We start from the raw sequence: 227,956 nt of genomic DNA, 5'->3' as shown, positions 1-227,956 counted from the left end.
CCCCGCCGAACCCACCTCGTCCTGCGGCACCGCGGGCGGGGGGCGGGGCCCCGCCCTCCCCCTCCCCCCGCGGCGGGGGCGGGGCCCGCGCCCGTCCCGGCGGGCCCCTCGCGCCGGAAGTGGGCGGGGCTGCGCCCTCCGTGAGGGGCCGCGGCGGCGAGCGTGGCTCTGTCGCGACAGCCGCGATTAAAGGAGACTCGGTGAAGGGGTCTGGCGTGCAAGTGTTGTGAGAGGCGGCTGGACACGTTTAGCCTGGAGAAAAGGGGGCTGAGGGGCGACCTTATCGCTCTCCACGGCTCCCTGACAGGAGGGTGCAGCCAGGTGGGGATCAGCCTCTTCTCCCAGGCAGCCGGCGACAGGACGAGAGGACACAGCCTCAGGGGAGGTTTAGGCTGGACATCGGGAAGAATGTCTTCACGGAAAGGGTGATTAGACACTGGAATGGGCTGCCCAGGGAGGTGGTGGAGTCACTGTCCCGGGAGATGTTTAAGGAAAGTCTGGACGTGGCACTCAGTGACAGGGTCTGACGGACATAGTGGTGACTGGTTATGGGTGGGAATCGATGATCTCAGAGGTCTTTCCCAACCTGATTGATTCTGTGACCCTGTGTGGTTCTGTAATATTTCTGACTTGTTGAGTGTATCGTGACTTAAAGCATCTCCACCCCTGGCTTTCCACCCCAGGTGCCTGGGCCACATTCAGTGCTGGGGAGGTACCTGGGCCACATTCAGTGCTGGGGAGGTGCCACACTGGTGCAGCGCCCTTGGCAAGCACAGAGGTGCCTAAGGCCAAGTGTCACTCCTGAGCTAGGCTGTGATTTCCCTCTTCGACAAATGTTTTCTCCGTTTTGCCTGCAGACATTTCCCAGAGGTGCTTGGGCTTCCCTCTGCTCGGCGGTGACACCCAGTTATGGCAGAAACCCCCGTGCCCCCTACCTGCTGTAAATAACACCCAGCACCCCGCAGGTAAATGGCACCGCCCTGGTTTTTTACCTTCACAGACCAGTGCCCGTTTACCATGAGGAGAGGGGTATGGGAATTGGCATGGGAACATGCTGCTGAAATCCAGTTTCAAGAGGCGGATGCGTGGGAGGCACAGGCAGCCCTGCCTTCATCCTTCCTGGCTAAAGCTCCCTATACGGTCTCTGGGAAAAACCAGGCAACTCCCAGGATTAGCCTGTCCATTTTGGGGTGAGACAACTCCCCTCTGCCTCTACCTGTTCCTTAGCTTTTTAAGAAAATCAAAAGTGCAAAGACCTAAAGTGCTCTGCAAATTTTTCATCCCAGTCCACCTGACCTGGGAGCATCCCTTTGCATTTTGTACTGCCAGATGGGTGCAGTGGCTCGCTGCATGCTGTCTTCTCGACATCAGCGAAGATGCTTCTCTTTCTGTCCCAGATTCACCAGCAGGAAAAACGTCCTGGCTTCACTTCAGGACTTCAGCAAAGTCCTGAGCCTTTTCTCCAGACATTGATGGGAGCTTGCTGTTATCTTCAGTGCAAGAGCAGCCCTGCTCCTGTCCTTGCACTGGTAATTAAAATGCTTTGATTTAAACCTGTTGCTCCATTCCTACAGCTCAGCTCTCCTATGATCCCACATCCAACACCTGCCAGCCAAGAACACAACATAGATGTTCTCCAGATAAGACCAGAGCAACTTTTGTATAGCTGTCCTGGGTAATTACAGGATAATTACAGGCATCATTTATGGGGTAATAAACTTTTTATCTGCCAGCAATAAAACTAATTCCAGTGACCTGTCTTACTGTGGTGAAACCAGGAGAAAACCCTCCCTCCTTCACTGAGTTTTGTGGAAGTAAGGGAATAATCAAGACTGAGTGCCAATGGTGTCAGTCACATCACTGTGTTGCTTAGGATGAAGGTAACCAAAACCAGCAAATTTTGGTAAAACTCTTGAGTCCTCAGAGCTCTGGCAGTGTCCTTTTAGGAAGGTGAAGGAAATAAAGCTGTTGGGCTGATAAGGTCAGTCCACGCCCCAGCAACTTCTCCTGACTCCTTTGGCAGGCATCAGCTGGAGGATGGATGGAGGAGAGGCTGTGCAGCACAAAACCAAAAAAACACTTAATTGCCCTAGAGCTGTATTAAAATGAAGGAGAGGTTTGCAGCCTCCCGAGGCTGCTGCTCCTGAAACACCAGCCAGGAACGCTCAGGGAGCAACATGCTGGCAGCCCATCCATCTGCACCAACATTTTGGGTTAAGTAGACATAGAAATGCCAAAAACAATTCAAAAGGGCCCAAATGAAAATTAAACTTTTGTTCCTCCCCCATGCCTGATGTCACCATTTCACCCAGGCGGTTCCGCATCTTCCAGGAACATCAGGCTGGACTGCATCACGAAGTAACAACTTGTTATTGGAATCAAGGCACCAAACCCAAACCACCGCCTGGTTTTATGGCTCAAAAATAAACTGCCTCATAAATGTGTGTCATAAATAAATAAATAAAATTATCATGATTTCCTTTGGTTTTGTCAACAGAGAAGTTTACGCCAATGCAAGACGCTGCCAAAAGAACTGGTCCTGTCCTCGCCTTACTCCATCCCTTCTCCCCATCCCACTTTTGGCTCAGCACTGGCAGTTTTTGGCTGGGAGTCATCTTTTGGGTGGGCTCATTTCTGGTTTGCAAGTGGGTGGTGGCAAGGGGAGGTGGAAAAGCCCTTATGGATACCCAGCATCATCCTTGCATCTCACTCTCATTTATTTCTTCTTAAGCATTCCTTATTAAGTTTCCCACTGAGGACATTTATTTTCCTTCTCTCCTCTGTCTGTTTTTCAGTCACTTCATTTATTGCCAATTAACTGACTCGTTCGAGCTGAGCAGGGTCAGCAGATAATAGGAATCTGGGCATTTGTGGGGGAAAAGACACAGTGCAAATGCCAAGGAAATATGGCCAGGAGGCACTTGGAAAGCCAAGGTGTGAACATTTTAATTTACTGACTAGGAAATAATAGAGAAAAACTTTTTTGTTGTGGTCTAAATAGTATAAATAGTGACACAGGTGCTTTATGGCAATTTCTCAGTTAATTATATATATTTAATAATGATATATGCTACAAATATATGTGTAATATACATATGATATCTACACATAATACACATAATATAAATATCGTAGTAATATGTATATATGATTTCTATATCTTACGTATATTATCCACACATGATATATTTTTCTACATTATATAAATATATATTTACAGCTTTTTCTACAATGTAAATATACATTTAGAAATCCAAGAATTTATGTTATATACATATAATCCCAGGAGATGTATCTGGGCATCCAGCAAAGCAAACATGGATCTCCAAGGATCTGCATATATGTAGATGTGTGTATGTGTGTATAAAAACATATATGTCTATCAAATATATATTAATGTATCATTAATATATAATTGCATGTTCTGTATATCTTAGGCATTTACATATATTAAATATTTATAAATTTATATTATAAATACACATATTTACACAGTCTATAAAATCTATATTATATATATATAGTTATAGATTGTAATTTTTCTTTTTTATTTTTCCAGTGAGCGACTGGGAAACGGTAAAAATCAACCTCTCAGCCCTCTTGGGTGGGGCACACAGGGCACGCTGCACCTGAGCTCCGACAGCTCCTGTTTGTCCGGCGAGCGCACCAGCCACCTGACACATTCCCGGTCGCTCCGGAGCTTTGTTTCCTGTGACCAACACCCATTTGCACTATTTCCTAAACAAGCAAGGGCTCATCAGCGAGTGCCATCGGTCCCACTCCTGCTTTCCCTTTGAACTGTCTCTGCGGGCTGGGGAGCAGCCAAGTTCAAACAACCCGTGCTCGGGCATCAGCCTGGGAGGACATAGAGCATTAACAGATTTAATAGCACCAAACAGATCAAAGCTTTCAAATTGCATAATTAAAAAATATCCCTGAGGCACCAGTCTGTGATACCACAGGACGCCAACATGGGGTGCAGAGACCTGTGACTACATTCGTCTGAAATCTTTCCCGAGTGTTTAAAAAGGTGTAAAAATCCACTATTTATTTTATTTTATTTTATTTTAAAACACATTTTATTCCAACATATAACCGTGTGTAGTTGAACAGTGGCTGTGCAAGCAGGGCATGGGGCAGGGAGAACCCTGGTTTTTACAATAAAGATTAAAATAAAATAAAATATTTTTTTATTCTATGCCTTTCTCTCTCTCTCTTACTTTTCCATGTTTAAAGCATGGACACACAGCACACCTTTGCAGCAACAGCTGAAAGCCACTGAGTCAGAAACAAGCCTGGTTGCACCTAAAAATCTCCTGTTAACAACCTCAGTGGGGACGGTCCAGAGGTCTCGGGTGCTCCCCCTTGGACCTGCAGGATTCTTGAACAGTGCTTTTGTAGCGTAGCCAACAGTGAACACAGTAGAGGCAGCAAGGGCAGGTCTCCTGGTTTGGGGGCGTTCAGTGGTGATGGGAATAGCTGGAGCTGCTCAGGTGCCACAAGGGTATGGGGGTTATTTTGTCCACAGATAGGCTGGACAAAAGCTCTGGAATAACTCAGTGTCTATTTTTAACTCCCTTCTTGCAGGAATTTTGCAGCGCCTGGTGCCTGGTGGCACGCTGGCATGCACACGGCATGCACGGCGCTCCCGATGCGAGTCTGAGGGTAGGATAATGTCATTTGGAATAACGAAGCCCTCCTTGGTCTGGAGGTGCTGGAGGTGTTGACCAGCTAGAGGTTTCTATAGGCCCTGTCCTGTCAGCTGCTTCTCTGCACGCTCAAAGTCTTCCTACTGATATTTCATAGGAAACAAATCCCTCAGGACAAGCCCTTATGGCAAACGACAGATGAGCCTTGTCCTTACCACCACCCGGTCGTCACCCTTTCACATTTGCCCCTGGGCCTGTTCCCACCACTATAATTAACAGCAAATCAGGTGTCAGCTTGCTCTGTTGGACATGGCTGTAGAAATTCTTGGCACAGTGCTCTTCCTTTCGGGGCTGGGAGCCAAGCTCTGGAGACACAGGAGAAAAACAGCTCATTATGCCTGCAGCGGGGTGAGAGCTTTCCCCTTTCTCCCCTACATACTCAAGGCTGGATCTGGGACCTGGTTGAGACAAAGTGACCGCGGCTGGACATCTGTGTGTCCAGCCAGCAATCCCAGGTGGGGAGAGTGTCACAGCACCAAGCCAGGTTCAGTCAGCTCCCAGCATCTGCATCCATGGTCAAGCAGGTCCCCTGCAACCAGGAGCATGATAGTGGACCTCGGAATGCTGGCAATGGGGGCCTGACGTGGGTCTGGAGGTCTGGAAGGGATGGGACTGAGCCACTGGATGAGCCTCCCTCGCTGCCCCAGTGAGGCTGGCTGGCGATGCTAACATCAAAACTTCCTATACCAGAGGATTAGGGACTAGCACTGCTGGTGACTCCTCCTGTGGGTTTGGTGAAACGTCTCAGGAGGGCTTTGGTGACCAACTGGCAGCTGGAGGTGGGGGGAAGAGAGATGGTTACCAAGTCACTCCATTTGGCCAAGTGGAGCATGAAGAGGTGTTTGACCGGCCAGTAGTTAGGTCTTAAATGTTACACATACAGAAAGAAGGGCCATGCACTGGGGCATGGTGAACCTGGCAATGTTAAAAAAACAAACGTGGATTAAGAACAAGACTAAAGGAATTGTTATCTCTGGTTTCTCCACCAATAGACCATGGGTTTTTTCTAGTGAGTCATAGATCTGCAGAAAAGCAGAGGCCAACAACAACCTCTGGAGGTCCCTCCTCCAGCCTCTGCTAGATCATGTTGCTCAGGGCCAAGGTTTTCATCTCCCAAAACAGAGATCCCACAGCCTCACTGGGCTCCATCATTGGATCACCCTCACAGAGAACATATTTTTACTTAATATCCAACTGACACTTCTCATCTTTCACCTTGTGCCCATTGCCTGCCCTTATACTTCCCCTGCACACCTCCAAGAGGAGCCTGGCTCCATCTCCATCTATGGCATTTGCCTTTTCTGGGTTTTGTCAGGTTCCTGACAGACCGTTTCTAGGGCTGAAGTTGTCTGGTCTCCTCTCTGTCATGAGGGAGGAACTGAAACTACCGACATGTCTTAATACAAAATCCCAGATTATCACAACAGGGAATGCCTTCAAGTAGTTAAGGGACACATGCCTGAGTACAGTAGTTTATGATTCATGCAATGAGGTGTACAGAATTTCAGTATTTAATTTTAGAGGTAAGTTTAATTTAAGGTAACCTTAGAATCTGAATGAAAAGGGAATTATGTAATGTTCTTATGGAGTTGAACAGCAGCAGAACCTTAAGGTGAAAGAGAAGGTTAATCCTTAGTTATAGGTCAATTTAACCACAAATTAGAACAGTAAATTTATCTGTGCTAAAATGTCCATCTCCTATCCCCACAGATCACAAAAAATACTTTGACTGTATACGTACTTAACGACTATCTCTATGTCTATTTCTTGTATCTGCAGTTCTGTATTAACCACGTGCTATCAATAAATTTAAAGAGGAAAAAAAGCAGAACAAAACAAAATCTGAGCTTCCTTCTAACTGCTGAGTTTCCTAACACATACGCACACATTAATCCCTAGGTTAAATAAGGACAAGAAGTACACAGGAAAAACCCACTTGCATCATTCAATGTCGTGTTTGTCCAGCAGCCCTGCGCTCCAGCGTACCAGGGACTGTGCCTGGACTTCTGCAGCAGCCCCAGCTTTTCACAGCTCTCTCCCTACCAATGTCCCCTGCAGAGAGGTGACTTTTGTTTTCCAATTCAGGACATTTCTGAATATTTTTTCTTACACAGTTACCCAACCAGCTGGTTTCTGAGGGAAAACGAAGCCCGTGCTCACAAGCACATGTGCAGCAGCACAGTGGACTTTGTCCCAGAGAGGGAATGGTGCTTTCAGCCAACTCCTAGTCCTGCAGTGCTGCAAAACCAAGCAGAAGACCAACCCCTGTGTGTCCAAGTGACCCTTTTTTCCCCCTGAAATGCATAAAATCAATCCACTTCCATTTTATTTCTTGCAACGGTTGTGTCCCTTACCAGCAGACCACCACCACCTTCCCAGGCATGTGCAGGATTACCTACACCACTATTGGAGTAAGGAACAAAACATCACCTGTTCTCAAGCATGTAAAAATTCTCAAGGCCAGCAGATCTTTTCTGGGCCCCTGTGGTTTGACTGGCAGAAGTGTATCCCTTGATGGTGGTGCTGCCAAGCACTCTGAGGGTGGAGCAGCCCTCTGTGCTGCCATGTCTTCAGTGCTGCCTTTAAGGGAGCCAGCAGAAAAAAATTGGACCCACTGCTTTGTTTTGTATTAGTGGGCTGCAGGTTGGGGTGACAGGATCGGGAAGATCCAACAGGAAGACACAACTGAAGCTGCTGCATCCCGAAACTTCATCGGCAACGTGAAGCTTCCTGACAGCCAAACGCCTCTCCGCAGCTGCTTCTCACAGACATAACACGTGATGTAAATACCACCTTCGTGAGGTCACACTGCAGTAAGTTCACAGAGGAGGAATGAGGCGTCCTCATGGGATTTGGCAGGCTCTTGCTGGAGGAGATTCAGGATGGCCTCAAGCCTGGGGCCACGGCTCAGTGGGGTTGTCCTGCCCCTGGGAGAAATCTGCAAAGAACATGTGGTCCCGTTGGGCCCCTCAAGTCCCTTCAGGTGCTTATATTTAGGGAGATTTGGGAGGAAGGCAAGAAATCCCAGCTGCTAACCCATTTCAAGTCAGAGAGTTGTTACCATTGACTTGTTGCCTTCGTCGTATTTTAATTTTAGACCTGCTCATTTTGGGCACATTCTCTGAAAGTGTAGTCTATAATAGGAAGGAGAAGATCATGTGTTTATCACTACAAATGATCATGTTTCTCATGTCTTCCATGTTGCTTTCTAGCCAAGTCATCCACTGCCAGGCAAGCTCCCTGGAGCCCCTAGGAAATGCTCTCGAGGATTTTTGTGGTAGGACAGTGACTCCCCACAAAGCCTGCTCTGTTTTTTTACCCCTTCTGCAATGGAAATGGGTCCATTTCATCCTTTTAGCTCTTGCCTGACACACACTGGACTTCCCATCTCCACCTCTGCTGAAACAATCCTGTTTCACAGACTCCCCCACTCAGTAAATCCTTTTATTTAAGGCCATGTTTGCTTCCCTTCCTTAGTTAGAGAGAGATGAAATCAGCTGGAATCCCTGCTAAAATGTTTTCCTCATGCTACTAAGTAGTCATGGAGAAGCCAGACGAAACATCAGAAAACAATTTATTTTTAGCATCCACACCACTGCATGTTGGTGTCCTTACCCAGGGGTGGGGGGGTCAGAATTTTAAGGTCCCTCCCAACCCAAACCATTCCATGATTCGATAATATTGCCACCATAATGACATTTTGCTGGCAAAGTCAGAATCTCAAATGTGTTTGGATGACATGTCACAGCTGTTCAGGTGATCTTTAGTGGTGGCAGCACAAATCCTCTCGGAGCACTATCAGCTGCCGTCCTTTGCACCCAAGCTCGGAGTGGAGGGGGTTAAATTTGTCCACAGTAGTGTTCTTTAAATGCTGGATGATAAATCTGTTGGATGATACATCTGCCTGTTAATTGCAGAACACGTTTAATGTTTTATCCATTTTCAAGGAGGTACAACCCATGCCTTTGTTGAGGTCTTGAAGTCTTCCCGAGGGCAATAATGGTCCATTCTGGAGGGTCAGGCAGTGGCAGTGGAGAAAACATCTGGAGAGGGGCAAGCAAGCAACCTCATGCCACCGAGTGAGTCTCCTCTCCAAACCAAAGCCATACAGGAGGTCTCCAACAAAAATGGGTGAAAGCAAGCCATGGTTGCACCTCGAAACCTCTTGAGAGGACATGACAGCACCTCCCCAGAGAAGGGATTCTTCATTTCTTGATGAGAAATAGTGACTCCAAGGCTTGTGAGTCCCTCCCATCCTGCTCTGGGTGCTGGGCAGCAAGGGAGGAGATGACATCTGTGCCCTGGTTGTCAGGCAGCATCATGTCCTGGGCTGGCATTGGCGCTGCTGGAGGAGGCTCAGAGGGCAGTGGTGCAATACTTTTCCCATTAATCATTTACCATGCAGTGATGTTTTCTGCAGCAGAAGGGAATGGGCCTAGTGCACACATTTTGGTTTTATACAGTTTTACAGAGTGACTTGGTGCCCAACACTGTGCGTGTGTGAGAGGTCCATCCAGGCACAGAGCAGGTGTGTGGTATGGCTTGTGTCCTCCTTGGTGTGGGAAGCTAGTCTCAGGCTAATCATCTGGCTGCAGCAGACCCCTGACAGCCTGTAGAAAGCCATCCACACCTCCATCACTCAAATTCAGGAGTGGGTGTCCACGAGGAAGTCCTTACGGAGGCTGTATGTGCAGGGGTAGCAAGAAGGGCTAAATCTCAAGGTCCTGGCTAAGCTTCTCACCCAGAAGCGAAACTGTGTTTTGATTGCAGCCATGGAGTGAAATATCACAAATATAAAGCCAGACCTTTCTGTCCTGGGTATATTTTCATGGAGGAGGGGTCCTAACATTTTCAATCCTAATCAAGTTTCACTGGGGTTGACACGCAATGAGCCCAGAAGATCTTTGCCCCAAAGAAAACTTGTCAAGGGAAGTACAGTGAGTGATTCTTAAGGATCATTGCTCAGCACCTCAGAAACAGAGGGCAGGATAGGAAACTAGGTCTCTGGATGTGTGACTTCTGGACAAGATGAGGCCAGTGAGCAGCCTGAGTGAACAGCCTAATGCCAGGCAGCAGAAAGAGCCACAGCTACTAAAGGATAGGAGACCTGGGGTGTCTCCACTGCCTTGGACTACACTTATTACCAGGAGGATATAAAGCCATATGCTCCACAAGCTGTTTTTTGTCCCATCAACAACTGCTGAAAGCCAACAGCACTTCCCATTCTGCATTTCAGTCCCGATCATATTCCACCAAAAATATTTAATGTTTGGACTTGATGACCTTAGAGATCTTTTCCAATCTATGATTCTGTATGAGGATGTGTGCTTCAAAGCCAGGCTTTTCACCTCACCTAAAATCCACCTGACCTGTCCAGGAGCACTTGCCCTTTTTTTTTGCCCTAGTTTCATTAAGCTATGGGGTGAAACGCAAGTGAGTTCAATCTTCTGCTACATGGCTTTGCCAGAGAAATCCAGAAGCAGCCAGAAATGTTTTACGAGCTTATCAAAGGCAATAAATGTTCTCTGCCTGAGTGAAGAGGCTTTTACAGGAGTTTGGCTGTACTGATGCAGAACTAGCTCTACAACACAGGCAGGGTCCCTGAGCTTTATCCGTAGCTGTGGGCAACGACCTCAAATTCAGCCAAGTTCAGGCTGTGGAGAGCCCGCGACGGCACCGCCGCATCGCAGAGTAGCGAGGAGCAAGCTCTCACTGAATACAAATTGCACTGAGAAGCCAAATCCTGCGGCTTTCAGTAAAAAAGTTTGGAAAACGATTCACTAGGGAGGGCATGCCACGGGGGTTGCGGGGTTGCCAGTTGGAAGCCTCAAATAAGGAAAGCAACAAGTTGATTTACTGGGATGGTGAACGTGCTGGGCCACATTCCTGTGCATAGTAGTGAGGGGACGGTGCTGTTGGCTTTGTCAGCCACACAGATTTGACCCAATGTTGTGCCAGGCAGCAGCTGAAAGTGCTCTGTATGGACTATATGTATAGTATGACCAGGCTGGCCTGACCTTTGGCATCTCTTGTCCACGCTCCACCACACTGGGCTTTAGGACAGAGTTTGCCGTTCTGCCCCTGTGGGAAGTTTGGGACAGAAAAGTTAAAAAAAAAAAAAGAAGTATTTTTTCATTTAAAGAGGAATAGGCTGAAAAAATCAAGATCAGAAAGTCACATGGCCACACAAGAGGTTAAACCAACAGCTACTGCCGTGCTATTTTTGCTCGGAGCTGTTCCTGTTGAGCCTGAAGTTCAAGGGGCTAATTCCCCATCCCAGTAGCTCCTCAGCTGCTAGAAACTCTGCCCAGCCCAGCACAGGTGCCAGCTGTCCTCCCTGCCCTCTGTCCCAGTGTCAGTGCTGAGCTGACTGTGCTCCTGTGCAGCTGCATGGCATGATCAAACCCCGCCTCCAGCTGTGGAACCACCACCCTGCCTCTTCACAGCCACTGGCTCACAGGTGGCTCTGACCACCCGGGAATGCAGTGGCGTGTTGCAGTCCCCCAGCCTGCAATAATCCCCATGCCAGACCCTTTGGAGAGCTCCCAAAAGCCGGCATGGCAAAGCAAAGAGCTGGTTAAGGCAGCCTGCAGGGCTGCTGGAGCACCACCTCGTGCTCCTGCTTATTCAGAGTCCCTCTTTTACAGGTCTCCCATGAGGAATGCAGCTACTACAGCAAATATTTATGGGCAGAGAGTTCATGCCGCCCTGCCAGCCCCTTGCAGCCCTGCACAGCCCTACACGCCCTACATGGTGCTGCAGGACCAAGGCTGCAATGTCTGCACTGCAGGGCTGGGCACAGCAGCATCCTCGCTGCTACAGACGTTTTCTTACCTGTCCCAGCAGCAGAGAACCTTCAACAGGCATTAAAATGCTGAATTCTCAAGTGACACCTCCAAGATTGTGCTGCACTTTCTCAGCTTCTTGGGTATCTCCCAGCAACACCATCACCATGTGTTGGTTGCAACCCCATGGGACAGGAGATTTCATCTGAATGGCTGGGAAGTGGGGACACAAAGCCACACAGCTAGGAACATGACAGCTTGTCAGGAAATAAGCACAGGATTTTTTCCTGGAGATGGAAGTTTGATGAGGTCAGCTGATGAATTCAGCTCAAGGCACAGAGCAACTTTTGCATTTTTTAGAGGCCTGGAAGATTGGAAGTTCCCATAAACTTTAATGAGATACTTTTGCAAAACCATTAGTAGAAGCTGTTGAAAAGCAAATTGTAGCCATTTATGGGGACCCACGAAACTCCAGCAGCTATTCACTCAAAAAGAGCTGGCAAAGCAGCTTTCCTTTCAAATTTCATGGTCCCTTTTGTCAAGAACTTCCTCCTTTCTCTTGTCAGGCTTTAATTAATTTTGCCCAGGATGGACATATTTTCGTTCCCAAGCTGCTTCTCTGTGGAACAGCCTGGAGCTGGATTCAGCTGGACAGATCACAGACTGGGCACCAAACCCACAATTCCCTGGGGAAAACCATGATCCTCAGCAAACCAAGACCTCACCTGATGTAACTGAAAGGATGATGTAAGAGATGGCCTCCAGGGAGCCCAACTGCTGGGCAATTGGATCTTTTAAAGCTGATTTAGAGAGACTCCTGATCTGGTCAGAAGAGAGGTGGATATGGCTTTTGAACATACCAAATGTCTTTTTATTGCCTTTAATGAAACCTGGGGAGAGGGTAAATTTCTTAGCTGCTCGACTCTCCTATTAAAAAAAGGCACATCTCAGCCTTTCCCAGATAAGAGAGCAAGTCTAGCATGTCACCCTTCACCTTCAAGCTTTGTCTACAGGGCTGAGTCATTACTGCAGCTAATTAGAGACTTCAAGCTGATTATGAGAATTGCAGTAAGTGGAGTTGCAAAATCTCTGGGCCTGATACTCCTTAATACAAAAGCCACTTTACACTGACCCAGCCTTAAAATACCCTGGGATGATGCAAAGTGCTCTTAAAGCAAATGGGATGAGACCATTTGCATTTGCATTTGGAGGGACTGGCACACATCACAGACCCCAAGCTTTCAAGGCTGATTGGGCTCTCAAAGGCTCCATCTACCCCCAGGTGAGATGAAAGCATCTTCCTGGTTAAAGAAAGTCAGGTCTTTCACAACAAATAAAATAAAAACAAAACAAAATATGTTCAGGCAACAACTACCTGAAGAGCTGACTGATATTGATCCAATAAAAGCATAATAAAAATGTTGCCCAGTCCATTTGCAGGTGCCCCTAGGGGTGTCTTAACCTCAACAAGACAGTAAAACTCCCCTCCGGGTCAACTCCGCAGAACTTCCATCACTTGGACACTTCTTAAACTTTAGGCATATTTTAAGCTGGATACAAATCTGAAAAGAAGAGCTCAACTTTTCCACATTAGTGATACAGAGAAAGGAAAGGATCTTCTAATGTTGTTTTAAAATAACTCAAAGCAATAGATTGCCCACAGAACAACTTTTGAACCAAAAATGCGAGAGATGCACAACGCTTTTGTGGCCTGGAGGTGAACATTTGGGTACAAGGTGCCAATGCTTGCCCCAAGAGGGAAAAGCCACCCTCCCCAAAACAAAAAGGATCCTGCCAGCTCCAGCAGCCCAAGAGCTGCTCCATTCTCACCCATTGGGTCCTCCCAGAAGCTGCCGGTGGTGTGTTCCAGGGTGAAGGACCACATGGCCATAATCTTTGCAGAGAAAGGAAGTTGGAAGGGAAGCCTTATCTCTGGGCTAAGCACAGCTCCAAAAATATGACAGCAGTCATGAGACCCACGCCCCCGGTCACCCAATGTAAGGTTACTGCCGTGGTGACATTTGGATTACAGCGTCATCTATCACAGCTTTGAGCCAGCAAATAAGTGCAGCCAATGGTTTAGGTTTCCCTGCCAGTAAAATAAAGCAGGAAAAGCGTTTTGCTGGCAAGCCAGTGCCACCTAATCCCAGCAGCTCCCCCAGCCTGTGGGGCAGGGGGGGAAGGAGGGAGCTGGGGAGTTTGAGCATGTGGGACCAACACCTCTATTCACCCTGGGCACCATGAGGTCCTGGGTACCAGCATCAAGGTGTGCGCAGGAGCTTGCACAGAGAAACCAAAATACTATGTTCCCTCCCACTCACTTCCCAGGGCACATCAGCCCCCTGATGTGCAGAGGCAGTGCTGCAGCTCCAAAGTATCCTGTGATACGTAAAGGAACATGAAAATCCAGCTAAACCAGTATGCCCAGGTGGCAGTATCGGGGAGAGCAGCTCGACCCTGGCTGGTGGAAACTGGGACTTCATCTCCTTCATGCCCTTCCCAGCACCAGTGCTTCAGGCAAGGGGAAACCTCTGTGGTCACCTTTGCTCGACAGCGGGTTAGAAATCTTGGGAAGGACTGTTCTACTGCAGTAGGAGGTTTTGCTTGGAAACAGGTACGAGTTGTGGGATAACACAGGGTCACCCCCACACCAATGGGTTAATGGAGGGGATGGGATCAGCATCAGTCCCTCCGTTGACAAAACTAGGGCTTGTATTGCTGCCATGGCTCTTTAAGGAAAAATTATGGGTAAGTAGGATAAAGAACTGAGAAGCAACATGTTCCTGCATGGGGGAAGAGATGCTTTTATATAAATAAATACATGTATGCTTGTATACAAGCATTTTCTAATTTAAATAAGAATACATGTTTACATGGCTTGGCAATCTCGTATTAAAACAAGTAAAAAGATGTAAAAATTTCTTCATGTCCTGAAACCTTCCTGTTGCCCTCACCTGTCTAGATATCTGATCCAGAAGAAATGTCGTTCCAGGAGACAGATAGGCAGAGTAAGGCAAAGGACTGGCACAGCTGGAGCTTGGAATACTTTTGGATCATCTCCTGATCACAGCCAATATTAAAAAAAGCACAACAACAGACCTTCCTGCGATCATTTTGGTGGCATGTGGTTTCCTACTTTCTCTCATTCATCCCTCACTTTTCTCTCTAGGACTTCAGTCTGCAGGTATTTCCCACTCTTAACCTGATTTTTCCCCAACCACTGTCTTCTGCCATGATGTTTCTCCCCCCTTTCCTTCTCTGTTTCCCCAAGTAGCTCTATCCTTTTCAGCAGCAATGCCTCTTCCTTCTCTGTTTCATCTGGACCAGCTAGAAGGACAAGAGTCCTGAATCCGTTCCTTGTCCCGGATGCAAGAGGATCATTTTGGACCATGAGAAGCTCAGGGAGCACTTCCAGATGCGCTGTAGCTTTGCTAGAAAGGCTGTCCCTAGCAAGCTGGACCTCAGCTGGGTTATCTGCTCCTCTGCTTTATGAAGAGCAGGGAGCTTGCTTTCCAGCACCAGCCCTCTTGCATCAGTGTGTGGGCTGTGGTTTGTGTGTTTGCCACAGCTACAGTCCTCTGGGAAGCGCAATGTTTTTGGGAAGAGCAGAAAAGGCTCCCTTGTGGTCCTTGTGCTGGCTGGATTACATGGCACAGAGAAATACCAGAGCTGCAAAGTTGCCATGTCAATTCAAACTCTTGCTTTTCCCATACACGAGGTGATCAGAGCCTGATTTGGGGTTTCTTTTAAAATAAGGACCCAGCTGTTTATTTCTGATCCAGCTTCTCTGAAGCTCCAGAGGGTTTAGCTGGTTTGGAGCCTTCACATCAGACTAAAACCAGAGACATCCAGCAATGTGTGAGTTAGAAAGCAGGTAACACAGAAATAGAACTTAAAATATCAGGAGTGTATCTGCTACTCTTGTAAATCCTTCAGTTCTACTGTGCTTATGTCAGCAGCACAGAGTAGGGATCACTCATGACCTCAGCACAGCACTTCAAAGCATCGCAGTCCACAGCTTGACCTTCCTCCCAGGCAGCTTGGATGTGGTAGGAGATAAACCAGTGAATGTGTTTACAACCTGCTCTTTGGCAGTTGGCCCCCAGTACCAAAAATAACATCTCAAATGCATGTTTGCAGCTCAGACAGGGGGATTGTGGAGCTGTGTCTAGCAAAAGCCTGAAGAAAAGGAGCTACAGGTATATTCCACATGTCCATACTTCCCAAGGTGAGGAGGTGTGAGCTGCCAGCTCCCTTTCCAAGAAAATGTGTTTTGCAGGAGGAACTGTTCCATCAACCCAGTTTGGACCCAAAATCCCAGGAGGAAAAAGTCCAAAACCTCTACTGTGGACTCGCAGCCTGGTTTTACACCATTATATATTAACTCATAACTGCATAGGGAGCCAGGGATATTCCCAAATGCAGGTCCTTAATCACCTCTGTGGTTATACAGAGGTTATATCACAGCCACAACAGTTTTGGCCAAGCCAACCAGCCCAGTCCCAAACCATTTCCCAGCACCTCCTCTAGCTCTGCAATGAGCAAAGGGGCCGAGCAAAGTGGGCATCTTGCATACAAAAGAGGTCCTTGGTGCCTTTGGTGGGGGCACCTGAAGAGAAAGGTAGAGCCAACCAGGACTGCCATAGAGAGAAACATGCTTTGAAAATACTCATCTGCAAGTGTCAAGGTAGAGAAAAAGCAAAGTGAGCAGAGAGGAATTTTTCTCTCTGGCTCATTGTACATTTGCATTTGCTCCCACAAGTGCACCAGCACCCGGCTGAGCCGCCGTGGAGGAGCCAGCGTGGAGGAAAACCAAGCAAAACTCTTCCCTAATAAACCCTGTATGCAGTAGAGCTGCTACTGTGACTGCACATAAATAATAGTAAACCAGCATGGGAAAAATATCCATGGTTGCCAGGCAAATTAATGTTCCAGCAGAAACAGCAAATATAAATTAGCTCAGGGTGCACACAAAGGAACACAGCCTTTGTGGGGGCATGGGACGCTTGAAAGCTGAATGCTGGACCAGGCAGTAATGCCTGTTGTTACAAAAATTGGGCTGGGGAGGTGGGGTGCTGGCTAGGGAGGAGTTTGGCAGTGCATTGCTCCCATTAAATCTTTCCCATATGTTTTTTGGGTGGAGCTGTAGCTAGATGAGTTTCTCTGTACCTTTTTTCAAGCATGCAATAAGGTAATGGCTTGTAATTCCTCATGTACAGCTTTCTGTGTCTTCCAGGTCAATCCAGCACCTCCATTTTGCTCTCCTGGAGCAGACCCTGGCTGCATCTCCTGTGGTGTTTTGAGGCCAAGCTGGTCCCATGATGAGATGGTTAAAAGGCACCAGAAATAGCAGGGGCTATTGAAAAGGCAGCTCTGTGCCGGGAAGGCTGCAGACGGACCTCAGGAAGGGAGGGAAAGTTGCATTACAATCCTGGCATTGATAGCCCCACATGCTGAGTGCGCTTTTCATCGCTCGCTGCTGCAGAGAGACACAGGGAAGGGTTACTGAGCCAGTCCACATCCCAGTCCCACCGGCTCCAGTGGTGTTGATCTTCTTGTACCCCTTTCAGGTGGGGAGGAGAGGACAATTCTGCTTTTTTTCTCCTTAAAAATACATCCTTGTTGGACTCAGCAGCATGTTAGGACTTCAGTGGAATATTTTCAGTGCTTGTGAGTTGTCCTGTGGTTAAATAATAAACACAGCAGTAAAATGCCAGTACATTTTCCTAGTACAGAAGACAGACCATCTATTGTCATCAGTTCTTAAGAAGTGTTATTATTATGTGTGGTCCCTGTCCTCCTTCCTTATCCAGTTGTCTGTTCTCCAAATGCTTTGTTGGGAGCAGATGCCAAATATGTGTCATTAATTCTTACCATATATTGTTCTTTTGATATTCAGCAGTTGCTATCAATGAAATGAGAAGTGAAAATTAGGTGGCCAGTGCTGCTATTCAGTTAAAGAGATGTCACTTCTTAATCCTGAAGGAGGGTATAAGCAAGTAACTTTACTCATATGAGCAACACTTGGATTGAACCTGTAAAAGTGGATCCTTTATAATAAGCATTTGCCATCTGATTGTTAAATGGCATAATGCAAGGAAAAAATTTGAACACCAAGAGGAATTTAGATTTTAAAACACTGCAGTGTTTAAAATTCTTCATTGCCTCTCTGAATTGTAGAATCACGGAAACATAGAATATCCTGAGCTGGAAGGAACCCACAAGGATCATTGAGTCCAATGCTTCCAACCAATAATTCTACCAGGAATTTTTCCTGTTAAATGAAATATTTTTTTTTTCAAGACTGGCCTGTAAATCCAGACTATAATGAGACCCACTGTGAGATTCACCATTTCCATGGGAAATTAGGGACCTCGGCATGTCTGGATTGAGAAAAACCCACAGAAAACTGCAAGGAACACTAACCAAAATCTACTCCACAGAGGCATACATCCAGCTGGTATTAAAGAACTGTGTTCTGCTATCAAGGAGCAGCAATTCCCACTGACATAAATAAACCCATCTGAGGTGTCCTGAGTCCCGGTTCAATGACAGCACACATGATTAATTATGCAGAGACAAGATTTGGCCTTCCAGTACCATCACAGGAAAAATTACTTTAGTATGATAAACCTGTTGATGCCAAATTCAGATGGAGGGTGTCTTGTGTTCAATTTTCCCAGAATAACTCAGGAAACTCCTATCCACGAGGCTCCACATGACTGTTTTCATTAAGCTGTACAGCATGTACCAAGCCCCCTGTCTTTAAGGTGACATTCCAAACCCCCATAGAGGAGGGACAGTTGTCAGGGCTGTGCTTAAAATAGATCCTTGTTTGTTGGCATGACTTCTACTCGGCTCCCAAGAAATGTTGCACTGAGCTATGCCACCTCTCCCAAAATGAGACGTGATCCAGATGGAGGCACATCCTGCTGGAAGTTGTCTTTCAATCTGCCCTGGCTTGCACCCATGCTAGTTGGGTTGGTGATCACCTCCAAGCACCTTTCAATCAGAATCACCCAGGCTGCATTCAGGAGTTTCAGATGGGTTGGCACACCTGGGGGGCAAACCTAAAACCTGCTCCCACCTCAGCCAAAGTGCAGTGATTTTCTGGGAGAGCCAAGAGCAGTAATTCAAGGTTCTGAGGGTGGCATTTGCTTGTGCTTACGCAGTTCAATGACTTTTGGGAAATGCAAGTATTTATAAGGACGCCCAGGGGCTCATGCCCGGTAGCACATCCATTACTTCACACAGCCCTGGTGGTGAACTCAGTCCCAGCTATAAATAGGGCTGAGCCGGTGTGGCTGAGCCCACTTAAGCAGCTCTAATGCAACACCTGCTAATCACTGGCCCCGGGCAAGACAGGCATGTGGAGCTTCCCTGCCAGGGTGGGTTTCCAGAGCTAATGCTGGAAGATAAACCTTTCTCTGACGTTACTTTCTCAAATGGAGCGAAACCGATAAGGGGGAGCAGCTGTGGCATTTGTCATGTTGGACACTGAGATCCTGACGATGTCCACATGCTGGCAAGAGGCAAGGCAGAGAAGACAGGAGCTTTGCAGGGAAACATGAGACAGTAAAATCATTTTGTGACTCTTGCCATCTTCTTGAAAAAGCTCTCTAAGAAACTCCAGCTACTTGTTGAACGAGAGCTGGAAAAACAGCTTAAGTCCCCTAAAAGCAACAACCCAGGATGCATCCTACCCTGTGGAGTGGATTGTCCCTGGACTGTAAATTTAAAAGACAGGCTTCATTGCCACTCTTCTCCAGAGATGCCTTTTTACCATATCTTAATCTGACTTCAGGAGCCTCCTGACAGGGATGTGATACCTCCCATTACCCAGACCTCATCAGCTTGTAGTTGTGCAGGCATCTCAAATCTTCTCTTTTTTATCTTGTCATGTATCCCAGCTGGTTCAACAGCTTCCTTGGAAAAGGAACAAGCTATAAAAATATCATCTCCTTTCTAATGTTATGTCTTCCACCTGTCATCCACTCCTTCTCAAAATCCTCAAAAGTCAGGCCCAGAATTTTTGGCCGAGGCACCAGCAGACAAGACCCGTGACTCAGTCACACTTCTCTTCTGAAGGTGAGAGCTGATGAGGGTTGGGAAAATGCCAGTGCTGGAAGCCAAGGCTAACTCAGCCCCAGCTGATCCGCCTTTCCCAGATGGCCGTGGCTGACCGGGTCTGCTGGTCACCTGGCAGCCCTGCAGAGTGAAAGACCAGGTGAAATAAATAGAAACCAACTTAAATATTGCTTTATAAATGCATTAGGTGATTAGGAAGAGTAGGTTTTTTATTCTTTGTAACCTGGGAAATCCCTGGTTTGTCTTTGAGTCTGGTCTGTTGTCTAGTGGGACTACTGCAGAAAAAGCAAAGTAAACTTTTATTACTGCTTTTTCTGGGGATAACAGCTCCTAAGGTGACTGAGTTTCTCTTATCAAAGGGACTTTGAGAAGTTTAAGGTTTCGTCCTTGGTGCCAAGGGGGCAGTGTGTGTTCACTGTGACCACAGCCCTTGCTCCCTGTCTCCGGCCTGTGTTGCATGTGCCAGAGGGCTGGCAAACTTCATGTGATTAAATATTAACATTTATTGCAGTGCATTCACTTTGTTCTAAATACAGTGTAATCTCTTTCTTCCAGAAACGTGGTGGTTATGGTAAGTTGAACAACACGGGAGCTCAGTTATTATGCACAGTACTGATTGTGAATAAAGCTTTCAGCTGAGTTGATGCCATACTCCCATTTTGGGTAGGTGAATAGCTACATAACAACAACATCTGATCCACCCTTCCAGCTCTGATTTAATTTTTTGAGATTGATTGGTATGGGCTTTTTTAATTACAGTTCTTGCTCTACAGCTGCTTGGGAAAAGTTGTTACATGTCTTTGAATGAAACTCTGCTGGGAGAGAGACCCAAACTATTCCTTTTTCCCCAGCTGGTGTGATTTGTTACAACTCTTACAATGTGCTTCATTGAAGCATCACGTCTGGTTTTATGTATTGCAAATAAAATCTTGGCTTGCCTGTGAAACAGTCACTTCTTAAATGAAGCAAATTTGGGATCAAATCAGAAAAAACAGAGGAGAAAAACACATAAAAAGAGAGGAGTGTTAGATACTGGATGCAATCATAGTTAAGGCCTTTTTATCTTACCATCTTCTTCATATTCCTCTGCTCTGTTGAAAATTGATGACTGCTTCAAGAGCTCAAATGTAGTGGCGATTATATAGCTACATAGGGAGGATGTTAAAATAGTTACTGAGAGAACACGGACAGAGCAGAATTGTGCAAATTCATCTCCCAGCCCCATCATATCTTCCGTGGCACAGCTAGATGGAGGTTGGTCGTGGATTAATGATTTGCTTTCCCCCCTCCTTTCATGTAAAGGTAATAAATCTCTGAAAAACCTGCGCTCGTGTGCAAAAGCTAACACAAATGTGTTCACCCAGGGGAGTCTGGAAGAGAAACAGTAGTTTGGAGAAACAATTTGTCTTCATAATATTGATTCTGTCAAAGCAGCATAAATGAAGAAAAGCCTTTAAATCTGAGTACCAAAGTGCAGCCTCCATTTGATATAATGAGCACACGTTTTTGGGAACTGTGGTGGCCTGGGAGCTGCTTCCTTCCCAGTCTTCTGGCAGGTCAGCTCATGGGCTCGGATGAACCTGTTTAAATGATGGTGGCCTGAAAAATATCGCAACCTTTTGCTTTTGTGTACCCAGTGTAGCACACCAGGATATGAGTCAGGAGAAAAGGTGAGGCACGTCCTGATTGCTCCATGTTATTTAGCTGTTCAAAAGCATGGGTAGAAAATCATGTGGTAGCAGCACGGATGCCCCTTTTTCCCACCTAGGACCCTTGCCTCGTCTTTTTGCTGCAGGTGGGAGTTTGGCTGAATTTCCAAACAAACCACAGCTCTGGGGTTGCTGCAGGACACAGCATGCGTTCACTTCTCGGAGAAGGATCCAGGTGGTGTCCACTCGCCTCCAGCGCCGCTGCACACCTGGGTGGAACTGGCCATTAGATACGGCTGGCTGACTGCTGAGACTGTGCCCAGAAAGGGAAGAAATGCCTGTTCTCTGCCCCTCCAGACTCTCACCTTGAGCTGTGCTGGATCCCTGCTAGGTCCAGAGAAGGATCCCGCTGCAGAAAGGGCTGGGTGGGGATAAGGGCAAGAGCACGGAGGGCCCCTACAGGCCCCTTGTTCTCCTTGCTGAACCAAAAGATTTGGCTCAGTGGGGATGAGAGGAACATTCTCTTTCATGGAATTTTGGGAAATTTCATAAGCCCTGCCATAGCTCTGTACCTAGGGTCATTTCCAAGCACAGGCTCTCCTGCTGTCACTGCCTTGGTCTTGCTTTTTATTCCACATGATTTTCTCCTCAGCCTTCCCTGCAACCTCCAATGCTGGCCTTTGGCCCAGGCTTCTCCATGGTAGTGTCAATCAGAGTTTTCTGAGCAGCACTTTTCCCCCTGTCTCTGCTCCCATGCTGTGGCTCCAGTGACACACCCCAGCCACGCTGGCTGCCACCTGCACTCTGCTTCTGTCCCAGTTACCCTCGTTTGCCTTGCCAACACCAAAGCAAACACAGCGGAGGCACTGCGCAACACTGACACTTCCCCCACCACGTGCTCCCACAGCTGTGTCCTTGTGGTCTTTGCTGGAGCTTGGTGGCCTGCCAGTGTCCTTCAGAGACGTGCTGGGTGTGACCGTGCTGCCATCCGTCTCATGCCTGCCCGAGCAGTGGGTCAGGTCATAAGATGGATATCACCCACCCACCATCTCCACATGCTGACCTCCTGTCTGTCCTACTTCCACCTTCCACCAGCACCTTCTGTCCCATCTCCTCGCCTGCTTTCTCCTTACCGCAGGGATAATCCATCCTTCCTTCTCCATTGCCCTAAATTCTCTATTTCTGCACATATTCCCCTTCTCCCAGATTCGATAGCTTTGGTGATTATCCCTCAGACCAGCCTGGCTCTCTTCCCACTCCTCTTATTTCCACTTAATGAGCTCCTCCTATGTTGAGGTGACGTTCTCATCCTCCCTTCTGGCCAGGTTGTGTTTCTAACAGTGTCACACGTTTCTTCTTTTGTGTCCCCTCTCTTTGGGTTCAGCCACTGGTTTTGTGAGCTTCTGTTACTGGTTTCTTTGACTCATCTCCTTGTTTTCTCCCATCTCTTGAAATCCATGCTGTTAATTGATGTTTCTGATTAGCTTCCCTCACTTTGCTTTCAAAAAGTAGCTTAACCTGTGCTAGAGTCAAAAACATACTAGAGAGAACATGCTAGAGAAGAACAAGAAAATTAATAAGTGCACACACAAGAGATTATTCTCAACCCATTCTAACATGGGAAAAAATAACCCAAACCTTTTATCTGGAGTAAATGGAAGATGATGACGCGTGATGAAAAAAGACAAGGAAGGATGCCACGATGAAAAATGAGTGATCTCATTACAGATAAGTTGTTTGGACAGTGCAGTGTTACCTACTGGACAGGCAAAAAGTGTCTAAAGATGAAGCTTGTGAATTAACCAGGGGAAGATAAAAATTTGTCATGATGAAAAATACCAGTTGCTATCAATAGCATATAATGGACTGAAAAATAAGGGTGAAAAGCAGCATTGATTTTGTGTCTGGCCTGCTTTTAACAAAGTCTATAACCAAACCCAGTCAAAATCAATAGCAGAAGTGGTTGGGAAACCACAAGGCAGCTTTGATCTTGTTGCATCTCCGTGGCTTTGATTTTCAGTTTGAGGTCACTCAAATGGCATTTCTTGACATTTTTCAGTCCAACCTTCTTAAAAAAAATATCCAGGAACCCCTTTATGCCATGACACCTCAATTTTTATATTCCCAGTGAGAGAAAAAAAAAAGCCAAGATAAACTTTGCGTAATCATTTATTACTTTTTCTACTGTCCTTTTGTTTGTCGTGTGCCCAAGTGATTTGTCTTTTTGCACTCACTTCCCTGACCTTTTCCTCCTGCCTCCCAGCAGCGCTTCCCACATCCCAGGCAGAGTAACACCATGTAGGAGCCACGTGAGTCAGCAAACAAATTATTTGATAAGGTATTAATCCCATTGCCAAGAGACGTTTTAGCCCTAGGTAGGTGTGGAATTCACCACCTGCTTTGTGAACATACCAGGAACCAGGTGAACCATGACATAAAGAGTTTGCAGTAAGAACCCGGAACATGGCAGCCCTTCTCTCACTGACAGGAAGTGCTTGAGGATTTTATGACTGGTACTTTTGATGGAGATACGTATTTAGGCAAACTTTGCAGGCAGTATTTCTGACAGCTTTTTTCCCCTGTAGGATTAAGCAGTTTTCCAGGATTATCTGTGTTGATGAATGTGTCAACAAAGCATTATCACTTGGGTGCTTCAAGAGGGACAAGTGTCAGCTCCCAGAGTTTTGGCAGTGTCATTGGTAGCTTGTAGCAAGATAGCCTGGGATTTGGAAGAGGAGCTGCAGTAACCCTTCAGCTGTGGGGTACCTCCCCAGCTGATATGGGAAAGCAGTTAACTTGCTCCAGCTCCCCACATTCACCGTCAGCAATTTCCATGCCAAGAGCCAAGATAAGAGGTCACTCTCCACTCATCCTGTGGCCAACATCATTACCTGGGTTCAAAGACCAGGTTGAAAGACCATGGACTTTCAGCACAGGTTACTCTGAGCCCTGTCTTGGTGCAGACAGCTTGTAGGTTTGCAGAGACCCTCCAGCAGATATTTTTCTGTCTGACAGACTTTCCTTTTGTTGACTTCTCTAGCACGGAAGGGAAAACAACCAGTGCTGAAGAGCATCGCCATCAGATAAACCCTGTGTTATATTTTACAATAGCAGCCTAGCTCAATTAATAGCAGTAAGGATGGGAGGCCTGATAGTCAAGTGTAAATGTAGAAATTCTGAGACATCTTTTCTTCCCTGCACTCACCAAAAAGCAATGAAACCTCTGGGGTTTTCTTCCATCACCGAAGGTTTCTCTGTGCACCAAAATGAAGCGTGTAATTTCTGTGCTCAGGTGAAAAGTAAAAGAAAGGAAAGGCTGGTTTCACATCATGGTGGTGCTTTTGGTTGTGTCTACCAAGTAGCTCAGAGCTTCACAGGGGGCTATTGCTTCTGCTGTCCTCTTCATCTGAGAGAATTTGAGCTGCTCGGAAAAAGGCACAAATTCTGCATTTTTTGGGGAACAATGAAAATTTCTCCTAATCTCACCTTGTAGAAATAATCATACAGCAGCAGGAACTGATACCCTCAAGACCCATTTGCTGTCATCTCCATGAGGAGTTATTTAGTTATTTTGCTCTCTGGATCAAAAGACCAGGAACTAGGATGAAAACTTTCTGTACCAAAATGATCAGTTTTTGGGAAGTTACTGTTTGGCCAAGAGGCATCATTTCTCTAGATCACTTCTCTGCCTCCATCCAGCAGGCATGCTGAGACAGCAGGGCAGTGGGACTAGGGAAAGACAAAGAAAATGGAACTTCTATTTTCCTATGCATCTACATTGCACCTATTCCAGTTAGGGATCCAAGGGAGACTGGGGAAGACTCAGTGTTTTTCTCCCCGAATGGAAGGGGATCACTGTTTCTAGCATAAGACTAAAAGTAGACATTTACCATTAAAAAAAAAAAAAAGGGAAAAGTAAAATATCAAGCGTCAGAACTTCATGCCCAGCACTGCAGAGCTGCGTCTTCTTCTGTGCCTTCCCTCCAAGTCCTCCTCAAGGCTGCCCTGTGGGGACACCTCGTGGCTCAAGTGGGACCTTGGTTTTGGGTGCTGGTGGCTGCCTTCAGGGAAACAGCACCCCTTAATCACACCATGATATGTGCAAAATATATTAACTGCCAGTGTGATAGCTGGGAGGAGAAACATGAAGTCAAATTTGGAGATAGGAGCTGCAGCGGACAAGTCTAGACCCACTCTTATAATGATTATTTTAGCACTTAGTGAAATGATAAGTAATTGAGTTCAAAACCCCCAGTACTTGGCTGCTGTGCATTCCTGCCGGCCAGTGCAGGTGAGTCCCATTAACACCAGTCCAGGCCCGCAGGGGGCAGGGGATGGAGGTGCTGGGGAGGTGCTGCCAGGGACCCGGTCACAGGGATTTGGTTTGTGGCAGCTGAGATCAAACAGTTCCTGAGATTTTATTGTTACCAGCCTGGGCATTAACAAGCAACTTAATTCACCCCACGTCCAGTTTCGCAGTGATGCAGCAGCTAGATAGGAGCATAGCATACGTGGAGCCTGTATTAATTATTTCTGTGTTTGTGGAATGTGCAGATGAAACACCTGGCACTTACCAAAAAAAGCCAACCTCATCTCCTGTGGCTTTGCAGAGAGAAATGGGAACGACTGTAGTTCTGTCTGGCTCCCACGTATTCCAGGTATTTCCATTCAGTGACATCAACAGGCCCTAAACCCACAGAGGTGACCTCTGGCTGGTCTCCGTGTGGCTCGTCTCCTCTGTCTCTCCTCAGGAAGGCAGAGCTCTGGTGGAGGCTCTCCTGGTTGTCAGGAGAGGCAGATGTTTATCCTGTGCTTTGCTCTGCAGACACCAACACCAGCACTGCCACCAGTCCACACCAAAGAGAAGTTACCAAACACCATTTGGGTTTCTTGTGATAGTATTTTATGAATTTTTATAATGAGGAGCTGGGCTTTATGTTTTTGTCTTAAAAGCCCACAGAAGCAGCACAGCCATCCTCACTCAGCCTCGGGCATATTGATCACCATAACTGGTCTACTCTGGCCTCTAACCGGGAGGCCTGGAGACAGACCATTTATAACGCTGCTGATGCTTTTGAGAAAGCATGCAGGATCACTCTTGAGGAGAAAAGACAACGCAGAAAGAATCGAGCCTTGCAGAATATACCATCTAAGGAGTCTTTCTGCTGTGCCTTTTGCAACCGGACTTGCCTTTCTCGTATTGGCCTTTTTAGCCACCAACGCGCTTGCAAGAATCGTGGGTAGAGCGCTTCTCAAATCTTCGTTCGCGAAGCCTAGCCATGAATTTTATAATGAGGAGCTGGGCTTTATGTTTTTGTCTTAAAAGCCCACAGAAGCAGCACAGCCATCCTCACCTGTATTTAGCTTCTCCAGTTAGGAGAGGAGAAGTTATTGGGTCAGGATTACTTATTTTGTGGTTTGCCTGTTGATGAAGTGGTGGCTGAGCTTTCCCGCTCCGCTTGCCTCTGACACCAGTGTCCCCCGGTGCACCCTGTCTTCTCCAAAGCACTTGCAAGGAAACTCAGACCATGCCCTTTATAGCATCCTCCAGCCAGGGCTTTCAACTCATTTTGCATATGTCAGCTGCGAGAAGCTGAGGGGCAAAGACAGGTTATCTGGCTGCTGTTGGCCAGGATGTCTCCTGCAGCGCCAACAGCAGGACTTGTTTCCTGAATTTATAACTCAATCTCTAGTGCTGTTCCTACTCGGGAATGGAAGAGAGGGTCACCAGCAGGGGTGGTGCCAAGCTTGTCTGTAGGTTATTCTCCTTGCCGTGGAGAAGGCACCTTTCATGTGGACATCTTCCCTGTTGGATGGAGGCAGGTGTCCCCACTGCTGGAGATGAGGGTATTTGGCCAACACCTTCCCTCTCCTGTCCAAGAGTTCCCTGGGCCCCCAGCCTTGTAACTGCAGATTTGGAAGATTTGTTTGCTTTCTCTTGAGCAAATATTTAAATTCTCCAGGCTCACAGGTGGAGGGGAAAAAAAATCTTCCCAGTGTGACTCCCTCTCTACTAGCTCCATCTGGAGGCTCCTAGAAAACTTGCATTGCAAAATTATTTTTATCAGTATTTATTTAGGATTTAAGGTGGTCTTGGCATTGATAACTGTGGTTAGCAGACTTGAAAAAAGAAAGCATCTGTGTAATTAGATTTTTAATAATAAATTATTAAAGATTCTGTGAAACCAAAACAATGGGCTTATTTCTGGCTAAGCTGAAGACTGCATCTCTGTTAATTCTTCTATTTGCCTGCAGTTACAGTATTTTAAGCAGCTGACTGATCAGCCTCTGCTCTGATTCAATAGCATTTATCATTTTCCTATTCAAAGCTGCCACTTAAAGAGCTGTTGGAATGGTTTTTTAAAAAAACAACTTTATCTTTGAACATAAATCATCTTCCCTTTAAGCTGCAAATAATTTTATTTCTGTAAGTTCCTCTTTCATTACACTGAGCTGTAGTTATCCTCTAGGATTTGCTATTTGGAATTCAAAATGTGTCTATAAATGTAAAAAAGTCCCCAAACCACAGGAAACAGGGAAAAAAAAAAACAAATAAAAAGGAAGTAATTCAAATGAACTCATCCATGTCACCTTTCCTCTGTTTTGTAAATCTAGTGCTCTGAAATTTGCATCTCTCTTATCTGACAGAGAAGTTCTCCTTCCTTCCCTCATGCAAAGTGAGATTCAAAACCTCTTGATTTAATAAGACGTCTTATAACTATGCCCAGGTAGAAAGTTCTGTGATGAGCATCAGTGTAATGTTGATTTAGATTCATTCCTTGGATCTGGAGTTTTCAAAAAAAAAGAGCAGGAATAGCTGTAGTGGGAGAAGAACGATGATGTGACACAAACTTGAAATCAGTTTTTCATTCATTTGGGGAAAAGCTTTACTTCTCCCTCTCAAAAGAATTCTTGCTGGCAATGAAAAGCTGTCAAGAAAGCACAAAGAGATCAGCTTAGCAGCCTGCCTTGTACAGCTTTCACAAGCACGAAGGGAGGATTTATGATCCATGGATTTGGCGTTCCACGACAAGGAATGCCAGTCACGCTGAAGTTTTCAGCCTTCCCTGGGAGCCTTCCTGCTGACACATAGACTCAGCCAGGAGCCCTAATGTTCTCAGCTGCTCCATCTAGAAACTTTCCAGGAGTGCATCTGACAATTCAAGTCCTAATTTCCTCCAGGATCTGTTTCTCAAAGAACACTGGTACACACTCACTCAGGAGCTGCTGTTTGATGTCCTAACTTTTGTTCTCTTGGAGAGGTAATCAGCAAGTGAAGAGTGGATGTGAGATCCCTTCCTGCACAGAAAGCCTGTATGTCCTGAAAATACCTCACTGCTAACTGAAGAACAACTTTCAACACATGTGCATTTAGAGCTGTTTAAAAGATACAGTTGGTGTGAAGACATTCAGTGGCTTTCAGTCACAGAGTTCAGCAGCTGTTCGGTGCAAGTTCCTGCTAAATGCAGGGGTAGGGCCAAGGTTGAAGCTTCCACAACCTCTGTGGTTGTTTCCGTATCTGATTACCCTCAGATTTGATAAAGACTGTACAAAGTAACCCGAGCCACAGTGAGAGATAACTAACCACAGCAGGAGGAAATCTCCCAGAAATAAAAAAACTGGAGAAAGCAGAACAGAGGACAGAGCAGTCCAGAAACATGAATACAAAGAATACAAAGAATAGCCACCACGTGGTAGCTTGAGAGTTTGTAAGTAGTGGGATAGTAAAGTGCGCGGTCAATGAGCAGATGAGAGATTTCCTGTTGAAATGCTTCACAGAAATCTGGAGGAACAGAAATGGTGTGTAAAATTCAGTATGAGTAGTCCAATGTAAATTCAACTGTTAACATGAGGAGTTCAGTATATCATGAGATAGTCTATCAAGTGCTGAGGTTAGTTATGCAATTGTTCTGATACACTATGTGTTATAAGCATTTCACAAAGTTAGTTGTCTCCTGCAGAAGGCAGCTTTAAAACAGACATCAAAAACCCTGAGGAGCCAGATCTTCCACATTTTCTTTTTCGGAGCTTCTTCCCTACATTGTGATGCTTCTGTAGGTATGGCACAAAGCACACTGCACAGCAGGATTTAGCATCCCTTATTTTTGTTTATCAGGCACAGATGTGCACTTTTCCCTGTCCTTCGTCTTTTCACACCAAGTAACAGTGGGCACTGGAGCTATCTCCTGTAACGTTCACTGTAAAACACATTATTTTAAAATAAGCTGTAGCATGGTAATTACTGTAATGAATTCCTTTAGTTGCTGGGCTAATGTTGAAATGAGATTTTACTGACTGCATGGAACACCAGAAGACAGTCATACATTGGCAGCTTTCCTTCCCTCCCTAATTCCTGCAGAAGTGCCCAAACTGTTGTGAAAAGACAGATGTATGAAATTTTCTTCTGATAACTTCTCCATGGCTAAACTCTAGGGGGCTTAGATGAATGGGAAAAACAGTGAAAAAATACAACTGTGGGTATTTCTTGTCTATTCCTAAGACTGCAATAATGCATAAATTCTTGCAACAGCTGCTTCATAAACATTCATGGCATTCACTGACTGTGACCTGTCCCAGCTGTCCTGTGCTGCAGCACATTCCCATTATCTGAAATGCTTGTTTTCCCTTTCAACTCTATGTATATTCTTTGCTGCATCACTGTCACTGTACTCAATAGGTACTGTAATGTTCTGAGAGCAGACTAATTTTTACAGATAAGCTTATTGATGATGGCTGATGTATTCTATATTCTTGTTGCTAAATCCTCAAAGAAACCATTCAATTTGCTTATAATTCAGTTTAACCTTTGCTTTTTCGGTCAAAAATGTTCTATTTTTTGTATCCTTATTTAATGACAACAAACTGAAAAAGAAAAATGAGATGACACCAGATACGACAGACCAAGATTTACTTTAGTACAAGGCAAAAAGTTCTATTAGAACAGGACAGTCAGCAACTTAGACAAAGGGTGGTGCTAGTCATCAATAAAGTTTCTTAAAACTCATTTCCCTCAGTTTCTTAAAATAGGCTTTCAGGGTTTTTTTTATCTTCTACTAACAAACTCTGTTAGTTACGCAACTAAAACATGCAAATAAAGTGCAACAGACTACTGTGATTAAGCAACTTTTAATATTTCTATTGACAAACATTGTAAGCATTACCCCAGTGAACTGTGTATATTTGAAGTCTGTCCAGTGATAGACTCACTGAACTACTGGTTCAAGGGCAATTACATTCTAAGTTTATTTTCAGTTGAGCCATAGGATGCTGAAGTGATTACGGACTAGGACGTGTTCCAATAGTGCCAAATTCTAACCGGATTGTGCGTTAGTAGCCAAGGCCGAGGCAAACAATTATCTTGTACCATACACAGAAAGCAACTAGTATTGAAAAGACAAAAAGTTTGGTCAACAAACTAGTTTTACTTCTTTAATAACATTTTTGCTAATAACTCCAGAGGCACAACAGTACCAGTAAGCTTATGAACTTTAAAATGCACAATGGCCACAGACAGTTGACTTGGATACAGTAATAGTGTTTGGTAGCAGACCTAAAGACGACTCTTAGATTCTTCCACTCTTAAATGATTTTGTATTTCCTCATGACCTAGTCATGCACTGGACAGGAATTCCACAGCAGTCTCCTTCTCTTCAGTTAACTCCTTAGCAGTAAGATCCATCTTCTCACGAGAAAAATCATTAATAGGAAGACCTTCAACAAACTTCCAGGTCTTGTCCTGATTGAAAACAAAAAAATAAAAAGCCCCCACCGCGTAAGAACAAGCTTTCATTCAGTCTGCATGAAGGACACTTTGCAGCATAAGAACCAAAGTTTACAGCCAAAAAAACACATCAGGCAGCAGCTAGTTTTGTTTCAGATAGAGAATGCAACCAGCACCAGCTAGTCATGTCAGATTCTACTCATCTATCAGCACTTAGTTGACAACCAAGTTCAATTACTTGGTTAAGAACAGTCCTCTCTGTGAAAGACTAAAACCCCCACATCCCAGCAACTGCAGTCCCACACGAAAATCACTGCTATTAACAAGCTCACATGATAGTTTTTATGTCTTGCAGAAGATACACGGATTTAAATACAGTCTAGTTACCTTGATCACAACAGGGAATGAATATAGCAAGTCTTCAGGAACACCGTAAGAATTGCCATCAGAAATGACTCCCATCGAAACAAATTCCCCCTGAAACCAGAAAAGTAAGAGATGAACACATTTTTCACTGCTAGAAGAAAGCAAAATTTTGATTTTTCACCATCCTGTATTCTCCTATGACACCCTTTACTCCAGAAGAAGACAGATTCTTTCCTCTGAACACATATGCAATGGAGGTCAATGATGCTGTCATGTAATCAAAGCAAATTAGGTGAACATGCACTTACTCAAAAGCAACATCTTACCGCTGGAGTACCAAACCAGATGTCCCTCACATGATCACAGATAGCTTTGGCAGCTGACATGGCACTGGACAGTTTCCTGGCCTTAATAACTGCTGCTCCACGTTGCTGAACAGTCTGCAATTAAGAAAAAAACCCCAATAAAATTGTAAAGCAGCAAAATCATGGCTTGGTCTAAATGGTGTTAGTAAATGCCATAAAGAAAGATCGTTGTACATAATTATTTAATTTCATCAGTCAAGATACAGTTCTATCACTAAACAAACATGGCATACAATCCAGAAGAGTGTTGTCAAGACAAGAACATAATGGAACATTTCAGAGGCTGGCTCAATCTTCAGTACCTGCTTTACAGCTTCTCACATAACAACCAGACGTCTCAACCTTTTCCTACCAAGAGACTTTGTGCATGTCAACAGTAACAGATGTCTAGAGCAACACTGTCAATCAAGGTTTTTTGCTGAATACCAATGTGAATTATTTGCTGGTCTCAATCCTACAATATTTACTGCACAAAATTCATGTAATTCCTGAAGATAGTTGAACAGACCTCCCTATACTTAGAAATTTTGCGTTTGTGAATTGCAGTTCTCAGAATAGGCTTCACTATAGTTTTGGTAAAGCTTTATGCCAACCACATCCCAGTCCAGAAAGCAAGAATTATGAAATCTTACCTTATCTTAGGTAAAGCATTCTAATACAGTCCAGCATTACAATGCACCTAGAAGGCCAAACCTGTTTTGGCCACGTACGATATAGCTGCATCAAGGTCAAGGACAGCTTTCTGCTTACACTCTGGCTCATGAACTTTGATTGCCAATCATTTATTCCACAGCAACAAGCATGAACTGAAATGTCACATCCAAAACAGGACAGAGCACTGTCATATGACAAAACACATTCTCTGTCCCAAACTAAAGCTTCCTTGGCTAAGGTGTAGTACCTGGCTGTTCGGATGCCAGTAACATTGCAACACCAAGCAGAGCACAGCTATTCAGAGTCACAAGCACCTAGGGCTTTCGTAAGCCTGTCTGACTTCATAGTGCATTTAAACAGCCTGTGCTCTCGATCAATTAATGCCATTATTACAAAACCGCCCCCAAAAGTCACCATAGTGAAATGGCAAAGGTGCTTCTTGTGTCAGACAAGTTTCACCTGAGCTATGATCAAAACTCTTTTTGCTGAATCATTTTAGCACTCCAAGTGGATTTTTCTAGCAGGGTCTACATAGGCCTTCATGCCTTAAATTTTTCAAGGGCAAACAACTGACAGCAACAAGCTATGTGAGGATGGCTTATTCTAGTGAGATAGAAGAGCTGCTTCACCAAGTCACTCAGGTACGTAGATCACAATTTCAGATGAGGTTAGAAGAAAGCACAAGCACAGAATGACTGTTTAAAAAAAAAAACAACACCAAAAAAACCACCTGTCTTACCTGGATAAAGTCTCCCTTCAGCCAGCTGTCATCTTTTATAGCTTCATAAACTCCAACTTCCTTTCCTTTCACATTTACTTTCGCATGGTTGACATCTGGATATTGAGTGGAGGAGTGGTTGCCCCAGATGATGACATTCTTCACATCATTAGCAGTCACACCAAGTTTCAGAGCAATCTAATAGGAAATTAAAGATTTCCATTGCATTGACTTCAGTTTCTCAATTCACAGGCTCCTTTGAAAGCACTGTTCTGTTTGTGTTTAGCAGAGATAACAAAATAGGCTCTTTTTACCTGAGATTTGGCTCTGTTGTGATCCAAACGAGTCAAGCAGCTGAAGTTTTCCTTTGGTATAGATGGAGCTGACTTTGATGCAATCAGGCAATTAGTATTTGCTGGATTCCCAACTACCACAACCTGAAAATGAAAAATGGGGAGATGAAGTCGGTATTTCTGCAAAACAACTCCCTCCAGTGAAATACACTGCTTTGCCTTCCAAGAAGCTATCAAAGAAGTGAAGTTTTCTAAATCTCTTGGTTGTCTTCAACATGATTGTTTTCTCTGTGTGTTGTTCATAGTCACCCAGTCTTCTATAACTGTACAGAAAAATATTTTCTAGGTAGGTATTTTCTTTATAACTTGAGATTCAAATGTGAAAGAGAACAAGATTTCTAGGGAGATCTATACACTGATCCACAGTCTGGCTTCAAATCTCATGCTACCAGACATAGGAAAAGCAAGGTACATGCACACTAGTGAGCCCACAGTGACTTCACCGCCTTTTAAATACTCTTTAGTCTGGCCGCCACTGCTTTATATAATTGCTTTATAATTAAGAAAGCCAGAACAGTTACTAATCTCAATGTTCATAAGCAGTTAGAAGTAAAATACTGCCTCAACTTAGATCCATTTATAGCTATGGAAAACTGTTTTTTATTCATCCTTCATTTGTGCCTCAAATGACTAATGTTAAGCTCCATATACCCTCAATCACACAAGCTGATCTGCAAACCTCCCTTTGTATCTCCCCTTTTGAAAGTGAGTTCAGTAAATTTTCCACTACTCCGCAATAGTTATATTGATAGTTTTTATTCCAACTGGATAAAGAAGCAAACAAGTCTTTAGAAGCAGTAGGAAGTTCATCAGCAGAGGAAGCAGACATTAAAAAGTCAGTTACAAAGCACAGTCGGAGTCTGGGTTTGAGATTAAGAGCAGTGGGAGAGCAGCCCCATGATCCCATTAACTGTGCTGAAGGAATCTGAGAGAGAACAATTAAAATCTTCCAATGCTCCAAAGAACAAGACGCAAACAACCCAAATAAAGCCGATTTTTTGTGCAACTGTAATTCCATATTGATACTGAAGTTAAGGGCCATTCTGTGAAAGCCACAGATGGATATGAAGTAGGCAGCTGCATGTAGAAGATTTAGTTCTCCCAGAGGAGAGAGATAACGAGCAAAAGACTGCTCATTTTTTTTAATATGGTTTTGTGGGGTTGGTTTTGACTGTGGTATATTTTCCAGGGCTTAGGGAAAGGAATGCCTGCACTGAACACGCTCCTGCTTGCGCAACATCATTCTACAATATATTTAGATCTCTACATAACTGTGTTAATGTTTTAAATTCAGTTTCTATATTCACCTTGACAGTCTTTTTGGCATACTTGTCCAAGGCTGCACCCTGAGACTTGAAAATTTTCACATTTGCTTTGAGTAAATCCTTCCTTTCCATGCCCTCTCTCCTTGGCATGGAGCCAACCAGAATCGCTATGTCAAGGTCTTTGAATGCAACTTCCTCCTTGTCTGTTGGAATGACCTCTAAAAAAAAGGAAAGAGAGGAAAAAATCAGTAAGATAAGTACTCATGGCATAGCGTTAACAGGAATATTCTTTTGTTCATAAAGAGTATATAATCTAATCTGACAATATCACCACCTTCCCCTTCCAAAAACACAAGTATAGTCACTTGGCCCTAACTCCACAGATTAAGTACTTGCCAGTAAATGGTTTATATGTACAAATTTTTATCTAAAGTGGAAAACACGGGAGAAATCTATGTAAAAATATACGTTTTGTGTGTCTCTATCTAAATATATATATATACATATGCTATTCTTTACTTTTACAAAAAAGTTTCAATGGCAAATATCAACAAAAGTGAAATTTTCCTTCCCCTTTAACAATCCCAACCAAAGATTTTGAATTGGGTTAGGTTACAATTCAAACCGAAGGTCTGAATTATACAAGAGCTGGTAGCTACATGCGTTTTTTTTCAAGTATTCTAATACTGTAACACCTACTCACTCCCTTTCTTCTGCTTGTTAAAAGTACCAGAACTCAACTTGTTTACGCGACTTAAGGAGTCATTTTTTATTTTGCGTCCTTATACAGAAGATATTTCTAAAGTCTAAAATTATGGTGTAGTTTTTTTATTTAGCAAAGGAATATCTAAAGATTGTTATTTCACCATTGGGCTAGAACACAATGCACATATGCACAAGTATCTGACAATTTGCTGTCCAGGCTGAAACCCCAGGATTTGCTGATATAAACCAAAACCCACATATCTGTGTTGTCAGTTCTTTTCACAAAACTCATTTGATGTCATTCTTGCTAGCTTATAGCCTAAGTTCAATTAATTTATCTTCCAAAAAATACAATACCAAGGAAAGATCATCTAATATTTTCTTCTGTTAATTTCCTGCCAGCTACAGGAACTCATAAATGCAGCAGCTGTATTACAACTTATTGTAGGAATAAGAAAAAATTCTTTTGGATACCTCTGAGCAGTGGCAGAGCACAGTCCTGCAGCTCCATCACCACACCTTCCAGTACAGTCATCATAGGAGTGATGTCCAGGAGCACAAGAATAAGAGGCTGTAAAGAAAGAAAAGGTTTAGTGCAAGTTGGGCATAATCTGCTTTGAAAATGAATTTTGTCTTGTACTCTGCCAGAAACCGCTATCTCCTGCAAGATTTAAAACCCATTTAGAGAAAACAAACACCTTCAGCACATCCAGCAACTGAAAGCTTGCGTAACAGAGTAGGACACCAGTTTTCCCCACTTAAAGAAGAAATTACTTGCATATTGGTAAATCAGTGAGTGAGTGTCTATGAGAAAACCAGTCCCAGGGACTGCAGCTGTGACATTTATTCCTGTGCAGAAGAGACAAGTGATAATTCAGTGTGAGAGTTACCTGGTCTTTGCCGAAGACATCCCCCTTGGCAATGCTGTAGAGCAGGGAGTAAGCAATCTGCCCAGCAGCTCCAGTCACCAGGACTCTGACAGGTTCACCCTGTAAGAAAATTAGAGCCTTACCCACTGCTACACAGTGCAAGTCACACCATCTGAGTATTAAAAATTAACAGTTACTACAGCAATATCATGGATTATTTAACCTGGATGTTAATGTGTGCCTAAATGCAGATCAGCCCCAACTCCTTGGATCATACTTCTGTTCTACCAGAACCACAAGCAATTTCTCTACTTGCTTTTACAGAAACAGACCACACTTGTAAAAGCATCCTGAAGAATTGCTCCTGGAATAACTTCCAAAATGCCAGGAATAACAATGTATTTGAAAAACTCTGTATTCCCCTTAACATTGCCTTTTCAACAGAGCACAACACAACAAATATCCACTCATTAGATTAGCCATTCATACTTGAAATTTCCTACAGTTTCACAAGCTGTGACACCTCACCGGTTTTCACATTCTTTTCCATTTTGAAGGCTGTTTCATTAAGCATTTTGAATGCTTATTTGCAATCAAAGACTTACTGAATGCCAGAGACCAAAGAATCTAATGGACTTAAAACTAGTGCCCCACTAAACTGTTTGGCAGTAATTTAAGAAATCCACAGACAAAAGGTACATTATGGACAAATACAGACACTATTATCCATAATACAATTGTTTATTGTCAAACTGACCCTAAACTCCACAAGACTGGGAGAAGACTGCCAACATGTTGCTATATTGCAAATAAAGGGGAAAAAAATGCATGCTCTATAGTAAACACCCCATTTTGTTAAGCAGAACTAAGATCCAGGGAAATCCAGAGGTTATTCAATATTGAAAATCGAAGGCTGAGAGAGTTTGGGTTGTTCAGCCTGGAGAAGATAAGATTCCAGGAAGGCCTTATTGTAGCTTCTCAATACTCAAAGAGGACTTTAAGAAAGACTAAGACAAACTTTTTAGTAGGGCCTGTTATGAAGTGACAAGGGACAATAGTTTTAAATTAAAAGAGGGCAGATTTAGATAAGAAAATATATTTTACAATAGGGGTGGGGAAACGCTGGCACAGATTGCCCAGAGAGGTTATAGGTGCCCCATCGCTGGAAACAGTCAAGGTCAAATTGGAGTTTTGAGCAACCTGGTCTAGTCGAAGATGTCACTGCTCATTGTAAGGGAAGGGGTGGACCAGATGACCTTTAAAAGTCCCTTCAAATGCAAATCACTCTATGATCCTCTGAAAATGGAACACATGCTAAAGGACATTCATAACTCAGCATTTTGTAAGCCTGTTTTTTGTATTTCCATGTTTCTCTAGAGGCAATAGGGCTGGGACGGATTGTGCAAGGACAGGAACAAGCAGACTCTGACCGGGCTGCTGGAGTGTCAAACCCAATTTGTCAAATAATTAAAAGATGATCATTTGAGATACAGACAAAACACCAGGCACAACTGAACGTGAAAGAAGTGATTTAATTGCATCCTGGGCTACATTGCGAGAAGCGTAGCTTGCAGAGCAAAGACAGGCATTCCACTCAGTGCTGGTGATATTGCAGCTGGAATACTGAGTCCAGTCTTGGCACCCTGAGTTCATGCCCTGTAAAGTGAGGCTGAGGGTGCTGGACATAGCCTGGAAAGGCAGAGGATGGAGAGTGATGTAACAGCAGCCTACCACACCTTCACAGAGTGTTACAAAAATAACACTTCCCAACACCTCTCTGTAGTGGCAGATGACAGAACAGGGTGCACTGGCTACAAAAGGGTACCCAGAGAGTCGGTGCAACCTTCGCCCTCGGTGGTTTTCAAGACTCAGATCAAAATACAGGTATGATACAATTTGTCACTGGCAACAGCCTTGCTGTCAGGCTGGACTGGACAACCTCCAGAATTGGAGTGAAAGAGGGCAGACCGTATGACCTCTAGAGATCCTTCCCAACCAACATTCCTGTCATTGATATTTATAGGAAAACCATTTTGGGCGTTGAGTGTATCCTCTCTGCAGAAGTGACCAGCCAAGCATAGCTGCATCAAGCTATCCTTAAATTATTACAGAAATGAGGCCACCTGCCCCATCTTACCACACACCAGATAAAATGAGAGTGTAAATGATGACATTAAACTCCTAAACTTGTAGAATTAGACCTGGCCTGATTTTGCCTTCATTATGGGAACGATTCTTTAAATATCTGGTTACATGATTAGCAGTTACACAGCATTGAACTGCATTATTTTCTTTTGAATCTGTCCTGTTATGAGCCTCATCCCTCATGGAAACTCCACAAAGAGGGGGAAGGAGGGCAGACAAACAATTCTTGCTGGTTTAAATCTCAAAACTAGTTTTGATATTGTATTCCTGAGTAAGGAAATGTACCATAATGTCTGAATGATGATGGACAGCATGGATCAAGATGCGTATCAAATTTTAAAGCCAACTTTACAGCATGTTTCTAAGGAGATCCTACATTTTATTTACATTAAGGCAACAATGAATACTCTTTTAAGGCAGCTAACCATACTAGTTAGTAAAATGAGATTTTTTTCCACTATATGCACTTTATATGCTAATTTGATTTAAACATAAAAAATGTCAATCTATCCACTAACATTACGGTAAGTATTTAGCATAACAACAGGAGAAGGAAGGAGTAGAAAATAAAAAGGTAAGAGATAGGATTATTTATTATTCTTTTACTGAGACAAACTTAGCATTTAGCCTTTTTTTGGAAAAAAAAAACAAAAACACTTTGGTCATGACTCAGCTCCACCTTCTCACCATAATTATGTTTGCTTACAACCATCCTTCCTGTTTTCCCCCCAGTGTGGGGCTGGAGAGGAAGAAACGCAAGCTAAAATAAAGTGAAGGGTGCCGTCTACTTGCTTTTTCTCTCCCAACCTTCAGTCCACTGGATTCAATACATTCCCCAGACCCCTTTACTCCTGCACTAATTGTGAGCAATTAGTATCAAAGAAACTTCCACGCTGCCTCAAATCCAGAAGCTAGATTAACAAGCCAAAAATGCTGTGGTTCTTACAAATGTGGATAACTCTCACCAAAAAAAAGAAAAAAGACCACATATCATAATTGGTCTTATTGAGCATTAGAGGTTACTTTTGGAGGTTGGATATTTAGAGAGATGAGTAGCTCTCCAGTGGAAGTTGTAGGTTCCAAATATTCATGTCCAGGCCCTTCAGCCCGTGACTTGGCTCCTGCAAGACTACTTTCATGTGGTAGCTACAGGGGTGACCTTTACTCACCCTCAGGTATAGAAGAACTAGAGGACAAATTAAACAACAACTAGCTGAACTATTTTGTTTCAAAGCCTTCCCCACTCCACATTCAGCCGATGCACAGTTAAAAAGCTTTAGGAAACTAAAAGAGTAGCAAAGGCAGTGATAAAAAGGATGAGGAAAAAAACCCCCAACAACTGAACATTGTTGGGTACCCTTCTTTGTCTAGTTCAGCAATCATGTAGGATTTCTCCCCTTCCTCAACTACGGCAGATGAAAGTGAAGCTTCCAATACCAAATGAGGCAGTTGTGGGCTTATCTCCCACTCCACACACTTTGGCTGAAGAACTCAGTGCCTCAGTTATGTCTGTGATTTACAGGTGATAACAGCAGACCTAAAACATTAGTGCTATACAGGCAAATAGCACTACACTGCAAAACTGATTCAAGAGGTTACAAAGGTACATAAAAGATAACTCACAACCTATCAAATGCTGTGGCAAGAACATCCTGTCTACTTTGCATTGCAAATTACACTTATGAAAGACCTCCATATACATTACTGCTGATAAACTTAACTGTCCATAAAACATCATCAACTTAACTTTTTTCCTGAATAGTAAAGCCAACTAAGCTATCCCACCTTGCTTCACAAAGGTGATTTAAGCATCAAGATAAAGTTTATCTCCTCAAGAGTCTAGAGTCTGCCTAAGAAACTTTCCCTTTGCTCTCCCTTCTTTAAAGCAGAGATATGGTGACAATAAACGTGTTTGGAAATGGAGTAGAAAGTATCAGCTCTGCACTTGAGGAGAGCCACCAGCAGAGTCATTCAGAGACCGAATTCCAAAGGCGTTCTTTCCTTAAGAAGTGACCTTCACATAGGTGCCCTGAAAGACTTTTTTCACTTCATTTATCGAATGGTGGTTGCATCGATAGACAGATAATTTTATTTCTGGAATTTAAAGCCTCTGCCCACCACCACATGCATAACTAGAACAGCAAAGGCAAGACAAAAACAGTGACATTCTGAAAAGCCTGGACACCAAAGTAAATTACAACCAGCAGTTCTCTGTGAGACCAGCACATTCATGTCAGGCAATGATCTGAAAGCTCATGTACAAACTAAAACCTGTTGTCTTATGGTCACTCCTCTGAATCCACATTTTAAACAGAAAGAGCAGAGAAGTTTACAGACTTTGGTATTTTTTAGGGTGTAGCTGAAATAAGCCATGTCCCAGAGCATGCAAGCATCCTTTCCACAGCAAAACATTAAAAGTACAGGTTTGAATAACAGGGTATAGAGTCTAGAAAAACCTGGAGATGTTTTCAGTGTTACAAAGAAAAGGAAGGTCTCTGTGCAGGTTTGTGTGTGCATACATGTAAGTATATATGCTGCAGAAAAGCAAAGCACTGCAGTACACCTGTAATAACCTCAGGGCAGAACTGTGACAATCTGCACAAACAGCAGGATTTCTGACAGCACGCAGGGATTAAACAATAAAGACATTTCACAAGCACTTCCCCTTGAGCTAACACAGAACGGCTCCAGACCGTTAAGCTCTCACGGACTAAGGCGAAAGGTTTCCCGACCTCTCGGAGACAACGTCGCCACCCGCGGGGCCCAACGGTGCCATCCCCCATCGGGAGGGGCCGCACCGCGGCAGGGGGGGTTCGCTCCGCTCCCACATCCCGCCCTCCCCCTCATGCCGCGCTGGCACAGACGCCGCCAGGCCGGCACCGACCCCACGTCTCCCGCTGGAAGGTCACCCCTGCGCGGCCTCCGCGGGGGTTGCGGTGAGCCCTGGGGCCGCCGCCAGGCCCGGCTCCTCCGGGTGCCGCCACCACCAACCACCTCCAGGTCACCCCTATCCCCCACACCCCGCGAGCAGCGCGACGCCATTTCGCGGCCACCTCCGCCCGCCGGATCCCCCCGATCCGCTCCGGAGAGGCGCGGAGGGCGCGGTGCGGGCGCCGGCGCAGCGGGCCCAGTGCGCGGTACCGACCATGTTGGCGGGAGCGGTGGAAGCGGCTGCTCGGGGTCACCTCTGCGGTGCGACTGCGGCCGCGGCGGCGCTGCGCCCAGGAGCCGCGGAGGGGGGTGGGGCGCGCCGCCCGCGCGCGGCCGCTTGGGTACTGTAGTCGCGGCCACTGCCGGCATGCACAGCTTGGCGCTCTAAAAGAACTACAACTCCCGGCGTGCCCGGGGGCTAGGGCGCCGCGCCCCCGCGCTCCATTGGCGGTTGCCGCCCCTCGCGTCGCCCCATTCATTGAAGCGCAGAGCGGCGCGTGAGAAGCGGAGGGGCGGGGGCTGCGGCAGCGCGGGCGCCCCGGGCTACGCATGCGCGCTAGATTGCGAAAGAGCTGGCGGCGCATGCGCAGGGCGCGGCGTGTGGGCGTTGCTGTGGGCAACGGGCGGGAAGGCGGGACGGGGCGCTTGGACGGGCTCCGGTACTGGCGGTGCCGCTCCCGCGCCCCCCGCGCCCCGGCCCGGCTCCTCGGAGCGCTCGGTGGGTGCGAGTGCGCGGCCTGACCCTGCCCTTTCCCGGGAGGGAGGGCGTCCCCGGGAGCCCCGGTGAGGGCGGGCGGAGCGATCCCCTCACGGTCCCCTCGCGTTGCCCGCGCCGCTCTCTCCTGCCCGGCCTGCTCTGGGGAGTTGCCGGCGCGTCCCTGCAGCTGCAGCCCTTTGTCCTGTGACTTCGGGTGTCTTCCCTCGCCCCCTCGCTCACATTCCCTCCCGCCCTGCAGGACATGGTGCAGAGCTGCGCTTCACACTTCACGAAACCCCCTCGGCTTGTGTTTAACACTTTATTATTTTTAGGGAAAGCTGAGAGCTTACCTGTGCTGTCCCGCTGCTAGAACTAGCGACCTCTTGTACAAAAATAAAGTTTCTCGTCTGCTTGTATTTTGGACTGTTGGGTGAAGTCAATTCCTTTTGGTCTGGCTTAAAAGTGAGGTTGATACTGGTGTGAATACATCAGGAAAATACAGCTTCGTGAACTGTGCTGGTTATGCTATAAAAGAGGGTCTTGGGTGGCATAGTTGATTTTTCTTTTCCCTCAGATCTTGACAGGATTCCTTATTGCAAAAAATCTGTAATTCAGTGAAATCTTTAGTGCCAATGTTTTTCTGCAGGATTAGTTTTAAATCTCACTCTAATCCTTAGAGTAGATAGTATTATTTTTTTAAAACAGTCTAAACAGCCTGTATGCTTATGCAATTTCTTCTTCAGTCTGTGACAGAAATAAGAAGTCACTCCTTTAGGGCAGTGGGTGTAAAACCTAAATATTTATGCTTGTCGTGCAAAATGTTCTCCTCTTAGTGAGTCGTGCTCAGGCCTCAATTCAGAACGTCCTATGTCTTGAACAAGTCTTTAGCTGAACCCCTGACAGCTCCTGCAGTACAGAAAACTGTTTGCAGTCAGAGTGGAAAAGGTACAGTCATGCTTAGTTTATTTTAAATGTCGACCTGTACTGATTTATGTCAGTTAATAGCTGTACATTTTTAATATGAATGAAGATTGTACCTGAGTTCCCTTCTGGGGATGAATTTAAAAGCCAAATAGCTGCAAGCAAAGCTTGAGGTCTGGCTTGCTGTGAAGTGTAGAGAAGCTTGGTAAGTAGGAGAGAGCTTGTTTTACAGTCAGAGTTTTCCAGAGTGTCCTGAGATGCTTTACCCTGGTGACTGTAAGCTCTTCTGCACCAGGACGTTGTATGGACTTAATTAACACTATTTAAGATTTAAATGTACACCAAACCTGACGTGGGCCCACATAAGGTAATTTCCACCAAACATAATTAGTTCAGTTTGAATTGATTCCTTATCAATTTTCAGCTAAATCACTGTTAGCATGCTCTAAACTGATTTGTCTGTGTCAGCATAGCAGATTGTATTGATTTAGTGGATTTCAGTTAAGAGCTTAACTTGAAACTTTCAAACTTTCTTCTGTAGGTAAGACTTTCTTTTCCTTCTTGGTCCTTTTTTCTGCCTAAGCTTGTGCTCCTGGAACTGTTTGCTGCTGGAGATAACAACAAATCTTGTTGTTATGTTGTGTTGAAAGTGATTTGTTATGAATGTGATGGAAAGCCATCTGTAAATGCTTTTGTTTGTCAGTTTATTTTCAATGTTTCCAGTATAATTAGACCAAGAGAGACTGAATTGTCATCTATGCTGATTTAACTAAAGATATTGTAAAATTTAGTGTTTTGCGAATGTGGTGTATTTTTTAAACTTAGCAGAACTTAACAATTCTAGCATTTCCTTCTTAAATGGCTTACATTCTGTTTCTACTTGTTAAACTCTAATGTTTTCCAAGCAAAATTTAAGTGTAATTTTTTTAATATTCTTTAGTGCTTCCCCATGTTTTATTAGTATGAGTCTCTTGTGTAGCACTTTAATCCAAAAAGCTGCATAAATGGAAACATTATGTGTAAATGAAATAATGGAAATTTAGTATACATGTGAATTGGGCTCTTGGCTGATTCTTCAAATACATTTTAAAATTTTTGCAGTCAAAAGATATTGAAATACGTGGAAATCGGTAATTAAACAACACACTGAAATATTAAGGTGTTTTAATCTCAATTTTCTGTGAATCGAGTATTATTTTTCAAGGCAACTAGTGGTTTTGAAGGGTAGTCTGCCAGAATTATCTCTTAATTTTTTTATATATCTTTTAAAATTAATTATTCTCTGTTAACAGCTGGCTGTGTTCTTTAGCTGTATTTTGGATGGGATTTTCTTTTACTTCATTGCCATCTATAGAAACTGATGAATGTTTTAGGTAAGTTTTTATGCTTAATTTTCAGTAATTTTTTAAGTTTTCTTCTTATCCTCTCTATGTATGACACTTGCAATTGTTATTACAGAATCATGTCTCCTGTAGCTAAGTCTGTGTGATATGATTAACATTCAAAATGTTTAAGACTCTGTAAGAAAAGTTAACTGTATAATGGCCGGGTTCAATCCTAGAAATACTAGAATTGAAACAGTTTTGGAAGCCTCTTCTGGATTATTGTCCAAGGAAATAATAATAAGAGATTTTTCAGAAATAAAAGAAAGCATTTCAAAAAAATACTGAAATGGAATTAAGAGGATCAAAAACTGTTTTGTAAAGTATGTAAGAAATCAATTATAGTGTTTATAAAAGATAAAGATGTAGATATAAGCAAGAAGAATTAAAATTGTAGTTTAGAAAATCAATACAGGATTTATTTTATTTTTTATTCCTCGTGCTAATGTTCAAAATGTTTTTTTTCACTGTTTGTTTCTGAACTTCAGTCATGTGATACTGCATGGACATTAAATGATATGAGGAAACTGATGTATCTATAAATTCTGCTTATAATCCTGATTTTCTTCTCGCTGTGGTTCAGAAAACTTTCTAAAGGATAAATTTTACCTTCTATGGAACTGGTTTGATTTTATCCTATGGCTTATTTTTTACATGTTAACAGTTTAGTTGGTTTTTTAATCAAAGGTGAGTAATTAATCATTAATTGATTTATACAACCTTTAATATGTTTTTGAGAGGTAGATAGGATGCAATAACACATTCTGTACTCATGTGCCTATAAAGAGACACAAATGATGTATAGCTTGCTTGAAATATGGTCCCTTCCAACTCCCATATTCTGTGATTCTGTGAACATGTATTAGTAATCTTTGTGAACTATTCATGAGTCAAATCTTAATAAAAATTGTCGACAGAAGGTGCTTTTTTATTTCTTTTTTTCTAAGTAGTACAAACAGCTATTTGTAGGTTTGACAGAGAACACTGTAACAATCCAAGCCTCCTTTGCTGTCTCTGCATCCTCAGATCTGAGGTGGGTGGCCTGTGGTTCCTGGAGTGCAGCTCAGGTGTTCAGGGCTCCATCACTGACCAGGGGTTTGGTAATGGCACCCCTGTTGTGCAACCCCAAAGCTGAGAGACCCTGGAAGCTCTGTCATCATCCACCACCTGTGCACCATTTCTGGAAGATTTTCTTCTCACAGTTGTTACAAGGGCCAGGGTATAGAGAATCCCTGTTTAAGAAACAAAACCAAACAAAACCAACCCACAAAACAAACAGCCAAAATGCTGACACACACATGGCACAAAGACTTTGGTGTATTGGCTGTAAATTCAGCAGAGTTGATCTCTGAATTGTTACAAAGAGAATAGAAGAGCTGTGTTCCTGGTGCCTGAGAAGTAGCCTCACTGGATTCTTTTACCTTAACACAAGTCTGTCTTTATCTTGGTTGAACAGAGACTTTGTGACAGCTATGTGTGGGTTTTCTACTCACTAATGTCAATGTGTGGAGGAGAAAAGGCAGATTGGTATTCTAAACAAGAAATGACCTGTGTAACAATTCAAGTTCTACCAAATCAAAGCTTATACTCTTAATTAATTGCAACAATTTAAAAAAAAAAACAACAAAACAAACACCACCACACCACCACCCCTTCCTCTCACTAAATTAAGTTGATGTCCTTCTGAATTTTTTAAATGAGGTAAGCATTCAGTCAAGTGGAAAAACAGCTTCTGCTTAGAATGTATGTTTGCTTTTTCTTTTATATGATTTCCTCTTGCACTTGTTCGTTATAGCCTGATAATCAAGTAATAAATTTGATAGCAGAAGTTAGCAGCCATCATGATGACTTTCCATTTTCTAGACTCAGTGCAGGGAGATGAATCCATCTGCTTCCTTTATCCATCCTTTCCATGTCAGAATGACTGATGAATGTTGTTCCATGCCAAATCTCTTGCATAATGACAAGAGTTTTTCTCCTTAGGTTTATTTCTTTGAATTATACTCACATAGTTTGATTAAAATATTTCAGGTTGTTTTACAACATCTATTTGAATTTGTTTCTGTATTTTCACAGAGCTAAGTTGCTGCCATTATATAGACTAAATTTTTCTCCCTTTTTTTTCCCAAGTATTGAATAGTGTTTCAAAGAAAATATCCCTAGAAATACCTGGTAAGGAGAGTGATGTCTTATTATGTCGATTTTTTGACGTTAATTGTATAAAACATAATTCTTTGCAGAAGGAAAATACTGGTAAATTTTTATCTTAATGATATTATTCATATTTGAAACATAACTTTTAAAACATGAATTTATCACTAATAAGCAAAAGAGCCAACTAAACGCTTTGTGTCCTGTGTGGAGGTTTTTCTGCTGCTTCACAGATTCATTTTGGTATCTGGCCTGCTTTTGGAAGCCTTATCCAAACTGATTTTTATGCAGCAGCAGAGTCTATGGATGGCTTTAGTACCGTATGTGCTTATAGTACTGACCATACTCAGTGTCTTTACTGATACTTGATTAAAGAAAGAAGAAACCGTGTTTATTCATTCTGCTCACATAAACAGAAGTACTCAATTTTTGTACATGCTTGTATTCATTCAGGCCAAACTGTCCCCATCTCTGAAGAAAAGTGTAAGCACATAATTCCAGCTGTGTGGCTTTGGCTGTTCCAGTGCTACATAACTTGGAGTTTCCTGTAGCTCAAAAACATGCAGACATATATTTTTTGTTGGTTTTTCAGTTCAGAATGTTGACAAGGGTTGTGCTGGAGCCCATGAGGATGGTTTTCTTAGAACATGAGACTGAGGACCAATGTTTAAAACTTTTGGTCATGTCATGAAGTCATTTAGAGTTGTCTTGTGGGGCTGGGATGGTGTTGAGGAATGACTTCATTTGAACTCATGGTAGTCCTACTGTTTGAAGCAGCATTCCAAGCCTTTTTGAGGGGGATTGTCAGGCTTCCTGTAAGGGAGAGCTAAGGAGCAAATCTGCATGTGCCCAGTATAAATGATAAGGGAACCACATAGAAGAAAACTGGGAGATTGACCACTTACATTGTGATACAAATGTTGGAAAAGTAAGTAGCTGCATCTTTAAATGAAGGAGGCTTTTCCATGAAGTAATCAAGTGAAGAGAATCGTGATTATAATTTGTCTTTTTCTGATTTTTTTTTTAGAATGATATACAACTATGCCTTTTTGTTACATTTTTTCCATCTACCCTTACCTGTATTGAGTAACCATAGTAAAGCACTAACATATGTATGGTGCAAAAATTGGATCTTAATTGGATAAAGCCTTTTGAATATTTTGAGTCCGATTGGAAAGATCTTACTCTTGACTATATAGTAGAATATATACTTTTAATATGTCATGTGCATTTACTTTGTGACCAGTAATCCTATTTATTGACAATAATGAGCCAAATGCAGATTTTCAAGTTGCTCACTCTCTGACTTAGGAGAATAGAAAGTATTGCTCTGAAATGGCCTTTTATATTTGCCTGACATACAAGGTCTGGCCTCAGTGTGTTAGACAAGGGAGCTAGAAATACACCACAGTTAAATTATGGGTTTGTATCTCCAGGTGGTGCGTGAATTCATGGTTGAAGACTGAAGAAATTAATTTTGCTAAAGCAAGAAACAACAGGACATTAAGCTACTATGCCAGCTTTAGATGTACGCTTCAAAAATTTTTTGCTGCTCAGCATTATGCAGTAATCTTTAACTCAAATTGCAGGAAATATTTGAAATTCCATTCTAACAATATCCAACAGAGAATATTAAAGAAGCATTAAATTTCAAATGCCTGAGGGAAAATGTTCTCTTGCAACACCGTGGGCATTTGGATCTCACTACTATATGCAGTATTATAGTCTAATATTATGCTTTACTTGGTCTAAAATGAAAGCCCAATTTTAATTCTATCTCCAAAAACTTGGCATACTGCAGTGCAAAATAATTTATTTGAATGTTGTTTTTTAATACATTGCAACTAACTTTAAAGCTTCCTCATATAATACTCCCTCTATGGCTTTTTGTAATCTGACCCTTTCATTAGGACTTCAAATATATTGCCAAAGACTTATCTCAGTGCTTTCATTGCTAATTTACAAGTTATAAGATCCCAAAGTCACCAAAGAAGTTTTTCTCATTCTATGGAATTTTTCTCTTAATAAGACAAAACTTTAGGGTATCTTTGTAAGTATATAAAACACCAAAGAGAGGACTAATTCACTCTTAAGATTCAGGTAATATGCAAACTCAAAATAGGGTTTAATAATATATTCACACAGTTCTGGGCTGGTTAATTTGGCAAACCCATTAGTGAATTTAGGTCAAAAAAGTGCTGATTAAAGCTTTGTATTTTTATAACCTATATATGCCTTATATGATAGCAAAGCTATTTCGGAAGTGAATCCCCAAGTTACAAGATTTGGGAGAAAGGTTTAGAAAATTTCTAGCTTGAATATATTTTTCCGTGTCTGATCAAGTGTCTTGGTATTTGGCAGAGTAAGGGCAAGTGCTGTGTTTCTGTTGGAAAAATAGTGGTCTTTAGAGAGGAATAGTAGGGTTCTTCTCCACCTGCAGCTGGCTTTTTTCCTGTTTGCACTTTTGACTGTTATAGGCAGAGTAGTGTCCAGGAAAATGTCAATACTGTCTTGTGATGTTTCATACCTGCTTAGGGTTTGACAAGAAGCAGGTTTTTTAACAGTAGCAGGCCAGTTGCCTGTGAAATTGGACCGTTGTGACTTGCCTGACAAACTGGACTGGGGGGAGAATGTGATTTAGGGACCTAAAACCTGCAGAGAGAATTCAAAAGAGCAGCATACTCCAGATGGCTACAACATAGCCATGTGGGACATAAATTAGTGAAGTTTCATCAACAGTATCATTAGTTTAGCTGCAATGCTAGGCTCTATTCTGGCCAAATTAATGTCACTCATTTCTATCATGAAAGCTGGTGGAATATAACAGCCCTACCACAAGATCTGCTGTAGTGCTGGTGGACAGCAGCTTGCCTGCTGAGGGCCACTGGTGGGCTGTGAATTGCCACGTTCCTTTTAATGGGAGCTGAGGCCTACTGAAAGTTGATAAGGTGACTGTTTTTCCATCTTAGTCGGTCTCAGGCAGTTATACCCAAACTTCTGAGCAAGTGAGTGAGACACTCTCTTGAAGTTGCAGTTGTCATTGTATAAAATCTGAGAGATGATCATCTGTTTGAATGTGCCTCTGAGAAGGCAGGAGCATCCGCCACAGGGTGATAACACCACCTTGTTGCGTAATTTTTAGACAGAAATTACTAAACTCTTAAAAAATACACCTTTAAAGAATTGTCTGCATTTTGGATGACACTTAGGTGGTTTTGTAAATGTTGAGCCTGTCTTCCTTGAGAAATGGAAGGCTTGTAAAATGCATTAGAAATACATCTTGAAAGAATAGGTCTGTATGGACTTCAAAATCAGTCTTATTACATGGCTTTGTTTCCAATTCTATTGTCATAATTTTTTAAAAAATTATATTTCTTTGATAATGGTTATATTAAGGGACTCTTCTTTAAATAGTAGTATAAAGAAAAGCTGAACCAAATGTAAAGCTTACTGTGCTAATGTATAAAGCTGTTTTCCAGTCTTTCTTATCTGAGTCGTATATTTAGGAAGATGCTGCCCAATCCATTGTTTTGCTAGTTTTTGTTCTGATAACTTGACCAGATGCAGTGAATTGCAGTGATTTGCCGAGTGCTTCTATCACAGAATGGTTTGGATTGGAAGGGACCTTTGAAGATCATCTTGTCCAACCCAGTGTGGGTGGGGACATCTTCCACTAGACCTGGTTGCTCAAATCCCCATCCAACCTGGCGTTGAACACTGCCAGGCTTGGAGCATCCACAACTTCTCTGGGCAACCTCATAGTAAGCAATTTCTTCCTTATATCTAATCCAAATCTCCCCTCTTTCAGAAAAGAACCATTGCCCTTTGTCTTGTCACTACAGACCCTCGTGTAAAAAGTCTCTCTCCCTCTTTCTGATAAGCCACCCTTCAAGTATTGAAAGGCTACAATAAAGTCTCCCCAGAGCCTTCTCTTCTCCAGGCTAAACCCCAGGCCAAATTCACTCATACTTTTGAAAGAGGGGAGCTGTTCCATCCCTCCAGTCTTTTTTATGGCTCTTCTCTGGACTCATCTCTAACAGGTCCATGTCTTTTGCTGGGGGCCAGAACTGGACACAGCACTCCAGGTGGGATCTCACCAGGGTGGTGTAGAAGAGGAGAATTCCCTCCCTCAACCTGCTGGCCATCTTACTTTTTATGCAGCCCAGGATGCATAAAAGTTGGCTTTCTGGACCGTGAACACACATTTCTGGCTCATATATTATTTTTCATCTGACAATATCCCCAAGTCCTTCTCTGCAGGTCTGCTCTCCGTACATTCATCCTCCGGTTTGTACTGATTCTGCTGATTGCTCTCACCCAGGTGCAGGACCTTGCACTTGGCCTTCTTGACCTTCATGAGGTTTATGTTGGCCTATGTCTCAAGCTTGTCAGGTCCCTCTTGGTGCTATCTGCAGACATGAGAGTGCACTCAATCGCACTGTGTCATTAATAAAGATAATGAGCAGTACTGGCCCAGTCAGACACACCACTTGTTACTGATCTCTTTTGGACATGGAGCTGTGGCAGTCTGTATACATCATTATATGGGAGGAAGCAGACATGGTTTTTAAAGGTTGGTGTATCTTTTAGGTATTGGAAGAGGTCCTTTGTAAAAGGAATTAATACATTCAAATTGGAACAAAATTCTTAATGATGTAATGTCAGTGACTGAGGTGCAGCTTAGGACATAATTCATGTGAAAGCTCAAGATGGTTCCTGGAACACTGCTGGAAAAGTTCCCTCTCTTTTAGGAGTGCTGTTAACTTTGTTACTGCTTCAGCTGGCTCCAGAGGTCTCTTTGTGTGGAATTCAGGGTAAGACTGCTACTGGAAAACTTTTAACACAGTGCCATGCTTGTGTTAAAATACAAAATCCTGGCAACTGTGAAACAGTGGTATTGGTGGTGGTTTCATTTAAATAAATACTTGGGTAGTAAGTAGAGCTTACGCCTTGGGACTATTTCAAAATAACTTGATTAATTGACATTTCATCAAAGGGCAAATTAAATATTTAGATTCCATAAAGACCTAGGTAGACTAGCTTCTTTGGCATCTGTCAGTGATGAAATTTAACTTTATCAACTTTCTCCTCTTGCTAAGAGGGTTTTTGGTTTGTTTTCTGGATAGAATATTTATATGTGATATTAGGAAACCCCTTAAGTGGCTTTTTCTGTCTCTCTGCTTTGCAATATATCAGGTTACTTCCCTATTCAGTAAATTACTTAATAAATGAATTGCACTGCAGTCATGCTTGTTTTCTGAATCTGATTACCAAAACTATGCAACACGTTCAGTTCCAGAGCATGGCTGAACTTCAGTGCAATGATCTTGAAATCACACACAATGTACAGGTAGGTGAACATTCCTTAAAAAAGCAGCCTGTAAAATGTGCCACCCATAATGTCACTGAATAAATGCCAACTTTGGCATGAGTGCTCTTTTAAAATGTGTGCCTTGCTAAGATTATTAGTCACTCTGAATTCAAGGACATGTGAGAGTGGACTTTGCATAAAGCTCTGGGAGTGACATACCTATGAAGTGCTGCTGCTTGATTTTCAGAAAAATGGCATGCTGTGAATTTTAAAACTCCCTCATTGTGGATGAACTGCAGTGAATGCCATTTTGTAATTGAGGCCATGTAAGTTAGTTATTTTACATGTATTTCTAACAATGAAGTTTCAAAAATCTCTTTGCTGGGATCAAAGAAATGTTATCATCATGAAAGGAAATGCTGCAGTATTTGCTGAATAAGGCAAGGAAGCAGAAAAATGAAAATTCTGCATCTTTTCTCACATATATATAATTGTCATCTGTTTCATGGATTAGTGTGAAGATTATGCTGTTGGCTTTCTGTTTAAAAGTAGAGGAATAATGATAATGGTGAAAATATTGCTGCTTCCCCTAACATGAATGTGGATGAAAAGGAAGCATCACACAGAAATGTAGCAGCAGCTGTGACTTTAATTTGAGCAAACCCAACTCAGACAAAGATTTCAGGGAAAAAAAATCCACAGATCAAAGTGAGAAGGACCCTAATATTGTATCAGTTCTAAAAAGACTTATGTAAAATAAAGGCTTGTGTAAAATACAGGAATTACTTAACTCTGCTTCCTCCAGCTGAAGCCATTTACTGGCTTTGTTTTGCCCTGCCGCTTGTGTGGATAAGTTAATTTAATCATATCTTTTACATCTGTGAAAATGGTAAGAGCCAAATGTTGCAGCTGACTAGAATGGTTGGTCACAGCTCTCCTTTGAGAGAAGATATTTCCAAATTCTTCAGAATTAATGCATTTTTAAACAATGTCCTTAATAAGTGAGAAATCTTGGATGGAGTTGTGGTGGGTTGACCCTGGCTGGAGACCAGGTGCCCACCAAAGCTGCTCTCACTCCCCTGCTCAGTGGGACAGGGGAGAGATAAAATATAACAAAAGGTTTGTGGGTCAAGATAAAGACAGGGAGAGATCACTGCCTAACTACCATCATGGGCAAAACAGGCTTGACCTGGTGCAATCAGTTCGATTTATTACCAAACTATCAGAGTAGGATAATGAGAAAATAAAATCTAAAGCTTAAAAGAGCTTCTCCCACCCCTCCCTTCTCCACAGGCTCAACTTCAGTCCTGATTTCTCTCCCTCCTCCCCTCCAGCGGCGCAGGGGATCGGGAACGGGGGCTGATACTCACAACAATAATGATAATGACTAATTGCTATATCTGCTTAAATTCTTTTTTTTCCTCTTTTTTCTAATTTTTCCATTTACTTTTTTAAAACCCTGTGAAAGTATATGAAAGAACCAAGTTATTTGCCAGTGATGCTATCAAGGCATCCTTCCTTGCATGTCCATCTGCAGAATAATTGTCAAGGAATAGGTTGTTTGCTTGGTACTACCATTTCCATTACATTACCATTTACCTTACGTGTAAATTGGAGCCACATAAGAAAAGGGCTGGTAAAAAGAAGGGGTCAAACTGTGAAGTGATTAATAATTAAAATATATGCACGATGCAAAGAACAAAGTTAAAAGATATGACCGTACCACTTGAAATTTTTTAAGTTGTCTGATTCCGTATAATTTCAGTTTTTTAATTTTATGTGGTACCAAGGTAGTCAAGATTCTGTGAGAGCTCGGATCATCTTTTTGAGGAAGGGAATAGAGAGAACATTTTAATGGTTGTTGGTAATTTGGGGCTGCCAAACCAATGCTGTTCATGCTGACATCCTGCCTTTTTAGACAATGAAATAATATGTTGGGGTAATTAAAGACAATTGCTTGTAATAGCAGAAAATTATTATAATAGTTTTGTTTTCCAGATAACAATGCAGATTTATAATTTCTGTGACCACATCCAGAGTTTTACTAACAGAATTCGCAGAGAAACCATAAATAGTTGTTATTCCATTAAGCTTCATGTCAGGGGTATGAATTCAACTCTGTTTTATTTAAAAGTCCATTGGGACAGGTTTCTTCTTTATTTTAAATGGATCCACAGCAGTTGAACATAAGCCCATTCTTGGTTTTCAAAAACTTGTTTGTGTTTTCTCACACCCATTGGTCACAAGTCGCATAGACAGCTTGTATGGGAATGAACAGCTTTTGACGGTTTTATAAGGAGGCTTTGAGTTAATCTTGAGGTGAAAGAAAAGCAAATTTCAAAATGCTTCTGTCTAGCAATGATTTCATCAGGTAACTCCAAGCCTATTAGCAAACTTGGTCACGTGTATGCTATTTCCTCGTGTTCTGTGACGTTTACAGGATGCCTATAATGACATTTTCCCCTTCAAAACTGGGAAGGCCTTTGCTGTCAGAAGGTGTTTTAAAAACTATTTGAAAACCAAACCAAACCAAACCACGTTTCTTTCAATGATTTCTTTTAAAACACAGCCTGGGTGTGATGCAGCCAAGAATTTTCAGTAACCTGGAAAGTTGTAACAGAATGTGCAACTTTGCCTATACCATAGAGTTACTATTCGATTAGACTTCCTTTTTCTATGTTAATTATTGTGGCTGAAAAGCTTCATAAGACTGTAAAGAGCATTCATTCATAGAGAGGACATTCATATCTGTTTGTTGATCTTTGGTGTTTTTATCAGTTTGGGGGTCACACATACATAGTGAAGCTGTATATGCTGTGTTGAGAATGAACGCAGACTATTCTGATATTGGTCACACTAATTGTACTCTTGCCAGTTTCTTTATTATGTTATGGTTTGTTATGTTTTTCCCCTGGACTATTGCAAGCTTTGTCAGTGTAAATTTTGGTTATGTACATAATATAGCCTCTTTGAAAAACATTCACTCATTACTTTAAAAACCTAACTTTTTTGAGTGATGTAAAAATACCTATTTAGATATAATTGCAAGGGTTTTTAAAGCATTTTAATCATCTCCAGTTTTGCCTGTTAGCAAGGTCTTTTTTATCTTAAGAAACTAAAAGTGAAAGACAAGCAAATGGTTTGAGATTATATGAATAATTATGTTAAATGCTTGTGAAATAGAACCTGAGGAATGAAAAAATATGATACAGGAGCATCAGGATGGTTTTCTAAGTGCTGAAGGTTTTGATATGCTTGTATAGGACATGCAGCATAGTGACTGAGAGAATCACAGCCTCAGGGGTTTGGTCTCTGGTTTAAGCCAAAACTGAACATTCCACGGGGGCAGTTTCCCACCTTGGCCCCAACTGTGTGCAGGTACAGACCCGATCATATTCTTCGGATCTCAAGGAGCTGTGCAGGTCACTGGTCTCATAAAGGACCTGTATTGAAGTATGAAGCAGATTTAATTCCTGAACTTCTGCCCCTGGTGAGGAAGCTGTTTCTCTGTCCTCCTCTCCTGAGTTTTCTACTGGGCTTTTGATGCTGTTTTTGCAAAAGCTGCCATTTATGGGACTGAGCGATTGAGTTGGGGTTTTGGCAGTAAGCCATGGTACAACCAGAGTGGGTATCACTGAGTCAACTCCTCCTTCTTTTGAAGTCATGCAAATATAAACAGGCTCCCCTTGCAAAAGTCACCTGGACAGAGTAGATGCTCTTATAAAAGTTGCTTCCTAGAGGAAAACAAAGCCAAAAGGACTGGAAATGTAGTGCATTAACATCACGATGCACTAGAGGGCCCAGGCTGCATAAAACCATTTCCCAAGAGGAAAAATGGGTAGTAGGCTGAAGGAACCTCTGAGAAATTACAGCAATATTAGGAGGAGAAAGAACTGTCTGAAGCCAACAGGGCTCAAAACAGGACTGAATGTGGAGAAAGGTGATAGAATGACAAATGCATTCAACCTGAAAATGTAATCAGACAAGCATGTTCCCCTGCTGGAGAAGGGATTTAGCAACTTTGAACTCAAAATCATGTGATTTTTCTTCCTCCTTCTGGCTAGATTAAAAAGGGGAGTGATGTTTTTAATATTATACCATGCTTAACAAACCACTGCGTGCTGTGTCAAGTTCATTTTCCCTATCAGCCCTGGCTAAAACCCATTGCTATCTGTAGTCTAGCCTGAAGGTGACAAGAGATTTGAATCATTGTAATTAGGCACTCATCATACTGCAAAAAGATACAACTATCTTGATGAATCAGTATGAAAAAAAAAGCTGTGGGGTTTTTTTTATTTTTCTTTAGCTGCAGTTGGTGCCTTGGGAATGTATGAGAAGAAATGAGTTCGGCAAGAATTGAGGCGGTTTCCTCAGCACGACAACAATTGTCCTGTTCTCTGTGCTGAAAAAGTTAAGTGTTTCTTGCCCCTCCAAGTCCTGTTGACACCTTCAAGTGTTCTTGGACCTGTCCCAGATTTTACTTGACAAACATTTTCATATGTCTCACTTCCTTCTGATTCTGAGAAATAATAAGAATTCACTTTCTGCACTTAAGCAAGAGGTATGAAGTGAGTTATTGTTTGCCTCTTAGAGTTGTAGCTCCAGGGCACACTTTTGCTATGAAGTACAAGTGATGAAAAAGTGGATCTCCCCAGCAAAGTCAGGTTTGTGGTTGGATATGGCAGGAATGGGGTATAAGGAACTTTATCCCTCTGGGGAAAGGCGTTTCCATGCACACCAAAATGTAGGTTTTGTGACCCCTATTACAGCTGCTTTGTATTCATAATCACATTTTGTTCTCATTTTTTGCCTGTGTCTTAGAAAAAGTGTAGAAAGAAATCCTGAAATACTTATGGCTTTCACCAGGTAGGGGTGCATTGCTATTTTTACCTTTTCTTTCTGGGAATAATGAGTTACCCTTCATTCTTTTTCTCTGAAGATACTTTATCTTATCACTCATCCATGCATCTTTCCTCAGAGCTTGGATAACATTCCTTTTGATTATTAAGATGTTACATTGTTTGAAAATGAATCAGGCAATGGCATTTATTGCCCAGTAACATGCTTAATGTGCAGTGGAGTCTTGTCATAACCACAAAGTGTCTAAATTCAGTGTTCTAATGCCAATTTCTAAGTGCCCTAGTTTTCAAAAGTGAAATGTGAATATGGATTTTCATACTTATTTTACGTAGTGGCAGTTGAAATGGGATAATGTACTTTGGGAGATGCAGGGAACAAGCAGTATGTTGCTAACCCTACATGACTACCCTGTGAACTATGGATGTTTCTTGGGTTTTTTAATGAATATGTGGTATAGTTTTATGGATAATTTTTAAAAGTTACACAATTTTGCTAAGTAATGTCAAAGCTAGACAGCTTTGGAATGCACTGAAAGTAGATTTCAAGTTGGGGTTTGTAAAAATTTACTCTTCTGGAGTGAGCAAACGCTAATTTTGTTGGTCATGGAAACTGTGTCTTTGTCTCTACTGAGATTATGTTTTAAATCAGTTAATCTGCAGAACCAAAATATTAAAATCAATTTTGGTTTACAACTTTAGATATTTAACAAGAAATGTACCCAAGAGCCTTCCTGTCTTCAAATTATGAACAAAACACTTAGCCCAACGCAGCAGCCCTAATTTCCAGATGGACAACAGATGCATTTATATTCAGAATACTGTTATTTCCTTTTTTTTTTTTTAATTACCTGACTTACGTAAGTAAAATCAGCTGAGTAAGGAAACTACATTTTCCTTTGATTACCTAAAGGGACAAGCTCACAGTCTGCCTTTCAGTTCCCGCATTCATTTTTGGAGCTTGTTGGCTAATTTGATGGGTTTGGAGGATAAGGTAGGGATCTCAAAAGCTCCGAATGTGAATGTGTTTCTTGAGAATTTAAGGAATGCAAATTGGTGTCCCCTTCCCCAGACTCCTCAAGAAAAGACTGTGACCTGAGCTCAAGGATTTTTTTCAATTTGGCCTTTGATATCAGTCATTGAATACATATGTACTGATGGCTGAGAAAGCTTATCGCTCTGGAGCAGCCACTGCGTGCGGCTTGTGCTTGGCTGGCATCAGAGGTGCGTGTAGTGGCAGAGGAGAGGGAAGAAAAGGGAATTGAAGGGCATGGCTACAAAGAAGTGAATGAGCTGAGTGTAATGTAGAAGGAATTTGGGAAACTTGAGAGAAAAGCAGGGAACCTAAACATGGAGGTTTGGGGATATGGGGCTGGGCTTGTAGATAACCAATGCATAGAAAATCAGACAAGTTACAGTGCCCTTCACTGTTTTGTCTGTGCTTTGGATTACAACCTGAATGTGTTGTGAGCATACAAGAACACTGAAAGTAAATTTTTAACTAATGTGTAATTCTTGTTGCCATTTCTTTTTTAGTTTGATCGCTTATTCATCACGGGCGATGTTTTCTTTGTTTTCTGCTGACAGAAGAATGCTTCCTTGTTCTTACATGTTGATATATTGCTTCGTTTGAGGGAGAATGTTGGTGTTGCCTTTAGCACAAATGATGTATGCATTTGCATTTCTGGAACACTTTCAGAGTTCCCCATTTGCTTTTATCTCCTTTACAGAATGAGCAACTGTTTTCTAGTTTATCTTTTCTGAAGATCAGCATAGATTGTTGATTACAGAGTGCAATAAATTAACTTGTCGACTTTTGCCACATTTCACATTTGTGTTATATATCTGAACAATGTTGAAGATTTATAGAAAACTTTAAAAATTAATCCGAGATGTAAACACTTGAGAGCAAAAGAGGTTTCTTTTAAACTGGATTTTATTCCTAAAAACCTGCTACATAAAATTGCATGTCACTTTCTAGAACAAGCCTTCTAATTTTAATTGCTAAAGGGGTTTTCTAGTGATTTATGAGACACCTGACTTTGTGCAAAACTGAAGGTATATCATCATAATCCTAAAACTTATTGTTGTCTTTATTTGCCTAAACCAGAAAACCAGAGTATTTGAAAACACAGTGTTTAATAAGGTAAAAAAATACACTTTTTGTCATGTTGAGTTCTTCAATTTGCCTTTAAAGGAATTTGTTTTTCTACTGTATTGCAAAATAGACCTTAAAAACTTCTCTGTAGTCACAATCTAATTATTCATTAATTTATTACCTGCAGTTACTGACTAGGTGAGAGAAATTTGTCCATTTTATTTTTTCAGTAGAATCAGATGAATGACTCTCTTTTCTACTTGTGGGCAGCATGCTGTTTTGTTTTCCAGTTCCAATATATAGAAACAGTTAGTTCTTGCCTCTCTGTTCCATTTTGGTATTCTAACCAGAACTGTTAAGCAGTAAAAGACCCTGATTTCTACCAAAAATCAGACAACGCCTTTTAACAATTTTCTGAGAGGAAAGGTAATGATTCCTTCACCTCTTCTCCTCCTGTCCCACTGCCTTTCCTCAAACAGGACCTTCCTTTTGCCCTTGAGCAGCTTTTTTCCCATTCCTTTACCATATAAACTTGATTACATGTCTCTGAATGCAGTTTAAGGGATCCCTAGACAAGGGGTAAGTCAGACCTGAAAAAGGAAAAGGGTTCTTGCTCCCTAGAAATGAATTTGGAAGTTTACCTATTTTCTCCAGGTAATTTTTGTCTTTTAAAAGCAGCATATAATTTTTTCTTTTTGTAGTCTTTTCCAGTTCTTCTGGAATGTTCACCCCTAAGTATCTCATAAGTTTCCTTACCTGTTGAAATTTAAAGACCTCTGCTAACTGTGTTTTCTCTGTCAGCGGTGTTTCTTGCCCTATGGATGTTTTTGTCTTAGAATTTGTCTTGAATTCAGACACTTTTTCGGAGAGCTCAATTATTTTTTTTTTACTATGGGTAGGATTGACAGCCTGAGGTTCTTTACCATAATTGTTTCTTAAATTGTCCTACAAGCTGGAGTCTTCTGTGTTTTGGCAGGTCAGGGGTGTATGTTAGTACCTCTTTTGCATGTTCTTTGGGTTTGATATATTATAAACTATTGAAGACCTGAGTTTAATTTGGTGGTGGTGGTGTTAATGATGCAAGCCAAGAATTCAGCTTGTCTGGTTTTGGAGCTGTGGCTTTCATGATTTTTTAAGTGGTTTTAAGGGGTTTTTAAAGTGTTGTGAAGTAGAAAAAATAGCAATTACCTCATAATGGACATTGTAGTCTTCTCCTCCAGATCCCTGTTTGCACTCAACCTGAGTTACCACATGCATTGCTCTGGGAGATTGGGAATAACCAGCAAAATCCCAACAGTGGGTGCTATGGAAGCACACAACTACATGGGAACATTGCAATGCATTTTAGAATTATTTCTTTTCAATCCATAGCAAGTGTCACAAGTTTCATAAGTAGAATGGTAAGAAGTTCCCTGAAGTGATGGTGGTTTTTTTTTCTTTTTAAATGGCATGTGGTAACTCAGGTTGTGCAAAAACACAGGCCTGGAGGATGAAATTGAAAAGTCCTTTACAATGTGATAGATATTTTCTTATATTTTCCAACAAATAAATTCTAAATATTTTTGTCTTGTTGGGATTATCCTGATAACAAATAAACTGTACAGTTCCTGGTCATCTTTTTATTCAATGCCATTTTCTTGCACCTGTATTGCTTCATGCAGCCCCTCTGTCACTCTTGTGAGAGAATGACCATGATGGGTTTTAGCAAAGTTGCTGAAGTTGGTAGGGGTAGACTCCACTATTATCAAGGTAAGAGCCACCATTTATTGTGAGTCACTCATTTGGAACATTCTCTTCAGGACGTTGCTGATGAAGTACAATCCTAATTCTTTGTCTTTAAAATCACAAGCCACTAGTGGCAGTCTTTGTTCTCTTAATGTTGCCACATGAGAAGCCTTCCCAAACATAGCTCTATGCCTTTTCCAAAAAAATGGATTTTTAGTGGGATTTCCCCCTTTCTATCTGCCTTCACAATATTTTCTCCCTGTTCTACACATGATTAGTAAGACAAAGGAAGATTTGAGCCTTATGGAGAGGGAGTCAGGTTGAACTGACTGGAAGTAAGAAGTGGCATTTGAATTCACAGTTTGTGTTTACTGGCTTGGGACAACATCCTGGAAGTTTCCCACCTCCGCGTGTTTGCTGGCATATGTACCAAATTTGCTTAAAAAATTAGTAATAAAATAAAACTTCCTTATGCAGATCTTTTCACTCAAGGTAAGTTTTAGTGACATCTGTATTTTTGCTCTTGTTTTGACAGCAACAACGTTAATATCTAGGTCATTAATATCAAGGGCTACTGAATATTGATTGTAATGGAATAAATTTTAAAGTAATCTTTGTGTTGGGAATAATTTCTATTTAATTGCATTGAAGTCAGTTATTATTATAACTTGAAGACAGAAAAAATATATTGAGAAAGCTTTGAACAAACTTTCGTGTAGGGACCAGCTACATCAGTTTGTGATTAGATGAAGTGCCATACATTTATTAACAGGACCATTAAGAAGAGTATCATTACATCAATATTGAATTTAATTTTTTTCTCTCTTTGTTCTCATTAGGCAAATAATTATTGTAGCAGATTTGAGAATGGGGAATTTCACTCCACAATTTTGTTTTATATATATATAAAAGCGTACATGTGTTTACAGGCAAGCAAATAGGTGTGACTTGGTCTCCATATAAAATGCTGGTTTATGAGAGATGTATCAAGAACTGCGTAGTATGAACGGGTGCTTTGAGGCTTAAACGGCAACCAGGCAAAAATGTGCAGCCTGCCCCTTTTGTCTATAATAGGGTCGACATTGGGAACCATGATCCCTTTGATCTTTACATAAAACAGATGAAAATGCATAAATTGCTTCTAATCAGAGATGAATTAAAGGAAAATAGCCTCCCGGAGGACAAAGCACCCCAGGCACCCATCAACAGCCTTACCAAATGACAGACCTGGAGGAGACTTCAAAGCTGCAAACACAACTGCCAGTGAAATCCACCAAGAATCAAGATGCCATTTAAAAAAAATAATAATTTTCACAGTTTACAAGTGCCTAGAACTCTCTTTAAGAAAAAGTGACAGAAACACACTATGTGGCCTTGCTTTTTAAGGCACTAAATGTTCTTTTTCTTTTAGGAGAGTTGATAAAGGCAAGACTTGCTTGTTTAATTTAGTCCAAAAATGTGTTCAGACATGACAAACACTGATAATTGTAGTGTCAGGTAGGGTTTACTCCATTTGAGTGGCATATTGTTTTGAAGCTGAAGTATATGTTTTTAGTGGAGGCAGATCAGACATTTATTGTAATTGCTTCCTTGATTGTCACCCTTATTTGTCCCTGTGAACACAAGCACAGTTAACATTCCTCAAACTGCAGAAGGAGGAGGAAGTGTAATGAAATATCAGGCTTGATTTTGGAGGTAAGGGAAGGAAGATTTGAAGCAATAATTTTGCTATGAACATTTTCTCTTTGTGGAATAAAGAATAATTTATCCCAAGTTAAATCAGAATCGAGCTCAGGTAACTCATTTAAATATTATTTAGATATTAATGTCAGTAATGTGAAATATAAGAAATAGGCTTGAATAAAAAATATTAATTGCAGGGTTGTTTCAAGAAAGAGGTAACCTAAACATAAATTTTTAACTTTTTCATGGCATTCTGTTTATGAGAGGATATCAATAGTGCATTTAGCATTTTTAAGAATATAGGATAAACAAAATTTATGGAGTACTAAAATACCACTTCTAATAGACTGATGTAGTCTTCAATATAAATACTGTATTTGGAAGGATTTTACCTGCTGGCAATTGTACACTTTGCTTATTTGTTGTGTGCAGCATAACATCAATATCCAAGCCCACAGAAATATGAGAAACTCTTGGTCATATAAAACGAACAAATGACATTTCCAAATATGTAACTGCATATGAAATTGTTCAGTGGACTGAATGATTTGCTGTAGGTGAGGTCAGAAAGGTCGCCTAATTCACGTTGTAAGAACTTACTTTCAGTTGCTTATGACCTTAATTGCTGTAACTGAAGTATGTTATGTCTACAGCTATTGGTTTTTGTAAGAAGTGAAAAGATTTTGCCAGTCTGTCTAAGGATGAAATTAGGAAAAATTGCTGAGGGTTTTCATTCTCTTAAATTTTATTAAGGTTTTTCCCCCCTCCCTGAAGACACTGATATCTCTATTCTCTGGAGCAGACATTTTAAATGGGTTTTGAAAAATTGGAGTTTGCCTATGGCTTGTGAGACCTTCAAGAGTTACCATTCCAAAGCTTGCATCTTCACTGAATGCACTTGTCTCACCTTTGGACCACTGACCAAACTACTCTTGAATGAGTGGAGATCAACTCTGGCACAACAGACATAGCTGGACTTCCTCCATAAAGACCGATCCTGATGATCCTACCAATCGCTGGACTGGAATGGCAGAAGGCTGTAAGGCAGAGCAGGAAGTCTGTCTTGTTCTCTCGGGTGGGGTGAGAGCTGCAAAGAGAGGGAAGTGAAGTCTGAAACTCAAAAAAAGAAAAATCAGACGTCTTGAATAGAACTTGATGGCCTGTAACAGTGCAGAGCAACAGCCTATCTGATTATGGACTTTTTCCCAGCAGGAAGAAAGGTCTTTGCCACAGTTTACACAGGGAATCTTCCCCATTCCCTTAGCTTTTGCTCTGACACTACTTTTCTGCCTAACAGCCAAAACTCCTCTAATAATGAGTCATATTTCATTGGCTGATCAGCATACAAAGCCTGAAAACAAAGTCAATCATTCTTTCCTTTCGTGAGAACCTTGAGATTATTACAGATAACATGCTTCAGCACTGCTGTCTGTTTCTCCTATCTTCTTAAACTTTTTATCACTATGAATCCTTTGGATTAGACTGGGCCTCATGTTGTTGGGGCTTCCATTTCTGTCATAACTTGGCAAAGAGAAATCTCAGTTCACCATGAGTGAAAATGGGTGATGGAACACAGCATTAATGTCTTCCTTCTGTAGCACAGGTACAAGTTGCTACTGCAAGGCATCACATCTTACCATGCTTTTTTGTTTTTGAAGAGGGAACTCATTTTCTCAAATCCCCTTTCTAGATGCAAGGGAATTTTTACTATTAATTTCATATTTGCTATGTAAATCTACTTGGAAAGGAAAGACCTTGTGTGACCATCTGCGTTAAGCAATCAGCATGATGGACTCATCAAACTCTTTGCAATATCTTCAGGCTCCCCCTAAAGTGGGTGTATGTGTTCATCAACCAGTTAAGAGTGCCAAAGTGCTGCTGCTTCCAAACTGCAGCTCACAGGGGCATGAGATGCCTCAGGGATCTGATGCTCAGTCCATGACTTTATTTATCTTGGGATGGTTGCTGTGGTTATTGCGCTGCCTCTGCTTTGGGAACGATTCAGTTGCTTATGTTGCAGGTCCACAAAGTACAGGTTGGCAAATTAAGGCAAGCTGAAATTGGTGCTAGTGCACCATTGGCACTGAGCTGTACCTTGCATCAGTGCAGGACTGTGAAATCCCTATTTCACAAGTAGCTTAGCCAGCCTGCAACAGGGTAAAAACCCCTTCATCCCCAAGGAAAAGAGAAATAGGGGTACAACTGATATGAACTATTGCATTTGTCCTATAATAATCTGCCCTGCTCAAGAACTGGCACAATGAACTAGAGCAATTGTATCCTTTGGCTTTTCCCTCAATCTTTCAGTATCTGCATTCAAAGCAAGGTAGATAAAGAATAAACGATTTAATGCCTTGAGTACTGCAATGCTCTCCTGCACAGAGATGTCCAGTTCACCTTCTAGATGCACTCTCCAGCAACAAAGATATTTTTGAAAGAATTTATTTTCAGGATTTCTCTGCCTGCATGGAAATCAATTTTTTTGCGATCAGGATTTTTCTGCTTATAAAGGACCCAAACAAAGAGTTCTCAAAAACTTTTAAACTTCTTCAGATCTAATAAGTTTGTTTGTGTTGAACAGGAGTCTTGACTCTGACATGTGCATGCAATCAGTTCTCTCTGGTTATGATAATTTGATCAAGAATATGTTTCCAGTTTTTCTGCTCTTTTCATATTTACTTTAGGAATTGGATAGTGGTAGCCTAATGTGAGAGGCCTTCATCCTGGCAGGGATGTGTAGTCACTGCCATGCTTACAGGTTTCCTTGCAGAAGCCCAGTCTTGAACAGCTTTTAGTATATCTGCTTGTCAAAATACCATTCTTCTTCTTTTTCTTCATCATCATCAACTTTGTTAGGAATTTGTGACCTTTATGGCTTTTCAGTCCGCAGAGATGGAGTTATCGTGTGGTCTTGAGTTCATTTGTGCCTTTTGATTTTCATCTGACGCAGTATGCCTCATTTTTCTAGGCTGTGACTAAGCAGTGCAGTGAATTTGAATTTTCAAATTACCTATAATCCCATTTTATTCAGGAAGGACAAAAATGTTCGTCACAATCTTCAGTTTGTTCACTCCCTTGGCTTCAGCAGCTGAACTGACAACCATTGCTCTGTCTCCAGCTTCATTTTCTTCAGAGAGAAAAAAGACTAGAAAAAACTGCTGTTTACCTGCCTGTAACTCAGTGCAAGATATTTGGGGCTGGCTGATGTGCTGCTGCTGTCTTGATCTCCCAGAGGAGCTGGCGTACAGAAGGTTGTGTCCCCTTCCAATCATATGGAGTACAGAGAATGGGCAGAACAGGAGAACAAAGCATGCAAGCACAGCTCAGTTTGTGAGGAACATGTCACTGTGAGATGCCTCTAGTTGTTCCAGCCTCTGCTGCTTATAAAAACAAGTTGAATCATCCCAGGTTATAATCTGGCAGATTAATGTAAACTGTGACTGGTTTTGGTTAGTCTTAATATGCCAGTCTTGTGTTTGTTCAGCAACTCTGATGCAATGTCTGTGGTACTGGAGTGCAGGGGGTTGAACGGTGGGGGAAGAGAATGAGTACAGACGTCCTGGGGTAAATAACTGATAGAATATAGACTTGCTTGGTCACACTGTCCACTCAACTTCTACTGCTATGCTGGGGAGCAACAGGACCATTCCAGGCCCCTTCTGAGGTATTCTCTCCTTGTGGAACTGTTGTGTCCAGCTGACTCCGGCTGAAAACCCCTTGCAGATATCAGTGGTTCGCATAATATCTGTCCTGAGAATTCAGTTTTAAGAAGCTTGTTTTTGGCAGCCCTGCCAGCTGACACAGCTCTTGTTTTGTCCTTGCATCACTGGCATAATTGCACTGGCAAACTATTTGTAGAGTTACGTGATGAGCTGGTTCACAGAATTGGACTGGCTTTTAATTGAACATTTTAATTTGTATGGCCTTATAAGCGACTGTACCAGCACAACGGAAGGGAGATCAACAGCTTTGACTTTTTTTAAAGAGGTCCCTTATAAGGACACTCAAACTCCTGGAGCTCCTTTGAAGGGATAACGCTAAAAAATTTTGGCAAAAGATTTATAAAGAAGGCGTGCAAAAGTCTGCACAAGAATATTCTAGAAAAGTGGTGTTTTCATGACATTGGTGACTCGAGGGGATGTGTGACCATTATATCAGGGGCCTCAAATACTGTGCAGTGGAATCCTTTGTAAACATCTGAGGAAATATGTAGGTATTTTTTGACAAAACTTGCCTTTATAGATTTTGCCTTTATTTATATTGAGTAAATGTGACTTGAGTATAGCCAATAATTTAAAAGATCCAGCCATTTTTTTTAATTAATTATGTGAAGATAAAGAAGAAAATAACAGGTGGAAGAGTAGAATAGAGAGAAGGATTGCACCTGAAGTAAGGGTTAGGTTTGTGAGGAGGAGCGTATGAGATGGAGAAGTATTAACTGCATCTGGGATCAGCATCTGGGTGCCTGCAGTGGAGGGACAGTGGAAATAATAGGATGCTTTTATTTGAGATGCAAGGAGGGGACTCAGAGGATCAGATACTGCCTGATCAGCATAGAGAACAGGGAGACTGAAGCATCCGAAATAGGAATGGAACTTTTGTGGTCCTTATTTGCTAAAACTGATTTTTTTACTGAGTAGTTGTGAACAACATGGTTGCTTTTCCTGCCAAAGACCAGAGATTTTTTTTTCCCAAGGTCCAGCTTAGGTATAGTAGGGCATGTGTTTCAAAGATAACGATTCACCCTGTAAAATAGAAGCAACTGAACTATTTTTGCTGGAAAATTACTTCACTTTCCACTTCCAGAAAAGTCAACCTGGTGAAGACTTATTTGGTTTTCAGCTCACACCGTTGAAGTTTTGCAAAGTTATTCACAATTTTTAAGTATAGTTGCAAAATTAGTAAAGTGGTTTGAAACTTCTAAATGGCAAGGATGCCACCCTGCCCACAACAATAAAAGCTTGGGCACTGGATGATTCTTTTTTCTAATGTTATAATGTCTGCCTTTAATCTTTTAAGTAAACACTTTTACAATACTTATATTTTTGAATTATCTGTTTAGTAGATAATGGTTTAAATTACATATCTATGTAGCTTGATTTCCACTTAACCGAGCACTTACACTCTGCTTTAGAGACAATTTTATTGACTTTGACCCCAAAATAGGTCATCCATCAGGACCTGTGCATTTCTTTTGAATTAAAAACAACCAGGGACTAAATAAGGAATAAGCTCACAGAGGTTGTGTTGTAGGTTATTTTGGACATGGAAGAGACAAATGCAAACTGGCAGAAAGTGGGATGAGTCTCATTTGAAAGAAATAGTAATATTTTTATTATATATTTATATATTATGAAACGACATCAAAATTTTCATTAATAAATCTATATTTAAATATCTGATATGTTTATATTTAAATAGTTATTGTTTTCATCAACTGTGATTGAAAGGCAAGGAGTTGAGGTCAGCGTAAGGATTGAAAATTGGTATTTGAAACACAAGGTGGTGCCATTGTGTAAAGTTGTGTTTCTGTGGAGTTTCTGAAGGCAGTGAAGGTGAAAACGGTGTTTAAAAACTTGTGAGAAATGTGTACAGAGAAGTTAGCAGTTGCAAATGAAAGATTTTTAGCACAGGATGAAGGGGAGTGTGCCTGGAGTTCTGGTTTTGTGATATGCAGAAGGAAAAGGGATCTCTCAGCAAAGAGCTATGTGACAAATTGATGTTTTATTTTGACTTTAAGTCTGCTTGCAAGTATTTTCCTTTTTTGGTTTCAAAGGGAGAGAGAACTTAACTCACAGTGTGAATCTAGGAGCCATCTCCTAGCAGCTTTATATTGTGAATATATCAAAACAAGCTTCCCTTGTGTTACTTCAAATACAGCCTAAAATGCCTTAGGATTAAAGCAATCATCTGTAATACAATATCTGTGGCTCATTGTTGATTGGCTCAAAACATGAAATACAGCTTTTTTTTCTTGGAACAGTCAGTGTGTTTCCTTCATTGTCTGCTTTACCAAAATTCTGCATTCCTTGTCTAATCCTGAGATATTAAAATAATTAAGTGGGATAGTCACAGTTTCACTAATGAAGCATAATTGAGCTTTGGAATACTTTGATATTAAAATAAAAAGAAAACATAAAAATGGATTTGCTGAGCATATACACATTATTTCTATATATTGCTCCCTGGTTTAGGCAGTAACTGGGGAGCTGGCTTGCCTAAGGACACTCGGGCTGTCCTGCTAACAGGTTTTTTTAGCCTGCAAATCTTTATCACAGAGTGGGTGCAACTATGCTTATTGCATCTGTGAGAAGAGTTACCTCTAACCAAAGTAATCATTATAACTTTAAGATGCAAAAATTTGATTGCATCAATGTTTATTCTTTTAGGTAAAGTGGTCAAAAGAAAAGCGAAGTTTGGCAATAGCCATTCAGATGTTTGCTCTATGTAAATGATACATTTTTAATTAACTTGTTGGAAGAAATATGTTTGAATTTATTCAGCAAATGCTGAATAATGTTTCTGAATGATTGTTCCTATTGAGTCAGATAAAATACATTTTAATGTGCTTTGTTACTTAAATATATCAGGTCCTAATAACAATTTATGTGACCTAGAAAACACCAAAGACTTGGCATCAATTTTCAAATTACTTCTTTCTTTCAGACCAAGAACCCTGTTCTGTAATAATATCTTACACACAGGGTTGCTTATTATAGATGTTGCATATACTTTAACTGCTGTGCAAAGCACCTCTCCCATGTAATTACACAAGCATATTCTTAATTAATATGACTTGTGTTAGCGTGATCGAGCAATGGAATATTTTTTAGGTGTGTGTTTTGCAATCCTGAAAGAAGGCTGACAGATGAGGAATGTAGTTACTAAATATCGCACATCTCAGGGAGAAATCCTTAGAAAGGACAAAGGCCAGGACAGCTGTGAGACTTCATGGCAATGAATTACCTTTGAAAGTCCTCAAATGTGTACTGCTGCAGGAATTGCAGTATCCCAGGCTCCTCCTGATCTTTAAGGATCTGTATAGAAAGGTGTTGTCAGATATGAAGGGCACTTGGGGGAACCGGAATAGTTTGTTTGTTCCATGTGGAGCAACTTGACTCTGTCAAACTGAAATGCCTCTCTATAACTTCAGTATGCTGGAGTAATGCATTTTGTGTTCCCTGCTTTTGTAATTTAACCACGGGGTATCCTGAAGTTTGGACCTATTGTGCAATGTTATGCCACTCAGTTCCGTACTGTGGATCAGTCGCTTTTTTTATGTGTCTATGCAATTTTTCATATGTCAGTGCCTGGAATACTTGCAGAAATTTTAGTATTGGGAATGAAGGTGGAAAAATTATGGTTCATCTCCCCCATCCATTAATTTTACCATTCCATTTTGTACTGCTGTAAGGCAGCACGGAACATATGTTGTAGATCGTGATAATCATTAATGGAAGTAAGATTGTGCACGTGCATGTGTAGTCATGTAGAGAGATGGTTTTGGCTCCGTGATTTCATAGGACTTCTGAAGTCGTGGCCATACAGCTACTGAAGGAGGAGGAGCGGGTACATGATGTGAGCAGTTCCTTCCCAGGGACATTTGTCCGAAGCCGCTTTGTTTGGTGGAGCACTGCTTTAGGGATAGATCAGCTGGTGCTGGTGTATGTGGGGAAGTAGTATAATGGTGCACAGCTGGGATGACGAGTGGTGAAAGCAAAAATTCAGTGTAACCCAAGCAACTGACCATCTCTGAACTCACTCCAGTGAGTGAGGTGGATAGGAGAGTTCCTAGCAGTGCCAACAGGCATTTTGCCATTCCCATCTGAAAGCTCACTCAGTTGCAAACTAGTTGAATATTGAGAAACAGATGTTGGGACTGTTATGGAAATTTCTGATGCTTTTAGGGAGGAGGCTGCTGTGAAATGCAACAGCAGGGGGGATATTTCATAAATAGAGTGCTCAATACATTTAAGTGGTAGTGGGAAGGCAAAAGTACCTGTCCTCTTTCCCATTCCCCCATTACCCTATACAAACAAAAATTTTGATGGGAAAAAATATTTTATAGGATGTCACAAGCAGACAGCATGAAGTATGGACAAATGTACTTAAGTCCCCCAACTGATACTGCCAAGGGGAGTGCGACAGAGGAGAACAGATGTCAGCAATTTAGTCATTGTGAATAAATCTCAGCAATCTGTCTTGATGCTGGAGTATGTCTAGAGGCATATTCCCAGGAGATGTTGAAGACTGTGTTCAGAAAATCTCTGGACAAAAAAAACCAGAGAAAACACTGCTGCTGTTTACCAGGATGGCATCCATCTCCGGGGATGCAGCAGTGGAAAGGGAACACCAACTGTGAACCACTGGGAAGGAAACGCTGGACGTGGCTGTAGGCACACCAAAGTCTTTGCCTTTTGTTTTCTCATGATCTGAAGGTATGCGAAAGACATGGCTGCTGTAGTGTCTGTGTTTCTCATCGTGCTGAAAGGAGACATTCCCAGTTTCAGCTACATAGTCTTGGAGCCTGCGTAGGTACGAATACAAGACCTGCTTAGATGTGAAGCAGTGCAGTGAGGGACTGAAGTGCAGTAAGGCTGCCTGAAGAATGTGGTAGGAATGTGTCTGTAAAACCAGAAAAACCAACAAACATTCTCTATAAAATATTCCTTTTCATTTAGAATGACATAAAACATAAAAAAGTCAGCTCAATTAAAGTATGAGGACATCACTTTGGGGAGGTCAGCTTAAGTGCCCTATCTGTTTGAATGTCTTTTTTTAGACAAACCCTGTGTTCTGGTGATTGCCCTTCCTCATAGATGTATGGCTCCACTAGAGCCATACTCATTTGGCTGAGTTTTCCCATGACTGCTCAATAATAGTACAGAGGGAAACCCACAGAGAATTAATCCAGTCATGGTTGTGCTAATTTCCAAAGAAGCAACTGAAAATAAGGGGAGTTTGTAATAAATGCAATATAAAACCTGTTTACATGACTGATTCTCCTCCCCACCCCCACCAGTCTGACCTTACCTCATTCCAGATTTCCCAGTTCTAGCTGAAAGCATTTTTGTGAAGAATGCTACCAGGAAAATTCCCTTTTTTATCTTGGCTATGAAAGACTTGTATGAAAGACCTTTCAATGGAAAGAGGGAATCTGTCTAAATGTGTTGCTATTGAAAGAGGATTGGTTTATGGTCACATAGTTCGATATTCTTAGGAGGACTATACATTTAATCTTTGATCTAGAAATGATTTTAAGAGTCTGCTCATAAGCTAAAAGAATTTCTATCTAAATGTGCCATCTTCAGCTCCAGATGCAACCAGAAGGATTGTATTTTTTCTGAGTGAATTTTCTCAAATATGGTTTCACTGGATAATTTCAGGGGGGTTCTTCTATCTTCATTTAGCTGGTATGTTATTTTCAGATAAAACACTTTGTACAGGCTCCATGTAAATTATTTTTTAATTCTTTATTCAAGGAGGAAGTATGCTGTCCTCTTTGAGGTTGTGGTGCTAACACCAACAAATTAGGGAATCCAACAAACTAGGGCTCCCAACAAACTAAATTTCTATGGAAGGTGCATACAGTTAGGTATTATACCTGACGTATTCCTGTCTGATTTCCAGGAACAGTAATTTTAAGGAAGGTAAGGCAAATCTTCAGATATGAAAAGAGTGTCACTGAAGATTTATTTCCCAGATTTTAGGAAGTGAATATGATTTGAAGCAGTTCGTTGACTTAATGGATTGAGATGCATCAGGGGCCTGAGTCTCAGTATAATAAAAGGTCAACACCGTGTTGTCTTTATGGGCAGTTGTAGCTCTCAGGTAAATAAAGCATTTATGCATGTATTTTAATACCAGTGAAGCCTAGTGTTTATAAATATGAATTTTAGACCTTTGCCAAAGCAATGCATAGTTTTGGCTTAGAAGTTGTTTGGGCACTTTTTTTTAAAGCTGTTGTAGAGCTTGAAATGGTGAGCTCAACTGGTCAAGTAGGCTTCTAAATTAAAATTGTAAAAATTGCAAATGGGAGTTGAAAAAATGTTGACAATATGTCCCCCACCCCTGCTTTTCAAAAACAGAGGGCAGCTGCTGGTTTTGTGCGTAGAAGCCCTTCCCACCTTAATATTTTCGTAGTCTATGTAACAAACATCCCTCACCATCTTTACACAGTGCCTCAGCCACTGCTTGCAGAGACTTCTGTTGCCCCAGTTGTATTTTGGCTTTTGGTAGGGATGTAGGATAATTTCCAATTCTTTCAGACTACTGACTTTCCTAAATACTGTATTTTCTTCAGAAGTATAAGTACAAATACATGCTGTTCTTAATTATACTGAATACTGTTGAACCAGTGCATTGTGTATTTAATGATAAGAAAAATCCAACTCAATCTATATATTATTTTTGTAAAATATACAATTAACTAAACTCATCCCTTTATGCAGTAAACATGCACTTTGGATAATCTGTTCAATGAGAATAATGCAGACATTACACCCATTCTGATACGTAGAAGATGATCCATGGGGGGAGAAGATATATGTGCATAAGTCAATTATTTGAGAATAGAGTCCTTAATTTCTTCAGGGTCTATAAAAAGAATTTTGGCATCTGCACATATTTATTTTAGAGATATAGGGGTAAATCTTCAGCACAGAGCACGGGGAGTTAACCATGGAACATTCATTAATGTTAATGGGATTTCTATGGCTAATTCCCCACACTGAAAATTTAGCCCAAAGAGATTTGAAAAGTGATGTTGAGAAGCAAGTTGGTCGGTTAGCCTCATTACTTTCATGTTATTAACTGCTCTATCTGCCACTGGCTTTGTATGAACACTGAGATATTATACTTAAGAGTTAATAATAAAGGACCGTATGCTATGTACACATTTTAATAGTGGAGGTAAAATAATGCAGTTATATGAGCAAATTTTGGATATTTTCAGAAAAAAAAATCTGCAAAACCATAGAATAGAAGGGGGAAGAAACCTATTAAGTCATATATTTTGACACCAGAAATGGTTTACATTTCCAGTACAGCTTAGGCACCAAAAGGAATTTATTTTTCCTAATATATTTTACTATTGGGATGTAACTTCAGAACTGGCCAACTTAAGCAGAGGATTGGACCCAATGACTTCTACGTTCCTTCCAGCCTAAATTATTGTAAGATTTGGACTTAGTATAGCATTTTTCTTAAAGCCTTTTTCGACTAGTTTTCTTTTGTAAAAGTTAATTGAGATAAGAGAGGAAATTCAGTTTCTGTTTATCTTGAAATTTTGAAGAATGGTTGGAACCTGGGAAAACATAAAAAGCTATTTCATCTGCTAAATTGAGAATATTGTTTTAAAAGGAAATACAGGCTCTAATTAAAAAAGTTTATCAGATTCGTGGTGCTCCTTTTCTGTGTTGGGGATATACAACAGAGAATGTATGTGAAATATGGATATGTGTGTGTGCATATGTATATTCACATTTCTTTTTTTTTTTTTTTGTATCTTAGCAGTTTCCCTTGCTTTTTAAGGGAGCTATTAAATTGCTTTTCCAGTTGTTATTCAGAGCAGTCAGGAGCCAGCCATTAGAGGGTGCTTCTGCACCAAGGAGCTCTCTTTCCTTAAAACCCAATTTACTTAACGCTAAGTATTTCTAGATTTAACGAGGAATCATTTTATGTTTCCTAGAATTACCCAACTTCCTCTTTAATTTGCATTCCTTCGTGAACGACTATTCTTGGAATTCAGAGGGTTAAGATGCAGATAACTAAAGGGGATTGAGAGAAGGTGGAATGATTCCAAGCAGCAAAATTATTACACTTCATAATTGTTACTGTAAAACCAAAAGAAAATATACATGGACCCCATGCCAGTGAAAAATGGACTGGGCTCTTACCTAGTTAATGGCAGAGATAAGCATCTGTATTTTATAGCACTTGCTACAATACTCCTGTTTTGTTTAGAAATAGATTCGTTCGTTATAACCCCAGTTCATGTATTTGCAGCAAGAATAGTAAAATAGATGCAGTTTGCAAATTTCTGCCATTGCTAGTAAAGATTTAAAAATAAAACTCTGAGTACAATAAAGTTGGGGTTTTTTTCTCTAAAATCATGATTCTTCATTCACTAGCAAACTTAAAAGTGCTATGTCTTTGCAGTAAGGATGTGCAGGCAGCAGAGCAGGGAACAGGTTTTGTATTTGTATTCCTAGAACATTTGTCCTAGGAATACAAATTTAAAGCCTGTACTTCTGACCCAGGACACTGGTGCAAGGTGAGTGAAGGAGAATGGAAATAGAAAGATTTTTAAGCGAAAATTCTGCTGTTATGGAATCAGTTCCTAAGACTGATTGAATAAAAGCCATTAAATTTCACAAATGGAACATAGTACAAAGCAGTACATCTCAGTTCCATGCCCAGGAATGATCACGAGTACTCAGCAAAGAAATCTGCCACCTGCAAGTCTTTGTTAAATCCAGCCCATGGGGATAGTGATTCTGAAAATACTCCTCACAGAGAAGTTGATACATCTTTGCACTAATTTTCGAATTCGAGTTAAGGATTTTTGATTTCCAACTGCTTTTAAAAGCTGCTCAAACTTCCAAAGACCTTCTCTAGTAAAGTCTTGGTTGACAGCTGGAGGAACTGGCACAGAACTCAGAAAGGAAAGGGATCAAAGTCTTCTTCAGGAGCTTCTTAAGAAAATATATACCCTCCTAAGCCTTAAAAATGGTAGCAAAATGTCCCTTCAGGCATAAGTGTCCACATCTTTATTGCACCAGTATACATTGATAATGCTCATAGTAGTATATTTATATGAAGGGCTGCTGGTACTGTGTCTCCAGTTATACATGTACAGCACTTGGATATCTTTTCTGAGATTGTGACGACCTTTCTTCTCAAAGGACAGTTCTTACCTTGCAAGAACACGTGGAATTAAAATCAGTGAATCTTCCTAATGTCATATTCACTATCAACTTGGGAATTGAGTATTTGCATCTATATTTAAGTAGTATAAATTTCAGCATCAGTGGATGTGCTTTGTGAAGCCGACATCCATTGTTGTATAACTAATTTAATTCTAATTCTTCCAAGATTTTATACGATACTCATTTGTTTGTGTTTCTTTTAGCTGTTAAAAGGTGTACATTTTTTCTTTAGTGCTTGTACTGTTTGGTTCAGATTCAAGTAATTTGTTTTCTAATTTGACAGTAGAATCTAAGCAAAAGTAAAACATCTTTCTTTAATGTGGACTGAATAATTGGATATTGTGAATGATTGGATATTGGATATCCTGTTCTTTCTCTATAAAATTTGGACCTTTTGAATGAATACACAGGTAACTGGAAGCATGTGAGTGCTATGAAGGTGTTAGGCATTGAAGGTTATGTTGTGTCATTTTGAAAGTACTTGTTTATAGATTTTCAAGGAGATTTTTAGATCAGACCTATGAAAACAATATAACCAGGTACTAAGGAGATCTGTAATGCAACAGTTTATAATATTTGCCCAGCAAACTTCAGCCCTAATCTGATAAGTGTGTTTGGCATTAGTCTCATGCCAATCGTAATAGTATTGTAATTTGGAGCAAAATATTGGTGTACACACTCTGCTCTCTTGGAACTTGGACCAATTGACCCAGTAGTAGTTTTTCCTCTGAGCTGAATGATAACAGGATCCAATTTTAAGTTATAAACTCTTAGAAACTTAGCTAGATGGATTTTTCTGCTGGTGGCATATTTGAGTAGCTGTTGTAAATCATTGGTTGAGTTCACAACTGGTGTTATAAAAGTAGAACCAGGTCTACATAATCGTATGCTTTAGTAAGCTAATTACACCTTCTCTTATGCTTTATAATTTTAACAAGATTGATTCTTTCAGTAAGTATTTCTTGTATTAGCAAGAGCTGATTTGTATTATTTTTTTTGTCCAATAAGTACCATAAATCCATTGCTTAATGATGGAAGTAGAGCTAATAAGCATCAATGCGGAAAAAAAGGGTAGATGAACAAACATACTGGACATGCTAACTGGTGGCTAAAGATAGTAAGGATACACATATTTTGATTGAGTGAATCTTGGCTCTCTCAAATCTGTCCACTAGAAAACACCTTCAGTATTCAGTTGGACAAGTAAGACAGTAATCCTGAAGCCAGAGAACAATATCACCAGTATTATCTTAAAAAAAAAAAAAAAAAGATGGCCATTTCTATGGAGAACCAATTCACATTTCTCTCCATAGTTTGACTACATGTTAGGAAGATGCTGGAAGCTACCTGGTTGTTTCTGAGTATTAGGAGTTGTCTAAAAGTCCATTTTCATTTCAGTTTTCGTTTAATACATAATACATACAAATCCCACCACTGCATTATTTTACAGAAGCTAAGAAGGACTACTCATTCATGCCAACCAGAAGTTAGAGCACTTGCATACATGAAACTGGGGTTGGTGGATGCAATTACTTCTTTGTCAGTATCAATATCTAGTATATCAAATAAAGATGCTGTGATATTCCACTTTTTCAGGCAGATGAAGCTAATCATAAAGTGGCACCTAGCAACGTTTATCCAGTGGTGATAGTATTGTTAGCAAGAGAAAAGTTTTCCTTAAGAAGTGTTGGATGCTATCCATTATCTATGTGATTTCTTGCAGATCCTAAAGCAATTTCTCTGTACTGTGGATACTCAAATGTATAGCAGTAGTGGGAAGTTAGGAAATCTGTTGTTATTCTGTTGTAGGACAGGTTTGAGACCAAAACTGTTTTAAATACTGGTCAAAGACAATTGCAGGGATCTTACTGACAGCTGGTCTTACTCTGCTCACATAAGAAGTAGAATGAAGCTGATCTGAGCTTTTGACCATTTTGGACCTATTTTGTTTGCATTTTTAATAAGGCAGATTTCTGAAACTAGAATATAGAACAAGTATTTCGCTCTCATGATTTTCTTAAGAGTAGTAGAGCAGTTTGTATTTCGATATAAAAATCTGTGTATATTTTGGTTTATATATGACCCCACTGCTCAACAGTTTCAAATGTAATTATGAAAATGTTTAAACAAATGCGTTTCTTCCTTCAAAGTTGTTTTCCCTAATGCATATCTGCATAATTAGAACACAACATAAACTATACTGTAACATCACAATCAGGAATTAATTATTGTAACGTGAAATTTTCATTTTTTTTGTCTTTCCTAACTGCAAAGGTGAGTATGGCTTAAAATTGAAAAAATATTAGTCCTTTTCATAGAAACTTGTTTGAAGATCATAAAGGAGTACAAAAGAAGAAAAGCTTTTTGTTTGTGTTTGCAATCAAATCTTTCTTAAAAGGAAGTCTGACACACAGCCATTGTAGTTTTTTTACTATTACATTGAAAAAACCAAGATACAAGTCTCACTGGATTAACTAGAATTCAAGTATAGCTGAAAAAAAAATTAAAAATAAATGCTCTCAAACCAGAATCTCAATGAGCCTTGCAAAAGGCTATTCAAAGGTGATTTTCAAGTATTAGTGAAGCTTAATTTGTTGCTTGCCTAATTTATTGCCTGCATCTGAACAAATTAGGTCAACGTAAAATAGCTACTGAAAATTTTTTAAATAATAGAACATTCTAGGAAAGAATGCAAAAAATACATTTAAAGATATTGTAGATCTAAAAATAATCTGTTTGTTCTAATAAGTTTATTCAACTTATACCATATACTCAGAAATATATTTCTGTTTTTAAAAGCAGCTTGCAAATTTGCAAGATTTTTAAATTAACTCAATGTGTTTATGAACATTCTTTTGAAAATTCTTTAAACACACACTCAGTGAACATGAAGTGTATGAAATGTTAAAGGTAAGAGCTGTACAGTTCAGTGAGAAACTTGTTGGTACAGCACATAAACAAATAGAAAACTAAATAGATGTTCATACTGTATTTTTAGTGCTGCTCTTTAAATTAAGTGACATCCATACAGATCTGGTTAGTTGTGTGATAGATAAATCTGAAGCACTGCATAAAAGTATAGAAGAATCTGATTTGTTTAGGTGCAAGTATAGTTAAAATTCAGATTGAATTGTGGCTAACCCATTCCTTTGGACTTAACTGTTGTTCTGGTCACTGTTTATTTAATAGTAGCAGCCCATGCTGCAAGGCAGCTGATGAACTGAGATGCCTATCCATAGAGGCATAAATAGAAAGAAATAATTCAGATCTGCTGTCTGTAGTACTGCTGTAAACCCACTCATTTACACCATGAATTTCCAATGTGAACTGGTGTTCTGAGTTTAACCAACATAAACCTCCTTCCTTGCAAACAGGAGTCGCAACAATGGTAGGGCAGCAGAACAAGGACTTTTCCTGTGCTTGGATTATTTGCAGGTCCTTCCACCTCCTTTCTGCTTAGCTTGAAAAAAGAGAGATTTTGTTTCCTTCTCCTTTGGCTGACAGTAAGAAATAACTGTTACGACCTTAATTTTATGACCTACTGACCTTTAGTATTGAAAAATTGGTTTATTTACAACAGAAATCACTATCTAAAAGAATGTCGAAGAAGAGCTTGACATTTACTACTTCTGTAATTGCCTTATGTCATGTGTCAGTACTGGATATCTATAGTTTGGATCACTTATCTGCTATCTGGTTTATATAAAGGCCTTCAGGGTCTTTATCAAAATGTGTATATGAACTTTTCACTCTGTGAAGTAAAAATGCAGGTCAATTATATCTATTTTCTGTGACCTTCTTAACTTTTCACACCCACTCTGTCTGAGAGTTGTTATAGATTGTAATACTTGCCTGCAGTATCAATTGGAGAATGGTTCCTAGCCTCATCAGTGTTGTCAGAGGTGTGGCTGGTACATAAACTTAAGTGTCTTCTTGGCAAATGGCATTACCTCCCTGAAATTAATTCTGCTTAAACGTTGTTAATCTTATTATCTGTTCAGTTAATCAATAGCTGTCTTTCGAAACACCAATAACGTTTATTGGAAGTGTGTTTCTGAAGGTAAGAACAACGGTAGTGTGGCAGGAGAGAATTCAGTTTCTGATCCTGTCATCACCTACTTGGGTGACAACTCGGCAAAAACTGTGCCTTCAGTTTTGACACATGAACAAGCAATTTGGTGGCAAGAAGTTACCCCCAAATAAATTTTCTGTAGTACTTCTACACATGTCCTTGAACTTCAGCACACTCTATCTAGTAGACAGAGTTTTTAGTTCAGAGCTCAGAGGATGAACTGGACAGCTGTCTCATCCAACAATTCCCATTCTGAATAATGGCCCTTGTGGCTTTTTTGCCAATTAATTATGCAAGAAATAATCTTATGGAGATAAAATGTTTGTTCTGTTTTACAGCATTTACAGATTTTCAATGTTCTTACTATGTGACAAATAGTCTTAATGTTCTTAAGGAGTTATATGTATATTTCATTAGTAAATATGTAAATAGCTTAAAGTATGAAAACTCAGTAAGCACAATTGTCATTGCAAAAAAAAGAGGATTTTTTGCAGACCCACGAAACAATAAAACAAACCTCACAAAAAATAATTCAATGGAACATGATACAGCTTCACAGCATATGGGAATAAATTTACAATGTATAATTTTCATGCCAGAATTCTGAGTTATCAGATAATGTATTTCCTTTCCATGATTATTGTGCAAACCATACTTAGGCCTTTCTTACAACAGAGGTTTCACTGTGTATTTCGATACAGTTCTTGTGTGTTGTTCACCCATCTACAAAATGGTTTTCCTATTTAGATTGGGGAAGTTGGAATAATTAAAAGAATTTGCTTCATTCATGTGTTTGGCAAAAATATTCTGAGTCATCAAATTCTGAAGAAAGTAGTAAGAGTAAATATTTGCCTAGAGGTTCAGATTTATTATAATTGATCAACTTTTTACTTGTGTTAGTTGGAAATACACCAATATTATAGTATGAATTATTATGCACTGAATAGATTTATAGAAGCACTCCTGTATTTCTATTTCTTAAAGTCAGAGGTTGATCTTAGTGACAGGGGATCTGATTTTCATTTATACTACAAAATCTACACTTCTTTTCTCAGTGGAAAAGGGATTTAAAGGAGAAATAAATGAATATAAGAATAAAGCTCACTATGCTACTAAAGATAGCCAAGATCTCAGGTGGGGAGTTTCAGTCCCAGTAGTTGTGAGGAGGGGCTGGCCTAGGCTCAGAAAGTAATAGCTGCAGGTGAAAAGGAGTCTGAGTTCAACAAGCTTCTAAGAAAAGGGAGGAAAAAGAAGATGAGCCCAAGCCTGCTTATAAAGGGGAAGGTGCCAAACTACAGTGGTGATCTGGAAGCAGAGGCACTGGGGAGCCAACACAGTGGAAAGAATGGGGACTACCAAAGCCAACTTTGCAGTTGCCATTACAGAAGAATTAATAACCCGTTTGATTCAAATTTGATCGGGTCAGTCTTTTGCTTTATGTAGCCACAGCATTTTTGATCTGATCTTGAATGACAGAATAGAATTCACCGTTGTGCTTAACCACAGTCTCACTGTAAATGAGACCCCGAGCTGGGTGCTGTTTGTAAAGCACTGAAGAGCTTCTGTTGATCTCAGACTTTGCCACTGCGAAGTGAAAAATGAAGATTAGAACTTCTACTTATCAGAAAATAAGGTTACTTTTTATTTTAATAAAAGCAGTCTGGATTCTGCACCTGGTACGGGGCAACCCTGGATGTACATACAAACTGGGTAACTGCTGGAGAACAGCACTGCAAAAAGGGACCAGGAGGTCCTGGTCGATGGCAAGTTGAATATGAGTCAACCGTGCCCTGGCAGCCAGGAGGGCCAACCATGTCTGGGGGGCATCAGGCAAAGCATCACCAGCTGGTCAAGGGAGGTGATTGTCCCACTCTGCTCTGCACTGGGATGGCCTCACCTGTCCAAAGGAGGGCCTCAAGGATGGGGAAGGGCCTAGAGAGGAAGCCTTATGAGGAGCATCTGAGGTCACTTGGTCTGTTCAGCCTGGAGAAGAAGAGACTGAGGGGAGACCTCATTGCAGTTACGACTTCATCGCAAGGGGAAGATGAGGGGCAGGCACTGATCTCTTCTCTGTGGTGACCAGTGACAGGATCCGAGGGAATGGCCTGAAGTTGTGTCAGGGAAAGTTTGGGTTGGATATTAGGAAAAGGTTTTTCACCCAGAGGTTGGTTGGGCAGTGGAACAGGCTCCCAAAAGCAATGGTCACATCACCAAGCCTGTCTGAGTTCAAGGAGTGTTTAGACAATACTCTCAGGCAAATAATATGATTCTTGGGAATGGTCCTGTGCAGGGCCAGAAGTTGGACTTCAGTGATTCTTGTGGGTCCCTTTCAACTCAGGATATTTTATGACTGTGTGATTTTATGGAATAGGAGAACACAAAAGGATGCTCTGTGACAATTCTTATAAAATAATTCCTGGTATTGTATTATTTGCCAAGAAATTCTGATACCACGTGAGTAGTGAAAATTGTTTCTGCAGCATTTTTTTTTATTTGAGCCTTTTGTCCTGTAACATCTGCCCAAATCCACATCTGAAGCACCTTTACTAGTATATGTACACTTGCCATTGCAGCAACTCTGTAACTTTGCCATGGCGTAGAGGGACCTGCTTTCTGACTGGCTTTGTATTTCATCTTGTTTCCACGCCTTAGGAGTGTATCCCAAACTACAGCAATATTTTGGTGGAGATTCCCCTTATTTATTGCTCTTTCACTGGGAACATTGTGTTTCTGGGAGCACGCTGGCCCACCTTCAGTGGAATAGATCATCAAATGCTGCCCTGTAGCCTGCAGTTTACCCTTAGAGGGGCATTTCAGATGGTATTGTCACACCAAGCCGTGCTTCTGGCTCATGAACTACAAAATTCAGATGGTCTGTTGTAGTCAGTATCTCCTTTTCTCTAGCTCTAGATTGCTCCTAATATGTTTTCAGAGGTCATGTTCTTGTGATGCACTCACCTCAGGAACTGAGCGTTGCCTTTCACAAGCACCCCACTCTCCCAGGTAACTGGAAAGAGAAGAAATGCAGGATCACTACCCCAAATCACTCAGGCAGTGCACAGTTTATAATTGTTTGTCATGACAGCATCTCTATTGGAGGTGTCAAAGAGGACCCTTGATATCAATTTTGGCATTTGTTGAGGTTTCAAAGGGGCCAGGCAGTTATTTTCTGGATGATTTACTAAACTGAAGATTTTTTCTTAAACAAAACAATCAACACAGACACTGGCACAGGCTGACCATTGCAAAACATCTCCATTTGTCAGTAAGCTTTTGCAACCACTAAAATATCCCTGTTGTTTGTGATATTGTGAAAGCAGACAGTCAGTATTGTGTGAGCCAGAAAAAGAACAGCTGGTAAATTCAATTCCAGTTTTACCTTAACAGTAGAGTTATTTCATCCCATTTTTTTCCTGATTCTAATCAGTTTTAAAGAGGGAAGGATGGAGTCCTTAAAGCTCAATGAGAGGAATTTTTATGTTTTCCTACCTACCTCTTGGCAATAGCAGGGCCCAGCTCATGGAGTTGAAGGAACATTGTAAATTCTGAGAGGCACTTTTCAAATACAGAAAGGTCACTTTGTAGTCATCATCCTCATCCCCATTGTGCTGGAATATAATGATGTGGGAAATGGTGAGATGTAGTTGCATAACTCTGAAAGTTAGCATGTTTTCCTTCAAAAGGAACAAGAAAGAATAATTCCTCTGAAAAAAATATTCAGACTTTACAATGCCATATTTTGTTAAAGAAGCAAATTTTCTCTCTTTTTTTTTCCCCTGTAGAGTATAACTAATCAGAAGGTATTTGAGATTAGAATTTGTTAGACTGGAGCAGTATTTTTGGGCAGATGTCCATTCTCACTGGCACAACAGTAACAAGCATTCCAATAATTAGCTGATTAGTGAGCATTCAGAGTCCAAGGAAAGGGAGCAGAAAAAAGCTAAACTTGAGATTATAATAATTGACAAAATCTCCCTTTTTAGGTACATTGAGAATTTTGCTTTGTCAGTGTGGAACTGAAGGGCTGTTCTTAGAAGTCTTTGGGTTTTGACATTTTCTTACAAACTTTTTTTTTTTCACATTTTTGAGGACAAATTTTTGAAAAGTATGCATCTTGGACACTGGGTATTTAGTGCTCACTTGAAAACTTACTTCTGTTTTTTTGACAAGTTCCCTCCATGTGTCTGACAGTGAAAAAAATAAAGACTCAAAAGTCATCTCTGATCTGTCAGTTTGGAAGGCACACAGCAGTATCATGGGAAGGCTTGGGAGGACACAACTGTAAATGCCCATGCAGCCTGCATACAAGAGCTTTGGAATAATCCAGGGAATTTATGTTAGATTATCTGTCATGCCAAAGTCTTCTAGTCTTAGCTTGTGCAGTAAGATTTTAGTAGGGGAGGTCTACAGGGGTGGCTTCTGCGTGAAGCTGCTGGAAGCTTCCCCCATGTCCAACAGAGCCAATGTCAGCCGGCTCCAGGACAGACCCACCGCTGGCCAAGGCTGAGCCCATCAGTGATGTTAGTAACACCTCTGGGATAACGTATTTAAGAAGAGGGAAAAGTTACAGTGCAAGAGCAAATTGCGGCCAGAGAGAGGAGCGAGAATATATGCGAGGAATAACCTTGTGGACACCAAGGGCAGGGAAGAAGGAGGGAGAGGAGGTGGTCCAGGCGCTGAGCTATCCCTACAGCCTCTGGTGCAGACCATGATGAGGCAGCTGGGTCCCTACAGCCCATGGAGGTCCATGGAGGGGCAGAGATCCACCTGCAGCCCGTGAAGGACCCCACACCTGAGCAGGGAGATGCCTTAAGGAGGCTGTGGCCCAATAGAAGGTCCATGCTGGAACAGGCTCCTGGCAGGATCTGTAGACCCCTGGAGAGAGCAGCCCATACCGAAGCAGGTTTGCTGGCAGGACTTGTGACCTTACACTAGAGCAGCCTATTCCTTATGGGGGAATAGGAATATTCCCATGAGGGGCACACTGTAGCAGTCTGTTCCTGAAGGACTGCACACCGTGCAAGGGACCCACGTGGGAGCAGGGGAGGAGTATGAAGAGTCCTCCCCTCAAGGAGGAAGGGGTGGCAGAGGCAAAGTGTGATGAAGTGACTGCAGCCCCCATTAACTGGGGGGAACAGGTACAGAAATCAAGAGTAAAGTTGAGCCCAGGAAGAAGAGAGAGGTGGGTAGAAGATGTTCTTAAGATATGATTTTATTTCTCATTATCTTGCTCTGTTTTGTTTGGTAATAAATTAAACTGATTTCTTCAAGTCTAGTCTGTTTTGCCCATGTCAGTCAGTGATCTCTCCCCATCCTTTTCTTTACCCACAGGCCTTTCATTATATTTTGTCTCCCCTGTCCCCCTCAGCAGGGGAGTGAGAGCAGCTTTGGTGGGCACATGATGTCCAGTCAGGGTCACCCCACCACACCTTGCTTCTGGGCAATGTGCCTTCTCTCCAGCTGAACAGATCATCTGCCACTCAGAGGTGTGTGAGGGTTTTTTAAGTCAAGCCATGATAGAATTTTGAGAAGGTCACTCAATTCGATGACTTCCTATTAGTGAGAGATTCTAATCTAGGATCTATGGGCCCTGGGGAATGCAAGTTTTGTTTCACTTGCTAAAGTAAGTAAGGAAAAAAATGAGAAAATAGATAAAATTATAATGTACAGTCTTCTTTTACTTTAGTCCATATGGAAAAAGATGGGCTGCTGTCATCCATATTTATACTAAAAGTGGTTCCCATGTTCAACAGACCACCATGCTACTAATCTCCTTGCATTTTTTTTCCAAACCTCATTCTCACCCAAGATGAAGGTATATTTACTAGATCTGTGTTGTGAGCTTTCTTTTTTTTTTTTTTTGATAGAACCATTGGATTTAGTAAGTCAGCAAGACTTTTTGTACATTTGGGGATCAGTGGAAAGAAAATGCTATTTCCACTTGGTGCTATTTCAGTGGATTAGGCAGTACTTCAAAACATACACATTAGCTTGAGTGATAATACCTCAAGGTCTCCCAGCTCTGCTGGGACCATGGTGGCTTCCTTGATGCCACCTGAGATTCTTGCACATATTTTTCATCATGGCACTCTTGACGCAAAGGTCTGGTACTCTATGTGATAGAAATTCTGCAATCATCTCGTCATTGATTCACTATCTAAATGGCACTCACGGAAAGCAAATTAAGAGTCTACTTCAAAAAAGAAAAAAGTTCAAGTATAGTACCACATTAACAGTGGTCCTACAGTTGTGTAAACACCACTACTGAGTCCAGCTTTCAGGGGATCCTTGGGTTTAGAGAAAGTAGTGAAAGTTATTCGTCTGGTGACCCACTGCACAAAATCACTCAGGAAAGTCTACTTGGTACTGTGTCTTGGAATATTCCCAATTCTCCTTTGAAACACAAACACCCTCTGCTGGGAATATGCAGATGGATTGTTTAAAAAAACATAGCAAACATTTAATAAGTAGCCAGCGTACATAATATTTCAACTCATATTCTATATACTTAGCATCTGTTGTTTTATCAGTTCTAATTGATTTATTCTAAGTGCTTTTCTTTTATTTAGGAAGACATCATTTGTTGGTTTTGGCACTATAACTAATATTTGCAGATGTTGTGCTCAAAGCTGTTTCTTGACTGTATTGACACTTCCCTATGTACAGCATTTAAAAAATTTGGCCTGAAAGTCAAATTTTCCTATCTAAACCGGATATTTAAAGAGTGGTTTCACTTTTGCATATGTCAAGGTAATAACCATACAGTAAAAATAGATTATAATGTGTATATGAGAAGCACCAAGCACAAAATTATTTACTTTAGTAAGAGCAGCTCATTTATAGAAATGTTGATCTGTGTCTGTGTATGATGTGTATATAGACATATTCTATTTCTTATCCTATTCTTTCCCATGCATTATTCTTTTTATTGTGGTCAAAAGCTACAGCTTACATACAACAAAATATCGTCAGTGCTAAGTTCTTCTAGCACTTAGTTTCCAAAACACCTGCAGTTTCACTGGTAGTAGAGAGTAATAAATTGGCTCATGAGGTTTCTCTCCTTCTTTTCCCAGTGCTAAGGCTCCATATGTCACCAGATGTCCTTCTTCCTGACTGAGATGTTTCTGTGGTCTTTGAAGACCAACTTACGTATTAGAGGTGAGCTCTTACCTGTTACTAAAACAAAACATCAAAGCTTGTTGATGAATATTAAACTAATGTAAAATTCTGACTACTCAAATGAAATGGGTTTTTATACTTAAGGGAAAGAAAATTAGGCAGCAATATGGTGTTTGAACTTCTTTGCTTATCTTGCCACAGAACTGGAGCATCCTTTCAAGAAAAAAGTGTTAAGATTATATTTAATTGAATGCCTTTCTCTTCTCAGGAAACCATAGTCTACTTGATTGTAAGCTTCAGTGTAATTTTGGGTGAATGATCTATAGTCAAGTGATCTGCAGAGGCATTGTGATTTGTACTTAATGGGAAAATAAGAAAATACTGCATGTTCTGGGTGTTTTACATAATTACTTGAAATTTTATACTTACAAGGACATATTTATCTTATTAATTGATTGTTCCAGGAGACACATGACTAATTACTAGCCATGTAGAAATTACCTTCGTTCGTCTTGCCTTGCTATTGCTAAAATATAATACTGAAAAAAACCCACTGGTTTATAAGTGGACCACATCAAAATATTATTTATGACACATCATGCCAATTGTAGTGTACAATACTTTTGCTGAAATATTATTCTGAATAATCAGTGGATATTCAGTTGAACGCTATTATTCAAATATTGACTCAATATGCCTTTGACATCCCGTCTTTGTGTGAGAGCTGTTCTGTAACAACAAATAACGTCAAAAAGTCAAAAGCTGTATTTCATAGAAGTCTGATGGTTTAAATAAATCACAGTTGTGATTTATTGTAGTTAAAAGAGTGTGTTGCTGTGCCTATTTTCCACTTTTGACCTTCTTGCTTCCATTTATTCGTTGCCTAGAGACCTCGTTCAAAAATTCTGAGGCAGAAGGGAGGACTGCTGTCCTGGCTTAAAACCTGCCTGCCATTTCAGTGCCTTCCTACCTTCTTCTTCCATGTACGGAATTTCTCCCCGTGGTATACCCCTGTCTGAGTTTAGAAGGAGATGGATGCAGTGACAAGCTAATTATTTAAAAAAGATGCAATGTAACACTGTCCTTTAGGTCTACTCAGTGCATCTTGCCTTGGCACATGCAACTATTTACCTGTCAGCCGCATCAGGAAGTGACTGGTGTGGTTGCAGTCCCAATGTAGCTGAAACATCCAAATTTCTTTGCCATGGGAACCAGGTAGACGATATTACCTATAGATTAAGAATATTGGATCCTTTGAAAGAGCAGCTTTATGAGTTCATCAATCTTAAAAAATACCATTGTCTTCAACTCAACTGTGTCAGTCATTAGAAAACATTTTAAGTTATGCTAAGCTACACTTTTCACTGTGATCCTTACCTTTCCTTGTGAAAGAACACAAAATATGCTGATTAGGAAGGTGGTAAAAATACTTTTGCATGTTGGCAGCTGGAAGAGAATCAAAGCGTATGTGAGGGAAATGACAGCTCCAAATAAATTTGTCACATCCTTTTCCATGCCTTGCCTGCTGGTTCTTGGAAGTCCTAATGGTATTCAGGCTGTATGCTGGGTTTTTTTTCTCTGTTGCTTGTATTTTAACACCTAACACTGTTTCAGCTGGCAAAAATTGAGATGCTGAACTTTGCTTGCTAAGTTGTGTTCTGTTTCTAGTGTCACATCCATAATGAAATATATTAACATTTATTTGTGTAGATGAAGACATTGGGATCCACCAGTACTCTGACAAGAAAGAACCAGGTAAAATATAAATAACTGTAAGTGAAACCAAGCAAAACCTCAAAATGTTCAATGATTGACACCAAAAATGCAGCTTCGAATTTCTTGTTGGTATATGTCTCTTTATTTCTATGGAGTAAGGAAGCACAGGAAAAGATACTCTCTCCCAATTTATGTCAGAGTATTTGAAAACTTTTTAAACCAGAGAAGAAAAAAAAATTGAAAAATATTCACTTTATGCCACTAGAAACCTCAGTGGGAATTTATACTCTGAATTCTTCTGTTTTTTAAGATATTCTATGTTCTGTTCAGCCCAGCACATGCTGGGACCCCAGCAGAGGGCATCTCGAACTCGCCGCAGTGCCAGTCCGGCCTCAGCGCCCTGCCTGCTATCTGAAATGGCCATTTCAGAGAGAATGATCCATTTTCTTTATCTGATTAATCCTGTTAATCCTACAAGTTTCACCACGGGCCCAAAGGTCTGTTGGGCTGGAATTACCCCCTCTTTGGGTCCGGGGTGGCCCAGTCATCCTGTGGTCCACACTCTGCTGTCTGCGCGGCTCTGCCGACAGACAGACGGACTCAGCCCAGTCCTGGGCTCAGTTGCAGCTCCCTTCACTATCTGATGAGACTGGGGGGCTCAGTAACACCAGCCCACCTGCTGGGCTCTGTAAGCCTTTCTTTCACTGCGAATTTAAGGTATCTGCCTTACAAGGTGAAAACATCGGGGCTGTCTTAATTTTTTCTGTAAATTTCTGTGTTTTATCAAACTGTGTGAGTCCTCTAATATTAATATTTGCTGACAGCAGTTGTAAGGATTATCATTCATCTTTTCATCCTCTTTCCTTTAGCATCACAGATGAAGCACAGTTACTTAGAAGAGAAGCAAAAGGTAGCAGAATGTAAGGATATTTTCTGAGTTTCTTGTTACAATAAGGCCAAATTGTTAATTTGGATTGGTGATGTCCCTGACAAAGCATTAAAATAACCTCAGACTGCTTCTAATGTAACTTTCTGCACATGTCATCCAAGACAGATGGTCACAGAACTACACAGCACAAGACAATTGAAAATTTGTAATTATTCCTTCCTGGTATATTTGCAATCTGTTTTTTTTTCTGTCACTAAGCATGGTAGAGTGTATTGCTTCTCAAATCCAGTGTCAAAAAGAATCACAAAAATAATCCAGATTTTTCCTTTTGAAATTTTACTTAGCAGATGAGCAATAAACATTTTCCCAATCAGCTCTTGAATTGCAATACCAGCTGCCTTAAAACTGAAAGTTATAACTTAAGTACTTTCAGCCAAAATCAGATTCCAGATAAATAATCAGCTGCCTTCATAGAATGCTTTCAACTTTTAAACATTTACACTGTTCCTGCATTACCTGGCTCAAAGCAATTTCAGTTCATACTACTACACAGCAGCACTGTGGCAGTCAAAGATTTTTTGTATTTAGTACAATTTTTCTTTAGCTCAAGTTTTACAAGTCCTGCATAGTTACTATTGCTCAGAGCATTTGTTAATGATCAAACATTATTACATGACAACTCTGAAAAACCTAACTGATTTTTTTTAGACAACTTCACCAAGGAATATCTGTGCTGTTACCAGAATGAAAATTTCCACGGAATTGTGCACACATTTGAAGGCAAAATGTGTTCTGGAAGGATTAGTTCTTTGCAGCACCATTAGGTGTGTTTGGAGCAGGTTGAAGCCCTGCTGGGGATGGGTGTACAGGTTCATGCAGCCACGTGGTCGATCTACACCCACTGCAGAGGGTTGTGTGTCAGTAGGAATCAATACAGCTCTGTAAAGGTGGGCAGGTGAGGAAGAGTTGCACACAGGGAGGAGCATCATAGGTTTACATGCCTTGTGCTCAGTGTAGTGTTACCTTGCAGGCACTGCATGTCTGAAAGGAGAAGCAGGCCCGTTACATGCCAGCCCCGGCTGTTACGTGTTATACATGTGACAGGCAAAAGGAGCACAAGCTGCTGCACTTCATTGCTCTGAATACAGGGGTGCCCTTGGCACAAAGCCTGCGTGGCACATTTTGGAAAAAGGAGCACTGGGGAACTTTATTCACAGCTGTTGATTTGTACAGATAGTTTGGTATCTGCACAGGCAATTTCCCATTTTGCATATGTGGATAAATATTCCAGTATTTATGAAGGCAACCACTGAAAATGTGATCTTACATGCCTAATTAATATTATCATAACAGTTACACCAACACTGGCTTCAGTCCAATAAAACACAAAGAGAGGTTGTATGCTGGTGTCCTCTTTTGTTGATATATGAAATCCTTCATTTTTTCACTCTATAGCACTCCTATTGTAAGCTCCTTTTTGCAGGGAGGTTTAAGCATAACTGCTAAGTCATTCAGTCTGGAAGTTGGCATACAAACTGACAGCCTGGAGCTCAAAACTTTTCATCAGGTTTCCTTTAAATAGGAACAGATTTTAAACAATGTGTTCTAGTTTCTCATGGTTTTTATTGTACACTTATGAACAGAGAACTGCTCACTTTTAAATGAAGAAATTTCACAAGTTATTAGAACCTGATTCTCAGCCATGAAACAAGCCAATTACTGGCAACTCCAGAGGAAGCTTTGCCTCCTGGTTACTAGAATTAATGTATTAGGCCAGAATTTTCACAATAGTGTGCTGTACATTATTAAATTTGTTAAAGAACTTCAGCAGTCATGCAGTTTCTTCTTTGCTTGACTTGGCAGATTCTTCAGACCAAATTTTCAAAAGCAAATCCTATAAATAACTATACTCTATAAGTTATGGCATTCACAATTGCCTGGTTTTAATACTTCTATATATGCATATATTCTTGCATATATATTTTGCAAACATGTTAGTGCCTGCTTTTTGAAACTAGGCAATGAAATGTTAGTTCAGAAGAATAGAATCTGTTTAGGATTTTATAACTTAAATCTGAGTTAACATACTGAACAGGAGACACTTTTTCATTGCAAGCTGGGTAAGATCCTGAGAGCTTTATGCATAATTGCCATGTGGAAGTCATGGTCAGTGTGGATAGAATATGCCAACTGTTCCTATGACTGAGCCTTCCAAAAGGAGATCCTTTGACAATAGGAACCACAGCTATTTCCTTCCAATGATGGGTAAGTTTTACATTTAAAGTAACTCCTAGGAATCTTAGTTTTGTGTTTCCACAGAAGATGAAGCTCAACTTGAAGAACTTTTTAAATTATACATAAAAATGTTTGTGCACATTCCCACACATGCATACACACACACACATATATACATATATAGAGTCACCTATACATACACATTTGTCTACCTTCTGCCTTTTTTTTTTTTTGACTTTTATTTGGCAGCCCGAGATTATCCTTGGATCCTGAAAAGCAAGAGAGCAGACAAACTGCGAGATGCACTCAAGGAGGTGGAGGTACGTTTCAGAAGGTTTCAAGTACAGCAACATCTAATCTGGTTTTTAGACCTCTTTCAACAGCTTTAGTTTTCATAAAGATCCAACTCTCCCAGTGATGATAAATGTGCTTTTGTCTGGTGGGCTGTTCTAAAACAGCTGCATCTTTGTGTGGAATGCCTCATCTGTAAACTTGAAAAATCAGAAGTCTGTTAACTGATAGTGACAATGTGTGCTGCCAACTCCACTCTCTGTTTTCTGTTGCCCTCTAGGACTTAATGCAAAACACTCCATGTGTGCTGAGCAAATGGAAGAACAAACATACCTGTCAGGTATTGTGTTATGCAGTGTTCAGTCAGTGGTGCCAAAACAGCCATCCAGTGATGGAAGCAGTAGTGTTAAAATGTTAACTAACACCGAAAATCATTGGGCTTTTTTTTAATATATGGGCCCTTATTACCTAGATTGGGTTTATTTAAATTTCTACTCTGAAATACATGCCTGAAATAAAAATCTGGGGTTTATCAACACAAAAAAAATTACATTAAAGGGCCCTGATTGTGAGACATGATGAGGATGATTATTGCTGCTGTTGTTGTTGTTATTGTTATTATTACTCTTATTGTTTGGGGAAACTGAAAACATCCTGTACCTCAGAATAGCAGGCTGAGGGACCAGTTAAAATATATAGACAAGTCTGTGGAATATGACACATATAATCGGTGTTATATTATATTTTTATGTCTTCATTATTTTCATGTCTGTCACTATTATTTTATTCTTGTGTAATATGGGAGGGAAACTGTAACTCTAAACCAACTAGATCATTAATCAAGTTATGGAATAGGAGATATTGTGACATGTGGCACACATACGGCTATGTTCTTTGGCTGTATGAGTTCCACATATTGTGTACAAGAAAAAACTTTTCACATCCTCATTACAACAGAGCAGTAGGACAGGTAGGAGAGCTGAACATGACATGTGCTTTAGCTCCTTAATCATGTGCTTCTTCTGAAAAACATATGTAATGAATTTTATATGTTTATACAGCCTTCATGAGGAATTGCATCACATTTGAAACTGCTTGGCATGGGGAATACTTGTCAATATTACTGTTTCTAAAAAGAAATTTTATCTTCTAACTTTTATGCTTTTTCAGTTTCATAATTTTTTCTTGTAATTCAAATAGCTCCAAATGTGGGCCAACAGAATGAATATTAAATATCTGAACATTATACAGCTAAAATTCCAGGAATGTCTTTAGGAATAGCAAAATGTTTAAATATTTGATATGCCAAATGGTATGTAGTCTTTTCACCTCAATAATAAAAATATTATTGTCTAAGCTAAATTTGCCTAGCAGATCTTACCCCTAGTTAATGTCTATCATTCGTGTACAGATTACATGTATATATCTGTGAATGTTAATCTTCTAAAGCTTATTTAAATATTAATTGTATGCTAATTTAGAGGATTCATTTTTTCCTGTTATTATTGTTCTGATTAGGAAAGGAGTTTAGTTAAGAAATACTAAGTCAATTAGCTGTGAGTGTATTCATTTTCTTCCCATTTTACTGTCTCTTCATTTGCTTTCCCTGTCCATTCTTCCTTTATCATTTTCCTTCCCCTCCCATCTATCTGCATCCACCCTCATTCGTTACCAACACATAACTTGGAACAGTGAACTTCCTTCCAGAATGTGATCATTCTGCCTTCATCATATAACACCTTTGGTTGACTGTCAGTTCTGTATAAAACCCTTCTTTTTTTATTTTTTAACTTAGCATCCTCTAAGTAATTTCAGGCTTACATCAACATAAATGAGACAAATACAATTTTACTTATTTCTTGGACAAGATGGGAAAGAAAAGAGATGGGTGCTTTCATCTTAGTATATTAGGTCTAGCTCTATATTGGGTTGAATAATGTAAAGGAGTAGTTTAATTAGTTGAGTATTTTGGGGGTTTCTGTAGATGATTTTCATGGCCAGAGTATAAGTGATGGTATAGGTTATAACGTAACCAGAGTGAAAGTTATAGATAGAAATCACAGTCATTTCTCTGTCCTTAAATTCTCCTTTTGGTTTCTCAATTACAAAACAAAATATTTTTTTGCATAATAGTGGCTGATTATTGAAATCTCCAACAGGGCTTAGAATGTTTTGCCCAAACAATTGTGTTAGTCCACTTTCTGTCTTCCTGAAAATGAAAGACCTCCAACAAATGAAAATAAAATAGAGAAAAATGAATCACTTGGAAGAGTTTAGAACAGAAAAGCTGTCTTCTATCAATTTTGATGTCAGATGGTTTGTTTTTCTGCTCCTCATCTCTCTTTGAGCATTTTACAGCAATAATTGGACTGTCCCTTTTTGATGCAAATATTCTGAAGCCTCTGGAAAAGATGTTGTACGTTTATTTTTTAATTCTATGTAGAATACTAATCAAGTGTTTCAGCAGAAAGTGCTTACCATGTAATAGTGGGATCTGTGGCATGGCACCACTGTATTCACAGCCTCTTTTGTATGGATACCAGAGCTAGTGGGAAGAGTCCAGTTTGCATTAATTTTCAAGAGTAATAGAAAGCAATGTGTCAAACAAACAGCATGAAGAGCATGTAGTGAATTACCCTGATTGTCATAATTTAGATGTTTTGGGGTAAATTTGAGTATATGGTTTAATTACAGTATCTTTTTTTTTTTAGCTCTTTGGTTTTAGTAGCAATACATTGTCAAATAAACTCATGTATAGAAATTTAAGTATTGAACTCAACAGCCATCATATTTTTCAATAAATGTTCTTTGTATTTGAATCTGCCATATCTGTAGCTGAACCAGGAGTAATACTCTTTGTATTGTAATAACAATGTGCCATCCAAAAACTCAGTGGCTGCTGAACCTTGAACAAGACAGAACAAATGGAAAGAAATGTGAAGGATGATACAATGATAACAAGGCTATCCTTTAAAAGAGTAGTAGGATTTCCCTCAGATTTTGTGAAAAACAACCATAGGACTGCTGCTAGTGTGCCTTCTGTAACCTAAACATCAGTATTCCTAATCCCTCGCTGCTTCCTCCAGCACTTCCATCATAAAACTAGCCCACAGGCAAAAATTGGGGGCTATAATTTTACATATGCATCTGCTAAAAATAAATGTGCTGTCACACTAACCAAATGACCAATTAGACTTCATGCATATGTCTCAGTGAGAAATCTTGTCTGTCGCATGAATGTGTTTCTCAAAGTTGGCTTTTCTATAGGAGTTTGCCTAGAATGACCGTAATGTTGGCCCAGCTTTCTACCTTTCTGTTCATTTTATGCATCAAAATCTCTCCTATTACTTTTTTTTTGTACAATCAGTGCACTAGAAGTTTCACATTTGCTTCCTTGTCCGTTGCCGAAAAAAAAATCCATTGACCTTTATTTTGGAGTGCTAAGTACACAGTCTAATATTGCTTAGAGCTTCTGAAATGGGTGATGTGCCAGTTCATGTAAACATAACCTAGACAGTACAGGGATTTTTGTCAAGGAGCTTGCTCTCATATTTAAAAGAGCTTAGTTGAGTCCTAAAGAGCTGAGGTCTTCTCTTTAGCTCTATTCCAATAGGATCTGAACCCACACCATTTCTGTATGGTACTTCTGACCCCCAACTTTGATGACCTGTGTTGAGTTGCTGAAATAATCCTATAATCTTCAGTTAGCTGATGTCAAAGGAAAATAAATAGACCGTAGAAGAAGGATGATGGGAAAAAGACAAGAAGTCTTTACAATAAGATGCCACTGTGCTCCTCAGCTTTCCCTCCTGAGGAGTAATAACCTAAGGAATTAATTTTATCAGTATTGTTGAGTTTACTCAACTCAGCTCTGGCTGCTTCCCTTCTTCTTGGTCTCCTTCCCTAATTCTTTGGAATGCTTTTAAGTTTTGCCACAAAATCATGAAATCTTCCTATGAAATTATGCCATTGGTTCAGTTTGGTTTTACAATGTAAGGCAGTAAAAAGTAATGAGGTCTAGCCAAAACATTTGATTTCCAACTTTTTTTTTAGTTTTACATTTGCATTATGGTGTTGAATTAAACACATGCCAACACTGTTATACATTTTATTGTATCAGAGCCAAGCACTAGCTATGAATCATATCTGTTACCTGCTAATGAAAAAGATTTATGTATTCTTTGCTAAATTGTTTTGATTTCATTTAATTGTGCTTGTGTTGCAATTTACATATGCATATAAATGGTTTTTCTGTTGCCATCACTGGCATACTTAGAACTGGATTCTGAATTGAGATCCACAGCAGTCTGACATGGCCTGTTCTATCACCTACAATACCCATAAGCAAAGTGATTTAGCAAGCTATGTGGTGACACAGAGCAGCACATTTGATATCAAAATCAAGACATTCTGGCTAGAACACATGAGCAGCTAGCACCCATCACCAGTTACTGGGGGGAACACTGCCCTCATATTAAATTCTTTTGGGTGCTTTTGATCACAACCATTAATGTGTTGTGTGGTTTTAGATATTTGGAGCTAGAAGTACAAATGCATTGATTATTGTGAAACAGTAACGTGTAACAACAATAACTTCATCTGTAATAAGGCATGCAACACAGTAATTATGGTGGGGTGGCTAAGAAAGCAATCTGGAATGAAGAGGTGGGGAAAAACCCTGGGAACCTGCTTGAACAAGAAATGCTTTGCAATTCTCTTCTCCTTTTGCATATTCCTTTGTCAGTTGGACTCTGTAAGGGAAAACAGTTTGCAGCAATATTTTTTACAGGCATATTTTCCTTCTCTTCCAATTTTAATCAGATAGAAGCAAATCCTGGCTTTGCTCCGCAGGTATCTTTTTAGGTAGAAGGGCTGATAAACAGCTAAGCTGCATGAATGAGGAGGCAAGACCTAAGGTTTCTGAGGGTAAAGGAATCCACTTAAGTACATGCTTAAGTTCTACTAAAATCCGTAAATCATGAACCAGTACTTAAGTCCTTTGCTTAATAAAAACTGACTCAAATATATATTAGACCACATTCCTACTGGGGAAGGGCTAAGTCTTCCCCTGAGTATTCTCAGCTCCTTCTTATGTCTTTCTTGCTCATTGGAGGCACATAAAGTACATAATCCATTCGATCAAAGTCTTCACATTCAATCCTTGGTAACACTGATATTAGGTGGCCCTTCCTTCCCAGCATATAGAATGACCACATGCCCAAACATTTCACTCAGACTACATTCAAGTACAAAGGCTCTGCCTATTCTTCCAATAGTTATGAAGTCATGTTTTCATATTTTGTTTAGGAACACCTGGAGACTGTTTAAGTTGTAGAGATTACTCTTCTGATTTTATTTTTCCCATCACAGCACTTCAATCTGAAAAATTTATGATGTGTTTCATTATTGTGAATTTCCTTCCGTAATTTAATATCTGTTAGATGGAATGATTTAGTGCCTGGTGTAAATAAAGCCTCTTACATTTGCTTTTATTCCTAAGAAATGATGGGCAGTTCCCTTGAGCAGTACTTTTTGGAGTTGAATCACTTTTTATCTGTGTTCAAGCCAAGTTTGCAATCTTCCCTATTTGCTTTATATTCCTTTGTACTTATGATTGGACTGCTCCCATCCACCAAAATGTGAGCTTAACTATGCAAGCTTATGTGTACCAGCAGTTAACTCTTGTTATCATGTAACAGTCTTTGCATAGACTACACTGTGAGAAACAAATTGAAATAGTGGTTTCAATTTGAGCACATAAAAATTTTCTCTGTTACAGAATATTTTTGACCAAAGATAGTATAGAATCATAGAATCATTTAGGGTGGAAAGGACCATTAAGATCGAGCCCAACTGTTAACCTAACAGTACCAAGTTCATCACTAAACCACGTCCTTAAGTGCCATGTCTACATGTCTTTAATACTTCCAGAGATGGTGACTCCATCCCAGCCCTGCTCTATTTAACTACCTGCTTGTATTTCATGGTAAACTTTAGGAACTAATTTTTAAAAATCCTCAGTTCTAATCCAAAACATTTTTAAAGGAAGATGGATTAAATAGTAACCTTAAATGGCCATATAGGGTGAAAGGGCTCTGATTTACTTTTTAAATTTAGACTCTGAAATTCCTAGAAGAATGAACTTAAACCTATGGAGCAAAGGTATGTTACCAATCACGGTAAGTTAATAGAGTAAAAATTTGTTAAAGAAAAATTTAAGTTTTTCCCAGATTTCTCAAACTTCTGAGGAGCATAATGGGTAAAAAATATTTTACTGTAAAATGAAAAGAAAGAGGGAACATAATGGGAAAAACAGTAAAAGCCATGGAAATTACACTATTTTTGCCTACTTTCTGTCATTCTGTCATGTCATACTGATAGCATAGAGATCTATGCAATGTTGAAAATCCATAGCATTGGTTTAATGACTAGTTTCATAGATGTAAAGCAAAGCACACCCATTAGCACAATATTTTATGTTTATATAAATGCCTTGTCATCAAACACTGGAGCAGTTTTCATTAATTTTTATTCTAGCTCTGTAACAGGTACGATCTATGCCATTACCAGGAAATTAATGTATAGAAATAAAGTGAATTTACACCCTGAGTTTAAAAATGCTAACCTTACTTGATACACTCAGGCCAAGAGTTTGCAAGCACATCTGTACACAGGATAGTGGATGGACATGTCAGCAGAATGACAAGCATGTGGCCTCATTCCATAATGCAGTCAGTCAAGATCCTTAACCATCAAAACACATTTTTTCCTGTTTGGCCTCCCCTCTTTACCTGGATGGGTGGTGTGTTTCCCTACTCTGTCAGGTAAACCTGGAGGCTACAAACAGAGTTCTGATTCACAGTGGATTTTCTCCCAGGTTAACTCCAGTTTGTTTTCCTTGCTCCCTGCAAGAACAGGAAGCCTGGGAACAACCTACCATTACAGTAACACTTTCTGAGGGAAGGACGTAGCTCCCAAGCAAAGGTGTTGTGGAATAAACATATTGGAGAGTTTATTTGTATGATTGCACCATCTCTTCTGTTGGCACATAACACTGAAAGTTTTGGGGTGTTTTACTCTTCTCTATCAGGCTAATGTTCATTCAGTTACTTAGAACCGAGCTTTCTAGACTACGTAATTTTTCTTGATCATTGCTTGTATCACAGTTTGGCAACTTCTGGGTTTCAACCCTCACTTTTTCAACTGAGTTTTTCGGACATTTGTAGCTAGCAGTACTCAAACCTTGCTGGACTTCACATTACCACGTTGGAAATAAATTGTGATTTTATCTACTCTAACTTCAACATAAGGACAAATTGAAGTTTTGAAAGATTGTAATAAAAGCTGCATGAGTGTAACCGTGTCTAACATTTTTACTAGGACAAAACCTTAAAGGACATCTGTCATCACAGGGAATATTGAAACATTGACTATATATATTTATCAAGTGAATGCATGATTAGATTTTGGCAGGATGGAGGATGATCATTTTGTTCTTAAAAATTCATTTCGCATCACAGGTATTTTTTTGTTTCGATTTCACACATCACTAGAGTTTATTTTCAAAAAATGTTGGTTATAGATATTAGTCAGGGCAAGAAGATAATTTATTTAAATACACTTGTTCTGTTCTATGCTATGGAGAGCACAGAGCTGTAGTAATATAGCAAAATATGCATAACTGAGAGTTTCTGCAACTTAATTATCAGGAACAGGGCATTGCACAAGGGGCAAGCTCAATTAGATAACTACATTCCTGTCCCTCATACTTTTTACTTACTATATAATCCAGTGGATCTCACTGCAAGAGAGTTCTAAAAATTATATTGCAAACATATTTGTCTCATATCTCCAGCACAGAACAAAAAGGGATTTTTTTCCTGCCAAATTCTCCTACAAGAGCAAGTATTTCTCTTTCTTGTAGTTAATTTTTTTAAAAAGCACAGAGGTTTCTTTAAAATCTGCTGTTAGGTAGAAGAAAGAGCTGGAGTCTGAGATTCCTGGCCTTTGGTGAGCCCTCTGGACTTGTCTGCAACAGTCTTTCCACTGAGGATTTCTTTATGGGTTTTATTTTCTGATTTCCTTTGCTGTAATAGCTGCATTCAGAAAATAACTAATGGTTTTATTATGCAAAAATAAATGTTTTTCATAACTCCTCCCACTGAGAATTCTCTCTCTCATACAAGATAAGGCATCAGAAGGACCTGATAAATACTGTGACTTAGTCTTCAAGATTATATGTATCATTTAATTTAAATTAATTACACAGAATTATTCAATTAGCTCTGAAATAACCCTCTGACTATACTGTCCAACAGCCTAAATTCTTTCTTTCTAAGAGAGACATCTATAACCTTATGTTGAGGAGTGAATGGGATTTATTGGGAGCTCACAGCTATCTCTGTGGTAGGGCATCATTATTTAAGTTAAACAGTATATGAATAATCAGAAATAACAAGGATAGCAAAAAGGTGCTGATTTTAATCTGTGATAATAATGCAAAATTACATTATACTCTACTTTATATGTTTTTTCATGCAGGCTGTGCAGTTGTTTTATACAGAAAAGATCAGATCCATGGGTGATAGAGTGATCAGTGTCATTCCTTCCCTCACGCAGGACAGAATTTTGATCTCCATTTTTAACAAACTAATTCACTACATGTTATGTAATATTTGGGGACTTAGCATGCTGCTTCTTCAAGTGTTCAGCAATTGTAACTCTCGTACCCATGTAATTCAGTGTGGTGTTACATCTCTCTCTTTCGTTGAAAGAGCTTTCAAAGTCATTATAAGACATCTTCACGTCAATGATAATTCATTTTTGCAATTTTGAAAATTAGGTTACTACATAATGGACGGGGGCTAATATGTACCTTGGAACGTTTCACTTTATTAATGATTTTTGATGTCTTGTTTCCTCGCTCTTTGGATTTAGCTCCTCTTTCACTCAGGTGTCTTGGTGTCCCTAAGCCTTTCTGGGCCGCAGCTGGAGAAAGTGGTGATTGACAGGACCCTGGTGGGGAAGCTCATCTCCGACACCATCAGTGATGGTAATTACACCCATGTGCAAATCAATTGCCTACATTAACAATAGAGTAGAGAAATAGTATGTCAACAGGTAGACTAATTATTGCCACTGGGGACTTGCAAACACAACAAGTAATTGCATGTAATGCCATAGTTACAACCCTCAGGACTAAGAACACTTTAAGAATAATTTTTAACATCAAAGTTTTCAGGCTTGTCAAATGCTGCGTGGGTTTCTAAAATTCAGTTTCTTACACATTGTAATCACTGTGAACATGCCATTTGAACTTGTCGTGTTTATTTTGTGAAGTAGGAAAAAGGGACAGAACCAAACATTAGCCAATTGATTAATTACATGGGATAGTTATTATTAAAGTTATTATTAAAAAAGGCTAGGTAAGATTAGTTATGTGGAGGTATTCTGATTTAGTTTCTAAAAGTCCAGAATCTCACTATTGTTATTAACTAGTGACTGCTAAATGTAAAGTTTTCATTTAATGCTGAAGAAAACTTACAAAAACATGCCTGTTTTCCATACCTTTATAATGTGACTATCATATCATTGAGAAATCAATCAGGTATCTTGGCTTCTGCACAAGCAAGAATATGAAATTTTGATGTGAGCCCTATTACATGTGAATTATCTTCCAAATTCTTTAAAAGTAGACCCACATTATATCCTTCTGGTAAGATTATGTGCTTAATTCAGGTTTGATCTTTAATGATTTATTTTCCTCCATACCCAGGCAACTATTGAATGTTGGCCTGGTTCTTTAAGAAACCTGCAGTACTGTGTCCCTCTGATCTTTTCTTATCAACGTATTGTAGTTTAGTCATGGAAATTAACAATAATATGTTTGCAGAATCTTTATTTTTAAAAAAATTTAGCCCTAACCTAATTTTTTTCAACTAATTACACAGAGAGCATAGAACACATTTGCTTTCTTGATTCCTTTTTTTCCACTCTTCAGTTAAGTTACTGGATTCCATCTCCAATTTTTTGCCCTCAGTTTCCAGAGGGAGAATATCATACTTTCAGGTGACAAAAAGTAGGAAAGCATGGAAGCTAAGCTTATACCCAAATTGAATTTGTTTGTAGAAATTATTTAGAATACTCTGTCTTTAAGAAAAATAAAAAATTAAATTATATGTATCATGCCTTACCTTGACCTAATATGTCATAGAAATGCAAATATTTGTCTAAAAAATACTAACTAAAAAAGCTTACAACTAAAAAGAATAATAAAGCAACAAATATGCTTTCCTACATCTAGACCACTGTATTTATTATATAAACAACATTATATAATAGTTTGTCCTTATTTTCACTTATTCAAGATTTTCTTAAACCTTCATGTTCACCAATACTGATGTCCAAAGGTGAAATAAAACTGCCTCTGTTCCATTAAAGCAAACCACCCAATAACTCATTGCAATACAGTTTTTATTTTCATGAACAACAAAAGATACTTTTGTTACCCACACAAATAGTGTTCAAAATACAAATTTTTATACTGAACTATTCCTATGTGAGAACCACAACATGATGTTGTCCCAGAGGAAATTAACTTTAATTCAAAAAAACTGCACATCCTTCCAAATCTGACTTGGAATTGGGCTTGTGATTATCAAGTTGGCCAAAAGAAATTCTATACTTAGTACAAGAACCCTGTATAAAAATAATATTTCTTACTTTAGCAATTGTGTATACGTAGAAATGGATAAGGATTACAATCTGCCAAAATTACATATGAAATGTTATAATTCTAATTTGAAGTAGCATGTCCTCTTAACATTTGGAATAAAGGTCAGGTTGTGTGTACAAAATACAGAATTAATACTGCTTTTGTAGTGCTCCTGCATCTAATAAAGTCCTCCTGGTTCTGATTATTTATAGGCAAAATTTCATCAGCATCTGAGGTGTGCTGTGGCTCATCTTTAATGTAAACTGTGTCTGTGAGGGCATCAAAATATTTTAACTGTGTGCATACATATTGAGGATACCACACTCAGTGGTTTTCAATTTTCGTGTGTGTGCAGGATCTCAATTATGGCACTAAGTTATAGATCTCAGTTATAGTCAGATACTTTATCACCTTTTTTTTTCCCACCAAAAAAAGCTAGTGTTAATGTTACATTTCAAAGGCAATTATTTGGCTTTAAACTCTACCCTTTAGCATTTGCATACCAGATTCTTCAGAGTTGTGCCAGGACATGGCTGTTGGAAAATGCAAGTGGTTATAAATCAGACTAAATCAAAGCAAAGCTGAGTAGCCAGTTTTCCATGCTTCCATGTAAGACTGAACTGTCAGTCTACTTAAGGATATGTAAAATTTAGATTTAAGAGTCTGAGATATTAGTAGCAAGTGCTTTTTTAGGTTTGTTTTTCAGAGATTGTTCCACAGGGTTCTGTTTGTTTGTTTTTAAATCCAGTTCCACTTTATTTGGCATTTTCTTTTTAACAGAGGTTTCTGAGTTTGCAGTCTGAACACAGCTTGCTAGCTTTACTTTAAACATGTTTCTCATCAATTATTCCCCAGTGATCTGGTAGTAGTTACCCTGATTACTCACTTCATACTCAGATATCTCTTTAAATGTGGGTGCTGCTTGAATAACTGGGAAAATAACTTGGGAAAAATCCTAGATACTATTTTCTAAGTAATGTTCATTGACTGATTTGTTAATCACTTTTGTATTGAACTATTTTGGTCTAAAACCCCCTTATGATAGCAGCAGGGATTCCACTGTGCTTTTCCAGACTCCAAGGGAGTCTGTTCCATCTTGGTTATTTGTACTGTTTGGGTACCCCCACATGTGAAGCTTTCATCAAATTCATAACCCCCCTAAAGCATAATCCTGTATGTAGCAGCCTCCTCAGTGTCTGCAGCAGCACCAGGAACCTTACAATGTCAAATACCAGATACACCTCAAGTACTAATTTGCATTTATCACCCTTAGCACAAACTTAGCTGTATTAGGTGCATTTCTGAAATACTGGTGGATGTAACCGTAAGAAAAAAAAAAATACTGAAGGCTGAACCGAGATGAAAATTAATGTGGAAGGGCATAAAACATATATTTGGATGTAGTGGCAATTTGATATGAGATAATTTATTCAGGTTTGTGTAATCAGAGTACTCCCTAGGCTTTATTTCTCATTTCCGAGAAGGTCCTGACAGGATGACACATTGATGTCTTTTAGGACATTACAGGGCTTTCAGTGCAATATTTAAGACACTGTCTTGAAAAAAATTGCTTTTTGCAGTGTCTCAGTGGAGTGTTCAGTACTTTTTTTTTTTGTTACTAGAGACAGGTATTACAGTACTGACAATTTTTATTTTGGTTTTTTTTCAGCTGTTCTTACAGACAATTTCATCATTTTGTCATTTGAGGATCATAACCAACTCTGCTTTATTCAGTTTACAAAGAAGATGGATTCTCCCGATGTAAACAAAAGACTGGAAAAACTCTCTTGTTCGGACTTTAAGGTATAGCTGTCAATGGTGACTGCAAATACTGCAGGAACTGTACATTATGAATCACTGGTACTCACTGGTACTGTATAGCAGCATAAATTGCAAACCTTTATATAACTGACCAAAGCAGCTCAAATTCTGAAAATGGCAGTTACTGAAAAGTAAAAAAAAACAAAAATAAAAAATTATATGACATCTTGAGTTAATGTGTTAAAACACTGAGCCAAGAGGGATCCAAATTTCTACTGTGTTTACGTTTGGGCTCAGACACACATTTGAGTGACCTCTGCTTGACAGATTACCTTGTGTCCATTGAACAGCAGTAACTGACCCTTTGCACATTCTTGGCATCTAACAAGCATGAAGCAAAATCTGTAGTGGTAAACCTCAGTGTAAAAGATTTAAGTTAATGTGTTTTACCTCTTGTTTGTCGTGGGCTGAAAACACACATGGTCAGTTACTGTGGCTCAGCTGATAGACACGAACTCATGAAGCTCTGATACTTCAGCTCTCTGAGCTCCAAGACTGCTGTAATTCTTTGCAGAAATCTGAATTTCCCCTCTAGGTACAGTGATGGAGTTGTTGGGAGAATCGCTTTTACAATTAAGCCACTGAGTTAGGACTCAAAGAAGCTGAGTTTCTCACCACTAGTCAACTATATATGTGACCTTAGGCAAGTGATTTGGTTCCAATGTATGTCAATTCACTAGTTACACAATGAAGATTAAAATACTCCTTTTTTCCAGCCCTCTGTGTGTGGGTTTGTCTATACCACAATCACACCAGCAGCTGAAAGTAGCCGAGAGAGCTGAGCTGGCTTTACACTATCCAGTCTGTATGTCAGTGGAAACCAGCTCATCTCAGGCTGAATTACACTGTATCTTGGATGGATTGGGCTGTGCAGACATAACTGATTTCAACCATAAGCTCTCTGGCATCAGGGCAGCAGCTGACCTTACGTAGAAGTGCATGGTGCTATAGCAGTATGAAAAAATAATCAGCCAAGGCAATTAACTTTGAACAGGTGAAGTAGGAAAGGGACTGCATCCAATTCACTGCAAGAATGAAGAAGGGTCAAGCCTTTGCCCAAGAAAGGTAGAAAGATGCTGTGAGCAAAGGAGAGAGTTTGTATTTATTTCAGACTGGGTAAATATTAAGGAAAACAATCTTATGCTAGCAAATATTTTCCCCTTGACAACCCCTTAGTAATTTGCTTACTGATATAAGGGAGCTTGCAACTGCAAGGCAAGCTTTTTAAGGATATGTTTAATTTAAGTTTTGCCATAATGTGTTTTAACTTGCTTGGTAGAAATACTTTCTGCTAGGATTAATATCTAATACATTTTCCAGGCTGTTTCAGTTCAGGGCCTCTTTTCAGCAATGGCTTGTGTTTGCAAGATTGATCCAGCCTCCATAACGTGGATTTGAGACAGTTCACTGTTCACTGGGAACTGAGCTGATACATACTTTACTTTAAAATGATGTGCCTTGTGCCTGGTTAAGGCTGTGCTTTGGAATTGAGTGTGGTGTGTGGTGTGGCTTTTTTTTTTTAACAGTGCTAAAGTTTAACGAGGAAGCCATGGTGAACTGACAACTGCCTTTGTCATTGGAGTGTGAGGGCCACAGCTCCTGACTTAATGTTTGGAAAAACCAGAAATATCTGCTGCACTCCTTAATAGGGTTGTTAAGTTTTCAGTTCTTTGCTGACACAGCTGAGCTTCTCAAAACACCTCCGTGTTCAACGTTAACTTTGCTTTCTCTTGAAATCAGTGGGAATCACTATGGAATACTTCACTGCCAGCCAAAAAAAAGGCATTTGCATTTTTTAATTGAATGTTCTTTTGTGTGAGGCTTGCTAGTTAGGCAGCTAAATATAATTTTTATTATCTTCAGAATTGCACCAGTGTGAGACTGCGGGAAGTATTATTCACTGCTGCAATAATATTATGTCAGCTCTCTACACTGATTTAGAGTTCTTCATGGCTGATTTTGGTCAAACTTCCAAAAGCTAAAGATCACACAGTCAGCACTAGTGCCACTCTCAGTAGAAACAAAATGGTCCTCAGTTGGAACTGTGCAAACTTGTAACAATAACAAATGGGGGGGTGGGTAGGGAAAAAACCCCATTCCTTAGAGTTGATTTTTTTCAAGAGAAATTGAATGAAAAAGATAACTTGCACTGGTATAGAACTACCATGGGATTAAAATCTGGAGCCAAGATTCAGGAAATTTGATTGTAGCCTTCACTTCTGCCTCTGACTTTTGGCGTAACCTTGAGAAATGTACGTAGTATTTGGGTTTAAATTCCTGTTTCTAAAATGAGAAAAATGCTTGCAATGATATAATTAAATTTCTGTCATATTTTCGTTGTAATGATAAGCAACTTCACATTGTTTGGTGTCCAGGCTCACCGTGGGCAAAATTGGCAGCAGTGCTGGACTGCCAGAGTGCTGTCAATAATAAGAACAAGTCAACCATGCTTTCCTCCTCACAGCTTGATATTTATCCAAAAGTTGGGTTTTTTACACAATGCATACCTAAATGAAAGAATTAGTCTCTCTATCCTCTTCCTTTCTAAATGATTGAATTTTATTTACACTTTGAAACAGTAAAGGAAAATTTATTATATGAATCACTACAGTTTTGAGACCAGCAAAATAGAATACCAGCTATTATCATTTGCCTTTTCTCAGAGGCATGAGTCCATGTTTGAGAGTGACATGTCTATTGCAAGACATAAAGGTTTACAAAAGATTTGTGGCTGTTATTACGTATGAAATTGTTATGAACAGTTAATGCTACTATACAGGACTAATTAATACATGTGGAAGTATTTGTGCTTTTCCAACCTAATCAATATGTTGTCACCCAATTAGCTATTTATATATAGTTCTAATTCAAGTAGCAGCTACCTGTTAACTTTTGTGTATGTTTTATCTTTACACATCTAAGTATTTTGACAAGTAAAACACAGGATATTCTGAAAATATTGACCTTTTGCAAGTTTTTCCTGTCTGTGGTTTTTTAATCCATTTCAATTTACTGAAGGAGACAGAACAAGGAGTTAAATGTTTACTGTGAGAGAACAACATTGGTAATTACTTTGATTTCAGTTCCTTTTGATGTGTATTCAGGGGATGAAGAGGTCAATAATATTATGACCATGCAAATAGAAAAGGGTTCTTTTTGACCATATAAAAAACAGCAAAGGATTATTAAAGCATTAACCTTGATTTTAATGGCCTTGGTTGAGAGCTGAGATCACAATTTGGATGAGCCTGATTATTTACTAAATACAATACATAAATGCAACGGGTTCTTAACACCCATTGCACTCTGGCATTATCGCATTACTGCCAGCCTTTGTTGCCTTGCAGACAGGAATATGAAAGCAATCTGTCATGTAGTGAGACTGGCTCCAGAAGCATTTCTCTGATAAGAAGACCCCCTGCCCTTTGCTAGTGTCTGGTCCAGTAGGCTTAGCCATGCGCTTAATCCCCAGAAAGTGGTTCGATTATTGCTGACCAGCAATGGCAAGATAGTTTTTTTTCCCCTAGCTATCAACCTTCCATTAATTCCTTAAGCAGAAATGCGGTGCAATCTATATTTCCTTGGCATGTGTCACCCAGATGGTGCACTGCTCATGTTTTCAAATAACCATGCTCCAAATAACAGAGTTTGAATAATAAATTCCACAAATCCTTCCCGAGGAAGAGGCACAATTCTCAAGAGCTGCATAAACTTTACGCATGATGCTGTAGCTCATCCACATTATGCAGAAAAGTATATATTCTTTTGCAAAGCAGATGTTTGTGTTTGGATTCCTTAATTTAGGGAGGAAAGAGAAAGATATATGTTTGCTCAAATGCTGTAGAATATATTTAATATTTGATTATGTCTTAAACACTAGCCTTAGCTCCGTGGTCAGCTTTGCAGAACTTGTCATTTAATATGGCTAAGCTTAAATCCGATGTGGAGGTCGATGCTGTCAAGCAACCATGACTGTACATTTTGGTATTGATTGGAGTCATTGCAGTAAATTCCTTCTTAACTCATATTCCTTTCCATCCCAATCCCCTCCCCACAGATAAAAGTGTGAGCATGTCTTTTTCTGTCTGAGGAGATATTTTTCACGTTTACAGACAGCCTATATGAAGATATATGTACGCAGTACTCTGTGTGTATATATACATTCTTTTTCACACACCCAAAGTAAATGCTCCCCTTTGCTCCTACTATGCTATTTTATCACCTCAAATATTTCCTACATTTTTTTCTTCCATCAGATTTCTTATATTGATATACTTGGACCAGAAGGTAGAAGGATGAAACGTCACCTGGCAATAAACTGTATGCAAGATATGGTCATTTGCTGGTGGTCAGCAACTAGTGATGGAGCATGGCCTTGGTCTCCTATTTCCTGTGAGAGGGACAGAGCCAACCTATTGCTATTAGGCTGTGCACATGGCAAATTGGAGGTAAAGTGCTGAACTCTCTTGTTGCATGATTTTTTCAGATTTGCTAAAGAAAGAACTATTCAACTTAAATGCATATTCAGCTAGATATAAAGAACAGGTACAATCAAAACATAAGAAAGGAAGATCAACCATTCTAATGTTAAAATCAAAGGTTTGTTATTTAATAAAAAAAGCACCTTAAATAAGTATGTTTACTATTTTCACCTTAAAACTGGAAACCTGAGAAATGTAGCAAGGAAGTTGTCTTTTTCGTGGAGTAGCTTTGGTGTTGCTAAAACTGAAAATAGAAGTGTCAGAGTTCCACTAGAAAACTGAGTTAGAAATTGTAACTGTTGCATGCATGTCTGATGCAATTATTTTACATTGGCTGCAATGTTAACTGACAGGCATTTTACATCTATTTCAAGTGTTTTGTTATAAAATTCTACCTATGCCCAGATGGTGTTTAAATTGTTGCTATGAGTATTGATCAAATAAGGGACTGTTTTTTTCTAAAAGAAAAAGTCAAAACTCCTCATCTACAGGTGGGAATGTAAGATACAAGTTAGGACAAAGCTACAAACTGACCCTCTTCCTGACAACTGCTTAGCTTACCTTTTTAGGCAGATGTTTCCATTTCATCTATTTCATTTTTATTTCATCTATTCAAGAATCTTCGAATCCAGTTTGTTTTGTTAGGTAGAAAAATAAAAACAGAGCCATCTCTGAGAGAACTGGAGCCTTTTTTGGACTAACATCTTGTATAGATGCTCCTGTATTCAGAATTTTATTTTCAATTTATCTTAAGCCACTTCTAATATGGACTAAAAAAGCACTGAGAAGAGCACAAACTTGAGGATCAGCTGTGGAATAGCTGTTCTGGATTAGCTATTAGAGACTATTTCCCTATAGGGAAAAACCCTAAGTAACACTTTAAAATAAGCCACTCTTACAAACAGCATCCTGTTCTCTTTAATTAGGGAAGATGTAAATGTTTTAATGTCTTGGAACTATTACTTTGATAACTTATATTTGAGTGAGATTTTTTTTCCCTTGGGGCTTTCTATATATTGAAAGCCAAAGAGAAAAGGTAGTTGAGACAGCTTTTCTTTCTTATTTCTGTCATTAGTCACTGTAGAATTGAAGTTTAAATTACCTCCAGCTCTGCCTTCTTTACTTCTTTTCAATTGACCTCTCTCCACTTGCGGTCATCTTTGACTCATCTCTCCTCTGCCTGCTCTACACCTGCAGTTCTCCATTCCCCCTGCAGCTATGCCAGATCACATAGAAAAATTACTCTGGGAGCTAAAATGCGTGGCTGTTCTTTGTAAGCTTTTCCAGCCTAGTCCCTGTGCCAGTTTGATATTATGAAACTTCATCCTATGAGCATTTCAGACCTTATTTCTTACCATGACTTCCGTATGTCCGGGTTCTGACAGTGACATTCCCATGCCTTTTTTTTATCTTTCTGCATCTTCCAGAAAGCTCCCTAATGCCAACAAAGCAGTTTGCAATCTCTGTTTTCTGAGGTGTTGTTTAGAGACTCTTTTCTTCTAAGAAATTCACAGAAACCACCCTGTCAGTTCAAAGCTTTCTGTGTTTCAATATTTATGTTATAGGGAGATTTCCAAAATCACAGTATTCCTCAGCATCTTTCTGTACACCTAGTTTTATCCTTTTCTGGTTTAAACTCTGGTGTAGTCCTAAGCACATCACTGGTTCTTTACACAATAAAGATAATTCACATTCACTGAGTCTTTAGGCCTCATAATCATTTTAATTTGGCCCATATTGTAATAGAAATATAAGAAAACTCTTTTTAAAAGCAGAACTGCTAAATTTGACTGTTCAATTACTTTCCCTTTTTTGATTCTTTGCCTGTACTTGTCTGTTTCAATTCTAAGATCTTTGGATGAAATTTCTTTTCCTCTATTTATCAATAAAATACAAGCACTATGCCAGGGCTATGGAAAACTTAGTCATATATGAATAATAAACTGTCTTGCTGGTTGTCAGTTAGGCTGTTCCATGTACTTGGAATGTTCAGTAAGGCTCAAGACACTCTGCCTATATGTGTAGCCTATATGTGTAGCCTATAAGTATAACCTATGATATTATTTGGTTGAGGTTTTTAGCCTTATTTCCTTATGGGCAGGAGTTAAATTCCTGTGCATGGATGGGAGAACGTCATAAACCAGCAGTTCTAGAAGTAATGTCAACCCCAAACCTGCATTTAACTGAGGTACATTTTTCCCCTACAGAGTCTTGGAGGGGGACATTAACTTAACACCTTTAACTTCTGAAGGTCATTTGGTAGCTTAAACATGAGCAAAAACATAGTTAGCATTTCTGGAGAGCTCTAAACAGTTACTCTCCAGGTCAGACACCACAAAAATACAGCGGTTCTGTAAGCATGCTTATTTTCCTCTCTTTGCCTCTACTCCCTTAACATTTGTAGTATTCCTCAGGTAAATAAAAACAGGATGTGCCATTGTTATGCATGAAAGTAAATCCATATTTATCCTATTTCACCAGTAATACGAATTTTCTCCCAGTAAGTGATTATTGTCAACGGTAGAAGAATAAGAAGCATGAGCTGATTCAGCTTAGAGCATTTATCATAAAGAAGTGTAATCAAGTAATATCACCATTTTACTTGAAAATAATAGTATCGGTTGGATAAAGAAGCATGATTATCTAGAATTAAGAGAAAAGCAGAAATTACTGAATATCAAGACCATAAAGAGCTGTTTGGTATATTGGGTTTGTGAAACCAAGCCCCAGGAAATGAATGGGTGCTACCCACAGCCATCACCTCAGTCCTGAGCTTTGGAAACCACAAAACGACCTGCCAACTGCTGACATTCGTGTGTTGGGGCAGAGCAAAGGTAAATGGGGCACTTATTTGATACTACTTCCTGCCTGGAAGAATTTTTTAAGTATTATTGGCTGCTCACCAGAAGAGTGTGTATTAGGATGAGGACAGGAATAGTTCTGGGATGAGACAGCTCAACCCCTTGTCATGATCATCGCGTGTAACCACACGTTCTGTGTTGGGATGATTCACATTGCCCATGGAGTATTTGGGGTATTGTGTACTTCAGAAGCTTTTCAACTTAATGAAAGAAATACATTTTACTTTTTAAATACACTGTAAATTTGATTTGAATTTTACTATGTGGCTTTATATTTTAGCATTTACTACTATTAAGGCTACAGGTAAGCACTATTCCTCTAAAAACAGAAATAACTTTTTCCTTGCAAATCTCAACTTATTTTACTGAATTTTTTTTCTGAGATCAGTGTTTACTGTGTTGAATGCTGTAAGATTTGGTGAAGAATTGTCCCTTGAAGAAATAAAAGTGCTTTTCTCTTTAGCATTGTCTTTGCTTTGGTGTGTGATGTACATTTGGATAGATGCATCCATGTTGCTGCAGGAGTATTTGTCTGTTGGACCTTTGCCTGCTTTCCTGTATGCATTGGTTTCCTCCAGTAAACTCATCCATTCTCTAATTTATTCATTTAATTATTTGGTGTTTGTTTGTTTTGTTTTTTCTATATTAAAGTATCAGTGATCAAGGATGTTATTTAAATTGTTTCCCTGTGGAGATAATGCTGGTGTTTTGTTTTCAAGACCAGAAGAGGAACCTTCCAGAAATTATTTCAAACAATTTACTATGAATAAAAAGGATCTGATGTGAAATCATCTTTGGATTAAATGCTTTGAGAGAAAGTCCATTTAAAATCAACATGAACTTTATTCTGCAAACAAAAATTAACAGGAGGTGCTGATGCCAGGGCTCAGTTACTGTAGTACTTTGCATTTGTCTTTGCCATGTTTATTTTCACTCCATTTAGTGCTAGTGTGAATGACTGAAATTATACTTCAACCTTGTGGAAAAAAATAGTTTCCCCAAGAGACAATGTTATTTTTTTTTCTCCCAAGAGAAAATATTTAGGTTATTGCATCCACATTGCACCTCAGATTTGTGAAAAAACACAGCAGATCTTTTCTGTGTGCCCTGTCCTACGGTTACTGTAGTGCTCAGAAAAACATCCACCGTGTGTGACTGAATGGCTGAAATACCTCTCACACACATACAGCAAAGAATGTAAAATCCTCCATGTCACATTGGGTTAGAAGTGCAATGAATAATATGGGATGAAGATGATGATGATGATAAATTTTGAAAGAAAATAAGAACAAATGTTGACTGGAGATCTAAATAATAAGATTGAATGTAGGACTGTAGACACAATGCAGCCGAAGAAGTAACCTAGAGTAGGAGCCTTGCATTTTTATTTTAGAAAGGTTTTGAAATAGGGTGGGTTTTTTCCTTTCATCTTCACAGTGCTGTATTTAGAACTATTTTACTCTAGTGTGCACCGCACGTCCCACTTTATGTTTCTAATTAAAATGTTTGTTGTTATTTGGATCCTCACTGTGTGAAATTAAATAAGCACTTTTTTAACATCCATAAAATAAATCAAACATTTTTTTCTCATCTGAAAGACACACAATTCAGTCACAGCAAGCTTATTTCTCTGTTTCTTTTGTTTTCTTTTTTCATCTGCCTGGTAAGCCAATTTTCTGCTTAAGAACTACTGGTTAAAACTCTTACTTGTTTTGATATGTGGACTTTATCCTTTCCCAGTATTCTATGCAAAATACTTCAATATTCAGTGTTCAAAGATTTGCACTGAGAAGAATGATACTGCCCACACAAACTAGTGCTATTATTTTTTTCAAACATAAAATGAAAGAGTTTTAACTAGCATAGTTCAGGGCCCTTATTTATAAACATTAAGAGATTCCTTTACTTGGATTCTTATGATTCCTGACTCTGGGATTTGAGAGCCTGGCATTGTAGCATCCCTCATCCTGCTGATGAGCTGACGCAGAGCCCAGGTCAGTACTGCAAGGGGAAGACAATATAGATGTGCAGTAGTGGTGCATGACTGCCACATCAATAAGGGAAATATGTATAAATTATGTGAACTGTATTTAAATGCAGGTACTGCATGTAAAAGGGACTTTTACATTTTTTAAATTATTTATGTATTTCTTTTCCACAAAGTAATTGGTTTTACTTCACGCAAAGTATTTCCAGAAATCTTTCCTGGAAATCCAAGGCTAAGTGCTTAGCCTAAGATTTATGGAAAGTACTTAACACTGGAAGAACTATATACCCTGCCATGTGATCTTACAGCTCAGTGTTTTCAGATCCACTGCCATATCCCCTCCTCCACATATCTGACAATTGTCCTACCCATTTCTGAGGAAACTCCTCCAGTTTTTGCTTCTCCATTCCCTACGTAAATGATTTGTTAACTCTTTCAATGAAGTTCCAGAGAACTGCTGCTTACCAGGAAGGAAACCACTGGATTCCTTTAAATGGACTGCTAAATCACTATGTGCACTACATATACTAGCATGTGGCTGCTTACCAGATAGAAGAACAGTTGGCAGAATACCATCTTCTTGGGGGAAAAAAAAGTTTTGATTATTAGACTTCTTATCTTTCGAAAGCATTATCTTAGCCTTATTAACATGTTTCTGTAGCTGTATGTCTCTCTGCTTTACTTTTCCAGTTAGCGGCATGCAGAATGAATAATAAAAGTAACTTCTGACAGAGAAACTCAAATCTTCCCTCTGAGATGAAAGTGAATATCCATTTTTTCTCCTTCAGAATGCAAAGTGGCAGTTACATTCAGTAAAACTGGAAGCCAGAACAAAGAGGTCTCTCAGCTTGATACTCTTCCTGCAAGAGGCACATGAGGCCACTGATGCATGAGATCCAATCTAAGGAGAAATGTTTCTCTTGTTTTCAGCCAGAATATGAACAGTAATGTCTAGAAAAGTTTCCTTTAAGCCTTATGTGTTTAAACATTATGCCAAAACTTATGTTTTGAAAGGCAGCAAATAGTCTTTCTCTCCTCGCAGGAACTTTTTCCTAGTTTAGAATTGTGTTGTATACATCAACCAGCCCCTACCCGAGACTTCATTTCAAGGATTTGCTCTCAAAATTATGTGAAGCTAGGAAGCTTCTCATCTCAAAACTCATTAGATTAGCCTTCCAAAATGCAAGATTTTACTTTCTTTTGAATTCAAAGTAGTGGCCATCATTTTGTCCTACTTTTGCTCTAAGAAGGCAGAACAAAATTATGAAATTTGGGTGCTGACTCTCAAACAATCATATGGCAACATTTATTTTTCTGTGACTGTTTCCATTGCTTTTTTCCACCAGTCACTCCTATGGAGTTGTGAAATCCATGTTTCACATATTTTATTCTCTATTGTCTTAACCTTCAAGGCCAGCCTATCTTCAGAATTGAATAGTGCTTTCAGGCTTCCATCTCTCATAGGCTCAATTATTGTGTGGATCTTCAGGACTTTCTTGCAGCTTGTGAGGAGATATCCAGAGAAAAACACTGGTTTGGGGTCAAAATATGTAACTAAATAATGCAGTGCGTTGAAACCTGCCACAGGAAGACAGAAATCTGAGTCCCACAGGGCCTCAAGGCTCATTTCACTGAAGTTATGGAAGCTTTGAAGACTTGCTTGGGCAAGACTTCTGTTTCACACATTTGAAAGGGAACTACCTGGGTCTCTGTACATACTCTTAGGAAAAACTGCAGAACAAACAATACCACTTCGCTTTGTCTTTATTTGGGGTTAGAGAACGCTGTGGTCACAGTAATCCTTTGTCCACAATAACCTCTTTCAGGAGTTTCCTTGCTAAGCAATTTAACACCCTAATAAACACACTTCAGCAGCTCTAACATCTGCATAGTAGCCACTGCAACATTTTGTGGGCATAAAATGCCTAGTTTAGGAGGCTAAGTCATTGTTGAGGGAATGATTGAGGTGAGAAAATGTTTTTTCAGACTATATAAATAATGTAATAATTTATTTCCTCTTTGATATACATTTTCGTTGGTCACTATGTTGAAATTGGTTGGTGAGGTTTTCACAGGTTGGATGCATCGGCTTCTGTATTAGGTGCTTTTGCATTAAGTGGTTCTCTGCATGCTACTCATCTTAAAAGTAGCAAAGACTTTTGTATTAACTGTCAGCTGGTTTCCAGCCAGAGAACTGCAATAATCCTTTTTTTCTTTCTTTTGAATGAGAAACCCTTTTGCTGACAAAATAAGTAAAGTGTCAGAACAAAACATCCTAATCAGCCCGATCAACGTCCCAAATAGCTTGTTTATAAACTTATCAGTTACTTCTGAAGTAATGGGTGGTATGCCAAAAAATCTAAATTTCTTATTCTCTTTTGCAGGATGAAAGGCTAAATTATGTGTTCCATTGCTCTTGTGATCTGTGGAAAACAAATTTAAATTGCTCTAACATTATGTGTGCATTTCTGTTTTCAACCTGAAATTTCCAGCTTTCCTTCCTCGTCCTCTCTCTGTCTTTTAATCACACTTTTTACCCCTTTCTGCGTAAAAGGTGCTTTCATACCACCTGAACTTAAGGGGCTTCCAAAATTTGTGGCAGGTCAGCAGCTTTAATCTATAGTGTGAAGATTGCTGTGGGTGCACCTGAGGGCGGGGTTCGACTCAGGCTGACATTTTCCTTTCACTCTTTATTTCTGCATGAACAAACACTAGCAAGTTTCTGACTGACTTGCACTACTCTCATTATGCTAGAGACATGGGTTTTCTCTCTCTTTCAGAGAAATAGTTTTTCATAAGCTCATTTGCATCTTATTTACAGCTGGTTTTTCTCCCACGGTTTCCCTGTTCATATCCTCTACACCACCTCTCGCTCAAACGCAAATATCATAGGACATGAATCTTCACTGTCTCCACTGTTGTCTCCCCCACTTTATGGTACTTCCCATGTTTCCACACTACAGATTCTTGCTCTTTGCCAGCTGGTGTCTTTTATCACATTAGGCCTTTGTGTTCTTCTTCCAGTTCATTCAACTTTCAAGCACCCCATAATGATCCTCCCTTTTCTGCTATCACAAATTCATCTATTCTGCATCTAAAGCTATGTGGCACCAAAGAACATCTACCACCTACTCATTTGGCAATATACAGTAGATGTTGTTTAAACATGCCATTGTTTCTACCACTACAGTGTAGTATTTTCTGTTACCATGGCCCTGCATCTACACATGATGCTCAGAGTAATCTATTATAGATTTTTTTCAGTAATTTTGGGATTTCTCCCCTACCACCCTTGTGAATAATCAGTTATTCTGATATTCTGCTCATTTTCCCTCTTACTAATGTTGTTAAGACCGTCCTCTCTTTTATCTTCTATTCTGCTAACCTATTATATAGGTCTAGACAAACAAATACAACTCAAACTATATTGCAGGGGTTTTTTAAATTAAATGAGTAAACCTTTTAGAAGGTAAAACAGTAGATTCTAAAGAATGCATATTTGTTTTACTTACTGACCCACAAGAAAACGTATTTGCAGTCGCCTATTTTTAAATCATCAAAGTAAGTGTAAATTACTACAAACGTCTACCAAAACCTCTTGGATTTTTTTTCAGGTTCTGAGTTTTGTCCGTACGGAATGGGATCCCCTCCATGCCAGCTTCAGCACTCACCAGCCTTACCAGGTGCACACAGTGGAGCACTCGGTGTCAGCAGCCAAGGAGCCCATGGCCGACAGCTGCGTCTACAAGTGCCTCAGGAACAAAATCCAGTGTGCAGCCGTCACCAGGATACCGCTGCGATCCAGGGCCATCAGCTGCTGCAGGGATGTTACAGAAGACAAACTAGTCCTGGGCTGTGAAGACTCATCAATAATTCTGTATGAAGCCTACAACCAAGTAACTCTGTTAGCCCAGGCAGAACTGCTGCCTGCTGTGATGACCTACCACCCCGCCGGGGCCGTATTCGTGGTCGGCAGCTCTCAAGGGGAGCTGCAGCTTTTTGACACAGCACTGTCCCCCGTTAAAATTCAGCTCTTGGCACAAGACTATTCACCTGAGGCAACTTTGCAATGCAGTAAACACTTTGAGGTGCCTAGCAGCCTCATCCAGATCCAGTGGGCTGCCCCTCCAGTTGCGTGTGTCAGCCCTGACAGCACTGATATTCATGATCTTTTGTTGGTTAGATTCGACAAAGGACCCTTGGGAGTACTTCACTTTAAACTTGGTAAGTTCCTAAGTGCATATGGTGAACCTTGAGCTCTCAAGGAAACATCTGTACCCCACAAGGTTTTTATAGTTTGAAGCACTCTAATTTTAGATATATGGGACCATAGCCTTAAAAGCAAATTGTTCCAACAATATCTGAAGATATGAACCAAGGAGTTCTTCATCTGTTTCACAATGACTTAATACCTTTTCATATGGGGTCGGACAGGATAGGACCCCAATCTGTTGTCAGGTTGGCATCCCATCATGTTCCCCATTACTCTAATAAAGCATAACAATTTATCATATGGAAAATTCCTTTAATCTATAGTATATAACTTTAGGAATTGTATTCATTCTGTAGCAATAGCCCTAACAAGCTAAAATAATCCATATTTAATAATAGAATAGTAATGCTATTTCTTTCCCAAATGACTTTTTTGTGTGTATGATGTACATTTGTCCCAGTACTCTCTTATTCTAGCTTCAGTACATGAAGTTGCATCTTTTCTTTCCTTGAAGACTTTTCACAGAAGAAGAAAGTTCTTCATAACTTTCAGAGAAGTTTGGTCTCTCAACTAATTTGCAAGGACTTGTGAATAAAAGAATTAATAATACTAATTTTAGAATTTATATAGCACTTCTCATTTTAGGTGTAAGGAGACTCTGAAAGAGTAAACCCACAACTATCTTCCTCTTATAAGCAGAATAACAAGAAGCAGAAAAGGAAAGCTAAAGGGCTTTCCAAGAGTTACACAGCGAGTCAGTGGCTGAACTAAGAATAAAACCCCTGCAGTGGCTCATCAGTGAGAACTGTATTCATTTCATTCAAGTCAGGCAAGTTATGGTGGTGTAAATCCACTGTGAGGGCTAAAAAAACAATCATTCTTAAACCCTCTGATTCCCAAGCCGGTGTTTCAGCGGGGCAGACAGCCATCCTGGAAAATTTCACCATTTTGCCCATTGTCCAAGAAAACAAGATTGCCTCTATAGATCTTCATGGGTGTTTTTAATGATTCTTTTGTATAAAGCTATTGAGATTAGAAACAAGCCTTTTTTAAAGAAAAACAAACAACCCCCCAAAAAAAAACCAAAATAGCAACCTAGTTGCCAGTAAGATTTGAAAATCGACTTTATTTCTTTACTTAATGAGACACACATGTACTTTGGTGTGGGATAACCTGACTAAAAGTACCACAGACCTAAGAATTTGAAAGACTGAATTAATAAAACTTAACCAAGCATGGCACTGCAAAAAGGTAAATTAATATAATGAGATGTTTGCAACACAAAAATGTTGGATTGACTTCTAGTTGTGTAATTTTAAAAGAGCTGATCAGGATTATTGCTGTTGTCCAAAAAAACTATTAAAAGACCTGTTTGCAGGTTATCATTTATTTTGAGATAATTAGCTGCATTAAGTTCAGTGACAGGTTTAATAGTTGCAGAGTACCCCAGAACACTAATTATAGCAGCTATTTGATGTTTTTGTGCATGTTGGCCATTTGAAAAAAACAAACCCTCTAAATTATCTGAGTCCTGATTTTGGCTGGGATGGAGTTGAGCAGGAGGCACTCTACCCACCTCTACCTTGCTTTTCTTCAGTCCTCCCTTGTGAGGTTTTCTCACAACAGCTTTCCAGAAAGCACAGCTTTCCCCTTGCTATCTTTAGCACATTTATGTTCTTACCAACGCAAGCAGGCTCTCAGTACAGGGATTTAGAGGCCTTTCCTGCTAATTGCAGCTTGTAAACTTAATTGGACTGTCTCCCTGGGCACCGTTCCTAAATCAATTAGGCAGTGAGTTGGCTGTCACCTCTTTTTCCCAAGCAGGTTGCCTGGAAGCGCACCACCCAGGAGAAGTCAAGCATCCAAATGGGAAGATGTTGACCTCTACAGCTGAAAGTTATCACATTTTAAAATTCATTCTGTATAATTACTATAAAATCTCTTCTAGGAAGAAGGCAAAGCTGTCTCCCTCCTTCCCTCCCTCCCTCTTTGTAGTCCACTGTGCAAAAATATGCTGTTCTCTATTTCATCCTGGTTTTCAGCTTTACACTTCTTCTGCTTAGTTTGCCACACTACCGAAGTAACTGTGTTGCTTAGCGAGCCCTTCTTCACAGCCTCAGCAGTTTTTAGGTCTGTGCTGTTTAAGAAATAATGCAAATATAAGTTATACAGAACATATAGGGGTCCATGACAGCAAGACCCAGACAGGCATTCAGGAGTGAAATAAACTTCATAATTAACACATGGCTTGGAATGGTTTCCCACAGAAGTATGTTAAGAAACTATGTCAGTGAGAATAAGCAAATATGTTTTTAACTTCCAGCTATATTATGATTTTGGGCAAGTTCTCTGAATTCTCCATTGTGCTGTCTATCCAGTTTTATTTCAGGAAAAGATTCATATAAAATATACCTTCAAACATTAATGGCAGATATCTTTGGTGTCTAATGCCAAACTCATTTCCAAAAGCGTTGTAGCTTCTTGTCATTGATGTCAGCCTAGAGCCTGGATAAGGCCAAATGTGATACTCATGCCAGTGGTTCAGCATTGCTGGCCTCAAAAGGCATTTAAAATATAATATTATATTTAATTAACATGAAGATAAATATTTTCACCTTCACTTAGTTGTTAATGTGAAGATTGCCCAGCTTCTGTAATACTTTAAAAACACTAAACATTTAGGAAGAATAAAGTCTGCCATAACTATTATATATTAACAGGTTAAACGTGGCTATTACACATTGTAATGTCCACAGGCTATAATACATGCAAATACATTAGAAAACCATGTCTTTTCTTAGCTGATGCTAAAAAAATTAAGTATTTCTCTGTTACAAAATATAAATATGCCCCCCAAAGCATCAGATCTGTATATGCAAGTTCTTAGCAGGTTACTTCTCCTCAAGATATAGTCAGATGTTTTTCTTCACTTTTTATTTTCCTCAATTCTTATTTTGCATCACAAGCAATATTCACAACAACATTTATGAAAGTTATGTGAGGTATGTTTTATATATATCAGGTCTGCTTTTCTCTGTTATCAGACTTTGTTTTCCCCAGCGAGTCGTATGGCTTTAATATCAATATTGAAAATCATCTTGTTCCCTTTCTCATCAGAACGTTTTCCTTAAAATTAGTTTTTACAAACAAGATCAGAATATAAATTGGGAAAATAAAAAAAAAACATAATGTTTTCATTTAAAGAGAAAGAAAAAGTAAATTTATTCTGGTCTCTTTCTAATATTTGGAGGAGTACTGATAAAGAATACTCTATCAGAGTGAGCAAGACTTGCTAAAATGCCACGTGTGGCCTATGTTACATGATCATTTGGCTAGTCAGAGACAATAAATAACATTACTTTCTGCAGCATTTCAGACACCTTTTCTGCTCAGAAGCTGAGATCTGCAAGTCAAGAAGCATTCTTATGGCAAACTTGTTCTTGGTTTCGTGTACAACCGTAATTCAAAGGTCTCTAGGTGTTGGTAACTTCATGATATCTCCTCACAGTAAAAATGCTTCACTTAGAGAATATTACCAAGCTAGAGGTAGGTTCCAGAGCCGTTGCATTGGGGAGACTAATTGAGTAACAGTTACTTTGAAGTTGGAGCTCCTGTACACTTGTATACACAGGTACGTTTGTGTGACACAAATGCTGGGTTTTAGTGTTCTTCAGCAGTATTTCCCTACAGAAAGGAGATGCTGTGAAAATTAATTTATTACCTACCATACAATAGTGATAAACTGTGAATAAACTTTTTCTACCATGTCTAAAACAAACTTTATTACATGATGTTGTCACCAGTGAGTTTTGGCTACATTCGCTCGACCTTCATGTGTGAAGTTCACTGATGGTTTTTCTCTGCTGTCCAAAACATGCTCAGCCTAAATATACCAAGATATGAAGGAGCTACCTCGTGTAAAAATTTAATACTGAAACCCATCAACTGAATTTTAAACAGTGGCAATTATTTTTAACTGTGCTGAAAAGTAGTCAGCTACTGTTTTACATACTCTGTATCAAAGTATAAACCCATTATCTTTGGTTTTAATATTTCCTGTTAAAGGTGTGATCACAAGAGGACAACTGGGCCTTGTGGAAATTATCCACCAGTACATTCGTTATGATGAGATACATGAGGCAATTAATGTCCTGAACACCATGAACTGGAACACAATGGGTCATCAGTGCTACATCTGCTTGAGTGCCATTTGCAACCACCTTCTTAAACAAAAGCTTACACCAGACAGGGAAGGTAAGAGACTGTTTATATTTCTAATGTATTTTTGTGGTCTCTTTGTAATTCATATGTGGATTATGACAATATATTTATTGACTGTATAAAGAAGACAATAGTGAGTATCGAGACAGCCAGATTATGGTGCTTCATAATCACATAGCATATGTAGACAAGTCATTTCAATAAAATCTGGGCTAATGTGTTAACCACATTTTAGTTTGTATCAATAGTGATACTAAAATAATGCATATTTTAATATACATATGCTGTAGGCATTAATATGTAGCATTAACATACATATGTTGTAACTTCACTGCATTCTGTAAATGTAGCTTATGTTACAGACAAACAGTACAGGATTGAATTGTTTGTTATATGTACATGCTGAGACAGCACCAACTTAAGGAGGGATGTTTTCCTGCAACAGGGACAAGAGATTTTAATATGTTTTTAAGGTGCTTTTGAAGGGTCATTCTTTCATTACAAGATACAAAGTCTTTGAATACACTATCCTCTGCTGCCTCCTTTAGGATTAAAGCACTTGTCCTCACTGTAATCTGGCCCCCTGCAGTAGTAGCTGGGGTCCCTCACAAGAAATTATGAATTTTAGGTTTAGCCCCATCTCTGCTGAGCCCTGTTGTGATGCCTTCCTCTTGATTTGCTGTCTATCTTGAAACTCAATAGACTTCAAGATTTGATGTGCCTTGATTTAGTGAAGGTGTTATCCTCCAGTCTAGCAGGCAGACAGCTGGACACCAGGCATCTTTTGTAGCAAGAAAGAGTACTCAGGATTCTGGCATGTTTGATGATAGAAAAACTCCAAGGTGTCCTACATTGCTGCCAAGCCATCAGCTATCCCATTTTGTGGGATCTGATTTAAAAAATCTCTGCATTGCAAACATGACATGTCGATTCTAAACAAAACATGCTTTGAAAAGGACCTGTGAAAAGGGCTGAGCGTGAAACTCTTCTAAAAATATGTACGTTATAAACAGAGGTTTGTGTGTTTCCCCCCATGGAGCTCCCTAACACTGTTTACAGCAGAAAGAATTTTATTCCATCCAGGAGTTATTCTATCTGAATCTAACAAATTTGGCATGGTAATTTGTTTTCTTTTTTATTAGCAAAACCCAGTGGAGTCTTTTATTTATAGTGATGGGGCAGTTATCTCTGAGATCTTTATCCTGCCTTCAACATCAAGCTGGGCTATCTGATGAATCTATAACTGTGCTAGTAGTTACTCATATTCCATGTTGGTTGAAATGTTTCAGAAGTACAAAACATGCTGTCAAGAAAACAGCAATGGCAAGAGAGTATGTCTTGTTTTTCTATTTTAATCTAAATTGACTGCTGCTTTGAAAGAAAATACCTTTAAAGTTCGACTTATCTTACTATCTAGATTTAGGATAACACAAAACTAGTTTACTAACAGTTTGCCTGTGTTACTAACACAGTCATCATCATAGTGCTATCAAGCTAATAAAGTAAAATATAACTATGCTCGGAAAAAAAGAACCATTATCACGAAATACAGAAATGCCTAGTTCAAACAAACATTAATAACAGCAAATCAATGAGATTCTGTTTGCCTAATGAGACAATACATTATATTTTCCTTTTAAAACAATGTTAATATATAGCGAATAAATACATAGTAAATTCTCCCTATTCTGCCTACAAGGCCTTGTACTATGTTGTTAACTATCAAGCAAAATTCACATAGCATAAATATTATTGATCATTAAATTTCCTTTCAGCTAAGCATGTGGGACACAGAAGTGTACTGTGTATTTACTTGCATTATTTATAATTTTGTAATAAAAAATTGTAGAAAAATGCCTAAGAGCTTGAGCTGTGGAGTATATCAGTCAGAAAATATTTAAAGCAGAGAGAACTTGTGTAACAAAAAGGTTTTATTTTATTGATTACGAGGGAGGTTATCCTGTTTCTCACCACTACATGCTGTCAAACCCCTAGGGTTTTTAGACCCTTTTATTTAAAATTTTTAAAGAACTGTGGGCTGAAGGAGGTTTCTTAGACCTCAAGGCCATCACAAGGAGGGTTCTGTTACCTGCTGACCTAACACAATAATCCCTGAAAAACCAAACTCCCTTGTTGTTTGCCTAAGAGGACAAAGATGATTTGAGCTAATTGAGAGTTCATCTCTACTGGACAATCTTGTTCAGACTGTATTACTCTTATGAGTCACTTTTAGTTGTAGGCTGCTGGTGAGAACTTGATGTGTTATAGACTTCATTATCCTTTTGATAGCTTTTATTGCTCAAAGTCCTTGTCAGCTCTGCCTCAAAGTGAAAGTTTATATGCACATTTGTGTTTGTACAATCTGTCATATTTTAATTTCATCTGTCCTACAACAACATCACGTTTCATCAGTGTTTGAGGAGTTTGACTGACTGCAAACATGAGCAACCTGTTGTAATTGAAACTGATTCCCTTGCTTCATTGCTGCTGTGTTTGAACTCCACAGCACAGCTTGAGGCAAGCCTTGGAACCTTTTATGCACCAACAAGACCCCTCTTGGATTCAACTGTGCTGGAGTACAGGGACCCAATCAGCAGATACGCAAGAAGGTTCTTCCACCACCTGCTCAGGTGAATGACAGTTTCAACTTCTATCAGCTTAAAATTAATTGCATATTTCAATAACTGCCTACTTTAATGTGGTTAACATTTTCCAAGAGGACCACCCCTGACAAAAATGCATTCATTGTTAATGTTTGTTTAACTTGCACTTTGGTCCTTTCAAATAGAGTATTTCAGATAAAGTGCTATTCAGAGCTCTTCTGTCATCAGTACACTTAAAATGAATCACCCTTTCCCTTTTAGCTTGATAGAGAAAAGATAACATGCTTATGAGAGATTGATATTCAATAACTACTTTTAGATTAGCTATTGAAAGAGCTTACAAACTTGGAGAAAACCTTGCTAGAACACAAAAGAATGCTGCATGATCCAAGACATTCCTATCTTTGCACCACTGAAATCTGAGCATTTTGTTATTCTTACCTTTAAAGTTCTCATATATAAATTGATGTTCCAGTAATTTTCAGTGAATTTTCAGTGACATTCGTGTAAGAGGAGAAAATGAAATGTTGAATTTGTCTGTAAATTATATAAAATCATGGAATGGTTTGGGTTGGAAAGGACCTTAAAGATCATGTAGTTCAACCCTCTCACTACCGTGGACGGGGACACCTTCCACTAGACCAGGTTGCTCAATGGCCCATCCAGCCTGGCCTTGAACAGTGCCAAGGTTAGGGCATCCACAGCTTCTCTGGGCAACCTGTTCCAAGTGCCTCACCAACCTCACAGTAAAGAATTTCTTCCTTATATATAACCTAAATTTCCCCTCTTTCAAGTTGTACCCATTATTCCTTATCCTATCACTACAGTTCCTGACAGAAAGTCCCTCTCTGTCTTCCCAGTAGACACCCTTCAGATACTGGAAGGTTGCTATAAGGTCTCCACACAACCTTCTCTTCTCCAGGCTGAACAGCCTCAACTTTTTCAGTCTGTCATCTTAGGGGAGCTGCTCTTACCTTAGATAATACCAAATTCAGCTAGAATTTATAGTGCGTTGGTTTATTGTTTTATTTTTCCTTCAAAATAAATCAATAGCTTGAATTTCAATCAGTTATCAATATGCAGCAGTTTAACCTGTTCATTTGTTCAACAACAACTATAATTGAAACATTCCCTCTGAGAATTACCCAGTGGATGAAAATAAGGATGAATTACCTTCTGAAAGATACGTTTGTAACACCTTGTTGAGAAGGAGTGTAGATGGACATAGTGAAAAGACGTACAATGAACCCTTTTTCAGGGATTCATTCAGATTGTATACATTGTCTGCATAGGCAAAGCTAGGAACTGCAAGTTACTTTGACAGTACAGTGTGCTTTTTTTCAAATCTTAAAGAAAAATATTTTATATTGTCTTCTACACTTTGAGTCTGAAGAGGATCATCTTACTGGTAAACAGATCCATTCCAGTGGGGAAATTATTCCAAATAGATGAATGCTCCAATATTTGCATAACATGCACCAGCCTTTCACTGGAGTTTTCCTAATACACATGGCCATAACAGTGGGCACAAACTCTGCTGTTGCCTTTCTCCTAGAAACCAGCAGGGAAGATATGTTGTGGCGATGGCCAACTTGTGGTGGCTGTGGGCCAGTTGCCTGCGGAGGACAGATGCAGAAAGAATGCCTTGGAGATTGCTGAGAGGTGTAACTATAGTGCTCTTACATCTGCAAGAGAAAGGTGTATTACCTCTGACTCAGGATTTGCTTCCAAGTGCTAGCAGGCATGCAGAGGCATGGGGCCCCAGCTAAGCTGCCAGCCCTTGGGGCTGCTGAGTGCAGCTGAAACACTGACTCAACCTTCCTAAAACAAGAACCTTCAGTGTCAGAATGCTGCCTGGACAGCGTGGGGCACAGACAGGAGGTGTGCAGAAGAGTATTTTACCTCCACCATAAAGCAGCGCTTGAAAAATCTACAGTTGTGGCAATTTTGGGAAAAATGTGTGCTATTTTGCTGTTTCCCTGTTGTCAAAGGGATTTGTATTCAGCTGAATCAAAGTGATAGGATCGTGTGATTGCTGCAGAACAGATGGTAATGCTTAAAGCTTATCTCAGAAGACATAATCTAAGTACAAAATTAAATGTTCAAATACGGGAGATTTATCTGATAGAAAGCAAAGAAATGATGTTCAGAGCTGATCATTATTGCATTAAAGTGGCTGTGCCTTAATTGGTGTTTATTTCCTTTTAGATGTTTTCTTCAGTGACTAGAATGATTTGAATGTAGGCTAAGCAGAGAAAACTACAGATTTGTTGGGGAATGGCAAACCATGGTTCTGGGTGAGTGAATGCCATCCAGGCATGATGCAATGTCTAGGAGGATCATAGGGAGGCACAATGCTCACTGATTCAGGCACATGGAAGTTGCAGCTGCTGCTATTACATCTGTCAGTGAGAGGCCAGCAAGACAAACCACTTCTGCCGGACTGCATTTACAATTGTAGGTTCAGAACAGGAGGAAAAGTGAGAAGAAAATTATTCTCTTGCCCTTTCAGGTCATCATGTTATGCGCCTGAGGACACTGAAAATGGAGAGTTCCTCCCACTACCTGTTTGTCAGAGACAGTGGCTGTTTCAGGGGGTTAGGAAACCTACATTTTAAGTCAGTTATATGCTCTCTGTCTCAATCCTTGTCATTCCAAAATGTTGGAAGTCAAGGAGACAAGGCAGAAGGCCAGCTTGATTGAGCAGGGATCTTCTTTTGGAGATAAGGCAAAAAAGGAAGGTGTATACCCAGTGGAAGCAAGGTCAGATGACGTGAAAGAAATACAGAGATGCTGCTCACCACTGTAGAGAGAAAATGTGTGTGGCTAAAGCTCAGTTGGAGTTGAAGCTGGACAGAACTGGGGAGGACAATTAAAAGAGTTTTTTAAAATATATTAATGGCAAAAGACAGTGCAGAAATAACATCAGCCTGTTACAGAGTGAGGATGGTCACCTCACAAACAGGGACATAGACAAGGCAGAGATGTTTAGTGCATTCTTTGTCTTCAACACTGATGATGAACTAAGGGGGTCCCAGTGCCCTGAGCTGGAAGACCATTCCAGTGAGAATTATAAACTCCAAGTTGAACCTGAAGTTGTGTTGCACCTGCTGCTTGAGGTGGTTCCCAACAAATCTGTGGGGCCTGATGGGATTCATCTGAGAATATTCAAAGAGCTGACTGATGTCATTATGAGGCCTTTCTCAGGTTTTGAACTGTCGTGGGAATCTGGAGAGGTCCCAGTTGACTGGAAGCTGGCTAACATTGTCCCAGTTTTCAAGAAGGGCAAGAAGGATGACCCTGGAAACTACAGGCCTGTCGGTCTCACTTCAGTGACTGGAAAATTATGGAGAAGATTATTCTGGGAGGTATTGACAAATACCTGAAGGACAACACAGTCATTAGTCACAGCCAGCACAGCTTCATGAGGGGAAAGTCCTGCTTGTCAAACTGATTTCCTTTTAAGACAAGGTAACGCACCTGGTTCATCCAGGGAAGACAGTTGATATAATCTTTTTGGATTTCAGTAAAGCTTTAAAGCTTTTGATACTATTTCTCACATTCCTCAAGGGAGGTAATTGTCCCGCTCTGCTCTGCACGGGTGTGGCCTCACCTCGAATATTGTGTGCAGTTTCGGTCACCACAATGTAAGAAAAATATTAAGCTATTAGAGAGTGTCCAAAGGAGGACAACGAAGATGGTGAAGGGCCTTGAGGGGAAGCCTTGTGAGGAGTGTCTGAGGTCACCTGATCTGTTCAGCCTGGAGAAGAAGAGACTGAGGGGAAACCTCATTGCAGTTACGACTTCCTCGTGAAGGGAAGAGGAGGGGCAGGCACTGATCTCTTCTCTCTGGTGACCAGTGACAGGACCCAAAGGAATGGCCAGAAGTTTTGTTAGGGGAAGTTTGGGTTGGATATTAGGAAAAGGTTTCTCACCCAGAGGGTAGCTGGGCACTGGAACAGGCTCCCCAGGGAAGTGGTCACAACACCAAGGCTGACAGAGATCAGGAAGCGTTTGGACAACACTGTCAGGCACAGGGTATGATTCTGGAGGCTGTCCTGTGCAGGACCAGGAGTTGGACTTCGATGATCCTAGTGTATCCTTTCCAATTTGGGATATTCTATGGTTCTACAATTTGATTTATTCACTTTTTTACCCTTATTCATTTAGCACTGAGTGCATGCAGGCTCATTACAAATAGCTAATGAATCTCTTCAGAGTGAATTTTTTTGTTACAACAGATGTGTTTGCATGACCAAACAAGAAGACTTGAATGCAGAAGCCCTGTAAACTGCCAATGCCAAGTTGATGCAGCACTAAGGGAACATTTTGTTACTCCCGTATGAGCATGAGGAGACAAAAGCAAAGTGATCACTTTGTACCCTATTGCAGCAAGAAGTAGAGGACACATAGTGCTTCCTAAATTATGTGCAGTAAAATTATGGCTGTTATTCAAAAACGATTTCTTGGCATAGAATAGGGCCTTCTGCAATTCATTTGGGCTTCAGAGAAAGCAAGCAGCAGATGCACAGAAGTTAAATCTGGTGGATAAGGAACAATGGAGAGAAACTCAGAGGTTTGGTAGGAAGTGAGAGAAGGAAGTGGGGTTATGAGCGTGATAGAAGAGAAGGCATTGGGGATGAAGGCCTAAAGGCAGGCATGGGGATGTACAGTGTCCTGCAAAGAGGGCAGAGTGGGAATACAGAGCAAAATAGGGGAAGACAGCTTAGGATATGTGTGGTGGGCTATAGAGGAGACCAGACACATGAGAGATGGACAGGGAAGGGTGGAGTCTTGCATACAAGATTAAAACATTAAAACACTTAAATGTTTCTAGATCTAAATCTGAAAAATGTTCATATAAACAAAAGTCTTCACCCCCCTCTCCAGCTTTCCTTTGAATGCCCCACCAATCTGCCTTAAGCCTTTTCTAGAAGGACCCACTCTGGAGAGAGAAATATTAGTTCATTCTGCATGCTGAGACAATCTTTGACCTGCCTGCTGAGTCTGCCAAAAAGGTGCCAGTTATTGTTGTACTTTTAAAGATGTGAGTGTCTGTATTTACTAGAATTGAGAAACATGGTTACCTGTTCAGAAAGGCTATCCTCACCTAGCCATGTGCCAGTGATTTTAATCACTGCTGTAGGCTGGAAGGTTGTACATCCAGTTGCAAATGACTGGAGACGTGCATTTTCACATTGTCACTGAGATTATAGGCTAGATATTTTCCTACCATCAGTGAGATAAGTTTCTAGAAAACGCTGGATGCAGCAATGGTAGGTTCCCTCTTTAGGTATCAGGCACTTTGGAAAGAAGATGCTCCATCCAGCCTGCGACGGGCAAAGGAATACTGACAGCACAACTGGAACAGATCGCAATTAGGAGGAGGGAAAATGCTTTGCAATATGTTCGACACAGCCACGTTTTTTGTATGCATCGTTATAAAAGCTAAGTTCTTAAATTTGCAAACCATGCAGCATCTGCAGCTTCCCCTAAAATAGAAGCTTAGAGCTTTGCAGGTATAGGCCCTGAATGTAGAATATGGAATACCTCCAAAAACAGGCGTTCAGGATACAAAATTAAAATTAAAGGCCTCTTAATTATATGCCGGGGATCCATTACAACAGTATTTACAGAATGGATAATTATTTTCACTCTAAATTCTTATCTATAATTAAAAAATACAGGAACTGAATTACAAGTACAGAAATGTATCTTAGGTGTTCCTTGCCACTTCAGTAGCACTCTGGTATTTTATTATGATGTCACTGCTTATAATAATATAATGCATTGTATCATTATGTAAAATGTTGAGCAGAGGTGGATTTATTGGGAAGCCTTGGGGAGCTGTAACCTCCTTGCCTCCACCCTTTTGCTACGTGTATTTGTGTGATGGGGGAGTGGCTGTACAACCTCCCGCCTCTGTCTAACAGCATCATCTATCCATGTACAAAACATGGAATGGGATGGAATAATTTTTCACTCGTTAACTGTGGCATCGCTGACTCATGGCTTTGCTTCACTCTGATCAAGCATTCGTAAATTGTACTTGTCATATTTTCTAATGCATGAAATTATCTTGTTTGTTTGACACACACACAGAGGCACAAACACATGCCTGCTCTGTTTTGTTCCATTTTTGAGTGAGAAAGCAGGGCTAGAAAGTGAAGTCTCCAGCGCAGGAGTTGCAGAATTAAGATGCAACCACAGCTCTGTGGTTCTGCTGTGCCCTTTCCTCCTTTGTAATTCTGTTTTTATGTTTGTGAATACCCACGTTAAGAATTGGGGTTTTTTTCCTACATGGAGAAATACTAATTGGACCTTTCCATCTGATAATTTCATTATGATAATGTTATTTGTTTTTTTCCCATAGTACAAACATATTTGCCTGCCAACCAAAGCTCTGTTGTAAATAGTAACATAGTGCTTTTGCTTATTTCAAGAGCAAAGTGCAGCTCTGATCACATTCGCTGGTAGAATTTTGGATGGATTCGTGAAAGATTTTCCTTTGTGTGGATCCAAAAATAAGAACCTTCACCATGTTTTTACTGTTACTGTTTCTCCTCCTTCACAAATCTTCTCAGAAGTGTTGTACTCTTCCCAGTGTTCAGTGTTAGATGCTACTAGTTAAATGCAAAAAATTAGCTACATGTTGTGCAGAACTTTCTTCATAAAGTGATATGACTTTATACATAGGACTTGATGGAGCTTCTTTGTAAATAAACACTCTTAAAGGAGATGAGAAAGTAGATGTTCATTAGCATCAGGGAAGACCTGCTTCCAGCCAGTACTGATTTTTATCAATCACTTCACTATTCAAGAGTTATAAAGTGCATTGCTATACTACAAGACATGATGCCTTGACACAGTCAGTTATCATTTAAGTCCAAGATAGCCTTTGAAAAGCTAAAATAAAGCTCTTCTGCCCTGCAGGTACATCACTAATGCAGTACTAACTACCCCTTGGTAAGCAGGTTCCTGTATCACTTCACTGCAATCTGCAAAGTAGACATTCACTGTGAGTATATCCATCCTAAATAGGACCCTAAATCAAAGGTGAAAAAGATGCCTCAGCTCCATAGGAATAGTTCCCAATCCCATCTGCTGCCAACTGTATGGAACTGAGAGACAGAGTGAGCAAAGAGCTTTTATGATCCTTTTTAAGAGCACCCTAGAAGTAGAATCTATAATTATATTGGTACATAGTGTGTCACGAAATATGTATAAACATTAATGATGACATGGTTGAGGACTAAGAATGTCTTTTATATTCATAAGGTAACCTATTAGGCATTAAATTATGCCTTCAGATAAAATGACCACTGATGTCAGTCAGGTTCTCTATGGTGGCCACATGAACAGAATTCATCTCTATGGGAGTAAGTTCAGTAGCAGCATTTTGACTAAAGTAGCACCTTCTGGAGAGGACTTTGAAGAGTCATTTTTTATTATCTTTTGGAAACGATCAAAACCAAAGGTTTTCATATTACCATTGGACTGATAAATGAGAATTTATATTGCTGTGATGGAACTACACATGAAAAGATTCCCCTGGTCATGCTTCTTGACCTGTTTTAGAAAGAAGAAATAAAGGCACCTATTTAATGCAACTAGGTTATTTTTGCAGTTAAAGAGGTTAAATATCTCAGTAGAAGTTTAGAATGTCCTATGTAGTTAATGATTTTTTTTTTCTTAAACCAGCTCCAACACAGTTTTCAATTTCAGGCAGATACTTTGATGGTACAGGAATAGCTCTAGGATTTAATTCTCTAGTGATGATTACAATGTAAGAAATATTGAGAAAAATATTGGGGTGGGGGGGATAACAAATGATATGACATAATTGCTTGAGAACAAAATTCCATGAAGATAAACTGCAAGAAATACCTGTCAGAGATTTGCTCCTCAACCTAATGAGAGACATTGCTTGGAGCATGGGAATAATGGCCCCTTCCATACCCTTGGAGCAGTCTCAGAGCTGCTTTATAGCAGTCTCATTTCGCACAGCCACCAGCAGATGCTGTGTGGTGGCCCAGAGTACCAGAAGTCCTCCAGTTCTCTGCTACGTCCCCACCCATGGGACTGCACTAGAAAAAAGGAACACGGAGTAGCTGTGCTGGGCTGATGTAGTTTGTGCCAAACCTATTCCCACGTGCTGGTTAATCTGACTTTGATATTGCTACTTTCAGAAGCTGAGCCCACTGTTGTGTTGTGTTGTGTAACTGATAATCTGCCCTCATAAGGTAGCTTTTTCCTGCTGCACCAGCTGTGCAATTTCCCTGAAACCTTACAGGCTTTGGACATACATTGAGTGCAGAAACAATGCAAACATACCATATTCATGGACAAAAAAAATCAAGAATTAGTTCTTAACAACACATCACCCTTGAGCAGCTGCTGTAAATCAGCCTCAGCCTTTGCAGGTTATCAGTTACTCCCTCCCCATCAACTCCACCTAGTCACTAATAGTATCTCCTTTTGGAATGACACTCAAAAATCTCTAATTTGAGGTCCTGACTGAGAACTGAATTTAAGATTTTTTTTTTCCTTGAAGTCTTTCCTAAGTATTTCATGTCGCATCTCTTTACCAAGATACTTCTTCTCCATTCATCTTCAGAGTCCTCCTGAGCCCCACCCTGAGCCTTCCCTTTACTGTATATGGATCATCTGGCAACATTCTGTTTTGAACTCAGCTCATCAGATCAGATTTTTCTCCCACTCTTTCAGACTTTTTTTTCTGACTTTTCTCCCAGTTCCATCCAGTGCCCTCCAGGAATTGCTAACTGAATAGTCAGGCAGCTCTAGGCCTTCTGTCTTCAAATGCAGGTCTGCCTTTTATGGTTCTTCAGAACCAAAGAGCCTGCCAAGGAAAGAACACCATAAGGAAAATTTAGAACAAAAATCAGCAATAGTCAATTGTCCAATAACTGGATGTAGTGTCTTGGGGGTGCACTTCACCTCTCATGACTTAATAATATAGAATTTCTATGTCTCACATGCTCATCTAGTCTTGCTCTGTAGTTAGTATAAAGACATGGGCACCCAAAGGTTGAGTAATCCCATCGAAGGGAGATGTCTAAGATAAGCATGAAGAATCAAACGTCAGTGCCTATCCCTATCAATTAACTATAAAAGAAGCCTCCCTAATTAGCTTAAATTAGCCATGTAAAGGTAAGCTGTTTGAAGATAAATGGAGTGATTTGCACTGTAAATGTCTAGCTCCTGTATCACATTATTACTGGCCAGTTAACAGAAAGATCTTAGATGCTCAGATGGTTTCTGTAATGGAAGGAGAGAGGCACAAAGACAAGCAAAATATATATCAAGAAAGGTTTACAAAAAGCAGATAGGCATGTCAATGTCTTTAAAAATCTCCTTTTGACCAGCTGGCCAGTATAGGAGAGAATGGAGGTGTTTCTTAGTTTACACTGGTAAGTGCTGATGTATCAGTAAGAAAGATTATACTAGAGGTAGATAAACAGTAATATATGACCAGCACTAGGTAAAATTAATTCAAAATTTCTAGAGGTAGTCAAGCATAAAACATCTGAAATACACACTGTGGTGTATAACCTCTTATTTATAATGACCTTAGCACCTGAGGACAGGAACATGGAAAATATTAAGTCAGTTTTCAAAACATCCTGGAGAGACCTTGAAGAACTATAGCCCTGTAAGTCCAGACTCTGTACCAGTGAAATTAGTAGAAACTATATTTTAAAAATAGTGTGAACGTACAGACAAATAACGTTGTACTGGGGGAGAGTCAGCAGGATTTATGTAAAGGCAAGTCATGTCTTAAAACTCCGAATTCTTTGATGTCGGCAATCATGTCAGTAATAGATATCCAGCTGCTACTGATGAAAGTTTGACCATTGAAGACCTTTTTGGAAGGTCTCCCACCAAAATGTCTTAAAGAAGCTAAGCTGCCACAGGATAAGAGGAAAGCTTCCCTTTCATAGATAAGTAATTCATTAAAAGGTAAGAAACAGAGTAAGAGTAAATGGTCAGTCGTCATGGAGGTCACCAATGGAAATTATAAGCATAGCAGATCTATACTTATAAGTAGCCTGGCAAAGGAGCAAATAGTGAGGTGCCAGCATTTGCTAATGATACTAAATTATTAACACTAGTGAAGATACGACCTGCTGTGAAGAACAGCAAAAGGGCTTCACAGGATTCAGTGACATAGTGTCAAAATGGAAGATAAAATTAAATACAAATAAATTCAAAGTGAAGCACACTGTGTGTATGACTCCAAACTTCATGTATAAAATGATACAGTCTGAGCTCAATATTATTCTGGAAGAAGAATTTTGGTCTTAGAACTCTACAACTATAAAATACTCAGTTCAGTGCTCGGCAGAAGCACAGAAAGCAAATTGCCTGCTAGGAATTCTTAGAAAAGGACTAGACAACAAAACAGTGAACTTCAGTTCACCTGAATTTTGTGTGTAGTTTTGGAGTCCCATAATCTGTAAAAGGATATAGTAGAACTCAAAAAGGTTTAGGAAGGGCAGCCAGGATGATTAAAGGCATGAAACAGCTTTAGTGAAAGGAATGACTAAATAGACTAGAACTCCTCAACCTAAAGAAGAGGCAGCTGAGATAGAGATCTATTAAATTGTGAGTGTTAGGGAGAGAGGAGCTCAGCAAATGACTGCTCATTGCTTCTTCTAATACAAAAACTAGGGGTCATCCAGCAAAGCTAACACGTGGCAGTTTCAAAATACAGTGATTCTTCACGTAACATGTAATTAAAATATGAACCTCCTTACCACAGGATGTTGTGGATGATAAAATTGTATGTGAGTTCAAAGGCAAGGTTCAGAGAAGAGAAATTCACTGAGGAACGCCAGCCTAGAAACCACCTCTGGCTCAGCAAATCCCTGAACCACAAATTGTTGGAGACTAGGAGACTACTTAGGGAAGTATCACCATGTTTGCCCTGTTCTTATATTCCCTGCTTGGCGCCCAGCTGATGGCAGGGGATTAGGTCGGGTGTACCTTTGGTCTGAGCAAAATGTCTCTTTTACGTTCTGTGTTCTTGGACACGATGCTGTGCAGAAAAAGCATGTCATGCTCAGATGTTTTCCATTTGGTCCCTCAAAAATGTGCCAAAATTCATACAAAGTTTCAGAGAATTGCTTGCCTGTCTCTCCTGTGGCTGTATTTGCTGTAATTGAGTCGTTGTGTGTGGGAATTTCATGACCATTACCACTGCATTATTTTATTACAAAGAAATAATTTGGCTATTGACAAACCTCGGTAGAAAAAGTAAATATACTCTAATGGATCTGTAACTCAGCAAATGATTCAAAATTTGGCCCTGCACCATGATTCTGTGAGTAGATATTTATCTTTAGGCAACCAGCTTTAGAAAATATCGAGGTAATATATTTTCTCTGAGAAGTCTTAGCACTAAAAAAAACACATCCAATGTCAGGCATGAGGGAGAATTGGCCCTGTTCCTCATGGAAAGTCAAGGAGGAAAAGGGTCTGTTCATCTTAACTTTAATACCAAATTTCCATCTGCTGCAGTTGGAAATTGCAGAGATATCACACGTATACAATAGGGATTTATTATAGAGGCAGCAACTCATCCTTAACCACAGCGATGATACTGGGCCTCTGTTATATAGCTGTCTTTAGTGTGTAGACATGCTGATATGTTTGCTCAATAAAACCCAGCTTTCAAGACATACTGTTAAGTTTACATGATCACCAGAGTGAGAGGGATAAAGCTGGAAAAGAAGAAAAGCAGAAGCGAATTAATGCAATAAAGGCTAGGATTTAACAGACAGGGTTGAGTAAAATAAATGTGAAACAACAGGTGTCACTGACTCTTATCAGCATTTTTAATTAACACCTGTTTTTAGCCCAGAGTACTTTGGAAGAGTATGTTGGAGTGTGTCTGTATTTAAAGATAAAGATAGACTGTTGAGGAGTCCTAACTAGTGAGAGGTTGGAGGAATGAAGAGGTTTGGGGGTGGGGGGAGCCTGTGTTTGCTGGGTGGGTGTCAGTTGCAGCTTAGAGAAACCTGAAGGAAAGCCACTATGATAAAATTGCAAGGTAGGGAAGTACTGCTATGGCAACAAAATATATTCTCTTCGAGGAAAATGAGTATGAAAAAGGAAAAAGGGAGTGTAGGAAATTCAAAGGAAGGACAGATTACAAGAAAAGACGGAATCTAGTTTAAAAAGAAATAAATTTTAATAGTTTAAATTTATATAATAATATTTTATTATAGTAATAAATTTCTGTTATCCAGAGTTTTCTAACATCTACTGTGGAAAATCTCAGAGGACTTGACAGATATGAAAGAATTCTGATATGGAAGAATTCTGATTCACAGTACGAAAAGGTTGCTGTTGCTTCCAGCAGCCCTATTCTTCAGTGGTCTGTCCTACAAGAACCTAGGCTAAAGTGATTGACCAACATCCCATGGAAAGTCTGTGACATAAATGTTCACAAAATCAGGATCTTTAAACTAATATTTATTTGGTGTAGGTATGAGGCAGTTCTAGAGTGTTAACCTAGTGCTGGTTTATAGTTAATTTGAGCAAAGTTCAACAAATAAACAACATATCTTTCTTTATACCTAAACCCACTACCTTTTCTAGAATATTTCATATATCTAGACTGTTTCTTGCTAAATATGTATTTTCAGGGTTTAAAAGATCCCTTATTATTAAACTACTTAATTCAAAAACTAACTTGGTTCACTTGAATATCTGACTCAAAACATGGAAAGCCCGTCCTGAGAAGCAACATGTGTGTTTAAGAGAGTCACCTGAACTATTTCACACAAAAGTACATATAGGTTTCCTAGAGCAGAATATCACCCTGGAAGATAGGAATCACAGGGTAAGATTATTAACTTCTTTTTTATGTTCAGTTTGGGAATGACTTCAAGATTCACAGCCAGTTACAGCCCTCAAGGGCTTTCTATGGTCAGAGAGTCATACTGTCTGGCTCCCCTTATTAGCTTTCTCTTTCTTCCTATTTTTTTAATTTGGTTTGCTTGTTTGTTTTCTTGCTTCATACCAGAGGGTACTCTTTGATGTGAAAGGCATTCGGTTCTATGCCCAAAAATCTATTAAGTTATAGGTGGACTTCCTTTAGGTCAGAGATATGTAGTTTGGCAGTATCCTTCAAGTAACAGAAATTTTGGGTGCCTTGAGATAGCTGTATTTTGTATTTGTATTGTATTTTCTCATGGTTATTCACTAACTCTTACCTGAGATCTATTTGTGTATGACCTTTGAAAGGTTCCATAAGGGATTTCTTTTTAAACAAGTCACTCAGGCCCCAAATCCAGCACTTCACTTAACATGCCCATATTTAGGGCCTATAGAAAATTATAGGTCATAAACTCATACATTAATGCTTTGCTAAATCTGGGCCTGAAGGGATGTATAGATTATACTTGGACAACCTTAGGAGCTCCTGCATCTAAAATACAATTTAGGAGATTATCCCCTTGACTCACATACATATAGACCCAGTGGCTGTTTCTCCATTAGCCTTTGGTGCTCTGCAGCACTTTCTCTTGGTCAGCTTGAGTGTATCTTAGAAGGTAAAAAGGTTTGTGTGTCCTGTTCAAAAGAGCTCATAAACTAAAATCCCAGTAGCATAATAGCAGGAGCTTGGCAAAATAGTACTACCAAGCATCTCAGAGGTTCCAATGCATCCATTGATCCTTCTGCCACTTCTCTGCTAACTCACAGAATCATTGGTGAATCTCAACCAATTTAACAGAGGGTAGAAGTCTCAGAAATAAGCAAATGCCTGCAAGTTTTGTGAAAATCAGCAACCAGTTAGGGTTAAATAGAGTGCAGGAGGTTATCTCTGTCCCAGAAAAGCTACAGTGAAAGTTCAGCAGATAGAAGTTCTGCCAATAAAGACATGCACTGCTTAACACCAAACAGTGTCCCCATTGCCCCTTGCTCTAACCATTACTGGGAGGGAGACGAGGATACCCTGCTGGGAGAAGGACAGTGTATTGCCCGGAGTGTATTTTGGCAGGGTACCTTGGGAAGAGGAAGAATTGCTGTGCTGAGGCTGTGTAGGAGAAAGCATAAGATGGGTTCATTGGAGAGTTCCTGGTCTTCAGACAGAATTCAATTTTCTGCAACTATATTATTTAAAACAGGGTGTCCTACTGAACTCATTAGGGTGAAATCATATCAGGTTTTGGTTGACTTTTGCTTAAAGTGTTTTGGTTTGGTTTCTTTTCTTATGAAACGTAAGATCTTGATGTATTTATTTCTCTCCAGGAACTCTAAGTACCAATTTTTCAGCATTCACTATAAAATGCAGGATATAAATCTTTGACTAATACCATACTTTATACATGACAGATTACAAGCAATCTAAATCATCAGAATTTTCTGAAATTTTACTTTAAAATATTTCATTAAAGTTCAATAGAATTTCAGTGTTGTCATTGTAAGGATGCACTGAAGTTACATCGTCTGTACCTGGCTTCATAACACATCAGTGTTTTTCATGTGAACTGTGTGAGTCTTTAAGCCCTGGTTTTGTAAATGGGCTCTGAAGCTGTATTCTGATCTACAGCTACATGCCTAAAGCAGTGGTGTTATGTTCAACAGCTCGTTGAAAACCAATCTGTCCCCGTTTAAAAATCAACCACTTAGCAACCTAGCCACACACTTTTTGCATTCTTTAACTTGATAATCTCTAATTATTCTGGCTCAGAATTCCAGTGAAATGGGGTTCAGAGTAATTTTACGGATGTCATTCTTTATTTTAATGTTGTCTAATTTAAAAGGAAAATATTTCAGATAATAACAACATATTTTGAGGGCAAAAAAAAAGAGTGAAAACCATTTCTGTTCCAAAAATTGCTGATATGAGAATTTATGGGGAAACAGCTCCTTTTATGAATAATTATTATTATTGTGTTTAAGAAATGGGCAAGATGCCTAGAAATTGAATGAAAGAATGAGCTATTAAATTGAAATATTAAATGAAATAACTGAATTAAAAATGATCATGTAAACCCAGCAGTAAGTGTTGGGAGCTGTAGCTGATTGAACATATTTTCATCATCTGTTTTGTATGCTTAAATACAATTGCTTGATGTAAGTAAACACTTGATTGATATTCTGAATACTTTAAAATCTGCATATGCATCATGGAATACTGAACAATTAAAACTTAATTTCAGTGTAGTTTGATTACATGTAAATTATATCAATATTCATTTTTTCCTGTTCCGTTTGCTCAGTGTATATTTAATATCCACTTTTTGAATGTGTATCACTCTTGATTGGACTGTGAGATGAGGAGGACTCTGAAATTTCTTCCATTAAAAAGGATTGCCTTATAAATATTATTTGTGCCACAGCTCTTCCCCTGCAGATTATTTTCTAAATATTGTGTACTCTTATTGAAGACAAGGAAAAAAACTGCTGCAGCCCTCCTTTATCAGCCCAGCACAAGGAATATGCTTACATGGTCGATGAGCATGTCTAAGAAGGCTTGTTGGTTGTAACTAGTCCCTAAAGAAATGTTTCCATCTTTTCTGCACTATATTTCTTGCTTGCATGAGCTCCTTCTCCCTTCCCTTCCTCCTCCCTCCAAATGATTTTTTTTTCTGGTTCCTGGAGGTCTTTCGAGGCATTTTAATTTTATGGCTAAATATTGCATGTATTTTCAAGTTGACCATTTTCAGCATGAAAAATGTATCTCTGTCTTTAAGTGACCACATTCAATTTAGCTGTTGTGGAATACACATGACATATATTTGTAGAACCTCTCATAAAAACCAAAGAGACTTCTTTTCCCTTCTCTGCAGACTGCAATCCATGCATATTGTTTAAACCAACAGTATTTGAAATTACTTTATTTCTGGACATCCAAAGGGAGGAAACCCTGGCCATTTGATTCTCTTTTTATTTATGCCAGTGAACAGGATAGCCTCTCTGAAGTTACAGATAACATATTTTTTTACTACTTATATATTTTATTTAAAAATAGAAGGCTTTCCTGACATCTTGTCAGTTAAGTCACATCCCAAAATACAGGCAGGCATCAGGTCTGCCACTTCACTGAGGAAGGCAGATTTGGATTCTTCTCTGCCTTGACCATGTTTGACCTGCATGACCTCTGTCATACCACTCACATTTCCCCTTGATGTCCTTGTCCACACTAGTAGCCACTTTTTATATTTTTCTAGAATACAGAGAAACATTGCATATGTGAATATAATAACAGTATTATTTTATTACATAAGAATTTGGAGTTAATATTGTATCTACTAAATGGCTTGCAGGGAGATGTTTTCCTGTGTGTCCTACGTAGTTAATTGCAGTTTGAGGGTTTTAATCTTGAAGGTCATATTTCTGTTGCCTGTCACTTTGACCAAACAAGTGTCTGAACATCATGGTTTGTAGGCAGATTTCCTTATCTCTCTTTTTCAAGAGACATATAAGTCTTGATTGCTGGAGTTACTGTGAAACAAGGAGTTGCAAGGTGGAGGAAGGGGTGGGAAGACACCAGGACCCTGTAGATTCCATTTTAGAAAGCAAATATTGTACCTTGTGATTGTGGCACAAGAACAAAAGGGAGAGTGTTTTGCTTGGGGTTTTTTCCTTTGTTTGAGGAGCTGATAAGTGAGTGTGCTAACAACAGCAAGAGGTCTTCCCACGATAAAACATGCTTTATAAAACAGACATTATTGGCTTGAGGTTGGTCTCATGCTGTATAGACCTCTCTCTAATGGTTCCTGTAGATGAAAACCAACACAACTTTCATACCAAAGAGATTCAAAATAACCATTATCTTCTAGTAAAACTAGGTTAAAAACCCTGAACATTCTTGACTGATTTAATGCTGTTTGCCTTAGTAATGCAAACTTGTCACTCGTCTTTGAAACCTTCATCTTATTTTAAAGTAATTCCATTTATAGTAAATTATGAAGTAACTGGGACTGTTATTTCCAGTGTTCTTGGTTTGTGAAGAGCATTTCTTAGATACTTTTTATTCCCCCTTTTTTTTCCTTGGTACAGATCTGAAAATAATGAGCTAACTTCACAGTTTTATGAATAGGGGCCATAATGGGACTGAAGTATGTATGTTGATTAAAGGGAAAAAAATTGAAATCTTTGTGAAACTACAAAGAAATGACAGCTAAGGCTGTTCTGCTGTAAAATCAAATGAAAAAGTTACTTTACATTTTTTGGTTGCAGACATTTTTGCCTTGACTGAAGCAAATGTCATTCAGATAGTCTGCATATAGTGATAACTTTGGGAAAACAAAATAATGACAGACATTCTTTTTAGCTGGTCATATACCTGGTTTCTGTTTGGTTTCCAATTTCCCCTCTAAGTACTAAGAATGTGTATTTAATCTGTAATGAGAAAAAAAAAATGTGCCAGAAAAAAAATATATACATGATAGCTGTTCAAGATAAACATATTATAACATGTACTTATTTGTCTTAATTAAAGCATAGCTTCAGAAGCAGCATTTCAGCACAACATATTTTAGTGGAAAAACCTTCATAGGAATGATGTTGAAAAGCTTCAAACACCTGTGATAAAATGGGGGTGCACTGCCTGCTCCCCAGTGATCAAGAGGTTAACTTGAATTCATCTCCTCCCCTCCCCTCCCTTAAACTGGTTCTGTGAGGAGGGCTGCAAATTAGTACTTGGAAGACACAGCAGGGAGATTAGCTTTAGGGAGGAAAGGACTCCCCACTCCAGCTCTTAGGAACCTCACCTGGAGAGTGCATTTCCTTTTCTACTTAAGCTAACATATTATGCCTTCTTGTCACGAATGTTATTCCTTGAAGGAAAAGTCCTCTCTGGCTCTATCTTGCAATCTGCTGAATCATTCCAAATGTGCGGCGGAAGGGAGCGATAAGGCTGCAACAAGAGGGAGGCAGAAAACCGCTGAGGCTTTTGCCAGGAACGGGAATCCCGGTGTGGTGCCTCTTATGGGACTCCTTTACCCACCAAGGGGAAGGAGGATTCCCGTCTTTCCTCTTCTTCACGCCGTCCTGAAGAGGAGCTACATCATTGCCCACTGATTCCTAAGATACCACCAAGGCACAGAACTGTATAAATTCTGGTATCCGTGTCATGCTGCCTGACAATATTCATTTGGCAAACACAGACCCTGAGAAATCACAATGCTGCTTTTTGCCCCAGTCATCTCGTTCCTAAACTTTGAGTGTCTACAACTGATACATGGTTGACATATAACAGGTGAAAAGGGGGAAAATTTACAAGTAATGGGAAAAATGCAGAAATCATTTTGCATGGAATCAATCTTTTACCTCCCAAATGAAATAAAACTGGGGTATTTTCTTGTTTTGCATTTCCAAAAATAATCCCCAAATCTATTTTCTTAGGTAATTTTAAACAGTTAAAAATGTGCAATAGAAGAAAATGTGTACAAATAAAATCACTTTCTCATAGTATATTGTCACATAATAATTATCTATATCTAGTATAAGAGCAGCATTAGCCCAATGCAGAATTTCCCATTGGGATTGGCATTTTCCAGTGCCATGTTGTGCATATATATCCTCAGAAAGCTTCTGATGGATGGCTTGTTTCCTTCCACTTCTGTGGAATTCGAAAGGATTGCAAGCAACAGGATGTGTACAGCCTTGCACAGTATGTCCATCCCATGTGGGTATTTGCTGTAATTGTGGTGTCTGGGTAGGAAGAAGGTGTCAGTCTGTCACCACAAATGAAAAGAGCTGTTGTTCAGCAAGCCCTCAACACACCAAAGGAGTGGTCTCAGTGTGCCATGGAACAGCCCTCCTGGCTTAACTATGAACGTGAAGTTCCACATCCCCACTGCCCCTTCCTACTCCACCGCATCTCTATGTGGAGCTGAGATGAGGCCTTCTAGAGCACATCTAGGAGTAATTTTTGCCTGTGATTTTTGCTCTTTTCCCGCTAATTTTACCTCATTGACACAATCTTCTTCACCACAGAATCTCAGAAAACTCTCAGGAGTCTGTGCCAGTACTGGGCTAAGGTAGTTATGAGACAAAACAGTGTCACCCCCTACCTTTTCAGTCCCTAAGGACTGAAAGTCATCTTTAGGATGACGTGACTGGATTATCATCTTCAGAAAGCTATATTGAGGGGTCTGCAAGGCCAAAACTCAATACAAATTTCTACAGGGACCTCCAAAGTCTTGTGAGGTTTGGGATTAGTACTTTCTGTAGAGGATTTTGAGGTTCCTACCAGCATTGTTGGGGATACCATTTATCTATGTTGTGGCTGGTATCTTTGTAAAGGATTGATTCATTATGATCTACAGTTTGGCTCCCTTCAGACTCAACTAGACCTGATGGGACTCAACACTAAAGATAACACTTCCTGAAGGTTTTAAACAATGAAGAAGACTAAGGGATAGCCGCTGTCCTACCTCACAGTGCTGCAATCTGAATATGAGTCTATCAAGTTTCCCAATAAAGCTTTAGCATCGCTTTTTGTGAGTATTGCAGGACTTCCTCTGTCCATAGCAATATTCAGTGCAGCTCTTAAATTAACCTCAGCAAGTGACGTTTCCTTTTTCTTTCAGGTATCAAAGGTTTGAAAAAGCGTTTCTGCTTGCTGTCGACATAGGGGCTCGGGACCTGTTTATGGTGAGTCATTTCTGGAGACAGAGGCTGTTGTCAGGATGTTAAAATGGTTCTGTGTCATTTGCAGTTTTGAACACATAATGAAGACAGAACTGTTCTACCTGCTTTGCCCTTTGCCATCATGGAACTCATCAGTAGGGATTAAGTATCTTTAGAGTAATTGACATTTTCCCCAGCATGGCCTACAGGCTATCCTTTATTTTTCAGGAATTGTTGTATATGTTTTTTAACTTTAACCTTCTCCATCTGACCTGGTGTGGGTGAATGTCATCTTTCACTCTAATAAGCTTATACATTTCTAGTGTGTTCCTTTAAGTCCAACTGCTGAGTCCTGGACACAAGAGCTGTCCATATCCTGGGGATCCTGAATGCTCTTAGTTTGTCTCTTAGGGTTTTGTGAAAAGTGACAAATTATGAACGCCTCTGCTGGTACTTTTAAAACAACAAAGCTCAGCAGCATCAACACAAGGGTTTTAACATTTTATGCACTCTCTGCCCCCTCCCATTTAATTAGCTACAAAAGTAAAATTAACCAGCTCTTAAAAGGCCCTCTGTGTGAGCTCTGCAGGAGGTTCTTGTTTTATAAGATCGTGCACCACAATGTCACAGTGAGGTCAGATGGACAAAGCCAATCGTGCTCTTCTAGTCTCTCAGCATGTTGCTGCTCCACAGCTGATTTCATTGTTTTCAAAGAAACAATAGGAAAGGGCTTGTTGAAAAAAAAGCCCTTTGAACGATTCGTTTGCTTGACTCTTTTGCATAATGAAGACATTCTGTTGTTTAAATTAAGCTTTGACACTAGATGTTAATATCATTTATCCCATTAAGTCACTTGCCCTGCTAGTTTGATCTTGATATTTAAATTGTATGTTAAATTACACAATTAAATCCTGCTTTTAGGGGTTATGAAAATTCCCTTCTAATTATATAAAAAGTTGTGTGAACCTTTTGATGTTTTTTTCACGGCTCTAATCATCTGCCTTGTTCCATCTAATTAGAAAGATGTGAATACTGCGATAAACTTTCCTAAGTATGCATCAAAAGAATGTGATGGAAATGTCAGACTTTTAGGAAATTCATTACCCGTTCTGTGTTTACTCTCCTCGATTTTTCCTCTTTTTAGATCGTCTTTTTCCTTTTCTCTTTTTATTGAACATAACCTCCTCAGTACAAATTTTATACCTAATCATGCTAAGCACTGCCACAACCACATATAAGATTCAGATTGTAGGATGTCTGGAGCAGCTTTTTGTTGAGGCCTCTCCCACTGTACAGATAATAAATTCTCCCTAATTTTAGCCATTCTGGCAGAATAAATGACCCCTCATTTGGCATGCCATCTAAAGGGCCCTCTTTCGTATGACTGAGAGCATTTCCTACATGATCTTTTTCTCTTTCCTTCCCTCTGCTGGCAGCAGGATTGAGGGAGGACCTCTGTCCCGGGGAGGGGAACACTATTGTTGGGTCATGAGATGGGTGCACAGCTGCTAACAAGAGGGAGGGACTGTCAGTACGTAGCTCTGCAGGTGATATCATGTTCTGCTCTCCACAAAAAGATTCTCCAACTTTTTTCAAGAGGAGGTTCAATGTTCACCGAGAAATTAACTCTATCCTTTCCTACTCTTTCTTTTTCCTTTCCTCTCTCAACACCTACTCTTCATTTCCCATCCTACCAATGCCCTTCATCATAAATATATATTTCCAAGGAGTTTCTCCTGGCTTATGTTACTGTGAGATCAAAACCAGTTCTTTAATGTCCTTGTTCTGCTTGCATTACCTTTGAGATTCCTCATAGTTTCCCCTAAATTATGCAACAAGCAGCTCACATACCTGCCTCCTCTGGGGAAATGTCCTTTTGCTAATTCCTTTTCTAAGTAAGTTATAATGAACAAACTTTGCAATAAGCTAACAGTGGCACTACTGCAAGACCACTAAGTACAGGACTCAAGAAGTTTAAACATGCATAGGTCATTACAAGTATTTATTTGTGCCATGGTAATTTCTAGGGAATTTGGTTTCATTGTGCTTAATACTGTGAAAATTAGATAGCCTGTTCCTTGAAACCTTACAGTCCTTCTAGGTATTAATATAACAATATTAATATTAATATGACAATATTACTGCTAAGCAAGGTTTGTGTATCCCTCACTTCTGCTTAATACTGAATGATTCCTGTATATTGTTTATATAAATCAAAATGCAATTAATAATGTACAACTTGACTTTACATATGTTTAAAGCCTTTTATCCACTTTTAAAACCTCAGATGGCTCTAGGAGTCACATCACCTTATTCCAGTTAATTAATAGGATTTCAAGAAGAAATAGTAGTCTAAATAAAGATATCTGATGACATAGGCAAAATGAGAAAGAAAAAAAATCTGTTTATTAAAGGAGAACAGAGAAGCAATAAAAAAAGAAAGGATAGAGAAGAGCAGATATAACATAGGCTGAGGAGGATGCAAACATTGAACAACCATCATCCGAGACTTCTAAGAAAATGTCCTATATCTTGGAGAATTTATCCTGAACATCTCTTTCTCCAAACAGGGCTCTGCAGCATTCCCATTATTTGTTTTGAAATTATTGCAGAGAAGTTTGAGGAAATGCTATCTGAGGGCTAATTTCTTTCACAGAAATGAAAAAGAAAAAAAAAAAGCTGAGAAGTTAGTCCTATGGCTGTAGCGTCACTGGTATGATGCCATAACAAGACAAAGATACACTGCTGTGTCTCTCCACAAGCTCTACCCTCACGTCACATCTAAGTCCATCAATTAATATAATCTCCTACAAAGTTCAATAAAAAAATAAAACTGAAAGGGCCATAATATCATGAACAACAGCTCCATTTATTGGACAGTGACTGATCCAATCTGTAACAGAAAAGATCAAGCAGTGGAAGGGTTGTTAGCTTGAAATCCTTTTATAGTACGTTCCAGCTCTCAGCTGCTGAAAATTCAAAAGGCCATCCCACGTACCAAAGGTAGCAGAAAAAAGTGCAAGGAAAAGACACTTTAATAAAACTGTCAGATCTTGGGTGATACACAGATGAGGAAAGTGCATGCTTCGAAGAAATGTTGGAGTGTTGCCCAGAAATATCCTATAGACAAATGCACATCAGTGTTTCAAATGACTTCTGCTCACCAACGGCCAGCTCTGTGAGTCACAAAGGTGAGGGTAAAAAAAGGAAGTAGTCCAAAAAGTAAGCAAACTGTTAAATGATAAAAATACAGCCCTTTCAGCAAGCTCCCAATAAGCAGCTGGAAATTGTTTTTATTGTCACCATTGTTTTTGAGAAGGATGTGATCTTTGGACTGATAAATTCTTAGGTAATTGTGTGAAAAAAAAAATCTGTCATGAGTGTTCAGGTAATTTAATTCTCTTTTTTTTGTCATTCTTTAAAGCACCTTGTAATCTGGTGTTCCTTTTTTCTCTTTTTTAATTTTCTGGTTTAATTCTACTCACAGAGTCATAAATTCATAGAAAAATTCAATTTTGCTTGTTTATTTGAATGAGAAACACCTAAATTTGATCTGAAATGGTCTAATTAGGAGATTTTATTTCAGTAATCTTTTCTTTCTAAAGCTTGTTTAGAGAGGAGACAAAAGCTACTTTTTTTAAATTCTTCTTCCTGACAGCAACTTGAGGAATAACAAAGCAAGCCACTTACCAACCTACTGCTAACCTTTATTTCTTACAAGGCCCGTTAGTCAGTGATGGATATGTGGCATCTTTACATTTCTTTACCCAAAACAGAAAACAGGCAAAATCAAGGTCTGAAATACCAGCTGCTTTGACACACATGGAACGCACAACTTCTTTGCTGACAGAACTTCTTCGTTTTCTGCAACTGTTTCCATCCTTTCCCCAAGTTTATTATTTAAAGTTGCATGGAGGTGTGCAATACTTCTCATAGTTTAAACTACAAAAAGACAGTCATTAAGCATTGTCAGAATGTATTTTAAATGTCTGCCTGTACGTTCAAATCTCTATAAGTTCAGACTTGTCCAAGAGCCCTTGGGTTTTCTATTGTTATCTTAATAAGCTGACAATATCTGCTGTTTAATCTTCATAGAAGTCATACCTTACTACTCAGGCTCTTTTCTCCCGACAACCATGTTAGACCTACTAAGAGAGGAAATACAGAGTTCGCCACAAGTTCGTAACTCATCACTTTGCTCCAAGACACTTGTACATTTTTTAAATCACACCTGTGTTTGTGAGGAGAAAACGCTGCTGTCTCCTGCAGACTGTGGGGATCCTGAAAGTCAGTTCCAGGCTTTTGTGCGTAATCAGTCTCAGTATCCCTAATGTTCTCAGTTTGGGTCCTTTTTTTTTTATTTTTTTATTGCTATTATTAAATGAGGGGTTAATAAGGGCAGCACATCTTTCTGCTAACACTATTACTCTCACTTTTTTTCATATAACTTCTCTCTGTAGACTAAAGTCACTTTTCCTGTAAGAGTTTCTGTCATATTGATGAAGATGGCAGTAAATTCACACCAAGAAGGACAGTTTCACCTGAAATCTTCTGCATTACTGAGAATATAGTTGCTTTTATGGTATGCAGAGGTCAATATTTCCAGCAAATACTCCTTTCCCCTTTAAATTTCTGCATGCAGATGGATTGCAGAACAAAGGAATGACTCAAATCTCTGGATACCAAATGGCATCTTCAGCAATGAAGTGCGGGGAAAAAAAAATTGCCAACTGTTCTTGGATTACCCTCACTTTCTGTGTCACAGTTCATGCACAGAGCAGCATGATGCCAAATGAGAAGGGGATTAATTATCTCTTTATTAATGGTCAAGGATGAAACTTTACTTCAATGGCCAAAACCAAGGGCAGTGAGACTGTAATTTGTCAGCAGGAATATATTCTTGAACAAATAGTGCTCTGTGTAGTACTGGTGGTTTTCACCTCAAATATTAACACGAAATAAAAAACCTTGACTTTTGACAAGGTCATGTAGGGATAGCACAAGAGGGAATGGCTTTAAACTGTAAGAGGGCAGGTTTAGGTCAGATATTAGGAAGAAATTCTTCCCTGAAAGGGTGGTGAGGCACTGCCACATGTTGCCCAGGGAAGCCCCATCCCTGGAAGTGTTCAAGGCCCCATTGGATAGGCCTTGGAGCAACTTGATCTAGTGAAAGGTGTCCCTGCCCATGGCAGGGGATCAGAACAAGGTGATCTTTAAGGCCCCTTCCAATCCAAACTATTCTATAATTATATATAATGATACACCCCTGCTGCAACCCTCTGATTTTTGACCCTAAATGAAGGACTAGATTCAGAGTGTTAACAGCTATTCATGCTAGACAGCAACATTTTTGGAAAGCCCCTTGTTGTCCAGGAGTGACTCAGGAATCATGTCAGCTGAGTGGATGTTAAAACCATTGAACAGCTACTGTTGCTCTTATTACCTCCAATATCAGCCCAAGGAGGACCACCATCACCTTACGCAAAGAACAGTGAGTGAACATGACAGCCTTCAAACAAAAATTAGTGCCTACAGATCTTTACCCCAAAACTCACATACCAGGTGGAAACCTTCGAATTATAGAATCAGTAAGATTGGAAAAGACCCCTAAGATCATCAAGTCCAACTGTTAACCCATTACTGACAGGTCCACCACTAATCCATGTCTCTAAGCACCACATCTACTTTTAAAACGTTTCAAATACAGGCTGTCAGCCAGAAGAGTTCCAGTACTTGAGGTCTGATTTACACAGAGACACCTCCTATCAACCCTCTTTTAATTCCCGTTGCACCAACAGACCTTACTTCAAAAGTAGATAGGTTTCTTTCATACACTGAGTCAATAGCTTCACTTTTATTAGCGTGTGATTGGTCAGTGTTTTTTTCATTGCTGTGTTCAACAGCACAAGTAAGATAATAAATTTGCATTGGGAGGGAATTAAAACGTAATGGTAGGTTCATCAGTTCCATCTGTGTTTGTGATCTAAGTAATAAAAGAACCTCTTTCTTTCAAAATCCCTTTTGTTGCTCCTATTGAGATTCATTTTAGATTAATCTCTTTTTTTCTGATTTATTTCCAAAGGACATCCATTACCTTGCACTAGATAAGGGTGAATTGGCACTAGCTGAAGTGGCAAAGAGAAAGGCTAATGACATTGATACAGAATCAATAACTACTGGAATTGGTAAGAATTAATGGTGTTTAAAAAGCCCTTTTTGTTTTAATCAATACTTGTCCTGTAGAACATGGTGTTATATTTGTAGGGGGGTTATTGTTTTGATTGCACTGTTTTCTTTGAAAGTGAGACTGTATTTTTATTTGTAACTAAAGAATTGGATTTTTATTCATAACTAAAGAAAGAGGCTTATAAAAATAAACACCAGCTCCCAAACTTTGCCTTTCAGTACCCATATGAGGATAGCTATGAAGCAAAAAAGATTTATATTATGGCTGTATAGAAAAGTTCAGGCTGTACAAACTGAACTGAGTGTGAGAGGTAAGGGACTGAATCTGAAAATTGCTGTTCATATCAGCATTAAAGGCCATGTATGGCAATCTCATTCACCTGCAAATATTTGCTGGTGCACACTGTATGAATAATGGGAGTCACATCCATCATTAATGCTTTGGCAGCATTCAGATGAACACTTACTGATGTCAACACGGCCTCAGATCCTGGCTTCAAAGCAACAGCTTTGCTTGCAGTGGGATTCTTGCTGTTCCATAAAGAATATTGGTGCAAAAGTTGCAGCATTAGATTAATTGCTAAGACACAGACAACTTTTCAGGCAGGGGAACTTGTAACTCATTCACTTTCTCCTTGTGTTTCTTCTGAACTGACATGGAGAAATATATGCAAACACTTCAGACCACTCTGATTTCATACTCTATAGCATGAACCAAGCAGAAGGTGTCTATGTCTTGGGACTTGACCTCCATCGGAGAGAAAGTAGACAAAGGATAAAAAAACCCAAACCCACAAAAAGTTTATGTAAAATATGCACAGTTCTGTGTTGCTTATTCTTCTGCATCTTTGAATATTAGAGGAAATCACTGAGCTTTTGTTCTTGTTCCGTGCCAAGAGGTAGAATAGGTTTAAAGCTCAGAAGTGTTTTTTGTGAGTCAGAGTCACAAAACCTTTGAGATCTTGGGTAACACAGAATTCTTTTAGAACTGTACATCTCCATGTTTACCCAGAGCATACAAACAAATGCCACTACAATACATACAAATGCAGAGAGGCATTATATGCATTTATGTGGCTATTTCTATAGATTGCATAAATCCATGACTTTCAGGGCTATGCAATACAGTATCACCTCCTTTCCTCTCCAGCAGAGTAGGAATCAAGCAGTGCCTGTCCTGAACTCTTTTTTTCAGGGTGTTTAATTTTCATGCTCAAGTCACTTCAAGCATTTTTTCCACCACAACTGGACCTTTGGTCAATCCCTTTCACCACTAGAATTCCAAGAAAGAACATTTGTTAAGTTCTTTCTTTACAGGGCACTCTTTGAAGTGTACAGTTACATCTTCTTTGCTTTCTCTTCTCTTACTTCTTAGGTATTTGTCCACTGCACCAAATATAACTGAGATACCTAGGACTTGCATCTGATCATTATCTCTTCTCTGACACATAATCCAGAAGATCTAAACTCTAGTATATGTCTTAATTCCTTTCAAACTACCATTATTACTAGATTTCTTAAGTTAGGCTATTTTTAAGTTTACTAAGAGCCTTTTATAGTGTTGTAGACATATGTGCAGGGAGAGGGACAGGGAAAAAAACTGAAGTGATCACAAATGTTTTACTTGCATATCAAATGTAATACACGTGTTACTACAGTTCATTATAAGTGTGCAGGCACAGTCTTCCCCTCCTCCAGACCAATCCTACAGTTACCTATGCAACGCCCCATTAGCATAAATTATTAAAGTCATTTTATATGATAAAGTGTTTTGCTGAATAATTAACTATCAGAATGATTTAAAATAGTTTTCAATGCCCCCAGGGACAAACTGTCACTGAGATTCAGTCTCTAAACAGTAATGAATTTGCATCCAATTCATTTTGTATGAAAATAATCAGGAATCTCCCATGAGTTTGTTTCACTGCAGATTGGATCTCACCTTAAACATGTGAAATATCAGCCACAGGTTTTGTTTTATTATAGCTTGTTCCAACGTCCTTTCTTTATGATGTTATTATTTCATAAACTGTTGTCAAAAAAGATGACATGAGGTATGAACTTTGTGGACCCAATGAAAACAAAAGATAAGAAGGGCTTTATATGTAACTTGCTATATTTTTCTAATATTTTGAGAGGGGGAGAAAAACTCATGCCAAAGCCAGAAGTTTTAAAATGCAGTTTCAAACAAGTCTGTATCCCCTAACCATTTCCCAAGCCCAGCCCTCTTCGTCTGGTCTCTGCTCTCTGGAGCCTTCAGCCACTCAGTTCACCAATGGTCACTTCCCGGATCAACCCCCAAACTTCTTGAACACCCACTTCAGGCTTCTACAAGAAGACAGTAACCTAAGCAAAGAGAGGCAACAAAGTGCAATCAGTGCTACTGAGGTTATACTGGACACCTCTCTATAGCACATTTCAAACATATATATATTACAGTACAATATTTGATCCTAAATAGTACAAAAGCGAACCATTCTCATGTATCTGATGAAATTTCCTGAGTTAACCCATCCCCAGAATTCAGCTCAGCACTACTCATCTTATTTAGATGAGTCATTGCTCCTGGCTGATTCCCAAGCCTTTGAAAGTGCTCCATCTTGCCCCAGATATATTTAATTTGTCAAGATATTTCTCTGTACAGGGCTCACTTCAAACATAATGTATTTCAAACTCAGACTTTAGGAAAAGTTTCAAACTCCTACAAATAATGCAGAATGACAATATAATTTCATCTGAAAAGTATAGATGTCATCCAGAGGTCTGTAATCATTGGTAGATTCCTCACATATATCAAAATTTGTGTCAAGACAAAACTAAAAATAGATTGATTGTTTTAAAAATTTCTGAATTTTGGTCTTTCTCAGTTCATCACATGATTGTGGTTTGGTAGACACCATTTTGGAGGAGCCACCCTCAAAGCTAAGGATGTTTGTGGGCATGTGGTAAAAACACCTGTAGACCTCCAGAGCACAGTAGTTTGGTGAGAATATTGCTGAGCAAGATGAAATGTCAAGTGAACTATGGTTTTGGCAGAATCAGATATTTTGTTCACCTGATTAAAATCTTCTAAAGAAAATTATTCTCATACGATTTTATGTTTGACAGCCTGTGAAAATGCATCTTGAGGGATGAGAAGATTGAAGTAATGGTCCCGTACATCTCAGAAACAGCATTAGCTGTCTCCTCTTTCCCTGCTCCCATTTGATCAGCAGACCACTGGCCATAGATATTGTGGTTTCTTCTGCCAAAGATTTTCTCTTGAATTACTTCTGTAGTAGACCCATGAGTTCCTTAACGAGGTCAGGGAGTTCTCATTTAGCCTTGCCTAAAATGTATGCTGTGCACCTCATTTCACTTGATTAAAAGAGAGAATAAATATTTATTCAATATTGACAATATATGTAGGCTACTAATAAATTCTGTTTGTGGGTGTAACCTGGCATACACTCTCCTGGAACAGTATTGTTTGTGGTGGTAGAGTGTGTCTGTTCAGTGCTGTAAACTGGAGGTTGCTAATGTAAAACCTGAGTTGCAAAGAACTGACATGGCACAGCCTGTTAAGAAATGCCATAACTAATAATGATCATGGAGGTGAAGAACTCAGCCCTTCAGACATCATTGCTCAATGAATATCCAACAAAGTGCATATGTAGGCAGTGTCAGAAAGTTTCCCAAGGCCAACTTCCAACAAATTACATTAGGGCCTAGCAAGATGATTTTAACCTTCAAATCAACAGCTTTCACCCAAAAGGGATTCATGTTGTGACAAGACAGATAACTGCTGCATAGTTGAAAGGCAAATTGGGAAACCTTGTATTTCTGCTTAGAAAATTCAGAATATTAGTAACACTAATGTTTAGGCAACATTTCTAACAGAGGTATCTGAACAAAAACACTGATGTTCAGATAATTGTATTGTTCTGAAATGCTAGATGGGACTAGTGGTGGTTCACTAGTGTCTCATGAAAGTGCTTGAGGTTTTCCCATTTAAAATAGAATTTTAAAATATTTCTGGAAATATTCCATAATGTTTGCAAATGAGATAGGAAATCTTATCAGTTCTCACAGAGACTGAAGTCCAGTTTCCCCCACTGTTTGTAAAATGACATTCAAAATGTAGGAACCCTACATGCTTCACCTTATTGGCAAGGAGCATCATCAATTTGAACCTTAAGTGGAGAATTTATTTATTTCATCTTAGTTCTGTGGTAGTGTTTTATATTGAATGGCTTACATGGTCTTTGTGATAATTAATAATGACACATGCTATGGTGTTTTGTCTTCCAAACGGTGTATCAGAGAAACCAGTCTGGACTTGCATACAGCCTGCTACCTCCAAATCACTTGTGATTTACTCAGATCTTCCCCTATTTCTGACAGTCCTGGGGAGCCTGCTTGCATTTCAAGACCGTGTTTAGAATTGTCCCCCTGTGTTTGTAACTTTCTCTGGCCCTGCATTAGCCTACTTGGTAACATTTCTTCCTCTTCTGATCCATGAAGACTCCTTCCATCTCTCAAGCAATAGACTTCTTCCTTTATCCTCACATACTCTCTCTGGCACTGATGACAAAACCTTCTTCATTTCCTGCTCTTCCTTGGCACACACATCTTTCTTTTGTCATCTATTGAGTTTCAAGTTAACTGAGAATCTTAGCCTTTATTTCATGGCATGATTTTTATTTCACTGTGTAACATGTTTATGGCATGCCTCAAAGGTGTTATCCCATACGCGGGTGAACTGTGATCTAGAAAGACTTGGGGGACACCTGTTTATGCTACAGTTTTTTTGGAGTTCTGCTCCCTTTAGTGTAGGTGTTAGATCTCCTATTTATTTATTTAGATTTTCAGTTTAAGTAATTCAAAACCTCTGGATTCAAATCCTTTGCTTTTATTTTTCTAACAATATGACTTTTTCGCCAGAGAGCCAGAAAGACATTTTTAATGAAAAATGTTTTCTAAGTATGATTGGCAGTTCACCTATGGCAAGAAATTAGTTTCCACAAGCACTTTTTTAATTTTGTGCCACCCAAGATGAGTGTCTTTGAAGATCTGTAGTAATTTGAAATTATTTAACTGTGTTCATGTATACACTCTCTTGAGCACATCAAGCCACACACAGCACTTGATACAGAGCCTGCTAAACACAATAAAAATATTTCCACCATCTTCAGTGGGCTTTGGATGGGGATTTTAGCAAGTAATGAGCTCATGTGTAGGCCTGGCATTACCAAGACTGCTGCCATCTGCGAAGAGCCTGGTCTGGAAGGATGCTCTACTTGATGTAGACTGGTTTCAAGAGGAGTGAGCAGCAGCCAGCACTCATTGCATGGCATCCTATTGAATTCATGGCCTGGCATACCTACCTCCATGACAGTGTAACAGTATGTTCCCAGAGAAGTGGATCTGCTGAATTTTCTTCTACATTCTGATGATTAGCTTTTTGTTAATGACATGTTTAAATTTCCAACTGGTATTGAGGGGTTACAGGCACTAATTAGTTGTTCCCCTTCTTGTGTACTTTTCAAGAAGTGAAGTTATTTGTTTTACTTAAGGTCTATAGTGATGCCAAGCTATTTTTGGCTCCACCTCATCTCACCTCTCTGTTTGCTTGTGTCATGGTGTCAGTTTTGATCTATACCTTCCCACTGCTAGATAGCTTTGCCTAAAGACATAATCCTCAGCCCCTAATAATTATGAGTACATCAAAGGCTAGTTGGTTTGCTTGGCTGCAGAGGTCTACACAAAGATCTGTGTATCTTCACTTGAAAGAGATTTATAGTTTTGTGTCAAGCTTTAAAATAATCATGGTGTTCCATTTTTTCCCTTCTTTTTTGTGACATATTCTTGCCTGCTACAGAACCTGATTTAAAAAGTACCACTATATGCCTGAAATGAAGACACTATTCTCCTTAATATTTTAATTTTAATGATCCTCATATTTTGTAATATCTGCCAGCAGTAAAACTATACCCTATTTAATATGAAAAAGTCTTACCAGAAGTCATAGAGTAACTATTTTTTGCCTTCATTTTAAATTATGTGTTGAGTAGAAAAAAAAAGAGAAAAATCAGTAACTGGGAGAGCCAGCTTTAGGGCCTTAAATATTTTGTATCTATAGCCACATACTATGACTGGTTTATAAACAAAAAAATTACAGTATTTCCAAATTCTGGAAATCGAAAGTGGTTGGTTGTATCTGATCTGTTTTTATTCTGCTAACAATTAGGGTATTGCCAGGTATGTGAGGTCACACATATCAGACATCTTATCCATATAACCCCCAGCCAAGTTGATGCACACAGACAACAGTGAATAGGTGACACTAATCACCAAGTAAACAACATATTTTTTGTGGACATGTATCAAGAAGAAAGTTAACAAAGTGAAAACAATTCACAGAGCTATTCCTTGGGGAAGGATCTAACATGATAAAGAATAGCTCAGCATAAGAGATCTCGAAGGGATGCCCATGGCATAACACTGAAGTGAAGAGAAGAAAGTCAGTACTCAAGTTGTTGACATTATGGCTAGGAATTTAAGTAGGAGTTTGACTTCTCATCACTGACTCCATAGACTGTGGTAAATTTAAATAGAAAGCACACATAGTTAAAATAGCTGTTGAAACAAACTATCAAAGAAATTGATGTGTGGAAAGTGTCTTTGCATGGAGACAATGAATACCTTTCTGGGAAATAGGCTTTAGCCAAATACAATTTATGCATTAGTCAAACACATGTTTTTCTGGCTTGGTGTAGGATACCTGGATGAAATTTAATAGCCTCTAATTCACTGTAGGTCAAACTAGATTATTTACACCATAGTATAATATTCATATGTTCTGGATTCCACTCTTGCCTACAGCTCTGTGAAAAAGCCCCTGGTAAATCTCCCATTAGCTTCAAAAGGCCCACATGTAGGCTAAAAGACTGCACTTAAAAGCCACACAATATATATTCATACATCTCATAGCATGCACGTGTGTGTGTGTACATTAAGTGGGTGTTATATTTATACATACACAGCCAAAATCTGGCCAGTCATAAAAATAGCTCCAAATCTGAACACGAGTGCCAGGGGAATTATTACGTATTTATATTCTGCTTCGTGACATCAGCAGTCACAGAATCCACTGCTGCTGTTGGGGTTTTTTTTCCTAAGAGAACAAGAAATAACCACAGCAGGAGGTGCTTTCATAACTACTGGGAGCTGCAGATCTGTGTGCTCGTGGTGTGTCAGAGGTATGTTTGTCTCACACACCCTAGAGCTGTCCCTCAGCCTCTCGTTTTCCGATAGGGAATTCGCCGGTTGCATTTCTGCGCACTGAAAAGGGTTGGCAAACACATATTTGCATGGCAGTTGGTATGTGTTTTGTCCTGTTTGTTCTGCGTAACATAACGTGATGTGACAGGCTGTAATTCATCACATCAGTTGCATGACAGCAGAGGAATTGGAAAAGGGGTGTAATGGTGGGCTGATGTGAGGTGTCAATTTAATGTTCAATTGTAGTATTTCAACATTAAGGCTTTTTATAATGACCTACCAAAGAATTATCTCCAGGTATTCCCTGTGCAGGTGAGGTTTAGGAGGAGTGATCAGGCATAGCATAGTCAACATCAGGAGAAGGCTGTAGATCCCTGTGCTCAGAAGCAACAACTCTTGTAAACAGGAGAACCTTTGCACATCTGGTGCTAGATCAAACAAACAAACACATTGAAGGACTATTTATTTATTTCCTTCTCTTTCACTACACTCCCCAGCCACACCACAGGTCCTTGAGTGGGAAAACTGTGGAATTGCCCACGGCAATATAGGAGGTTGAGGCTGTTTTCCTCCAAAGACTCCTACACAAGAGACTGCTTGACACTTCACCCCTGGAAAATTCCCACAACAGAAGTGAGGGTGTTAGTTCTTGTTGAATGCTTTCAGCCTAACAAAACCAAGTTCCCTGTTAAAATCCCGTCTCAGGGCTGGGACATTCTAATCAGGACATGGCTGGTAAAAGCCTTAGGGAAGAGCTCAGTGGGTCCCAAGGGTGAGCTTTGCACCCATCGCTGTTCTCAGTCATGCACTTCCTAAAGTGTCAAACTTGGCCACAAGATGAAAAGAAATGAGCTGTTTAAGAAAAAACATTGGTGAAGAACTGATCAACACAAAGCTGTAAGTGCATCCAGAATTAGCGACTTTTTTCTTTCCTCAACATACACTCTATATTTAATTACAGCTATCTGAAGCATCTACCCTAAATATCCTTCCTTTTGGTTAGTCTGCACTGAGACTTCTTTTCACTTTAAATCTCAGTGCCACAAAACTGCCGCAACTCCTCAACTCATGCCCTTCAATAATATTTTCCACAGCATTCAAGATACCAAAAGTCCTGAATTGTGCTAGATTTCAAACTGTAAAATTCAGTCTTAAAAACAGATTTGTGACACAGTGTTGGTTATCTCTGCAATGCTGATATTATGAAATGGCAAAATATTTTAATACGATGAAAAGATATCATTAATAATAGCTTATAAGCATGTATGGTGATCATTTGAATTAGTTACTTACTGCAGGTACACTGCCAGTGTCCCACCTTTTCATCTTCATGATAATCAAAGATGCAACAGCCACTTGATTTCTGCCTCCTGCTCTCCCAGCCCAGGGACACCCAGCTCAGTCCTTGCACACCACATCAGTAAAAAGTTAGTGTGTAGTTCTCACATAAATTAGATCCCATGGATTAACAATGTTTAAATAGTTTAAAAATTTTCACTGTAAATGAGCATGGAAGCCAATATTCTTTCCTGTACATTTGTGTTCAAAGCCTATGCCTTTTCATTTTTCAAAAATATAGCATGACTTCTCATTTTTTCAAAAAAAACCATTGTTTCATAACAACTGCTAGCTTATATTTTTTGCTTGATGAAACCTTCTGCTACATCTTACTGTGGTTATTCATATACCTCTGCTGAATTTAGTAATTTTCCTTGCTAATGTTCTTGTTGTTAAAGCCCCCTCTGGAGACATCCAAGTACACCAGATGAAGAGCAGATTCTGGGACCATCCCAGAGATCTTGTAGAATAACCCCAGGATATGATTTGACATCACTTGGTAGGTGCTGGTGATCCATCGGGAGCCTTACATGAGCTCACCCTCTGACTGAAGGATTTGGAACCCGGTCTAAATTTCTCCTAAATCATCATTTGAAGTTCCCTGCTAAATTGCACACACCTCTACTTAAATAATACAAGCTTTTATTAACCAGATGAAAGATGATGGCTTCGATTAATTATTTATTTTACTGCATAGGATGCATTTTGACCAAAGAAAACAGCCACAAAGTGCTTACCTTAAGCCCTTGCTTTTAACCACCAAAGGACCAAATGTTTAGTTCACAAACACAAATAGGGAGCCTGTGTGGGCACGGTCTGCTGCTATGTAAGCCCAGATCATCCTGTGGACTATGCTGCTGTTGCCTCTTATGTAAGGGAAGAGTTAGTACCACAGCACTTCACACTGGTCACTGTAATAAACAGAATTTAACAGTAAAACATTCTGGAAAGAATCCAGATTTCCTCAAAAATTCGTGAAGGAAGCACAAGCTTTAGTCAGTGCCTTATTTTCATATATTATTATCAACTTCACTGCCCCAACCTAATTCCTTGCGTGTTTGCTAGTTTTGCTGTCCACTGGTTGAGATTAGAAACAAGACAGCAGGTTAAGAACTGGATGAAATTAGACCTTTACAGTCATCACCAACCTACTGGATTACTCTGGCCAGCTCATTTTGGCCTTCCATTTTGGTGCTTTTGTTTTCCTGTGGGGACTGTGGGAGCTCTCTGTGACAGGCTGCCCATCCACATCCCATGCCACAGCCCCTCGTGTCATCTTCCCAGCGTTGCCCTCCCAGAGGCTGAACACACAGTCAGGTGAAGTCCATTTTCTAAGCTCACTTATTTTCTATAATTTTTTACAACATAGGGCAAAACCACAGCCCTGGGAAATCAGCTGTAATACTCTAGTTCGTGTCTGCCATTAGGTGTCAGTGTGACAACAACCATGATATACAAAGGCTATGCCGGGGTGTGCAGGGACACTGCCCCATCCTAAACTTCTCCTTGTCGACTCAGGGAAAATACAGTGTGCAACTGAGAGGAAGGAAGAGGCTGAAGAAAGCAGTAAACATTTTATTTCGGGTTTTTTCCCATCACCTAATTGAAATTATTTACTAACAGATAAGTCTGTTTGCATTTCATTCAGTGCGTCTCAGGTTCCCACTGCTGCAGTTGTCAAGGGGTAATATTTACAAAACCAGGACAAGAGTTTCTGCACACACTGATCTAACCCTATTTTAGGGAAAAAGAAACAGTCAATACTAGCAGTAATTTGCAGTCTGCAGGAGGTAGACTGCTTTGCCCAATGCAAATGTTAAATTACTCATGTGAGTTGATGCCTGCCAATTTGGTGATTATAGATGGGTCCTTCACGAGTTGTTTAAAATACTATATTAGAAATTACAACTAAAAGTTCCACTCATTCCAAAGAAAAGGATATAAAAACTTTAAAACCAGTTTTAAGACAACTTTTTGCATCATAAATACTGTCCTTTTTTTTTTTTTTGGTGTTTCAGTGGCATTCATGATGAAGAAATGGTAAAATACATTACATATATTAAGGAGTTTGAAATTGTTTTTAAACAAAATTTCAGACATGGAAATTTTGCTACAAAATGTAGCAAACAGTTTTTGGTTATGTGGGAGTTTTAAAAGTTACTATAAGTTTATAGAAATTTTAAAATAAAAGTCAGATTTTTTGGGGGGAAAGTATTTTAAGAATAAAATTAATTTATAAAATATTCTCCACTTGCCTCTAGTATTAAGAATAGCTCAAGGATAGCATTTTTTTACCTTATGTTTGGAGCTGTAAATGTTTTTACCATTAACTTTAATCAGATTTTGATCAGGTCAACATAATGGCTAAATCAGATTGGCCTTCACCAGGATCAGTGAATCTGTTGTTCAAGAAGATTGAGATTCAGCTTTGCCTTCATCTTTTCTACTTTGGAAGGGAGCAGATTGTGAGCATCGCTTAAATTTGGTGTTGGTTTTTTCCTTTATATTGATAGATTAAATCTGAAGTAACTGTGATAAGCATCTGAGTGAGCTGGCTTTTTTTTTAACCTACTTCCAGTTTTCTAGTAATTGCATGACACAGAAGTGGTTAGTCCTGAGCATGCACTGCACAGCCCAGGACAAGAATCCTCATCTGCATCAATGCTGCAATTCTCCAAGCTGGGTAGTTGCAGTTCTCTTCAAGAGGGCAAAGCCTCCCAAACTTTTGTTAGCCCTGCCCCCCTTCAGTTTGGGGATGGGAACTGAAAAATGTCATGTGCCAATTTGACGTTGTCTTTATAATAGATAATTATAGGCTTTAGGAATAGAAAAGATGCCTGATTAAATGGCTCCAGCCATCTGCTGTTGCAAGATTGTGAAGTAATCCTTGACCATTTTCATATTAAGAGTTGCCACGCCGATGTTCTCCCACTCCTTATGTCACTCAGCTTGCCTAGAAAGCTATCTCCTATACTTTAGTTTGCTGGCATCTTAACTGACTTTTGCTTTGTACTATTTTAAATAGCAGTGATTAAATCTTTATATTGGTACTGTTGGGGGGCTTGAAAGTTCCTGATGTCCCACACATCAGTTTTGACTTTAGAAATATAAATTGAAGAGCTGCTTATTTTTACTTGTCATTGCAGATCAGGTTCTTCTTCTTATTATTCTTGTTTGTGGTACAAGGGGAGCAGATGAAAAGCCACCCAGGTTAGCAGTTTTAAAAAAAAACCAGCACTGGCCACTGTGGTTGGTTGTACCCCTGATCCATTGGGGCCCCAGGGTAGGTGTAAGACGAGGCTCCAGGGCCAGGCACAGGCTGCTCACGTGGCACTGTCTGCCACAGTTAGTTGAGCCCAAAGGTAATTTTGTTGATTTTGAAGCAAAATCATTAGTCAAATAGACCTGAAAGCGGCAGAGAGCTGTAAGCCTGCTTTAAACTGAGCACTCTTCTTACAGAGATAGTATTGCTTCAAGCAGCTCTTTGCAGATCAGAAAGGATCCTGGTGACAGGATTCATCTGACGGATATCCCTCAATTACAGGCTGGTATGAATACCAGAGTGTTTTTTCATTTTAAAACCTCACAGAGGTAGTCCAATGCAGTTTCCAACTGCAGCCTAAACCAGTCCAGAAATGTGTCACAAAATGTATGGAAGAGTTTCCACCTGAAGTCAGAGAAGAGGCAGAGGGAGCAGAGCAGCAATCAGGCTGTAAGGAAGTACTACAAGGGCACAGTAATAGCCAGATAGATATTAAACATCTCTGGGTGATGCGCTTCTGTGTGAGAAGGACTGGTGGTGGCATGTAAGGAAGGAAAAGGATCACTACAGCAATGCAGGAGTGTGAAAAGATGCCTTTGTAAGGGCAAATTTTACCTATTGAACATTAATTGCTTTCCATGGATACAAAATGCACTTTAAGTGATGAAAGGAGTGACTGACAAGCAGTGCTGTATTAAACAGATATCAGAGAATGCAATATAGGTTAATTATCTTCTCTTAAAAAAAATTTAATTTTTTTTTCTTAAGAGGTGAGCATCTGTCTGAGACAGAATCTTATCTCCAAACTCCTGTTGTCTACTTCAATGAGAAGAGGAGCAAGAAAGGGAATGAACAGGGGTGGTGAGGAGAAGCCAGCAGGAACCATGGTGAATTTTTTTCCTTGGCATCAGGCGTCAGCTCTTTGCATCTCTTCCCATGGACTTTCCTCCTGGTTACCTTCAGAAGCAGAAGCAATGCCAGGAACTGCCCACAGCTCCCCCCAGGGCTTTGAGCTTTCCAAGTGGTATCCACAGCTGCCACTCCAGCTGACATAGTTTATTTAAATAGGCAGGGAGAAAGTATTTGTGTTTGCAGAAGGCAGTGTATAGTGTAAACTACCTCTGTGATGTTTTAAAAAGAAAAAACACTCTGGTATTCATGCCAGTCTGTAATTGAGGGATATCAGTCAGATGAAGATCTTCCCAGGGAGTGGAAGGAACAGCCTGGGAATGAAAAACCCACTGTTTTTATGAGGTTGCATTTGCCTTTCCAACAGGGCATACTAAGCATGGTGTGTCCCCTCTCCAAAGCTGAACATTTTCCCTCTAAATCAGTCTCTTCCAGTGGAAAGGGTAGGAAGGAAAGTGTCAACCCATCAGTCAGGGTTTTCAGGTGCCGATAGGGTCACATCAGCTTTTAAAGCCTTTGGGCACCCAAACCACAGAATGTGCTGGTGGTTATCAGCAAGTCTGTGCAGCAAAGCTTTGGAGCAGGTGAGTGACAGGATGCAAATATCTATCAGGGAGGACCTGCCCCTATATCTGCTTCGGTGCTTTTTTAGCCACACCTTTCTGGTAAATTGTAAAATGTCGGGCAGGGTGCTCTAGAGATGGTTAAAATTTAGAAAATGCATCCAAGTTTTTTCTTATATTGTAGGACTTAGCCAAGAGACACTGAGCAGAGCACTGTGTGTCATTAAGAGAGCTTAGCAGCAGGATATGCATGTGTGTGTGTGTGTGTGTACATATATATATGTGTGTGCAAGCACACAGATTACATATATTCACACCACAATAAAGTTTTCGGTTTTGTAGGTTTAAAATAATGTGTTGGTACCACCTGTGTAGCATGTTTTCTGTACTTTGCATCAGTGTTGCTAATTTTCTATGCAGACACACACACACAGACCCCATAGAAACTTGGCTCTCATTTTATGAAAACTTGCCCAGGACATTATCAACTTAGTATCCTCATTCTTAAAGCATAAAAGACTCTACAGAAAGTCAGTATTTTTAAAGTGACTGAAAAGAACATGTAAGCATTTTCATTTTTTCTAGATGGAAAGCTTGCTCCTGGTAAACTCTGTAAGTATTAAACTCATTGATATAGGAGCGAGTTTGGTCTATACAATCTTCCAGCATGAATAACATCTTTTTTCCATGAAACCCACTGACTGCAAGCACGTTAGTCTGGCAGAGGCTAGAAGAAAATGCTGGTTTATAATTTGGGCTTTATTTACAGATAGGATTCACATTTTTCCATTATTTGGATTAGGCAACTAAGTGGTCCCAAGTTTTTCTTCATTAAAAGAAAAAGGAAAAATCCTCCTTTTAATATGTGTGTGCTTCACACTTTTCAAACTTCAATAGCAGAAAATTTTTCACTTGGTCAGAAAGCTGATTTAATTTGCTGCTAGGTTAAATGTTAAAGGTTTCAGTCTTATGACCATGAATTCTCAAATTAAATTCAGTGCATTGCTTAAATTTCTAGCTGCAGTGCATTTAGCCTAATTGCTTTGGTAAGTTGGGTGCTTCATAACTACTACTCTTCTGAATTTTCATCTTTAAAGGTGAGCAAAATAAGCCTGAGGGTCACAGGTGGGCTAGCCTGCTCTTTGGGATTCACCTGTGGGGTCTTTGGATATCTCTTCCAGTCTGACTGCATCCTCAGACCATGTCTGATGAGGCTGTTCTGCTGACAAGGGAGAGCATTTAAACACCTGTAGGTTTTAGCTATTTAAGCCCAAATCAGTTTTGAAGCAACAAGAAAGGCTGAGCAAAATGGTTCAGATTTCAGTCAGTTGTCAACTAAATGTGTGCACTGGGCCTTTAAGTATTTGGCCAGACACATCTTGATTGCTTCTCTTTTGTTTTTACCCTTGGAAAGTCAGCTGGATAATACCCTGTAGCAAAAGTCTATTCTGGGATGCTGTAAGTGGGCTGGGCTGGGGATGCCTGAGCAGGGGTAAGTGTAAGGGGGGGGAGTGGGTGAAGGGAGAATTAACCAAAAACAGAGTTATATTCATGTATTTCCGAATTTTTGTGAGCCAGGCTATTTGCAGTCATTTTCAGTTTTCTTGTGATGTTAAATATAAAAATCATGGGGATATAAAATGATCCCGCTGGTGCAGTCTCTAAGGCAGGCTCTTCTCCTTGGGGACAAGTCACAATGCAAACATGAAGGTGATGGAAGCAATCGAGGAAACTTCTACCAATGGCACCCTCGGAGGCAAGCCCTGAGTGTCTAGTTTTTTCCTCTTTGTTTACAGTATTTTTAAGGCTTTGAGTTCTCACGCAACATATATGTCATTAAATGGCTGATTCCTCTTTGCACACGTTGTTGTGATGGCCTGTGGCAACCTGAATTAATTGTTTCAGTAGTTGATGGTGGTTACTAGCCGTAATTATTATAATTTGCATTTATAAAAACTTCTTTCATCTAAGGATCTCAAAATGCTTTTGCACACATTTAATTAAGCTTCACAACATCCTGTGAGGTAAGTGTCAAGAGTGTTGTTATATCCATTTTTACACAGGTTTCTCCAAGAAAACAAGGTCAGTCTCTAACGCGACTGGTATTTGGTTCACATCACTCTTGCACAGGACGAAGCAACTAGCACAGCTGCAGGAATTAGGAGTGCTGATCTAGGTCACTTTGCATCTCCCACATAGCTCTTGCTGCTGCCACACTGTGTGGACACACACACTAAGCCACTGCAAACACAGTCAGAGCAACCTCAGCCCAGATTTACAGTCTGAGATGGCCCTTTCTTTCCCAGGAGCACTCCAGCAGCAGAAAAGTCTCAGGAAGAAAAAGAGATAAGCACCCAACATGTTGAACAAGATGACAACCCATCAAGCAAAGACCTGTTCTTTCTATAGTTTTCTCCCTTAACATTTCAGCCTCTCTTTGCAATCTGCACACAGCAAGACATTTCTACTTTAACCAAAGCTAAGCTGCAGGCAATGTAAAGTTACTCTTTACTAGTCACTCGCTCTAGAAGAGGCTTCACACACTTCAGCCCTTACCAGCCTTAGACCCAACCTTGTGGGCAATCAGCAATTCTGACATCTACTAAATCCTAGATTACCACTTGACTGATATTTAAAAGTGAAGATCAACCCAAGCAAAATAGACTTGGAACTTGATGGGGCAGCAAGAGGAGACAGTTTTCAAAAGCTCATTTCTTTTTCAAACATGTTGTTTAAATTGAACCTAGCTCTCTGTAAGCTCTGTTGATCACCATATTAGCCCTGAGGAAGATAGGTCTAAGTAAGGGCTTGCAAATTGAGTAAGTCCCAGGCCATACCTTCGTGAGTTCTTTACCATCCTCATCAATTTATGTTTACATAAATTGTTTACATTTGGCAATGACCAGATTAGCTATTTGGAAAGAAGTCTGCCTGTGGATGCACTTGTTCCAAAATAAAAGCCACTTTGCTTTTCTAAATTAAGTGGACTTAAAGGTAGAGAATGACTATTCTGAATAACATAAGAAAGAAAGCAATTTCATTCCTAAGTAGACCATTCAGCAGAAATATTCTGAAATAATCTATCTGATTTCTTGTGTTAGCACTTTTTAAGGCACTGACATAGTCACACAGTCAACAAAAACCAACTTTGTTTTCAGTCCATTGTTTTCCTGGAGAGGGTGTGCCAATGCAGGGCAAGAGTCAGAGATTCTTTTCAGTTCCCCTGAGTCAATGCACAGGATTTATCGTGGTCCACGTCTCTCCCGTGAGGGAAGGAACGCCTGGCAGCCAGAGGAGAAGGTCTGGCACAAGAAAATACATAATTTCATTTTACCTGATGCTGTCTACTTAACTTTCATCAGAAACAAGGGACATTCATCAGGTGAAGCCTGCGTTTTCAGTGAAGCTTTCTTATGCTTTTCCTCTCCTACAAACTTGTTCGTGTCTGCTGCTGCACAGAAAAGAAAAATGTGGCAGCAACCTGTAGCTTGGGAGAATACAAAGCCATGGGAATCCCAGCATCATCCCCACAGAGAGGTTTTTATTGTAGCTACCGGAAAGTTTTCAGTAACTTCAAATCAGTACTTTTGGAGTATGTTTCTTTATTTGGAAGGGGGGAGGTAAAAATTCTGCTCGTATTATCTCATGTTGCAGAAACTGAGACTTGATGGGTACTACGTTATCCTTTTCGGACCTCTATCCCTCCCAAAGACACAAGATGAACTCTGCCTGCCCAGGCACCAGAGTCGGTGCCCCAGGGAATTTCTTCATATCTAAGGGATATGCAGGATGTGTACTCGCATGCCCTTGCTGCCTCTCAACTCCAGCTGTACATGCAGTTTTGCTTTAGGAACCTGTACCTCCAGTATTGCAATACCTTTTTCAGTCTCTGTCATCAAGAGTTTAAATACAGTTCAGATCAGTGTTAGTGGCCCAGCTCCAAATTAGGAGAATTGCTGCAATTCGTTATCTTGACAAATTAACTGGTCTGAGGCAATTCCTTTTTGAGAGAGATACAATTACCTAACTCTTGAACTCTAGCCTTGCTCCAGTGTAGTTATGCACCTGCTCAAAAACTGTGGATATTATGACTAAAGGCTTTCCCACCTCTAAGTAAAATTTCTGCACTAGGAGCTGATCAAAAAAAAAGGCTGACTGAAGACCAAGGTGGTCTTGTTACATAGTGGAGGGACAGTGCTGGAAACGCAAGATCCTTGTCCCAAAACCACCATAGAAGGGCCTGGCAAGAGAGTGTTATATCAGAAAAACACATCACCAGTTGTCCCATCCTCTGTTTGGAGTCCAGCTTCCCGGTCCAGTGGAAGAAGGCAGCTTTCCTGCTCCCAATCCACCACGCAGAAAGCGGTAGCCCGTGCAGACCCTAAACAGAGATTTTCTTTGGAAAAGGGGAAAAAAAATACAATGTGTTTTCTCCCTGGGATTTAGGCAGTAATTTCTAGTTTCAATCCTTCAGTCCTTATATACCTGGTGAAAAATGGGTTTCCGTCAGGTACAGTATTCCACTCCTGATGTGGACAGGAGCTGGTGCTCTGAGGAAGATGATGACCCTTAGCCTTGCCCTGATTTCCCTCAGCTCCTGGCCTGGAGGACCAACTCCTTTCTGCCTTTTCTACCAAGCAGTGAAAATACATCCACAGTTAGGCATTGTTCTTCCAACCCAACGTGGGCAGATGCACTTCTCATACGCTTCCCTGTGGAAAGCAACTCCTTCTGCCCCTCAGCCATAGCTCACCTGTGGGCATCATTTTTCCTTGTAAAAGAGCTCCCAGATGCTAAAAGATATCCCTTAACTATTCATTTGAACCATTGCCTTTTGGAAACTCTGTTTGGGATAAAGCTGTCCTGCAGAAGGCTTGTGTTTGCCTAGAGCCTCTTTGTATGGACTTGGTGGCTGGGAGTTTCCTTGAGCTCCTCTTTGAACTCCAAGCCTTCAGCATCCAAAACATTTAACCCTCAATTTCTTTTCTGCTTTATCAGTTTGGCCAGCTTCCAGCTGGCAGCATTCATTTGCAGGCTTCCATTCTGCATCCTGTGTTTGCAGATGCATTTCTCTTTCAATTAACCCCTTGAAATGGTTTTCTTCTCCCCTGAGCCTACCTGCCTCTGGTCTGGCCAGCACTTCTCCCTGCTCTGGATGCCTGAGGGGCAGAAGCCAGGAGTGGAGAAGCTGGGTCCTTGAGCTGGAAGTGCCAAGCAGAGGGTGTGCCCCATACACAGGCATCACAGAGAGCAGCTGAAGGAACACGCAAGTTCGGCAGCGCCTGCTTTGCCCATTGTGGGTTGGGGCTTGCAATGCCAGAGGCACTTTTTGCCTATGTGGAGTCTCTAGAGCATCACTTATGAATAATGAGATCTTCCCTGAATGCTTTCACCAAGATGCTCTGGAGCACGCGCCCACATTTCCACGCTGCAGCTTTCCCCCCCCAAACAATGGGAACGTCTCTGCAGCTTTTGCCTGGCTTTCCTTTGGAACAGCTATTTCTAGATAGTCACTTAAAATGAAAAAAGAGGAAGAAGAAAAAAAAAGGAAAATAAAGACCTCGTCTAAAGCATCACTTACCAAACAAAGAAATTGCCTAGTCACCAGGAATGCCCTCCCTCCTGTGCCTGCTGTAATTACTGAGTAATAGCAGCCTTAGGTTGCTCATCTTGGCACTCCAGCTGGGTAACGTGCATCCACAAGGAGAGGGAGAACCACTCGCCCACTGCCAGGATTGCCAGGCAAACTTCACACGGGTTGGGAAACCCGATAAAATCTAGAGGTGCAGGATCTCTATTGCTGAGACACTAGTCAAGCCTTTGAAGTGAGAGAGCAAATTGAATTGAAGCAAATCCTTGGTTATTCAGTCTCTGTCAGCTGGCGACTCACCCCAGTTTGGTAGTACCACATCTGGATCACACTGTAAGACACGCCTCTTTTTTTTTTTTTTTAATTAATTAATATTGGCACTGCTAGGGGAGTTCCTAAGGAACCTGATTACTTAGGCTCCAGGGAGATATAAAATGAACTGTATAGTGGTTAGCTTAATTTTGTGTATGATTCTAGCTGAGCAAATGAGTAGTAAAGATTGAAATCTCAGCCAAAGCTAGTAAAGACTTAGCATTTGCATTTGCAGAAAATTTTAAAGCCAGTTTTCATGGCAAGCTGCAGAAGACTGCTAAGTGAAGCGTGACTGTCTACACTACAAAATAAAAAGGAGTTATTTATGAATGTTAGCTACTTCTTTAGTTTTAGCACATAACTTTTATATTAATTCTTACATTTCCTGGAACACCCACTGAAACGGTTTTGCAGCTGCTAATACCTCTGATATACCCCTAACATCCGACTAGCAAAATAATGACATGTTATGCTACTATTAAGGGTTGATTCTATTAGTAGTGATGAAAGTGCCTTATCTTCTCTGGTATCAAATTGTTAAATTACAACAGAAACAGGAGATATTCAGATTTAATGCACCTATTCCAGCTCTCTAAGCACTAACAGCTGTTCTCAATGAGTTTTAAAAGTACTATAAAACAATATTTCAGCAATTTGTATTTGTCAAATGCAAACATGTCAGCCTTGGGAATTAACAAAACAATACAAAAATAATCTAAAAATAAGAATCCATGGAAAACTAACCCAGAAGAAGCAAAGAAGTTTGGAGTTACATGTTTCCACACTCACAAACAAAGCTCTGTGGTTTCCCTGCAGGAATTTGTTGAAATGAAACAATTTGATTAGAATATGTTTATTTAGAAAGAGGTTTTCAGGAGAACAATTGTAGCCAGAAAAAAAGAACTGACCACACTCAAGTCAGCAATGGAAGTTTCCACTGATTTTGATACCAAAAGGATTTTACCCAGTAGCTTTAGAAGTAGCTTCATGTAGTTTGAGAAAACCTGGGATAGAGTTAAGGTAGAACAACTTGATAATGTGTGAAATCAGGCTTGGTCTCATACCTCCTGCAGCAGTTACTTGCCTTAAAAAAATCCCCAAAACTTCACAAAATCATGAGAGCTTACTTTCAACAGGTAAAAATAAACACTTAAATTTAAAAACAAAAAAAGTTAATGCATAATAAGAGGAGATATGAACTTATTCACATAGAATTAGCTATTCAAGTAAATAAATTATTGAAATTCCTAAAAAAAAAAATAGTGTGATTGTTGTTCTTAAACTCTACTGTTTTACAACACTCATTTTGCTTAACAATTTGCATTTCTTCGAACCTCTGGTTTGTTTCTCTCAGAAAAACGCTACTGTTTACCTCTTTATTTTTGGTAAAACAGCAGTGTGTCTGAAGTCTGCGTGGTTCACTGGGAGTTCATTGGGATATATTTGCAACTCCTGAAGCAAAAAACTGGTATTTTATCTTTAGAAGGAGTCACATTTTTTGAACTTATTGAATTTTTCAAAGATCAGCATGAAGAGTTCTGATTAAATGCTTGCTTCAGCATTTTAAAGGCTTCTTGTGTCCCTGTTGCCTAAGGAGGTCGTACATGGGGATTGCTCTGTAAACATCAGATTGTACAGAATTGGCTCTGCGTACCATGCCAGGCACACAAAGAAGAAGTCAAATGGCTTATCTCTCACTTATCAACTAGTTTATTTTTCATGCCCAAAAAAAGGCTGCTAGAGGAGCAGCTGCTACTTTGTAAATAATTTAATGGCTTCTGTTAAGTAGAGCTGTCAATTTTGCCAACAGTATTAAAAAAGAAGATTTTCATTTTACCACGGATTTGCACGTTTTAAAGTGTGTTTTTATCCCTGAAAGTCCAGCGAGGGATTCTGGAGAATGGAAACAGCTTCCGATTTGCAGTCACAGATTCAAAAGAGAATAGGTACAGCTAAATAATGACAGATGTATGAGCAGGGAAGATGTGATATCTCATCACCTGTATATGTTGCTTGGAGAGCATCCTGCTCATTAAAGCTTAGGAAAACTTTTAGTGGACTTGTAAAGAAACATATTTGGCTCTCTCACACAGACGTTAGATGTAGCAATAGCAGTTACCAGCAAATTTTGAAAATGCAGAATGTGCTTTGTATGGTTGTCTGTACAAAATATTATCCTAATGTTGATCGCAACAATGAGGATTTTTGTGAAGATTTTTAGCACAAAAAAATTCATATTATTGCATCTGATAAATTAATTTGATGATGAAACAACAACATTAGCCATGATACCAATTCTCAAGTTTTTAAAATTCAAATTCACATCCCCAGATCCTAACATGTTAAGCAAATACTAAGTTAGAACTTAAAACAAGAGTTTATTGTGCAATAAGCCAAAGGAAGGTCCCAGAATGCCTGAATACAAAATCTTAGGTGAAACTTGTGATCCCTCCAGTGCTAGCACAAAGTCAAGCCTCTATTAAGCACCAAACCATAGCCAGAGCCCTCATCTAGATGTGAGGACCACCACCCTCTCCTGGCTCTATGGCATTGTTGCCAAAATCCTTCCCTTTTTAATTAAATGTGGGATATGTTGCCTCTAGTTTGGGAAGGGCTGTGTTGTTTAAACAGTGTTCCCTGTGCATTTGTTTTTCCTGCTTTAGCGTTTCTCACAGGGAACAGACTCCATGTCCCACAACAAAAATATTTATTTCTTTACTCTAGAGCTCATATCTGATGGTTTTGTGGCTTTGCACCACTCCTGGCACCTGATCCTATCTAATGTTCAACACTGCAGCTGTAGACCCAGACTAGAATAGGTTCAGTGCTCATAAGTTGAGGTTCGGATATTTATTTTAGATATGAAAAGTGAAAAGAAATTTCTTTGCACTCCTGTGGGTAAGAACCCCCCTCTTCCTCCAGTTTTGGCTACAAGTGTGCTTGCATCTGACAGACTGCTCTGTTTTTCATGAGGTTCCTATGGATCCAGTAACATTATTTAACACGGTGTAGCTGTGCTACATCCACAGCACAAAATATCCGAGTCAGTGGCCGTGGTGTAATTAATTGCTCATAGCATTCATATATTAGAAATATGCCACATAAGGACTGTGTACATCCAAATTGTAGCCCACTCAATGTTCAAAAACTGCTAGGTACCACCTGGAGCACATGCATGAGTTACACTGAAGTGACTGGTGTGAGAGGGCTGTGATTTACTCAGCTCTGGTTCTCAGCAGGTATGAGAAAATACAAATTAATAGCATGATGGAAAACAATCAAGACAAACTTGACCAAATTCTAATTTGTTTCTTTTATCAATACACATTCCTCTATCAACATCTCTCAGGGTTTTGTGTTCTGAAATGCCCCCACTCCTTGGAATTAGGTCAGGCTCAGTAGTGATGGCTTAGGAGAAGTTGAGGACATCATAAATTGATGGAAGTTTGTAACTTTAAGGGGGTAAGTTATGTAGGCCTTAGATGTTACTGAGTAGGTGGAAAAAGGAAAAAAAAAGAAAAGAAAAATTAATTATACCACTTTGACTCAAACTGTACATCTGAGCTTTGATATTTAGAAAATTTAAAGGTTTAACATTTTGCTCCTTAAAAAGCTAAGGCTGACTGAAGAGGGAGGCTCTTCAGGACCAAAGACTTAGTTCCAGGTGGAAGCAGAGGCTGTCAAAGCTTGTTCCACAAGAGCTTTTGCCTAAAAGTGGATTTTCCCTAATTTTTTCTTTCCCCTATCAACAGGATTTTTGTTTAAGCCCTTCCCCAGAGTTCTTCATGCACGTCAAAAGCAGTTTCTCCTGAACCTTTTTAAGTTCTGCATATTGTTTCCCTCCTTCTCTTGGCTTCTCATTCCACAAGAAGAGGTCTCCAGAGAAACCTCCTTTACTTGCCCTGTAGTTGAGTTCCTTAGACATAAAGCATTGCTCGTACACCTGTTTTCTCCTCTCCTTTTTTTCCTCTCTGGATTTTTTATTCAAGATGGAGGAGGACAAATTGCACCAGTGCCAGTTAAGCACCTTTGTTTATTATAGCATGGCGTGCATGCTTGGAGGTGTGTTGCCCCCAACACAGTTGGCTTTTTCAACTATTCCCCACGTTGCTCCATGTGTGGGAAACAGCAGCACAGGCTGTGAGAGTATCAGTTACCTGAGAAAGTCAGACTGGTTGCCACACTTCACCCTCTCTCTCACCACAGATGCTAATAACGTTTAGGTGTCATGAAGAGTAGAAATAGTCCACAGCAATCTTACACAATTGGATATTTAGGACTGGGAGATTCAGGAACGCTTACAAGTAGATTTGCTCTCCTAAGCCAGTGAGTTTTCTGGGTCTGCAGACAAAATGTAGACCAGCAGCATGGCAAGACTCACAAGAGTGTTATATTCTTCCCCCTGCCCACGGTATTGCCATGGGTATCATGCAGATTAGCTTATACAGGATCCAAGAAGGCAGAGAACAAGGGGAGAAAAACAGGATTAGAAGAAGGGAAAAATGCAAAAGGGTCTTACGATTTTGAGAAAAATCTTTTAAAGTCTTTATCTGTAACAGGATTTTTTTTCCTTTATCCAAACTCTGCTAGCCTGCAATTTGATTGATTTTTTTATTTATTTATTTGAAGTCTCACAGCAAGTATATGCAATTCCTCCTCTGCATTTTTAAGTGGTTCAGGTATTTTCAAACAATTCCCTTCCCCAAAGGGCTCAGACTAGAACTTTTGAATGGGAGGCCCCTGATTCACCTGCTGGGCTTCATGTCTTCATTGTGAACCAAAATATTTTAAAACAAAGCTGAGGGAAGTCTTTATTTCTAAAGGAAGGAGTTACACATACCCTTCTGGAGGACCAGTCCAGTTGATAAGATTTTGATCCATATGGCAACAAGGAAATACTCGTGTGCAGCAGCTTTTGGCAGCCAGCTGTACCTTCTGTAGTTGACAATTTAGAGAAAGCATTTCCTCCTTGCTGACTAGAGCCAATATACACTCGTTCCCTGCCTTTCAAAAACTCTTGGATATGTTATTGTTGATGGTAATTAGCTACTCAGCCTCCTTTTCAAGGGGAAAAGTCAAGGGTGAAAGCAGTGTAAGCATTCAATTTGATCCTTTACAAGAGAGGACACCCTTGTCCTTATTGACATCTAAGGCAACCAGTTGGCAACTTGGTTGCCACTTTTAACTTAAGGAAGTGTGACACCATATCTTGGTTCATCTTAGCAGAACTTCTGGGGCAGTCAGATGAAGAAGACCCATCTTGTGAAGCTTTTGATCAATCTTCAGAGATGGGAGGAGGGTCCAAGCCACCTGCTCCAGGCCCTGCCATCAGACCACCAGCGCAGAGCTGTTCCCACAGGTGAGTAGTGCAGGGAAGGGCACATGGGCAACATCAAAGATATTTCATAAGGCCAAGGAAAATCCTGCATTTCCACAACAGAAAATGGAAGGGTGGGAGTTGGGGGAGGGAAACAATTAGCTAAAATAATTTTGAAATGTATGTTTGATATCCTGAGCTTTCCTGACAAGTGCAGTTGTCGTCAGCACCATGACTGTAAACGCAATGAAACATTAAGACAGTAAGCAGTAACTTAAGAAAAACCTGGAAGCCTGAAGGACATGGCATGGACACAAAGAAATCTCCAGAAACATAGACAGCATTTAACACACACTAGCACAACCACTTTCAAATTAAATCATTTGGGCAAATGCAGCCTTCATTGTTGAATGTGAAGAGAAATACAGCAATGGAAGTGCAGCAAATGAACGGTTACAGGTGGTAAACAGAATTTTTAAAAACCTGACATGGTCTTCACAGATTTCTGTAAGCACATCACTAGCCTGTGACCAAAATCCCTGGGATGATCTTTTGAGAATGCCCTCCTTCTGAAGTTGATTAAAACCTTGAACTTACCTATTATGAGAGAAACAACAGTTCTGATGACTGGGTTTTTTTTCCAATACTTTTGTTGCTAGTGAACCTGCACACCTCCTTACAAGGGATGAGAAATTAGAATGAAATAGCTCTTCTGCAAAGATTCAAAAAGCATTTATTTCTCTTATTTTTCTTCATGCATTCTTGACAGAAAAGAAAAAACAATTTTTTTTTTCCCAATGATTATATAGATGTACAGTATATAGACTAATTTTTATTTTCTGTGCTACTGTACGTAGGAATGTTTTTAGTAAATCTAGTGTGAGAACAACATTGAACTTCCACATTGAATTCATCCCAACCATTTGTACATAACTGTGCTGAACACTCTTCATGTGGGCAAAACACATTTCGTTCTCTTTCTGGAAATCTGTATGTTACCTAGTCTTCTGTCATGGGGATACACATGGGGAGATTGAGCTTTTTCAGTATTAAATGTTATACCCGTTTTACCAGCTACTTGCCACTAGTGAAGTATTTATTTTATACATAACCTACAACTTTTAGGATACAGGATGCCGTCTAAAGCTTTCAGAGCTGTCTCATGTATTTGGAGATTGAGCCTGACTTTAAAAATATAGTGCACAATTATTCCATCTTAACTTTTGGGATGAAGATAGCACGATATTGATATGGGCAAATAATAAAGGCAGTCTCCATGATGGAGTCTACATTGACTGTGGAGGACTTTCCAAGTACTCCAATAAAAGGAGCTCTTTTAACAGTGCACTAGAGCAGAGACTAATCCCAACACGCCTCTGATCCCAAGTTATAAACATGCTATCCTCCCTTCAGCTCACCTTTTCCCTTTCGGAGGTTGCTATGACTCACACGTCTCTGGCAGTCCCACATCTGCCTTTGTCAGGCATCTTGGGAGAGAGATTGCAGAGTTCAACTTTACTCCCACTCCTGGGCTCCCTGGTTTGACCACGTTGGCCTGCTCCTACTCGGGTGGGTCACCGTAAGTTGCTGAGCCTCATGAGTGGTTCCTGGCAATCGCCGGAGCTGCATAAACTGCTGGGATTTCCCAAGGCTTTTGATTGCCTCTTGCCAGGTTGGAGAGGATATAGCAGGCTCCCACCATGCTTGTGGATAGCTGGTGGTGCAGCTGACCTCACCTGGGAGAGGCCGGAGCGTTTGGTGGCCGCTTGCAGAGCTGCGGAAGAAGATTTCTCACAGTTCCCCTGGCTGGCCACAGCTGCCTGAAGCCTGCCAACACGAATTTAGGTTTTAAAGGCACTCCCTGTGACAACAGCAGCCAGCTGGGAAGGTCATCTGCTGAGGCACAGGTGACTCCAGCAACTTCTTCCCTGTGCTTAAGAAAAGCCGCAGATGGTTACAAGCACTGTGGCTTGGTTTGCCTCCAGTTTCACAGAGTTTGTTTTCTTTAATGTGTCTGCTGCCAGGTCTGCATCAGACCTCTTCATGTGAAGAAATCTGTACAAAGAAAGGAAGTTTTGAGTGTTAGGAGCCTGCATAAATAGGGCCATTCTCAGTTCTGCAGTCGTTGCAATGTTTCATCTCTATGTCCCAGATACTCCAGCATTACTAGAGATTTCCAGTTTTGTAAAGGGCTTCTTCTGGGTAGCAGTGGTTCCCCAAATTCTGGTAAGACATCACAACAGGATTTTGCAGTTGTTCAGCAAGAGTACTCAATCACTGCTCTTTCTTCTCTCAGAATCTTTTGTTATCTGCCTTGGCTTTACATCTTTGCACCAGCTAGTCACGCCAAACCTGTGGAGTTACTATATTACTGCATTTCTAACACTACCACTCCTGTCATACCCAGATACTGTCCCAAATCTGCATTTCACTCAAGTTTCTGGAAGCTCATCTCCAGCACATACTCAGACTTTTTTCTTTCATGTCAGCTTTGACAGAACCTTTGTTTTGGGAGAGCTGGGGCATATCTCATAAGTTACACCTAGTCAGAAGTCCTGGGCAAGGGCCCTGTGAAGACTAGCAGAAGACATTTGTGTTCCACTTGCTTAATAAACCTGGTTATTGATGCCCTTCAGGGAGCCTGACATCTACATATGTGTAACTGGAGCCCAGTTTTCAGGCTGCATGATTAAAAAATCACTTCCATTAACTCATCACATCATCATCTCCTTGGCCTAACCAGGAAAGCCATAGTCTGGGATAGAGGCAGGGACAGAAAAGGGATGGAAAAGGCTGGAAACAAAATAATCATTCATAAAACCTTTGAGAACTTGTTCTTGATTTAACTCCATGATATTTTATGAAAGTAGCAATACTATTCCTGCTAGTGGAGAGGTGTAGTCAACTTTTTGAACCATACACACACATATGAAGTTATGAGCAGTAAAGATTCCAGAACAACACTCCAGAGAGCAGCATTTCATTTGCTGTGTGAATTATTTCACTCTAACATAAACAGGACAGTTAAATACCACCAACAATGCACAGTCCAGTGAATAATTTTACAAGATGAAGATCTTATCTCTGTCTTACATTTGCCATTGGCCAATGCCATTTTCTCCTTCCAAGTGTCAGCTATGCTACAGCCCAGCAGTTCGTGCCCTCCCATTAATCTTGTTATCTATTTATGAAAACATTTTGATCATCATAACCCTGCAGCAAAAGCCTACAATTGAGGAAAATATTTTGTATGCTGTTGTTCAGAAGACCAAGGTAGCATGCTGATTCTTTCAGCAGCAAAAAGGAACTGATCCACTGCCCCTGGGACAGCTTGTTTCTGGATGAGTCAACTAGTGAGTGCCTGTGACCATGCCAGAGTTTGGCACGTAAGAGTCAGCACAGAGCTATGGCTGCACTCACTCCTTTGCTGTTGGCCTTGGAAGCTGCAGTGTGGGTTTCCACCCCATCAATGTGTCATTCTGTTGCCTTACCATAATGCATTGTGGGTTTAAATACCTTGCAGTTGTTGGCAGTGTCAGGATGTGTGTGAAGATGTGCTGGAAGGTTTTTTAGCTTATTATCCATCTACCTTGTCCCCATCCCCCAAACCAGAACTATTTTAATTAGGCTATCTATTATTTTAATACAAGCAATTAGGATAGAAGGTAAAAGTGTATATCATCACAGTGCTTTTCATCATAAAACTTCCTTGTGGCTTATGTACTTAAAAATATACATATTTCTGCTTCTCTATAAGGTTTTTATTTAAGCTCAGAAGCATGTTTGTATATTTTGAATCTGTAGCATCACTGATAGAACCTCAGAAGGTGTTTAAAGCATCTTTCATATCTGCATATGTTGGTTATAAAATCACCATGCAGAGAGAGAATTAGAGTTATCCTACAACATCCCCTTTTATGTGTCACATAAAAAATGACACTAAATGGGTTTCTTACTCTTACTTCACTGTTTCATGCAATTAAAATAAGCATTTATCACAGTTATGGCATTTCTGTTTGTTCTTCCACCATCAATTATCTTTTTCAAAAGCCCCTTTGACCAGGAAGCAAACCTAGTCTTAAAACATCAGGAATGTAGGCTGAGAAATACAGTCTGTCAGGTCCAGGTGTAATCCTAAAAGCTGCTCTATTTGCCCTGACAATCTCCAGTTCCAAAGTAACTCTATCAAGAGGCACGATGCAGGGATGTGGTGTAGGGAATTCATGTCAGAAGTGGGATTCAGCAGCTCAGCAGTGCTATTCCTGCCCAGTTGCTGCAGCCTTCCTTCTCATTCCCTGCCACTGCTCAGCCCAGGGTCTTCATGCACATCAAGAACACAACAGCAGGCAGATATATATGGCTTTGTGTGAAGTTGCATTCTCAGTTTCTACATCTGTAAAACTGAGATAATATGTTACCAAATTCAAAGGGGCAAATTAATTAGTCAATGCGCATACAGCACCTCGAAAGTACAAAATTAACTCTTCTTAGCCTGCAAGTGCTCAAGATGCATCGAGGTGTTCTCTAGGGCCTCTTGATTCCAGACAAAGGTCCTCTTGATTAAATTAGATTGCTAATGTATTAACGCATTAGCACACTTGAAGAAAGAAAAGTTTGAAAAAGCAATTTGGCTTCATCACATGAATGGCGTGTATACTTAATGGAAATTTTTCCAGCATTCACAAAACAAAGAAAAATCAATAAAATGTCTGCCAACTGTTCCACTGAAAACATTTTATAATCTATAGCACCGAGAATCCCGAGCCAAGATAAACCGGTGTTGCTGACAGAAAATACTGACAATTATTTTACATTGATTCAACTTGGCCCAGCCCAGACTGACCTTGTTTATTCATCTCAGTCTATTAATTCATATTAACTTGGCATCAAAATGGGACATGTGGCATGTGAGCTGAAGACCCATTTCTCTATCTTAGACTCAGATAAATGTAGTGCATTGAGTACTTCTAGTGCCTTGAGCTCTTAGGTAGATTTATATGCATTAGACAGAACTGGTTAAGTTCCTTTTATCCCCGCTGGGCTTTTCATGTCTGTTGACTGTAAAACTAGAAGCTTGGTAGAGGTAACATCTTCTTCTAAGCCTTCGGATATACATGAAATCCTCCCAGTACTGGTCAGTTTTAAAGACACATCCAAAGAGGATGGAGGGGTTTAAGCTCTTTTAAAATATAAAAATAGAAGGGTTATGGCAATTTGGCAGGCAAAAAAGCAATTTGCGGGTCTCGGCAGAATCCGAGGCCTTGTGTAAGAAAGCTGATCAAGACACTACGGAGGAGATAATGGGGTCGAAGAGCAGAAGAATCCCCCTGCTTTTGCAAGCAGCATAATCTGGTCTCCAATGAAGTTTCTTAGTTTCTTTTACCGAACCAATAAAGCTTAGTGTGATGGGAAAGTTGCATTACTGCAGCTTAAAAATGTCTCGAGAGAGCTGATGAGGAGAGTTGCTTTTTGGTGCTTTACATATGCCCAGCTGCTCTCATAGCTGATGCCCGACTGGTAGTGTGAAGACAGAGGCACGGGGAAAATCTGAGCTTTTCCTTTAATTATTTATGTTCTCATCAGTATTAAAGGGCTTTTTATGCTTGGAATGTATTATTTGTATTATCAAAGCTGAGCCAGATTTCACACTGTGGCAGTTAAGAAATTGGGTGCTGCACAAAAGCGTTCACATTTTTATTCTCACACCTACACTGCTGTCATATCTGAAAGCCACCCTTGGGTAAAACACTACTTGAGTCAAACAAGACTACATCCACAGAGGAGGAAAAGCCACCCAAATGAGGAGAATCCTCCCAAAGGAGTTCCCAGATGGCCTGGCATTGGATATTTAGTTTATTTTCTCTATTTGACTCATTCTTGGTGAAGGCAATGCTCCCTTGGACTTCACTGAGCACTTGGCGGTTTGTGTATGGCAGGACAAGCAACGAGCCAGCAAGCCAAGGTGACACAACATGGCCTCCAAATTTCCAGTTACACTGCATTGGGAACGGATTGCCTTTCCACATGCCTATGTAAGCATAGATTAATGATGAGTGAAGAAACCAAGACTATCAAAACCAAAAAAAAAAAAAACCATCTGTGTTTTCCATAACACGTAGTTGGTGCTTTCTTCCCTGCAGCTCCTTCACAACTTGGATTTCAGTGATGGAGTGGTGAGGGGGCAGGGTTTAACTGTAAAAATTGCAGAAAAATCAGTGCTGCCTTTTTGGTCTGACATCCTCCCATCCTGGCATTCACCCAACTTCCTCCAGGCAGGGCTGCCAACAGTGCCTGGTGCCTGCTATGTGCAATGCACATCCCCAGCCTATCTTGCTTAACAAAACTGTAATTGCTCCAAAAAACACCAGCTTTACACCTCATCTCTGAATGACAGGACAGTGCTGGAGTGACTGCACGGCCAAATGAGTGATCGTAGTGATGCTCAGTCAACAAACCTACTGGCACCTGATAGAAAGGGCTACAGTTTGTAGCCAGGAAATTGCACAGGCTGCTGTATACTTGAAAAGATAGAAAACAAACAAAACAGCTTTGCTCTGCTATGCAGTATCTCCCCAACTCTGCGGTCATTGCTCCCTCCCCTTCTCTCACTTCTGTTTTGTTTTCAAAGACCCACCAGCTGCAGACAGGCAGAGGACACTGAGCCTGGAGCAGGTGGCCACACCACCTCCCTGATCACAAAACCCTTTCCCAGCAGCCAGGAAGGTAAGTGAACAAGTCTCTTTCAAATACGCACAAGGGTATGAAGCTAAAATAATGGTGATTAATATCTTGAAAATTTATTTGGATCTCGGAATAAAAATAAGTCAAGTGGCATTGCAGCGTGAGCTTGGTTTGTGTGTTCCTAGCAGGGAGAGGCATGAGGACTCAGCTACCGGCTCATGGAAGGTAGAATAAGTCAACAGATCGTACGAATCTCCTTATCTTGCAGCAGTTATTCAAGGTTTAACAAAAACAGGCAGGGTTTATTACTTTCAGCCATTGTTGCTCTGTTACTGGGTGTGCAATAGTAGCAGCAGAGCCTCACTGCTTGCATGGCTTGTGAAGCAGCAGCATGCACTGCTCCTGCAGGGCTTCTGGAGTAAGGGAAGGGGGCTGCCTTGCTTCAGCAGTGTCTGGTGTCTCCATCGTAGCAGTGTCAAGGTAGAGCAGCAGTGTAGTAGAGGAGCAGCCCAGCATGAGAAAGTCATGGTTAAAGAGCTGTCCTGTGAAGTCAGCCATGCAGGGATAGGTGACAGTGTTTGCACAAGGGGTGAGACGAGGACTTTTATCTTCTGCCTTGTCCGGGTGTCCCATCACTCTGCTGACAGGTGTGTAGGAACAGAGCCAGTCTCCAGGCATGCTGACAGGGTCAGTTGAGGCGTAGCTGCAGTTCCAGAGCCACAACTGAAACAGATCACTTCAAACGAGCCAGTTATGGGTGCACTTCCACCTTACAGTGAAGCTGAACCAGCAGCTTGCCACCATCGAAATGGAAAGGTCCTGCTGCCCCCTCACCACCTTCTTCCACCCGCATCCGTGGGAGCTGACAGCATAGTAACCCAACCCAAAAAAATTGCTTGTTTTCTTTCCCGTGGGCTTTTGTCCATCCCATGAGCTGAACTGCCTTGCGTGGGGATTAGAAGACACCACAGACAGCACCAAGCGAAGGGCAGAAGGACATTGCCTGCAGCAGGACTTCTTTTTGATGTTGGCAGCTCTTAATTCGGCTCAAGCTGTAACATGAAGCCTCATCCTCAAGCACCTCCTGCAGCAACCTGGCGGCACACAGACTGAACAACCCTCCCGAGACAGAAGGCGAGCACTCAGGCAGGCAGCCCGTGCCCCACCACCCCAGAGCTACCCCAGTACAGGCAGACAGGTGTGCTGCAGCCACGGCTGTCCCAGTGTGTGCATCCCAGTCCTGCAACAGCTCTCAGCCAAGCTGGGATGATGTGGGATCCCCAATCCACTGCTTGCCTTGCATCTCCCCACTGCCTTATCCACAAAAATCATGGTTGCTTTAACTTGTTGCAGTGTTTGAGGGAATATACGTATCCTACATGTATAGACTTGTATAAGCAATATATTAAATATTCTAATTCATCCATTGAATAACGTGATATAAAATAGCTTTGTTTTATTGAAAAAGTGAAAGTTACTTAATATCATACCTTTGTTTGTTTCAGTTTTTCAATGAGTGAAGTGGAATGTAAATAACTCTGTGTTTTCTTGGGTTTTTTTTCAAGGAAATACGAGAGCCATTCCTTCGGAGCAGGTGACCCATTTCTGATTTACCTTTTTTATTTCTGCTTGTTATTATTTACTCTATTTTGAAGCTTCCTGAAACTCCTCAAGCCTGTCCCTGCAAGCTGTCTGCCTGCAGGGCTCTCACTGAAATTGGTAGAAATGCTCCTATACTGCTCTGCTAGAGCAGGGCTTCACCTGCTGCTTTGTATTGAGCACAGAGCATAAAAGTCTTGCCCTCCATCCATGTTTATCTTACATGAACTAGCCCGTGCTCGTATTGGCACTTTCAAGACCTCAGTAAAGAGGAGTGAAATACTGGCCTGTGGTTTCATGATAACTTTGAACTGATTTAACTGCAAGGTGCTGCCAAAAATGGTGGTCCATCCCTTCCCCCACTGCCAGCCTCCAGTCCTGTTGTCCTCCTCCCTCTCCTGCACTGGCTCACATCCTTCCAGCCTGCAAGAAGCTTGGTAGGGCAGGAGAGGAGGAGACCTCCATGTGGGCAGGGAGACTGTACCCTGTCCCCCAGATCCTTCTGTTACAGTTATCTCCTGTGGGAACATTCCCTCCTGGCCTGGTTTGGTATCCCAGGAGGTTGGGTGTTGCTGGGAATGCATATAGAGCACATATATAGAGAGCCTATCTCCAGAGCTGATGAGTTGGCAGCACCAACACACTCCTTCAGTTCTAATTTAAGGGAAAAAATAAAATTATGAAATAAAATATAATAAATAATAAAATAAATTTCACGACACCGGGGATGGAGGCACAAGAGTGCCTGTGTTTTAGCTTCCTCCTAGTTACAGTTCTTGTTTAAACTTCTATTTTTGAGGCCAAAGTATTCAATGTTTGGCCTCAGTGCAAACAGATCATTAAAAAAAAAAAAAAAAGGAAAGGAAACACTTCAACCTCCCAGCGGAGCAGGATGGCACTTATTTATTTCTTTCATTACAAAACCAGCCTGTGCCAAGTAAAATTGTGTTCCAAGAGCTGTTCTACCAGTCCTGGAGCACTGAAGAAGAACACACACCAGCCCCACCTCTGCAGCCTCCTGCGGGCCCTTGCGCATTTTCACTGGGTGGAGGATGGGGAAAGGCTGGGGACCAGGTGCCAGAGTTCACCACATTGGAGTCACACCAATGGGAAATCCTCATACTCAAAGCATGTCCCTGTTGGCCTTTGGGTGATTTTGGTGGCCTCGGGATACAGAGTACAGTGAAATAAAGCAGCAGTGATGGTCTGGAGGCATTGGTGGGATCCCTGGATTTGCAGCTGGGTTAGCCAGCAGTTAACTGCTCCTTCCCCGAGCTGTGTGGAAGATGCTCCTTGCCTTCATGTCAGGAGTTGAATTAATAAACTGAGAAGTTAATTTGAAAGCTCTGGACTCTTAACAATAAAATCCACGAGCCCAAATGTACAGGCTGTATAACAAGAGTGATACACGGAAGAAAGCTTTGCCATCACATCGTTAAGGATTTATCCAAGGGAGTGGTTAAAGCATTCTTTGGTTCCAAAAAGTTACTGCAGTTGAGTGGTCACCATTACTAAGAGCTGGTGTGGTCAAAGTGTGACCTTTGTGACCTGGGTGGGATTGGCTTGATTTCAGCACACATCACAGAGCTGCTTGTGCAGGGGGAAATGGGGCATTTCCATCTGAGCTGCTCTGGGCCAAGGGAAGGCAGCAGCCCTTCACCTGGACACCACCACCAGCCTGCTGCATCAGCACACTGGTGGACAGCCTGTTCCCAAGGTCCCACTTTTGCCCTCCTGCTTCCCTGGGCTGGCATCCCCCTGCCACCACTTCCCTCATGTTGCTTCAGAGGGAGCTCACACAATACTGGGCTTGGTGCCACCCAAGGGGAGCACACCCAAAACCCGGCCCTTCTTGCACAGGCAACTCTGCAGGAAGATCCCTGCAGCTGCGAGACAGAGGATTTGCTTTGCCCTCCTTTGCCAGTTTGTTGGTGAAAGTCTGTGGCCAGAAGTGACCTATTGCCAGTGCAAATGGCCACAGAGGCCTCAGTGGGGATGTATCTGAAATGGGCCCTATCCTTTGTAGGGGCACCATAGCACGTCTTCCTCACTCGCTGCTGTCTCAGCTATGAGGAAGCTTCTCCTCCCTGAAACTCTAAAGATCGTGCAACAAACTGTTCCCAGTGACCTGCCAGAGCAGCTGGCTGTCACACAGCCAAGCAGTGCTCAAGCTGTTGAACAAGATTTGTTTCTGGAGGAAAGCATTAGCCCTACAGCATGAGAGAAGTGGCTCAGAGGCAAGACCCTGTTGCCACGGGGGCCACCCTCCAGCAGTGCCGGTGGTTTTGCACGAGCACAGGTGACATCTGTCCTGCCTGCAGCCCCCGGGTGTGAGGGTGATGATGGGTGAGGGCTGCTGTGGTGGTCTCAGATCACAGGTAGGATGAATGCAAACCAGCTTTGCCACACTGGTTTGGGACCAGCACTGGCCAGAGGATCCCATCACTGAGGACGAAGGTGGGGACAGCATAGGTAGGTGCCAGAGGAGTGAGGGTAAGCTGCAGCTTTTCTTGCCCTGAGCATGGCTTGCTTGAGTATGGCTCCTCAGGGCTTGAAGCAAATGAGAAGTGTGCATCTCATCCACAATATTTGGAGCGGTCAGGATTTGGTGTTCATGTTCAGCCCTGTCTTCCAGGAAAGGCTGAAGATGATATTAGGGTAGCCTGGAGGACCATCCTGCTTGAGACCCAGCCTAGTCTTGCTGCTCGGAGCAGGCTGATCACAGAGGCCCCTCCTCATCTGTGTTATTCTGGGATTTAATCATCTTGAGCAAGCTGTGTAGGTTAGTTCAAAGAGTCTCCATTTAGCAGCACCTAGACTTAGGTAAGCAAAACCAAGGCTCCAAACACCCTAGTCACCACTCTTGGTAAAAACAAGACCCTTTGGAAAACATTTATCTCAACTGCTCTCTTGTTTCTGGACCAGAGACTGATCTTATATATGGCAATTTAAGATGCTGAAGTCAATGGTGCCTTATGACTACCAAATGGTTGTTTTAATATGTTACCACTCAGATGAATATCTGTCAGCCAGAATGGTTTTGGGTGATGCTATTCGAGGGAAACAAGGCATTTCCAGTGAAAAGTAGTACCTATGGGTCCTAGCATCAGGTATGTCCTTCCACACCGTCATTCCTGCAGCCTGGAATCGGGCAGTCTTCATCTGAAAAGAACAGGTGTTTAAAATAATTCCCCATGGCTCCTTCATTTATTCCTCTCTTTCCCACTCTTGTCCTTTCCCACTTTCATCGTGCCCTTGCGAATAATCCCCAGGAGGAAAAGCGTAGCCTCCTGGGAGCCATGCAGCAGTGCGGGGAAGAGATTTCTCTGTATTTCCCACTACCGAAGAGTAAAAGGATCCTCCGTTCTGCCTCAGACCTGTGGAGACAGAGCAAACCACAGCCTCCATCCTGCTATCCCTGCAGGTCTGAGATGACTTAGTGGCTTTTCAATTACAGGGTGTGCCTTCCCCTACCACTCCTCCCTTCGCCTGCCGGAGCGGGACCACATCATTACCATGCAAAGCCCCGCGATCCGAACTCTCCAGGGCACAAGTAGATGCTCTCCTGTCAGGATATTCATGTTTTCCTTCTCTGGATGACTAGCGGCTCATCACCATAGGGAGCAGCACTGCAGTGCTGGCTTCCCCTGCTCCTGGACACCCATCTTCCTGCACTATGAAAATCAAGTCTCACCAAATTATTACGGTGCCTTTTATTGCCGGGGTGCTGCATCAGAAGAGATGCAGATATCGGAAGAGGCTTCCAGTCATTACTGCTCTTCAGCCTTTGATTAACATTAAATACCTCTACAAGCTTGATGCCACATCACAGACTTCCCACACGACACCGTCAAGTCTTCTTTCGTGTGACCAGAGAGCTTTGCAAATAGGATTTTTCTGAAAAGTATTTTTTTTAAAAAGCAAGTAGATAGTTCTGCGGAGGCTGGGTTCTTGTTCAACTCTCCCCAGATAGAGGCACAAAGCACAAATCACAAACCCCAGGTCAATTATCTGCCTGATGCACTCAGGACCCTGAGCCTTGAACTACAGTGACCTGCCCAAACAGCCTTGAACTCTATATGGTCAAACATGATGTGGGATTTTTTTCCTAGCCCAGATTCACCTTCTCACTTATTGTCTTGGTGCCCAATGCAGACACCAGCAGAAACCTCTCTGCATCAGGCCCTGACACAGCTTTAGGGGCAAAAGAGCCACCCCTTCCTCACGTTCAGTCACTGATGTTCCTCAGTGCTTTACTGAATAAAAAGAAAAAAAATAAATCATGTTTTTTTTGAAGCCTCCAACATGTGTCATTCAGAGAGCAAGGAGAACCCACAGAAAGCTTGAATCCATCCAAAACCCAAGGCACATACACACAACCCCAGGACTGGGGGGAGGAAGACAGCTACCAAGTAAGGCACCTCACAGCCTCCTTGAAGAGAGCTAAGAAGTCTCAGTGGTGAAGCAGGGCTTCAAGTTTCCACACTGGAATAACCTGGTGGGGTCTGGGATGCAAGCACTGATTTGGATGAGACACTGGGGACACTTTCTTGTCATCTTCAAATTACTTCCAAGAATTAACAAGGGGTCGTATTGTGGCTGGGCCACATCTCACCATCTCCCTGCAATGGAAGAGCCAAGCAATGGGCTGGAAACTCAGTGTCCATACAGTGCTTATTTGGAGCCGTCCCACTTTTACTGCTCCCTCCATGCTGAGGTAGGGAGGTTGTACCAGGGACTGCTGTTTCGGAGGGAGATCTCTATCTCTGTGGTGAAATGCACATGCCATGAGATGGAGCTGCTGCTCTGGTAAAGGTTCCTTATGAAGCTTCAAGAGTTAAGGGAATTTTTTTTCATCTTTCCTGGAGTCAAGGAACCAGGGAATCACTCACATGAGTCCTGTCTGCCCTCACCTGTGCAACCTGACACAGCCCTGACAGCCACCTCCTGGGGCCAAGCCCACCCACTCTTCCCACGCCGACCTGCCCTCCGAGACAGGACAAACACACGTTTCCCTTTGTTTCCAGCTCCACACCTAGTTTTCTTCTTTGCATCATGAAGGGCTGGCTACTCATCTGTAATTCAAAAGAAAGCAATGACTCACTAGACTACATCGCTTTCCAAGGCAAAGTATTTCATGCATTTTGCAGGCACGCTAGCCTGTGTTATGAAATAACCTCTATTTGTGGCACACGTTCTCCCCATCATCATGTCCTTTGCAAAACCAGAGGGCTGGAGTTTCCACCCTGAGTGCAGGATGGGGCTTTGTGCTTAAATCACATATTTGCATTGTATGAGGAATGCAAAATGCCATCCCCACATAACTTAGAAAACCTGGCTGGCTACCCACTGGCATTAGCCCAGCCTTGTGCTGTTTGCAGTATATTTTAATTAAAATGTAACAAAAATCTAAAGTTTCACTTTCGCCAATAAGCTTCCAGGCGCCAGCTAAGGGTCTCAGAGGCAGGTGGAGCCTCAGCTCCCAGCCTCTCACATCCCGGGGGGGCACCGTGAGCAGTTGCTGGAGCTGCAGTGCCTCTTTTTTCCGGGAACAGCAGGAGTGAGGGGTTGTGAAGGTAGGCTTAAAAAAATGTGAGAGGTGCCTTACCTTGAACCACAGGGCAAGCTCTACCGCTTAGGGCTGCATCCTTTATTCCCAGGCTAAAATGGGACAGTGTCTGCAATTGTCTCATCTCCCTGGGTTGGGATGGTATTTCCAGTACCTGTGTTTCTGTCCCTCGTTGCCTCTCCCTGCAGCCTGCCTGATCCTTCCTGTATTTTCCCCACAGGAGAGCAGAGACAGCGGGTCTCTCCAAATTGTGCACTTTGGTCTGGTGTGATTGAGCTCCCACAGCAAAGAAGAGGAAACCTCACGGAGGTGGTGAAGTTCACAGCAAGTCCTTCAGCAAACTTCCAGCCAGCCCTGGATCTGACCACTAGCAGATGACAGGACAACAGGCTTTGAAAATATCCTGCCCTTAGACCTCCAAATTATTTCTAAGTTCACAGGAGCGTGTCCATGCACAAAGTGCCTTGTGTGTGCTTGTGGAGGGCAACCTGGTGACATTTTCATCATGTCATTTAAAGACATCAAAAAAAGGGAGTAATTGCAGATACCCATTTACTGTACAAACTCAATGCTGAAAAATTTTGGGGGGCCTTTCTTGGATGAATCCATAAGCTTTTCAGGAGGAAGTCTGTAATTCTCTATGCATTATATGTTTTTACAATCTTCACTTGGAAGCAGATTTGAATTTCCACTTAAGGCTCTGAAAACCGTCCTATTGAGATACCAGCAGATAAGATCTTCACTCAGGATACCTCTGTGAAAGAGCAGCCTTTCACAGTTGGCAGCATTTTTCAAAGAATGCTCTCCATTTTCATATCTAGATATATCATCTTAGTTGAATAACCATTATTTTGCCTTGAAAAAAAGATGCGGAGCCTCTTAAACATCATTCCATTGGAGTCCAGATTTTAATCTGCCTCCTCTAACCACAAAGAAAAAATGCACTGAGAAGGTAACGTAACCTGTTCCAGCCCTCTATTTTTTCCCGGCAGTGAAGAGAGGGACGAGCATCATCGCGGGTCTGTCTTCCCACCATTTGATCGAGCGCAGAGTATACGGACACAGATTTTTTGTACTCAACCATAGGGACATATGTGGATTAAGACTGAGCTTTTTGGGGAGCATTGGGTGGTTGCAACCTAGAGCCAGTGAGCTTCTTCAAATTGGTTTTATATGGTGAACAAATCTGTATGATGGACTGAAAATAAAAGCAAAATGTAAAAAAAAAAAAAAAAAAGAAATCCACAAGTCATTAGAAGTATTTTATTAACCAAAAGTCTGTATTTACCCAAATAAAATACTTGGGCTTGCTGTCACTGGCCATTTCCCCCCATGGGTCAAAATTCTGCTGCCTGATGGGTGATTTTGGTTGCACCATTTCGGCACTTCATCCCAGTCAGCACCTTTCCATGAGTATATTCAAAGGATTCAAAGACATTTTGGTTTGTGGTTTGAAGGGAGCAAAGGGGTTGCAATCCATAGGATTCTGTACACCCAACAGGGAAAAATAAATAAGGAGAGCTTTGAAACAGAGCAGGTTGCTGCATCACCTCCCCACACAGAACCATAGTGGCAATGGCCATTGTAAAAGAAGATGCCTTTAATGTCCCATAAATTTAATTTCTGAAGGACACACAGCACAGCAATGGACCACGATGACGGAGGGCTTGTTCTGCGTAAGAGGCTACGACACATTGCCTTGCCATACAGCTATTTTGCTGAATTGCAGCCATATTTCTGTCAGTACAAGTGATGGTCTATATGAGGGATTAATCTGACACCAGACAGTGATTCTTAATCCTTCAGTATATCATAATCTATTTACTTTGCATGCTAAGAGGATTTCAGCTTAAAAATATAGAGGAAGTGATACTAGAAATGTACATAAGGTCCAGAATGCTGTTTCCTAAAATTGCAGTTTTTCATTTAAAAAAAACAAATCCTCTCATGGCTTTCTTGGAAAAGTCCTGTATGTCCTGGAAAAATAAGAAGTGTTGAATAGGGATTTAACTGGAAATAGGTGTATGTTTTCCTTTAGGCTTCAGCCCTGTGACCATTTTCACCCTCCTCCTTCCCCACAGTATTTTGTGCTCAACTGTATGACACAAAAGAAGAGCGCTCCAGTACAGCAGCTTCCTCAGCTGGGAGGTACATCTGCAGACTTTTTTTTACTAAATCAAAACAGATTTGGAACCAGCATGGGATTTTATGTGCATTAGTTGCTACTCAAAGTGCATGAATTAGCAGCAACTGGCTAACACAGAGGTCAGCACAGGGAAAACCACAAGCGGATGGTTCCTTATTCAGCTGTAATCACCTGTTTTCTCAGTGCCCTGCCAGAAGGGCTGTCTACAAAATAACTGTAGTAAGTCATGTTAGTGGGTACGACTTCTGAAACTTGCCACACAATTTATAGTTATAATTTTTTAATAATTTAAATCTTGCTCAGCCATAACAATTTGCGGTCCCAAAGCACATCCTGCACAATAAAGAGGAGTTGGTCAACCCAGCCAGAAGCAACCCTGCCCAGCCTCTGCCCACCTCCACACAGCCTGGTACCACTAAGGGTGTTCACACCATCACCTGTCACAGCTCCCTGCCACACGTGGGGGGTTTAACAGCAAAGCTTCCCGAGCGGGGACTCAACTAGGAGCAAATACTCTGATAACAGCAAATAGGTCATCAATTATTCCACCAGGCGTAAAAGCTAACGACAGCCCAAGCTGGGGAATGTTCGTTCTCCCCTCTGTCCCTCTCCTCCCTCACCCCAAATCCTGGCCCTCCACTTACAGGCGGGAAAGCCCCACGTGCCTTTGGAGCAGGCTCTCGGTAGCCCAGGCAGCTGCCGGCACTCGGGGAAGAGGCAGGAGCTTCACAGCCTGTGCCGGGTAACCCGGCGCGTCTCGGCACTGTGGCTGCACCCCTGGGCCACTGGCAGCTCCGTACTCCAGCAGCAAATGCTTTTTTAATTAAAAAAAATAAAATAAAACAGTAGCCATGCACCCAGCAGCCTTCTTGCTCGGGAGGTGAGGCACGAGCCACCCCGGCAGCTGTCTCAGAACCAGGTTGCCCTAAAAAGCTTGGCAATCCTGCCGGCGCCTGCCCCTGGAGCCGGGCACCAGGCAGCGAGTGCCACGGCACCGTGCCACTTTACCTGCCATGACTCATGCTCGGGGTGGCTGTGCCTGCTCAAGCCTCGAGGAAGCCCACACTGGGAGAAGTTTGCTCCGCTGCTTAAGCTGGCAAAACAGGGAGGGAGGGCGCCGGGGCCCCCCCGAACCCGGATATGACCCTTCCCAGCCCACGCTCGCCCACCAACAGGCACAAGTCATGTCTTGCCCACCCTGCTGGCACTGACTGAAAGAAATTTTAAAAAAGTGAAGCCAAGCATTGAAGGCAAAGCCATGATTTGATGTGATCTGGACCAGCTCACCTCTGTGCCTCCACTGCCAGCTGGGCTCAGCAACCAGTTTCAACACCGTGCTCTGAATCTGTGTGAGTGTGAAAATGCCCAAATTCCAGTGTGGCAGTTGCTGGACAAGCCATTGGCCAGTGGCACAAGGCGCTGCTGGGGAGGGGGGAACACCAGCATCCCTTGGAGTCCCAAACCCCAAAACAGACCCTTGGCCCAGCCCCACTGGAGGGCACTGGATGAAGAGTTTTAGGACCACATCACTAAAACCAAAATTCAGGCTCCCCTCTTGGCTCTGTCTCAGCCTCACTGATTTACTGAGTTATAATGGAACACAGTTTATAAGGATGAAGAAGTGTGCATAATTTTTGTCTAAAGAAGATGAAAAGTGTGTATTTGGGGGAGTATGGGTTATACACCTACTGACTCTTGTCTCTCAGGTGCTCCTTAAATCTGGGAGGGCAACTCTGATTCGTTTTGTGCCCAGCACAGATTTATTTTTTTTTCAGACCCAGGAGGGCTGTGTTAATTTTTGCCTCTTTAAAAGAAGGGCTTGGGGATGCATGGGCTGCTGCACTGGACCCAGCATACATGACCCTCCCTTAAACTGCTTGTACAGCCACACTTCGGTGTGATGAGTGTCTGACCTGTGCTTGCAGAAGAGAATAATTATTTTATAGGTGAAGATACATTTAAAAAAATAAATACTCAAATATATGTTATCTCTATATATGCACAGAAGGGGACAACAAGGAAAAGAACCACTTAAAGAAAAATCCCCCAAGACTGACTCAGCTGCACTCGTCCCCTCCCATCGCTTCCCGTTGCACCGTGGGGTGCGGGAGGCCACCGCCCGCCTCGGGGCTGTGCCATGGCCACAACCCTGGAAGGATGCACGGGTGGCACCTGGGGCTGACCCCCATTGGTTTTCCCACCGCAGCAGCAGCAGCACTGCCAGCCCCGTTCGCATCCACCACGATGCTGGGGCGGGGGGAGTTGGGACGGGAGGGAGCGTGTGAAACCCTCCCCAAAGCGGCCGCACGGAGAACACCAACGCCTTGACACCTCTCAACCCGCCACGGTCTCCACTGCTCCAGGAGTTCCTGGGAACACCAAGGATGGGGACACACGGCACAGCCCACGAGCTTCCAGATGCGGCGGGCATTAATGCGAGAGCACAGGGAGGAGCATGGGAATTTGGGAGTGCTCCCCGAGCAGTGTTATCAATGACCCAAGCAGGGTAGCAGTGGCCCCGCTGGTGCCCTCAGCTCTAGTCGTTTGCGGGTAGGAACAGCCCGGCACCAGCTGACAGCTTCCAACAACTGCAGGGAAGGTCTGGGGAAAGGAGAATAAAAAAAAAAAGGGGAAGAGGGGGATTGTCACGAGCAATAATTCATCCCCCTGTCTTCCCAGCCGGCAGCGGGTGAGGATGGAACGGCCGGGAGCCAGGGCTGGAAGCACGAGCGCCGAACACCCCTCCCCGCACAGTGGGCAGAGGTCTGGCTGCGTGACTGGGTGTCCGAATGGCCCTCGCACCCCACCACCACCACTCAGGCGTGCCCGTGGGTCCTGAGTTTAGGGGACTGCCCCACCAGCTGCGGGGAGATTGCTGTTTCGGCCAGTGTTTGCCCATCCCGTGAGTCCCATCGACACCGCGGTGCAGCAATAAATCAGTAACCAATTAAGCGTCAATTAACGACAGAGTGGGTCCCCAGCCCACACCTGCAGAAGTGGCGGTGGGTCCCCCTCCAGAGCACTCACAAACTCATCACACACATCCCCCTCCTGCTGGGACCCCACAGGAACTCTTTCCCACCACCTCACTCTTCCCAGGGAAGTTTCACGAGGAAGAGGAGGCGGGAGGGAGGAAGGAGCACAGGACACATCACTGCGTTTATTAGTTTAGATTTTATTGGGGTTGGGGCGAAGAAAGAAAGGGGTCCCTTACAGTCGAAGGGGTAAGCATGGGGTTACGGCATCAAAAATCACGCTTACACGGTCCCTCTCCTCCCTGCGGGGCAAAGCTGCCGGAAAGCCCCAGCCCAGGCGGGCAACGCAGGGCTGCGGCACCGACTCGCCACCACGCACCGACCGACAGAAGGGGCTCAAGAAAACCAGAACGAAAACCAAATCAAAAAACACACCCCGAAAAGCCGTGCGCCCCTCCCCCAGCCCCAAAGCAGAGCTGCTTGCCCCTGCAACCCTCCCCCCAAAAAATAAACCAAAACTTTTTTTACGGCTTTTTTCTTGCCTTTTTATTTTTTTCCAAAAGTTTTGGGTTTTTTTGGTTTGCAGGTTGCGGATCAGCTGGGCAGCCTTTCCCTCCCCCTTTGCCTCCCCCTCTGGGCATCCCCCACGGCTGCTGCATACCCCTGCCCCCAGCCCCCGGGCTTGTGCAGAGCCCTCGAGGATGGACGGAGGACATGAGACCGGGAAAGATTCATTTTTAGGGAAGAAAATTAAAATTTAAAAAAGATTATTTTTTGTTTGTTTTTTTTTTTTACGTTCTGTTCCACGTTAGACTCTAGATAAATGCCAACCCAACAGCATCAACTAAAAATAATCGTGGTCACTGGAACGGACCTAGTATTTACATTGTTCCCGCCGCTCCCCGCGGCAAGAGGACTGGCAAACCGGGGCTTCCGTGCCCGGAGGGGCTGAGGGTCCCCGCACAAAGCTGGGGGTGGGGGGGCACCGGCAGGGCAGGAGCCAGCCTGCGCCTCTGCCCGGGGGGCAGCAGGGGAGACGCTAGGCTTTTTTAATTTATTTTTTTTAAACTCCTCTTCTGTTGCGTTTAAAAAAATAATAATTATAATAAACCTGGTGGAGTGATGCAGGAAGCAAAATAAATATCAGTCAGTAGAGATGGGGGTGGCAGGACCTCCCCAGGGCATCGCCACTGCTAACGAAGAGGGAGGAGGAGGAAGAGCCAGAGTCCTGCCCAGGAGGCGGTGGGGGGACCCCGGGTGGGGGGGTCAGTGGCAGCTTGGGGGGACGGTGATCGGCCCCTCACAAGACCTGGAAGCGCCAGGACGCCTGGTCCTTGTAGTCGAGGCAGTCGGGGGAGTTAAAGTTGAGCTTCCAGGAGGCAGCAGCGGCAGCGGCGGGCTCCTTGTAGTCCAGGCAGTCGGAGGAGTTGAAGGGCAGCCCCGTGCCGCCGTAACCCTGGTGGTGGTGGTGATGGTGATGGTGGTGGTGGTGGCCCGAGCTCTGGCTCAGCGGGTGGTGGTGGTGGTGGCCTGGCACCGAGGAGGGCCCCATGGGGCTGAGCTGGTGGGGGTGGTGGTGGGAGTGCATGGGCGCCAGGTAGGAGCTGCAATCCACGCCCCCGAAGTAGGACGAGGAGGGCGGCGCGGGGTACCCCTGTCCGTACCCCCCGCCTTGGCTGTAGGACACGGGGTAGCTGGCGGAGGCGGCGGTGGCGGCGGGGCCGGCCCGCTGCATGCAGGACGCGGCGGCCGGAGGCAGCGGCTCGGGCACCGTCACCCCCGCTGGCGCCGCACCGGGGGAGATGGAAGCCGGGCTCCAGATGGATGACGCCGGGGTGCTGAGAGATGCCGGGGCGCCCACCGGGGCCGAGGAGGCCGAGCTGGAGGAGGAAGAGGAGGCCGAGCTGGAGGCCGCTGCCGGCGGCGTGAACTGCCCACTGCTCTCGGAGCCCGAGCTCTCCCGGGCTGGCGAGGATTTCTTCTTGGCCGGGCGGCTCTTGGCCCCGCCGCCGCTCTGCTGCTGCTGCCGGCACTTGGCACGGCGGTTCTTGAACCAGACCTGGAGGGAGAAAATGGGGTGCAGGGTAGCAAGGAGGGGTGGTGGGGTGAGCAGGGGGCCCAGAGAGCCCCAGAAGGGGCTCTTCACTCTGAGAGCACCCAACCAACCTCACCCTGGCACCAGTTCTGTGAGCACCCGCACCCAGCCATCAGCACATCCCCCACACCCCAAAATAAAAAAACCCACCCCAGTCTAACACCCAGGCAAGATGACCAGGGTCAATGGCGGACGTGTCCCAGCTCGTGCATATCCCTGTCAGGGTGACAAAATATGGTTCTGAGGGACAGATCCTGCGTTGGGTGCTGCCTGCATATTCCAACCCTGTGGGTATCTGGGGAGCAGTGCCCAGAGGAAGTACCTCTAGGAAGCACTCAGGTAGCAGGGCTGCTGTGCTCTGGGGCAGGTGGAGCGTGACAAAAAATATTAATAAAAATAGTGTTATTGCAAGAGGATAATAAATAAAAATAAATGCCCCGTCTTCAGCTGAATGGGACAAACAAGTGTACCAAAGCCCACATGAACCCCTGTCCCAAGGAAACAGGGATGAGTGTGGACCGAACACTCAGTCTGAGTGGCGCCAGCTGAGCTGGGGTGTCCCTGCATTCCCCCAAACCACAGCCATGCAGGATTCCCCCATGCAGGTCCAGTACCTGGACTCGGGATTCAGGCAGGTTGATCTTCAGGGCGACTTCCTCCCGCATGAAGATGTCGGGGTAGCGGGTCTTGGCAAAGAGAGCCTCCAGCACATCCAACTGCGAGCGGGTGAAGGTGGTGCGTTCCCGCCGCTGCTTCCGTGGGGTGGCTGGGGGATGAGCACGGCCACACTGGTCACGCTGGATCCCCACGCACCTCCTGCACATTCCGCAGCATGGCAGGAGCCCCGGGATCCCCGGTGCAGTGGCTTGAGATAAACCCCTGCTGCTGACCCCAAATTGCAGCAGTGCCCCCACACCCCCACGGCTGCTGGACCCTGTCTCGCTGAGGGCAGAGCGAGGGGTGCAAGGCTGGGGAAAGGTCGGGCCTGGCTCCAGCGGGAGCCACGGGGCGATTTCGTTGTGCCAAAGTAAATCTACTTTTTTTAAAAATTTATTTAAAACTTCTTCATCCTTAAAAATCGCCGCAAGAACGAAGAAACACCCGGAACAGGGGAGAAACTCAGCTAGACCCCACTCTCCCCAGCCAGGGGTGCAGGCAAACAGGGGGACCCACCCCACAGCCCACCCCAACTGTATGGCCCCATCGGATCCTCCAAAACAGCCTGGGACACGAACTTTTCGCCCTCCACTTGCTGCAGGATAGTAGAACCGGGGGGGGGGGGGGCGCAGGCGCGGCCCGTGGTACTCACCCGGATACCCCACGGAGGGATGAAGCAGGTCCATGGCGGGGCCCGTCAGCCCCAGCCCATTCATGCCGTAAGGGGGCTGTTTGAGGTAAGACATCATGCTAAAAGCCGGGCAGTTTCTTCCAAAGTCCCGCAGAAAAAAAAAAAAAAATTCAAAATCAAATCAAATGTATGGAGTGGGAAGGGGAAAAAAGAAGGGAAGAAAAAAAAAAGCCGACAAAAAGTAGCCCGGAAAAAAAAACAAACAAGAGGCAAAAAAAAAAAAAAAATTAAAAGCCAACAATAATTTAAAAACGGAGCAGAAAATCAGCGTGAAAGGACTTTTTTTCGTTCCGTCCCGCCGTCACCGCTGCGAGGTCCTCGAGTGATCGCAGGTGAAGTGAGGGAAAAATAAAAATGAAGGAGAAAAAAAAAATTAAAATAATAACGACGATCGGGAAACGGGAGGATTTCTTCCCCGCACAGAGGCGAGGCCGGAGCGCCTGGGAAGGGAGCAGAGAGAAGCGGGTGAGGCTCCGGCCGCCCCGAGTCCTGCCGGGGGGCGCCCGGAGCTCCCGCAGGTCTGCGCCCACCCGGCGCGGGGACACCGGGCGGGCGGCTTCCGATTGTTAATTTTATTATTATTTTTTTAAACGAAGGCGAGTTACGCGCAAGTGCCGAGAGGCAACAGTGCCCAGCGATCGTGAGAGATAAAGCAATTATTTAAAAAGATAATTGGATTAGGAATCAAAAGGAGGTATCAGAGGAGGGAAGTATAATTAATTTAAAAGCGAGCAGACGGGGACGTTTTAATTAGAAATGGATAAGAGTTAAAAAGGGGAAAAGGAAAAGGGAGCGCGCCGGCAGCCGAGCGGGCGACAGCGCCGGCAGCCGGGACGGGACGGCGGCGGGGCCCGACCGGGGGTCTCCGGCAGGGCCGGCGGGGGGGGAAGGACACATACACGGGACTCAGCTCGGGAGGCTGCGGCTGGGCTCGGTGGCAAAATCCCGCAGATAAACGCGGAGGGGAGGAAGGAGCGGAGAGACCCCAGGCGGTCCCGTCGAGCCCCGGGGGCGGCCCCCGCTGCCGAGGCTGAGACAACTGTCTCCCCAGCCGGGGGTATGGCGGGCACCCGGGGTAAATTCTGGGTGGGGGTTCGTGGCACCCCCCGGTAGGCCGGGGCCGGGCGCAGGTCGGGTGGCAACGCCGTGACCCGCCGTTGCATAACTTTGTCGGGGACGCGGCGGAGCCGGCCCGTCCCGGCTGGAGAGAGTTGGGGGAAAAGTGGGAAATAAAAGTGAAAAAGAGAAAGAGAGGACAGAAGAAAATCCCGAGGCAGCCCCGGCCCAGCCGCGCTCACCACCCCCGCTCGCGGTGCCGCGGGCCCGCTACGCTCCGTCCCGCCGCCCGCCCCGTCGGTGAGCGCGGTGCCCGTCGCCCCCGCCCGCCTCACCTGCGCGGCCACCTGCGGAGCGACTGAGCGCCCGCCCGGCGGGGGCTGCGCGGGGCAGCGCGGGGCGGAGCGGGCGGGGGGCGCGGAGGGGGCCAGGCGGGGGGAGGAAGGAGAAGGGGGGGGCAGGCAGGTGAGAGGCGGGCTGGGGAGGGGGGCCGGGGGGGCGCTGCCCGAAGCCGAGCCGCGCACCTCCGACTTGTCGGGGCGCCCCGCGTTTACCTTGCCCGGCGGCCCGCGCTGTCGGGGCGATGGAGCCGCGGCCCTGATGAGGATTGATCACCTACCCCCGGCCCTACCCTTGTATGTGCGCGCAAAGCAACTGCGTAACCAGCCTGGCGCCAATCCCCGGCCGCTCCCCGCCTGACTGACAGCCGCCCGGGCAATGGCAGCGCGGGGCGACGGCTCCTCCGCACCGCCCCGCGCCGCTCCGCGCTCCCCCGCGCACCGACCCCGGCGCCGCGGAGAGCCGGCCGGCGGGGCCAGGCCTGCGGGGGGCGGGCGCGCAGTGCCCCGCACAACCTCCGCGGGGAGGGTGGGTGGTGGGAATTGTTAGAGAAGTGCCGGGGGGTTGGAGGGTCCGCTCCGCGCCCGCGCAGCTCTGTCCCCTCCCTCGGGAAACCCCCCCCAAGCCGCTCCGCGCCCCGCTCCGCGCCGCCCTGCGCGCCCCTGCCGCCCGAGGAGACCGTAGAAAAAGTTTCGGCCGCCGCCTTCGCCGGCGCGGAAGGCACTCCTGGGGAAGTGGGAGGCGGTGTCGGGGCCCCCCCACCCCGACGCCCGGGGGCTCTCCCAAACTTTGTGTTTTAAAATCCCAATAAAACAGCAGCGACCGCACCTTTCCCCGCGTGTCCCGAATTTAGAGGTTGCTACGCACCGCGGGGAGCGGAGGGGGAGCTGGCGGGGCCCGCACGGGAGCGGCGGGGAAGAGGGTCGAGGTGACACGGGGCCCTCCGCGCCGCTCCGCGGGGTCCCACTCGCTACTCGGGCCGGCGGGGTCGGGGCGCGGCGGCCGCGCCGGCGGCGGAGCGGACCGGGACCTCTAAGGAGGCTCCGGTGCGCGGCTTTTGTTGGTCTCCCCAAATCAACTCCCTCTAATTGCAGTGGAGCTGAAAGCGAGCTAATGTTCAAAGGCGCTGCCCGCCGGCCCCGACCGGAGCGCGGTCTCCCGGGGGGAAGACTTCCCTCCACCCCATTTTATTTTGTTGTCGTTGGGGAGTTTTTCCCTTCTTTTCAAATCTTTTTCCTGTGCGAGGAGGGGAACCGTCTAAGCCGGGCGGGAGGGAGCCGATGAGCCGATGAGTAGAGAGAAGGAGTTTAGCAAGCTCCTCTGCTCGCCCGCAAAAGTCAGCGACACGGGCACTTCTCCCCTCAACAAAGGCGCCGCGGCCCATTCACAAAAAAGCAAAGGGAGGAGGAGGGAGGAGGAAGACTTTGCGGGGGCAGTTCTCCCCCTTCCAGCCCCTCTTCCCCGTTTTGCCCCGGTCCTGCCGGGGCAGTTCCCGGCCCGGGCTGCGCTTCCCCCTCCCGCCCCCGCCGCCTTACCATCCCTTCGCTCCTCCAGGAGGACAGGAACTGCCCTGGCAGACAGCAGGCACCCCCGGAGGCTGCCCCCCACTTCCCCCACACGCACACCAGGGGGTATCTATACCCCCCCAAAGTCCCCCGCAACTCCCGCGGTTGCCCAATCCCCAACTGCGGACGCCTCCCCGCAGGCTCGGCCGGGGGCTGCGGGAAGGGTGGGCGCGGGGCTCACCGCCCCCCCGAGGTGACGGTCCCGGCGACTCCGACCCCCCCCCCCTTCCCTCCGCCGGACGGAGCCGGCGCCCTCCCCGGTGCGCCCAGGTAAGGTCGGCTGCGGGGCGGGAGCGGCGGGTGGGCAGGGGGCTGGGCTGGGCTGGGCTGGGCTGCGCGACCCTCGGCCCCGGCGGCGGAGAAGGGCAAGGGCAGCTCGGGCAGGCTGCAGGGCGGGGGGGCCTTCTGCAATCGGTTTGCCGGGCTGGGGGCGAAAGACTAGGGAAATACACACACTTATTTTTCCCTCAATCCAGGGACTGAGTTACTTTTTTCGCATCAAAAGCCAGGCAAGCACCGGTCCCCCGAGGAGGGGAGGACGCCCGCCCAAGGCCCCCCTCACCCCTAGGGGCAGCCCCCTGCTTTGGGGCTCAGCAGCTCCCGGTGCCCGGCCGGGCAGGGAGCGCCGCGGGCTTTGCCGCTGCCTCCCCTCCCGAGCCTCCGCTGAGCTCCGCAGCCGCGGAGCACTCGGAGAATGTTTCCTCCCGTTCCCAGCCCCTGTATTTCTGCGGGGGGGGCAGAGGAAAACGGCGGAGCCCGCTGCCCCAGCAACCTCGGCGCCGGGTGCTCCGCGCATCTTCCCAAACTTCGCACAGGACCAAACCCACCTGAGGGCTCCGGGGCAGCTCCCAGTCCCCCGGGCCGGCACAGAGCCCGCGGCACCGGCGGCTGCTCGCGCAAAACCGGGCTCTTCCCTCCTCCACGGGGAAATTTTTTTGGTGGGAGCGGGAGGGCGCAGCGGGCAGCGGGCCGCAGTTGTACCTGGGACCACTGGCGATGTTGAGGTCCCTCCCGGGACGGCAGCCGCGACCCCGCGGGGTTCGGGCTCCCCTCCGCCCGCTCCGCTCCCCGCGGATGCGCTCCTTACGCGCCCGGAGCCGCAGCGGGGCTTTGGCCCCGCACCCCCCACGCCGCCGGCGGGCGACATCGGCCCCGCAGGGAAAAGTTTTACCTCCCCCTCCCCGAGTTTCGTTTTATTAAAATCAAACGAAAAACTTTTCCGTCTGGTGGGTTTCGTTGCGCTGGCGAAGCGCCGGCGGCCGAGGGGGCCCGGGATGTGGAGCTCCGCTGCCCCCCCCGCCCCCCCAGGATCGGTCCCTTCCCGCCCCCCGCGCCCCCTCCCCGGCCCACTGCGGGCGGGAGGGATGGAGTTTCCCAGGTAAAGAGGAAAGCGGCAGTTACGGTAAGAAAGATTCGGGTTTTATTGAAAACTTTATATATGATTCGGTGTTGTAATAAATAAAAGAGACGAGCTCCACGAAGGGACGATGCGAGCGCGGGACACGCTTGGGGGCACACGGACGGGGCGGGGTGGGGGACGCGGCCGGGCGCAATAAATAACGCGGAGCGGGCAGCGCGGTCCGGCCCGCGGGGGGACGCGGGTGGAAAGTGTCGCGCTGCCCCGGGCCGGGCCAGGCCGGTCTCTGCCCCCGGGCTGCCCCGCTCCGCTTGCAGCCGCTCCCAGGGTTTTGTGCCAGCTCTGGGAGAGAAGCCCCCCGAGTAAACCAGAGCAGCTCGGCTCTACTCCCCGGGAGATGTAAAACTGATGATATAAACCACTGGTAAATACAGCACATTTTTAATAATAACTGGGGTGGATCTGACCTAACTATAAAATGTAGGTAGCTTATTAAGTATTACATATGGCAGGACTAGATGAAACCATTCCCAATGATTTTTTTTCCTATATCCCCCTCTCTAATCCTATTACGACAAAAACATTTTTATTTCAAAACTCAGCCCTCCTCCAGCTACAGAAACCAGGACAGACTATTTCTTCTCCTCCTTCCGCCCATCTCCGGCATCGCCCGCACGCCAGGGGTCTCGGCGATTCTATTTCCAACGCTTTCGGCAGGAGAGCTGAGCCCACACGGAAATCATGGGACAACGCGAGTTCGCTCGAATGGAAAACAAAAAACAACGGAGTGGGGCCCGGCACAGCCTAGATCTGGCCTAAGAAAATGGAAAAAAGTTTAATTTTTTTTTCAAAACATCCTTTTCTTTTTTTTCCCCAGTCTCATGTCGGCATGTTAAAAACGTAAGAAAGACGAACTGCGATTTCGTCGCCGCCGCCGCGGGAAGGCCGCTCACTGGAGAACGCATTTCTCTTCCTTCTTGGCCATCTTGCCTTTGTTTTGCTCGAGGGTCCTCTCCAAATGCTCGTCCTCTTCCTCGGCCCTGCAGAAAGAGGCGGCGGGAGGCGCGGTGAGGGGCTGCGTGGGATAGGCGCCGGCCCCGCTCGCCTCCGAGTTCCCCCCACGGCCACGGCGCCCGCGGACTTGGAACAAACTTTCCGTGGGGACCGCGGCGGCTCGGCGGGGACATCCCCCCCCCCCCTTCGCCCGACTCACTGCTTCTCCTGCGCGTCCAGGTCCCTGACCAGCGCGTCCCGTTTGTTAACGAGAATAACGAGTTCGTCCAGCAAAAGCTGCTCTCGCCTCTTCTGCGCCTCGGTCTTCTGCCAATCTGCGGGAGAACCAGAACAAGAGCAGCGGTGAGAGCCGCGGCCGCCACCGCCCGGCACAGCCCAACCGCGCCGAGCCCGCGGCCGCTGCGGCGGGGAGCCCGTACCCGGCCCGGCCCAGCTCGGGACAGCCCGGCCCGGCCCGGGGCCCTCTCCCCAAAGAGGCTACCGCGGGTACAAGCGCAGCCCGGTGGTGTTTCGCCCACCTTGGCTTGAGGGAGCTCAGCAGTTACTTCAGGGTCGTTTGGGTGGGGTTTTTTCCCCCCTTTTTCCCCCTCTTTTTTTTTAATTCCTTTTAGTGTGAATTTTCTTTTTTGTTTGTTTTGTTTTGTTTGTTTTGTTTTGCCTGTGTAATCGACATTACCGAGACACCCCTCCCGGAGGAATGCCCGTTTCCCCGCAGCCCGGCTCCTTTCCCTGCTCACTCCTCGCCCGCTCTCAGCGGCTGGAGGAATCTCACACTGCGCACCATATGCTCCGCAGTAACTTTAAAGGCAGGTATCGCTTAATTAGCATTTTCCACTTTGAAGTAAAAATACACTTGCTACAGAAAATCGCAGGGCTCTCCTCCACCCCCGGCGCTGGCAGCCAGCGGCGGGCGGGCCGCCTCGCTATTCCCAAAGGGATTCCCTCTGTCCGCGGCCCGTCGGAGCCCGGCCCGGCCCGGCCCGGCCCGCCGCAGCCCCCCGGGGCCGCCCGCAGCCTCCGGCTCTCCAGCCAGACCGCGAGGGCTTGTCGCTGTCAGTCAAGCCCCAGCCTTCTCCGCCTCCCTCATTAAGAAGGTAAACAATGAAAAGAAGGAGCAGTAGATTATGAGGGAGATAGCAGGACAAATGAGGAGCGTGAGGGAAAGAGGACACCAGCTCCAAAAAAAAAAAAAAAAAAAGCACCGGGAGAAGCCATCGCCACCGGCCCGGCGGTGTCCTCCTCCTTCCCGGCCGCGCTTCCCCAACGCGAAGGGGAGAGAGGGTGCAGTCCTTTTGGCTTTCTCCCCCACCCCCCCGCGCTCTCCATTGCCCTGGGCGATCATGTTAAAACTCACATGGCTGGTGCTTATTCAGATAACCCGAACAATGCTCCCCACCGGTTACCATGTGAATCTTCACAAACCCCGCAAGAATGCGGTGGTTCAAATCCCCCTGACCCCCCTCCAAAGCCAAATTTATTCAAGACAGCAAACTGCTCAGAAGCTTTATGAAAGCAAGTGGTGCTAGAGGGAATTTCAGCCTTGTATTTACAAATTAAAAATTAGATGCATCATCATGCAATAAAGGTTGGAAGAGTGGCAGAAAGGCAGGAATGTGTAGCCGCTTTTATCGCGCCCTCGCACACGGGCCCACGAGTGAGTCGCGGGTCCACACGCCCGCAGGAAAACCCACGGCGACACGTGTGTGCGGGCACACTGCGAGCAGCCAACACGCACGGCCGCGTCCTGCGAGCAGGGAGGGAGTCGGTGCGGTGGCACTTGAGCCCTTCCCGGAGCACAGGCCCGGCAGGGCACTGCCGAAACTTCCCAGGAGTTTTTATATTTTTTTTTTCTCCTTCTTTCCCTGTTTCTCCTTCTTTCCCTTCCTCGTTTTCTTTTTTAAACGTGTCCCTTCCTCTCCGCCGTTGCCAAGGGAATAATTTTCCAGGTGTACGAAGATTAGAAGTGGAGCTAGCAGCCAAAATTACTGGTAATCCAAGCCATTTCTCCTGCCACAAAGCTGCTTTAATTTGGCCTTTTAAGTGCCACTTTTTTGGGGCAGTCTCTCGATTTCCACTGCTGCTTCCCCTTCTGCTCCTTTTGGGTAAGGCTCCTTCAGTTCAACCCGTTTAGAACACAGTGCCCTGCCACTCTACAAGTCGGAGCTTCCCCAAACTGAAGGGTTTTACCCCACAAATAATGCCTCTGCACACGCAGCGCGAGCTCAGCATGACAAAACCAGCCTGAAAAGGGCCACGGCAGCGAACCGGACAGAAAAGAAGGAGAGAGACACAGTAGAGACTTTCAGGGTGTTTGCTTGCCCCCAGACGTGGCTCCCAACTTTCAGGTTAGCTTTCCCCCTGCTCCAGCTGGGAATTGTGCTGACACTCAGGCTCCCCAGCACATCTGGGCACATGAAGCTCTGGACGAAAAGGGACTTGAAATTATCTCTACCTGGACTTGATTTAATTTTTTTTCAATTTTGATGAATTTCACTTCATATTTTTAAAGTCTTTTTTCTTTCTTCATCCCCTTGTTCTCCAGTTTCAACAGCAATTTCAGTTTTTGAAAGAGCAAATTTCAATCAGAATATTTCAGTATAGATTTTGCTCAGTCCTTCACTACCATTTTTCTCTCTTAAGTCCCTTCCTAAGTAATACAGTTTTTCTTGCCCTGTGTAGTAAATAATGTCCTATTAGGACTTCATGGAACAAATCTGTTTATTTGTTTTGGGTTTTGTTTGGTTTTTTTTCTGCATTTGCTTATTATTAATGTTTGAAATACACCATGGGAAAACTTGCTGGCAGAAATATTCCCTTGCAGTTTTACTTCGATTTCTAGAAAAGGATTCTGCCTTTCCTCTCCACAAAATAAATAAGAGTCAAGCAGCAATCGGTTAAAAGGGGAACTGGCTCAAAGTATTTAAATAACAGTTTATAGGTGACTACCTTGCAATTTTGTTTTATCCAACAAAATACTGCTGGACAGCAGTTTTGGGAAGCATCCCTATGTTTAAAAAAGCAACTGTGTTTAAGTTTGATTCCTACCTGTTGTGCCTTTTAAGCCAGGATTACCTATAACACCTGTCACATACAGTTACCCAGGCTGACTGCAGCTCTGGGAAGCTACAATATGGGCTGTGATTAATTTGAAGATTTCAGAATAATACTGTTATAAAAGCTACACTCTGCACAAAAATAGGATTAAGCTCTGAGGCTGTATATGAGCTAAAAGTGTTGAAAGCTAAAGCCCCCATGCCACCACTTGCGATGGGCAGTTTAAAATGACAGAGTTTGCTAAATTCACATGGAAGTAGAAATGTTTTCAATTATTCATCTTCATTGACTTCATATTGTCTTTTTTTTCACCCACTGCTTAAACTGATAATTACTTTGAGCAAACAGACGTCCAGCTCCCATAGAAATGCTTTAATAGAAATGGTCGAAAGTTCTCGTAGTAAAACCTTCAACCTTGCCACTATAATAAATAAGCCCGGCACTTTGATGAAAATTAACACTAGTTTTGTAAAGAGCACATTGGGGGATTGCAGTCAGGCCTTATCTTTAGTTCCAGTCAACTAGCAATCCTGAAAGAGTTTGCATCATCATCAGAGCAGGCCATTTGATAGGATTCTGCTGCTGAACCTAATCAATCTATGGAATACTGTGGCTGCGCGGTGTAACAAAGCTAAAATAGATTTACAAATGGGGTTTTAGAGGATAAGCTCCTCCACAGGATTACATATTGATTTTAAATATAAAAAGCTTATCATATAAACCATAACTACAAAAATAGTGAACCTATGCATAAATCCTTTTAGAAGAGCACCCACTTCAAACTATAAGCCAAGAATAAATCAAGATGTACAAAATCCAAAAGAAGATCCATTTCTTGGGCAGAAAATGAACACACCACCCCAAGGTGTGCAAAAACGAACTTATCTTTTCTAAGGAGGCATTAAAACGACTGAAAAAAAAAAAAAGAAAGGAGTGAGAGGAAAGGTAGCTGAAAGTGAGGCATCCCGGCACTCGGCTACAGACGCAGTAAAAACCAGCCTCTGAAATGCAGCACCTTGTGTACACGAGCAGCCAGCTCCAGACAGCCGGACGGGATGCCTGGGAAGGTGCAGAGGTTAAAACAGACCCCGTTACCTGCATTTTCTTTGGCCTGTTAGGCAGGGAGTTCCGGCCTTTCTCGGTCGGAACAGTCCGAGGGGAACACTTTGTAGCTGGGAGAAGGCAGCGCGTTAACTCTCTCTTTCTTATCTCTACTGCTAAATGGGGGAGGGGGGGGGGGAATTTGCCTTTTTTTTACCACCCTCGGTCATTCATGTGCTCCTCGTGAAGTGCCGTAACCCTCCAAAAGGCTATTCAGCTGCCTGTGCCTCCATGTTAGCAGCTGGAGAAGGGGACACTCTCTCCACATCACTGAACATCCTGACGGGCAGCACCTCCGGCCGCCAGCGCTGCCCGCACGCTGCCCATGCAGGCACGGCAAGAACCGCCTTTATCTGCCATCAGCAGGCTCCTACTTTCCGCAAGGCTCTCTCTCTTTTTTTTTTTCCTTGTCATCAACTAGCTAAGTAAATTGCTTGACAGATTTTTAAACAGTATAGTCACGCGTGCAAGAGTTAGAACAATTTACCAAAACAGTAATTACCACCTCTCAAAGACTTTTTTTAAGTTCTAGTTTGGGTTGGTGCGTTCTGCCTTTCTTTTAGACAAACAAACCGATCCCATCCTGTTAGATATATACATACATATACATGTGTATTTATTTTTCTTCCTGCCCATACCTTCAGGTTTGGAATTGGTGCTGGCTAAAGTGAGATCTGTCTTTTCAACTCTTTCAGGGAACCCAAGCACTCATTAGCAATCGGCTAAATGGCTTCGGAGCTGACAGTGCTGGGCTGTTCAGGCAGCCCGTGCTTCTTCAGGGAAATCATATTATAAATGGTGTGGTTTTACCAGTGCTTCCCAAAAAGTGTATCTTTGCATCTTTTGAACACAGAAAGCAATACAGCACTGATGCACACACATCGAGAGGCAAGATGTCACAGATGTGTGTTTTGAGTTTTCACAGGCATTTTCATGGAAGAGTTTTCTCCTTTAATATGTTTTTAGGTAGGTGTTAAAAGTTCTAGAAGACTAATAATCTTATTGAGAGCTAAAATGCAAAATGAGGACTTCGTTGAATACATATAAAAAAAATTTAAAAAATAACTAAAATTCTACACCACTTATGTTTGCTTCCTAAACCTCTGTTCACTGTATCACCAGTAGCAATTAAAAAAAAAGAAAGAGTAAAAGGGAGAGAGGGAAAAAGATGATTTTTTTGAGTTTGGGGATCCCTCTCTGAACTTACAAAAAGAAATTAAAAAAGACAGATTTTTGTTCAAGACAATGTGTGAATGGCACAGACTCCTAGACATTCAAAGGCTGCTGCTGGGACATTTCAAGGAAGTATATATTTATGAGGCAATTAAACATTGAAAATTTGTATTTAAATACAGTATCTCTTAGCTCCTCTCTAGTTTTAGATTATTTTGTGTTTCAAACATTTCATCAGTGTGATTCCAAATTAATCTGGGTGGTCTCTGCAGAAAGCAATGTATATATTTACGACTCAAGATTACCCAAGAATACAGTGAACATAGTCTTATGCAAAAAATATAACCACAGATGGAAAGATATGAAAAAGCCACCTGAAACCTGCTGCTTTTTTCCAACAAACTTATGCTCCCAGTGAAGTCTCCAAACTAATTAGAATTGATTTATTATGGATCAGGTACCTTATCAGGTGAAGAAAGAAATTACCATGGACAGTCAAAGGGTTGAGAGGTCAATACGGAATAGCAAAATCAATTTGCATTGATTAGACAAAAGGTCCATTTTACAGAGCCCAAAGGATTAACTTTAAAGCAAACATCTTTGAACTATAAGGCAGCATTTGTGACTGAGAGGTATAAGCAGGGCAGCATTAGAAAACACTTAAGATATTTAAATAAGAAAATAATGCAAGCAATGGTTTAAGCTATCTGGATGTTTATTTTTTATTATGAATCATCCCCAGGATTATCGTACAATTCACTGGAAAGCCCTATGGAAAGGATGCAATTGTTTCATTTATCCCGTGTCAATCTTCCCCTGAGTGTTACCTTCATTCAGGTAAGGTGACTAAACTGGGGAGAGTTGCAGAGAAGACAGAAAATTTGTGCAAAGGATTGCACTGATCCTCGCGGTGCTTGTGATGAAATATTTACTTGACAAACATAGTGTTTTACCACCAAAACCAATAAGACTTTTTTTTCCCCCCAGTGAGATACTGTTGTGAAACAGGTCTGAAACATTAAAAGGAAGGAGGGTCCCTTCTGTGGGTCACCCCTTCCTTTTTCCTGCGGCACCAAAAGCAGCGCAAAGCCATAAGATAGACAAGAGAGCATTACTACAACACAAAAATAGTAAAACCTGGACACATACTCAATACCTCTTCATTACTTTGTTTCCAAAGTTTATTCCAGTGAGACCATACTTCTTTGTCCCTTATCTTGGACTTCCATTTTTTTTCCCTCCCGAATAAAACTTAAGAACGGGATTGCAGACTCAGCATATTTGTTGTGTGCTATTGCTCGAAGTGATGTAAATATCAGCATTAGTAATGGGCTTCAGAGAGGCCTCCACACTTGGTACTTTCAGGCAGCCACCTTCAGCAGTGAGCATTTCCCCCCCTCAGCACCCAGCATTGCTCTTACCTTCAATGGCAAGCATTGCTCTTAGCTCCCGGTTCAGCAGCTCGTAGCGCCTTTCTAGGTCATGTTCTTTTTCCCTAGGCAAGTTGCAAATGTTCATCAATATGTTAATTACTAAATCATTAAACACTTAAAAGCACCTTTAACTTACATTGATTTTAGGACTCGCAACTGACTTTTCTCTTTAACTTTAAGCTACTCCAAACAAATGATACACAAACTTAAAACCTGGCTCAGGTGGCCTATTCAGTAACAGCGTCTTGTCTTTTTGTGTAATGTTGGCTTTAATTCTGTCAGTTTAACTCCACTGTGCTACAGGATGCAATTATTTCATATTCACCTTCGGAGCGGCTGTTGTGGAATGTCCCAAGTATAAAATATTCCCCTGGATGTAAGGAACAAATTCCAGCATCAACCTACTCACTGAGATAATATAACACTGGAAGTATTACTGTATATACATTCTGCCCTAATGAACAATAAAAATTAGACAAGGGATTAGAAAGCTTAATATTTTGAAGGTAGAATCCTGTGTCAAGTTCAGACCCAGTATGAAATAGGTGAGCAGAGGCTCTTCCCAGGGAAGTATGCAGGCATCTACACTAGGTGGCATTACGGAAAGAAATATCATCCTACTGAAAGAAGCACTCAGGGCACAGAATGCCTCTGAAAATGAGCAGCACCTTCTCCCTTCCTCGATGGTGCCACTGAAAAAACTTCATTAGTCCTTACTTTGCAGTATTGGTGGTGTCACTGCACTGTGACTGATTTACTAATATCCCTTCAGCAGCCTGGTGCTCCTGAACTAGCAATGGGATTGAGGATTTCTATAAAGCACGTAGCGACTCAAACTCACTCTCTCTCTGAACAGACTTCACCTGACTCATCTGAGGCACAATCCAAATCTATTTGTGCATTTCTAAAACGTAATTTTATTCTACTGCTGGTTCTTCGAAAACGTAACAGTGCTTAATAATTCTTTAATTTCGTTTTTCACAGCTCTGGCTAATCTTGTGTCATTGCATGCTTCTCATTTTCAAGTCTGAAATATGAGAAAAAAAAGTTACTTGACGTGTAACACATCTGCACTACTCATTTTTCAGGGGTTGTTTTTGAAGCCTAATGGGAAGAGAGTAAAAAAATTTTTGCATCTCTCTCAAGGGTAAATATTCCGGTAAATCATCCTTTTGTAAATACATATGTTCATCTGTACTTACAGAAGAGAAAGCTGATTCATTCTTCTTATTAAGGCATTCTTCTTATTAACCAGCATGAACCATTCCTGCATCATAGCTTCTTCTTCTTCTGTGTTTCTTCCTGCAATCGAAAGAACTTCATTACTTATTGTGGCATTTCACAAACTGAGCTACATATTTCATTTCAGGTTTTGGAGTATCAGTCTCCAATATCACTGAGCATGACAAGGCGAATTCACAAATAGTAAAAATATCATAGGACTACAAGTCCTGCCCGCTTCATAAATAAATCTTTGAAAGCAGCCATTCTTCAGCAGACATTTTAGTGTTCTTTATCATGCTGTCACCCTGACATAAATTAACACTTTTTAAAAAGGACTGTATCTTTTAAATTCTTACAAATGAACTACATTATTGCAATGCTCCCAATGAAAAACACCTTACTGATAAAAGATGTCTGGTCATCACCAAACACAAACACAATCCCTGCGGGCAAGATCCACTCCACCCATGCCAACCCAGCACAGTCAGGATGATGTGGTAGGGATCAAGTAGCTGCAGAGGAGATGGCAATCCTGAACCCTTAGCCAAGGTAGGGGTACCTGCTCAGCTTCTGTGTTTGTGGCCACTCTTTCAGATGATAAGCTGGAAAGAGCTGCTCCTCTCCTCAACTTGCAATCAAAGGGAGCATCTGCACAAGTACAAATAATCTTGGGATCCAGGTGTCTGAGGGTCCCCATGTGTGTATGTATGTATTTCCCTAGCCCACATTCATCCCAGGCAGGATGAGGATCAGGATCCTTCATGGCCCACCTGCAGGCAGTGCTATGCTCTACCAGACTCTCTAACACTCTGCATCACCACCCCTGCACCATCAAGGCACATGAGGGGAAAGGCAGATGAGCATCCTGAAGGCTCCTGACTGTGCTTTCCACGTAGCAGGGCTGCTGAATGAAATTCCATCTCCTTGAGCTTGGGGACTAGGAGAAAGTCCTTTGTGGAGGCTGCGCTTCTGTGGTAACCTGCCATTCTCATCTCTCAAGTTGAGCTGAAGAGCAAAGACTATATGGTCCTCAGTGAACTATGAAACTCATACATTTCATATGGTTAAAATTAATCTCGGGAATAAACCCGGAATAGTGGCAAAGGAGCATGAGCTGGGTCTTCTGTACACTTCCCAGCTTTGGTACTGCTTCACTGGGAGACTGTGGGGAGAACTCTGAGTTTAAGTGCCTTGTGTGCAATACAGGAATAATCACTTGTACTGATCCTGCAAGGGTGCCGAACGTTAATTCTTTGGTGTTTGTAAAGGGTTCTGAAATCTCTAATGCAAAGTGCTGCACACTTTGGGATGCCATCTTATTAACTTGAACCATAGGATCCTTAGTTGCAAAGAAGCGATTTCTAGCACCTGAAGCTGGAAGGACACCAGAAAAAATATTGGTTTGCTCTAAAAAAAAAAAAGCTTTCAGTTTCTGGATGAGAGTGTTTAAAATGTTTGCATGTAGGTGCTTGCCACGTGCATGTTCACACCCCAGTGAAGTGTGCAAGCCCAAATCTACATGGACAACCACATCGTCACCAGGGTACTGGTGCACCCTGCTGCCTACAAGGGAAGGTCTCAAGAAGATGAACAAGGAAGTGGGTCAGCTTAGGGTGGAACTGGTGGACCCACATAGTAACAAAAAATTATGGCATCTTCTTTCTGATGCAAGACATCCGCCCATACCCATTTATCAGCCTGGGAAGTGCCTGGTCGATGAAGCTTCCTGAAAGGGTGCTTTTAGGGTCAAAATTTGCTAGCAGTGAGACAAGAAGGGCAGAGCATCCCAAAATGGGGATGGCTCTGCAGCCCTTTTCCAAGCAAAAGCAGCAGGGTCCAACTCCCGGACAACAGAGCAAGGAAAGAAGAAATCTAACACGTAGAAATGCTCTCCCTCAAGACCTCTACTTCTGGTTTTGTGCATAAAATATCACACCACGGCATTTACAACAGTATTCAGCAGTTCAGTACACTTTGCTGTTAAGTTACAGATCAAGGGCCTTGTTGCTGTATTGGTCCATCTAACAGGGTCTGCTTTTAGAAGTAGATGATAATCAGTATTAGCAACCTTTTGTTGAAATGCACCAAGTAGTTGGAATTCATTTAGGGGAGAGGGCAAGAAGAAGGGGATAGATTCTTTTTTTTATCTTTGCAAAATGACTAGTCTATTCTGTAATGCATGAGATGAGATTTTTTTTTTTAGCAGCAGTGTGGCAAAGTTCTCACAACCAGACATCCACGGTTACAGTAACATTTCAATCAGTTAGTTAGTTTTGGGGTGGTCTGGGATCTCTGGCTAAAAGATTATAAATACAACCTCTTAACTGCATTTAATTTTGCAAGCCTTGAAAAAGAAATGGGAGAGACAAATGTTTTCAAGGTGTTTGACTCAATGGTGGATCTGAACTTGACTTTCGTGCCATGCAATTTCAGGTTAAAAACATAAACTTAAGATATAATCTTCCTTCTATGAATGCATTCCTCCTAAATAAAGTTAGTTGCAACATATAATGAGAAAAGATCTAGGTAAAACTTGGAGCTGTCGAGTCAGATCTGCACAGGTGTCTGTTTTAATATATCCATGCTGACACCAAAGCACATGCAATATCCATAGAATGGGCCGGTTTAAAAGTGAATTAACAAAGTCTTGATTGTTTTTACAGAATTTTAAATCTGTTTTTGTATTCGCTTTGGACCCATGTGATGCCCTGACACCAGTCATGTGATATCGGCTGCGATAGGCACAAATCCCCGGGCAGCAACAAAAGAAGAAAGAGCAAAAAAGAAAAAGCTGAGAAAAAGCTTGCAATTTGGAAAAAGGCCAATTTTACCCTGGTGAAGGCCTTTTTGATCAGTGAAATGACACATGTGTGCAATATTAATAGTAGTCAATGCTGATATTTTATTTGTCGACCGTCAGCTTTTAAATTCTTGTGCATGGACCTGAAACAGATTCTTCCCAAGCAAGCAAAATAAAGATGAACTCCCATGTATAAGAAATTTAAATAACTCTTCAGCAAATACACTAGCATTAGAGCATTACTTCATTTTTTTTTCCTTGGTGAGAGGATGCACATGAAACACTTTCAACAAAGAAAAACTGAGTGTTCTTACTGCAGCGATATTGCAAGCTAAACTCACAATTACAACTTCTAAATAAAAAATTTAGAAAAACCCTTTCTTCAACACAGTTTCACTCTGTAAAACCCTGCTGCTGCTGGGGTGGTGGTTGTTTTCACTTTCCAAGTGTAAAACAACTATTTAATTAATTGACTTGCAACAAATACTTGAAAATTCAAATTGGGAAAATGTCTGTGTTGTTCTTGGGAAAAAAACCACAACAAGCCGTACAGATTATTTAAATGAAGCAAAAAACCCACGCTCGAGAACAAATCGATCCCACACATGCAAACCCCTTATCTAAGCCAGTACAAGATGCTGAAAATCTATAAATAGCCCACAGATCTTAAACTTAAATTTTTTCCATAATACATGCATTACACTATTGTTTTTGATAAACAACAACAACAAAACCCTTTTAAAGCTAGTAAGTTGGACCATTACAAATTAATCCTGACTTTAATAACTGGTTAAAGACCCCTTCAGCTTTATAAGTAACAAAAAATATTAAAGCCTGTGATCACAGCGAGCTTTTCTCATTTCTCCTCTAACCATTTGTTATTTAATCCAATACTAGTAATCCAATTTGTCCATCAGACTTTTAAAGGGCAGAATGCAACTTCTCCAGCTTAGACACTTTTCAAAGTACAATATATTTTTCAAATGAATGCTGGATGTTTCATTTTTTCCCCAACTGTTCCTAGCTCTAATGTATGAGGAAAAAAAGAACAAGATGAACATTGTTCGTACTGATTAAGTAAGAGCTCATTAAAGAGCTGTCAGTGCTGTACTTTGAATATGCATGAAGCATATAATCAGATCTAGTACCGTCACTAGAGGAGAATACGGTAAGTACAAAGGATTGATTTAATTACTTAGAGTGGGCTGTGGTGGTAAAGCAGTCTTGTTAGCGCAGAAAGAAAAGGAGGTTGTATTCTGGCACGGTTAGGGGAAAAAGGCAGTTTTAGCTTCTGCCACAATACCTAATCTCAGGATAAAGCACTTTACATTGTAGCTTAAAATGAAGACTGCCAGTTTTCTAAAAAGACCAGAATTCATCTTATCTTGTTTAACCTCATCTGGTTAACTATCTAGCAGAACATATTTATTCTCTTTAACACGTAATTATGCTTATACCTTTTTATCCTATAGTTCAATAATGACTTCTGAAAACAGTCTTCAAGTAAGAGCGGGTAGTGCTGCAAACATCATATGCATGCAAACTGCTTGGTAAGAGATTTGAAAAATGCAGAACCAGAAACTCAGATGAAACAGTGAGTACACGCGCCTTTATGTGAAAAGTCAATACAGTTTTTAATGTCAGACTTTAACCTGAGGAGGGTTCTGGCAGGGTTTCTCTAATTTATTTTCTTCCCCCCCCTCCTTTCTGCTTTTTCCCCCCTCTTCTTTTCTCTTCCTTTTTTTTTTTTCTTTTAATTAATTCATTCTTGTTTTATTCTTCCTCTAGGAATCCAAGGGAATTCTCTCACATCAACTCCCAGTGCCATTTTCTAATTTCATTGTCTGGCTTGAGTGGTGAAGGATGCGTGCTCTATTCTTCTCTTCACTTGACATCTACCAGAACCCTCCTCAGTGATTAGGAACGAGCCCAACACCAAGCCTCAAACAGCACAGGACACTAAATTCTGCCCTCAGATACGAGAAACTACTACTGGCTTCTGAGTCGCGATTCCGAGCTGTAATAGCTCCTGCACAGGATTCAACAGAGGCTGCAGGGTAAAGTTTGGCAATTTTGTCCCTTCCTGGAACAAATTCTAGTGATAGTCAAAATGATGATAGCAAGCATTTTAATGATAGCCAAAAAACAAAACCCAAACCACAGCCCCAAGCCCCTTTCCTTTCTCCCGTGGTTCATCCTGATCATTATTTGAAACCAACTTGAGTCAATTTTCTTCAGCAATACTCAACAGTTAGAAGCATGGTAACAAATACATTACCATTTCTTTGAGAACAATATCAGCAACTAGATTATTTTAATGTTGTACAGCTTCCCAGCAGTCTTTTACAAATAGATTTTCCTTCATATTCTTTGGGATTTACAAATGGATTTTTGTTTATACTGTAAGCTAATTATTTGTTAAATATTTAAATAAGAAGCATCTTGACAAATGTCTCTTCTGAATCAATTTGAAAGAACAATTTTTTTTTCCTTTCCTGTTGAAAATGCTTTCAAACTCAGCCAGCTACCACAATATGAATGTACCATTAGACCCATTATTTTTAAGCCGTTTGGGCAGCTAGACATTAGATAAACCCACTATGGATTAACACAGTAAACCTGTACATTGCTAAGAAAACACAGAAGAAAATGCTACAAAACACTGAGAATACCACTTAAAAGGAAGAAAAAGCAACAACATGCAGGGACAAGATTAGTTTACAGTGTAAATGGATGAACACAGTAACTCCTCTACACTTTATACCGTCGCAAATCTGTCAAGATAAGACAATAGATTAATATTTTTTTAAAAAATCCTTAACTGTAAATGTATTTAGCTGTTGTGCAAAAATGAATTACAACCTATGGAAGATAAATAATAAAGAGTTTACATCAGCATCCAAAACCAGCCCATTCAGTCTGGTAAGAAATAACAGGTTTACAGAAATCACTCTGTATGCCGTCTTAAGCAGTAATTGTTTTTAAATTTTATTTGCACTGTATGTAGTGTGTGTGCCATGGTGTCATGGTTAAACACAGAAACCTTCCCATGTCTCCCCATTTACCTCAACAGAACTACATGAAAAACAACCTACTTAAGACAGAGCCCATTCTTCATCCATTTGCTGATGTTTACACACAGTTTTAAAATAGAATAGAAGAAGCTTTCTTCACTCAACACACTTGGGTGAAGAGGCCAGCAGGAGAATGCCAGTGCATGGGAACTAGAGCAGGGCAAATAACAACAAAAACTGGCCAATTTCGCTCTGCTCCTCTTTCTGGGCTATTTTGTAGTTGACAGAAGCTTGGTGACTACTGAGAGCCGTTCAAATGCCAGTGAATTCCACAAATTTAACAGGAAGGTCTTCTAAAAACATAGCCCACTGTCTTTATTTGCCTGCTTAAAAAAAAAGTTGCATTCACCCAATCATAGGGACGAGTTTTTACAAGTTTCTGTATTAGGAGAAAGTGGACAGATTGGCTTGTTTACCTGAAGGAGAACATGAATAGCAAATAAAGAATAGTTCTAGGATGTGTCTCATCTTGTCTCATAAGAACCTGGGGAAATTCACTGAAATTGAAGGTGGTGTGTTTAAAACCGATAAAAAGAATGATCGTTCCTCAAAGCCTCATCATTTACTAGTAGAACTCGTTGCCACGAGGCAATGTTGAAACTAAGAGCTCAGCAAGAATTAAAACCAGGTTGAATGTTGAATATGGAAAGGCAAAGCTGTAGCAATAAATATTCAAATAAACAAACAAAAAACCACAGGACGTAGGAACTCGATCCTCCTGCTTTAGGACACGAGCTAACCTTTAATTTTTAGAGGTTAAATTAAATGCTCCCTGGGGCCAGGTTAGGTGGTAACCGGCCTCTGCACAGTTTCTTGCCCCTGCCTGGGCTCAACCCACACCTGTCCCACCAGAGTGTTGTGGACCAGACTGTGGGGCTGATCCACTGTGGCAATTGCAGTTTTACTGAAAGGAAACATGGGAAGAGACGAGAAACAACGCCGGGTGTTTTAGCTGACCAACCTCACGTTGCTAACAAAGGCTGGTGGAAGGTCTCAAACGCTTCCAAGTCAGCGGCGGACTTCCACTGATTTTAATAGTCTTCTCATCTTGCTCACTGCAAACAGCTTATGCACAGATGAGCTCTTGTTTTTAATGTGAGTTACTGAATTTAACAAATACTTAAGCAGAAAAGCCTATATTCACATCAGCTATTCTTTGTAAAGGAGATTTACACGAGCCCTACTGCAAAATGCCCCCAACACAACTGAAAGCTATGGTGAAGGTTTTTAAATGACTAGTGATCCACAATTTTTCACTGAGTGAAACTGAGGCATCCCAAAAGAGACCTATTTCTTGAAAAATCAACCTTCTCTGCTTTCAGAGGGCTACCTTTGGTGGAAACCTCAGAATTCTGGATAAAATATTTTTTACAAGTACAGTAAGTGTCAAAACAGAACTGACAACAGACACTCCACAGCGTGAATGGACGGGTTGCTCCTCCTTGAGCTCCAAGCGTCACATGTCAGATTACCATGCCCAGCTTTCCTCCAGAATACTTCCTCCTTTCAGTGCATGAGGATCTCCTCAGTTACTAAAAGCCACTGAAAATGAACCAGAATAGCCACCAAGAGATAAGCAGATAGAACTGTTGTTTAGATGACACTGCCAAAGTGCTAGCTAGCAGATGAAACCCTAGCACAAGTTTTTGAGTCTGAACTGGATAGGAAAACACCTAAGGAACATTAGAAAGGCAAATTCATGGCCACTAACTTGCTGTCTGAGAGCAGTTGAGGAGACATTGATGTCCACACAATGGAGTCTCATAAAGGTACGTAAGGACTGCCAAGAATCTGCCAGGCAGAGTTACATTGCAGTGTATTGTCTGACTCTATTTCAGCCCCCAAAAGTACTATACCCCTAATGAAACAAAGCCACCATCAAAGGAATGTCTTTATCAAAAGCACACATCAAATTAGTTTAATATTAAGCAGGAAACTTGTAATTTCTTTGGTTCCTGAAACATAAAAAATTCAGAGAGTATTTAAGATTTTGAGAGCTGTGTAAACAAAAGGTCAGGGTTCTGACCACATCTCGGCGCGTGCGAGGATTTATTCTACCTGCAGTGGGACTGACTCACAGGAAGACAAAACATTTGTGGCCTGCAGTCTGGGCAGCCTAAAATTATCACAGGATCGAAACTTCCACAAAAGATGAATTGCCTGAAAAATTGCTGATTTTCTCTACATGATGAGTCAACACAGCAGCCACTAGAAAATAACAGAAAATCAACCAAACGAAATGCCTGGGCTGGATAAAGATTATAAATATATTTTAAATGTGGTACCATCAATCCAAGAAATTTTGTGCCCTAAAAATTCAGCCAAGAAATGAGATTCAACTGAAACATCTGGAGAGATTCCTATAAGAAAGTGATGTCTCATGGACAGTGCCTGCAGGGATCCTAGCACTGAGCAAAACCAATGCTTGTCCTTTATCACCCTCTGGTATTCTTTGTACCCAAATTTTCTCACATAGCACAACTTCAGAAGATGCAAGGGCTTGGGAAAAATATACATGAGGCCTTTGCTTGCGGCACAGGAAAACATGCATCATTAACTGATACACTCAAGCTTTTGAAACTATGGAAAAAATGGTAGATCATGCTTGGAAATCCACGAAGAAAGGGATGATGGTCTGGGCAGATGAATTATTTCCTTTGCAGGTTGACAAGTAGAGTTGGATGCTACGTTATGAGTGACAGTAAGTTCTCTACTCCTTAGATCAGTTTATTACCTGTGTACTTGATAAGTGATGACTGGGTAAGATTCTGAAGTGAGAGGCTATTTACCTAAGAGTTGTTGGAGTGCGCTCTACTAGGCAGCATATTACTCCATTTCTACCATATGTTGTCTTCCTTTAAAACACATTCACCTGGACCTGGAAAAGGTTGGTCGACATTATAAAATTACTTCTTTAATGGACAGGCCTGAATATAACCCAAGCAACTGCCTGAAGTGAGATGATGGTTTGCAATGATTTTGACCTTGTATCCCTGTTAATGAAAATGTTTACTTTTACTGATAGTTGGCAGGTTTGTACTTCTGGGATCCAAGGCTTCCCAGGGCTGACTGGGTGAGTTCAGCTAGGTTGAGGTGTCCTGGGGCCCTACAGTTTCCAGTTTTGACAGAAAAGGTGCTTTTGGTGGTAAATGGGAGAAAATCAAGAAAAAATAACAGTGCTCTCTGCAGATTGCAGTGGCACTGTGGGCCAGGAGCCTCGGGGTGACCAAAGTGCCTTTCTCCTCTCCTTCTCTTTACAGGCAGACACTGATTGTAGAGAAAGCCAACTTCCAGGCATAAAGCCAAAGGCTATGCCTACCACATGAAAGAGCATTTATACTGCAATACCACAAAGAAAGATGGAAATCAGTTAAAAGAAGCAAGTGTCTGTTGGGTCTTGTAAGACTTTTGGAAGGCTTGCAAGTCTATTCATAGTGCCTAGGGCTCTCCCAGAGTAGTCTCCTGCTATGCGGGCAGTGCTGTGCTTGGGCTCTCTTCCTCAAGCTGGCTTCAACCTGTTGACAGGTTCTTTCAAGGCAATGATGAGGCTACAAAAGCCAGGGAAGTGCATGGAGAGGAGGCTGACTTATTGCTCAGTCCTTGCAGCCAATGGCAATTCTGGGTTACTTCGAGAAAAAAAAAAAATACAGTCATTGCTGCTGCTGAGCTGCTTTAATGATTTAATGAACTTGGCCTGGGAAGGCTGAACATGCACCCTGCCCACGTTTGGCCTTGGAAAGGTCATTTCCTGTGAACTTTTGCCTACAAACCCACAGACCTAAGACTGAAGAGATGTGGTGAATTTAAGGGTCAGAGCCATGCACCTTGTTTTGTGGAAGCTTCTCAGATGTAGAAACGCTGTGTATTTGGATAAATACTTCCAGACGGTCTTCCTTTACCAAAAGCAAGTCAAGACTGCTTTGCAGGAACTGTTAATGGTAAGAGATGGAGACTTGGAAAGAGTTTGCCAGTAAGAGACTGGAGGCAACATCACAGAAGGGAAACTGAAGAGAGGCTGACAAGCCTCAGGAACTCCAGTAGTTCTCTATCACTCATAAAATGTGTGATTCTGGCAACTACAAAATGCATACTTGGGCAGAAATTTGTGCATGTGTTTGTGATCTGGACCCTGAAGACTCCTGTCAGAAACTCAGCTTACCAGCGTGCCAGTTTATTTGCATTAACAAATTTTCATGAACGGCTTTGCAATGCATGTCCAAGCAGGCATCTGTGCAGAGCTCTGTGGGCTTCAGGTCAGTCAAGTCACACTTGGATACAACAGGGAAGCACAGTTACCATACTATAAATGAGACCTTGATCATAGTGTCACTGCACTTTTTTCACCCAGGGTTTTTTGATGGTTGTCAAAACTCCCATTACCATAACCCTGGCAGCAAGTTAATGTTCCTGCACACTGGAGAGAGAAGCATCTTATCAAATGCTTTATAATATTGCTTTGCTTCCAAAACCAGCAGTAACTACCAACGCATAGTTTTGTGAACTGCTATCGTGTTACAGTAAAAATCACTCTTTTGCTCACGTCAAAAACCTTTCCTTCTGCCCAACACAAATTGCTATCAGTAATATCCTCCCAGCCTCCTAATTGCTAGGTATTTCCACACGGAATGCCCACAAACTACCACCAGCAGAGACCCAACAAGTGTCATATATGTATCATTCACGTATCCAGAATTTTTTTTAAAGTGCTTTCACTCACTTCTTATGCTCAGTGTAAAAAGCTAAGTGGCAAAGATGTTGTTTTCAGTGATACTTCAAAATTTTCTATCTTGCCAGAAAGGCTGTTGTTATACTGTCCTTCCCTCCTACTCTGCTTTGGCATGTGCATCTTCATCTTTCACAACATGGTTGGACAACTCACTACCATCTCGTTGTTTGGCAAGTTTTTGGTTCACCTGAGATTAATCATGCTGAGCTAAGCAAAACAACAGTGCAGAAAGGCAAGGCTGACAAACTGCTATAAAACTTATGGTGGTATTAATTAATTCTTTCTCATTTAGGCAAGATATGAGAATATGAAAAGACCATGATTTTTTTTTTCTCCTTATGCACATGCATAGATATTTTTCATACTGCCTGCTTTGTGAGCTTGAAGAGGTAACAAAAACAATTTTTAAATTCATCTCTCTCAGGCAAAACTAAACATTCATCATTTTCCTCCCTGAGCCCTGACACTGGTGAATACAAATCTGCATTTACTTTTGGGAATTCCAAAGAGAATTGTGAATTCAATTGTTTTTAAAAGATGAAATTTGGCTTAGGGAATAGGATGTCTCCTCCTAGCTCACCCCTCCCTCCTCTAGCGTGGATTTCTATTGCAGACTGGACAACTCCAGTAAGGAGCATTCAAGATGGTATAATACAGGCTGGTAAATACAGCTCGATAATCAGGGTTGTGAAGGTGCAGAGCATATAAGGGATTTATTTTTGATAGTGAATCTATACACATATACATCATCAAGCCCCACTGAGAAGCAGACCACTCCAAGTGATTAATACAGCTAAGGGGGCAGATAAGAGATCAATGACAAAAATCACCTGGTAAAAAAAAAAAAAGTAAAAGGTGTTGCATTAAAAGGGCTTTTGCTTTGCATGCGAAACAATACTGAGAAACCTGTATTTTAGCACTTGTACTCAATAAGCACTCTAAAGTATGTCGGGATGAGAACAGAGACCCATCCTTTCTAATAATCTTGTGACAAAAGCTAAAAGACATCATCCTATTAACTAGTGATCTCAACTGCTAATGCGGAGTACTTCCTGGTGCCTTTTATGTAGAATGCCGCTATTAAAAAACCACTAAACATTCACTGTGAACAACACAGAATCATTCATCTTTTATCAGCATCTCTTGTTAGAGGAGTATGAGAGGGGCTGAAGGTGTCATTGATATTATAGAGCGGAAATTAATCAGAAATTTTTCTCATATTTTCCTCATCACACTCATTTACTTTTGTACAAATTTCCCCCTGCTAAAAAGTTCATACCCAGCCCCCTGTTGTACGCTTTTAAGTTGAGAATATTCAACGAGTGCGTCAACTGAAAGGCACCAGGTCCCAACACAAAAAGCATTCGAAATTCTCATTTAGTTGTCTTTATTTTGCTAGCGCCATGTGGTCCTTGAAGATGTAGAAAACACGGGAAGCCGAGTAAAGATCAGAGCAAGCTCATTAGCATTCTGACAAAATTGGAGTGGTGGAGATGTATAGTTTGCCTAGTTTGTCGTTTTGAAAGCTACCGGTGGTAAGCTTTCTATTTCATTGTGCTTTTGTCTTTTTTTGGGGTTTTCAACGCAGCGGGGTGGTTGTTAGCCTAGGTTTTCACAGTGCATTGTGGGAACCTTGCCTGCACATTCAGCCTATATGGTATCATTCGAGTTCAAGCAAAAAAAAAAAAAAAAGTAATTTTTTTTCCTATTTATTTCATAACCACCTATGCTAATGCGTAATTGTCATCTGGCTGTCAAAGCCCATCCTGCCCGACACCTTGTTTATAAAGTTAAAAAAACCCCCAAACCTACAAAAATAAAATAAACTCTGAGCTGTATTTAAAAATAAAACCTTTTAAACATGTTGCTAGTTTTCTTCAAAAGACAAGATAAGAAGAAATTAATTTAAATTCCACTGTTTACAATAAACTAGAAATGAATTTGAGGCAGATCCACTTGATTAGAATTCAAAAGAGACTCTTTCACTGTATAAGATCCCCAGTTCTATTTCAGAGTCTCTTGAAGGAAAGATGGGTTTATGCTCCAGAATTATGTAAATAATGAATTACCTCTTAGAAGACCTATAGAAGTTATTACTCTGGTCATTTGATTTTTTTTTTTAGTTTTTTTTTTTTTTTTTTAAACATAAGGCTCACTTTGAAGGGCTAAAAGGGCTACATTAATGCTGCTATTCGACATGAACGTTTCCAAGTTGCAATGAAATGGATAAAGGTCTTTTTGGATGAATTTATCTGCTAAATCCTTGTGGTTGCCCTCCTATCTCGGATGATGACCCAAAAGAATGTCAACAGCTCATTTCCCAGAGAGCTGGGAAGAGTCACTACACAAGCCATAATCTGCACGTTCTCAAAGAACCATTTCAAACATTACATTTCACAAGCTGTTTAAAGAGATTTTTTTTTTTCTCCTCTCATCTCCACTATCCTACCAATACTTTGGACATCAGTGCCTCAGAAATGAGTGCTTTAACAAAGTTGAAACGTGACTTTTTACGTATTGTGTTGGTGGGTTGGGCATACATGCACGCTCGTACAACCACTACGCAACATGTGAGTGACAAAACATGCTTCCCATTCACTTTGCCAAATTCCAGACACACTGTGACAGGGACAAGGAAATACTAAGAATCAAACTGTATTAAGTCACCCCTAATTTACTCACTGGATTTTTTTTAATATAATGTGTGTCAGGCTGCCAAAATCACAGATATCCTTTTAGTAGGAAAGGATAAAACCCAGCTTGAAAGGAGTTACAATGGTCTAGATTTGGAATACAGTAAATTTCACAATGGAGTGCAGATTCAGGATTTCTTTACTTAGCAAGGGGGAAATGATAAACAAATATTAAGAGAAAGGGCTGCTTTATACAAAACCTTCAAAATTCTTTCTTTTTGCTATGCATTTGGATGGCATCATTATCTTTATCGTCAAAACAGACTGAGAGCTCCAGCCAGCCTCTCCTGAGCAAGAAAAGCAAATGGTCAGGCCAAAGAGGTCTTTAAAAAACAAACAAAAAGAAGTACAAGAAGGTAAGTGCCTGAAAACAGAAAGCTCTGAGGTAACTCCATAGCTGTGTGGATTGACAGATCTAAATTTTTCCATCATATTTATAATCTAATTTCATTCTATGCCTCTCATTTCACTCACGTGAAATAAAAGATGTTGCCACATTTGAGCTATACGTGAAGAACTATATTCCCTCCCCAACTAAGAGCAACACCCTAACCCTGAGAATTAAATAGCAGACATTATTCTAAGCTTAACAAAAGGCAGAATTTTGTCAGCTCCGAGATGCCACCTTTATTTCAAATCTCCTTTTAAACACTCAGGTCCTTTTCACTCGGGTTCCAACTCCCAGCAGAGGCAAATAACCTGGAGACTGTTATCTGCACGACAGTAAGGGCGACCGAATTATTTTTCTATACTTTGCCATGTGCTTATAGCTGCAAAATTATTTATCTCCTTCACTGCATTCTACTATGAAAGTTTCCTCTAGAAGAATCGCCGGGACCAGCCATATCAAATTAGAGGGCAGTCAGGAGTGTCTAAGTCCAGCTTTAAAACAAATATCATAACAATTACTTAGCCATATGGAAAATAGGGTATGTCTTTCCTGAAAGCTTTTATATATTTTCTATCTCAAATTTCAACTTCATTAGAAACTATTTCTGACTAGCAAGCTGCAAGATTGCTAAATATCTAACTGTTAACCCACCATGAAGAAAGAGACTCTTTTGAATGGCAGAACTTTTCCAAGATGCAAATGAACAATAATCTAATTTTGAGAGTAAATTAACTGAAGGATTCATTTTAATATGTTTCAGAGTCTCCAAAATTAAGTGACAGTTGCAGCCTCTGCAATACACAGACATACGTGCACTCACACTCACGTACATATACGGCACCCCCCTACACCCAGCTTCCATCCTCAGGAGAACTCACATTGTATTTATGTTTAGGTTCTTATGACTTAAAGGCCAGATGTTTCACAAATGACCAACAATTGGAGGTTAGAATAAATTAATGACTGATTTCTGAGCTTTGATGGAATTAAGCATACTTCTTTTCTCAATGTGCCATGTGAATGTTTGCCCGTTAAACTTTTTTTTTTTTTTTTTTTTTGACAAGTGAGGCCACCCGGCAGAAAACAACTGATGCAAAACCCAGGAGTAATCCCTCTGTTTAGTTCAACACTGTGGTTAGCCTTAACACTGCCTCTATTATCCAACGGATTTAGAGAAACTTTCATTTATTTGTTGGCCTCAGTCTTCCAACTTTGTTGCCTTCTTTAAAGGACCCAAGACCCATTCCTATGTAAATACATTTGCATAGGGCCACAATGAAACTTTCTGGGGCTCGGATTAAACTTGCAGAACTAGATAGCTGCACTGCGCATATTTGTGATCTTCATGTAAGTACTTTCCCAAATACATATGAGTGAATGAATCCGATGTCCACTCTGGCTACAGGAATGCCTGGAGTTTAAAAGAAATGCTCCACTGCAAACTACAGACCAAAGATCCAAATGCTGAAGCAAGCAGCAGACACAGCACCCAAAACATGTATAGAAAATGAACAAAAAGTCCTTTTCACTTAGGAGCTGTTAAGATCAGCACACTATTTGCTGTAAAATGTCCTCTTCTCTCCTAACCAGTTCTGCTAGGACAACAGGATCCCCAGTGTAAAAGTGATGATTCATAGCTACTTGGGTTTTAATTTTTTTTCTCTTGTTGCCTCTGTTTATAAAGAGTACCTAGGGTATAATGTATTATTATAAATTGTACTCAATACAGTCTTCTTCCAGCCAAGTCAAACATAAAGCTTTGCATCCAGCAAGTCTATTAGGAAACAGCACCAGGATTAATCCCCGCAATTATGGCCCTCAAAAAATGCTAGTAGACACTCCATGCAATTTTGCCATTCCCACACACAAAATGCCAATACCTTAAAGGTTTATGTTCTGCAAGGGAGGCTCCACGGACCTAAAGTGTAACTAAGGAGTGGTTTTGTAATTTCACTGGCACTGATGACTGTGGGCCAGGAATTGCAACTGAATATATTCTTTTGGTATGTATTTAAGGAGATAACACCTTCTTCCAGGGCTCACCAAACACAGATACCTACTTCCTTGTTTTGCAGTACATTCTTTTTGAATCTAGCCTAAAAATCTTTGTATACATAACTTTAAAAAAAAATCACTATTATAGCATTATTCAAGTCCGTAAGTAGGTGTTTAAAAAAATGAACCCAAATATATCAAACTTAATCACACACAAAAATACACCAGCCACTAGAAAATGACTTGCATAACCAGTAGGATGTTAATGAAGACACTGACACAAATCATAAACCGATTCTGACTTACACTGTATTTTCCTTATTCTTGACTGTATAGTAAGCCTCTGCTGCCCCATGTATATACCATATACAAACCCAATTTCTCTCGTTGGACTAAGCACATCAATACAAAAGCAAATGAACTACCAAAGTGCCCTAATTAACAATTTTGCAAGTGAATGCAGACATCAGTGCCACACTGCAGCCATTAAAGTCTATCCCTTGCCATATCTGTTTCTGTTAACATTTCAATAGACCAATTAAATGACCTTTCCCCCCTCAAACTCAATTAAGCTATTTGAACATCAATTGATAACTTACCATGTATTTATGCAAAATGTGCAAGCAAGAGATTCATTTTTTTCAATCCTAATGATGTTTTGAAGAAGAGAAAACTATCTTAACTATCCTGTCCTGGTATTCCATGGAGAGGGGGCCAGGGATGGGATTGCCTCCCAGGGGAGCCAGGTGGGCACGGTGGCACTGTGGCAGGCAGTTTGGAGAAAGCAGGTGTGAGGCAGATATTCTTCTTCCATGCCATTTGGTCCCTGCCAGGCAGCTGTCTTGGGAGGTCAAAAGAAAACGGAGACAGCCATCTCTTTCAGCTTGTTGGAGTATCACGCCAGCACGCTGGTAGGTGGCACAGGGTCACATCAGCCAACTTGTAGATATCCAGAATCGTTTCTTTTTTCCTCTTTTTTTCCCCCCCTTTTTATTTTTGTCTTGAGATTTTACCTCTCGTTCTACAGTGAAAAGGGGTGCCCAACACACACACACACCTTTCTGAGCATCACAGGGTAGGTGTGACATTTGACTTAAGCCTGCCCGCCCCATGTTAAAAGAGGTGATTTGCTGACATTTGCATTTTCCCAAGGGCCTCCATACACCATGAAACTGTCACAAATTCAGGGGACTTGAGCGGAAGGAGGTCAATGTCTCCTGTTTAAGAGCTGGCCTTTGCTTCTCTGCACAGGTAAACAGTTCCCCCCAGGGTTTGTAGATAGGGACTGAAACTGAGGGAATTTATTTAAAATAAAGCCACCTCAGTCTAGAAAAGAAGTGTTTTGATGCTGCTGCTGCAAATAATTTATGTGAAAAACATAAACTTTTTGGCTTCAAGACAATGACAAATCTTCCAGGAAAAATAAGAAATGAGTATTTGTGTAGGACATTGAGCAAAAAGCTTTGTAAGTACCTATTACCTCTCAGTAGACTTCTTTTAGATCAAAAAAACTCCTCTAATTTTAAACTAAGAAGAAATCAAGCAGAAAAGACAGAAGTTGAGGGGAGAAAGGTATAAATATTTTAGCCTTCCTTATGTCTGGGGGGAAAAAAAAGTTGTACCTGAGCAGATTAAAAAAAAACCCACTAAGCCCCTAAAGTAATCTTTCTTAAATTAAAACAAAACAAAAAAGTAAAAAGAAGCCAAACTAAAGAAACTACCCCAGATCTTTTTCAGAATTCTTTGAAGATGGGTAGGAGAGAAATTGAAGATCCAACTCTAACAATTCTATTTGAAGTTTTAGTTTGAATCCCTTAAAAAAAAAATCTAGCGGCACCCTGGGATAGTTCAACAAAGGCCTGGTTTCTGGGAAAAAAAGCATTGTCCCTTTCAGA

General features: G+C 41.4%; 4 protein-coding genes and 1 long non-coding RNA gene across 29 annotated transcripts in view; 2 read left to right on the top strand and 3 right to left on the bottom strand.

The window, feature by feature from the left end:
• The first annotated feature begins 161 nt into the window (after positions 1-161).
• On the top strand, positions 162-4,230 carry LOC113973168. 4 transcript variants are annotated; one of them, XR_003536162.1, is made up of 5 exons: positions 162-321; positions 858-965; positions 1,575-1,710; positions 2,796-2,934; positions 3,560-4,230. It is a non-coding gene; the product is annotated as an uncharacterized LOC113973168 (long non-coding RNA). The 4 variants fall into 4 exon arrangements; XR_003536163.1 differs by lacking the exons at positions 162-321; positions 1,575-1,710 and adding an exon at positions 1,398-1,529 and having other exon boundaries at positions 388-965; XR_003536164.1 differs by lacking the exons at positions 162-321; positions 1,575-1,710 and adding an exon at positions 1,372-1,529 and having other exon boundaries at positions 388-965.
• A 26,111-nt stretch (positions 4,231-30,341) lies between these two features.
• Positions 30,342-41,663, bottom strand: MDH1 (malate dehydrogenase 1). Its single transcript, XM_027694907.1, has 9 exons — positions 41,538-41,663; positions 36,269-36,367; positions 35,853-35,949; positions 34,716-34,891; positions 33,370-33,492; positions 33,077-33,253; positions 31,645-31,758; positions 31,340-31,429; positions 30,342-30,967 (listed from the first exon to the last, which is right to left on the bottom strand). Exons 1-9 carry the CDS (start codon positions 41,538-41,540, stop codon positions 30,842-30,844), a joined length of 1,005 nt encoding a protein of 334 aa, XP_027550708.1. The 5' UTR covers positions 41,541-41,663; the 3' UTR covers positions 30,342-30,841.
• Positions 41,664-41,861: 198 nt separating this feature from the next.
• On the top strand, positions 41,862-190,606 carry WDPCP (WD repeat containing planar cell polarity effector). Of its 4 annotated transcripts, none has more exons than XM_027694899.1 (19): positions 41,862-42,041; positions 44,234-44,314; positions 86,222-86,306; positions 87,978-88,022; positions 88,853-88,903; positions 91,357-91,427; positions 91,679-91,738; positions 100,336-100,450; positions 103,782-103,915; positions 108,190-108,381; positions 116,877-117,486; positions 121,541-121,729; positions 124,203-124,326; positions 143,874-143,937; positions 149,996-150,098; positions 174,563-174,695; positions 181,282-181,376; positions 182,900-182,928; positions 188,723-190,606. In XM_027694899.1, the coding sequence occupies exons 3-19, from the start codon at positions 86,246-86,248 to the stop codon at positions 188,771-188,773; spliced, it is 2,127 nt and encodes a 708-aa protein (XP_027550700.1). In that variant the 5' UTR covers positions 41,862-42,041; positions 44,234-44,314; positions 86,222-86,245; the 3' UTR covers positions 188,774-190,606. The 4 variants fall into 4 exon arrangements, with proteins under 4 accessions (XP_027550700.1, XP_027550699.1, XP_027550702.1 ...); XM_027694898.1 differs by having other exon boundaries at positions 174,560-174,695; XM_027694901.1 differs by lacking the exons at positions 181,282-181,376; positions 182,900-182,928; positions 188,723-190,606 and adding an exon at positions 174,881-175,573 and having other exon boundaries at positions 174,560-174,695.
• Positions 190,607-194,740: 4,134 nt separating this feature from the next.
• On the bottom strand, positions 194,741-197,124 carry OTX1 (orthodenticle homeobox 1). Of its 2 annotated transcripts, none has more exons than XM_027694903.1 (3): positions 197,015-197,124; positions 196,333-196,531; positions 194,741-195,682 (listed from the first exon to the last, which is right to left on the bottom strand). In XM_027694903.1, the coding sequence occupies exons 1-3, from the start codon at positions 197,122-197,124 to the stop codon at positions 194,924-194,926; spliced, it is 1,068 nt and encodes a 355-aa protein (XP_027550704.1). In that variant the 3' UTR covers positions 194,741-194,923. The 2 variants fall into 2 exon arrangements, with proteins under 2 accessions (XP_027550704.1, XP_027550705.1); XM_027694904.1 differs by having other exon boundaries at positions 196,333-196,484; positions 197,028-197,124.
• A 4,299-nt stretch (positions 197,125-201,423) lies between these two features.
• Positions 201,424-227,956, bottom strand: part of EHBP1 (EH domain binding protein 1) — a 212,143-nt gene continuing 185,610 nt past the window's right edge. For 17 of the 18 annotated variants that reach the window (XM_027694880.1, XM_027694879.1, XM_027694885.1 and 14 more), the window contains 4 exons: positions 210,361-210,460; positions 209,147-209,220; positions 202,597-202,711; positions 201,424-202,423 (listed from right to left, as the gene is read on the bottom strand). In XM_027694880.1, coding sequence (XP_027550681.1) covers positions 202,333-202,423; positions 202,597-202,711; positions 209,147-209,220; positions 210,361-210,460 — 380 coding nt within the window. In that variant the 3' untranslated portion in view covers positions 201,424-202,332. Of the gene's footprint in view, positions 202,424-202,596; positions 202,712-209,146; positions 209,221-210,055; positions 210,186-210,360; positions 210,461-227,956 lie in introns of those variants that run through there. The other variant, XM_027694897.1, reaches the window with a different exon arrangement.

Source organism: Neopelma chrysocephalum, unplaced genomic scaffold (assembly GCF_003984885.1).
Source record: "Neopelma chrysocephalum unplaced genomic scaffold, ASM398488v2 Primary Assembly neopelma1_99, whole genome shotgun sequence".
Lineage (NCBI taxonomy): Eukaryota > Metazoa > Chordata > Aves > Passeriformes > Pipridae > Neopelma > Neopelma chrysocephalum.
This window is presented reverse-complemented; position numbering and strand designations above follow the sequence as displayed.

What these genes read in the sequence shown, in the direction of transcription:
- MDH1 (XM_027694907.1), bottom strand. An exon ending in TGCTCTGCCACTGCTCAGAG is followed by an intron (nt 34,892 to 35,852) that starts GTATCCAAAAGA and finishes CCTTTTTTTTAG; the next exon opens with AGGTCATTCCAACAGACAAG. An exon ending in CATTCCCTGTTGTGATCAAG is followed by an intron (nt 30,968 to 31,339) that starts GTAACTAGACTG and finishes GTTTTCAATCAG; the next exon opens with GACAAGACCTGGAAGTTTGT.
- WDPCP (XM_027694898.1), top strand. Translation starts at nt 86,246, where the DNA reads ATGTCCTTCTTCCTGACTGAGATGTTTCTGTGGTCTTTGAAGACCAAC. An exon ending in TCTCTTGTTCGGACTTTAAG is followed by an intron (nt 103,916 to 108,189) that starts GTATAGCTGTCA and finishes TTCTTCCATCAG; the next exon opens with ATTTCTTATATTGATATACT. An exon ending in GTGCACATGGCAAATTGGAG is followed by an intron (nt 108,382 to 116,876) that starts GTAAAGTGCTGA and finishes ATTTTTTTTCAG; the next exon opens with GTTCTGAGTTTTGTCCGTAC.
- OTX1 (XM_027694903.1), bottom strand. Translation starts at nt 197,124, where the DNA reads ATGATGTCTTACCTCAAACAGCCCCCTTACGGCATGAATGGGCTGGGG. An exon ending in TATCCGGGTGAGTACCACGG is followed by an intron (nt 196,532 to 197,014) that starts GCCGCGCCTGCG and finishes AATGTGCAGGAG; the next exon opens with GTGCGTGGGGATCCAGCGTG. An exon ending in TGCCTGAATCCCGAGTCCAG is followed by an intron (nt 195,683 to 196,332) that starts GTACTGGACCTG and finishes TTCTCCCTCCAG; the next exon opens with GTCTGGTTCAAGAACCGCCG.